The sequence below is a fragment of the Dipteris shenzhenensis genome, chromosome 25, assembly GCF_047967505.1.
Source record: "Dipteris shenzhenensis isolate YYH24624 ecotype China chromosome 25, Dip_SZ_1.0, whole genome shotgun sequence".
In the NCBI taxonomy this organism is placed as follows: Eukaryota; Viridiplantae; Streptophyta; class Polypodiopsida; order Gleicheniales; family Dipteridaceae; genus Dipteris; species Dipteris shenzhenensis.
In genome coordinates, this window is record NC_141620.1 from 7,049,144 (window position 1) to 7,286,006 (window position 236,863).

Here is a 236,863-nt window from a genome sequence, read left to right on the forward strand (position 1 = left end):
GACCAATCACCTTAAACTAAAAAGAAATGTTAAAAAAGTACCTATTTTTCCTTTCTTATCACATATGATCACTAAGGACTTCCTATGGGCAAGCCAAAAAGAGTGAACCAAAGCAAGGCTTATATAGGGCCCCAAGTGACTAATTGATTATCTAACTATTCGCTTATCTAACTTATCGCTTCCGCACTCCTAACAATTAATTAATTAACTACTCGTGCCCCCCTGCCCTTCCCTTTCACAATGAACCTAATGTTAATCTCCTAATCGGCCTCCCTACCACTAATTAATCTATCTATCTCTTCACTCCCTGCTTCCACTGTTGTGAATCACCCTCCCTCCTCCTCCTGCTTCCTCCCCCTCTCTACCTCCTCCCTGCTTCCATTGTCGTAAATATTCCACTACCTCCCCCCTCTCTACCTCCTACCTCTCTTCCTCCTCCTCTCTTCCTCCTTGCAATATTTACCTCCTCCTTGCTTCACGAGTCTCGCTCCCTCCTCCCAATTCCTCCCCCTCTCACTCCATCCTCCCTTCATCCCCTTCTCTTCCTGCTTGCCTTTGAGAGGCTTTCATAGCCCCCTTCTCTGCCTACCTGTAATCCACTACCTCCTCTTTTATACTAGTGGCAGAACATTCTGGATGTGGAGGCTTTTGGACAAAGCGCCTTGAAACTTCTTGATTTCAGTCATTGCGCCCTGCCTTAATCTTACATATTTTACATTCTGGCCCGCCTTAATCAATCGTCTTATCTTACATATTTTCCATTCCACCCCACCTTCTACATCAAACATTTTGCCCCCTCAAATTAATTAATAGTGTCCCAAATTCAATTTTGGGGTCCCTAAAGGGCCCCAAGTAAAATAACAAGGTGGGGATCCCACTAAGGCTCTGCAATGCAATTCCACACAAATTACAGAACAAGCAAACAAACAACCGAGGAATTGAAATGAACGGAGCAATACCTTCTATGGTGTTTTCTGAAGACAAGGAGAATGCACGTAAAAGCAAGACAAATGAAAGAAATATAGCCAAAACAAAGGCAAACAAACGATCAAAAGGGAAAATTCTCTGCATACGATGCAAAAAGACAAAGAAAGATAATGTTCAAGTAGTAACAATCAATGGATGAAGCGACGGAAAATCTTACAAATCGATTGAAGGAATGTTGCATTGAGAAGGTCAACGGAGATCAAAAAATCCAATGAAGAACGAAAACCCTAATGATACAGACCCAAATCGACGAAAACTAAGAACTAAGCTGATCTCTAGCCCTTCCTGTTTCATCTTCTCGACAGATTCTAGGCCTGTTTGTTCATTGTGAGTTGTCAAAACCATGGTATAAGTCCCTCCTTGCAAGCATCTCCTTAGTGGCAAAGCCGCTTCCTTTGTTGTTCATGTTACTGCAGCAACCATGTCTTTAGTCCACCACTTGATTAGGAACAACAGTACATCGTTGATCAAAGTTTTCTTTAGTGCTACTAACCTCTCCTCACAACTTTGACAACACTTCAAACTCTCTCGACCCATCTCGCCAAACACCATGCAATCAATAGATAAAGATCATCCATGACTACAAGAGTGCTGAAATAATCAAGCTATATCTATTCCTTCTATATGCACAATCTGCAATTCTCTCTCCTAATCGAAAAAAATGACTACCAACCCAAATCTGTTTGCACGAAATACTTAAGCGCATCACGAAATTTCAAAATTCCTTTGCGGATTGATTGACAAAGAAAAGAGTGTGAAAGTTTGCCTTGGAGTTCTAGACAAATGAAGAAGCCAACTGATGCTTGCAAACTTGTGGTTACAAATCAACTAGGTTGTGGACAACTTCAGGAATTTGCTAGAGGAAAATGTGCCTTGCTCTCATAGATGCTTCTGCCATTGATCAAGGCTACAAGCCTCTTAATATACATATTCTGTTGCTTTGAGCCCCAAGGATTATTACTATAGAGACCTATGATTTAGTGGTAGCCTTAGCTTTAATGTGGAGAATGTCATTTGTATTTTGAACATCAAATTCAAAGCGACAGAATGTCAAAAACTCTAGAGTCCATGTCATTCCTCTCCTTGTGCATAGGCACACGGGCGCTCTTCCTTTCTCATTGCCTTCATTTATCTCCAACCAAATTGAGGAGATTCAGAAATATTTTGACTATAAGTCTCTTCTAGAACTAGCTGTTTAATTTCCGTCTCTCCCTTCGTTTCTCTTGCCCTTCTTTCCCTCAAAATTGAAGAAGCACCAGTTCCCTTGATTGGGCTTTCTCTACTTCTGATCTTTGATTCGAGCTATTCTTGCATCACTACTGTTTCCGTCAAATGCAAGAATGAGGGAGTTCAAAGGAAAGGTCATGTAGGAAACTTGCTACTACAAAGTTCCTCTAGAGGAAAGTTGCCATATAGGAACAAGGTAAATTACATTCATGAGGCCTGGCAATAAGTTTTATAATGATCCTTGGGAAGAGAAGTGTATGTCATTGAATGGTCGGACCAATAAGCGTACAATGTTCCTATCATTTGATTTTCATTGTGCGTGTGCATGTTTGTCCAAATTTGATCCAATGTAAAACCATGTATTGTGGTTGGGTAATATATTATTTGTTCCATATTTTGATTATTCATGTGCGTGATTAGTTTTTGATTGTTTGTTGTTTTTATTCTATAGTCTATGTTGAAGTCTCCGACAATGTATGTTGGAATGTTGGTGTTCAAGTAATTGGCAATGTGGCTTAATAATTCTATTAATGTATTTATGTTTTCTTTTGGGGGCTTGTAATTTCTTTTGGGGGCTTGTAGATGTTTACTATAGCTATAGCTTCGAAGTATGGAGATTGGAAAATTGTTAGTAGGACTTCATTCCCTTTATTGAAGAAGTATTGCTTGTCTAAGAGTTTTACTTCATTTTTGTAATACGTTGAGATCCCTAGATCTTGTGTTCCATTTATTTGTTGGAAGTTTGGAATGTTAATATGATGGTTTTGTTGACAATGTGTTTCTTGAAAGCAAAGGATGTTTGCGGCAAGTATGTTACTATTGCAAAGTATGTTTTCTTTGTTTTTGTGGAACCCTCTTGTGTTTAAAGATACCAAAATTATGTTATTTGCACTGTGGTCTTGAAGGTCATTTGAGTCGAAGGTCCACGCACAATTTGATTGGAGCCTATTGATTTCTTGAAGAACTGATGTGTCTACTTTGATGTGCTTCATTTCCAATGGTTGTGTGATGTATAGATTTGCAGGATCACGAATGCATGATAGTGTTGTGTAAGCCAATCCATGTGTCGGGTCAAAACCAAGGTAGTCCATGGAAAGACCTTGGGAATGGTGAATTGTTCTTGAGGCAGCAGGCTAAAGGGGAAATTGATGTCTACAAACAGTGTTCAATTGATTCTTCCCTATTTGGAATTCGCATGTGACTTGAAAGATTGGCGTCCAAGATGGGCATGTTGTGCTTGTGTAGAATATTGAGTTTTCTATTCTAGTTTTGCTACCAATTCTACTTGTTGTGAATTGTACCCATGCAATGAATGGTTTTTTATTTGTGGTGGAGTCCATGTTGCATCTGCACCGTTAATGAGACCATCAACAATGTTCAAGTTGCTTGAACAAAGTTCTACAAGCATACCTGGTTTGAGATGTAGTTCGGCATAAAGGCCTCTTGTGTTTTTAGGATCACTTAGTAACTAGGTTGTCTTGCTGCATGTTTTATGCTTTATTTTAGTGGCTTTAAGGAAGTGGGATTGCGTGGTTAGGATGGATAAGATTTCTTCATTGTGCTTGTCCTTTGCTGCGTTTGTGTAAAATAGGTGTGGAATTTCATGTTTGTTCGTGGGTGCACAATGGTAAAGCCCATTCAAAAACATCAAATCTTCATGCGTTTGATTCCCAATTCTAATGTTATTTAGAACTTCCAAAATTTTGATGTTTTTTTGATGCATAGGCTTTTTCAGTTCATAGTATTTTTTATACTCTTTCCAAATGCAAGGTAGCATGGACAAGCTTGTAGGCTTTTCTAAAAAGATCCATGCACCCTTCGTTGGGCTTGCTTGACATAAATCCCCACAAAGTATTACATCTAAGCCACCAAAGGTTTCTAAGTGATTGTGTTTTATTTTGCGCAAGCGCATGTCTATTGCAATGAAAGTGTTTTGTCCAATGAGGGAAACTTCATCAAAAACTACTACATCTAGGTTCTTGTAGAGTGACGACAATATTTGTAGTGTTTTCACAAAAAAGCTTTTGTATGTGCATGTCATGAGTGGTAAGTGAAGAGCAGAGTGTATTGTTGTCCCAAATGCTGCTTTTCCAGTGTATGCTAGCACTAGAATTCTAGGGAGACTATAGTCTGATGTATCACCATGGTAGTAGTGCCTAAGCAAAGCTTGGACTATCACGAGCAATGTTGATGTTTTGTCGGTTCCAGCGTTACCTAACAAAAACATGTGGATTGGGGTTGTAGGACGTAGACGTTTTTTGAGCAAGATGTTGACCACTATGGCTCGTTGCTCCAAATTCATCATACGAATAGATTGAAGGTATTGTTCGTTTGTTTGGGCCTTGTAAGTAAGATGACCATGTTGAATGAATTGATTTTGCTTGGGAATTTTAGATAATTCTAGTTGCAAGTCGAATTCATCTTTTTTTCCAACATTTTTACAAGAGGATGTTGTTGATGAGTCTGAAACTTTCAAGGTAGAGTTGGTTGCCTTGAATAACAATAGCTTATTGAAGTGTGCTTTGTTTGTTTCTATTAAGTCCTTGTTGATTTCATAAAGTTCATGCCATCTTGGGATGTCAAAATTTAGTGAGTGTTCGTGAGTTGCGAGTTGAGATTGGTGAATTCAAGCAATCCACTCACCTGTAAAGTCATAACACAATAGCATTAGTAATGAAGGGCTAATCCATGTCATAGTTTATAATGAAAAAAGAGCTTACCATGCGGTCATATCCAAGGTTGCCAACTTGCGTGACAAAGACTTGAGTGAGCTGCTCTTTCTTTGGGCCGTCAGGGACATTTGCTAAGATAGTGAAGTTGAAAGCACACAACGTGTTTCTAGTTGCCATGTATGACACATTTTTTAATGTGTAGATTACAATACCTTCCTCATTGTACTCTTGTACTAGACGTGTGAATAGCCCCTTACACTCATTTACAAAAGTCAACTGCAAGCAAAGAAGCGTTTAGAGAAAAGCCCTTAATGTTAAACTAAAGTAAATGTTAAAGGTGCCTTTCTTGGGCTTACCACAACACGATCTTCATTTCTAGGGCCGTCGGCAATAATGAGTTGGTCTGCAACTCCTCCATCAATGTCTACTTTTGTGATCACGAATGATATTGTCCCCATGTGTACATTTATCTACTTCAATGATTTGCAATTCTTTGTGACAAATGGCACATACTTACAAAGCTTGTGGTCATTCATCAATGTGATGGTTCCTTCAAAAGGCTCTCCTTTCATAATACTTACGGTAGCATCAAGGTGAATGGAGTGATTTGAAGTTCCTCCTTCCCCAATGCTGCACTTAAGTACGATTGTACCTTCTATGCTATAGAATTGATCAACTTGAAGTCTATCCTTGAGTTCTTCTACATATGAATGCAACACAACAAATGTTACTGTGTCACAACTGTGCATATTACTGAAGTCTGCTCTCAAGCAAATTGGATAGTCAAGATCCTTAGCTTTATAAGTCCCATATTTGACTAGAAGTTTACTCTCAAAGGCAAACCTATGATTGATACAATCAGTGAGTTACCATACGTATAGCAACGGGAGTGAATTAGCACCGTCTATTATTTCTTTGTTGATTGGGACCATGTCTTGAAGGTTTGGATTATCATAGTTGGAAGGTAAGGTTTTTGATTCTCCATCAACACCTTCAACTTTGGAATTAACATCCTCTTCACTAGACCGCTTTGAAGTTGCACATGCTTTACTTGCTGCAATCGTATTTGAAAAGTTTATTTAGTAAAGAGATATGCAAATTGCTTTTTATCATCACATTTGATTCATTATTATTTTAAGAATTTCCTAATATTGATAGTTTAGTATAACCTTCACATGAATTGCAATGCTATAAACTAAACACAATAAGAAGTGATTTCTTCCCAATCAATTTACTAAAGAATCAGTTCACAACAAACAAAAGAGAAGAAAACTTAATAAGAAGATAACTTAAATTTGACAAAAATAGTAAATCATTTGCAAGAAGTCTAAGAGAGTAGTGTGACTTATACGTAACAAAAGATGACTATTCCAAAAATTTCCAAGAGAGAATGTAGAACATTCACTATACGTGCAACAATAAAAGCATAGTCGCTTGTTGTAGTAGAAGATACCTACAAAAAACCACCCATTAATAATGTCCATAGAAAAACACAAGTTCGAAATGCACAACACCAATAGAATGGTCACGCCTACCTTCTGCATAAGCATGTTTTGCTGCAGCATGGAAATATTTTTTAAGGGAGCGCTTTGTTGATTTGTTAATAGTTGATTGTGCTTGCAAGTGTGGCGCTTTTGTTGAACCAGTAACCATCAATGGAGTAGCATATGAAAAAGCAGTGTGATTTTGCTCCAAAGTCTCCTTTCCTAGGCTATGAGACTCTGCAAATGTGCATCCATGAATCTTCGTGTTTTATGAACCAGAAATCTTGCTTTTAATTTAAACGGTTTACAGTTTAGACAAAACCTACCATCAAAAACTGTGTTGTCGACCTCTGTATCTGCCTTCACGCCTTTTCCATACCTTGTCTCCAACTCTATTGTAAAAAAAAGTGGCAGGTGCAATTCAAACAAACAAAAAACAAGCATATCAGTAGCGAAACTTTTAAATATTCCTCTGATTACAAGAGCGATATAGTAAGTTCAAATATAGACTTGCAATATGGAAGCGATACAACGAATTCAAATATAGACTTGCATTCAGAAAGTTCAGTTCAAAATTAAACGAATAAGGTATTCGTCTGCTGTTTTGCATGGGCTGGGAGGAGCATGTGATAAATTTGTTGAAACAGAGAAGGGTATTAGTGACAGAAATCCGTGACAGTATTTTTGAGAGTCTTGAAATAGAAGGTGAGTGACAATATCAAAGCTCTACAAGGCATAAAAATTTCAAAGATAAGTTCAAACGCAAGCCAACCAACACATCTGCAATGCATTCGATACAATTTGTGGAGCAAAGAGCCATCGTAGCAGCCTAGAAAATGAACTTCGAAACCTGCGACGGTAAGAAAGCAAAATGCATGCGATTCAATTTTTGGAGCAGAGAATTGCCGTAATAGCCTGGAGAATCAATTTTTGGAGCAGAGAACCGCCGTAGCAGTCTGGAGCAACAAACGTTCCAATCTCTACATGCTGTTACAATTTCCAATGATATGGCGAAAGGCATGCAGACTAAAGCTAAACTGCACGAAGTGAGAGAACGTAAAGGGATACAAATTAGTGGTTGCTAAAGGTATATTGTAGGAGGGAAGTCCGCAGCAGATTCACTCGACAGCTCCAAACGAAACAAAAGTTGCACCCAGGGAAAAATGACGCAACAGCTTGGGCTGCAGCCTTGTAACTACCTTGTTGGCAAAGTATATGCGAGGCCCCTCGTATGCCTTACGCTAAATTCCACAGCATGTAAAGAAACATTAGGAAAAAAGGGAGCTCATTTTGGGGCCTTTTAGAAGAGAGAGAAAATAGGCTCTCAACCAATCAGGAGTGGGCCAACATAACGTTGAAAATTCAACAAAAGAAGATGAAAATAAGAAAAAGAAATAGTACTATATGTTCGTAGAAGCATGTCACATTAATGAGGTGATCTAATTTGAATCTTTAAAAAATTTATTTTCTGTGCAGAATTTGGCGATTCTGACAGCACCTACGCGTCTGGAACGGCCCAAAACCCCAAGAACGGCACTGGAAACGCTGGAATCGGACATCTGGAGGCCCGAAAACGGCAAAAAAAGGCCGAAAAGTGGGATTTGCAGCAAAACGCGATTTGGGTACCTTTGAATATCGGCCCAAAACCCCAAGAATGGCACTGGAAACGCTGGAATCGGACATCCGGAGGCCCGAAAACGGCCAAAAAAGGCCAAAAAGTGAGATTTGCAGCAAAACGCGAAATCGGACATCCGGAGACCCGAAAACGGCCAAAAAAGGCCGAAAAGTGGGATTTGCAGCAAAACGCGATTCAAAGGTACTCAAATCGCGTTTTGCTGCAAATCTCACTTTTTGACCTTTTTTGGCCATTTCCGGGCCTCCGGATGTCCGATTCCAGCGTTTCCAGTGCCGTTCTTGGGGTTTTGGGCCATTCCAGACGCGTCTTCGGTGTCAGAATCGCCAAATTCTGCACAGAAAAGTGTTGTTCTTATATGAACATTGAATGTAAAGCATGTGAAAGAATATATTTATTCCTTTTCACACTGACATTTCTCACGCAAGTATCCATATTTTCTTGCTTTTGTAGAGAGAGAAAAGAGAAAATAGTGAATTTCTTACAGGGCTCCAAAATGAGCTCCCTTTTTCCCTAATGTACCAAGTGACGAAGTGCACGACGAACGAAGTTCAAACGAAGGAACGATTCAAACAAAAGTGTGAAGGCAAAAATTGAAGTAGAAGATGAAGGAGGTCGCACCTTTTCCGAACGTATTGGTTTATGTATCCATAGCTTCAGGGGCGTTTTCAAGATCTGCCATCCCAGAAAACATAATAGCGAGAAGCAGATAAAAAGCACGAAAACTTTGAGGACACACACGATTTCAAGCTCAATTTATAGGCTACGAACACTCTGTGGGAAGATGCTTAAGAAATTCACTTCTTCAATTCAGAATCTTCTTGGGAATGACACAAAGACTGCATGCAACCACCAGCCCATCGTTGCATAATAGCGCCACTTGAAGATCTTTATTTTCAATGCAAGATCTACTCTCCAAATGAACAAACACCTCATGCATGGAGACAAAGCGGGTAGGTTGTGAAGCTGAGAATCGTAATTCTCTCTACAAAGAACGCCGCCAACATTGAAAAGCATTAAATAATAATTCCAATATCCCGTTTTGATACAAAGGCCTACATAGACTTTTGGAACAAACATTGATCCCAATTTAAGATGGAGGGCCCAATGACAAGTCATTACACTCTCAAACCAATTACAAATTTGCACATGTCCTAAACAAGATAATCCACATTGAAATTAATTTACCTTTCAAAACAAGAACAATCATCACTATACCCTTCCCATACTGGCCAAAAACTCCTATAAAAAAGATCTTAGATAGGAAAGTTGCTATATAACACCTAGGGATTCCACCAACTAGTCAAACTTGACCAATACCAAAGAAATCCCCATTTTCCCCAAAAACTCCACCCTTTCCTAAGGCAAACAAAGGATGGTCACCTCGTTCCAAGGGTTGGAACACGAAATGCAGCCAAGCGTTACGTCCTTCGATGCACGAAAACGCCAAGGGGCGCCGTATTGCTGCCGCTTCACCAGAACATAACTTCTCGACACATCGACCGCACGACGCCTTGGATTGTTCCGACTTCCCACGCTACGCGCAGCAGCAGTCTTTATCGACGTGATCAAACTCTGTAGAGCTGATTTCAGGTTATAGCTACGGGGAGTTGCATGCGATGTCATGCAGTTCATTAAGGCTGACTGCCCACACTCCTAGTCCTAGCGTCCAAAATCTCGATCTTTTTACAGTGCATTCCTTCTTTGCCGTGTCAAAGTAAAAAAATGGACAATTTGAGACTGAAAAAACGGGCCTTGCTATGACTTTAGAATTGCCGGTTTTCTGGCCCTGAAGCCGCGCGGAGGCGCAAGAAGGGAAGAGTGCCGTTACGAAAGAACACTCCAGCTGGGTTTGAGAGGGTCTCTAAAGCCACATGTCTTGGTCCTTCAGCTTAACTTATCGCCACATTCCTCGCTAGCAATTTTCAGCGAGTCCAGATTGTATTTGATTCATTCGTATGGCAGGGTTTAGAGAAAGTTTATAAGCACGGCGGCAGATACTCAAGCACTGTTCGGCGGCGAAAAAACAAGCATGGCTTTATCTCACTCTAAAGCCCCGGTTGTGGAGGAAGACCCATGCGCTGTACGTTTTCGTCAAGCTTATGTGGTTTCTGGACTGCCTGGGATTCCTGAGTCATGACTGAATGCTGTGGCGTCTTTGGTGTAGCGTGTGGCTTGGCTGCTTTGGTATCTGTGATGCCTCAGCGTCATTCGTACTCAATGACGTGCTTGCCCAATCCGCAATCGCAGTCTACGCGCCCAACGAAGTGTCTCCTGTACCAAAAACCCTTTTCTAACACCGTGGATAGGATGACAGGCTCAAGGCAAGGTCTGCATGTGTCATGTTTGCGAATGTGGACTGCACAAATGCCCTGCAATGCACACATCTTCTCTCATTCATTATCCCCCAGATACAAAGTCCGAATACTCTCACACGTACCAAGAGTGGCCTGCACAGAAAAGGGCCCCCCTTAAGCGACCTACCGAAGCCGTGGACAGTGCTCCATTTGTGGGGGTCACCAGCCACATGATCGACTACAGCCCAAAGAAAATTCCTCCTAGATGTCCGAAGCACGCGGGAGACACTAAGACGCTAGACCATTGCATTCCAAATGGAGATTACAACAACGTTTCTAGCGAATATAAGGCGCATTATGGGCGCAAACCGCTTCAAAGCCGATCGGCCCCGAAGAAACAAGAGAGAAGCAAGAACGAGTCACGTTTTGATGGCACAACGACACATCACACGGACTTTCAGAAGTGGCCGATTCGGCCGAGGGCACCCGTGAAACCACGAGAATCGGCAATGACAGAAGGGCAGGGCGAGTTTGAGGACCTAACGACATACAAGATGGCATATTGGGATAAATCTAGATATAAGGGACCCGTGCAACGAAAACCTCAGAAGAAAGATCTGCCACCATCAAGTGGCACATTTCATGGCGAGACGACTCACCATGCGGACTTTGGACCTAAACCCATTCCAAAGAGGGCGACGCCTGTGAAACACGAGTGCTCTTTGTCAAACCCAGATGCCAAATTTGCGGGGGAGACTACTTATCATGACAACTACAAGGCTTGGGCAGTTAGCATACCACGCAGAGGTGAACCGTTGAAGAGAAACGTGACTACTGGTGGAGACACCAAATTCTCCGGAGAGACCATGTATCACGCAGATTTCAAAGCTCCTAAGCTACCTAAACGCTGCCCTGCATTATTCAAAGGACGTCCGCAGCAACTGCTCGGTGACCACTTCGTTTACAGCTAGCTAGATATGTAATGCTGTCTTTTGCAAGCTCACACTCACGGCACCTCTACTCTATTGTAATTTCTTAAATACTTCTCCCCACATTTTGATAATCGCTTGGCTTAATGGCTTTCAACACGACCCAAATGTCATGGATCAAGTTATAAATGGGTATAATAAAGAAAGGAAAAAGTAAGGGTGGCGTGTGAAGTGAAGCATTGAATTTAAACAAAGAAACAACATAATAAATATAATAGCCACACATTTTCATATGAATACTAAGGCCAGCTTATTTTTTGGCTAAGCTTTCAAAGTTCAATCAATTTTTTATCAAGGTGAATTACATTCAAAAGGCCCGCCCTGTAGGGAGACATAGGTTTGTGTAAATAAGAGAGTGGTCAGACCAATAAATGAAGTAAGTTCCGAATATTTTGTATTGTTGTGGGTTGTTGGTCCATATGTGGTCAATATCGACCCATGTATAGTTGTTGGTTGATGAATCAATTAAGTCAATTTTTTGTGTGTCATGAACGTACAAAGTTGTGTTGTGGTAGTGTTTGAGTTATTCTAGTTAATGTTCAAGTCTCCTATGATTGTTGTTGGTGTTGTTGGCTGTATTTTGTTTAGAAGATTTTCTAGCAAAGATACAATTGTTGTAGGTGATGTTGAGGGTGATTTGTACAGATTGATGATTGCAATTTTGACAAAATTATTGTTTGAAAAGATTGTTAGCAAGCATTCACAACCTTTTTTGTGGATATATTCTTTGTTTTGCAAGTGTACATCTTCCTTGTAACAGGTTGCAAAATTATTGTTTGCAAAGATTGTTAGCAAGCATTCACAACCTTTTTTGTGGATGTATTCTTTGTTTTGCAAGTGTACATCTTCCTTGTAACATGTTGCAATTTTGACACCATTTGTCTTTTGCAAGCATGTTGAGTTATTGAAGCGAGCTTGTCTTTCTGTGTTTTTGTTATTAAACAAAACCCAAACAACATGGGGTTCTATGGTTGTGTCTGATTGCTTGAATATCCCAACTGCACCATTTACTAACTCATCAAGAATGTCCAAGTTGTCGGAACAAATTTCAACTATCATTCCTAGTTTCAAATGTAGTGTTTTGTGCAAGCCTGCTATGGTTTTTGGATTTGTTGGAATTGTGTTATGGTTTTGCTGCATGTCTTGTGTCTTCTGTCAATTGCTTCAAGAATATATGGATTGTCTTAGAGTAAGTCAAACACTTCTTTGTTGTGAATATCCTTTGAAGCATCAGTGTAGAAAATGTGGGGAATATTTTGTTTTTCCAATGGTTTTCTTAGGTAGTGTTTCATTTATGTAGAAGATCTTGCTCATTTTATATAGGGCTTGGTTTGCAAGCCAACACGTCTCGTTTCAAAACTATTTTTGTGCCCGCAAAACCTTGGATACATGCTAGAGGTAAACGTTCAAACTGTAGTTACAAAAATAATTACTTGTCGTCCCAAAAGTGCATGGAAACTAGCTGTAGCTAGTGTAAAGCATTGATTGTTTCTAGTTTTTTCAATGAGCCCCTACTTGGAAGGAGGGATTCATCAAGCAAATAATGTTTTACCAAACGTCATCATTGCAAATGTATTTGTTCACATGAAGACTTGCAATTGATTTTGTGAAATCGCAAACAACCCTCTCCATGGGAGAATAGGCTCTTAATGGCATCTTAAAAGTGCTTGAAAATTTAACCCCTTTGAAATAGGTACTTTCTTAGAGCGCATTCCCACGCTGCTTGCTAGGTTTGCTGAGTGTTTTTTGGCTAGAAGATAGGAGCCAGGGTGGGAATGAGGTACGTTGGAGCCCTCTCAAGGAATGCATCATGTTTTATGGGAAATGCGTGAAAATACAATGGAGACGAAGCTACTTTTACGGAGCTCCTACTTTCAAGGCTAACATTGTCAAAATGCTTAGCCTTAAAAGTAGGAGCTTCTTGAAAAGTGTAGATTTTTATGGAATCTTAACCTATTGGAGGTACTGGACCTTCCTGGTGATGCCTGGGGGATAAGTATTGTGCATCGCACAAATGTCCCCAGGGATTTGATCCAAAGTCAATTCCTGTGGATTCTCCCTTAGGTATGTCGGACAAGATCAAATCAAGACGAACATTAGGATCCGATGAGGGGTTAGAAAATACTTCCTTGGCCACCGACTCGGTTATGGCTAGCGGTCTGGTGGGCGGTCGAGAGTTGTAATGTTTAGGGTATATGGTGTTAGGGGTCTGATTGGCCTTTAATCTTTGCTCGAATTTGACTTGACACTCATGGACCAACTCCTGAGCTTTGGTCAAGTGTTGCTTCTCTCGTGAACTTATAGTAAAGGTTTTCCCTACCTACCCGTGCTGGACAACGATTCCAACCATGCAAGAATGCTCTCTTAGACCCTTTATGCACCAAGGGTCTGCTATCTCATCATTAATGCGGGGAGCCAATATGCTCCATTTGGGTGGATGGGTGCACCCCCCTTTACACACAACAAAAATTTGGGTGATTACAAATGCCGAGTCAATTGCCACTTGGACAGCCCATCATAAGAGATTTCTTGGGCAATCAACCACCTTTTTATAATGATTCTTGCTGTGTAAACCTCATTTTTGGGCTGCCCACAGGTTGGGTGCCTTTGGGACACCCTTTGGTGGTGTGTCTCCCCTCGAACGACCATTGTAGATTCAAGTATAAAAGCACTTTAAGCAAGTGTTTTGCTAAGAAATTTTGACTCCGGAGTAAAAGAATCCCAATTAGTCAAGAGCCTGTTCTCGCGCACGGCTTGATTGCAAACCTGGTTTCTGCGTCACAAGCACTTTCCAATAAGTTCTATGCAGGCATTCAGACTATGCAACTCAAAAAATCTAACATGTTTTCTTTGAGCCACTCCTCAGATTAAGCTTTTAAAAAAAAAACCCATCGACCGTGTGCTTTTATGAACGAGGGGACAATCTCTCGCTTAATAGCTGGTGCCGTTGAGCACCATGGCTTCTTCCTTCGACTTCGTGTGGCCATCGCAAGATATGGTATACTCTCTACGTTGCATTGTGGGTATGCGAAATTCGTGACACTAGTTTTGATGTAGGCGAACGGTAACTGCTGACCGGCTCGCAACTGGCAAACCAGGAGCGATAAGGACTGCAGATAACGAAGGTAAGAATTGGCATTGTTTAGCGTATGGAGTGAGATGATATACTCATTCCTCCGAGACCGAACCCGGTGCCTCATTGTTTAGCGTATGGAGTGAGATGATATACTCATTCCTCCGAGACGCATCCGACGAACCCGCTGCCTACTTGATACACAACAGCACCGTTATACAACTAAACTTGGTTCGACAGCGTCTCCTAAAGACGCATTGCGGTAGGTTCAGAAAAGAAGAGAGCCAGAGAGACGGCCGTATTGCGAAGGTGAAGCGTTGTTGAGATTCCGCCCAAAGCCACACACTCCGCCTCTCAGCATCAGCTACTCCAATTCATAGCTCATCAGCCTATAGAAGTGCAAGCGCTGTGGCCGTAGGTTCTATTGACCAAATCTGGCCTCAGTAAGGGCGATATGGAAGTCTAAAGAGATGGTGCCCCCTTAAGATCCTGCCTTAGCATGGGATGCCTTGACATTCACACAATTCGATGGTAAAGCTGCTATGCACAGACTAGGACTGATTACGTCGAAGCAGTGAGAACGAACCTCCATGTTCTTTATGTGTATGGATATTTGCAATCCATAGATTAGAGAACTGCACTTCAAATCTGTTTTGTGAGGGGTGAGGTTCAGTAACTGATAGCACATAAAGTAGCCTTTGACAGCACGAGTCCTCACATGTGTGTGCTGTCAGGCTCAGAATAGTACAGTCCATTGTAATGTCCTATGTTCAGTTCTTTTTGCCTTTGCTACATTGGTCATCCAGAGATATTTCAGCCTTTATGTCTCAAGCTATGGAGATGTTATGGAGGACAAAAACTGCTGTGAAAGCATTGAGACTGATGAAGATGGAAATGATGTGCTCTCCTAGGATGCATGGTGGACTTAATATCCTCAATATAAGATATCATGTACTTGCAAGGAAGGCGACTATGCTCCATACTTTTTTCTGCCAACAACAGCCATGGACTTGTATGATAGCATCCATGTGTGTCAACATGAGGACTTCTGCTTATGGTCATTGGACTACAGATCATTGGGAAGTTGTCATTGGGAGATTTGTAGGGAAGATACGTGGCTGTTCTTTCTCTACTGCTCTGATACTTGACTGGAAACAAGTACTTTCTAAGGTCAAATGGGCTCCTGACAATTGCTCGGGGACAAACTCAATGAGGAAAGAAAGTATTCATTGGAGTGCCATCTTTGACATTCCACTAGCTTTACAGGAACCTGTTCGGGCATACAATCTCATGAAATTGGGAATTAGATATATACATGATGTAGTAGATCATGAAGGCTATGTCTTATCTTTTCCTCAGGCCACTACTTCCTATGCATTGGGAATGCACCATAGGTCGATATGGAAGAAAATTGCTGATTTGTTACATTCTTTTCTACGTGTTCGCCTTGTGGCTGACACAGACAGGCTTATGGATTGGCAATTGCAACCCTCTGCTACATGCTCTCATCCTGTTCCTCTACCTGCCTTGACCTCCATCAAAGCTTACAGGCTTCTTCAGTCTGCTCCATGGATTCAGCAATATGCTAATACTCTGTGGCATATCAGGAAGCCCCTCTCATGGTGGCGGAAGAATCTCCAGATATTATGGAAGTGTAAAATGCCTTTGAAACAAAGACTTTTTCTTTGGAGATGCATGACAGGCACATTGTCAATGGGAGTCATACTTGCCAAACGTCGCATTGCACCATCCACATGTTTACGATGTCAGGCTCCTTCAGAGGCTGTCCCTCATTTGCTTTGGCACTGCCAGTGTTCTAGAAACCTCCTCGGAAGAATTTCAGATCATCTTCGACTCCGTTTCCCAAGTCACAGATTTGGGAAACATTTCTGGTTGTTTGGCAGATTTATGAGGTCTTTGTCTCAATACTCACTATTTCTCTCTTGGGTGAGATATTGGGCTCTTTCGACAATTTGGAGTGAGCATAATTTGGCATACTTGGGTCGGCAGATTCACAAGTCATATGAATCTTTCCGAGCCTCACTGTGGTAATCCTTATATGATGCCTGCCATGAGGGTGATATAGATGCTTCTTGCATAGAGCTTTTCTTTTTATGTTTCTGATCTTTGGGATACTCTCTATTTTGGAGACTTCCCATCTTGTAAATTTATGAGCATGTAAATACAGCACTGGATATTACCAAAAAAAAAATGTGTGTGTGTGTGTATGTGTGAGTGAGAGAGTAAGAAAAGTGTGTGTGTGTGTGTGTGTGTGTTTGTTTGTTCTTTCGGTGTCGGAACTTACATGCAAATAGACAAAGCCAATCTATCATGAGGGTCAGGAAACCAGATGACCTTTGGACCCAGACTCTATCTCAGCTGGAGAAACAATGTTTGGATCATTTTCAGCTTCTTTTTTCTCAGCCATCTTTTTCTACACCTCGGGTTGTTTCAGCTCGAAACAGATTTACTGCACTTGTTTCTCCTATTGTCTCTTTGCAAAAAGCCTCAATGCTGGAAATGTCTTTTACAGATGTGGAATTGGATGAAGCTCTTCGGCATTTGGGTAAACATAAATCCCCTGGCTGGGATGGTCTGACGGTTGAATTCTTTGAAGCATTTTGGCCTGAATTGAAGGGTCCAATTCTGCAGTTTATAAATGTAGCCTGGCAGCAACAACATCTTCCCTCAGCTTGGAAGCATGGTCTGGTTAAGCTTGTGCCCAAAAAACCTCTATGTGAGACTATGGATGACTGGAGGCCCATCACTTTGATGCCGGTTATATATAAACTGATTGCCAAAATGTTGGTACATCGGATAAAGGATATCCTTCATGATGGACTTCATCCCCGGCAATATGGTTTTGTTCCAAGACGGCACATACATGACAATATCTCTAACACTCTCATCGCAATGGAATATGCAAAATATTCAGATCAAGATGTGTTGGTTATGCAGGTGGATGTGGCGAAGGCATTTGATACAGTACAGTGGGATTATGTCTCTCAAATCATGTCAAAGCTTGGTTTTGGGCCAAAGCTAGTTAATGTCATATATTGGCTTTACTCAGACTCCACTGCACAATGCTTTATAGGGAATCATTTGTCTGAGTCTTGGACTCTCGAACGTTTAGTTCGACAGGGATGCCCTCTCAGTGCTTTGCTATATGCCATCGCTTCACATCCTTTGCTTCTTTATATGGATCACATGGTTGATACTGGACAGCTAGAGGGGCTTCAGATTTCTGGTTCACGACCCTTCATTGCTCAGGCCTATGCAGATGATTCATTCTTCATGCCAAAGAATAGTCCTTTGGAGATTCGCCTTTTGATGGATACCCTTTTAGATTTTGGGTTGGCAGCTGGTCTTAAAATCAACTTTCAGAAATCAAAACTTTTGCCTCTCAAGCATTGTGATTGGCATGCTACCCTGTGGCCAGGCCAGATTATTTATCCGGAAAACATAGTAAGACATCTGGGCTATCCCATTGGCTGGAAAATCAGCAATAAGCAACAAATGTCATGGGTGTCAAACAAAATTCAGGACAAATTAGAATATTGGAAGATCTCCACTTGGCCTCTGCATGTACGGCTTCGAATTGTCCAGTCTATTGTTCTAGCTTATGTCCAGTTCTACCTTCTTACATTGGTCATCCCGAGATCTCACCTCCTTTATGTCTCAAGCCATGGAGATTTTTTGGAAAACTAAGCTTCATAAAAAAGCTTTACGGCTGCTCAAAATGGATATGCTTTGTTCACCAAGAATGCATGGTGGTTTGAATATAATCAACATCCAATTTCATGTGTTGGCAAGAAAGATCACTATGCTCAAGATATTTTTTCAACAAGAGCAGCCTTGGTCCATTATGTTGGCAATTTTGTGTGGACAGATGACCACAAATGCTTATGGACATTGGCTAGTTGATCCATCGGAAGTAGTACTGGCCAAATTTCAAGGTAAAATACCTGGATGTCCATTTTCTAATTCCTTGATACAGGACAAGAAGCAAGTACTCTCGCACATCAAATGGTCTCCCCTTCCTACTTCTACAGATTCCTCACTCAGAATGGAAAGTATTCATTGGAGTGCTGTGTTCTCCTCTCCCCTTGCAGCTCAACAACCCATCAGAGCTTATAATCTTATAAAAATGGGTATCCGTTTCATTGATGACGTAGTAGATATGCAAGGAAATATTCTCACTTTTCCAGTAGCATGTCAACAATACAATCTGGGGATGCATCATAGACCTATATGGAAAGCTATTGCTGATCTCTTACTCCCTCTGGCTTCAAGATTGGCACCTTCAGTCTTCAAATACAAGCATCTCCTCTAGGCCTTTGCATTTATTGACTTCTATACAGGCTTATCGATTGATATTACCTCCTCCTTGGATTGCCCATCATGCTAATTCTCTATGGCATTTGAACAAGTCATTAGCTTGGTGGAAGGGAAAATTGCAATTGATATGGAAGTTGAAAATGCCATTGAAGCAACGATTATTTTTATGGAGATGTATTGTTGGTATTCTTCCGGTAGGGGTGAAATTGGCTCAAAGACGGATAGCTTCACCTCTTTGTCCAAGATGTCACCTTACATCTGAGAGTATTCCGCATCTACTATGGTCTTGTTCATATTCCAGAAACCTTCTAGACAGAATCTCCTATTTCTTATCTCTCAGATTTCTAGCACACAGGTTCTACAGGTTTTTCTGGATGTATGGCAAACTATCAGCATCTCTATCACAGTATTCTCTTTTCTTCCACTGGATCAGATACTGGGCCTTATGGACCCTCTGGTTGCAGCGTAATCAAGCATATCTGAATTCTCCCCTTCAGCATCCATATGAGTTCTTCCGAGCCTCATTGCGGCAGTCATTATATGATGCCTTACATAAGGAAGATTTGGATGTTTCTTGTATTCAACTTTTCTTTTACTGCTTCTGATGCATAGGGCTTTGGCTCTCTTTTGAGCACTGCCCAGATGTAAATGAAAGTTTCATAATATAAGTATCTTGGTTTCACAAAAAAAAAAGTGTGTGTGTTTGTTTGTTCTTTCGGTGTGTGTGTGTGTGTAGTGTGTGTGTGTGCAGCGGCCTTTGCTGTTCAGCCTCACCAAGGATCCCGTAAAGCCTCCCTTTCTGTTCGTACACCTGTACGGTCGCCGTACAGTTTTCGTACGACGGTACAAACAGCTAGGTTAGGTCTGGCTTACCTCCGCGCAGCTCTGAGTGCAGTTCCGTACTTGTCTACATGGTCGTACTTTTTTTTGACGACCACCTTCTGTACGTCCGTACAGCCCCGTCCGCATTTCCGTACAATCCAGTCTTTTTCGTGCCCCGTTTGCATCTCCGTACAGTCCAGTCTTTTTCCGTACAGCTCCGTCTGTATCTCCGTATAGTCCAGTCTTGCCCGTACAATCCAGTACCTTCTCCGTACAGTCGTGAGTCTTGCTCATGTACTTTCCCGTACAGTCTTGTGTCTCGCTTGTTTTGATTCTATACTTCTCCGTACAGTCCCTCTTGCCTTGTCATATCTCAATCCTGGCTTCAGGTTCAGAAAAGAAAGACCCGCAGATCCTAAGCGCCGCCCTTCACAGCCTGCAACACAAGATGATGAACTTACTATGGAAGCTCAATACGTGTTTGATACCCTTAAGGATGACTTTCAGCAGTCACGACAGGAATGGTGCAAACCAATTCCACAAATTGAAATTGCCATCCCTCGTGAATCCTCTCAGGAAGTTATCTCAAACCGCGGTTATAATTTTCTTTCCAGGAAAAATCCCAGCAGCCAGTGATGTCGCACAGTGGATTAAGTCCATCCTTGGAGGATGCTTTGTAGAGGGAGTATATTTTGCATCTAGAGGCTTTTATGAGGTGCATTTATCAGATGCTTTGTGCAAGCAGAGGCTACTTGAGCTCTCTCCCCTCTTTTACGGGAAGCAGATGGTACATGCTATGCCCTGGTCCCCAAACAAGGATTATCAAAGCCTTATACGACATCATTGTCCTGTATGGGTTGAGGTTGTTAACTTCCCGGACTATATGCATGAAGAATTGCCTGGCCTGGCTGCTTCTTTGGGACAGGTCATTTGTCCTCCACGCCCTATGGGAAACCGTAATAGGTTCTGCATTCTCTAGGACACTGACACACCTACCCCTCCTTCTATTGCAGTGGAAGTTGAGGGAGTACAATTGGGAAAAAAGTATTTTGAATTGAAATGGGGTGCGTTTGCAGGAGCTTGTTTTGCCTGCCACAAGTTTGGGCATCTAGTCTCTGAATGCCCAATGGTCCTGCATCAGCCCCCTCCCAATGCCTTGCCGCCCCAGACACGGGAAAAGAATGAGAATTTGCAAGCTAAGACAACAAATAGAAATGGAGCAAAGAATGCCAAACCAATCAATCAGGTGCAATCACTTGTTGGAAAAGGAAAAGATAAAGAAAAAGAGAAGATGAAGGAATCTGCGGGAACTGATCGGGATGGTTTTCAACAGCCTAAGGTGGTTGTATTGAAGCAACGCGCTTTTCAATCTCGTCAATGGGATGCTTCTTCTCCCTCACCAGGACAGGCTTCTACTTCAGCTCCCGTCCTTCAAAACTGGGTGGGGGTTTTGAAGAAGGGCATCCCCGTATGTGATTCTGAAGAGGGGGAGAATGCTATGTCTTTCATGGATCATGAAGGAATGCAGCCCATGCAGGCAGAGGCTTTGCCTCTCTGATATCTTGTTTCATACTTATATTTTACTGTATATACCTCTTTCATGCATCAAACACTTAAGTGCTTTACATACAATGTACAGAGCCTCTGCAATGTCTCAAAGTGAAGGCTTTTATGGAATTATGTACATAAAATGCAGCCAGATATTGTTTGTTTGCAAGAGCATAATCAACACTCTAAGGTTGGACATCATGATTATTTTGGCGGTTATGATATATATTATGCTCGTACCACTACCTACTCAGGTGTATGCATAATGGTTAGACATGAGCTAGAGCCTCAGTTAGCCTTCAATGACAGCAGTGGCAGATGGATGGTCATACAATGATCAATGGTGATATACTTGAGTTTGCATCAGTCTATGCCTCCCAGACCTCTGCCATGAGGGCTTCTTTATGGGATTCTTTAAGCAAATATCCATGGAGATCTAATGCATTCATCAGTGGAGATTTTAATAATTCCCCTCTGCCAAGAGATAACACCACTTCAAGATCTCATATGCTATCATTGGAAAGACAGAAATGGGATAGCATGCTTCTTTCTGTGCAGGCTGAAGATTTATGGCTGCTTCTCCAAGGGTCAGTGCCAGGATATACTTTTCATCATAATGCACTTACTACATACTGGGCAAGGCTTGACAGATGGTATTTGTTTTACCCACAACAATATGCAGATTTTAGCCCTCATCTCCTCATAGATTTCTCATTGGCCTTGTCAGATCATGCCCCATTATGGATGAATCTGCACCTTGGTATGCCATTGGATGATTTGCCACCCCTTTCCAGTAGATTATTGCATGTTAATCAGGCTTATTTCCGACATCACTATTTCCAGCAAATGATCAGACTTGCAATTCATCCCTTGCCTTTGCATGCCCAGGAGGACATGGATTATGCTTGGGACAGTTTTGTGTCTCATATACAGAATGTCATTAGAGAGTATGGAAACTGGCATATGACTAAATGGAGGAATGGGGTTAAATGTGCAAAAAGGACAGCACAACAATTGACTGAATTTTCACATTTAAGGCCTCTCTCTGAATCAGAAAATGATTCCCTTTCACATGCTCGGATTAAATTGACTATTAATGATAAGAGGAAATTGCACAAATGGCAAATTAGAGCAAGAATGAAGCCCCTCATGGATAAGGGCTGCTCATCAAAAGCCTTTTTCCAGGGCCTGCATGCTACTCCAAAGAAAAACTCATGCCTAAGGGTAAGGAAGCTAGATGGCTCTTGGACGCACTCTTTCTCTGATCTCCAAGATGAATGCCAAAATTATTTCTAGAAATTGTTCTCTGCTCCTGGTTTCCCATCAAATCAAATGACTGATGCGAGGACTGAATTTCTCCAATATGTTTCTGAAATAGTGGAAATGGATGATGCTCTTACCTTGGAGAGACCTTTTACTAACACAGAACTTGATAATGCATTGTTCCACCTCAGCAAATACAAGCAGGGGGCTGAGATGGCCTTACGGTGGAATTTTATATTTTTGGGATGATTTGAAAGATGTCCTCTTGCAAATGATCAATGTTGCCTGGCAAGAAAATCAGCTACCGCACTCTTGAAAGCATGGCATAGTCAAACTTGTGCCCAAAAAACCTCTGTGTGACCATATGTCAGATTGGAGGCCTATTACTTTGATGCCTGTAGTTTACAAACTCATTACCAAAATGATTGTGCATAGGCTTCACAGGATACTAAATGCGGGACTTCATCCTCATCAGTATGGATTTGTGCCGCGAAGACAAATCCATGATAATATTTCCAATGCCTTGACTGCAATTGAATATGCTAAGTATTCGCATCAAGATGTCCTTATATTGCAGGTGGATATTGCTAAGGCATTTGATACTGTTCAATGGGATTTGATCTCTCAAATTATGACAAAGTTAGGCTTTGGTCCCAAGATAGCAAATGCAGTTTACTGGCTTTATTCTGACTCTACTTCTCAGTGCATTCTTGGGGGTCCTCTGTCTCGGTCATGGACATTGGGTCGATCAGTTAGACAGGGCTGCCCTCTTAGTGCTCTGTTCTATGCCATTGCTACACATCCCCTTTTGATGTATCTTGATCATCTTACAAACACAGGACAGATGACTGGTCTTCAAATCCCTGGGGCTGCATCTTTTTTGGCACAAGCATATGCTGATGATTCCTTCTTTATGCCACAGAATTCTCCCCGGGAAGTTCACATGCTTATGACCACTCTTTCATTGTATGGTTTGGCAGTAGGATTGCATGTCAATTTTGACAAATCTAAATTACTTCCCCTGACACAATGTGATTGGCATTCTATTCTTTGGCCAAGTCAGGTGGTGCATTCCAAAGATGTAGTCAGGCATTTGGGATATCCCATAGGATGGCATATCACCAGGAAGCAGCAGCTAAAATGGATCTTCCAAAGGCCTCAACACAAACTAGAATACTGGAAGATTTCTACTTGGCCTCTTCATGTCAGGCTCAGAATAGTACAGTCCATTGTAATGTCCTATGTCCAGTTCTATTTGCCTTTGATACATTGGTCCTCCAGAGATATTTCAGCCTTTATGTCTCAAGCTATGGAGATATTATGGAGGACAAAAACTGCTGTGAAAGCATTGAGACTGATGAAGATGGAAATGGTGTGCTCTCCTAGGATGCATGGTGGACTTAATGTCCTCAATATAAGATATCATGTGCTTGCAAGGAAGGCGACTATGCTACATACTTTTTTCCGCCAACAACAGCCATGGACTTGTATGCTAGCATCCATGTGTGTCAACATGAGGACTTGTGCTTATGGTCATTGGACTACTGATCATTGGGAGGTTGTCATTGGCAGATTTGTAGGAAAGATACCTGGCTGTCCTTTCTCTACTGCTCTGATACTTGACTGGAAACAAGTACTTTCTAAGGTCAAATGGGCTCCTGATAATTGCTCGGGGACAAACTCAATTAGGAAAGAAAGTATTCACTGGAGTGCCATTTTTGCAATTCCGCTAGCTTTACAGGAACCTGTTCATGCCTGAATTAGATACATACATGATGTGGTAGATGATCAGGGATATGTCTTATCATTTCCTCAGGCCACTGCTTCCTATGCATTGGGAATGCATCAGAGGTCTATATGGAAGAAAATTGCTGATTTATTACATCCTTTTCTACCTGTTCCTCCTGTGGCTGACACTGACAGGCTTATGGATTGGCAATTGCAACCCTCTGCTACCTGCACTCATCCTGTTCCTCTTCCTGCCTTAACCTCCATCAAAGCCTATAGGCTTCTTCAGCTTGCTCCATGGATTCAGCAATATGCTAATTCTTTGTGGCATATAAGGAAGCCCCTCTCATGGTGGTGGAAGAATCTCAAGATATTATGGAAGTGTAAAATGCCATTGAAACAAAGACTTTTTCTTTGGAGATGTATGACAGGTACATTGTCAGTGGGGGTCACACTTGCTAAATGTCGCATTGCACCCATCCACATGCTTAAGATGTCAGGCTCCTTCAGAGACTGTTATTCATTTGATTTGGCACTGCCCATGTACTAAGATTTATGAAGTGCTTGTCTCAATACTCATTATTTCTCTCTTGGGTGCGATATTGGGCTCTTTGGACAATCTGGAGTGAGCATAATTTGGCATACTTGGGTCGGCAGATTCACTAGTCATATGAATCTTTCCGAGCCTCATTGCGGCAATCCTTATATGATGCCTGCCATGAGGGTGTTATGGATGCTTCTTGTATACAGCTTTTCTTTTTATGCTTCTGAACTTTGGGATGCTCTCCATTTTGGAGACCTCCCATCATGTAAATTTATGATCATATAAATATATGCACTAGATATTACCAAAAAAAAAAAAGTGAGTGAGAGAGTGAGAAAGAAAGAAAGAAAGAAAGTGTATTATTGTCCACTAAAGGCCAAAATGGGCCCATGGGACATCAAGAACTCTGCGTACAAGATAGCACAAAATCAACGTGCCACAAAGAAGAGGCATCGTCGAATATCATCTAAGTGCTACGCAATACAATGCAAGTGAAAGTACATAATGTCAAATCCGAGCCTAAATACAAAGTAAGCTAGATGCAAGGAAACCGCCCCTGGGTGCAAAATGGGGGGATGAGTACAATATGTCAATGCAAAGATACAAGTCCATGTATCACGGAGAGAGAGAGAGAGAGAGAGAGAGAGAGAGAGAGAGAGAGAGATGATATGATATCATTAATGTTCGTTGGAGACCCAGCAGGATATAGGACAAAGGTGAGTAAACGAAAACATTACATGTTGCAGCTTTAAAATTAGCTGTTGAGAACAAACAGTTTATTTTCTCATTTACTCATAATTTTATCTAAAGGCACTTAAAAACTCCCTTCTTTCCTTCACTCATTTCGTTTGTTCTACTAACAATGCTAATTTGTAAGATTGGATAGATTCTAATCTTTCTTTTTTCTAGAGAAAACAACTTAATATTTAGGATTGAAAAAACCAACCATATAAATCAGTCAACCAAGGTTGCTGATCGTGGAAGAAAAATTAGGAAAATTGGTTGTCCAAGCGGCCCGTTTTTGGAGAACCAAGGGTCTCCGAGGGCTATACATATACCGAATGCCTCGCTCCGTGAATACATAGAAGGCACTTGGAGGCCATGCCTTGCCCTCATGTGTGGGGCACTCGAATAGGGTGAAGGAGGTGTCCTTCTCATACACGAGATGTGTTGGTCGGCGCATGCAGCTAGTGGCTGTAGCTTGGACTAAAACATCCCCAAATTAAGTCTAGTGAAGTTCAGACCTTGGTAGGGTACACCTTCAAGCCAAAGTCCATACAAACCACAAGACACACCCATAAACAGCCCATGAGGGCTAGAGCTAGTAGCTCACATCCTAGCCAAAGGCTTAGTACGTTGAGCCATCCCAAGCCAGAGGTCTAGGCCACCGCAGGGTCCCATATCCCATGCCCTTTCCTCTAGTTGCTGCTCCTTGTCCTGTGCCGGAGGAGTGCACTCCTTGGACCCCTAATAATGAGCCCCTGGCCTATACTTATAGACCAGCAGGCCCCAGCTATTAGTTGTAAGCCTTTACTCTAACATGCATGCCTGAAGTACGTTTGCTTTCCTTCGTGGCCACACTTTGCCAAGTTTAGCTCAGCCATGCCACACCTTTAGCGAGCCAGCTCTATCCACAAGATCTAGACCTCACCTATGCTAGCTCTTGGCACAACACTAGGATATTCCTAACCCTGAGTTAGACCAACATTGGGCTCCCTACAGAGAGTAGCACTGGGTGGAGAGGTTATTCGCTTTTGGACCAACGGCAGACCACGGAAGATTTATGGATGGTGGCTCATGCCATTGGTACTTGGTTGGCTCAACAAAGGATAGCATATGGGAGACACTGTCCAACATTATTGCTTGGAACATCTGGGTTGCCCGATGTAGCAGCAAATCTTATAGATAGACGCACATGATGCAACATTGACGTATCCTTCTCGATAACACTTGTTGCCAGGTACTCAGACGACTGTTGAGAGACGGGTGTCCCATGAACTCCCATAACCAAAGCCATTGGACGTCGTGTCCTGCTTGTTGAGAGTGGACAAGGTTGATGGTCCGGTCCTTGCTCAAGCGCCCACTACCTTGATCCTCTGCCACAAGGTGTAGATGATATCTTGCCAAATGGCGCGCAATGTGTAGATGATAACTAGGGTGGGGAAACATGTGGCCTCCCACCACAAAACTACAATGGGCAACCCAGATGTTCCAAGGAATAATGTTGGACACTGTCTCCCGTAGGCTAATCCTTTGTTGAGCCAACCAAGGACCAATGGGCAAGCCTCCATGAGCCACCATCCAAAAGAACTAAGAATTTTATGTGGTCTACGGTTGGGTCCAAAAGCATGACCAAAATTTGGATAACCTCTTGGAGAACTTGCTGCTCCACCTAGTGTCACGGGGACATGTGTTTCTAAGCTTTAGGAATTTACAGTGATTGCCGTAGCCTCCAACTAATTAAAACAGTTCAAAGGACACTTCAGTGCAATTAATTCCATGGGCCAAGGCAAGGGACTGAAGGTTAGTTTGTTCCAAGACGGCACATACATGACAATATCACTAACACACTTATCGCAATGGAATATGCTAAATATTCACCGCCCTTTGGTATTCCTCAAGGTTGGTTTCACCCAATGCCATTCTCTGGAGGGAGTCCAATGTTACATCCATTACTAGACTAACTAAAGTAGGAGCTTACCAAAGCCTAAATCTGACTAACTTGGGATCTAGGATTAGATCTAAGTTTTGAGCGTGGTCTAACTTGGGGTTAGGAATATCCTAGTGTTGTGACTAGAGTTGGCATAGGTGAGGTCTATCCATAGGTGAGGTCTATCCTAGGGATAGAGCTGGCTTGCTAAAGGTGTAGCACGGCTGAGCTAAACTTGGCAAAGCGTGGCCACAAAGTGAAGCAAAGGTACTTTAGGCATGCATGCTAAAGTAAAGGCCTACACTAAAGATAGTCGGGGCCTGGTCTATAAGTATAGACTAGGGGCTCATTATTAGGGGTCCAAGGAGTGCGCTCCTCCAAACGTAGACCTGCTGGCCTGGGAGCAGCAGCTAGAGGAAAGGGCATGGGGTATGGGACTCTACGGTGGTCTAGACCTTTGGCTTGGGGATGGCTTGTACGAAGCTTTTGGAGCTTGTCAAGACTGGGCAAGGGTGTCCTTGCTCAAGCGCCCACTACCTTCATCCTTGCCACTCAAGCAAATCTAGGGCCCAATCATGCTCTGGGTCCATCTGTCTCGAGCTGAAGAAGGTCTCCATGTCCCATCGTGTTTTCCTGTGGAGGGGTAGGGATTGAGGGATATATGCAAAATTTGGACCTTGAGAGGCACCCCAGTCCTAGAGAATGGCTTGTAACATCGCGGAGTCGTCGAGGCTGTAGGCTAACCCTCCCACCATGGCTTCAGGATCGCAGAGTCAATCTCCATCATTGTCACCATTTGGTACTTCTCCTAAGATATAAAGAAGAAGTTTTATCAACTTAGGTGAAAGAATGTTAACTCTGGTTAACTACAATAAGTTTTGTTATGTTTACTTTTACTTTGCATTGGTAAAAGAGAATTGTGGGGATGCCCACAAGGGACTAGGATTAGTCCAAGAAATAGGAATGCATGCATTGTGCTAACCTTTAATGGGTTAAACCGTTGGTGTTTGTGTAGTACTTGGAAGAGTGCAAAAAGGCTCACAAATGATGGAGCGATTGCCAAAAAGCAACTCCCACATGGCCAAAAAGCACCAAGAATATGGCGCCATTAAGAAGGGCCCCATGGGGTTCTAAAAAGAGCATAAAAGCTGCCCCAAGGTGGGCTAAAAGCAAGAAAGCCTAGCTTTTGTAAAAATTAGCTAGAAAGCAGGTCTAGCTTTTTGCTAGGCCAAATCTATAAATGAAGGGCCTCAAGGTTCCTAGATCTATTCAAGAGTCGTACTCAGCTTCATGCTCTTCACAGAGCCAATTGTACAAAGGTTATTTCTATTGCAATAAAGACCTTCAGGGTGTGGTCCAGTCCTTATTTTTGGGCCCTAGTGCTGTGTACTGTCTTCTTCTCTCTTTCCCAGATGCCTTCTCTTGTTGCGATTCACTTTTCTAGTTCTTCCTCGCCTTTCCTCTGTGGTGCGATTGATTCCAGTGTGAGCATCCTTTTTTGTTTGCACCATGAGCAGTTCAGGGGGAGAGAGAGAGAGAACCTGTTGCAATTTGAATTCCAGCCACTTGTGAGCTGACAAGCTGCTGCAATTTAAGGTTTCCAGCCCACACCAGTGTTCTAGATCTGCTGCTATTTGTTCCAGGAGTCTAGGACCTAGTTGCAATTTGTACCAAGAGGCTAGACCTAGCTGCGGATTGTTCCAGAAGGCTCAGTTTTATTGCAAACTGTTTAAGGAGGTCCTGAATTTGCTGCGACTTTGTACCAGGGGTGGTTTTGCAGTGCCTGGAGTTTGTTTTTAGTGGTATTAGAGCGCGGTCTGGCCACTTTCCTTTGGGGCAACGATCCAAATTTGATCCAGGACAGCAGTGATTTCGAAGGATCAGTGAATTTTCAGTCTGAAAGAGGGTTGGCCGACATCAAGATTTGGAGCAGGAGAACCCAAGCTCATTGCAATTCCGTTCAAGCTGCCATACACTATAATTTTCTATTTTATTTGGCCCAAACCCCGGACTATTGGTTGAATCATACAACCAAAAGCCACTCCCATCCTTACTTCATCACGCATCGGGCCGGCTCCTGTCTTCACCCGTAAGCGTTTACTCCTTGAAAAGAGTGGGATTTTGCAGTTGATTGTTTTAGGCTCAGCCAAGCTTGAGTCCAATTTTCATCTCCCACATCATGGTTTTAGAACAAGGTAGTTCAGCCACAAGATGATAGAAAATGAAACGTCCTATTGGACGTGATGAAGATCTCGATGAAGAAGTCATAAACGGAAGAGTGCAAGAGTTCCAGGCCCTGAGAAAGATACCTTGATTTCAGCACTTGTTCGAGGAGATGATGCCTCAACACGTTCCTAAGAGACCTTTTCATGAAAGGCATGAAATATCGATTGTACTCTTTTAAAGAGTCTTGCCTTTTAAAAGCTATTGATTTTATGCCACGTCTTATTTCTATCAATACGTGCCCTATCATTTTACATAAGCTTGGCCAAGTTAGGTGTTTTATAGATGATTTGTTTGTACCGGATGTGTCACCTTCCTTGTCTCTATACTAGCCTTTTCTTACGTATCACGGGAGTAGCACCCTGATTTTTCCTCCCAGCCTATTCTGCCCAGACTTCCAAGCAAGAGCGAGATCTGTAATCAAATCACGTAAAATCACGTCCTTTACTTCTCTCACTAGCCTTGGCAAACCCCAGATCCCTAGATAGATCTAGATGCCACATGTCATCCATATAGGGCCTTCCTAATGCAACATTTCACCCCTCTCTTGGGATGCATTTAATTCCTTGCCCCTAGGCACAATCTTTGCACTAGGCCCTTGGTCTCAGATCTATCTAGTCTGGTGCTATCAGCCCTCACCTAGGACCTTGACATTAAATCCCTCCCGATCATTTACATGAAGCGCAAACACATATATTACAGAGATAGATCCTTTAAGGGAAATGTCGACTGATTCTTCCGAGGTCATGCTACCTCGGCTAGAGCGTAACATTCCTTCCCTCTTCAGACATCAGCGTCCTCGATGATAAAGTCTGGGAACACTCTCCGCAACTGATATACGGATTCCCAGGTAGCTTCGGATGACCATGCCATGCAACCAACACCGTGGGTATCTTCCGATTTCGTATTTGCATTGTTCCTCGGTCCAGGATTCTTGTTGGTTTGCGCCTTGCAATATCCTCTATCTCCTGAAACAAAACCACACCTTCGATTAGTGAGTCACCAGTATGTAAAAATTTCTTTAAACGTGAAACATGAAAAACCGGGTGCACCTTACACCCTTGTGGCAATTCTAATTTATAGGCTACACTGCCTATTCTCTTTAGAATTAACCACGGCCCACAGTATCGAGGTGATAACTTAGCACACTCTCCTGAAGTCAACGACTTCGAGTGCGAAGGAATTCTGAGAAAAACTTTTTCTCCTTCTTCAAATACTCTTATAGACCGACTTTCATCCGCATACACCTTGGCTCTATCCATAGCCTGACGGATATTAGCTCTCGCAAGTGCTAGCATCTCCCGCATCTGAACTACAAAGTTCGCGGCACTAGGCACTTTCTGAGGTACTCCAACTATAGTTGGATTGGCTGGCCTATAACCATAGTTCAGCTCAAACGGACTGAACCCAGTAGATGAATGTTTCCTATCATTGTAGGCAAACTCCAACAATGGCAACCACTTGTCCCATGTATGCTGCCTCAATGACACATATGCCCTCAGCATATCCTCTAAAGTCTGGTTGACTCTCTCCGTCTGACCATCCGTCTCAGGATGATCCCCACTACTCATTCCCAACTCAGTCCTTAGTGTCTCAAATACCGCTGTCCAAAAGTGACCGGTAAACCTGACATCTCTGTCTGACACTATGGATCTAGGCAATCCATGCATACGAAATATATGTCTAATAAACAAATCCGCTACTTGCGGGGCACTAACAGACTCTCTAGTCGGAATGAAGTGAGCCATCTTGGTTAGACGATCAACCACCACAAGGATAGAATTATACCCTCCTTGTGTTGCAGGTAGTCCTACAATAAAATCCATGGAAATGCTCTCCCACTTACTTAGTGGTATTTCCAAGGGCTGTAAAAGTCCGGGTGGTTTCACCCGCTCGGCCTTACTTACCTGACACGAGAAACATCGTGTCACATATTCATGAATATGCTTTTTCATCTTTGGCCAAAAGAAATCTCGCTTCACGAGATCATATGTCTTCTCGACACCTGGATGTCCCGCACACGGGCTATCATGGCATTGTCGAATGACTCTCTGCCTGAGATCATTCTGACCAGGTACTACAGCCTTGCCATTTCTAACTAGCATACCATCCCTTATGGCATATCTTGCATAAGTTTGGCCTTTTCTGGATGCCAGGTCATCCTTTTCATTTTCCCCGGGTTTTAACACATGAGCCTTAGGCCATAAGCTCTGGACAAACTCGTCCACCTTCTTAGTTTCTCTGATCTCGGTCATTAGAGCACTCTCTAATACCGTGAAACTCAGGTTGTGCATAATGCGAGACAACGCATCAGCTACCTTATTGTCTTTTCCTCTTCGGTACCGAATCGTAAGATTAAACTCCTGCATGAGCTCTGCCCACCTAGCTTGGCGGCCCCTCAAGTCAGGCTGTTTACAGAAATGTTTCAGAGTATCATGATCCACATCCACATAAAACTCTGAACCATATAGATAATGCCTCCATGTTTTCAAAGCATGGATAACAGCATACAACTCCAATTCATGAGTTGGCCAATTCCTTTGAGAGGGAGAAAGCTTCTTGCTTTCAAAGGCTACTGGCCTTCCCTCTTGAAGGAGGACTGCTCCTACCGCAATGCCACTTGCATCGGTTTCTAGGAACAACGGTTTCTGGGGATCAACTATTTTTAACACCGGTCCTGAGACCACAGCTTGTTTTATGGTGTTAAAACTTTCCTGTTGATTCTGTCCCCAAATAAAAGGTACTTTATCTGAGGTCAGATCAGTCAATGGCGATACTATTTCGGAATATCCTTTGATATGCCTCATAAAACTGGACAAATCCCAAGAATGATCGCAACGCGGTCAGACTCTGAGGGATTGGCCAAGTTAGTATCGCAGCCACTTTCTTCGGATCCATTTCTACCCCCTGTGGAGTAATTATGAACCCTAAGTACTCAAGCCTAACCATACACAGTATAGTTTTCTTTTTATTCACGTAAAGACTGGCTTTCCTCAAAGTACTGAACACTATCCTTAAGTGTTCACGATGCTCAGTAATACTTTTACTGAATATCAAGATATCGTCAATAAAATGTACTACGAACTTTCCGATATACGGACGTAGTAAATCATTCATAAGCATGACGAAGGTCGCTGGAGCATTGGTAAGTCCGAAGGGCATTAGCAAATACTCATAATGACCAAACCTGCTTCTAAAAGCGGTTTTATGCACATCCTCGGCTCTAATCCGGATCTGATGATAGCCGCACTTGAGATCTATCTTGCTGAAAATCACGGCTCCATGTAATGCATCTAGCAAATCATCAATCCGAGCCATCGGATACCGGTGCTTAACAGTGATATTATTTAATGCTCTGTAATCTATACAGAGGCGAAACGTATCATCCTTTTTTCTCTTTAATATCACTGGTGAAGCAAAAGGTGAGAAACTTGGTTGAATCTGCCCCAACTTGAGGTATTCTTCCAGTTGCCTACGCACCTCCGCTTCTTCAGTAAAACTCATTCTATAGGGAGGTCTATTTACAGGTTCTGCCCCCGGGATCAGTTCAATCTTATGCTGAACTTTCCGCTCTGGAGGTAACCCATAAGGTAGTTCATCCCTAAAACATTCAGAGAACTCCTCTGTTATAAGATTAGCCAGCTTGGCCATCTCACCACTTTGCGTAACATCAGTGCTAGCCAAAGACTCATCTACCGACTCTACCGATGCTGTGCAAAGGTATAAAAACTCTACTTGAGCCTTTCTGATTTCCATCACGGAAACCAACGGTCCCTGAGGTATATCTCTTTCACCTCGCAAGACATAAAGCACATCATTCATCTTGAATTGATATACGTGCTTTTTCCAATCAATGGCTGGATTCTTTCTAGAATGCCACGCCATTCCCAGGGCTATATCCGCATGAGCAAGCTTGGTTATTTCAAAATCAAGCTTCTCAGCATAGTCCTGAATCCGAAGCTCTAACTGGGTAACCCTTTGGTCCCATACTTCAGTTGAACTTCCATCGGCCATCCTGACTGTATACGCATAGTCAGATGGACTTGTCTTTAATTTCAGCCTCTTCACGAGCTTGGAGTTAATCACATTGTGAGTTGACGCTGAGTCAAACAACACAACGACATCATGACTGGCCACTTGCCCTTTCATTTTGATTGAGACACACAGAACAAACAAGGTACTAACCTCTGAGAAGATCCCGCTAGCTGAATCTGCATCTCTTCCGCTCTGGGACTTCCCTGCATCTCCACGTCGCACTCTGAGATCACCATCTCAGCCATCCGACGATCTTTATTACGTGGACAATCTCTCCACTGATGAGGTTGAAGGCAACCAAAGCATAAGCCTTCTCTCCTCGCTTTTTCCCTTTGTTCTGGGTTCAAGGGAGACTTAGACCAAGCCCGGGCTGCCATTGGGGTTACTTTCCTCTTCACTCCAATGGTGGTACTTGGTTTAGGAGTTTCAGCTGGTCTCGCCTGCTTGGCTTGACCACCTGGCTGCGAACTACTCCCTCTACTAGCCCACTTCTTCTTAAACCCAGACTTCTTCGGATACCCATACTGGGTTCCGACCTGTGCAAACCCACTTGGCTTGCTGCCCTTGGCATCCTCGTAGTTCAGGGCTATAGCTATTGCATCATCTAGCGTGTTCGCGTACTTAGCCCGAACTTCCATTTTTATTCGATCATTCAATCCAAATATGAAATCTTTCACTTGGATTGATTGAGGCAGGGGTTCGTCAACCTTCATTACACTCTCTCGAAACTTATCAGTGTATTCTGCCACTGATAAATTTCTTTGACGAAGGTTCCTATATTGATCCCAAGCTCGGGATGCCTCGTCAGGAGGTAAGAAGTGTTTCCTGAACTCTCTTTTAAACCCCTCCCAGGTAGTGGATGCTATGCCATCTTTTTGTTGTTTAATCCACCACCGATCCGCTGCCTCACTAAACATATGGGTGGCCTCGCGGATCTTTTTGATGTCATTTCTGATCTCACAAATGGCGAACGCCTCGTCCCATTTGTGTAACCAGGTCTCAATGACATCGGAGCTACGGTCGTTCATCCGACCAGAATACTTTTCCAGTCTGTAATTGGCAATATTTGGCACTTTAGCCTTCCTAGGCTCGACCGTATGGACACTAGACTCCAGTTCCATTGGGGCCTTTCCCTTCTCTTCTCGAGAAGGTCTGGCAGACATACTCTGTAACACTCTCCTAAGTTCAGATTGCCCTGCATTGGCTTGTAATTGCTACGCTAACAACTGTTGCAAGGCATCTTCCAGCAATGCAATCCTGCCAGATAAAGTGTGAGCTACTGGGCGCGATCCCTGCTGGGTCGGCCGGACTCCTGATTCACCAGGGTCCCTCCTGGAAGCCCCTTCTTCTGCTTCCATTTTTAGTTCAGTAGGTGTTTTGTTTTGGGGCTTTTTTTTTTTTTTTTTTTTTTAAACCACCCCTAGAACACTGTAATCACAAGCTGACACAATTCAGGGTACTGACACTCTGAACACAATTCCCTATACTAGGGAATTCCTGCAATCCCACATTCACACTGATCACGCATTTAATACAGGCATATATCACAGATGGCGCTTTTCCCTATACTAGGGAAATTCCTGCAATCTAATTCTAACTGTGCACACAGGCATCTGCTCAAGCATAATTTGTTCTTGCTATAGCATCATCAACAGCGACCTTTGTCAAAACCACAAAAGTCTAACTGCTTCCGACAAAACAGGAATAACGAAAACCACAAGGAAAATAGATAGAGTGCTCCCTGGACTTCGAATCCCACAGCTTGCAGCCCGAGCAATTTGCAATCAACTAGCTACAGCATATAAGCGGAACTGGTGGCCAAAGAAGTCCCAACTACGAGCTGTCTACGTGAGCTTGGAGGGCCAAGGCTACGGCGGAACAGATGGCGGCGTGCTGTCAACTATATTCTGTCGTCACAGGTTCTCAGATCCCCCGTAATCCTGCCTGCGCGTCGCCCTTCCACAAATCTCACCGAAGACCTCCGTCAACGTAAGTCCCTATTAGTCTTCATTCCGTCGTAGACCACCACGTTCCTGCGCTCCGTCGTTCTGGCGCTCCACCAAAGTTTCGTCAACAATTCTCTCTGATTTCGTTGTCGCTGCGAGAGCTCCACCAGTCCTTCATTTCCTTGTTCTTGGGCGTCGCCGATTACCAGCGGTTCCACCCAGGTTCCAAACCCGCTGTCCGCCACTAACTTACGGGACCCCCAGGCTCAAGCCACAATTCAGAAGCCTCCGTTCGTCACGTCGCAGCATCACCCGGTCAGTTCGTCGATTGGCGCTCAGATCGTTCACGTGCCTCCGTTCATTCCGAATTACGTCAGGGTTACGTGAACCTTGCTCTCCGTTCCTGTCGATGAATCTCCCAACCAACGGAACGTAGGTTCGTTAGCGCCAACCTACCAGCTAACCCCCACGCCACCAACCTGTGCATCGAGTCACCTATCTCTGATTTTCTCTCTTCAAAGATCACGAGTCCCCTCTCGTCCTCTAACCTAGGCTCTGATACCAACTGTCACCTTCCTTGTCTCTATACTAGCCTTTTCTTACGTATCACGGGAGTAGCACCCTGATTTTTCCTCCCAGCCTATTCTGCCCAGACTTCCAAGCAAGAGCGAGATCTGTAATCAAATCACGTAAAATCACGTCCTTTACTTCTCTCACTAGCCTTGGCAAACCCCAGATCCCTAGATAGATCTAGATGCCACATGTCATCCATATAGGGCCTTCCTAATGCAACATTTCACCCCTCTCTTGGGATGCATTTAATTCCTTGTCCCTAGGCACAATCTTTGCACTAGGCCCTTGGTCTCAGATCTATCTAGTCTGGTGCTATCAGCCCTCACCTAGGACCTTGACATTAAATCCCTCCCGATCATTTACATGAAGCGCAAACACATATATTACAGAGATAGATCCTTTAAGGGAAATGTCGACTGATTCTTCCGAGGTCATGCTACCTCGGCTAGAGCGTAACAGGATGTTCCTGACTTTTAAGATTTTATGTACAAAGACGTTTGTGCTTTTGGAGAAGGAATCTATCCTCATGACTTGTGAAGTGAATTGCACTTCAAGAGGGGACTCTTGTGTCTTCTTAGATCTTAGACTTTCTCAATATATCATAGGATTAGACGTTGATATATATGATAAACGTGAACAATCTGAATATAGTGGTTTACACATTATAAAAATGCCTCACATTGACTGAAACATTTCTGATTTGGCAAAATATGGAGTCATTTCTTCCCAATTTCATAGATTTTCCCGCCTTAAAAAAAAAAAGAAAAGAGTGATATATTCCATTCAAAACAAATCATACAACAGGTGGGAGAGAAAGTACTCTATCCCTAGCCTCAACAATGTGGCAAAAAAGCCATGGAGGTGGTCTAAAATGCCACGACATCCCAAAAGGGGTCAAATGAAAAAATAATGAGTAGTCCCATGTCCTCATGAAGGATATAAGTCTCTCACGAGCTGCCAAAGAGGTGCCTGTACACCGCTCCCACTGACTCCTAAGAGTGAAGATAATCTCCGCCCAAATGGAAGCGAGAGTGTCAGCCTCCATGCATAAATGGCCCCCAAGGACAAAAGAACATCGCGAACACCATATCCGCCAAAGGGTAATGCTGGAAATCACCTCCCTGGCTGACCCTGCAGCTGAAGTAGGCATGGAATCCTGAGCTGGTACCGGTACCAAAAGTAAATCCTGCGGCTCCATGATGCTGGCCTCTGTGGGACCCCGTCTCTGGCGATGTTGCATGAAGAAACCGTGGTCTCCTGGCTCTGACTCAAAGAGAGTAAATGCTCCAGATCCTCTCCCCCAAAGGGCATCGCCCCAAGTCATCAGAAAGGACTCAGATGTAACATATGAGAACAACCTGAAGATACCTGTCCATACCACTCTAGAGCTGGTGCAACTCCATAAACAATGCTTGCTAGATTCCTCTGCAAGCTGACAACGCATACACAAGGAGGGTCTACCCATCTGCTGAAGCCAAGTACCCACAGGTATGCCCCTATGTATAGTGAGCCAAAGAAAGTAGGAGACTTTTCTGGCTCTACTGATGCCCCAAAAGTGGGTCCAGTAGCTTTGCAAGAGCTCTGCAGTAAGTCCCTATGCAAGCCAATGCTGGGAAGCAGATGGTAGGTGATGAGAGTCTCTCTGCTAAAGTCTGTAACCTGCCCTCATCGAGTACTGGAAAAAAGAAGAAGAACGAACGCCTGCCACCGGCGGAGCAGGCCATGCCCACTCACTTGGGTCCCAGTCAAGCTCCGCAAGAGGTCGACTCTGAAAAATCCAAAGTCTCCATCTAGTATCCTCTGCAATGGTCAACTTGGAAGGATCTGTGGCCCATTCCTTACCCAGGCAACCAATGACCCTGGCTCTCTGCCAAAGGAGCTCCTGTCGATCCAGGGACTGAGTGGGATACAATCTGTGAGAGGAGTCCATCTCAAAATAAATAAACGGTGCCGGTCCTAAACGAACTCCAATGCATAGCCCAGCCTCACTAAAACAACCTGACCAAGTAGAGATGGGATGAACATAGGCTGGATCTGTAAGTATATCCCTCCACTCCTGAGGAATAGCTCTCATGACCAGTAATCTGGTGGCAGCAATCTGTCCAAGTGGCCCATGTCTATCTCTGATCACCTACTCTGACATCTCCACACCTCCCCTGAACCAATCTCCGACTGTCACAACCCCTTGAGCATGCCATCTGGCCAAGGGAGTCCTAAGTTCTGTACCAGGGGAAGATCCTTGGTACCGAACCAGGGGGTTATGGTAAAGTGGCTGTCTGGCAATTTCCTCTCGGGAGGAGGGAACTGCTTTGATGAGGTGCTGTCGAAAATGATCCCATATCTGAATAAGCCTTTTCACAAGTGGTGAGGAAGGCTGAGAATGCTGGTCTGTCAGGAAGATCCAACTGACTCTACCTGCCCACTGACCTGCTGCTCTGGGGGTGCACTAGTGAATCCCATGCAGTAGGAACTGCTTCCACGGCTGATCTCCTGGAGTCAAACCTCTAACAAGAAGTTTGACTAAAAGGGCTCTGCTTTGCATATCCGGATCAAGAACCCCAAGTCCTCCCTGCGAGAAGGGTAAAGTGATAGTATCCCATGAAACTCTGGCCCTAGTGTCCTCAGAACCATCACCACCACTCCACAGAAAGTTCCGAAGCAATCTCCTCACCTGACGGATCGAGTCAGCATGAAAGCACCAACATGACGCAACGTACCACATAGTCGCTAGTAGAACCTGGTTGAGTACCAGCGCTCTTCCGGCCAAAGAAAGTCTAGCCGTACTCCAGTAGGCTAGCTTTCTCCGGATACTCTCAAGAACTGGGGCAAACTGTTGTGTCGGGGACACCTCAATGCCAACCTGGAAGCCTAGATATCTCGTGGAGGTGCCTCTGGGTATCCATACAAAGCCTCTGTCTCCTCCCCATGGTGGGGTATCCTGCTGAGCTCCAGTCCAGATGCCTTTTGATTTGTTCCAATTGACAAGTCCCCCTGAGGTTAGGCAGAACTTGTCGATTGAATCCGCAGCAATAGCAAGACTATATGCATCTCCTCTGACTGTCAGTGCCGTGTCATCAGCAAACTCAGTGTCCAGAAGCTCCTGCTCTTGCCGGATAGGCAGATGAAGGCCCAAAGTGCCATGACTAGTAGCTTGCATAAAGTATCCCATAGCCTCTGCTACGAAAAGGAAAAGGTAAGGTGCAAGCGGGCATCCCTGTCGTACCGATCTGGATAGCTGAAAAGCCGGTCCTTTGCCTCCACAGACCACCATCCTGCTAGAGGAGTGAGAGTAAAGTGAGGAGACCCATAAAATCCATCTATCACTGAAGCCTAGCCTCCTCATAGTGCCCTCCAAGAAACCCCAGTCCACCCTATCATAAGCCTTCTCAAAATTGAGAAGGAGAACTGCAATCTCCTGCTGACTCTCCTTCGCCCAGTGAGTGGCCTCCCAAAAAGTGAAGATGTTATCCAAGATACTCCGATCTTGGACAAATCCTGTCTGAGTAGCTCTGATGATATCTGGCAGCATAGGCTTTAAGCGAAGAGCCAAGGTCTTCGCTAGGATCTTGTAGGCTGTCCCTAGAAGTGTAATGGGTCTCCAATTACGTAGGACTGTCTTGTCTCTCCCTTTCGGGATGAGACAAATCATACTTGTGCATAATGTCTCGCCCAAAGATGATTTTCCCGCCTTTGTACAACTAAGGAGTCTTTTATCACTCAATGTAGTAATTTGATCACTTTACTAATACACAAGAAGTATAATTTAAGAAAGAAAGAAAAAAAGTAGGCACAATCTTCGATATGGAATCTTTTATCTATGGTGTATCAGCCTTAGACATGTTTAGAATGATTGAACATAAGTTGACAGCAAAAAGCGGGAGCCTGTTTTCTTTTGTTTTCAAAAGAGAGTTTGATTGAGTATGCATGTACTTTCTAAGTTAGGAATGTAATTTTATTCCTTCTGTAATCTCCCTATGCAAGAACATACCGATGAGGGGACCTTAGCTGGCCCATTGGTGGTCCCCGAGTCTCACGAGTGCAACTAAACCAAAAGGCATTGGAAGTAGCCGAGGCCAAGGGTGCTAGGAAGGATGGAAAACGGGCAGTATGTCATGAGGGCATGGCCTTCATCATCAAGGAATTCAAATCCAAAGCAAAAGACCCTCAGTCTTAAACTAATGTATGGCCGCTTATTATCTCTTTTTTAAAGTACAATGTAGGTATCTTATAATAATCGGAGTCACTTTATGCACTCCTTGTGTTTTTAGAGGATGAGTTTGGGAATGTTTTTGGATTCATCTAGGTAAAAACTCCTTGGGAGGTGCCATGTGCCCTCCCTGAATGGATCTATTAACTAGGTTTTAGAGACCTGTTGGTCTCCCGTGGACATTAATAGACTTTCATTCTTGCTTTCTTTCTCGCCTATTATATTCTTCATTTTCCCCTCATTGTTGATGTATAGGATAGAGTAATTTCTTGTTTTATGCATGTGTGTGTGTGTGGGCATGTGCACATGTTCATTTTTGTCCTTGTATATGTATGTGCATGAGTGCTTTTGTGTATGTCTTGGGAATGACCCTGAACATTAGCTAGTCTTTTGTACACGTGCATACACTACTTGCTTTATGCTCAATCAAATGTGCTACACACTATTACTATTTTAGTCTCTAGAAGATGTACGTGTAGATACATACACTACTCGCTTTATGCTGAAATGTGACACATGCTATTATATATATATATGCATGTTGTTGATTTGGGTTGCAAGCACTGTTTTAGTCTGGAACATGGCCAGCTTATTTCTTTGTTCTTTTCCTAGATGGATGATGTGAGAATGACAGTGGCAGAAATGGCCAACAGCAGCAAAGATGATGTGAAGATAGTTGTGTCTCCTTACCGAGTATGCCCACTTGGTGCACACATAGATCACCAGGTGTGCTGTGCAAGATATCTGCAAGTAAAATAGTTTTTTCATAAAATAGATCTCTTCTGTTTCTGTGTGAAGATAGTTGTGTCTCCTTATTGGGTATGCCTAATTGGTGCACACAGAGATCACCAGGTGTGCAAGATGTCTGCAAGTAAAATATTCTTTTGTAAAATGCATCTCTTGCGTTTATTGTTACTAATGTCTTCCATATTTTTGTACCATCACACCAGCACAATATGTGTATCTATGTGATGGAGGAACTGGGACATGTCTAGAAAATAAGGGCTTAGTCTGCCACTTCAGCTGGTTAGAAGATGAGTAAAGCTTAATCAAGCGCTGCTAGCTCTTGCACAAAGGAGTCTTACAGAAATATGCATCGATTTTTTCACAAAACTAACTTTGAGCATATTAAAACTTTAATTATTGAGTGTTGTACTTAAAAATTCCAATCGCAGAATTTCATATAAAACAGGCATACAACATGGTGCCTAAATATGCTTGCTAAACATTCTAGAACAATATTTATGGTTTGAGAGTTGAAGAGTCAAAGACCTTAATTAGCCATTTCCCTGTCCACCTAGTCTTGCTCAATAAAAAATCAAATAAAATGCCGTGCAGCCTGCCAGCCTTTCGCCCTCTCTTCCCTTCCTGCAGCCTCACTACCTTACGATCGTTTCTTCCCCTTTGCCTCATCCATCTCTCCGGGAGCGTCACTACCTCGCGATCATTTCCTCCTTCCTTGTGATCCCCACCTCATCCATCCTTCCTCATTTGTAGCCTTTGTCCTTCCGCTAATTTCTTTAGCTTTCTCTAGAAGGCTGCAGGTAACGAAGTTAGCTTTCATGGTTTAACTCAGCCTTCCACCCTTTTTAATTGGTGATGGCGTCATCTTCAGTCACACCCCCCCCCCCTCTTGACCAGCTGCAAGAGCATGCATTTTCTCTGAAGACGAATCGCAGCAGCTCAAAAAAGAGGTCAAACTAGAGCATGCTTTTTTTGCACGCATACATGGGGTCTTACTCTTCTAGATCTTAGGCTAGCAATGGATGCTTGCATCCCTTCCTCCTAACGTCCACACACCTGTCAGATGTTCAACCTTTGGGCAAATGTTTCTTCCAGGTGGTTTTTGATTCCTTAGAGATTGTCTTAGCATACTTTGGCTGCTAGGTCTCTATCCCTAAGCTTTTTTGGAATGTATTTGTTAGAACCCTCTAGTCCCCAAAATTATTATGTTTATGGATCAAAGAAATGGATCGCAATGTACTATGGAAGAGCATGGACTTTGTTTGAACATTTCAATGAATTAGACTACTTGGATCATGATTTTGAAGGTTTTGCTTGCTATCACCTATGATGTATGACTCTCCAAAAGTTAAAAAAACTCTCAAACTCGTTGTAGAAAAACTCATAAAAAAGAATCCCCCCTTAGAAAAAAACTTCGTGAAAGAAATCTGACCTTCATGCAATTGATTTACTAATGCTTATGGCCATATTATAGCCATCCCTTCACCTTGGGATTTGACTTGGTGGAGGAAGATAGGAAGGTTACCTCTCTTTTCATTTAGTTGCTTGGACATCCTTAGGTTTACCACCATTTTCTTCCCACCATTGGAGCCACCTTCCTACACTGCCTACTTCAGTAGTAGAGGTAATCAGGATGCATGGAGTGCCTCATTTTAGGGTCATTGGCATTGACCCTAACATTAGTAGTGACTATATTATGCTTCAGTGTCTAGATGATTCTGTGTTGAGGTAGATGATTGAGGTTGCGTGATGCTAGCATTAGTGCCAAATTTGTAGATTCTTTGGGCATTTTGCCAAAGATGCCCAAAGAAGAAAAGGCGCCCTAAGAGGAAGAGAGAAAGGTTTCTCCTCTTTAGGTCAACGCTTAGCAAGATCCTCCTTTAACTTATGTGCCTTGTTGTTAGAGATAGGTACTAGTATGAGATGCTAGGCTTGCAATTCTAGAGCCAACACACACAAAACCTCAATCCCTCTCTCCACTCTTTGCTTAGGTCATTTCTATGGTCAGAGGACGGCTGAGTGCAGGGCTTTCCAATTGGGTTGACACTTTGTTCACTCTGATTAGGCTCATGAGAGGATGGACGCCTCTTTTCAAATTGTGCAAAGTAATGCATTCACTCTTTTAGCTGATTGTGGAGACTTTGTTACAGAGTTTGTTCCTTTCACCTTTGCTAATAGACAAGCCCATGGTCTTCACCTGCCAGTTCTCCACTCACTGGAGGTCTTCAATAGGTTGATCTTTCATCTCTCGTGGAGTTTTCATCCCATACCCCAAGAGACTGGGTACTAGGGGCATGTGCTTCCACCACTAGGTTCGGGAAGCAATTCTAGTCTTATTCGACCCATAGATGAGGGCTGTTAGTTGGAATACTCAGGGTGGTCTAGGGTAGCCTTATGCAACCCATAGATGTGGGTTGTTAGTTGGAACACTCAAGGTGGTCTAGGGTGTGTCCCTCATGTCACTGTAGATAGTTGATCTGTACACAGCTACATTTCCGTGGGACTTGCATTTTTTATAGGTGGGCACCATTGACCACCTTTTTTTACAGGAACATAAATTGGATGATATAGTTTGCAGGAGATTTGATAAACTCCTTTCTTATTGGATGTTTTGGTTTGGATGTGATTGATACTAGAGGAGGGACTTGCATTTCGAGACATGGTGTTATTATCCCCTTGAGAGCTCAGTGGGTTATGCTTTTGATTGAGGAGCAAAAGAATCAATTTTCTTGATTTATATGCGGGAGAGCATATTTGGTGTTGAAAGAAACTACTGTCTTGGAGTCTAGAGGTAGATTCTTGGATCATTAGGAGTGACTTCTATATGTTGGAGATGCTCAATGATAAAAGAGGAGTTAGGAAAGGAGGCATTCATCCTTTGAGGAGAGCTGCTTGGGATACATTAATTTTTCAATTAGAGGTAGATTGTTGGTTTGATACAAGACAGATTTTATGTTGATGATTGGATCTTGGACAGAGGTTGCATTGTTGGATTTGCCCCATGTGTCTCCACATCTGATCATTTCCTAGTTATTCGCACTCTCTTTGAGCCGCATACTTCCTTGCAGTCAAATTAAGCTTATACTTCCTTGCAATCAAATTAAGCTTATCTACTGCTCGACAATAGATGATGTGGCTGATATTCTAACCATGCCTCTTGCTAGAATCAAGCAAGAGAGTTTTGCAACCCGATGGGTGTGAAGCCTTATCGATTATTCATCAAGAGGGAGTGTTGGAAAAAATGCTGAACTATGGACTTAGTTTACTAAATTACCGATGGGGTAATTTTGGGTTAGGATTAATAAGAAGTCAAAAAGAGAGGTAGATACACCTTAGGTCCTAGGATAGGACATCCACGACGTAATGCCATAGATAGGGTTTAGAGATTTTCAAGGGGCCACATGATGTGGCAAGCCCACACATACGTCCATCATGGATGAAGAGTATGGCTGCCACATGGCACCATTCTATTGGTCGATCTCTTGTGGCCTTGCCATGTGGCACACAAACATTTTCTCACCATCTCACTCACTCTAGGGTAGCCAATTAGATGCAGCATATGTTTGATGCATTCTTATTGGGCACACTGCATCAGTGTTCCACATAGGATGGGGATGAAGCCCTGGCTTCTAAGAAAAGCCATTAGAAAGATTCTTTCTCCTCACCTTCACACCTCTTGAGTTATGGTTTGCTGTATGCTTTCATCCTAGCAGCTGTTGGCATTTATATTCTAGAAATTCACATGTGTGTTTGTGTGTGTGGCTTTTGATACCATTCAAGACAATACCACTCATCGTTCTCACATGATCCCCACTGAGCTTCGACATTGGGAAGATATGCTCTCATTCCTGCATGCAGAAGATCTATGGCTCTCAACAAGGGACAGAGATATGGGTTATACATATCATCACAATGCCTTTACTCATTACTGGGCTCGACTTGACAGATGGTTTTTGCTGCATGCTCAGCAGTATGCTGATTTTACATGTGCACTATGGGTCGATCATTCCCTGTTGCTATCTGATCACTTTCGAGTATGCTTGACATTATCTATAGCACGTTTGACAGATGATATGCCTTTTTTTGGTCGTCGCCTGCTCCATGTTAATAGTGCTTATTTGCTTCATCAACAATTTCAGAACATGGTGAGAGTGGCTGTCCGCCCCCTCCTCTTACATGCTCAGGAGGACATGGATTTTGCTTGGATCAGTCTTGCTCATCGCTTGCAAGCTGTTATTCAAGATTATGGACGGAGTTACATGGGCTTGGTGGTGGGTTGTCAAGAACTTGGACTATGACCCGCTCAGTGAGACAGGGTTGCCCTCTTAGTTCCTTACTGTATGCCATTGCTACCCATCCGTTACTGTTGCATATGGACCATCTTGCAGATACAGGACAGCTTCATGGCTTGCAAATTCCAGGGGCACAGTCATTTCTTGCACATGCATATGCTGATGATTCATACTTTATGCCCAAGAATTCTCAAAGTGACCTTTCTCATTTGATGCATACACTGAATGACTTCGGCATAGCTGCTGGACTGCATATCAACTTTCAGAAATCAAAACTTCTAGCATTGAAAGAAGCTGATTGGCATGCACTTCTCTGGCCAGGCCACATTATCTCTTCCCATACTATTGTGAGGCATCTAGGATACCCCATTGGCTGGAATATTACCCCGCAACAACAGCTCAAATGGGTGCTTCAAAAGATTAACAAGAAGCTGGAATACTGGCATTTGTCCACTTGGCCTCTACATGTTCGACTTCGGATAGTACAGTCCATCATTATGGCATATGTGCAATTTTATTTGCCTCTTCTTCCCTGGTCTTTTAAGCATTTGGCTTCCTATATGTCCCAGGCTATGGAGATATTTTGGAAAAGCAAATCTCATAAAAAGTCTTTGCGACTACTACCTATGCAGTCTATATGTTCACCCAAGACTCATGGGGGCCTGAATATTCTCAATCTTCAGGTTCATATGTTGGCAAGAAAGAGCACTATGATTGCTGATTTTTTTCAGCAAAAACAGCCATGGGCTATTATGTTAGCAGCTATGTGTGGAAAGTTGAAACATGACATCCCATGCATATGGGCATTGGATTACAGATCACTGGAAAGCAGTCATGACCACATTTCAGGGGAAAATTCCTGGTTGTCCTATTTCTACTGCTTTTATTCATGATTGGAAGAGAATTCTCTCTTATGCTAAATGGACAGGTGCTTCCTCTCATCATGGTAATTCTTTTCGCTTGGAAAGCATCCATTGGAGCAAGGTGTTTGAATCGCCTCTCGCTTTACAGGCACCTATTAAAGCATACAATCTTATGAAATTGGGCATAAGATTTGTTGGAGATGTTGTGAATCAACAAGGTTATATGCTCTCATTTCCACAAGCTTGCAGGACATTCTCCTTGGGTCTGCATCATAGGTCCATTTGGAGAATACTTTCAACTATGTTGCAGCCATTTGTTCCGGTTCCTCCACTGTTTGTACAGGACAGATTACTGGACTGGAATTTGACTTCCTTACCTCCTGCTACCCATTCGCTTTCAATGCATAATCTAGCCTCCTCGAAGGTCTACAGATTTCTTCTTCCACCGCCATGGAATGATAAGCATGCCAACACTCTTTGGAATTTGGATAGGCCTTTATCTTGGTGGCAATCACGACTCATGAAAATCTGGAAAGCCAAATTGCCATTGAAACAAAGGCTTTTCTTTTGGAGATGTATAGTGGGAGCTTTTTCCATTAGGGTGAAATTGGCAGCACGTCGCATTGCTTCCCCTTCCTGCCCCCGTTGCTCTCATCACCGCGAGACAGTTCCTCATCTATTATGGTCTTGTCCGCACTCTCGCATATTGATCACTCATGTTTCTCATTTGCTGCGGCTTCGGTTTCCCTCTATCAGATTTGGGAAACTCTTCTGGATGTTTGGATGCCTCTCATCTCAGATGTCTCCATTCCTCCTCTTCTTTCACTGGACTCGCTTTTGGGTACTATGGACCATTTGGACACAGAGATTGCATTCTAGGATGGGTCAACAGTTTCCTCAGGCATATGTTTTCTTCAGAATGTCCCTCAAGCAATCCTTATATGATAGTTATGCTGCAAGGGACTTGGATGCTACTAGCCTTGAAGTGTTTTCTGACTGTTTTTGAGTTCTTCCATTGGGCTCTTTTTGAGAGTCTAATGTCATGTACATTGATTTCATGTTAATAATATAGTAATGTGCTTTCACTTAAAAAAAGTGTGTGTCTTTCGATGTTGTAATCACATGTTCCTTTCTTGGGGACCATTTCTTGTAATATAAAGACAAATAGATTTCACCAAAAACAAAGTGTGTGTGTCTGTGTGTATGCATCTATTCCTACCTGTGTGTGGAGGGCATTGCAGTGTGGTAGGCCTCCCATTCGTGTTTTCTTTCAATGTTTTCCGTTTGGGAGGCTTGGGAGTGGACTATGCATAGCAGCTAGGATTTGGCCATCCTACTCTTGGATTTCAAGGAAGCTTATGATGGAGTACACTAGGTTTCTTGGAGGTTTTGTTTTTTCACATGCTTGGATTAGAGGGGTTCCCTCTTTGCACAGATCAGCCCACAGCCAGGTGCTTATCAAAGGGGTTCAAGGAGAAAGAAAGAAAGTTTATTAATGTCTACGAAAGAGCCAAGGCTCTATGAGACTGAAAAGAAGCCACACACGATGAAAGATAAGGGTGGGGGTCACTAAAATGGGCACCCCTACCCAACGGCTGATGCCTGTGAGATGAGAAATAAAAGTAATACATTGCGCTGTCGTTGCGAGAGAAACCCCTAGTGGGGGAGGCAAACACCAAGGAGAATCCCCTGGCTGTCTATCAATCGGTCACTCGTGCTTGAGTGGTTGGACCTGTGAATGGTGTTTGTGGGATCAACACAATTGGGTGACTTAGGTGAGACAAGAGGAGCTCATCTAACATTGGCTCAGGATTTGGCAAGGGCTATTGTCAAGAGAGAAAATTAGTGATAGAACGCTACAATCGCTCGGCCTGTTTGGGTCCATCCCTCCTCCTATGTACTCTTTGCAATGTGGCCTTCTATCTGACAAGTGCTATCGTCATAGTGGTCTCTCTCCCCACGTTGAAGAGAGAGGATATGTCTGTTGCGCTTGTGTGAGTGTCCACTTGAGGATGTCCTTTGCCCCTTTCATGTACTCACCCCCCTTTTCAGTGTGGAGAGTCAAGAGTTTATTCCCGCTTTCATTTTCAGCCATGGCAAGAAAATATCTAAAACATGAGAAAACATTTGACTTGGATTTCGTTCCATAAATCCATGTAAACCTGGTGCAATCATCCACGAATGTGGAAAAGTAAAAGTAGCTGTCCGCCTCAGCCCGCATACATCAATATGTACGAGATGCAACTTTTTGGATGCACCAACAGCCCCATCCTTTGGAGATGAGATACCTGTGCATTTTGCCCAATAAGCAGCCCTCACAAACATGTTTAGTAGGTGCATGCATGGGTGGGAGTGCATGCGGATGCCATGTTTAAAGCACAGCTGGTAAGTGCTGTGGGAACTCTAGCTCAGCCCACTTAGGATGCACAGTTTGCGGAGTTCCTTAAAGCCTAAGAAGAAAAAGAAGAAAACTCACGGGCAGCAGCCTGGTGATATGTCGTCAGTTATGCATCATGCAGAGGATGTTCCCATGCCACAGTTTGCTTTTGGCCTTGGTGCTGGTTTCAACGGTCAAGGAAATAATGTCCAGTTTATGAATCAGGGCAGCGAGCTTTTCCTCAACTTCTATGCATCAAGGAAGGGGGAACGAGCACAGTTGATTACCTGATGGGCTCCCTAGCCTTTGCATCACACGTACACGATCTCACTATCCCTGTCCTTTGCTTGGTGTTGATCACTCCTATCTAGCATTCAGCATATCGACCACCACATTAGCCAAACGTCGGCCCCTACCCCTGTTAAATACACTTTGACTATGCCCTGCATGTGGTCTATATGAGCCATGTGTCCCATGAGTTGCTGACCTCCATTGGGGATGTTGCGGTCCTTGCCCATGTCTCGGACACTCTGGTATCAGTGGTTCAGGATGCCATCGGCAGATCTTTCTCTTTCTCTACCCCCCGATCCACAGCACATCCCCTAGCTGGGAAGATGCGCCAAAACTCATGGTTTGATGATGAGTGTCGCGAGACGAGATCCCACCTCACACGGGAGCGGGATTCAGGACACCTTATGACGCTTGAGGCACAACGGGTCTCTCGACGCTTGACATGCTGTAAGAGATGGGCTTTCCTCATACATAGGATTGATGAGATCACAAATCTAGGCTTCTGGCACACGTATGCGACCTCACTCTATGATGTCCCTATCCAGGCAGCACCCAATATGTCATCTCTGCCCAAGCCCACTCTCATCATGTATGACCACATTGGATAATTGGTGCCATGAAGCTTGTCATCGGCCCCAATCAGCCCAAACAAATCATCTTTGCCACCAGACATGGTGCTGAAATACAAGACAAATACACCAACTGGCAAAGCAAATGAGAGAAAGGCAACCTCTCAGAATCAAGTATCAAAAATCTGCCCAAGCTTCAAAGCTTATGCCTGCAAAAGACTCTGCTGTCCCAAGGTGTACCTGTTGCAAGAAAAATCCCCAAAGGCAACACGAGGCCTTCCAAGGACACACAAGGCCTTTCCAAAATGCAAATGAAGCAGAAATTGGAAAGAGCCAATGCAACAACGGCTTACCCAATGATAAATCCTGCAAGGACAGCAGTAATAGGCTCTAAAAGCGAGCAAATGAGGTCTGGAAATGAGAATTACAGCAAAAGTAGTGCTCCCACGAGGAGGAGAGCACGTAGAAATGGAGAAAGAGATCCAATGGAAGGGAACTCGCAGCCCGAGGCAAAGGGATGCCAAATGAGGAGGGAAGGGCTCAAAGAGAAGTCTCCGGATCAATTCAGCACGCTCCAAATAGCTCCAAACGCCAGCACGCAGCTCGAGGCAGCTCCAAAATGCTGGCACGCAGCTCGAGGCAGCTCCGAAATGTTGAGAAAGCTTCAATCTACCTGGCACGCACCCTGAGGCAGCTCTAGACTGCAATTAATGCTTGCTGACGCAGTCTGTACTGCAATAAATGCAGCTGTCAGGTCTGTACACAGGCCGTACAGCTTTAAATGCAGGTGCACCAGGTCCGTACAGCTTTAAATGCAGGTGCAACAGGTCCGTACAGCCTGTACGTGCTTTGTACTGCATTTAATGCAGTTTTGACAGTTCTGTACAATTGTACAGATTCACACGTGCGAAGAAAAACTGCAGGAAAATGCTCCGAATGTGCCTCCCTTCGCTGTAGCTGCTCCAAAATGCAATCTTTTCGTGTCAGAATGAAGTCTTTCGCGACAGAAGTGCTTGGAAAGGTCTCAAACACTCGTGGGAGTGTGAAAACCAGCAAGTCCAGCAGGAATGAGGGCTCAAGAGGCTGCCAAACAGCGGGGGAAAGCTGTCAATGGCTGAGGGAATGGATTCCCGACCTGCCCTGATACCACTGTTGGGTGTTGGAAGCAATGGAAGCTCGAAAATGGTAGCACAAAGGAGAAAGACGAGATGCTGTAATAGATTGCTGCAAAACTGAAGTGTGAAGGCTCAAGGGAGAGCCAACATAACAAAACCCTAGGGCTAACTGCCGTAACTGGACTAAGTGTCCTAACTGACCTAGATGGTACTTAAATTAACTGTACCAATAGTCCTAACTGACTATAACTAGGCCTACAAGGCTCATACCAAGGTATAAGTGGCATCTATGGATAGCCCATGAGATGGCCTACAAAAACAAGGGGTGAGAAGGATTGGAAGTATAGCCTCATCTGGACGAAGGCAGAGAAAAAAGAAGACCTGAGTGCCAAGGCTTTCATATCAACACTCAAGGAAATATGTATGCAAGACACAGAAATTGAATGCCTATGCAAGAAGCTGAGAGAGACTAGAGAAGATGAGCTCTCAAACCTCCGAGCCCAAATGCAAGATGAAATGAAGAAATGGCAAGAGTAGATGCAAACCAAATGGACATGTGAAAAAGGTAAAATGCTGCGGGACATGACTCGTGTTCTAGGTGAAAAAATCAGTAGTTTGACCTCTAAAATTGAGACATTGGGAGCCCGTGTTGCTGCCCTTCAAGATGAGAATGACAAATTGAAGGCAAGTGCACTTTGGGAGGAAGGGGAGTTTCAGCCACCTTTAAATGAGGAGCTGAACACCATTAAAGAACAAATGCAATAGCTCAAAAATGCAAAGGGGATGTCAGAGGAAGGATGCAAGATCATTGATGTGCTGAAATTAGAGAATGAACAGCTCAAAAAGGAAATGGCAGCTTTGCAAACAACGGTACAAGGGAGACATGCTGAGTTCATACAACAAATCACGAAGGGGAAAGCAGATATGCTTCCATGGAAAGATGTACTAAAGAAAGATACAACACCAAAGAAAAGGGAGCTCATTTGCAAGTCCCCATTTAAGAAGGCTGTTTTTATGTCCAACTGATGAACATTCCACTCAAAATGTGCAGCCATTGCAATTACTGATCGGATGGTGGTCATCCGGGATGTAGGAGCGAATGTCTCCTCATAATCTATGCCCTTTTTCTTAGCATAGCCTTTAGCAACCAGCCTGGCTTTATATTTGTCAATGGAGCCATCTGGCTTCCATTTGACTTTGAATACCCATCGTGTGCCAATGGCATGTTTACCCTGTGGCAAGTCCACAACATCCCAAGTCTGATTTTTTGCAATGGACTGCAACTCATCGTGCATGGCATTCATCCAATGCACATTATCCTTTGCCTCTTCAAATGTGGCAGGCTCCTCCTCATCAAGGAGAGTACTTGCATATGCTGATTCCACTGAATTAGCACCTTCCATGTGCCTTGCTGCACTGCGAGTCCTGCCAGATAACGGAGCATCAAGTTTACTCTCCCTGAGAGTCTGTAACAGCCAGTTTGGGACTGTTTTTGCTGCATGTATGTCTGCAATTTCTTGCTGCACCACCTGTTCCACTGCCTGTGGAGGGGGCAAGACATCCTGTGGCGGAACTGAAGCATCTAGAGGTTGCTGTAAATTCTGATTTGGATCAGAAAAATCAGCAGGGGAACCCAAAGCAATGGGTAGCAACCCCTCAAAGACATCCTCTGAAGACGAAGGCATTTGAAATTCAGCCTGAGTGTGAGCTGAATTTTCAGAAAATATCACATCTCTACTTACTATGATTTTGCGTGTAGCAGGATTGTAGAGACGGTACCCCTTGCTTTTTGCACTGTATCCAACAAATATGCATTTGATGGCTTTATCTGACAATTTGTGCCTAAATTCAACTGGCACATGTGCATAAGCAAGGCATCCAAAGACTCGGAAGTGATCCACTGAAGGCTTCCTGTCATTCCAGACCTCAAAAGGAGTTTTTGTTTTTAAAGCCTTAGTGGGAGCCCTGTTCAAAATGTAATTGGCACACATCAAACCCTCTAGCCAGAATTTATGAGGCATGTGTTTGCTTTTCAGCATACATCTGTCCATTTCCATGAGGGTTCTATTTTTCCTCTCAGCTTTGCCATTTTGTTGAGGGGTCAGCCTGACTGTGAGCTGATGCACAATACCCTTGCCTTTGAGAAAAGCATCAAATTCTGCAGATAGGTATTTCTCACCTCTATCCGTGCGCAATGTCTATATCTTGAGTCCGGTTTCATTTTCAACCATGGCTGAAAAGTGTTTAAACACCGTGAACACTTCAGATTTCTTTTTCAGCCCATAAACCCAAGTAAAATTGGAGTAGTCATCAATAAATGTAATGAAGTAGAGATGACCACCCAACGATGGAGTCCTCATGGGACCACAAACATCACTGTGTATAAGCTGCAATTTGCGGACAGCTTTAACTGAACCATCCTTCTTGAAGGGGAATCTATGCATCTTACCTAAAATGCACCCTTCACAGGCATGTGGAGGAGGTATCTCAAGAGGTGGCAATGCATCAACCATTGAAAACTTCTGAAGTGTCATCAAGCTGTTGTAATGCATGTGGCCATATCTGGCATGCCATAATTCTGCATTTTGCATGGCAGCTGTAGGGGTAGAAACTGCAAGAGCATGGGCTGCTCTTTTCTCAAAAATATCAAGCTGAAAAAGCCCACGCAGCAGAGTACCAGATAACCTTAAGGCATAGTCAGCTTCCCTGTCTCGGACAGCACATTTGTCATCCTCAAAGATGACCTGAAATCCCCCTCTATTCAAAGTGGACACTGAAAGGAGATTTTTGGTTATGCCAGGCACATATAAGACATCTGAAAGTCTGAAAATTGAGCCATCAATGACAGTGAGCTCAACCTCTCCTGTGCCACGTACTGAATATGATGAGTTGTTGGCACAAGTGACTTTCTTACCAACGGGAGTTGGATGCAAGGAAATAAAAAGACACTTCCTAGAAGTGATGTGCTTGGATGCACCGCTGTCAAAATACCATGTGTTCAGTGTTTCATTAACACTGAAAGCAGATGCATTTGTAGAAGAGTCATAGCTGCAAGTCAAAAATGCATATGTATCATCACTACAAGAGGCTGTACTATCCCGAGCATCTGGAACAGCCAACCTAGAATCTGAAATGCAAGATAAAAAGGCATAATCCTGTCCAACAAAGTTGGCTGCAGCATCCCCACTGTCAGATGCATGAGGGGCTGAATCTGAAACAGCCATACCTGAGCTGTTTTTCTTTTCTTTTGCAAGCCTTTTCCTGCATTCTGCTATGTGATGACCTGGCTTTTTGCAGTAGTGACAAAAACCCTTCTTTTTGGGCTTACTTGCATCATTTTTAGCCTTTTGTGAAGGCTGTCCTGACCCACTGGAAGGCTGATTTACTGATGTCTTTGCCTGTCCCTTTGTTTTTGACTTGAACTTTGAGAGCATGGCTTGCTCACCTGCACGTGAAGCCAAATTTTTCCTGGTCTGCTCTTCCTGAAGCAGAAGTCCTATCAACTCATGAAAAGTGAGGGGATTTGCACCCCCCCTCAATGATAAGTTCAGCGAAGTGTGAAAGCTGAGATAAGACTCAGGAAGAGAATTCAGAGTGGTTGTAATCATCTCTGAATCAGGAATAATTTCATCTATGTTTAACAATTGCTCTCTGAGATCCTGTAGCTTTGTGAGGTGGACTGACATGGAGTCACCCTCCTCCATATGTGTATTGCTCAACTCTCTTTTCAAGAAAGATACCCTTGCATCATTCCGAGCTGCATACATGCTTTCCAAGATATCCCACGCTGCTCTGGAGGTCTTACACGACCGGATATGCGGAATGATAGATCTTTTCACTGAAAGAGAGATGCATGACAAAGCTAAGGCATCCCGTGAATCCCATCTCTTCTGCTTTGGAGTAGTGACTGTAGCTGCACCAACAACTTGTCCTGCAGCTGCACCCTGTGCACGACCTCTTCCACTTCCTTGCTGAGGAGGGGTAGCAGGTGCAATATCTGCTGGTCGGATCTCATCCCCATTGACATAATCCCATAAATTTCGAGAAATCAGAATATTACGTACCATGAAACTCCAGAGGGAGTAGTTGGTACCATCCAACTTGTCTTCTTGTGAAAGACCACCGAACTGGAACTCATTCTGATTTTGATGGGCCGTATCTGAGAAAAAGATTAAAGCAGATACAAAGCTGAATTCTCTTACTGGGAATGAAATGCACAACTCCCAAAAAACACAGCCAAGCACGGGCTGTAAATGCAACTTAGATTTCTGTACTTGCACTGTCAGAAATCTGTCCAAGGATCAAAAACTCTCCAAAATCTGCCAAAAGTGCTTCAAACACTCCAAGAAAGGCAGTATGAATTGAATACTCCAAAAAATGCTCTCCCAACACAAAAGCCCCAATTTGTGGCTTGAAATTGCAACCAGAAAGGGGCAAAATTACTAAAAGTCCCAAATCTGCAATTTCTGAACAAAAGCCCCGAATTTCAGACTAGATCTGCAGATCTGTCTGTAAAAGCCCCAAATTTTAGACAAAATCTGTAATTTTTGCTCCAGATGTAGCTCCAAAACTACACAATGATTGCAATGCCTGCAACATATAAAATGCCCCAAATGTACTCCCAAACAACTGAACCAAACTATGGTTTTTTGCAAGATGTGCCTGCCAAAGAACACCTGTGGCTGAAGGAAACCCGTGCAAATCTGCAAATACAGATCTGCAAGTACAAATTGTACGGATGAACAGATTGTTGCCACACATGTGGTACTGAAGGACTGCATGCAAATCTACGGAAGGTACAGTTGGTACGGTAAGTACGGACTGTACGGTACGGTACGTACGGACTGCACGGCGGGTACGGAAGTGACAGCGCAGGTACGGGAGCAATCTGTACGGGAGCAACGGCGCTGTACGGCGAATCTGTACGAGAGCAACGGCACTGTACGGCGAATCTGTACGGGAGCAACGACGCAGGTACGGCGAATCTGTACGGGAGTTGCGGCGCAGATACGGCGATATGTACGGGAGCTGTACGGCACTGTACGTAGGGATTCCGTACAGTCGTACGGACTGTACAGACGAGTTGAAGCAGGTTGTAGCTGGAGGCAAAGGGCTGGAACTGAAGGGAGCAGGGAGCCCGAAGCTCTTGAACCTGCTCTGATACCAAATGTGAGAAGAGGGTGAGTGAGAGAAAGCAAGAGAGAGTGAGAGCTGGAAGCTTGGAAGCTGAAAGCTTAGTTGCAATAGAAGAGTGTAAGAGTACAACACAATGAAAGAAATATAAGGTTTTGTCCTAATGACAAAACCTTAGTAGTCACTAACCATATTTAGTGAATGAACTGCGGTTAGGGGGAAAAACCTCTTAAAGAGGGAAAAGTGCCCCTAACTAGCTTATTATATTACATTGGTCACTGCTTAATTATATCTATAATTCTAACATACCCATATAGAAAATAAATCAAAACCCTGTCTCAGTGGATGAAAACCAAACAACCAGAAAAGCCTGCCAAAAGTAGCAGTAGGAAATCTTGCTCGAAGCCTCTGTCGGATGAGAGCGATGAAGGTGTAAGTATGTGGACAGAACCAAAAAAACTGTAGCGCAGATTCAGTGGGGTGTAAGCATCTGTGACAAACAGCCGGAGCAATATGTCTGTGTGCAAGTAGCTGGCCAGATGGAAAAATGCCAAGCAGGACTCGCCAAAGAAAAAGCTGTTGTCGAAGAGGGACGTTGTAATGCCAAAGGAGACGCAGCCTTTTGCTCCACCACTTTAGTGGGCGATCCATATGCCAAACAATATTTGCTCTGTCAAAAATCCAAGGCGGAAGTAATAGCACTTTATACAGTGATGGCAGTGTAATATGTGAGAACTTCAAGGGACGGGCTGTAGAGTAAGAAGAGCGCAAAATCCAATCCTCAAGCCTATTCTGAAGTTCCATGCGAGGTACTAGTAAAAACAGTTGAAGCATTGCTGAAATCCGATGTCAGAGAGGACGATAATGAGCTCCCAAACCGTATTTGCTCGCAGCCATGGAAAAGGATGAAAGTGTGCCATCATCCTGAAGTACATCTGCCACATAAGTGATGCCTTTGAAGGAGAGAAAGTAAGAACGTCTTGGTTCTTGAATGGCCAAAGAAGGGTGGAATACTTTAGACAAATAAATATTCTCAGCCCTCAAGGAGTTTCCCGACAAAGAGTCTCGGCCATGCCATTCCAAGTGGGATAAGATATGTTTCCAATCAAGAAGGAGGCGAGAAACAAAAGGGCAGCCTCTGATCTTGCCTTGGATAGAGCCAAATATGAAATCCCACGGAGTGGGCTCAATGCCCAAATGCAGAAGTATGAATATGTGATAAGAGAGAGTGGATCATTAAAGCCCACGGCTGATCTCCTTGCATAAACTGCAACATCATTTTTCCTCTGTGAGCAAGCAAATGCATGTGAATATTGAGAATGTTCAGACCCCCGTGCATCTTTGGAGAACAGAGACGATGCATAGAGAGTAATCTGAGACTTTTCTTGCCATTTTTAGCACACCAGAAAATTTCCATGATAGCTGACATAAAGGAGTTTAGCTCTGCCTTAGTGAACATAATGAGAGGCAGATAAAACTGTATGTATGCTATCAAAATGGATTGTGCAATTCGCAAACGAACATGTAGTGGCCAAGTTGCAAGTTTCCAATATTCAAGTTTTGCCCTCAACTTTGTCAACACCCAATCAGTTTGTTGGGAACGGGTGAGTTCCCAACCTAGAGGATAGCCGAGATGTCGAATAAATTGAGAGGCGGGGACAATTTCCCCAGGCCACAGAAGACTATGCCATTCCTGTTCATGCAACGGCAACAATTTTGATTTCTGAAAATTGACCCGAAGACCAGCAGCCAATGCATATGTAGAAAGAGCCTGCATAATCATGGACAGATCACTCCGAGTATTTTTTGGAGTAAAGAATGAATCATCAGCATATGCTTGAGCGATCATGCTGCGACTGCCAGTAATCTCCAAACCATGCAACTGGTCAGTGTCCAAAAGGTGGTCTAGATATTGAAGCATCGGATGAGTGGCTATTGCAAAAAGTAAGGCACTTAGGGGACATCCTTGCCTAACAGAACAGCCAAGAGTCCAAGATGTAGAAATATCCCCTGAAAGTATGCAGGCAGCTTTACTATCTTGATATAGCCAAGTGATAACTTGCTGCATTTTTGTGCCAAATCCCAATGCATGCATAGTCGATGAAATAAAATCCCATTTAACCGTGTCAAAGGCTTTGGCAATATCAACTTGCAATAATAAAACATCTTGCTGCGTGTATTTGGCATATTCAATTCCAACATAGGCATTAGCAATGTTATCTGTGATATGCCTACGCGGGACAAAGCCATATTGGGCAGAATGCAACCCATCATGTAGAAACCCCTTTAGCTGATCGACAATCATTTTTGTAGTGACTTTGTAAATGACTGGCATAAGGGTGATAGGTCTCCAGTCTGCCAAAGATTCACAGATTTGTTTTTTTGGAAGGAGTTTAACAATGCCTCTCTTCCATGCGTCTGGCATTTTCTGTTTTTGCCATGCAGAATTCACCATATGCAGCAATGTATGCTTCAAAAGAGGCCAATATTCTAGAAAAAACTCAACCGTAAGACCATCCCATCCTGGAGATTTCCATCTTCTGCAGGATTTGACTGCATCTGACAGTTCCCTCTCAGTAAAAGGTTCCTCCAATTCCAAAGCTTGAGTAGTGGAAATAATAAGAGAAACATGTTGTAACAGCAAATTTCGTGCAACCAAAGCTTGCTGTGAGGGAGGAACTGCAGAACCAAATTGCTAAGAAAAATGTTGCACACAAACAGAAGCAAGCTGTGACCTCGAGGTGGTCCATGATCCATCAGGCATAAGCACCCTGCAAATTTCTGTTTTTAATCTCCTCTAATGCAAGCTTTTGAAAAATTCTTTGGAAGAGCAGCCTTTATCTGTAAAGGCTCTTTGTCTAGCTCTAGTCTCCCATTTGACCAGTTTTCTACGATCATTGAGTTGGAGACAATGTCTGGCCTGGCATAGTGTTGTTTGCTCATGCAGGGACAACGAACGAAGATGGCTGAGTTCAGTGAGGTCCTGACAAGTAAGTTTGGCCTGAGCAATAGTTTCCTTCGGAGTCTTCATGTAAGACTTGCCGTAACTTCTTATCACAACTTGCATTTTGGAAACAAAAGAATCCCAGGCATCATCAATATGAACATGGCTGCGAGAAGACAGAGAGTGAGATGCTTCAGTAACCATGGCCTTGAACACATCATGTTGCAAGTAGCTATTGTTCACGATCAAATGGCGCCTTTGTGGCAATCTATCATCTGGCATATCATGAAAGGATAACCGCAACCATAGAGGTGCACGATCTGAATGCACAAAGGCATAGTCAATCCACATTTTGCATGTAAAATCCCCATTTTGTTGCGGAGCTACACTATACCATCGATCGAGACGGGCCTGATAAGAAGAAAGAGCATTATGTTGGAATGTGTATCTAGGTAACAAAGGCTGCAATTCCTTCCAAAGGTCCACCAAATCCAGATGCATCAGTAATTGTGACCATGCATGCCTTTCGGGGGTTAACATGTGAGTATGTCTGGAGGTATTGTCTCCCTATTGAGGAGCATTATTAAAATCCCCACATATAAAGGCATGATATCTCTATGGATATTGTTGCATGGCATCCCAAATTTCAGTTCTTTCTCTAGAGGATTGGGGTGCATAAACAGAGGCAAATTCAAACACCTCTCGTCGAATAACGCATTGAAGAACAAGCCATCTGCCTTTGTGGTCATTTAAAGCAATAACCGGTTGGAGCTCATGTTTGATCAAAATGACCATCCCTGAGAAAGAGTGCTCTCCAGCATAGAAAATGTCATAGCCACAGTAGTGTCCTGTCTTTCCTGCATAGACATGTTGGTTATGTTCTTGTAATGCCACTATGTCAGGCTGAAATCTATTGATGTACAGCCACACTGTTTTCCATTTCCTACTGTCACACAGCCCCTGGACATTGAGTGTAAAACATTTGATATGAGCAGTCATATTTACAGATATTTATAGTAATATAACAACTATGTACAACAGTAAATTTCATGATGTCAACCCTGCATTTCTATCTCAAGGTTAATGTTTCTCCCCTGAGAAGAAATATCCACTTGAGGTGTAGACAGCAGAGCAACAACCTCTTCTTCAGGGAAGAGTGTTCTGCTGGCTGTCACTGCAGCCCATGTGATCCCAATTCCTGTATTGACCTCTGGGGTGTTTCCACTGGAAGACGCACCATTGCAAGTACGAGGGGGTGGAAGTCTTCTAGTAGAAATAACTTTTCTTGGACTTTGCCATCCATGAATTGGAGGTTTCTATCCTTTTGTTGAGGGTTGAATAGCAGGAGGTGAATGTGAAGAAACATTCCCATTTGAAACAATGACAGGATACAAATGGGACTCTGCCCATAGGAGGGCGATGAGGAGGGACAGTGGGGTCCGAGGATCCGGAGGTGTGGCTGTTCTCTTCAGATCACATATGAGGCCACTCCTCTCTGTGATACAAAGGGAGGAACATGCACGGCACATGTGGATTTGTGTTCAGTTACCAGACACACAACCGACCTTTATTGCAGTATGTTACTTTCCCCCAGACACATCATCTTATGCGTAAGAGGTCACCACAGACGTGCACAACCCATATGAGACTATTCATGATGATGATATCACAGAGTCCTTCAGACACAGGGACACTCTCCTCCTTGGTGACTTCAATGCACATACTGGGAACAGACAGGTGGGCCTGTTAGATTTTAATGAGCATTCCCTCATAGTACCGGAGATGGATGTAGCAGAGTTGGGGATCGTGAGGCAGTCGGCAGATGCAGATGCACCAGTGACAGCATATGGGAGACATCTACTCGAGCTGGGGGCTATACATGACTTGATCATATATAGCGGTCTCCGAAAATGGCCATCATCTAGTGGGCTCATATGTTTTCCACATGGAGGGGGGACTAGTACGGTAGACTACTTGCTCGGTCCAATAGTATTTTCCCCACGGATACATGATTTTACTGTGCCGCTGCCGCCTCCACTTGGAGCCGACCACTCATATCTTACTTTCTGTATATCGGTCGCCATGCCAACCATGAGGAGGGCTCCCCACCACCCACTCGCGTTTAGATGCATTTTGGCTGTGCTCTTGACCCGGTATACGTGAGCCACCTGGCTTCTAAGCTTCCAATACTACTTGGAGATGGGATGGACCTTGCACATGCATCGGACACCCTTATATCGGTGATACAGGATGTTGCCACTAGATCCTTTCCCACGACACGATTTGCATGTTCGGGAAGATGCCCAAAATCCCTGGTTCAACAATGAGTACAGAGAGATGAGAGCCCACCGAACACGTGACACATCGTAAGAAGTGGGCTTTCCTCATGCAAAGGATGGATGAGGTGATCAGTTCCTTTAGCGGTGGAGATCCTATTACGGGACGGGGGCTTTTGTAAGAAGGGAAGTCACCCATTCCCATCATAGATCCCGCAGTCTGGCACACATATGCTTTGCTCCCTATATGATGTCTGAGGTCAGGTACCACTTGATATGTCCTCTATGCCCAGACCCACCACATGTCATTTGTTTACTTCGTAGAATGCACGAGCTGCCCTTCTCGGGCTTCATAACCGACAATCATGAGATCATGAGGGGCTTCACACTGAGCCTTTTGCGCATGGGCAAGAGATCTTGACCCCGATCTTAGCACAACTATTCAACCATGCCGTATGCCATGGCTTCCCACCTACTTGGAGCACCACCACCATAGTACCGATACACAAGGCAGGTGATCCCATGGACACTGGGAACTACCGCACTCTTATGATTGGCCACACTTTGGCTAAGATATATGGCTCGGTACTAGAGAGGGAGATCAGCAGCCACACAGAGGGTCACGGGCGGCGGGCACTTGGGCAGGCAGGATTTCGGAGACAACACTCCACCGTGGATCATATTTTCAACATGAAGGCTAGAGGCGAAGTCCAGGCATCAGAAAGTCTACACTTGCTTCGTAGACTTTCGTAAGGCATTTCATACCGTCCCACGCTCTCACCTGATCAGGAGGTCACAGGAGCTATAGCTCCCAGAGTTCATGATTTGGGGGGTCATGAGTCTATATGAGTGTCAGAGGGAGGGTACATGCCCCAGGAGGCCTATCAGACTGCGTTGAGAGCACTATCGGAGTAAAGCAAGGCTGACCCCGATCATCGACTCTTTTTGGGCTCTATATCGACGAGATCACTTCTTTTGTCGATCGACTAGGTGGAGAGGGTTCGCTCTTGGCTGAGCTGATGGTGGAGATATTGATGTATGCTGATGACATAGTCGTTATATCATTCTCAGGAGAGGGATTGGAGAAACATCCAGAGGCTTTGGAGATGTTGTGCAGGGAGAGAGACTTGACAGTTAACCTTGGGAAGACCAAGGTTATGATCTTCAACACCTCGCGAGCAGTGTCCCGTCACCATAGTTTCACATACCGTGGCGAGCTTCTAGAGATAGTGTAGTCCTACACATATTTGGTGATAGTGTTCACTGGAGCATGTTTCACGATGATCCATGCGGGTACAACGCCACTCATACAAGGATGGGGTGCTCTGGCCCGACGATGCTTTCTGGCACAATTCCAGGAACCCCTCGACGAAGGGTTGGCTCTTTGACACGTTGGTGAGACCGACTGCCATGCACGCAGCACCTTTCTAGGGGAGTGATATTTCAGTGACTGAGTGGAAGAGATTTGAGAGGCTACAAGTGACCATGGGATCCATGATGATTCGGAGTAAACCCTTAGTCCCCCATCAGATTATACAGGCAGAGTTCACCAGACCCCTCTCCAGGTTGATGCCATCTTTTAGACAGTGACATTCCTCCATAGAGTTTGGTCCTTACCCCAGTTGAGACTACCGAGGTTAGCATTAGAGTCCTCCAGGTGACTAGCAGAGAGTGGTGTTGATACGACATGGTACGCACAGATATCCATGTGGTTTGGTAGTCACGGCATTGAGATGGACAAACTTCCCCCCTTTTACTGGACGCACCACCTGAGATGATCCCACGAGATGAGATCAACCGTATCAGATGTTAGACCTCCTCCAACCGTATAGAGCTTGGGGGGAGAGGAGTTCTCCACCAAGATCCAATTCTACCATGATCACTTCTTGAGGATCTCAGAGCATGGTCTTGTCATCAAACCTCAGTATCTTGAGGATAGGAGAGTCTCACATGCACTGAAGATCGCCATTGGTCAGCTACTACGAGTCTCATCACATTAGCTGCAGATTGAGGTAGGGAGAGCTGTAGGCATACCCAGAGAGCAGAGGACTTGCACACTATGCCAGATGGAGGAGATCGAGATGGAGGAGCATTTTCTATGTGTCTGCCTAGTGGGGACGATATCACTGCCTCTTTTAGGAGGGACATGGATTTGGTCCACTCACACGGCTAATACATTTTCACGATCAGGTGTGTGTTGGGCTCTTCTTGCTTAAGATGCGTCGATGGAGAGACACTGATGCGATAGGCAAAAGAGCAGCATGGACTCATGCCACAGGTCACTGTCGACAGATCACAGACTTTTGTTATAAACTTTTATGCATCGGAGTTAGCTGCCGGTGTGGTTGAGGGAGAGGAGCTTGATGAGATGAGAGCATCATGGATCAGCAGTAGGAGTGTCCACCAGGATGCTGCCAGACGAGGGACACACACTCCACGTGCGACACAGAGAGAGACCAGAGCACGCACGATTGAGGTCTGGTCCATCCCAGCCCTTCTCAAAGGCGACCGCCAAAGACGAGGCATCACCCTTGACGTAGCCCGCCGGATCCATAGATCGGGGAGATCCCTCCCCCATGTCCCGAGACAGCTCGACAACCACAGATACGAGATTCTCACATCTCATCAGATTGCCACTAAGTTACCTGGATATGTGGAACGTGAGCATGTACTAGGAGTGCTAGCCCTGAGCACCTGACACTCTACTATTACTTCACTAGTTTAGCACTTCAGTTTTCAGTTTTCAGCAAGGGTCTTAGTGAACCCTTTGCTTCAGCCCTCAGTGGCTTGTATGAGGCACCTTTTGGATGTGCACTTTGTCTCATGGGCCCGCGAGGCGTATTCCAGTCGTTAATACACCTTTCTTTCTTTCTTTCTTTTCTCTCTCTCTCTCTCTCACACACACCTCAGCCTAGCTTGCTCCTCCTTGCTTAGTTGTGCTCCCTGCTCAGCACAGCCCAGCCTAGCCTAGTCCGCTCCTTTGTTAGCGCAACCCACCCTTGCTCGATTAAGCTCCCCCTTCTCTTTTCTAGTGTAAAGCTTGGGACTAGGAAAACCCCCCACCCAATCCAGTGGTTCAGATAGGTTGGGGGTCAAGGGCACAAAATTGATGCACATGCGTGGAACCTGTAGTTGAACAAGCAACCTAGCTGGCTCTACTGTTAGCTCATCCCTTAGTTCGAAATCTGGAAAAAAATGAGCATGGAATTTTTTTCTGGAGGTGTGAGGATGACTAGCTGCCAAAACAGAAGAGGCAGTCTCAAATGAAACAAAGAACACCTAGAAAAAACCTGCCCCAGGAGTTGAATGTGTTGAATATGCAATGAAGGATTATGGGGAAGAGCTGCCAACATCCAATCTCTAGCTTGGCTTTGAAAGGTAAGAGTCATGGATGTCGGCAAAGAGAGTAGTGGCACTCACGACTTCAACATCCTTCTTGAGCTGCTGCAACTGGTAGACTTGTTGTCACAGCCGGGGAGGTGGAAGAGGGATTGACTGAACATGAAGCCATTTGCCAATCTAATATGGAGGGCTGACTGGGAGACTGAAAATGAAATCCGTGGCTGCACAATGTGAGGAAGCTAAAGGAGAGGCTAAGGGCTAAGGAAGGAGGGAGGGAAATGGGGGAAGGGAGGGTTGGGAGAGAGGACAGCCGCACAAGACTACATGAACGCCCACACAGACCGTACGGTCGTTGTATAGTGTGTACGGATAGGAGGGGTAAAGAGGGCAGGCTGTAAAACAGCCCATACTGTTGTACGGGTTGAGAGACAAGAGAGGAGTCTAAGGACGACAAAGGGGATGGATGTAATCAAAGGGGTTGGAGGTGGAGAGGCTAGGGAGGGAAGCTAGGCGAGGCAGGTCATGGCAGCAGACGGGGCGCAACAGCAGCGGTTGCCTGAAAGGTTGCAATTTTATATTTAGGTTGCTTGAAAGGTTTTGAAGAAGAAAACCTTTGAACACAAATTTGCTACCAATCTAATGTTTCCTCCGTTGGATTGAAAAGTAGTGATTCCAAAATGACTCAAGACTTGATTTGATACCAATCTAATGTGGGTGAGTGGTCAATCTTGAGTAGAAATCTTCCACTTCACTTATGGCTTGTAAAGTAAAACAAGGATAACATGAAAAGCCTAAAATAGGGAATCCATCAATAGAGATATGCTTTGCGATACAAGCCCTATACACGTGAAAGCTAGCAACTCACCCCTCAGCCATAGGTTCACATATGAGAACCATCTTCAAGGTTTAGGTCCAGTAGCAGGAGATTGTTCACCTAATAGTTAGAATTTGTCTCTCAAACCATAGGTCCTCCTTGCTAGAGTCCATGCTTAGTCCCACCAGGCCATAAAGTCTGATGCTTGGGAGAGCTGCTACCAAGATACAATGAGTCTCTTCTTGTATTTTAAAGCCAAGATTTGCTGTATTTGGCACCTAAGCTGGAAAAATGAGGGCTATGTCCTAGATAGCTTGCTTTTCCAACCATAGTAAGAGCCCTGATTTTCTAAGAGAATCCCTCGTGAAGGGATCTAGATCTCATCCACACAAGCTCTAGTGTGTTCTTGTCAAATCCCTACATTGATATGGATCCAGGATTGATTTGGCCTCAACCGAGCCTGCTCATCCATTAGCCATCTTCAAAAGATGGACTTGTTCTTGTTAAGATACAAGTGCCTCCTTTTTGCCACTTGTTTGGAAATGAGTAACTTCTCAAGTATAACATAAAATACACTTTGTTACAAATACATTAGGCAAAAGTATGATGTTGGTTCATCCATTCTAGAGTCTGGAAATGGGGTTGTGTGAGAAAAAGGGTCTATGGTGAAGATGCTCTCTTAGCAGAAGTGGCACAGGCAGAGCCCTTGTGGCCATAAGAGTATGGATGATGCCCTGCTAGATAATACGAGGGGACTGAGCAATTCTCTAAGTGCCCTGTACAGCCTTTGTACAGTTGGATCTCCATGCAGCGAGACTCGCAATAATCTCGCATATCAAGTCTATGGCAAGGGGCTGGGGGTTCCTCTATGAATTAAGAATGCACTATCTGAGTGTGATGCCTCATAAAAGATACACCTGCCTCGTGTATACCAGCATTGGGTAAATTTCTCAACTCTAGAAGGCCATTTTGACCTTTGTTTATGAATTGAATTTTTGGTAATATTTCTGGAATTATTGAGGTGGCAGGTGGATGGAGGAAGCAGGCAAGGAAAGACCTTGGGAGCAAGTTGATATATGGAGAGTGGCAACAAACAAGGGGGCAATAAAAGCAGCATGAGGGGAGCAGGGCGAATGAGGGGGATGCTGGCAAGCTGGACAGACCAGGCAGGGGAGGATTTGCAGTGGGCTGAAGTTATGGCAGGTTAATGGAAGGGGAAATTTGGTTGCAGAGAAGGGGCTGAGGGAGAGCTGGTTGAAGAATGAAGGGGCCAGGAGGGGAATGCTGGAGGTCTAGATTGAAAAGGGGTGTGGGAAAGCTCCATGATAGTCCTAGGGGAGAGTGAGCAAGCTTGCTTGGTGAGTCCTTTTCTGCCATTTTATGTAATTAGATGATGTGTGGTTGGGTGATAAGACAACTTGTAATTATGATGGCAGGGAGGATCTGTGACAGCTATAGCGCTTGACAAGGGCATGCTTTGTGGATTTGTTTCGTCAGGTGGATATGCGGTAACTGCTCAACTTTCTACAAGGAAAATCATATTTTTATGGCTCATCAATTTGCAGAATTTGAAACATAATCATGATTTTTAGAAAAGATTTTGTTGGAGCTCAAGTTTTTGTTTGAAATCTCAGTTCAATCACAGGGCTTTCTTAAGCTGTCCTATTTAGTTATGCCATTTCTCTTTGGAATGAGTTCTTGACGGGATCATAGTTTTCAAAGTCTAATGAGTATTGTAAACATAGTAAGCCTTCTTGCTTTTTGTGATGCAGATGTTTTTGCGATCAAGACAATTCACTGGTGACGTGAAGTTCATGTATAGAACAAATTCTTTTGATTGGGATGACATTTATATCCTCAACTTCTAAAAGGAAGTGATGACACAATTCCTGTGTTTTTAACCTTGTGACTGCATCTATATATGCCAGTACTGAGGCAAAGTATAAATAAACTATAAATTGTGGGGAAGTGAGAAAGATGCTTCTCTAACACAAGGTTACAGTTAGAGTCTTTTTGTACAAATCAAAGTTAGTAGGGTGCTGATTGCTCTACAATCTTTCACGATTCTAATGTCTCAAATAATTCAATGTTTCCGCTAGACCTGGGGAAAAAAAGCACCGTTCTGTTTTTGTTTTGTAGAGTAATTTATGATTTTTGCGATTGTTCATCCGATTTAGAATGATTGGATGATTAATTTTAGGAGTCAAAGCTGTACTGGTCGCCTTCTGATATGCTTTATACTTGTGAAAGGATCAATGATCTACTTGACAGTGGATGTGGTCCTGGTAGCACCCCTGTAACAGTGAACAATGGTGATGCAAAAAGCAGAGAACAAAGTAATTGGGGTAATTATGCTAGAGGTGCAGTTCTTGCTTTGAAACAAAGAGGATACAAGGTGAAGCAGGTAGGATGATTAATGGAATCAACAGAATTTTAATGAATATATTGTTGAAATCTGCACATTAAAAGCATGGTTGTTGATGTAGGAGACCTCCATTAGAACATAGTTTTGGAACAAGCTGGAACACAAATTTGTTTCGAGGATCCACTGTATGCCATGGCCTTTTAAGGCTCTAAAATTTATGTGTTTTGCTCTATTCATTCATATTATCACTGGTTTTGAATCTGAGAACCATATGGGAATGATTAACATCTTTGTAGATTCATAACTGGTCTTGTCCTTTTTATCTAATTTACATAATCATCTTATTGTCATTCTTGTGTATCCATTGCTTGTTTGTGATTACAAATAGGGTGACACAATCTAATGGGAGTGAGGGACAATGGGTTCTCTAACAACACTGAAGGGTGTGTGTGTTTGTGCAAGGCTTGGTCTGCAAGAGTATTTTACACATTCATGGATCGAGGCATCCGCGTTGTTTGTATAGCCCCCCTCCCTTAGTCGTTGGCCTCTGTTTTTGAGATTCCCTAGACATTGAGCTGGGTTCTCTAGAAGCAGGTTGGACAACAGCACTTTTTCTTGTACTTTCTTTCAGAGTGCCACAGGGATAGCGGATTTGTATGGTCGGTTTCTCTCAAGCATTAATAGAAGGCTCTTTTCTTTGAGAAAAAAAAGAGGATGGCTAAAATGGACCTATGGTGAATCAATGTACAGCTATGTGGCCCTCACTTGTGAGCAATGCCCATAGGTAGCAGCGGAAGAGGAGGGATGTCCTCTTGATATTTGTGAGCTTCAAATGAAGTGTTTGTCCTTCTTGCCTTCTCTTTTACTTTCTCTCCACTTTGCACTTCTTCCCCTTCACAGTCATGACTTCGACTGCTCTCATTAGTCCACGTCAACAAGATCTTTGATGAAGTTGGTGGCTTTGGCAATTTCTTTGATGGGCGCACTTTGTCATTTGACTTGAGAGCTTCTTGAACTTCGATCGCTCTTACAGCTTCTTTATTGTGTTTGGTCTGCAAGAATCCTTCTATTCGTTCTCCTTAGGTACCTTTTAGTTCTCTTAGTTGCGTCCTTAAGATCTTAGGCATAAAATCTCTCTTTAAAGACCCTAGGATATCAATTATGTGATGACTAAGAATGTCTAAGGTGAGGCCTTGTTCCTTCCGGAGGTATTACCAAAGCCCTAAGGCCACTGGGTTGAGGATTTCCTACTTCGTGACACCAAGGAAGGGAGAGCGATGAACTGCAAATGTGTGAGGATTGCATTGGTGTGGAAAGTGTTGTGGTATGGGTGTGTAGGGATGTTACGGTACGAATGTAGGATGCAAAAGTATAGGAAGCACCATGGTGCAAGTGTACGAGGATTGTTGTGGTACGAAGAAACTCAAGTACGAATGTACAATAGGTACTGTGGAACAAATAAGTGAGACAATGAATGTTCGATAAGTGCAAGAGTGATAAGAATGTAGAGAGAGAAGAACCTACAAGCAGGCATATAGAACTAGTTCTTCCAAACAAACAAAACTAGTCAGCCTCAATCCCATTCACTACTACAACACAACACATTTACTAACACACCAATATATTGTGAGCTCGTAGCTCAAGCCTCTCTCCTTTCCTCTGCTGAGTGGTCCCTCCTCTCCTCTACTCAACGGTAGTCTCCTCTACCTCCACCTTTGCCTTCATTCGTGTTTGGTTGCATCCATTGGTGATGACCTGGGACGTCTCCCATTGGTAAAATCTCATTTATCCATTCTCTTTAGTTCTCATCCTTGTTGGATGGGAAGCAATTAGCAGGAAACAAGTTGAGAAAGAAATGGAGTGTACTTACAAATAGATGATGAAGAAACCCACTTAACTAGGAGACTACATACTGCATGCAGTTCAGGCTTAGTGTGGCACAAATAGATGAGGCAGCCAACAGCCTGCTGATATAGAGTGATATCTAATGGATTACTACCATCCTCCAAAGGTGTCTACACTGGCTTACAATCCTTGACTGAAACCTATCCAATGTACTTACACTGGCTCATCATGATGCCCCCCAAGAGCTATCCAATGTACTTACACTGGCTCATCATAATGCCCCCCTCAAAAGGAGCAAATTGGATGCCAAGATAATAATGCAACTGGCCCATATCTGACATGGCAAAAGATTGCTGCAAATCAGCCTTGAAGGCCGCAATTTGCTGAGTATCAGCCCCAGCGATAAGCATGTCATCCACATAAAAATCAATATGAGCAAATCTGCTCCACACTTTTGGACATAAAGTGTTTGCTTCTGTGGGGCTTTTTGAAACCAAGGTGTATCAAATGTGCATGTGTCCTAGCATACGATGCCCTGGGTGCCTGCTTCAAACCATAAAGGGCCTTACGCAGCCAGCATGCCTTATTTTCAAACCCTTCAACCTCAAAAGCTGGAGCTTGGCTGACATAGACTTCCTCAAGCCAATTACCATGAAGAAAGGCAGTCTTAATATCAAGTTGATCAACCTCCCAATGCCTGTGAGCTAAAGTAGCTTCTATGACACAGGGAATCGTAGTAATTCGTGACGTGGGGGTAAAAGTTTACTTAAAGTCAATGCCTTGCTGCTGAAGCATAGTCCTTGGCAACAAGACATGCTTTGTAACAGTTTATGCTACCATTAGCTTTTTGCTTCAACTTATAAACCCAATTTGTGCCCATGGCACGCTTGTTAGGAGGCAAGTCACAACTCCCATATGCCATTTTGGTGAATGGAATCCAACTCAATTTTCTCCACTCTTTGCTATCAAAAGAATCCTTATAGCATAAAGGTTCCTCATTACAAGCTGTGGCAATCAAAGTGACATCCAAAAAATTGCTATGCATTTGTCTTTGTGCGCCTCTAGTGTGGGCAGCTGTCACAGGATGTGAATTTCTAAGCTTTAGGAATTTTCGGTGACTGCCCTAGCCTCTAGCTGATTAAACAGTTCAAACTTCATTGCAATTAATTCCATGGGCCCAGGCAAGGGGCTGAAGGTTAGAGAGGGTTAAAAACCCCTTTAGCTAAAAATAGCTCCAAGAGCCATGTTTGGGAAGTTGGCTTTCAAGGCAAAAAGTCAAAATTTGTTTTGAGGCTTGTTTTTGGACCACAGAAGAGGGAGACACAAGTCACAGGATGGGAAAGTGCTCCAGGGCTATTCTATCACATTGCCTTGCTGATTTTCGACTACCAAGGCAGTTTGTAGGCTGTTGGTGGGCTGCCAGAAGCTCAAAAACGAATTTCCTTTTTGTGCCAGGAGCTTCCAAAACAATTCGTTTTGGCTGCATGCCTGCTGTTCATGCCTTCTTAGAGTTCCAAATCTTCCAGGAGCCTTCCAGGCCAGGCGCCTATCAAAATCACACTTTTCCATGCACTCTAGAGCTTCAAGGCAACTCGATTTGCTTCTAAGCGGGAGTATTTGCTGAGTCGCACTTGTTAGGAGCATTCTAGAGCTGCCAGACGCTGTTCCAGATCCACTCCAGGGTCACCAGCTACAATGTTTTTAGATTTCCCCCCTATTTGAGTTGCTCCAGGCCCCCAAAAGTGGACAAAATTCCAGCTACAGGTCTCCATGGTGCTAGATTACTTCCAGATTCACCTTTTAGGATTGGACCGCCAGGGACCAGAAGGGTGCCAAGAGGAGATTTTTTTGCTGTTTTTCACCTATCTAGGGCTGCTCTTACTGATTTCGCCTGCCAAAGTGCATACAGATTCGACTTTTCGCTTGTTGCTGTTTCAGGGTTCTCGGAGCCTTCAGATCAGTTGATTGCTTCCTAGAAGGTCTCCTACTGCCTCAGAATCTTTAGATCCTATTGCCTTGTTGCAGCTAGCCTTTCTGTGTGTCAGGATCAGCTAGGGTTGGTTATTTTGCTGGTCTTTGTCCTGCCAGAACTTGCTTGGAGAGTATGAGAGCTGCCAGGACAGACTTGGCTGATTTCTTTCCTGCCAGGACTCCCTTGAAGGGTATCAGAGCTGCCAAGTTAGAACTATCAGTCAGAATCGGAAGAAAGGCTGCCATGGGATATTGCACTGGACTGGGATGCCTTTCTGTGATTGCATGGCAGGACAGAAGTGCTTGTGAATGGATTATTCAGTTGGCTGTTTTTGGGGCTGAGGCACAACAGTGCTTTTCTTGTATTTGGATGCCTTTTGAATAAAAGATCAAAAGGGGCGCTAAGTCTAGGGCCAATTTGGTGTGTGTCTTGGGTATTGTGTTTCAAGTTATTTTGGTTTGCTGTGGAAAGTTCTAAATGGCTGGAAATTAAGTATTTTCTGGTTATTATCTATTCACTGCCCTTTGGAGTTTTCGAAGGCCTGTTTCCATGCTTCCATTGCCGGGATATCACCAACTTTCTCAAGGGGGTGAGACCTATGGTTGTGGATGATGCTGGGAACAGGGATATCACCATCTCTCTCAAGAGGTGGGGCCTAAAGTTGCTAAGAGAATTCAGCCAAGAGAATGCAGTCAAGATGTTGTGCAGTGAAAGCACATGATGTGCCAAAGCATATGCCTCATGAGGAACAGCCAGAGACAGAGGAACAAGAGAAGATCTTGGTTCAAGAACAGTTATTGTCACACGGTGGTGGAGTTTCCTCGTCGCTATTTGGATGTGATGTGGATGGAGGGGTGAACTGGCAGATCCACCTTAGTTGATGCAACTCTACTTTTCAGCACGAGCCGACTTTAGTTGAGGCTCATTCAGGCTCAACAGAGCGTACGTTTGGAGCGTTGCCTGATGCTCAAAAGGAGGGTAGTACCTCCACTCCCTCGGTTCATACAGCTCAAAGAGGTCGCTTGGTGACACTGTATGCTAGTTTCTCACCCAAGGTACCGCCTGCTAAAGGTAGGATTTGGCGAGTCGCAATTGCCAGAGGCTTTCCAGGGCTGCTAGATCTGATTTCGCCATTCCAAACCCACTTCAGGCTCACTAGCTACGGCGTTTTCAGATTTTGCCCCTATTTGAGCTGCTCCAGGCCCCCATAACTACACGAAATTCCAACTGCAGGTCTCCAAGGTGCCATATTACTTCCAAATTCGATTCGCGTTTCAGGATTAGGGGCCATAAGGGTGCCAAGAGGAGATGTGTTTTGCTGTTTTTCACCTATGTGGGGCTGGTCTTGCTCATTTCGCTTGCCAGAGTGCTTGAGAACTGCTCCATAAAGATTCGCTTTTTTGCTTGTTGCTATTTCAGGGTTCCCATAGCCTTCAGATCAGTCGATTGCTTCCTAGAAGCTCTCCTACTGCCTCAAAATCTTCAGATCCTATTGCCTTATTGCAGCTAGCCTTTCTGTGTGCCGAGAACAGCCAGGGTTGGTTGTTTTGCTGGTCTTTGTCCTGCCAGGACTCCCTTGAAGGGAATCGGAGCTGCTAGGTTAGAACTATCAGTCAAAATCGGAAGAAAGGTTGCCATGGGATATTGCACTGGATTGGGATGCCTTTCTATGATTGCATAGCTGGACGGAAGTGCATGTGAATGGATTATTCAGTTGGTTGTTTTTGGGGCTGATGCATGATAGTGCTTTTCTTGTATTTGGATGCCTTCTAAATAAAAGATAAAGAAATACCGAAAGGGGTGCTAAGTTCAGGGCCAATCTGATACAGGAGGAGGGCAATCTCGCTCTTGGGTGTTGTGTTCTAAGTTATTTTGGTTTGCTGTGGAAAGTTCTAAATGGCTGGAAATTAAGTATTTGCTGGTTATTATTTGTCCACTACCCTTTGGAGATTCCGAAGGCCGGTTTCAGCAGCTAATAGTCCAGCTTGTTTGCTGTCTCTGAGGGTATCCAACAGCCACTCGGGGATTGTTTTATGCTGTCTAATGACTGCCCTCTTCTTTACAATTGCTTGTTCAATAGAATGATCATCAAGAGGAGGCAAATTAGGCTGATTAGAAGCAGACGAAAAGAGAGGCAGCACGGAATCAAACACATCTGAGGCATTTATAGAAGGCTGTTTTTGATAGTCTCCAGCCAAGGCAATGCTGCATGCTCAGGAAAAAAAATCTTTGTTGAGAATAGCCTTCTACTTTGTGAGCTGCAGCCAATGAAAATCCACTTGACTCCCTCATCCTCCATTAATAACTAAGGTCTAAGGGAGTAACCTAGGTCTTAGGGAGAATTGAAAGTGCACATATAACGAGGTGTGACATCTCGTGTGCTCACATCCCATTTTCCACCCCTTATATTGGAAGGATGCTCCTCTCTTGTACGAGGAGTGGTGCCATACTAAGAGAGCACCTAGGATATACCCTATGCACATAGTCTATCTACCTAGAGTAGGAACAAATAGGACAGGGAAACAAATACCCAATGTACTGGTGAGGGGGGTACTACTGCAGCTTGAATGCTGTAGGAGGGCGTGTAAATCAGGTGAAAATCAAAAGTTTGAGGAGAAGCAGAGAATCTGGGTCATTATAGCATCTACCTGGGAACAAATATCACACAAATACCACTTGTAGACTATTTCTCTTTCCATAGTAATAGAAGGCATATAATAAACCTTAGTAAGGTAGTTATGAGCAACCGCTTGTGAAGCGTGTGTGCTAGTTGTTAGAACCGTCATGTAGATGGAATAGGCGTTCTCAGTTTTACGTTGTTCAAAAGTTCCGAATGCGAAGTGTTTTCTACATGCAAGATTATGCTTTGTCTATTTTTGTCTATACTTCTTGTATACTATACTGAATTCTAAGGAGTAATGGAATGAATATACAGCAGCATTATTCACTATGATCTCTGTTTGCAATAAATTCGGAAATGGAATGTTGTCTTTCGGAAGTTCTCACTATGTTTCTCAATGTTATCTGTTTATTTCAGTGGGTAGATTTCAGAATAAATCTCTACCCATTACACTGGCGATCTTGCAAACAAATTGGGCGTGAGAGATGCGTGAAGAGTACACATGGCTTCTCAGTGCAAGCATTACGGAAACAATGTGCATGCTGTGAAGTGTATGGAGGCGCCACCAAAATCGAAGAAGGAGAGTGTTCAACGTCTATAGAGACAAATTAAAATCTTGCAAGGCGATGTGCAAGCGCTGAAGTCAGTCAAGCAAACGATTTCTGTCAAGGGTGCACGCGGGAGAATTCAGTCATTTATTGTGCATTTTCAAGAGTTGATTTGTAACTTGTAGCAGAGGATACATGAAATTGTCGAAGGCAAAATTGTGGATTAAGTTGCTATGCAGTATCGAGGCCAATATAATGAATTCAATCTGTTGCTGAAAATTGCGAGTTTCGGGAGCAGTGAATTCTCATAGAATGTTCATGCAGGCATCGGTAGCGGATGTTAGACATAGAGGAACCTGAGTCATCTCCTCATCGTATTGGCCATCCATCTAGAGGACGAACGAGTGCCTTTGAAGAGGTTCTTGGGGAGCCGGCGCAAGGTCGTGAAGAGGTAGGAGAAGCATCCGAATTCCAACAAATTGTGAACGAAACCACTGGAAGTTCGGAGGATGAAGATTGGGTTCTTGGGAACACAGCGTTAGGGGAAGAGCCTTCCACCAGTTCAAATGGCAGTTCCTAATACCACGATGCAGAGAATCCAGAAGGCCTTCGTAATCCATGGTCTCCGTCATAAGCTTTCATTCGTGCAACTTATGGTTATCAAACAGCATCTCGATTGTTGTAGGAGCAAAGGCAGTTGTATGACCCACTTCGACCCCAACCCCATCCAAGGAGAGTACGACCGGTTGTTCCAATCATCCCTGCAGGTCAACATGTAGAACCCCAGAGTCCGCTCTGCTAAATTCAGTGGCAAAACAAAACAAGACCCTGATAGCCACATTGGGCAATTTGAGACCCGATGGGTAGCAAGTGGTTTCGAAGGATAGTTTGATGATGTGGTGAAGAAGGAACAGTTGGCAGCCACTTTGGTGGGCAAGGCGATGAGTTGGTTCATTCAATATGGCATGAATCACTTTGCAGATTATGATGCTTTAAAGCAAGCTTTTCTTGCAAGGTTTGAGCAAGAGAAAATACCAGAAGCGATTCTCAAAAAGCTCCGACAATTGAAACAGAAGTATTTGTTGGTAGAAGCCTATGCCCAGATGTTCCGTAATTTGAACCAGAGGCTAGCCGCCGCTCAGAGACTGACTCAGGAGCAATTGGGAGATTACTTTTGCAAGGGACTGAATAAGGAATTGAGAAGTGTTATTGCTAGGAGGGACACCTCGGCAGGAGCTAATGACTTTGACAATATGGTAGCAGTCGCACAAAGTGTTGAACAAAGATTTGGCATAACCAAAAGAAAATCCAAGAGAAATACAAAGAAGGATGCAGAGGATTCTGATTCTGACACAGATTTGGATGAGGACTCTGACACAGACAGCAAAGATGAAGATACGGATTCCGAGTCCGATGATGATGATTCGGATGTTTTCGATGATGAAGACAAGAAGACAAAACCAAAAAGAAAGAAGCAATCAAAGAAAGGGAAATCCAAGGAGAGTCCTAAGTCAATGAAAAAGGTCAAATCTTCCTCAGGAGATGAGAAGCTAGAGAAGAAGATCAAACGGCATTTGAAAAGCATGGGGCTGTTAGAAGCTGGCTCATCTGAGAAGCCTAAATGTGAGTACTCACCAAGTACCTTGACAGAAACTTGTAACCTACAAACCAAAGATAAACCTTACCAATGTTTCACACATAAAATCAAACCGATATGTACAACAACATAGACACACGGGTTACATCAAGCCATCTTATGGTCTTCCTCAAGGCTTCGGTCAGTGGAACCATCTGAAGGCATGCAACATTCAAACTTGAACGTAACATTCACCCCCTGTTCAGGAATCAACATCCTCAATAAAGTCTGGGAACACTCTCAATTTCTGATAAAGAGGGGAAGTTCATGCTGAGCAACAAGCATTGTGGGTATCTTTGAATTGCGAACTGTCATTTCTCCTTGGTCGAGGATTCTTGCCGGTGTGCATCACGCATCATGCTTTGATTCTTGTAATAAAAACTTCCATCAATTGGAGAATCAGCTGGTAAAAACTGTTTTATCAAAGAAACATGAAATACCAGATGCACCTTGCAACCTTGTGCTATGGTAATTCTGCTGCCTACAATATCGATGTGAGAACTTAACACATTGTCATGTAGGCCAAGCACTTAGCATGTGAAGGTATCCTTTAAAAAAATCTCTCTCGTTCATCAAAGTCTCTAAAAGCTCTATTTCAATCCGCATAAGTCTTTGCCTTGTCTAGGATGTTTACTTCAGCCAATGCTAGCAAGCCCACATCGTCATCTTGGCCCAAAGGAATATGTTTCTTCATCTTTGCCCAAAGGAATACTTCATGCATATGTTTCTTCATGAATATGTTTCTTCATCTTTGCCCAAAGGAATCATGTTTTACAAGCACACATGTCTTCCCGACACCTAGATGTCCCCAACACATGGCCTATCATGGCACTGACGGATGGCCTTCTGCCTAAGATTATCCTAATTAGGTGTTACAACTTTGCTATTTCTCTTAAGCATACCATCATCTATGGTATATCTTGCATATGTATGGCCTCCTATAGATGCAAGGTCATCAACAATCTTGAGTTCAATCACAATAGCCAAAGGCCAAAGGCTTTGTACATACTCCTCCACCCTTTGAATTTCTTTAATCTCGGTCATTAGAGCGCTCTCTATACCGTGAAACTCATATCATGCATAATTGTGACAAAGAATTGGCAACCTTATTATTGTTCCCTCTTTGGTACTAGATTTCCATATGTAGCGTGGTCGCCACGGGGAAAATCTTTTGGCGAGCTTTTTAATGTGAGCTTTTTTACCATTTCCTTTTTTTTTGCAAGCTTTTTTTAGAAATCCATATGTGTTTTTGTTATAAGAAAGATGGGGAGGTTAGAAAGAGGGGGAGAGGATATAGGATATGTTCATTTTCATAGCATGTGGGAGGGGTGGAAGAGTGTATACTATGCACAAGGGGGGGCGGATGTGAGTGGCAGTAGGAGGCAAAAAATTATGGAAGATATGTCCATATTCAAAGTAGAAGGGAGGAACTATGGGAGATATGTTCATTTTAAAAGTGTATAATTTGAAACTTTTGACCTCATATTTGGATTCCTCGTTGAATTCCGGTCATTTTGAGTACCAACATGACCATATTCCGATAAAAATTGAAAAAATGGTGTTTTTGTCATTTTGGCCTATTTTGGGCCTATTTTGAGTCTGCGCTAGCGCAGATTCAAAATAGGCCCAAAATAGGCCAAAACTGAATTCATGACAAAAATAGCATTTTAAAATTTTTTATCGGAATATGGTCATGTTGGTACTCAAAATGACCGGAATTCGACGAGGAATCCAAATATGAGGTCAAACTTGTCAAATTATACACTTTGAAAATGAACAAATTTCCCACATGCTCTCCCTTCCCCTTTGCATTTATTAGTTGAACATAACTTTCACATTCCTCATCCTCTCTCTCCTCCTTGCACTCCTCTTTGCATACCTTATAAGTTCCCCCTCTACGTTCTCCACTATGATAACGAATATATGTTCCAACTCCCCTCCCCTCCCTTCTCCATGCCACCTTACCCATGCACCCGTCCCTCCCCCTTTCCTTTATCTCCCCTCCCCCCCCTCTCTCCTCTTAACTGCAACCACAACCCAAACTTTCAACCCACCCCACTCCATGAACCCCCCCCCCTCTCTCTCTCTCAGGTGAATGAAAAGCTCGCAATATTCATGAAAATTGAAAAAAAGCTCATGACAAAAAGCTCACCAAAAAATCACACCCGTGGCCACTAGCCTCTCAGATACGATTGTTTATAAAAACACTTCAGAGCATCATGGTCGACATTGACATAAAATTCTAAACAATATAAATAATGCATCCATGCTTTCAAAGCGTGAATAGTAGCATATTTGCTACCACATGACCACTCACATTGTTTTCTAGGACAATGGTTTTTGAGAATGCTGAGCTCCCTGTCCTGCTTCTCCTTGCTGCCCTCCATCCTGCTCCCCTCTTCCCTCCCAGCCCTTCCCTTCCCCTCCCTCCTCCTCTCCCTGCCAGCCCCTCCACCTAGGCTGCTGCCCCCTCCCCGCTGCTGCCCCTCCCTCTCCCGCTGCTGTCCCCCCCCCCTGCCTCTCCTGCTCCCCTCCCTCCCTCTCTTGCTGCCTAGCTCTCCCTCCCTACCTCCGCTACCTCCCCCTCCCTATTTCGCTACCTCTCCCTTCCTACCCCGCTCCCTCTCTCCCTACCCCGCTCCCTCTCTCCCTTTCCCGCTAGCTCTCCCTCCCTACCCTGCACCTCTCTCTCCCTACCCTGCTCCATTGCCCTCTCCCTTGCTGCTCCCCTCGCCTCTCTCTACCGCCCCGCTGCCCTTTTCTCCTTACCCCCTGCTCCCCCTACCCCGCTCCCCCTACCCGCCCCTACCTCCTACCCCGCTGCCCTCTCCCCTCCTCTCCCTCCCCCCCACTACCCCTCCTTTCTATCCCCCTTCTCCCTCTACCCCCCGCTCCCCCTACCCCGCCCCTTTCTTCTGCCCTTCCCTCTGCCCCTTTCTCAGCGTCTACATCACCACCTCCCTCCCTCCCCCCCTCCCCCCTCTTCAACCCCTGATGGAACAAGAGAGAGATTTTCTCTCTCTGGCAGCAGGTTGTCGAACGGACAGAGCCTCTCCGTGTTCGTGTCGGCCATTCCACCTTGATTGACGAATGGGTTCCCATTCAACCAATCCTCGACCGCTTCCACTGGCTGCAAAAACAGTTACCTTTTCCAAAGACGAGCTTCAGCAGCTCAAGACAGACTCAGAGCAGGAGTATGCTACCTCACTCTTTGCTCGCATCCACGGTTCCCACCCCTCCAAGCTACAGGCTAGAAATTGGATGCTTTCGGCTTTACCTAGAGACCTCGCAGGGCACCTCATCGATGTTCGTTTGCTCGGACGAGGGTTCTTCCAAGTGGTATTTGACTCTCCAGAGTCAGTAGGTTCAGTACTCAAGGCTGGTCCTTTGGCATTGAGCTCCAAGAGGATATTTTTGACACCCTTCACTTTGGGTTTCGATCTAGTAGAGGAAGATAGCAGGGTTACCCACTTTTCATCAGGTTCCCCGGCCTTCCTCAGGTCTACCATCGAGACTCTTACCGTCCATAGGAGCTACTTTGGGTTGGTCACAGAGATCCCCACCCTCCTTGGCATGCCCTCTTCAGCGACAGAGGCTGTCAGATTGGATGGGGTGCCACTAGTCACGGTCATCGTCTCTGACCCTGATATTACAGATGATCACATTATGCTTCAGCGACTAGATGGTTCCTTTTTTCGACAGAGACTCGAGATTGCTGGGAGACAGGATCAGTGCAAGATTTACAGGACCTTTGGGCACTTCGCTAGGGATTGCCCAAGGAAGAAGAAAAGGCCCAAACGGTTTATTCCGCCTTCTCATCCTACTTCTTCTACACGCGCTACCAGAGCCCTCCCTTCTCGCCCAGGACCTTCGGGACCAGCCCCTAGACTTGAACCCTCTTCTTCAGCGCGCACAGTACGATCAGTACCACGTTGGATGCCTGTGAGGATTGCTGACACTCTGCCACCTCTATGAGGCACCTCAAACCATTCTCAGTTACAGGCAGGTGATACTCCTGCAGATGTAGATGTGGTTACCCCAGTCCCCCCACCTGCTCATCAGGAGGGGCAACCCATTTCTTCAGGTCCTATCGCTGATGCTCTTGATCAGCCCCCTTCCTATGTTAGTCACCACCCTAGGGGAGCCGGTTATTGGGATTTTGTTGGACAGAGTTTCCCCCCTCTGCTGGAGTGAGTTTTCTTTCACCAGTTGATTTCCCTCTGCTTGACAAGAGGACTCTTTCACAGGAGAGGATTTTCTCCACTACCAGGTCGGGTAGGGCCTTTCACCCAGCCTCCTCCTCCCGTCAATGAGGATCGTTAGTTCGAACGTTCAGGGCCTCGGTGGCATACCTCATCGCCGCCGTAGGCAGCTGAACTCCATCCAGGTGTTTCAGGTGGTCCCATTGATATCCTTATGCTCCAAGAGCATAAGCTGGATGGTAGAGATTGTGCCAAGTCAGGTAAACTTCTTTCTGGCCATACTTTTTGGTCACGTGCCTTGGGCACCAGGGGAGGCATTTGCATTTCTATCTCTTCTTCAATGCTCCCCTTGGTCATTGGACACGGAGTCATAGTCCCCTCTAGAGCCCAGTGGGTTATTTTGATGATTGGTGGGCGTAAGATTGGCTTCCTTAACCTTTATGCACCCAACTTGAGAGGGGATCGTATCCTCCTTTGGAAGGAGTTGCTCTCTTAGTCACATATTGCAGATTCTTGGATTATTGGGGGTGATTTCAACATGGTTGAGATGCCTTCAGACAAAAGAGGGGGTAGGGAAGGTGGCATTCACTCCCTGGAGATAGGAGCATGGGATAGCACAGCAGTTCGCTCCTGTGTTGGAGAGCATAAGGAGGAACCTCCTTTTTTGGAGTTCGGCCAAGCTTGACCTTGCATCTCGAGTGGTGGTTGTAAACCAGGTACTGTTGGCTACAGGCTGGTTTGTTTGCTCTTGCTGGTGCCGATCTGCAAGCAGTATCACTCAGCTGAAGAGACCTATCAGGAACTTTTTGTGGAGTGGATTAGACGGCACTTCAGATGTGATAGCCAGGGTGGCTTGGGAGACTCTCATTCTACCCACTGAGGAAGGGGGCCTCAATATTATTGATCCAGACTTGCAGTGTAGAGCCTTGCTTTGCAAGATGGTGGTCAGAGGTTTGATGTCTGGTCAGGAAGCTTGGAAGGATTTTTTCTTACGCAATATATAGACATGCACACCTTCTCGGGGAGGAGATTGGATGGACAGTTCTAGATGGATCTTTACGTCAGCCTGTCTTAGATCTCCTACTTTCCCTCTCATGGCTGCCATTCTGAAAGCTTGGGACAGCTTCAGAAGTACTCTTCGGAGAGTTCCACCCTCCTCTTGTGAAGAAATTGACAGGCAACCAATCATGTGGAATGATAGCATACTAGATGAGCATGGCAAATCACTGGGCATGTCACATTATATGGAGTGGTCTAGATGGGAGTTGGGACCTGCATCCACGGTAGGTGCTTGGAAAGATTTCAGGATGCCTCCAAAGGATTAGAGAGCTCGTTCAGTTAGTCACCTCAGAGGAAGTGCAGCCAGGATGTAGCAGATAGATGCAACCATACCAATGGAGTGGATGGATATAGATCATTTGCCTATTTTTGAGTCCACCTGGTTGGGGGATTTTTTATCCCTTTGCAGGTTATAGCCTTGCAGGATGCACATGAGGATACCCTTGTCTTTTAGGTTCATGCAGGAGGCAGACTCCATAGTTCTTCAGAGGACATTCTTTTGGAGGCTCCTTTTCAGCCTGTCAGGATTGCAGGATACATGGAGATGGGTAGAGACTCACAGTGGTGTCTGGATCCAAACCCCGTTCTCCTGGCTATTGGATCTTGGAGGCTTTGGTTGTATGGAGGTTCCCCTATTAGATCCTTGTAGTGGGATCCAGGGGAATGGGAGTGGATAGATGCAGGGCACCAAGAGAAGAGCAGTCCCTTCTTTCGTTACACGGTTAGAAATGCCAGGAGATTCCAACTCAGTTGTAGAGGCTGGAGGGTCTCTAGAGCTCCTCATTGGGATACTTTTCAGATTTCTACAGAGATGCATAAAAACTTTTGGAGGAGACTTTGGAAATCCCTCAAGAATAGGAAAGTCACGTTATTCATATGGCTTACTATTCATGGAGGGATTGCAATGAACCTGTGGAGATCCAAGTTCGGGGCTGACCCTACTTGTCCTCGATGCCCTCAGCAGTCGAGTCAGTGCAGCTCTGCCTTTGGGAGTGCGCTCAGGCGAGGATGGTTTGGAAGGGTGTTGCTAGGATACTTTGCACTTTTCATAGAGCACCCTTCTTCATGACCTGGGGATTAGTTGCTTGGTTGTCACTCATTGGTCCACAGGCTTTTTTTGAGGGACATGACACGGACACATCTTTCTTCGTTCGACGATATTTTGTGGAGTCATGCTCCCTCTGGGATGTTCCGTTTACTCCATTCAAAGCTCCCCACGCTTCTGTAGACACATCTTGGGAGATTCTGGCTAGTATCACTGCATGGCATATTTAGAGAGCCAGATGTACAGAGGCTTTGGAGGACTCCCAAGTTCACCCTTCTCAGACTATGGCCAGTATTATCTAGGTCGATACTATACACACTTTGATGGCCATTTGGGCGAACATATAGGGGACCTCCAAGACTGCTACTGCTAGGAGGGTTGCTTTTCTCAGAGTCTGGAAGGATTGTCCTTTCTTCTCTGACTCTCCTTCAGGGAGGAGGTGGCATTTTCAGCCGCCACCTGGTATTTTTGTTTGCTCATTCTGAGCGGTTTTTTCTCATGCTTGACATGGTGTACTCCCGCACTTGAGCTTGCTCTGCGGTTTTTATTCATACTTAATGAAGTACTTTTCTTGAAAAAAAAAGAATTCACTATCGGGGATCTTGAAGTCATTCTTTGGTACAAGAATGACTTGAATACCTTAACATAGAAGCCATTGTAACTTGAGGTCTTTGACCAAAAGAGCCCATGTAGAACAAAGGCTCTCGAGACTATACCACCAGCCTGGTTGCCCCGCTACCTCGCCCCGCCCACCCCTTCCGCCCTCTCTATAGCCCCTCGCCCTCCCCGCTACTCTCTGCCTCTGCTGCCTCCACCCTCCGCTTGCTGCGCCCCGCCATCCTCGTCTGCTCCGCCCCTCCACCTCCCGTCACCCCATCTCCCGCTATCTCCGCCAGCTCCGCCACCCGTCGCCTCCACCTTCGCCTCCCGCTTTCCCTGCCTCTTTCGCCTTCCTCCCCCTCTCCCCTGCTGGCTCCCCTCCCCCGCCTCCTCTCCACTCTCTTGCCCTCTCCTTCCCTTCTTCTCTCCTTCTATCTTCCTCCTCCTCTCCCCTCGCATTCTCGTCCCCCCTCCTCTTACGCCTTCCCTCCTCGCCCTCATCCTTCTTCCACTTTTGTCCTTGTTCCCTCCTTCACCCCGCCTCATCTCCACCTCCCCCTCTGAAGCCCTTCCTCACCCTTCCCGTTTTTTCTTCTTCCTCCCTGCAGCGGGAGCATTTGTGCTTGTTAAGGCGAAAGAAGAACCTTGCTGGTGACCCTTGGTCTGGCCAGAGGGCTCTATGGCAACACCCTCGAATCCGACAGCCGTTAAGGTTCTTCTTTCCCTAGTTGACAAGCAACAGGTACAGTAGGCAGTTCCTCCAGGACAAGGCGCTCGTGGTCAGAATTGTGGGCCCCACGCCTACAAGGAGACAGGTGCGAGAGTGGATCCAGGCGAGCATTAGAGGGTGACCACATTTAGGAGGTCACCATCTATGGAAGAGGCGTCTTCCTCATCCAGCTGAGCTCCCCCGATACAGCCTTGACACTTGTGGAGCAGAGACCCATCCTCCTTGGCCCCCATCTGGTGTACCTCTTTCCTTGGTACCATGGCTTTATAGTGGAGGACATGGACACGACACACCACGTTCCCCGCTTCCCAGTTACGCTTCCCTTCCTAGGGCTCCCAAAGTAGTACAGAGCAATCCTCCCTTCCATTGGTCGGGCATTTGACACCATGATCGAGCCTCCGCCAAATTTGACCGTAGCAGTGGAAGCAAATGACGGGGTCCCCACGATCAGACTGGTGGTTGAGAGCCCAGAGTTGATTCTTCTAGATATCCTTGAAGGAGATACACTTTGTTAGCGAGTGGAGATTTCTGGGTTACCAGGCCAGTGTCTCCGTTGCAGACTGATGGGTCACTTAGCATGAGATTGCCCTCGTGGCCATGGCCGAGTGTCCCCCTACCACCCCCGCAGAGCAGGCAGAGTCAACAGGCCCGAGTCTAGCACCCTCTCAGGCAAGAGCAGCAGGAGTCTCAGACGAGTAACCCCTTCGAAGGGGATTGGACCAGGTTAAAAAGAAAAAGAAACCCAGCAAACATGCCCGCAAGCGCCGTAGGAAGAGAGCCAAATGCAGAGAGAGGGACATGGTGGACCGAGAGGCCCCTGAGGAGGAACAACAGGAGCCACCTCCCCCAGTGGAAGGGGCCACCGCCTAGCCAGAAGATCCTCCTGTTTTGGAGGTCCAGCCTCCGCACTCACCCTTGCATCAGCAGCGAGCCCCAGGAGCTCCAGATGCGGCGATAGTGGAAGCCGCGGACGCTAGCTCGACAATGACTTTGGAGAAGCGGATCCAGAGCCCCGGCAAGCCTGATCAATAGAGGGGGCCTATGGTCGTCCCTACCCATTCCCCTCCCCTCCTTCCTCCCCCTCTTTCTTTCCACTTTCCCCCCTCCCCCCCCCCCCCCCCCTCTCCTCTAGGGTTCCCCCCACCCCCTCCCCCCCCCCCAGCCCCTCTTGCTATGATCACTCTCACTACCCGCACCCCTCCCTCTGCCCCCCTCTCCCCTTCCTCCCCCACCGCCTCCCTCTCCACCTCCGCAGTAGGTTCTTCCGCCTCGACACCCTTGCCATAGGCAAGGGTAAGACGACGCCCCCTTCTGTCTCCTCATCGTAGCATCCAGTCCTTTCGGGGAGGGATCCAGAGGGACTGGGCTCGTCCTCCCGGCCAGCAACTCCCAACCTCTGGCCTGGGCATCCCTTACCGCGGGACTACTGGAGGTTAGGACCCTGGAACTATCTGGAGATTCCGGACTCGTATCCTCTACCACTGGAGGTAACACTCATGGTCCTACAGCCCCGGAAGGGGGGTTTGATCAGTGCAGTGGGCTCTCAGACACACCCCGTTTGGAGATTCCAGTTCGCCTCCATAGGGTTGCTGAAGTGGTCTCTAGAGGTGTTTGATGCCATTATGGGAGATCAGATTTCACGTATGATGGACGAGTGGATGGGGCCATAGGGACTAGACCTTTGGCACATCTATGGTGCGGAGGTGAACTTTCAACTGAGCTTCACGCGCGAGGAGCCGTGTGTGGTTTGGTGGTAGGAGTTATCAAATTGCCGCTGGAGGCAGAGGTGGAGCAAGCATACTACTGGCCCCTCCAGAAGTGTGCGGAGCTATTCGGGTTGGAAGTCTCCTTCATGATGAAGTGGGCATGAAAGATCGGTATTGAGCTGGTATCCACCCTAGTATGTCGTTGCACAGACACAGACTCTTCGCCCTCCAAACCCCTGGCAAAATCACCTAAGACATGACGGACTGCTCGAGAGACTAGACCGTTTCTATGTTGGGGACTGGGCACTGCACAGAGGCGGCTCTACCGGGATTCTGGTAGGTACCACGATGTCAGACCACTCTCCAGTAGTACTTCACTCAGATCAGCCCCGCCGAGGTCTCCCCCTGAAGGGGGTCCGCAATCCAGAGGCCCTCCTGCAGGATGAGGAGATGCAACGGGTCATAGCAGGGATTTGGGAGCAGTCAGAGATGACACCGTGCAAGACCTAGGCTGCATGGATCGTCGATGCGATTCAGAGGAGTAGTGAGGAGTTGCAGGCTCACGCCCTTAGGCGGAGGACTCTCCAAGAGAATGAGCGGGCTTTGAGGAGAGACCTCGCCTCCATAGACCCAGGTTCTCAGTGGCTTAGCGACAGGTTCGAGAGCGCTCGCCTTGAGTGTCAGGACACGAAGATTCGGTAGGCTGAGTTCTCCTATCACTCCTCCCGGTGCAGCAGGGGGACAGTATGACGAAGCAATTTTTTCAAACCACTGGGTCCGGATCGGCAGGCACACAGCTGCAGCGTCTCCGTGATTCGCAGGACATCATGCACACTGACCTGCAGGAGATTTTAGACCTGACCACAGATTTTTACAGCCAACTCTTTCAGACGGAGAGGATGACTCCAGCTGGTCTTGTGGCCCGAGAGGTAGTTTGGGATCATGTTCTAACAGTAGTCTCACAGAACTTATGTAGCAGACTGGAGGAGCCTTTCACAGATGAGGAGCTCTGGGAAGCCCTCAAGGCTCTCGCGACCCAGAAGTGTTTGAGTGTGGATGGCTTGACTCCGGCCTTCTTTCGGAGCTTCTGGGAGATTATCTCCACCCCTTTTCTGATTAGCTTGCTAGGAGATATTTGACACAAGCTCCCTCTCTCAGTCCTTGAGCAAGGTGGATTTGTTTGATCCTAAAAGGGGGAGACAGGTCAGACATTCGACAGAGGAGACCGATCATTCTGCTTGATACTGCATACAAGATCCTTGCCAAGGTCTTGAGCTTGCGGTTCTGGCCCTGTCTTACCGACATCATCCACGATACACAGACTGGGTTCATCCAAGAGCGCAGCATCCTGGACAACATCTTCATGTTGTGGGAGGCAGTGGATTGGTCCAGGGAGGAGTCATAGCCACTAGCCGTCCTTCTCTTGGATTTTGAAAAGGCCTATGATAGGGTGGAGTGGTCCTTCTTGGAGGGTACTATGCGGAGATTGGGTTTCTCAGACAGATGGGTCAGAGGAGTTTTTGTGCTTTATGCAGGGAGCTCTAGTCAGATGCTTATCGGAGGACACACGGGCGAGGCCTTTCCTCTTTCTCGCTCGGTGCGCCAGGGCTGCCCACTTGCTCCCTTCCTCTTCTTGTTTGTGGGCTATTACTTGAGATCACAGGTGGCGGGCCTCACAGCGTTGAGACTCCCAATTAGACAGGAGGAGGAGCTGCTTGACTCAAGAGTTTGCAGATGACACAGCCTTGTATGTTGAGGGCACCACAGTGAGTCTGGAGAGAGTCAGGGGTGCCGTGGCTATCTATTGCGAGGCCTCGGGTGCACGAATCAACTAGACAAAATCCATAGGTTTCTTCACATGCTTTGAGGAGACACAAGAGATTCATGAGTGGGGGAGTGACTTTGGCTTTAGATGGATACCGCAGGGCTAGACAGCGAGATACCTCGTTGCTAGGTTGGTATTGACATTACAGCAGAGCAGCAGATCGCCCCGGTCCTTGAGAGTGTTTGGCGCTAGCTTCTGTACTAGAGCTCGACCAAACTCTCTCTAGCAAGTCGCGCCTTAGTGGCAAACCAAGTATTTCTTGCCACGGCCTGGTATATCGCCTCCTGCTGGTGCTTTCATAGAGGATGCATTGGAAAGCTCCAATGGTTGGTTTGGAACTTCCTTTGGGCATGTTTGGACGGTACGAGGAACACTAGAGCCTACGTAGCTTGGCAGACGATGCCGTAGGCACTGGGAGGGTTGGGTATCATTAATCGAGAGATGCAGAGCAAAACCGTCCTAGGCAAGTTGGTTGTTCGTGGCCTCACCCTAGGTGCAGAGCCTTGGAAGCTCCTCTTACAGCGAGAGCTTCTAAGGAACACCCCACGCACTGGGGGCAGTGGCAGCCTTCACACAGATGGATCTTCTCAGAGGCCCCCCTTATGGGGAAGGGCTCCCCCTTATTGAGGAGCCTCCACAGGGTCTAGTAGAGACTGGCAGGGGGTCTCATTCATGCTCCGCCGAGATGCAGAGAGGAGTTTGAGCATCAACCCCTTATGTGGCACCCAGAGACCAGAGATCAATAGGGGCGTATGCTCGGAAAGTGGACTCACATTGGTTGGGCACGGTGGGATAGCGGTCTAGCCGGGTCCTTTGGTCGTTGGAGCAGATTACCCATGGAGGCAGAGGCGAGGCTTGATGCCCTAGCGCATCTGCGAGGGGCAGGGCAGCGGATGAGCAAGATTGACTCAGCCATTCCTGAGTCCTGGTGGGAGGGACTTCGCGTATGGAGAGACAACAGATGGTTGGGGCTGTTTTCTTGTACTGGTGTCCCCGTGAGGATGTTGATGCAGCAGTGAGGCAGCACGCACCCCAGCTTCTTCCGTGTAGGACCTGGAGGCCTACTTCAGCCACTCACTGAGAGAGACCCTGAGATGGATAGGAGTCTTGATGGGATCCACTGGCAGACGATCAGAGTCATGGGACGTTTGGGGAAACTTCAAAGGAGTTTTCTACATCTTCACTCCGCGAGGGATTCGTTGGTTGTATAGCCCCCCCACTTGCCTGTTAGCCCCAGCACCAGAGATCCCCTAGGCAATGAGTTGGGTTTCTCTGGAACAGGCCGGTTTTTTTTTTTTTCCCCATGAAAAAGACTTCTATTAAGTAAGAACAAAAACCCGCGAGAGCAAGCTCAAAGCGGAATACATCATGAAATCATGAGGATAAATTAAAAAACCCCTCAGAGTGAGGTGGAAAAAAGCCAAGGCTGAGGCTGAAAGTGCCATCTCAACCCTGTAGGAGATTCAGAGAAGAAAGGAGAATCCTTCCATTCCCTGAAGAAATAAGCCCTCCTAGCTGAGGCTGCACGGGAGTCCCCCTGCATACCCGTCCATATGGCCATCAGAGTGTGTACGATGTCTGTCCAGATACTAGCCAATGTGTGCGAGGGATGAACCTGAGTACCCTCCATAGCCTCTGTGCATCTAGCTCTCCAGATATGCCAGGCTGCTATGCTCGCTAGAATCTCCCAAGAAGTATCCACAGAGGCATGTACAGTTGTAAAAGGACGGTGTGGTACCACATCCAACGAACAGAACTCAATCCCATGACGTCGAACCGAAATGGCCCGAGAGGAGTCAACTCCCTCATAGAAAACCTGGGGTCCTTTAAGAGAAAGCCAAGCCACCGAGCCCCAAGTCATAAAAAGTGGGGAATGGGCAAAGTGACTAAAGATCCTGGCTATCCCCATCCAAATCAATCTCGCCTGTCTGCAATCCCATAAGCAATGCTGAATAGACTCCGAAGCAGAAAGGCAACGAGGGCAAGTAGGGTCGGCTCCGAATCTGGACCTCCAAAGGTTCACTGCAATCCCTCCATGGATAGAAAGCCAAAAGAATATAGTGATCTTTCTATTCCTGTGGGATTTCCAGAGCCTCCTCCAGAAGTACCTCTGCTGATCCGCAGTAATACCAAAAGTCTCCCAATGAGGAACTCTGGAGGGTATCCAACCTCTACTACTGAGCTGAAATCTCCTGGCATTACTGACGGTGTAACGAAAGAAGGGGATGCTCTTCTCTCGATGCCCCGCGTCAATCCACTCCCACTCTCCGGGGTCCCACTGTAAATACCTGATGGAAACTCCTCCATAGAGCCAGAGCCTCCAAGACCCGGTGGAGAGTAGCCGGGGGTCAGGGTCTAAGAACCACTCTGAATCTGATCCCTGCATCAAAAGACCTACAACCCTGATAGGCTGAGAAGCAGACTCAAGCAAGATGTCCTCTGTGGACCTGAGCAATCTGCCACCATCCTGGACACTAAAAACCAAAGCATCCTCCTGTGCATCTCGGAAAGCTAAGACCTGAAGCGGAACCCCGCCTCTCGAGAAAGTACCTACCCAAGTGGAGGAAGTGAGTGGCATATCATCTGTGTCTATCCAAACCTCTGGAAGGGCTGCCTCAATCTGCAAGATCCTCCCTGCACTCCCTCTGAGATGTCCTGTCAACCTTGATTTGGTTTCCTCTGGAAGCCTACGGAAAGCTTTCCAAGATCCCAAAGAAGAAGCAGGTCCCCTCTCCCACGTGGCCCACTGCATGTAGAGTGAGGCACCCAGTGGCCCGCCAAGATCATCTAAAATACTGTCGTTCCACATGATGGGCTGCCTATCAATCTCTTCCCGGGAGGAAGGAGGAATCCTCCGAAGAGAGCTTCTGAAACTGGCCCAAGCTTTCAGAATGGCAACCATGAGAGGGGACGAAGGTGACCTGAGGTGTGGTGTGGTGAAGATCCATCTAACACTGCTCATCCAGTCTCCTCCTGAGGAAGGTGTGCACCTCTGTATGCTGCTGATAAGAAAGTCCTTCCACGGTTCCTGTCCTGGCATAAGTCCTCGCACCACCATCTTGCAAAGTAAAGCTCTGCACTGTAAATCTGGATCAATAATATTGAGACCCCCATCCTGTGTAGGGAGGATGAGGGTCTCCCAAGCCACCCTGGCTAAGGCATCTGCTGTGCCATCAAGCCCACTCCAGAGAAAGTTCCTGATCGGTCTTCTGAGCTGAATGATGCAGTCCCTAGAACGGCACCAACATGAACATATAAACAAGGCTGTGGCCAAGAGGGCCTGGTTGACCACCACAACTCTAGATGCAAGATCCAGCTTGGCTGAGCTCCAAAAGAGAAGCTTCCTTGTGATGCTCTCCAACACGGGAGCAAACTGCTGCGTGGTAGAAATACCCAAGCCGACCTGGCAGCCCAAATACCTGATAGGCACACCCCTCTGAACCCAAGTGAACCCTATGTCAAGCCCCCAAACTGGAGTGTCCTCATCACTGATCCAAAAGCCATTGGATTTATGCCAATTTATCTGCGCCCCTGCCGCCAAGCAAAATAAATCCAATGCTGTCCTGAAAGAAGTGAGCGTCTGTGGAGAGGCATCCAAATAAATTGCTGTGTCGTCAGCCAACTCACTGTCAAGAAGCTCCTCTTCTCTTCTGATGGGAAGTCTCAGCCCAAAGATGTCAGCTTGAGATCTAACATAGATGCTCATAGCTTCGGCCACGAACAAAAAAAGGAAAGGAGCAAGGGGGCATCCCTGACGGACTGATCTCGAAATCTGAAATCTCTCACCCCTTACCCCACCAATAAGTACCTGGCTATGGGCTGATCTGTACAAAGAGGAAACACCTCTGATCCAAACATCAGTGAATCCAAAGCGTAGAAGGGTGCCCTCCAAAAAACCCCAATCTACTCTGTCATAAGCTTTTTCAAAATCCAATAGTAGAATGGCAAGATTCTGGCCACTCTGCATGGCCCACTCTGAAGCTTCCCAGAAAGAAAAAATGTTATAAAAAATACTTCTGCCATGCACAAATCCCGTCTGAGTGTCATGAATAAGATCAGGGAGAAGTGGCTGCAATCGGAGGCTGATAGCCTTGGCCAGAATCTTGTAACAAGTCCCCAGAAGTGTGATAGGCCTCCACTGGGACAATAAATTTCTGCTACCTCCTTTTGGGATAAGGTGGATGAGACCCTCTGTAAGCGACTCAGGCATCTCGCCAGAGTCCCAAATGGCCTGCATGGCTGAAGTAATATAGTCTCCAATCATATCCCAAAATGCAATGAAAAAAGACGGAGTGAGGCCATCTAAACCTGGGCACTTGCCCTTGTGAAGGGCTGAAAGTGCAGTCCTGAACTCTGTGTTGGTGAAAGGTGCGTCGAGTAGAACATGCATATCCGGATTCACCAACACAGGGATACTCTGCCAAATAGCCTGTCTAGCATCCTCTCTATCGTGTCTCTCAGGATCAGCAGTAAGGAGGGTGGCATAGAAATCTGAAGCTATGCGTAAGTCGTCATCAGGCTCTGTCTATAAAACCCCATGTGAGTCAATAAGCTGGGATACACTCTTTCTACTATGTCTAGGGCCAAGAGTAGAGAAAAAGTGTTTATTGACTCTACCACCCATGTGAATCCAGAAGGACTCCCGTGCATGAAAGGCATACTCTGCTCTCTGATCAAGCACTCTGATCAAGCAATAACTGCAGATGAGCCCTTGCTGCAGCAAGGCGCTCCTGAATCCAAGCATCTGAAGGCCGCTTCTGCTCTTCCCTCTGCAAAGCTGCCAACTGCTGGCGAACACCAATCTCACGTCTGAGAATATCTCGTCTCCTGGTACAAGCAACTGAGTAGTAGAAGTCGCTAATACCAGAAAGGGCAGCGGCTACATGTGATGGATGTGGCTGCCCACCCTGGACATGAGCAAACCATATCTGCAGGGTTGCCTCTGTAAGGTCCTCCTCTGTGTAAAAGGCATCTGGAATCCTGATGCTGGCAGACCGGCCTCTCAAGTGAGGCTCTGAGATAGCCAGCACAACAGGGAAGTGGTCTGAAGTGGAAACCCCCGCAGCAATGCATACCGATCCACCTCTGTCTAGTGCCCAGTCATCTACATAGAATCTGTCAATGTGTGCATGAATAGGCATCTGTTGCCTCCTGTTCGACCAAGAGAACAGGAGGGACTGTGGCTGAATAAGAAAGGCATCATCACACCAAGTATCTCTGCCACAGAAATGGAAAAGGAAGGCATCCCAAGCTGCTCTCTCCAAAGAGTGAAGTCCGCCTTCTCTACCCCCTTTTTTGTCTGACGGTAACTCGACCATGTTAAAGTCACCTCCAATCACCCATGAATCCACAATGGGGGCCCAGGAGAGCAAAGTCTTCCACATAAGGACACGTTCCCCTCTAATGTTGGAGGCATATAGGTTAAGGAAGCCAACCTTACGCCCTCCAATCAAAAGAATAATCCACTGAGCTCTAGAGGGGATAATGACTCCGTGCCCAACAACTAAGGGGAGAACCGATTGCGAAACTGAAATAGAAGTGCCTCCCCTGGTGCCCAAGGCAGGCGACCAAAAAGTATGGCCAGAAAGCAACTTGCCTGACTTGGCACAATCTCTAGAATCCAGCTTGTGCTCTTGAATAAATAATATATCAATGGAACCCCCAGTAACACCTGGATGAAGCTGATCCCGGATCAGCTGTCTACGGCGGCGATGTGGGACGCCACCTAGGCCCTGTATGTTCCAACTGATAATCCTCATCGACGGGAGGATGTAGAGTGGAACACCTTACCCGACCTAGTGGCGGAAACAAACCCCTCAACAGGGGAAGACCTCCTGCTCGAGGGGGGAGGGATGGAACCAAGTGGTGGAAAATCAACAGGGGAAAGAATCCTGGCACCTGAAGAAGAAGCCCTGTCAATAGGAAACCCAACCACTGGCTCCCCAAAAGTAGCGGGCACAAACTCCTCCTCTGGGAAATCTGAACTCTCTGCCAAGGCTGAAAACGAGTTCCTGTGGAGCAAGCCAGACCCTGGAGTCCGAAGGATCCCTTGTGAGGGAAGAGGATCAATAGTGTAAGCTATCCCCTTCCCCCTATCCAATGGAGGAAGTGAGGAATGCTCTCTATCCTGTGTCTGCCCAGCCGCGGAGATTTCTCCTGCCTCAAGAGGAGCATCTGGCACTGCTGGATCTAAGGAAGAAGCTGCAACTGGGGAGGAGGTCGAAGCTTCAGCGTCTCGAAGTGTGCATGGTGAGACAGGAGGGATAGCTCGAGGTGAAGCAGAGTCCACTAAGGTACCCTCGTGAACTGAAGGAGGGACCTGCACACGTACTGGAACCCACTGTAGAGAGTCGCGTGTGCCTGAGGGAGGTGGGGGTCGAGGAGCAGGTGAAGGACCTGTACCACCCCCCTATCGAGGCCGAGGAATAGGTGCTAGACCTGTACCACCACCTAACTGAGGAGGACCACCATGCGAAGGACGAGGAGCAGGAGCTGGACCTGTACCACCCCTCTGTCGAGGTCGAGGAGCAAGTGCTGGGTCTAAACCACCCCCCTGCCCCCCCTGTCGATGCCCTGGGGCAGTAGCTGTACCAGAGGGCTTCTTGGGCCTTTTCTTCTTCCTGGGGCAATCCCTGGCAAAGTGTCCAGAGGCCCTGTAAATCTTGCACTGGTCCTGCCTGCCTGAAATCTCTACTCTCTGGCGAAAAAAGGAACCATCCGGGCGCTGGATCATAACGTGATCCATCTTGAGGTTAGGATCCTTGCAAAGGACCCTAACTCTAGGAACCCCATCAGCCTTGGTTGCCTCTGCTGCAGTCAATGGCAACCCAGGGAGGGGTGGGATCTCAGCAACTGCGCCAAAAAGAAGTCGATGGTAAACCTGGGGAAGCCCGGGGAACCTGATGAAGAGCGAGAAGATTTTCTTATCTGCCTCTACTGGGTCGAAACCAATATGAAAGGCTTCAAAGAAGATCTTCCTGTGTCCCAAGTGTAAAAACTCAGCCTTGAGCACAGTGCTCGTAGCCTCTGGAGTGTCAAAAACAACCTGGAAAAAACCTCGTCCCAGAAGACGGACATCTAACAATCGTGGAGTGAGGTCTGGGGGGAGAGCCGCAAGCATCCAGTCTCTGGCTTGGGATCTGGAGGGGTGAGACCCGAAGATGCATGCTAGCAACGTGGTAGAGCATTCAATCTCTACATCCTTCTTGAGCTGCTGCAACTCGTCTTTAGAAAAAGTGATAGTTTTCACGGCCGGTGGAGGTGGAGTAGGATTGGCTGACGGAGTATCCATCGCCAATCAAGGTGAGGAGGCCGACTCTAACAAAATAAAGGCTCCTTCCATTCCAAAAAAGCTGCAGGAGAAAAGGGGGCAGAAGGAGGGGAAAGGAGGCAAGGAGGAAGCAGGGGGGAAGGGGAGGGAAGGAGGAGAGGGGTTGAGAGGGGAAAGGGGCAAGCTGAGAGGGAGGGAGGGGGCGCTGGAGGGGAGGGCTGAGAGGGAGAGGAGAAGAAGGAGAGGGAGAGGGAGAGGAAGGAGAAGGAGAGGAGGGAGAGGGAGGGGCAGTGAGGGGGCGAGGCAGGCTGGGAGGGGGAGGAGAGGGAGCGGGGAGAGAAGGGAAGGGGAGGAGAGGGTGGGGGGAGGGGGCGGAGAAGCAGGGAGGAGGCGGGGGGGCAGGGGAGCAGGCTGAGAGGTAGGGAGAGGGCTGAAAGGAAGAGAGGGGGCGGGAGAGCAGGTAGGGAGGGGGCGGAACAGCAGGGGGGAGGCGATGGGCAAGCAGGGAAAGATGCGGAACAGGGGGAGGGGGCGGAAAGGCAGGGGGAGGGGGCGGAACAGCAGGGGGGAGGCGATGGGCAAGCAGGGAGAGGGGGCGGAACAAGGGGAGGGGGCGGAAAGGCAGGGGGAGGGGACGAGGGACAGGCAGGGGGAGGGGGCGGAGCAGCAGGAAGGGGGAGGGGGCGGAGCAGCAGGGAGGGGGCGAGGGACAGGCTGAGGGGAGAGAGGGAGGGACGGGCTGAGGGAGGGGGAGCAGCAGGGGAGCGGGGAGGAGCAGCAGCCTGACAGAGACAATCTAAATCCCCTACTTTCAGTGCTATACCCCACGAAAATGCCAGGCCGGTTTTTTCTTTCAGCCTTTTCTGGTTTTTCCCATACTCAGCACCTTCGGGGCTGTCTTGTATGAAATCTTTCAAGCATTAATAGAAGGTTCCTTTCTTTGGGAAGAAAAAAAAGAAGAGCCCAAGTAGAAGAGATGACATTTGACCGTTGGTACAAGGACAAATTCAGGTACCTTGCTACTTGCCCAAGGAACCATGTGGTACTTGCTGACATCCGAGGTGATCTGACCCAGAGGCCACTTCGTTGAACCACTAGCTTGGAGTGCACATTAGAGCAATGTACATGGAGGTGTGGTCTAGCTCAGTATTAATAAGAGCCACTAGGAGGGTGGACATGGAGGAGTTATGATGGCACTGAACTGTTAGAGGATGAGGAGACTTTGGCTTAGTTGGATATCCAAAGTTATCAAGAGACCAAGCAGTGGAATGGCTAAGAGAGAGAGAACTGTTGCCACGTTCCATGGTATGAGCCTTGTAGACTAGTTGGGACCAATTGGTACAGTTAGTACTGCTCCTAGTTAGTACACTTAGGACATTTAGTCCTAAGTTTGTTGTGCCATAGATTGGCCACTCTTGTACTTTCTTCACTATCCATTTGCAAGTACACTCCATTGCTTTCTCTGCTTGTTTCTGCTCATTGCTTCCCATCCAGCAATGGTATCAAAGCTGGATTGCTTGATCTACGTGCCTCCATCTATTGCCAATTGCTCCAACTTTATTCTGCAGCCCTCGACCTCTTTGCAGCTCTAGAATTTCCTTCAGCTCAGTTGCGACCAACTACCACAGCTCTGTACAGATCTGCGACCTGCAGCTGTCTCTAGTCCCACGACCAGCGACATTTGTCAAGCTCCAGCTCGGGATCTGCGCCGACCTTCAGCTTTCCATTTGTTGAAGGCTACCCCAGCTCCTACTCCAGTCTGTGTCTTCATTTGCAGCTCCCCACGACCACAGCTTGGCATTGACCTGCACTTTAGCACATCGTCTGGACAGGTTGGGCCACCATTCAGCTCAAAGCTGTGTTTTAATACATCGCCATTCAGCTCAAACCTGTGCTTTAATACGTCGCCATTTTGATTGAGTATGTCATCTAGCTGCTTCACTTGACTGCCACCATTTGCTGCAGAAAATAACATAGGCGCAATTCATGTGTACAACTGTAAGGATGTTTGCAGAGTCCGTATGACACGTCCCCAGCACTCCTGAAACCTCTGATCTGCAAGCAAGCACAAGAACACACCAACGTGAGGAAATTGAGCAGGCTGCTCACCACCCAACCATGACATCTACGAGATGTGATCCCGAATTAGGAGATGTCCCCTCTGAGCCACGAGCTGAGCTACTGGCACGAACTCCCAACCAGATCCTAACCAGCCTGGTGTCCCATACCACTAGGTGGCGCTGTGAAGCCTGGGATCTGTTGCTGGGCCTTGGGCTATGCTATGATGCAGGCGCGCATCTGCGACTCAATCCAAGATCAGACCTAGCACCTAGGAACGAAACTTGCTCCCATCGGCTCTCCGAGAACTGAACCTCTGGGCCCCTTATATAGACTCGAGCCCCAAGCGCCAAAAATAGCGAAGACCTCTAACTGGTTCGTACCCTTGCCACTCTGCCTGCCTAGCTCTAAGTCTCCCCAGGCTACCTGAGCTAGTCTTGTGTACCCAGTACATGTCGGATACCAATCCGTGCACATGACATACTTCCCCTCCTTTAAGAACTCACTCCTGAGTTTGCTAAAAAACCCGGGAATGTTTTCTGGAGGTTCTGTAATGTCTCCCATGTTGCATCCTCCTCAACACGATCCTTCCACTTGATCTTGTATTCCGTGATAGCTCTATTACGAATCTGTCTTTCACGAAATTCAAGAATACACTTAGGTTCGTGTGGAATAAAAGTCAAATCTGTAAGTTCTATTATTTCTTGAGGAGAAACAAGTTGATCATCCGCACCCAATACTTCTTTCAGTCTACTGACATGAAATACTGGATGTACTTTAACATCAGGAGGCAATTCTAGTCTATATGCAATTGGTTCAATTCTTTTAATAACCTTGAACGGACCACAGTATCTGGGGGATAACTTCGGAACTAAACCAGTACTCAGGCTCTTGGATTCCTTGGGAATTTGCAAATATACCATCGTTCCTTCAGAGAACTCTCTAGGTGAACGATGTCTATTAGCATAAAATCTGTCCCGATCTTGGGCACTTCTAATAGACTCCTTGGCAAACTGCAACATTTCCTGCATGTCTAGCAAGAAGGTCTTTGCAGCATCATTTTGGATTCCCTTTAACCCAACCATAACTGGTGACTTAGGTTAAACCCGTACATAAGCATAAAAGGACTGTAACCAGTACTTGAATGCTTTGTACTGTTATAAGCAAATTCTATCATAGGTAGATAATCTTCCCATGAAGACTATCTCTTAGAAACATATGCCCGAAGCATATCTTCAACCAATTGGTTGACCTTCTCTGTACTGCCATCGGATTGTGCATGATCTGAGGAACTCATACTTAGAGTAGTTTCTAACTTCTCAAAAATAAGTGTCCAAAAGTTACTTGTAAACTTCGAGTCCCTGTCACTGACTATGTCAGAGGGCAAACCATACAGCTTAAACAAGTGGTCCACAAACTCGTGAGCCAGCTGAACAGCTGAAATAGTTGTTCTAACAGGTAAGAATCGAGACTATGACCCAAATGGAGTCATGACCCTTGCGCGTTCGAGGCAAACCAGGAATAAAATCCATGGAAATACTTTCCCATTTATTACTTGGAATTTGCAATGGCTGTAATAAACCCGCGCTTCTAAGGCGTTCTACCTTAGTAACCTGACAAACCCGGCAACCTACCACATAGTTTTCAATAAATGCACGCATTTTAGGCCAATAAAAGGTATGCTTCACAAGAGACAGAGTCCGATGTATACCCGAATGTCCAGCACTAGGAGCATCATGACACTCCCAGAGAATCTTGGATCGAAGTTCCAGAACATCTGGCACACAAATCTTTCCATTCCAGAACAGCAAGCCGTTCCTAATCATCCACTAACCTCCCGCCGCCTATACCGTAGGGGGCACAATCCCTAAGTCTTGGTCAACCATGGAGCTCCCATCCTGGACTTTCTACCAATAAGAAGTGAAATGACTATCAGTTGCGCAAAGCCCTCTCAAGGATTGAAATAAGTCTGAGGATATTTCCGTAAATGACATAGCATTTACAAACTTGACTCGACTTAAGGCATCTGCCACACTATTCAACGAACCCTTGCGATAACATATTTCAAAATCAAAATCTTGCATTAATTTTGCCCATCTAGCTTTCCGTCCCCTCAATTCAGACCCATCACACACATACTTGATTGACTGATGATCGGTCAATACAAGAAACTTCGAACCATACAAGTAGTGTCTCCAAACCTTCAGGGCATACACGACTACATAGAGTTCTTTTTCTAGTGTGGGCCAACGATATTGGGTGTCGTCTAGCTTCTTACTCTCAAAAGCTATAGGTCTGCCCTCTTGGAATAAAGCTGCTCCAATCGCAAAATCACTCGCATCGGCCTCTAAAACATAAGGCCGGGTAGGATCGGGTAATGCAAGAACGGCTGCTTCCTTGATAGCTAACTTCAAGGTTTCAAAAGCCTTGTTCAATGCATCATTTCAAGAGATCGGCTGAGTAGACCTGCATCCACGACCTTTCAATATGTTTGTCAGGGGTGCCGTGATGTGTGAATAATCACGCATAGACTTCCGTAGAAATACCGTAAATCCTAGGAAAGAACGAAGTTGTTTCACAGTCTGAGGGATAGGCCATTCTAAAACCTTCTAGATACGATCCGGATCAATGCTAATACCTTCAGAAGAAATCTTGTGTCCTAAATAAATGATCTCCTTCATAAAGAAGTCACATTTACTCATCTTGGCATAGAGCTTATGCTGTCTTAGAATAACTAAGACAATCCGGAGGTGTCCTATGTGATCCTCTAGCGTTCGGCTATATACCAAGATGTCATCTAAGAACATTGACGAAATTGCCCAGAAAATCTCGGAACAAATCGTTCATCATTTGCTGGAAGGTGGCAGGAGCATTGGTCAAACCAAAAGGTAATAGAAGAAACTCGTAGTGGCCATACCTAGTTCGGAATGCGGTTCTATCTATGTGTTTAGCATAAATAGGGATTTGGTGATAACCCGTACGCAAATGAATCTTAGTGAAATACTTCGCTCTCGCCAAACGGTCTATTACATCATCAGAACGAGGTAGAGGGTATCGATTCTTAATTGTCACTTTATTTAATCGTTTATAATCTATACACATTCTCCATGAAGTATCTTTCTTCTTTCTTAAGAGGACAGGTGCTCCCCAAGGTGATTTACTTGGGCGAATATAGCCCATATTCAAATAATCCTGTAGCTGTGAAGCTAACTCATCCTCCTCAAGCTGGCTCATCCTATAAGGTGGAACACTAATAGGTTGAGCCCCAGGTACTAAATCTATGCGATGGTCTATTGCCCGTTCTGGAGGTAAACCTTCCGACAGTTGAGCAGGGAATACATCCATGAAATCATCTAACAACGTTCTCAATTCACGGTGTTCAAACACACTTAAATCATTCTTGTTATTAACAGAGACAACAAATGAAGAAAGCGGAATCAAAACACACTGATAGACATCATAATGAGAAGTGTTTAATATATTTCAAAGCTGCATCGCAGATACAATAGGTCCCTGAGAAGAGGGAATATTATCACACTGAATACCAAATTGGGTGTCCTTATCCAAAAAAGAAAGAGTATGTTCCTTCCATCCAATCCGAATATCGTGGGTTTTAAACCACTCTATTCCGATTAACAAGTCCACATGCTCCAAGTGCATGACATAGCACGTAAGAGCTGCTGTGTATTCTTGAATCCGGATAGAAAGCGCTTCAATCTTGCGATCCCAAAACTGCTTCCCAGCTAGAAGCTGCACCTCATAGGTGTGATCGCTAGGTATCGTGGACAGCCCCATCTTCTGCACAAGTTTGTAATTAACAAAGTTGTGAGAGTTGCCCAGGTCAAAGAGGATGTGAGCTCTCCCTAACTTCTCCATAAACTCGGAAAAGATCATGGGAACCAAATAACGAAGTATTAAAAGTGCAATCACAAGAAAGTGGGCAGGTAATGACATTTACAGAAATACCTGTCATCGAAACTTGATTAGCTCCCTTAGCTTTGGTACCTAAACCCGCCTGGAGCTTCGGTCCCAACGTTTGCTTCTGGTTCTTGCACTTAGGACAATCATTCCTAGTGTGGCCCCGCTCCTCGCAGATGAAGCAACGTCCCTCTTTCTTTAGCCTCAAGGTACGAAGGAAACGGGCACGACCATTCTTCGCCTGAGTCAAATGTTTCTTGGAGACGTTGTCTATAGACTTCGACTCCCCGGTACCAGTGGTAGACTGGAAGAACTTTCTCTTGTTCTTCCCACCCGTGTCGGCAACTGTGGCTCCCTTTGCACTGGCCATGGTATCATCATAAATGCGCGCGTAATTCATGGCCTCTTGCAACGTGGTACACTTGTTGTTCTTGATTTGTAACTTGTACGAGTCAGGCAAACCATCCACAAAGAAACCTAGCAAGGCCACTGGATCCATCTTTGTAGCTCTGGTCTACAAATCCCGAAACCTCTGAAGATAAACCTCAAAAGTCAAATTCAGCTTGGACATATCGAGGATTTTACAAGAAGCAAAAATGTGCAGAGGCATAAACCAAGACAACCTTACCCATTTAGAGCCAAATGTAAAATTCATGGCCATGTCCACATCCTTTGCAACCTTTTTTTTTTGTACGATTGCACTGTTCTATGCATCTGGATATTCTGAAAACAAGAAGCAAAAATGTGCAGAGGCATAAACCAAGACAACCTTACCCATTTAGAGCCAAATGTAAAATTCATGGCCATGCCACCCACTCTCCTACTTGCTCAATCATGAGCTAGTCCATCAAGTGCACGTCCCACAGATCCCCCCACCTCCTTGGCCCTTTTTGATATAGACTGCGAGCCCTGGCCACATCATGGATCCCAAACAGCTCATCATGGAATGCCCTGCTCCACCAGGTGGATTCAAGTAGACTAGAATCCCCTTTTAGACTGACACCCTTGCCCTTACCCTTCTCAATGAAGGCCTTAATAATTTCTATCCAAGGGGATGGCCATGAAACACATGGGGTAACCATTTGCATATCAAGGACTGATTGTGTAACCTCACATTCGGTAAGCCAAGCCCGCCTTGAGACTTCGAGGGATACAGGCTTGGGTTGGAGTTCCTTCCACCACAATAAAGCCTTTCCTGACATAAACTCGGCTGCAAGCTATATTTTCTTGTCATCTGGGTAAGGGTGAAACTGGAAGTGTGCTTGCCACTTGTGCAACCAAGTGTCAACAACCTCCTTGGTACGAGACTTCTGATCTCCAGGAAAAGGATTTGGAGTGATGTTCGGACCTAATACTGAAGCCATGGCATCCACATGTGTGAGTGCCTGAACAATGCTAGTCAAAAGTGTGAGTGTAGTCTGAATCCCTTGGAGTTGCTGTGTCAATCCCGTTTGATTCGTGTTAACTTGCTCAAACTTTCCATCAAGAGCAGTGGTGAATTCACTGAAGGCTTTTTTCGTAATTAGATCATCGTAGAGACCCTGGTCATCCTGCGCATGGTAGTTCATATCCTGGTCTCCCATCGCAAGCTCAGGGTCTACAGAATCAGCCATGACTGAAATCTGATATGAAAAGAAGAAAATAGGCTGAGAGAAGAGAAGGGACAGGTGGGCTCGAAACTAGGAGACTGGAACAGAAAGAAAATATGACGAAACAGAGGGGGATGAGAGAAAGAGGCTGGCTGGTCGAAAGAAGATGGGGCTGGCGGGGGCTGTCAATCCAGGAGCCGAGCTCCTTGCTGGCCTGCACGGAAATCTGCAGCAGGCGGTATTGTCAAGAGGGGCAGAGAGGGGTAGAGACTTACGCACGGGTCATGATAAGGGGAGGAGCTGCTGCTGCGCTATGCTCTAGAATAGGTGGGTGCAACTCTTAGAGAGTTCAGCTGCCAAAAAAAACCCATGCTCCGAAGTTGGAGGGGTGGTGCTTTTTTTAGCAAAAAAGCCCACCCTCCTAAGTTGGAGGGGTGGTGCTTTTTTTAGCATCCAAACCACTTCGAATTAGCACAGCCTTGCCTGCGACCTGCTCCCATCCATGGCGCACCCCACAACTCAACCCTTGGCTGCGAACTGCTCTGACCTATGGCGCACTGCGGGTCTCTGCTTAGTCCGACCATACCTAGGTGCAACTGAAGCTCCGCCTCAGCCCAATCCAAACGATCAGCCCATATCTTCACTCCTACGAGCGCTTCTCACCTACAATCTCTCTCTCCTGCAACCGTTCTCTGGCCCTCCAAGCTACACCTCGTTCTCTCTCTTACCTAACACCTCAGTTCAACTTCGAATTCACTCACCCTCTGCTTTCTCCTACCTTCTTCCCCTAATCTTAACCACTTCCCAAAACCGATGAACCAAACAAGCACTTGCAGGGTAATGAACATGAATTTCGAAATTAGGGCATACCTGGAGAAAAAAAATCGTCCGAAATTCTCGCAACAGAAGTTCTTACCTCAGGAGTTGGCTCTGATACCAACTGACACAACCCCAGCATGCCTGAAACCTCTGATCTGCAAGCAAACACAAGAACACACCAACGTGAGGAAATTGAGCAAGCTGCTCACCAGATGCCGAATCAGGAGATGTCCCCTCCGAGCCACGAGCTGAGCTACCCGCACGAACTCCCAACCAGATCCTAACCAGCCTGGTGTCCCATACCACCAGGTGGCGCTGTGAAGCCTGGGATCTGTTGCTGGGCCTTGGGCTACGCTATGATGCAGGCGCGCGTCCGTGACTCAATCCAGGATCAGACCTAGCACCTGGGAACGAAACTTGCTCCCATCGGCTCTCCGAGAACTGAACCTCTGGGCCCCTTATATAGACTCGGGCCCCAAGCGCCAAAAATAGCGAAGACCTCTAACTGGTTCGTACCCTTGCCACTCAACCCGAGAATCAAGCCTGCCTAGCTCTAAGCCTCCCCAGGCTACCTGAGCTAGTCTTGTGTACCCAGTACACGTCGGATACCAATCCGTGCACATGACACCGTATGACTGCCCAAAAATTATCGTCTGGCTGTAGTCCGCTGTACCTCTATATCTGTCCTTACCGCTATATCTATCCGTATAGTTTCTGCCATACAGTCCATGCAATTGTTACGGATTTTCTAGTTCGAAGCTCTAGTTTGTCACTTGTTCTACAATTTCCTAGTTCTAGTTCAGCTTCTATTTGTACTTTGCAGGTTGCATTTGCAGATATAGTCAACTCTGTTGACTTTGTGACTGCAAAACTTGCCATAATTTGGGGCTTTTGGGTCTATTGACAAAAATTGCAGTCATAGTGCACTAGTTCAGTGACATTTGGGTATTTTTTGCATTTGCCCTCTTTTGGCTCAGTTGCCCTCTTCAAATAACCAATTTGCCGTCAACTGCTTTTGGTGAGCCTGGAAAGGCCTTGTCCTCTCCATTTTGCACACTTTGGCTCGTCAAAACTTGAGGCTTTTGCTCCCATTGCTTTGGATTGGCCTTTGTGCTATTGGGATTCTCCTTTTTAAGTACCTACAAGCAGATTTGTGCAGATTTTCCCCTTGAAATAGTGGCTAGACAGAGTTTACTTGGCCAGAGTTTTGTTAGATATTGTTTTGCAGGACAGAATTTTGCAGCCAGCCTTTTGCAGTCCAGCATTTGCAGTAACAGACCAGTGCATTGGGCTCAGCTTTCAGGAGCCATTTGGGGCATTGACATTGGCAAACATGTGCTGTCATTTTGGCCTGACATTTGCAGACATTGCTATGAGATTTTTGTGGCCAGCAAGTTCATTGCAGTGATAGCCTTGAGGCTTGGCAATTGCATTTGTGCAAAGCACATTTCTTTATTTGGGAATTCTGCAAAGGCAATGATTCGCTTGGAAGATTTCAGCTTAGGATAAGCTTGATGGCACCAACTATCCCATGTGTTGGTACATGCTGCACCACCTATTGGATGCCAAAAACTGGTATTGTTGTTGTTGTTACAGGAACAGATGTGAGACAAGTGTCTTAGGCATCTGCTGCCACTACTGCTGCTACCGTTGTCACATTTGGATCATCTACCACTGCTGCCGCGGTGCCTCCCACTCATGATTAGATCCGATGGGATGGGAGAGATGCACATGCACATGCTTTGACTGCCGTATAAGTGAAGAGGTTTATTGCCCCCTCCTCCCTCCCCCCCCCTTTCCCCGTGTTCAGTCTTGTAGGACTGCAAAGGCTACATGGGATCAGTTGGCATCTGTTTATCATATCAGGAATGAGGCGAGAGTTGCATTTCCATGCAAACAGTTAGATGGTGTTAAGATGGAAAAAGGGCATAACATGGATGCCTACTTGATTACAATCAAGGACTACAAAGATAAGATCATAAACGTTGATGAGAATGTGCCAGCTCCTCAGGTTGTGTCCACTATGCTAAGTAGCCTTATTAGGGTTTTGCTACGGCATTGAGATTAGTGGCCATGGGTTACCCCAACATTGTACCTTTGCTCATCTTGTCACTTTGCTTTGGCAGGAGGATTAAGGTCATGCAAACCGGCTGCTTCCATTAGTGCAGATCAAGCCTTTGCCATAGATCACAAAGGCAAAGGAAAGGGGGGCAAGAACTTCAGCAAGCCAAACCCTATTGCTGTTATCTCATCTTCTTCTAGCCATGGTGGTGGCAAGAAGAAAAAGAGATGCAACTATTGCAGGAAGTCTGGACATGACATTTTAGAGTGTAGAAGTGCATTGCTTCAGAGAAATAGAAGCAGCAAAAACAAGTACTTTGATGTTATAGATGCTCCTGCTACAGGTAAGAAAAAGCCACGAGGCAACAAATATTGCTTATGATGAATGGGCATTTGTTGTCACAATCCTTCTAAGCATGATGTAGCTTTGTTAGTTATTGATTCTATGTCCAATTGGTACTTTGATAATGGTGCTTGTAAGCAAATTACCACAAAAGATATTTCAGTGCTTGGTTGATGCACCTAAGGGGGGCATAGTTACATGTGCCAATAATGCATCTTATTCCCTGAAGGGATTGGCCAAGTGGAGGTCACGTGACTGTCAAGAGATGCACTCATTCCTTTGAAGTTTTACTGCAATTTCTTAAAGGTTTACATCCTATTGATGCTATGTTCCTGCAGTTTACTTCCTCTTGCATGCTTAACAGCTCCAAATTGCATGTATCATTATCTCTAATTTTGGTGTTCCAATAGCTTGCCTTTTCTCTTTCAATTTTGTACATTGCACCTATCTACTAATGTGAAGATAGAGTCCTCTAGCTACACGGCCTTCCTTTAGTGTGATCAACTCCTTGAACTCCCTCTTTGGAAACCTTTTTCAACCAGTTTCTCTTCCTCTCTTCTCTTGTATTTGGATTATAATCAATGTGTGTGGGATTTTGGGCGAAAGATGTGAACTCATTACCTTGCTCTTGGGTGGACTCATTTCCCCTCTCATTTCCAAAGGATAACTCTCTATCAGGAGGTTCTTGTTTGGAAAGAGGAAGGTAATTCCTTTTGTGGCTTATCATAATCAAGATGTGTATACGTCTCACCTAATGGTTCTCTTTAGTAGTGTTCTATCACAGCTTTCCGCAGAGGGGACCGACAGAGACGAGGGTCACTCTGAACATAGCCTAGACAGTTCAGAGATTGAGGAGATCGCGCTCCTCACCACAGCGCGAGACAGCTTGATATACACAGATACAAGATATTTTCATAGCTCACCAGAGAGCCATCACTGTACCAAGCTTCGGTTTCTAAGCCCCAGCTCCGTGACTGATGTGATTTAGTTTGTACTTGATTGATTATGATCATTATGATTTTGCTAGTATAGATTAGTACTTAGCAAGGGCCCTAGCGTGCCCTTTGCTCCAGCCCACTGAGGCTTGTATGAGTCTACTTTTTTGTGCACTCTGTCCCATAGGCCCGCGAGGCCTCCCACGGACTTTAATACATCTTTCTTTCTTTTTTTCTCCTTAGGCAATGGGGGAAATGGGACAAGTTCATTTTTTTTTCCTCAAGGTGTAAGATGGGATGTGACCACACGAGTGGTCACACCTTATTAGATGTGACATTTCAATTCTTCCTAAGACCTAGGTTAATCCTTAGACCTTAGATACTAGAGTTTCTAAGGTTCCTTGACTCCTCTCCCTACACTTTAATTATTCTAATCCATTTTAAACCCAAGGTAATGACTTATACCTTAAATGTTGCCTCCCTATCTCACTCAATATGACTCCAATTTTAGAGCGGTTTGAATCAATGTTCTTATCTTGACTAATCCCATTGATTAGCATACAATGGGTGAAATACTAAGTACTCATGTCATGACAAACACGGCAGCCTTGGCCCCTTAGAGAGAGCAGGATTGATTTGAGCAGCAAGTGCCGTAGAGTCACGTCAAGTCTTCTAGCCTTCGTCCGTGAAAGATTATGTATCTCGAGATGATACTACATTGTTGTGGAGTTGCCTTGTGGGGCAGGGGGCCCTCTGGATTGTGGTCGAACACAAAGGGGGACTTTACTTTGGGAATGGCAGCATGGTTGACATGGGGATGTCATGCCTATGCGATTGAGATGGTCTCATCAGCGTACATGACGATTGGACAGAAGGCCTTTTAGATTGAAGTGCAAGACTCGATTTGTGCATCCCATTAGCGGCCTATACCCTCACCCAAGAATAGTGTTTGGGAGACGATGTCCAGCATTACTGCTTGGAACATGTTGGTGCCCTATTTGGCAGTTTGGTATGGGAGGCCAACAGGTACCTCCAGTAGCCACCCTTGTTACCATTTGGCCAAGATATCTTCTATACCTTGTGTGCCACATAGAGTGAGGGACAATGGTGGGTTCTCAATCGAACAGTATGTGGGTTTTTGCAAGGCTTGGACTACAGGTGTATTCTACACATTCATGGACTGAGGCATCCGCTGGTTATATAGACCCCCACCCTAGTTATTGTCGCTTACTTCTGAGATCCCTCAGGCAGTCATATGGGTTTTGTAGAAGCAAGACAATAGCCAAGGCTTCCTTTACTTTCTTCCACGATCAACACCACGCAAGGGCATGAGAGTACCCTATGGGGAGAGCATAAGGATTACACTTGGCAAGATGCGAAGTGTTGGAAGGAACTTCTAGGATCAAAGGGGCAAACAAGCGCATTAGAATGCAAGCTTATCATTGAGGCCTGAGGGTGTTCACGTCAGGAGGCCACATCTGGACACCATCCATGTGCCCAAGTTTTAGATCACTCTCTGTTTCTAGGCAAGCTTCTAGATACCAGAAACCTTGCTCTTCACCATCCAATCAAAAGTGGTCACACAAGCTTTTAGACACTGGAGGCCTTCTTCGTCACCCTCCCATCATTTCCATGTGTTGGATACCGGTGAGTTGGAACATGCACGAGCTTCATAATCCTGTAGGTAGCAGCTGCGACACTTGATCTTACGACAAGAGTTGCAAAGAGCCCTTGTTCGATGGTTATTTGACATTCAAATGCTTCAAGAGCATGTTCTCTCTAGAGATTTAGTTCCTGAAAATCAGATGAAGCGGGGGAGTGTGCATCGTGGTAGGCCAATTCCTTGCCTTTAAGCTTTTTGGTGAACTCTTGGGAGATAGGGAGTTCGGATGGGTTTGAGGATTAGGGATGCCAAGGTTGCGATCTTGAACGTTTATACATGTGCATGAGAACATCTTTTTGGTGATAGCTTACCAAGAGTTTGTCAGATATGAACATCTAGATTGTTAGAGGTGACTCCAACAATTTGGAATAGCTATGACAAGGGCTCCCTTCGAAAGGTGTGAGGATTCTAGATGTGCTGACGGGGTGGGGGGTTTGCAATTCAATCCCGAGCTCTCCTATGAGAAACTTTTTGTGAATTGTTTCGATTCTTTTCCAATTTTCTATGGAGAGTCGACGTGCCCAGGGTGGGCATCCATAAAAGACCATTGCTTGAACAAGCATAGTGTATAGGGGCTTCCTCATTCCCCCTTTTCATAGATGTGCTTTCTTCCATTTGTTTTGGAAGCTGTATAAGGCTTGTGACTGCTTGAAGGGGTTAAAGGAAGTTCGCTTGTTCTTGTTTCGATTATTAGGACCTTTTTCTTTGACATCATCTACATAGACGAGCAGGTCAATGAACAGCGAACCCTAGCCTTAGGCGCAACTCTAGGCCCTCGTTACAGTCTCCAACAGCCTCAGCTCCCCCGCCTCAGTTTGACACAGCAGCACCACCCCCACCTCAGTTCGAAGCAGCAGTGCCAATAGCAGCAAACTTAACCCTGAGCTGGGTTGAGACCCCTTGCCCAGGTCGGGGGTTAGTTAGTTTGGGGTCCTGCAGATATGGCCATTATGGAGTGTCCTAGCCTCTCCTCAAAAGCCCCCCCCCCCCCCCCCCCACTCCAGCTAATCGATTACAGTACGCTACAGTTGCAGCTAGGACGCCTTCCCCATATGCACATATATTAAATCGGCCTATCATTGGTCACCATGAACAGATCTTTTATTTACAAGAAGATGTATGTGACTAAAAGATGCAATTGGCAGCTGCCTTCAGTTTTTTGAAAGCGTGGCAAGCATGCAGTCATAGATGAAGTTGCATATAAGGCTTGCCCACTTACTCCTCAACTAGTCTCCACAGTCAAAGACTTCAGAAGTACAAACTATCAAGAAGGAAGTTAGTGTGGACGTTGAGACAAAGGCAAGCAAAACTGCCATTCTAGAAGAGATTAAGGAGCATGAAGCCAGATGTGACAACGCATTGAAGATTCGGACTTCCTGAAAATTGATACAAGGATGAGGACTCTTTTAGGAAGACTTTAGCACGTGTCAAAGCAGCCATGCCCAGCCTTGAATGGAAGGATGATGAGGAGGAGGAGGGAGCAACTAACATCAAACACTCTAATGGACACGCTATCATCACGTTCAAGTCATGTAACTTATGAACCAAGATTCTCCACCAATCATATAAGCTGAAAGGGACAAAGGTATGGATAGTGGAGGCGCTCACACGAGCTCAATTGAAGAACAAAGCGACTGAAGGAAGGATGGAAACTGGGCAGTATACCCGTGAAGGCATAGAATTATTAAAGAATTTAAACCAAAAGACTCTCAGTCTTAAACTGATGTATGGCCGATTATATGTTTCTATATTTTATTAGATGTAGGTACTCTAAATAAATAGAGTCGCTTTTGTACTCTATGGGAGCTGCCATGTGCCGCCCTAAGCTGATGTATTAGTTCGTTATGTGCTGTCCCATAGACCTATTGGTCTTCCATGGACATTAATAGATTTTCTTTCTTTCTTTCTTCCTGTGCTGTCATGCAATCTTCTAATTCTCTATGAATACAGAATAGAGAGTTGCTGAGAGAGGACAACCTTGTTTGACCCCGATGTCACTACTTATAAAATCCTTCTCCTTCGTGCTTGACCCATCTACTAGTGGCTTTTATGAGGACCTTCGCATATAGTCTGAGGATGGCTTCCCTAAGTTTTTGAAGTATTTGCAGCTGTTCAATCTTGTGGTAAACTGTGTCAAAGGCTTTTTTAAAGTCCGCAAAAAAGCAGTAAATTGTTTTCCTCTCGTTCTTGACTCCCTTTGTTGCAGCTCATATTGTGACCAAGTGGTCTATTGTTGAATGCTTGGGCATAAAACCTGCTTGAAATGGTGCTCTTATTACTTGCTCTTCTGCCATTTGCTAATTTTCTGCTCAAGTATATTACCATACAGTTTTGCCATTAAATTACTTACCATGATTGTTTTGTAATTGTTTTCTGTCCTGGTTATGGATCGGCACAATTCTATTGAGTTGCCACCACGTGGAAAATTCCTCTTCCAAAGTTTTATCTATTAGCATGGTTAGTATCTCTTTGTTTTACCTCCTCCTCATTTCAGCATCTCTGCTACAAGGCCTTGTGAGTCCATTTCTTCAGCCCCTTCTCCACAGAATTTTACTTTTTTACTTGATTATATCATTTGTTGCCTTGATGGTGAAGTGCTGGCCGGTTTTTTCTTCCCCTCTTTTATAGAGGTCATTGACAAACTTTATCACGTCTTCCCAAGCCGCTTTCCCCAATTTTATTGTTTCCCTGTAGCTTTTGGAAGGACTTTCTTGGGTTTCTCAGAATGTTTGGAGTATTTTCTGTTAAGAATCTTCTCTTCATCTTTTCCCCTTCTTTGTTACGAGCTGCTTGTATTCTCTTTTACTTGTTGCTTTTCCTGCTGTGTTTACTGTTATCCATGATTTCGCAGCTGTTTTACATTCGTCCTCATACCAACTGTTGTGAGACAATTCTTCACTTCTTCCTTTGCTCTTCCCTCTCATTCACAGAAAATTAGTATTAAAAGGAATCTATTCGTACCACTTGTTGAAGCTTTGCATCTTTTCAAGACCTAAGGTAGGTTGTAAGGACTCTCAGGCAAAATACTCTCTGTAATTTATGGAAGGAGGAGAGTGCCGTTATTGCTGTGAAATCTTAGGAATAGCAGGGATGCATTGAGTTGTGTTCTTCCTCTCATGTGATTTTCTTGAGTGTATTTTATGTCTTAGTGTGTATTGAAACCTTCCCCCAAGGGGAGACATCATGTCCAATTAAGACGAAAATTTTTCTTCTTTGCACACATGCATCAAGTTTTTTTTGACATGACAAAAGCATGATATTGTTGTTCACATTCAAGAAGTTGTTTGATGGCGTCGTTAATGAAACTATGTGTAGGTTAGAAAGTTCAACTTTATAATAGCAAGTGTCTAGCTGGTTTTCCATGAACTTAATTACAATTTACTGCACATGATGGTGAACATTTTAGGTGCCATCTGTGTCTTGGTGTTGTCTCAATTTCATTTATGCCGTGTTTACCAAATTTGTTTATGCACTTCATATTGTGCATCAAAGGTCTTATTGATATCAAAATTGTTCGACAGGGTATTATTGGATTTGTGAATGGTCTAAAGGGACTCCATGGAGCGGGCATAAGCTCTTCAGCTGCTGTATGTCCTCACCTCCAATTATTTCTTTAAAATATTTAAACCGACTTCAAAAAGCTACTCAGGGATGGGTTATACAAGAGCTATTCAGCCTGTAATCAATCAAGCATCTGCAAATTTGTCACAGGGGGCATTCTATGGTTACTGTAGAGTGAAAAAATGTTTGAAAGCTTGACCAATGCTTGTGTTCCATTAAAGTAGCTCAGCAAGAACATCCTTAGGATAGCCATTTACACCTTTTTAGTTTGAGGGAAATTACACTGGATCTTGATCTTAGTTTTTCATCAAGAAATTTAGCAGTGCGCTTTTGCAACCTCTGAAAGTGCTATTAAATTGTTTTTTAGAGTAGTCCCCTTACAAATTATCCATAAACAAAATTCACCTTGGTTTCTAGAAGATATCAATTTGCTCTTCATCTTGAAAATTACTCAAAGGAATGGTCAAAGAAAGCCAAGCAAGATCGCCTCAAGTAATGAACAAAGCGGAAGAAGAGAACCACCCCATAAGACTGACAATCCCTGGCCAAATAATTGTGGCCTTTTTTTTTTTTTTTTTTTGCACTTGTTCTATCTGTCCCTTCAGCCAACCGAAATTGTATACCTGGTGATTTTTGTGCCTTGGGATAATCAAAAAAACAAGTTTGATTGGCAACTGCTGCTGCTCCCCGCTCCTCCTGCTCCCCTCCTCACTGCTCTCCTCGCTCCCTGCTGCTGCTGCTCCCCCGCTCCCTGCTGCTCCTCCTGCTCCCCCCCTCGCTGCCCCCTCCCTTCCCTCCTGCTGCTCCTCCTCTCCCCGCTCCCTGCTGCCTCTCTCCCCGCTCCCTGCTGCTTGCCCCCTCCCTTCCCTCCTCACTGCCCCTCCTACCTGCCCTCTCCCCCGCACTGCCCCTTCCCCTGCGCTGCAGCCTCCCCCCCCTGGGCTGCAGCCTCCTCCCCCCCCCGCGCCCGCTGCTGCCCTGCGCTGCAGCCTGCTGCTCCCCCCCCGCACCCGCTGCTGCTCTCCCCCCGCTGCAGCCTGCTGCTCCCCCCCCCGCTCCTGCTGCTGCTTTCCCCCCGCTGCAGCCTGCTGCTGCTTCTCCTCCCCTCTCCTTCCCCTCTCCTCTACTCCTCTTCTCCCCCTCTCCTCCACTCCTCCTCTCCCCTATCTTCCCCTCCTCTTCCCTCCTCCCTTCTTCATCACCCTCTCCTTCTTCTGGATTACCCCTATTCTCCTATAGGGGTCTCCTGGGATTCAGGAAAGCGGACGGAGTTTTTATTTTTTGTGTTTGAATCGGCCAACACACCTCGATTGACGAATGGGTTCCCATTCAGTCAATCCGTCTCCGCTCACACCGGCCACGAGAACTGTCACTTTTCCAAAAGACGAGCTACAGCAGTTGCAAAAGGATTTCGAACATGAGTGTTCCACGACTCTCTTCGCACGCATTCATGGCTCACACCCCTCCAGGTTACAAGCTAGAGATTGGATGCTGTCGGCGCTTCCTCAGGACCTCGCCCCCCACCTCAAGGATGTTCGTTTGTTGGGACGGGGTTTCTTTCAGGTGTGCCTAGATTCCCCGGACATCACGAGAGACCTGCTACAGGCCGGGTTTCTACTTCTAGGCTACAGGAGGATCTTTTTGTTTCCTTTCCAACTGGGATTTGACCCAGTTGAAGAGGACAAGCAGGGAGTTTCTGTTTTCATCAGGTTCCCTGGTCTTCCCTCAGTTTATCACCGGCTTCTTTCAGTTATTGGCGAGAGGTTTGGTGTGGTGGTAGAGATCCCCCCTCTCCCTAGCGAGCCCTCTTCAGCTGCTGAGGCGGTCAGGATGGACGGGGTTCCCAGGGTTAGGGTCATTGTCCAGGACCCCAATATTTCAGATGACCACATCATGCTACAGCGACCCGATGGGTCTTTCTTCCGCCAGAGATTTGAGGTTGCAGGTTGGCAAAACCAATGCAGGATTTGCAGATCCTCGGGGCACTTTGCCAGAGATTGCCCAAAGAAGAAAAAGAGGCCCACAAAGCAACCAGCTCGTACTAGCTTAGGACAGAGAGATGGAGCAGGACATACCGCTCCACAGACACGGCCTCAGACACGGGCTCCCCCCTCTCTTAGGGCTACTCGAGTCCCTTCGGCACCCCACGCCACCTCTGGCCCATGGTGGGCTCCGGTCGCGGCTAGGCCCTCTACTCTAGTTCACTCCTCCACCTCTTCGGAGGCTACCCCCTTGGAGCCTCAAGAGGAGACTACTGTTCAGGAGCCTTGTTCGATTCCACCCTTGGATCAGGCTGTACATTCCTCAGCAGCGCAGGTTGTTGGCACCTCGTCTGCACCACTTTTTGATCAGGATCCAGTACAGGTGCCTCCCTCTTTGGACAGAGGGAAGGGGGTTTTACATTCTCTTCCTGCTTTGGTAGGAATCCTTCATACCCCCTCCCCAGGACTGGCTCAACGGAACTCTTTTTTTGCTTTGGAGGACCTCTCTAGCCTCCCAGATGATGATTTTGTACCCTCTTCTTTTGGAGAGCCAGTTATCGGCTTCCCTATTGAGAGATCCTTCTCTCTCTCACCTGTGGACTTTCCTCCCCTCGGATCTCGTGTGTATGGCAGGAGGTCTGCTTCGGTAGAGGCTTCTGTTTCCGCCACCAGGTCGGGTAAGGTATTCCAACCCACTTCGTCCCGCCGATGAGGATAGCCAGTTGGAATATACAGGGATTGGGCGGCATCCCTCATCGTTGTCGCAGACAGCTGATCAGGAATCAGCTCCATCCAGGTGTTTCAGGTGGTTCCCTAGACATTCTTTTTCTTCAGGAACACAAACTGGATATCAGAGATTGCTCTAAGTCAGGTAAGCTGCTCTCAGGCCAGACTTTTTGGCTTCCTGCCTTGGGAACCAAAGGAGGTACATGCATTTCAGTTTCAGACTCTGTTCTCCCTGTGGTCATTGGACACGGTACCATAACGCCCTCCAGGGCCCAGTGGGTTTTACTTCTGATTGACGGACGTAAGGTTGGTTTCCTCAACCTTTATGCTCCGAACAATAGAGGGGACCGTGTTTTGTTTTGGAAAGAGTTGCTCTCGTGGGCTGACATTGCGGATTCATGGATTATTGGAGGTGACTTCAACATGGTTGAGGCACCTTCGGATAAGAAAGGGGGTAGAGAAGGTGGTATCCACTCCCTTGAGAGAGCAGCCTGGGATGCCTTCTTGTTCAGGTTCAGTGGCAGAGATGTTTGGTCAGATGATGCATTTCTTGTTCAAACTCAGTCACTTTTGTTTTCATGGTCGAACCATAGGGTGCAGATGCCTATCCATGCTCGGACTGACAAATTCTATGTGGGTGACTGGGCTCTTGATAGAGGGGGGACAGTTTGCATTGCACCCGGTGTTTCCACTTCAGACCATTTTTTGGTAATTTTGTCCATTTCAGAGCCTCATCTGAGAGGATGGTCTCACAGTATCAGGATCCCATACGCCTTATACACGGATGAGACTCTCACAGAGGCAGTGTTGGAGATCATGGTTTCTCATATGCAGGGGGGGGTGGCCGGTCCTTCACATGTGGTCACAGCACTTGACAGTATCAGCGACTTCTATCACTCAGTTGCTAGTGCTCGGCGAGGTGAGGTACTCAGGCGAGAGATCGGTATCCGGCGGCAGTTGGTAGCCCTTCAGAGGGAGGAGCAGAAACGACCTTCAGATGCTTGGATACAGGAGCGCCTTGCTGCGGCAAGGGCTCACTTGCAGACCTTGCTTGATCAGAGAGCAGAGTATGCCTTCCATGCACGGGAGTCCTTTTGGATACAGATGGGAGGGAGAGTCAATAAACACTTTTTCTCTACACTTGGCCCCAGACATAGTAGAGAGAGTGTCAGGCAGCTTATTGACTCTGACGGCGTTTTGCAGTCCCATCCGGAGACCGTCATGCATTTAGCGACAGATTTTTATACCTTCCTTCTTTTCGCAGATCCGAACTCACAGGCCAGAGAGGTGGCTAGAGATGAAGTTTGGCAGAGTTTACCTGTGTTGGTCACCCCAGAGATGTTATGCTCACTTGATGCACGCTTTACCAACACAGAATTCAAGACTGCTCTTTCTGCCCTTCATAAGGGCAAGTGCCCTGGTTCCGATGGTCTTACTCCCTCTTTTTTAACAGCCTTTTGGGATATGATAGGTGATCATATTACTTCAGCCCTGCAGGGCATTTGGGACTCGGGTGAGATGCCTGACTCACTGACCGAGGGACTCATTCACCTTATCCCGAAAGGTGGCAATAGGAATTTTGTATCCCCATCACTCTTTTGGGCACTCTTTACAAAATCCTTGCCAAGGCGATCAGCATCCGACTACAGCCCCTTCTTCCAGATCTCATCCATGATACTCAGACAGGCTTTGTGCATGGCAGGAGCATTTTTGATAATATCTTTTTCTTTTAGGAAGCCACAGAGTGGGCTATGCAGAGTGGACAGAGGCTAGTAGTTTTACTCTTGGACTTCGAGAAAGCCTATGAGAGAGTAGATTGGGGTTTTCTTGAGGGCACTCTTCTACGGTTTGGATTTTCAGATGCTTGGATCAGAGGGGTGGCCTCCCTTTACAGATCAGCCCACAGCCAGGTTTTGATTGGATGGGTAAGGGGTGACAGGTTTTAGATTTCCAGATCAGTTCGTCAGGGATGCCCTTTAGCCCCCTTCCTCTTTCTTTTTGTGGCAGAAGCTATGAGTATCTTCCTTAGATCTCAGGCTGAGCTTTTTGGGCTGAGACTGCCCTTGAGACAGGAGCAGGAGCTTTTTGACTGTGAGTTGGCTGATGACACTGTTATTTTTATTCAGGCCTCCTTGCAGTCACTTGATTCTTTCCGGACAGCCTTGGATATTTTTTGCTCAACTGCGGGGGCACACATTAACTGGCATAAATCCTTTGGCTTTTGGATCAGTGATGAGGACACTCCAGGCTGGGGAGTTGACATTGGTTTTTCCTGGATTCAGAGGGGTGTTCCTATGAGGTATTTGGGATGCCAGGTAGGATTGGACATCTCTCCAGCACAGCAGTTTGCCCCAGTACTAGAAAGTATAAGGAAAAAGCTCATTTTTTGGAGCTCTGCCAAACTCGACCTTGCATCTAGAGTTGTGGTAGTGAACCAAGTGCTCTTGGCCACCTCCTGGTTCGTGTGTTCTTGCTGGTGCCGGTCTAGGGATTGCATCACTCAGCTCATCAGAACAGTCATGAATTTTTTATGGAGTGGACTTGATGGCACAACAGATGTTACAGCAAGGGTGGCCTGGGAGACTATTATTCTCACTACATGTGAAGGGGGCCTTAATGTCATTGACTCGAACTTGCAGTGTAGGGCTTTGCTTTGTAAGGTGGTGGTGAGGGGAGTCATGCCTGGGCAGGAACCTTGGAAGGATTTCTTTTTTGGACGCATTCAGGCTTGCACACCAACCTTGGGAGATGATTGGGTGGACAGCCCTCGATGGATTTTCACATAAGCCCCTCTCAGATCTCCTACCTCTCCTCTCATGACTGCCATCCTGAAAGCTTGGGGGAGCTTCAGGAACACTCTTCGAAGGATTCCACCTTCTACCGTCGAAGAGATTGATAGGCAGCCGATCATTTGGAATGATAGTATTCTTGACGAGCATGCCAGACCATTGGGCACTTCCCATTACATGCAGTGGTCTAAATGGGAGAGAGGCCCCGCCTACACATTAGGCACTTGGAAATCTTTTATTAGGCTACCTGTGGATCAGAGACTGCAGTCCGTGAGTCACCTCAGAGGGGTAGCACGCAGGATTCAACAGATAGATGCAGCCATCCCGGTGGAATGGACAGTTGAGCTGCCTATTACTTCCACCACTTGGATGGGGGCTTTTTTGAGGACATCAGTTCCTTTACAGGTGATCGCTCTCCGAGGTCTCGAGGAAGATGCACTGGTCTTTGATGTTGGGGATGGAGGTTTACTTTCTACATCCAAGGATGGCATTCTTCTTGAGGTTGCCTTTCAGCCTGTCAGGATTGCTGGTTTTGTGGACCTTGGAGCGGGCTTGCAGTGGTACTTAGACCCCGACCCTCTGCTCTTGGCCTTGGGATCCTGGAGGTTGTGGTTATATGGAGGTGCACCTATCAGGTGCTTGCAGTGGGACCCAGGAGAGTGGGAATGGATAGATCATGGGCACCGAGAGAGGGGGATTCCACGGTTGGTAATGCCAAGAGGTTTCAGCTGAACAGTAGGGGTTGGATTCCCTCCAGAGCCCCCCATTGGGAAAGCTTCTTCATCACCGCAGACTTGCGTAGAAATTTCTGGAGGAGGCTCTGGAAATCCCTCAGAAATAGAAAGATCACTCTTTTCTTTTGGCTTTCTATTCATGGAGGGATTGCAGTGAACCTGTGGAGATCACGATTTGGGGCTGATCCCACTTGTCCTCGATGCCATTCTGCAGAGGAGTCAGTGCGACATTGCCTTTGGGACTACAGTCAGGCGAGGACTATTTGGAAAGGGGTTGCTCGGATACTCAGCATCTTTCACACTTCCCCTTTCTTCATGACTTGGGGCTCAGTCGCATGGTTATCTCTTACCGGGCCCCAGGTGTTTTATGAGGGTGAGCCTTCTTCTTGGGCACTCTCGGTCCGCCGGCAGGTGATAGAGCCCTGCTCTCTACAGGATGTACCACTTACTCCCTTCAGAGCTTCTCATGTTTCAGTGGACACCTCTTGGGAGATCTAGCATTTCCTCTTGGCACATTTGGAGAGCCAGATGTACTGAGGCCTTGGATGGCACCCAGATACACCCACTACAGGTGTTCACGGGTATTTGTTCTGACACGGTTCACACTTTGATAGCCATATGGGCTAGCATGGAGGGCCCTTCACGGGCAGCCTCTTCTAGAAGGACTATATTTCTTCGAGTTTGGAGAGGTTCTCCCTTTTTCTCGGAGGTTTCTACCGGATTGAGATGGCACTATCAGCCTCAATCCTTTCTTTTTGGCTCTTGAGCTTTTCGTGCATTGCATGATGTATCCCGTATGGAGCTTGCTCTAACGGTTTTTCTTTAATACTTAATAGAAGTCTCTTTTTGCCAAAAAAAAAATAAAAAATTGTGGCCTGTCTGCACTCCCAGAGGCAGTGCTAGATAGCTGACAGTACAATCGGCCTGCTGGTCGAGTCAAAGGCATTGACTGAGTCTGCAGACTTGTCATGGATCTGATTGGCTGGTTGGCTGAACCTGGTCAGCCAGTTTTTGGGTGGAAGGCTCTTCCCTCTGTTTGTACAGGCTCTTCCCTGTGAAAGGAAGGCTCTTCCCTCAGTTTGTGCATTGCAATGAACCCCTCTTCACCAAAGCAAGCAAGAGCATACACAGGCAGGAACAACCTTCCTCTTCTCTCTGTCTTTTGTTGGCCACACCTAGCTGTGTTTCACCTAGCCCTCCCCAAGTGCTCATTTTTTAGCTGATGTTCTCCCACATCAGTGGATAAATAGACTGAGAAGTTCTTTTTGCTGTTATATCTCCTGCATATTTTGTTATTGTGGGTTCATTTATGGTGTATTGTTGGTGTGTTTTGGAGAGAGTTCCCATTCAATTTCCACTGCGAATAGGTGCTACAGCAAGAACTTCACCTTTGACATGATATCGGTCCCTCGTCTACTTTTCTTGTGAGGCACGGAAGGAAGGAGACCCTCACGAGAAAGAGGCACTCTGTTTCAGCAATGTACATCACTTGACATTTTCTGAAGAAGTATTCTTCCCATCACAGATTACCAATCCCAAGCTTTGGGAATTCAGGAAAGATTGATGATACAAATTACCCACTCTAGAAGATGAAGATCCGGAGCTTCATTGTGGTGAGGGTGATTTAGGAGATAATGACAGAAGTAGAGCAGAGGCCCTAGGACATAACGAATGCATAGTTACTACCAAACGCGTTTGATTGATTTACCAAACGTTTGGAAACATTTGAAAAAAAGGCGTTTGGAAACTTCAATCAAACTTTGCTCTGCATGCACAAGTTTGAAAATTTTCAAACATTTGAAAAGAAATCTTAAACTTGAAAATCTAGACTAAGAACGTGAGCTGCTGCTCCTCCCCGTGAGCTACTGCCCCCCCCTCTCCCTCTCCCTCTCCCTCTCTCAGCCAGCCCCCTCTCCCTCGCTGCCCCCCCTCTCCCCCCCTCGCTGCTCCTCCTCTCCCTCCCCTCTCCCTCCTCCCTCACCCTCCCTCTCCCCTTCCTCCTCCCGCCCTCCCTCTCCCCCCCCCCTACCCCCTCCCTCTGCCTCCCCGCCCAACCTCTCCCCCACCCGTCAGCCCCCCCCACTGCCCCCCTCCCCGCTGCCCCTTTCTCCTCTCCCCTCCCCCGCTGCCCCCCTCCCCGCTGCCCCCTTCTCCTCCGCCCTCCCTCTCCCCCGCCAGCCCCCCCGCCCCCTTCTCCTCCCCCGCCCCCCTCCCTCGCCCTCCCTCTCCCCCCCCGCTGCTCTCCCCCTCCCCGCTGCCCCCTTCTCCTCCGCCCTCCCTCTCCCCCGCCAGCCCCCCTGCCGCCTTCTCCTCCCCCGCCCCCCTCCCTCCCCCACGCTCTCCCCCCCCCCGCTGCTCCCCCCCCCCCCCCCCCCCCCCGAAAAAGAAAAAGAAAAGAAAAGAAAAGAAAAAAACCTCCTCCCTCTCCCTCCCGGCCCCCTTCCTTCCTATCTCAGCTCCCCACGCCTCCCCCTCAGCCTACCTCCGTCTCCCCTCTCTTTCTCCTTCTTCCTGCTCCTCTCTTTCCCTTCCAATCCCCTCTCTCCTACCCTCTCTTTCTCCTTCTTCCTGCGCCCGCGTTCAGGGCGTCGTGGGCAGTAGTTTCACGGACGGAGCTTTTTCAGCGTTGGAATCGGCCTTTTCACATCGATTGGCGAATGGATCCCCATTCAGCCAATCTCCGTCCACCTCCACCGGCCGCGAGAACCGTCATATTTTTAGAAGACGAGCTGCAGCAGCTCAAGAAAGATGTGGAATTAGAGGGCTCCACATCACTTTTCGCCCGCATCTTTGGGTCACACCCTTCCAGATCACAGGCTAGGGACTGGATGCTGGCGGCGTTACCAGGAGACCTCACCCCTCACCTCAGGGATATTCGACTTTTGGGACGTGGATTCTTCCAAGTGGTTTTCGACTCCCACGAGTCCACAACCCTTGTTCTCAAAGCTAATCCTTTGGGTTCGAGGAGGATCTTTCTTTTGCCCTACACCTTGGGCTTTGATCCGGTCGAGGAGGACAGGCAGGTCACATCACTGTTCATTAGGTTTCCTGGTCTTCCTCAGGTCTACCATCGAGTGCTTGCCACTATCGGAGCCACATTCGGAGTGGTCACGGAGATCCCCTCCCTTCCTGGCATGCCTTCTTCCTTGGCAGAGGCAGTCAGTGCAGACGGGGTGCCTCGTGTTAGGGTCATTGTCTCTGACCCTAACATCTCAGATGACCACATTATGCTTTAGCGTCCAGACGGCTCTCTCTTTCGACAGAGAGTCGAGATTTCAGGTAGACAGGACCAGTGCAGGATTTGCAGGGCCCTTGGGCACTTTGCTAGAGACTACCCAAGGAAGAGAAAAAGACCCAAGAGGTCTTCTGGTGCGGCTCCTTCACGTACTACCACGACTGCACCTCCCTAGCACCCTGTACCACGCACTCCAGGACCACCAAGAGCAACAGGGCGCCTTGCTTCGTGCACCCCAGGACCACCAGGGGCAGCAGGGCGCCCAATGCCCGCAGCACACCCAGTACCACGATGGAGAGCTATCAGAGCGGCTCCCTTACCTCAGGAGGAGACTTTTGATCCTGTTCAAACAGACGCCTTCCAGACTCCAAAGGTGGATGTTGCTACAGCCCCAGACACTACAGTTCCACATCAGGAGGGGCCTTTAGATCCACCAGCCCCAGTCACTTTGGTCTCTGACCCCTTGGTTTCTGACCACGAAGGGACTATAGGTACTTCTTCCCCGCAGACTGTTCCTGCCACAGTCAGGACAACCGAGAAAGTGTAGGCGCAGATGAGGGCTCCTGATTCCTCTTCACCACAGCCACAGGCCTCCTCATCCCCCAGCTTCAATTATGCTGATAGAGGCCTGGCAGGTCCTCCTCCTCCATCTTCCACGAGTGCAGGTCTTCTTCGCACTCCTCGGCCAGACTTGCTTATCAGGAATTCTTTTTCGGCACTGGCAGATTCGGCGACTTTCATGGATTATGAGAAGTTTGTGCCCTCCACCTTAGGGGTCCCGGTCATTGGGATTCCTTCTGACAGGGCCTCCCTTTCAGCAGGTGTGGGGATCCTTTCACCTGTTGAGTTCCTGCCCTCTGCAGGAGTGTTTCGGCCCAGGGGAAGCTGGTCTCTTGTACTAGGTCGGGTAAGCCTTTCCATCCAGCATCCTCCTGTCGATGAGGATAGTCAGCTGGAACATACAGGGCCTAGGCGGAGTTCCACACCATCGCCGTAGGCAGCTGATCCGGAACCAGCTTCATCCAGGCGTCACTGGAGGTGCTATTGATATCCTTTTTATCCAGGAACACAAGTTGGATGCCAGTGATTGCTCTAAGTCTGGCAAACTGCTTTCAGGACATACCTGCTGGTCGCCTGCTATGGGCACAAGGGGAGGTACTTGCATTTCGGTCTCTATTTCTATTCTCCCCTTGGTTGCTGGTCATGGTATTATCTCCCCTTCTAGAGCTCAATGGATCATTATTTTGATTGGAGGGCGTAAGATTGGTCTTCTCAATCTTTATGCTCCCAACAACAGAGGGGAGCGGATCTCCTTTTGGAAGGAGTTACTCTCTTGGGCCCCCATTGCAGATTCTTGGATCATTGGTGGTGACTTCAACATGGTTGAGTTGCCTTTAGACAAAAAGGGAGGCAGACAGGGTGGAATTCATTCTTTGGAGAGGGCAGCCTGGGATGCCTTTCTCTTTCAGTTCAGTGGCAGAGACACTTGGTTGGATGATGCCTTTCATATTATGCCATAGTCACTCCTGTACTCTTGGTCGAACAGGAGAATACACAAACCCATTCATGCACGGATTGACAGATTTTATGTAGACGATTGGGCACTTGACAGAGGAGGATCTGTATGCATTTCTACTGGGGTTTCCACCTCAGATCATTTTCCGGTGGTGTTGCAGATTCTTGAGCCTCATCGGAGAGGACGCTCTACCAGTGTCAGGATTCCGGATGCTTTTTATGCAAAGGAGAGCCTCACGGAGGATATTTTACAGATTTGGGTTTCTCACATACAGGGTGGAGCTGTCCATCCATCTCAGGTAGCTGCAGCCTTATCCGGAATTAGTGACTATTATCATTCAGTCACTGATTCTAGGAGACGTGAGATTCTCAGATGTGAGATTGGTATATGCCAGCAGTTAGCGTCCCTTCAGAGGGAAGAGCAGAAGAGGCCCACAGATGCTTGGATTCAGGCAAGTTCTAACTTGTAACCTGTTTTTTGAGAAAAAAGGTTTCGTATTTGACTTCGTAATTTTGCTTTCAATTTATGGGTTTAGGCCCCAAGTTCCAAGCTTTGTAATTCAACTCTTTGAGAAACGTGACTAGTTTGGCAGTGGTAAGTTTGTAACTGGTTTTTGCTTTAAAAGTCTAAATTTTAATGAAATTTCTAGCTTGTAAGCTGTGTATTATTATTTGTAATGACAATATGTCAAAATATGCAGCATACCATTTTTTATATTGAAATTATGATATTAAAAAAACCCAAGTTTGGAAACTCCACCTCATTTTTACAAACTTTTCAAACGTTTGGAACCTCCAAATGGTTGATTGTAACTATGAACGAATGTCGTCAGGGTGGCGTTGACACAACAGATCATGTTACACTCATAGATTGGGTTCTGCATGGTGCAGAGGTCCTAGCCATAATCATTGGCATGACTATAGATATCGTCCTTCTCCATATTCAGCTTGTGGATATGGAAGAACCAAATGTGGAATCTAAATTGTTGATGTATATTTCTGTGGCAGTGTTTTCTCCCTTCTTTGCCCTATCAAAAGCTTGCTTGGTTCTTATGATATTTGGTTTGGCATGTTCAGAACGAGCACCTCTCCTCTTCAAGCAAAGTTGATTCTTTGTCATATCCTAGCTAGCATGCAGCTAGTATTTTTTAATAGATTTCTTCCGATCTTAATGCTTCACATTGTCTATGCAAGAAAATGACTTCTAGATCATACACATCTTTGATGTAGCAGTGTTTGAAATGGTTAAAACAATTGTTGTTGCTTAAATGTCTGAACAATTTACTCAAGACCTTCTCAGAGCAATGAAGGTTTGTGGTAGGCTTTGCATGTACTGAGAGGTGCTACTTACACAAACAGTTTCCGCTCCTTCCATTTTATGCATGCCTAATTTGAAAGCATCTGTTAAATAGCATTTCCCAAGTACTTTTCTTTTCAGGGATCGGCGTCTTAATAGCCTCTTTTATATTTGTCACTACATTTGGTTCTTTTATCGTTTTGGCCATGCTTTTTTGTATTGTGTGTGTGTGTGTGATCTTTCATAGTTTATCTTTCTTCAAGGGCAATCTTTCTTTGATTGCTTGCGAGCCCATCAGATTGACAATACTTCTCTGATCTTGTAATTGCTTCCCCCTTTCTTTAGGGGGTTGAAAATTGTAATCTAACTGGATTTTCACCGGGAAAAAAAAGTGTGATCTTTAGCATGGGTGTGTGTGTGGGGGTCGTTTGGGGGTTTTATGGAGATTTTGAATCATTGTCTGCCCTTTTTTCTCGAACCTTGCTATTGTGTCATTTTGTCAGGGTTAGCTCTTCTCTTCTTTGTTCATATCTTTCCTGAGTTCCCTCTTTCCTTCCCTTGTCGTTCAGCTTTCTTTACCTTCCTTTCCTGTTCATATCTCCTCTTTCCTCCATGTCCCTTTTCTTGTCTCTTTCATCTAGCTCCAGTACTATGAGGGAATCAGATGCAAAGTCAAGCAAGCCCACGTGTCTATCTCATGTGCGTGCATTGAAGTCACGAAGACGGAGGGTATCTCCTTGCCTAGAGAACTTCGTGATGTCATCATGTATCGTCTCATATAGGCTATGTCCCTCTGTGGCCGTCTCACGTGCATAAGATGGTGGGTCTGGGGGAAAGTAGCACACCGCGATAAAGATCGGTCGTGCATCTGGTAGCTAGACTCGTATCCACATATGTTGAGCATGCTCTCCTCTTTGTACCACATATATGAGTGGTCTCAGATGTGATTTGAAAAGGACAGCCACCTTTTTGAAAAGGACAACCACCTTCCAGAGAGATGTATTACCTTCTTCTGGAGGCCTCTCGAGCCTATGAGACAAAGTACAATCACAAAGATAATCCATACAAGCCATTGTGGGCTGAAGCAAAGGGCTCACTAAGGCCCTTTGTTGAGCACTAAACTAATACAAGACAACAAAGCTCAAACTCAGGGTCATCTCTCAGCGGCAGGGCGTGTGGTCTCCGCCGTGATCTCTGTATCACCCGGGGCAGGTCAATAGTGACTCCTTTGATGGGGAGATCCCCTTTGAATATAGCAATGATGGGCTGAACCTCCATCATGCGTGCTCTGGTCCATCTCTACATCTTTGGCTGTGTCTCTCCTCGGTGTTGTCTTATCCCACTGACCCACTCAGCTCTCATATCATCTATCCCCTCATGCTCAACTCCAGGGGTAGACTCAAATGTGTAAAACATTGTAATATGTCACTAGGCTCGATCTAGCTCGGTCTCATGTGTCTCTGTCTCCTCTTGCTCTCTACTGTGGCACAACAATGTCTCTCTATGCCATCGTATCTCCATCAGATAAATACCAACGCAAACCTTGGAAGTGAATCAGCCAAGAGAGAGGCCCAAACCCATGTCCCTTCTGAAACAAGCAATGATATTGTCCTCAAATCTCATAGTATATAGGGCAAGTACACAGGAAGTGCTCCTCTGTCTCCACCTCCTCCAAGGTGCATAGTCTATAGATCCATTGCTCTCTGGGTATACATGTGGCTCTTCTTGCCTCAATCCTCAACTGATGGGACGAGATCTGCATCTGTTCGATGGCGATCCTCCAAGCATGCGAGACTTGTCTACCCTCCAAGTAATGGGGTCTGACAATCACTCCATCTCCTAATACTCTCGCAGGCCTATGAGACAAAGTATAATCCAAGGGTAACTCATACAAGCCACTGTGTGCTGGAGCAAAGGCTTGCTGAGTGCTATGCTAAACGACTACTCAAAACTACTTCTCAAATACGGAGAGAGAGAGAGAGAGAGAGAGAGAGAGAGAGAGAGAGAGAGAGAGAGAGAGAGAGATTGATGTCCACAGGAGACCTCGCAGGTCTATGGGACAAAAAAACACACACCAAAAACATCAACATTAGTTAGAGATTGAGAGTTTTTGGGGGAGTATATCAGCTCAGCCCCAGTTTATTTAGATGCATAACTAGCTACTTATTTTATCTTAGAAAAAAACTGCTTGAGCAACATCAGTTTAAGACTGAGAGTCTTTGGGTTTAGATTTGAAATCACGGATCAAGGCTTGTCCATCCCTATATACTGCCCATTTTCCATCTTTGCGTGCATCCTTCACTTCAGTAAGTTCAACATTCCTTTGTTTGAGCTGATTTGGAGTAAGCTCCTCATATATTTTTACCCGTGTGCCTTTCAATTTGTTTGTCTGTTGGGGAGAGAGAAAGAGAGAAAGAAAGAAAGAAAGGAATTTTATTAAAGGTCCACGGAAGGCCATACATGGCCTATGGGACACAAAATCATCCGAAAGGAAAATACATCATCAACGATGCGCCAACTAGGTGGCCTCATCGTAATACAGCTAAGATGCCAAAAATGGCTACAAAAATCCTAGATACAAAATGAAATGAAATAGAGAGAGAGAGAGAGAGAGAGAGAGAGAGAGAGAGAGAGAGAGAGAGAGAGATTAACGTCCGCAGGAGGCCTCGCGGGCCTATGGGACAAAGTACGGAATCAAGTAACTCATACAGACCACTGTGGGCTAGGGCAAAGGGCTCGCTAAGGCCCTTGCTGAGTACTAAAATGCTATACTAGTTCAAAATAGCAAAAAAGTAGCAAAATAGCATGAGGGTGGCGTGAAAATATCAAGTGCTCAGAGATAGAGTCCTAAGTGCATGAACCGGCTCCACGTATCGAGGCTCCATGGTGGCTCTCTGATGAGATGCAAAGAGCTCATGTATTTGCATTTGTCGGGTTGTCTCCCGTGGTGGTGGAGGGCGTGGTCTCCTCGATCTCTGGATCCGATTGGCTATGTCAAGGGTGACGCCTTGCCTCACAGTCGATCTCCCCTTAGGAGAGCTGAAATAGGTCGAACCTCAATCGTGTGTGCTCTGGTCGCCTGTCGCGTCATGTACAGTCTCTGTGTCCCTCGTCCAGCAATGTTGTGTCGGCTCTCTCGATTGATCCATACATCTCTAATGTCGGCTAGCTCCTCCTCCTCTACCCCAGAGTGCCCTAGAGCTTAGTCAAATGCATAGAAATCTGTGACCTATTTCTGCGCTCGGTCTAGCTCAGTGCCCTCTGGTGCGGTGGTCCCATCGTGCTGCTCTTTGATATGTCGTAGTAGCTTCTCTTTGTGTCATTGCATCTCCATCAGGTAGAGCCCAATACAGACGTGAAGTGGATCAGTCGTCGTGAGAGTGGCCCAAAGCCGTGCCCCTCCTAAAAAAGGCAGTGGTGGTGCCCTCGGATGATGATGGATCTCATAGTAGGTTGGGCAGACACATACAAAATGCTCCTCTGTCTCGACCGCCCCCATCGTGCACAACTTGCAAGTCCACTGCTCTCTGGGTATGCGTGCAACTCTCCCTGCTTCGATCCTCAATTGATGGGACGGGACCCGCATCTGTCCGATGACAATCCTTAGCGCGTGTGAGACTCCTCTGTCCTCGAGATATTGAGGTCTGATGATGAGCCCATCCTCCGATACTCTTAGGAAATGGTTATAGTAGAGCTGGGTCTTGGTGGGGAACTCCTGGTCCCCCCTACCCCAAGTGCGAGATGTGTGGAGCTGAAGGAGATCTAATCGTATGATGCGGTTAATCTCATCCCGTGGAATCAACTCGGGCGGTGCATCCATGCATAAGCCTGTCCATCTCAATGCCGTGATTGGCAAACCATGCGGTGATGCGTGCATACCATGCTGTACTGACTCCACTCTCTGCTAGTTGTATGGAAGACTCTAGTGCCAGTCTCGGAAGTCTCTCGCGAGGTAGGTCTCAAACTCTGTGGAGGAATGTCACTGTCTGAAAGATGGCATCAACCTGGAGAGGGGTCATGGCAAACTCTGCCTGTACTATTTGATGGGGGACCAAGGGCTTACTCCGAATTGTCCTAGAGCCCATAATCGCTTAAATCTCCTCCATTCTGCTATTGAAAGATCACACCCCCAAAAAGGTGCCGCATACATGGCAGTCGGCCTCACTAGAGTGTCGAAAAGCCAACACTTCGTTGGTGGATCCTAGAGGTGTGCCTAGAAGCATTGTCGCTCTAGTTGGGCCAAAGCACCATGCCCTCGCGTGAGTCGTGCTCTGGCTTCGTGGGTCATCGTGAAAGCTGGCCCTGTGAAAACTGCACCCAAGTATGTGTAGGACTACACGATCTCCACTGGCTGACTCTGGTATGCAAAGCTATGTCGGTGAAGCACTATGTAAGAGGTGTTGAAGATCATGACCTTGGTCTTCCCAAGGTTAACCATCAGGTCTCTCTCTCTACAGAACACCTCTAGGGCATCTAGATGTCTCTGTAGTCCCTCTGTCAAAGATGACAGGAGGACTATGTCATCCATGTATAGTAGAATCTGTATCATCAAGTCAGCTAGTGGTGCTCCCTCGCTTCCTAGGCCGTCTATGAAAGATGTGATCTCATCAATGTAGAGCCTGAAGAGAGTCCATGAGAGAGGGCATCCTTGCTTTTGAGGGTGGAAAGCCATGACATATGATGTGGTTGAGCATCTGTGCTAGGACTGAAGCCAAAACCTCCTGTCCATGATCAAAATGCTCAGTTCGTAGCCCCTCATGGTCCTGTGCTCTCCGGTTATGAAGTCGCTTGAGTGCAGCCCGCACATTCTGTGCAGTGAACAAGTGGCCTAGGCATAGTGGACATATCGGATGATGCTTGCATCGGAACATCATAAAGAGAGCATGCATAAGTGCACCAAACACCTGGGTTTGTGATGGGGATAGGCGGCTCCCCTCCGAGAGAAGCCCCCAGCCAATGGTGGAATCCCCCCCTCAGAATGAACTGATCACCTCGTCCATTCTATGGGTGAGGAAGGCCGGCCGCTTACGGCGTGTCAGTCGCGGTGAGATCCGCTGTGCCTTGGGTGATGTCAATTGGCCAAGGGCTCGCTCATGTGTGAGGTGAGCTCTCATCTCTCTGCACTCATCATCATACCAAGGGTTCTGTGGCATCTTCCCTGGTGAGGCACGTGTAGATCGGGTCGTGGGAGAAGATGTGATGGTTGCGTCCATGACCACTGCGGCAAGGGTGTTTGAGGCGTGGGCGAGGTCTACATCATCCCCAAGTAGTAGGGCTAGAGGCCCCTCCGCCAGGTTGCTCACATAGATGGGGTCCAAGGCACGATCAAAGTGAACCTGTACACGAGTGGGCATGGGGGGGACCCTCCCTGTGACTGGCATAGTGGCAGAGATACAGAAGGCTAAGTACGAGTGATCAGCACCAAGTGGGGGAGGGGGCACAATAAAGTCATATATCCGTGAGGTAAAGGCCAAGGACCCAATAGGTAGTCCATTGTGCTTGTCCCTCCGCCATGCGGGAAACAAGTTAGCCCACCAGATGATGGCCATCTTTGTAGACCATTGTAAATGATCAAATCATGGACAGTCCCTAGCTCAAGTAGATGTCATCCATACCCTTTCACGTGTGGTGCATCTGTAGAGTGTCTCACTATCTCAAGCTGAGCTGCATCTAGCTCTGGTACTATGAGGGAATCTGATGCAAAGTCCAGTAGACCCACCTGCTTGTCCCCTATGCTTGCATTGAAGTCACCAAGAAGCAGGATGCCCCCTTGCCTGGAGAACTCAATGATATCATCATAAATCGACTCATACAGGCTGTGCCCCTCTATGGTGACCTCACGTGCATAGGATGAAGTATCTGGGGGGAAATTCCACACCGCTATGAGTATCGGTCGTGCGTCTGGTAGCTGGACTCGTATCCACATGTGTCGTGCATGCTCCTCTCTCCGTGCCACTGATATGAGAGGTCTCATGTGTGATCTAAAGAGGATAGCCGCTCCCCTCGAGCCCCGCACACCAGTGTCTCTCCTCGCCTCCTTCCTATGAGATGACTCCCATGTATATCCTGTCACAATGGGCAGTCCTCTCTCAAGGCTCTCATGTGTCTCAGTATAGAAGACCATGTCTTTGTCAGTGTGTGTCTCCGAGAAACCGCCTGGATCGAACCAGAGTGTGCCATTGCAATTCCACACTGCCATTCTCAGTCCACTTTGTGCCCCATTGGCCCAACACCGTCATAATTCACCCTCTTCTTTTTCTTCCTTTTCTTCCTTCTCCCCCTAGTCCTGATCTCCTCTCTCTTGGATGATTACCCTACCATCCTTGTATGCAGCCCATTTCCCTGCTTCTCTCGCTGCCATGACGCGTACCATACCTTCCCTCCGGTGTTACTGCTGTAGGAGGGTGAGGTCATGGTCGAGGTAGAACCGGGTTCCTTTCAAAGTCACCCTCATGCTCATGAGGGTCTTCCTATCCATGGCTGTTGGGAGCTTCATCACAAGTGGCCTTGTGGGTGCATCGGGCTTGCCAACTCCCAAGCTGTCTCACATGTCAGGTTCACACCCATTTTGGTGAACAAGGCTTTTGCATTTGCCATAGGAGTATCTCCCATTGTGAGACCTCGAACCAAAACATTTAGGGCCTTACTGTTTCTCCTTTTATCCTCCTCCAGAGCATCTGAAATGAACTCTTTCTTGGGGGCAGCCATGCCTTTCTTGACCACATCTCTCCATTCCAAGATTGCAGCCTCTCCTTTCCTGATCTTCTGTGTGATTCAGCATGTTTACCCTGCATAGTGTCTTGCAAAAATGCCAAGTCTTTCGAGTTTTTCATTCTCAGATTTCAGTTCATCTATAATCTTGCATCCTTCTTCTGAAGTTCCCTTTGCCCGATTGAGCTGCTTCATTTGTTCCCTAATGATATTCAGCTCCTCGTGTAGGGATGGCTGAAGCTCCGCTTCATCTCCATGTGTATTTGCCTTCAGTTTTACATTCTCATCTTGGAGACTAATCACCTGAGCTTCCAAGCTCTCAATAAGAAGACTGTTTTTCTCGTCCATATCTCGCATCATATCCATCTGCATTTTACCAATTTGTTTTGCCCATTTTGCACGCATTTCTTCTTGCCATCCCTTCATGTTGTCATTCATTTGAGCACGTAGGTTTGAAATCTCATCCTTCTTGTATTCTTCCAATTTCTTTTGTAAGCATTCAATTTCAGCATCTTGTAGCTTACATACCTCTTTGATAGTGGATAGACATGCTTTGGCATTCCCATCCTCTACTTTCTGTCCTTTTATCCAAATTATGCTGTATTTCCTGTCTTTTTCCCCTCTGGTTTTCTGATCGGGTGAGCTTTCCATGGCCCCCTTCTCTAAAAATTCGAAATATTTGGTAGCTCTCTTGGTACTTTCTGATTGCCCTTGCAGCCTTCTTGAATGTACAGGCAGTGTGTAGGTTCCGGGCAAGTGCAGAGCCTGAGGCAAGTGGGGCTGGCCACTTTCAAGTATGCTGGTGAGAGAGAGAGAGTTTATTAAAGTATTTGAAAGACTGAAGGGTCTATGAGACAGGAAAAATGAGACAGAATGAGCTGAATGGGTGGGGCCTCTAAATCGGCATCTGCACCCAACACAAATACAACATAAAAACAGTTTATTAAGTCCGCAGAAGGTCAAAAGCCCTGAGGAGACAAAAACAAAAACATAATGAGCGAACACCTCCCACATTGAAAACTAGAGGTGTCTATCACACCTCTAAGAGGCTACTAATGAATCTAGGACATGATGTATCCGGAATTCTTCTTGCCATATCATGTGTCATGTGTTAGTCACGAGTCGCCCAAGCTCCTTGTGGGGATGACTAGTGGGTTCCATTGGCAGTCCTAGTGTCGCTGTAACTTATTCAAGATTTGCTATCGCCAGGGGTGTACTCGTGGGTTACACGAGGCAGTGGGGTCTCTACCCATGTCTATGAATACAAACTTGCCAGAAATCTTCTTGAATGATCCTGATGGACCTCTTGCTATGTCAGACAGATGGAGGGGGTCAAATGAGATAGGTAGGGGGTAAGCTGATCAATCAACATGCCCAATGTATGGAACCATTGGGTGGCCCTCGTGTATCAAGCTGCTCATTCCCCTTAGATGCAAGCTGCGTAGCTAATGAGAGAGCTTTGCAGGTATGTCTTTGCAGTTATGCCATAGTGCTTGACTTGTCCAGATATCTGATCATCTAGAATGAGGCGTCAGTGTGAATAGGTCTCACTGCAAACTCTGTCAAAACAGTGTCATGTGGAGTGCATCTCTTAACCCAAATTATCCGAAAAAATGTCATGACTTGTAATCTGTCAAAGCCAACCACTGATCCACTCTACAAGCCATAAAGTCTACTTCTTTTTTGAAGGTCAGAATTGCCTTGCTTCCATTATTCAAACTCCAAGTTTTACCATTTCAAGGGTATACAAGCTTGAGGTTACCACGTTGTGCTTGTTTTTGCTGATCTTCAATACAAATCTTTGCATGTCTATTGCATATGGCAGGTTGGAATTTCCTTTCTATTGGCATTGGAGCATGTAAATGGGTTGCAGATTTCTGAATCAGAGAATATAGAGCTAGACAGGTATTTGCTTTTTTTTCTACCATCTAATGGAGGATACAAACATTTTCTATAGTAAGTCTTAAGGAAAACTTTTGTAGATCCATGTATCTCTAAGGCAATGTTCAAGAGTTTTGAAGGTAGGGAAATGGATTCAAGCCAAGACTTTTTTTTGAAAAAAAATCCAATAACAGGACAAACTTAGGTTAAAAGGGATTCGGCTCAAGCTACGGAAGTTCTAGTTGGTTGGCCACCTTTGCACATGACAGCTGAAGGTGATGACCCAGACAATAGCTCATGGGGGAGCCTGTATGGCTGCTTGAACAAATCAATTTATGAGAAGATAGCTCTAAGTGTGATGAATGAAAGTTCAAAAAGCTGCTTTTCTTAATAAAGACTATGGGTGGCAAAGGGAGGATATGTGGCAGTGCCAGAGCAAGATTCAAGTAGTTTAGTTTGGGGGGTTGCATCAACCATATATTATCTATCTTGCATCAAATTCCAGTCTATACTCTCACCATACTCTTACCATAGGCCTTTCTAGGCTTGCTTCTCATTGGTGAAATTGTGCAGAATTGATCTTCACAGTCATCTTTTACGTATGACCAAATTCATCAAAGCCAAGGAGAATTCCAGTGATTGACCAATATTACAGAGGATAATTACTTAATCTGGCTGCAAAGGAAAACATGGGAGCCATATTGAGCGATCAAAGTGCCATGAGGGTCCAATGGTGTCCATAAAAAGAAAAGTCCTCCATTCTTATACCCCCTCACAAAGAAGACTCTCCTAACAGCACCTACTCAGAAAGAGCCATGAATCTTGTCTCGTGTCTATGGGAGTGTGTACAATGTCATCCCAATCTATATGATGCATAGAAATTGGGTTGGATAAGTCCAAGAACCATCAATGGCCTTTATGCATCTAGTGGATCTGTGAATTTGCCAAGATGTTAGACTAGCAATGATCCCCCATGCTGAGTCAATGAAGGAAGCGTGATTCCTAAAAAGAGTAATAGGCACCACATCCAGGAAAATACCTGGGGGTTTTCCCTCTAGATCCCTACAAATCCTGAGTGCAATGTTTGCATCTGCTCCCTTGTATGTGTTCTATAGTCCAAATCGTATAAGTTAGACTATGGATCTCCAAGTGAGAAACAAATCAAGTCTTCTAATCCTAGAAGCAAATAAGAAATACCCTTTTAGATCCTTCAGGCATCTTTGCAACTCCGAAGAAGCCTCATACCAAATCTTGCTAACAAGAAATAAGGTTGTCATAACCAATCCGGAGTGAGGAAGTTCCACGAAGGCATTGTGGATGTATATATGAAGTGGTCCCACTCTCTTAAGAAGGAAGCTCTCGTGGCCACTTTTGCATGTGAGGAGCCTTGAGTTCTACTTGGAGTTTCCGTGAGGGTGTGTGTATACGTGCCAGGCAGATGACTGAGAGACGTAAGTTTGAATCCCATCTAAGGTGTCTGTGCATTTGGATCTCCAAATCTGCCACAGAGTGTCTATAGAAGGAGGCTGTATTTAATAGCATTTCTACCTCAGGGTCAGGGCCTCTTCCCTGGGAAGAAACATCCGCCTGAGGGGTGGATAGCAATGCCAAAACCTCTTCTTTAGGGAAGAGGGTTCTGCTAGCTGTCACTGCAGCCCATGTGATTCCAATTCCTGAGTTGACCTCTGGAGAGTTTCCACTAGAAGATGCACCATTCCAAGTGCGAGGGGGTGGAGGTCGTCGAACATAAATAACTTTTCTTGGACTTTGCCATCCATCAATTGGGGTTTTTGATCCTTTTGCTGAGGGTGGAATAGCAGGAAGCAAAGGGGAAGAAGCGGTCCCATTTGAAACCATTGGGGCTTTGCCTTTATCCTGATTCACAAGAAACTGTCTATTACCTTTATTTTTATTCCCAATAGAGGCAGGACCATCCTTATTGGGCATCTGAGCAGGCAAAGTAGCAGTAGGCATTTTATGCTGACTCGTTGGACACTGCGAAGCCATGTGCCCAAATTTTTTGCATTCAAAGCAAGCCCCTGAAAATAGTCCCGATTTCAATTTATAAAATGCACTTCCCATGTCAACGTTATTCAGCGTGACTGAATAAGACTCCTGTGTGGGATTATCAGTATCCCAGAGAATGCAAAATTGATTAGAGTTGCCGTTAGGCCGCGGTGGGCAAACCACTTTTCCTAAAGTTGCTGCAATTTTAGGCAAGAGTGAAGCCATGCATTGCGGGAAGTCCACAACTTCAACCCAGACCGGACATTGGTGTCAAATCAAAGCCTGATAATCCCTTGTCGGCGACCATGGCAAAACGTGCACCATTTACTGCCCAAAAAAGAGTGGCAAATGTTCCAAAAGCATTTGCCTGTGAATTTCATCTACCATAATGACCTCAAAAAAGCCTCTGGCTGCATAGTGTACCTTATGAACAAACGAGCCAGCGAGTGTTCGGGTCAACCAGTTGCCTACCTCTGCAGCAGGTGGCATCCAACCTGGGAAAAATAAAATAACTGCATTTTTTGCATATTCTCTAACTGGATCCACAATTTCATCCACTTCAACCATAAGACCAACCGATGGAATAGAGTCTTTCCACTCTTTCCTTGTGTCTGCAAATCCTTCGTGCATGACATCATAAACCAATTGTGCTTCAATAGAATCATGCACGGGGTCATGCTGACCCTCAGCCTGCTTTTGCTTTTTGCATTAAACCGATCGATCCTTTTGAAAAGTTTTTTCATAAGAGTAGTCAACCATGTCTTCTGAAGAAGATGGAACCCAAAAAGGGGGTACCTGTAAAGTGATAAAAGAGAAAAAAAAGTCCCTAAAAACAGCCCACAAAGAAGAAGGAAATAGTGTATTTGCAAGGAGAAGAAGGAAGAGATATTTAGGGATTTAGAGAGAAGAAAATACAAATTCTGGAGAAGGAAAAGAGAAAAAACCAGGAAAAGTTCCAAGATGAACTATAAATCAGAGAAAAAAGAGAGGTTTTGGCGATGGAAAGAGTACACAAGATCGAGAAACCAAAAAGGAGAGAAAGGGGGAAGAGAGAGCCCTCAGAACCAGCGTGTAGAAGCAGCCCGTGAGCTAAACCCGGTACAAAAGCAACCCAGAAGCGGGGAATCAGCCACTAGCAGCAGCCTGTTGAAGTCTTTGGAAGATCCATTTTAGCTGCTGCTTCCTGGTGATATGCCATCCTATGGGATATCCCAAATGCCTGACTACATCTTTGGAATGCACCACCTAACCTGACCAAAGAATAGAATGCCAATCACATTGTTTCAGGGGAAGTAATTTAGATTTGTCAAAATTGACATGCAATCCCGCTGCCAAACCATACAATGAAAGAGTGGTCATAAGCATGTGAACTTCCCGGGGAGAAATCTGTGGCATAAGGAAGGAATCATCAGCATATGCTTGTGCCAAGAAAGATGCAGCCCCAGGGATTTTAAGACTAGTCATCTGTCCTTTGTTTGTAAGATGATCAAGATACATCAAAAGGGGATGGGTCGCAATGGCATAGAAGAGAGCACTAAGAGGGCAGCCCTGTCTAACTGATCGACCTAATGTCCATGACCGACACAGATGACTCCCAAGAATGCACTGAGAAGTAGAGTCAGAATAAAGCCAGTAAACTGCATTTGCTATCTTGGGACCAAAGCCCAACTTTGTCATGATTTGAGAGATAAAATCCCATTGAACAGTATCAAATGCCTTAGCAATATCCACCTGCAATATAAGGACATCTTGATGCGAATACTTAGCATATTCAATTAAAGTCAAGGCATTGGAAATATTGTCATGGATTTGTCTTCGTGGCACAAATCCATACTGATGAGGATGAAGTCCCCCATCCAGTATCCTATGAAGCCTATGCACAATCATTTTGGTAATGAGTTTGTAAACTACAAGCATCAAAGTAATAGGCCTCCAATCTGACATATGGTCACACAGATGTTTTTTGGGCACAAGTTTGACTATGCCATGCTTCCAAGAGTGCGGCAACTGATTTTCTTGCCAGGCAACATTGATCATTTGCAAGAGGACATCTTTCAAATCATCCCAAAAAGAAATATAAAATTCCACCGTAAGGCCATCCCAGCTAGGGGACTTGTATTTGCTAAGGTGGAACAATGCATTATCAAGTTCTGTGTCAGTAAAAGGTCTCTCCAAGGTAAGAGCATCATCCATTTCCACTATTTCAGAAACATATTGGAGAAATTCAGTCCTTGCATCAGTCATTTGATTTGATGGGGAACCAAGAGCGGAGAACAATTTTTGGAAATAATTTTGGCATTCATCTTGGAGATCAGAGAAAGAGTGCGTCCAAGAGCCATCTAGCTTCCTTACCCTTAGACATGAGTTTTTCTTTCAAGTAGCATGCAGGCCCTGGAAAAAGGCTTTTGATGAGCAGCCCTTATCTATGAGGGGCTTCATTCTTGCCCTAATCTGCCATTTGTGCAATTTCCTCTGATCATTAACAGTCAATTTAATCTGAGCATGTGAAAGGGAATCATTTTCTGAATCAGAGAGAGGCCTTAACTGAGAAAATTCAGTCAATTGTTGTGCTGTCCTTTTTGCCCATTTAACCTCATTCCTCCATTTAGTCATATGCCAGTTGCCATACTCCCTAATGACATTCTGCATACGAGAGGCAAAACTGTCCCAAGCATAATCCATGTCCTCTTGGGCATGCAAAGGCAGGGGATGAATTGCAAGTCTGATCATTTGCTGGAAATAATGATGTCGGAAATAAGCCTGATTAATATGCAATAATCTACTGGAAAGGGGTGGCAAATCATCCAAAGGCATACCAAGGTGCAAATTTATCCACAATGGGGCATGATCTGACAAGCCCAATGAGAAATCTATAAGGAGATGAGGGCTAAAATCTGCAAATTGTTGTGGGTAAAACAAATACCATCTGTCAAGCCTTGCCCAGTATGTAGTAAGTGCATTATGATGAAAAGTATATCCAGACACTGAGCCTTGGAGAAGCAGCCATAAATCTTCAGCCTGCACAGAAAGAAGCATGCTATCCCATTTTTGCCTTTCCAATGATAGCATATGAGATCTTGGAGTGGTGTTATCTGTTGGCAGAGGGGAATTATTAAAATCTCCACAGATGAATGCATTGGATCTCCATGGATATCTGCATAAACCCATAATGAAGCCCTCATGGCAGAGGTTTGGGAGGCATAGACTGATTCAAACTCAAGAATATCACCATTGACATTACATTGTATGACCATCCATCTGCCACTGCTGTCATTGAAGGCTAACTGAGGCTCCAACTCATGTCTAACCAGTATGCATACACCTGAGTAGGTAGTGGTACCAGCATAATATATATCATAAATAATCATGATGATCAACCTTGGAGTGTTGATTATGCTCTTGCAAACAAACAATATCTGGCTGCATTTTATGTACATAATTCCATAAAAGCCTCCACTTTGAGACATTGCAGAGGATTTGTACATTGTATGTAAAGCACTTAAGTGTTTGATGCATGGAAGAGGTATATATAGTAAAGTATAAGAATAAAATAAGACATCAGAGAGGCAAAGCCTCTGCCTGCATGGGCTGCATTCCTTCATGATCCATGAAAGACATAGCATTCTCCCCTTCTTCATAATCACATATGGGAATGCCCTTATTCAAAAACCCCACCCAATTTTGAAGGACAGGAGCTGAAGTAGAAGCCTGTCCTGGTGAGGGAGAAGAAGCATTCCATTGACGAGATTGAAAGGGGCGTTGCTTCAATATAACCACCTTCTTAGGTTGTTGAAAACCATCCTGATCAGTTTCCACAGATTCTTTCATCTTCTCTTTTTCTTTATCTTTTCCTTTTCCAGCAAGTGACTGCACTTGATTGATTGGTTTGGCATTCTTTGCTCCATTTCTATTTGCTGTCTTAGCTTGCAAATTCTTATTCTTTTCCGGTGTCTGTTGCGGCAAGGCATTGGGAGGGGCTGATGCAGAACCATTTGCCCAAACTTGTGGCAGGCAAAACAAGCTCCTACAAACACGCCCCATTTCAATTCAAAATACTTTTTTCCCAATTGCACTCCCTCAACTTCCACTGCAATAGAAGGAGGGGTAGGTGTATCAGTGTCCCAGAGAATGCAGAACCTGTTACGGTTTCCCATAGGGCGTGGAGGACAAATGACCTGTCCCAAAGAAGCAGTCAGGCCAGGCAACTCTTCACGCATATAGTTCGGGAAGTTAACAACCTCAACCCATACAGGACAATGATGCCGTATAAGACTTTGATAATCCTTGTTTGGGGACCAGGGCATAGCATGTACCATCTGCTTCCCGTAAAACAGGGGAGACAACTCAAGTAGCCTCTGCTCGCATGAAGCATATGATAAATGAACCTCATAAAAGCCTCTGGATGCAAAATACACTCCCTCTACAAAGCATCCTCCAAGGATGGACTTAATCCACTATGCGACATCACTGGCCGCTGGGATTCTTCCTGGAAAGAAAATTATAACCGCGGTTTGAGATAACTTCCTGAGAGGATTCACGAGGGACGGCAATTTCAATTTGTACGTGACCTCTGGAACTGGTTTGCCCCATTCCTGTCGTGATTGCTGAAAGTCATCCTTAAGGGTGTCAAACACGTACTGAGCTTCCATAGTAAGTTCATCACCTTGTGTTGCAGGCTCTGAAGGGCGGCGCTTAGCATGTGCGGGTCTTTCTTTTCGAGCATATGTACAAACATCCAAACCTGAAGCCATGATTGAAATACGACAAGACAAGAAGGACTATACGGAGAAGTATAGAGACAACAAGCAAGACACAGGACTGTACGGAGAAGTATAGAAGCAAAACACATGACTGTACGGAAAAGACACAAGACTGTACGGAGAAGTACACAGAAGGACTGTACGGAGCTGCAGACGGTCTTCTTGAAATCTGTACGGAGATGTAGACGGTCTTCCTGAAATCTGTACGGAGAAGTACACAGCAGACGGGAGTGTACGAAGATGCAGATGGGGCTGTACGGACGTACGGAACGTGGTCTTCCTGAAAAACTATACAGCGATGCAGACGGGTACGGAACTGCGTTCAGAGCTGCACGGAGGTACGTCATACCTAGCCTATCTGTTTGTACGGGCGTACAAACAGTGTACGGCATCCGTACAGGTGTACGGACAGAAACGGAGGCTGTACGGAGACCTTGACGAGGCTGAACAGCAGAGGTCACTCCTCTCTCACACACTCTCTCTCACCCCCACACACTTTTTTTTTCAAAAAAAAAAAAAGTGAAAGCACATTACTATATTATTAACATGAAATCAATGTACATGACATTAGACTCTAAAAGAGAGCCCAATGGAAGAACTCAAAAACAGTCAAAAAACACTTCAAGGCTAGTAGCATCCAAGTCCCTTGCAGCATAACTATCATATAAGGATTGCTTCAGGGACATTCTGAAGAAAACATATGCCTGAGGAAAGTGTTGACCCATCCTAGAATGCAATCTCTGTGTCCAAATGGTCCGTAGTACCCAAAAGCAAGTCCAGTGAAAGAAGAGGAGGAATGGAGACATCTGAGATGAGAGGCATCCAAACATCCAGAAGAGTTTCCCAAATCTGATAGAGGGAAACGGAAGCCGCAGCAAATGAGAAACATGAGTGATCAATATGCGAGAGTGCGGGCAAGACCATAATAGATGAGGAACTGATGAGAGCAACGGGGGCAGGAAGGGGAAGCAATGCGACGTGCTGCCAATTTCACCCCAATGGAAAAAGCTCCCACTATACATCTCCAAAAGAAAAGCCTCTGTTTCAATGGCAATTTGGCTTTCTAGATTTTCATGAGTCGTGATTGCCACCAAGATAAAGGCCTATCCAAATTCCAAAGAGTGTTGGCATGCTTATCAATCCATGGCGGTGGAAGAAGAAATCTGTAGACCTTCGAGGAGGCTAGATTATGCATTGAAAGCGAATGGGTAGCAGGAGGTAAGGAAGTCAAATTCCAGTCCAGTAATCTGTCATGTACAAACAGTGGAGGAACCGGAACAAATGGCTGCAACATAGTTGAAAGTATTCTCCAAATGGACCTATGATGCAGACCCAAGGAGAATGTCCTGCAAGCTTGTGGAAATGAGAGCATATAACCTTGTTGATCTACAACATCTCCAACAAATCTTATGCCCAATTTCATAAGATTGTATGCTTTAATAGGTGCCTGTAAAGTGAGAGGCGATTCAAACACCTTGCTCCAATGGATGCTTTTCAAGCGAAAAGAATTACCATGATGAGAGGAAGCACGTGTCCATTTAGCATAAGAGAGAATTCTCTTCCAATTATGAATAAAAGTAGTAGAAACAGGACAACCAGGAATTTTTCCCTGAAATGCGGTCATGACTACTTCCCAGTGATCTGTAATATGCATTTCTCAATTCATCTCTTCAGCACCCTTATGAGTTCTTCTGGGCCTCATTGCAACAGTCCTTATATGATGCCTTGCATGAGGAAGATTTAAATGTTTCTTGCATTCAGCTTTTCTTTTACTATTTCTGATGGATAGGGCATTTCCTCCTTTCTTGAGCACTGCCCTATTGTAAAATGGATGTTTCATAATATAATGTTTTTAGTTTCACCAAAAAAAAAAGTGTGTGTGTGTGTGTGAGAGAGAGAGAGAGAATAGATAGGAATCAACCCGGGACTCCATAAGACAGCAAGTTGATTTCTCTACTGCAGATTCTGTAGATGCTCACTATGTTTTTGACATGCTCAAAGATGAATTTCATCACAGCCAGAAGGAGTGGGCCAAACCTCCCCCGGCCATTAAATATAAGTTGAAGCTGCCTTCATTGGTCGCTCCTCTTCGAAAGTTCTCTCAGCAAGCAGTTATCATTTTCTTCCCAGGAAAGTTACCTTCAGCAAATGATGTGGCTCAGTGGGTTTAGGCTTTGTTGGGAGGTTGCTTTGTTGAAGGAGTATACTTTGCTTCTAGAGGTTTTTATGAAGTGCATTTTTTGGATGCCTCATATCGTCAGCAGATATTGGAGATGTCACCTCTATTCTATGGCAGACAAATGGTGCATGTTATGCCATGGTCGCCAAACAAGGATTACCACAGTCTCATTCGACATCACTGCCCCGTATGGGTTGAGGTAGTGGATTTTCCGGACTATATGAGGCCTGAGTTACCAAGTTTGGCAGCTACTTTGGGGCAAGTTGTATGCCCACCCCGTCCTTCGGGTCATCGCAATCGGTTTTGTGTTCTTTGGGATATAGATCACCCAACCCCTCCTTCCATTGCGGTAGAAGTGGAGGATGTTCCCCTCGGTGTTCTAGTAGTCTTATGCAACCCATAGATGTGGGTTGCTAGTTGGAACACTCAAGGTGGTCTAGGGTGTGTCCCTCATGTCACTGTAGATAGTTGATCTGTACACAGCTACATAAATTGGATGATATAGTTTGCAGGAGATTTGATAAACTCCTTTCTTATTGGATGTTTTGGTTTGGATGTGATTGATACTAGAGGAGGGACTTGCATTTCGGGACATGGTGTTATTATCCCCTTGAGAGCTCAGTGGGTTATGCTTTTGATTGAGGAGCAAAAGAATCAATTTTCTTGATTTATATGCGGGAGAGCATATTTGGTGTTGAAAGAAACTACTGTCTTGGAGTCTAGAGGTAGATTCTTGGATCATTAGGAGTGACTTCTATATGTTGGAGATGCTCAATATAAAAGAGGAGTTAGGAAAGGAGGCATTCATCCTTTGAGGAGAGCTGCTTGGGATACATTAATTTTTCAATTAGAGGTAGATTGTTGGTTTGATACAAGACAGATTTTATGTTGACGATTGGATCTTGGACAGAGGTGGCATTGTTGGATTTGCCCCATGTGTCTCCACATCTGATCATTTCCCAGTTATTCGCACTCTCTTTGAGCCGCATACTTCCTTGCAGTCAAATTAAGCTTATACTTCCTTGCAATCAAATTAAGCTTATCTACTGCCTCGACAATAGATGATGTGGCTGATATTCTAACCATGCCTCTTGCTAGAATCAAGCAAGAGAGTTTTGCAACCCGATGGGTGTGAAGCCTTATCGATTATTCATCAAGAGGGAGTGTTGGAAAAAATGCTGAACTATGGACTTAGGTTACTAAATTACCGATGGGGTACTTTTGGGTTAGGATTAATAAGAAGTCAAAAAGAGAGGTAGATACACCTTAGGTCCTAGGATAGGACATCCACGACGTAATGCCATAGATAGGGTTTAGAGATTTTCAAGGGGCCACATGATGTGGCAAGCCCACACATACGTCCATCATGGATGAAGAGTATGGCTGCCACATGGCACCATTCTATTGGTCGATCTCTTGTGGCCTTGCCATGTGGCACACAAACATTTTCTCACCATCTCACTCACTCTAGGGTAGCCAATTAGATGCAGCATATGTTTGATGCATTCTTATTGGGCACACTGCGTCAGTGTGCCACATAGGATGGGGATGAAGCCCTGGCTTCTAAGAAATGCCATTAGAAAGATTCTTTCTCCTCACCTTCACACCTCTTGAGTTATGGTTTGCTGTATGCTTTCATCCTAGCAGCTGTTGGCATTTATACTCTAGAAATTCACATGTGTGTTTGTGTGTGTGTCTTTTGATACCATTCAAGACAATACCACTCATCGTTCTCACATGATCCCCACTGAGCTTCGACATTGGAAAGATATGCTCTCATTCCTGCATGCAGAAGATCTATGGCTCTCAACAAGGGACAGAGATATGGGTTATACATATCATCACAATGCCTTTACTCATTACTGGGCTCGACTTGACAGATGGTATTTGCTGCATGCTCAGCAGTATGCTGATTTTACATGTGCACTATGGGTCGATCATTCCCTCTTGCTATCTGATCACTTTCCAGTATGCTTGGCATTATCTATAGCACGTTTGACAGATGATATGCCTTTTTTTGGTCGTTGCCTGCTCCATGTTAATAGTGCTTATCTGCTTCATCAACAATTTCAGAACATGGTGAGAGTGGCTGTCCGCCCCCTCCTCTTACATGCTCAAGAGGACATGGATTTTGCTTGGATCAGTCTTGCTCATCGCTTGCAGGCTGTTATTTAAGATTATGGACGGAGTTACATGGGAAACCTCAGGCTCAAGCTGAAATGGGCTCAATCTCAGAAGCAACAAATGGATGTAATCAGTTCTCATAGGCAGCTTACCTCTTTTGAACAGGATTCTTGTGCTTATGCGGTTCATATCATCCATCAAAATGATCTTCGCAAATTAAAGAAGTGGCAAATCCGAGCTCGCATGAAACCCCTTTTGGATAAGGGCTGCTCCTCCAAAGCCTTTTTTAAAAGTCTCCATGCGGATAGGCGAAAGGAGGATATTTGCAGGATCAAGAAAGATGATGGCACCTAGACCACCTCCAAATCAGAATTGGAATCGCAATGTTTTAGTCATTTCCAGCATCTCTTTTCTCTTCAGCCTGATCATTTGATGCAAATGAATGCAGCCAGGTCTCAATTTCTTATGCATGTCCAGCCCATATTGTCTCGGGAACAGGCTCATGCATTGGAGCAGCCTTTTATGCTTAGTGAACTGGATGATGCTTTGAGTCATCTATGTAAAAGCAGCTCTCCTGGTTGGGATGGATTGACTGTTGAATTTTTCCGTGCATTTTGGGGTGATCTCAAGAACACTCTTCTTCTAATGATCAATCATGCTTGGGCAGAACAATCTCTTCCTCCATCTTGGAAACATGGCCTTGTCAAATTGATTCCCAAAAAAAGGTTGTGTGAGATGATGGCTGATTGGCGGCCTATATCTCTTATGCCTGTTATTTACAAACTCATTGCCAAAATGATTGTCCTCAGGGTTCGCTTCTTTTTGCAAGCAGGACTTCATCCTAGGCAGTATGGGTTTGTCCCCAGAAGGCAGATGACTGACAACATCTCCAATGCTTTGCTTGCGATTGAGTATGCCAAATATTCCAAACAAGATGTTCTCATTCTGCAAGTGGACATTGCGAAAGCATTTGATACTGTCCATTGGGATTTTATTTCTCAGACTATGCACAAATTGGGATTTGGCCCTCGGCTGGTCCATATTATCTACTGGCTCTATTCTCATGCCACGGCGCAGTGTTTGCTTGGTGGTGGGTTGTTAAGAACCTGGACTATGACCCGCTCAGTGAGACAGGGTTGCCCTCTTAGTTCCTTATTGTATGCCATTGCTACCCATCCGTTACTGTTGCATATGGACCATCTTGCAGATACAGGACAGCTTCATGGCTTGCAAATTCCAGGGGCACAGTCATTTCTTGCACAGGCATATGCTGATGATTCATACTTTATGCCCAGGAATTCTCAAAGTGACCTTTCTCATTTGATGCATATACTGAATGACTTTGGCATAGCTGCTGGACTGCATATCAACTTTCAGAAATCAAAACTTCTAGCATTGAAAGAAGCTGATTGGCATGCACTTCTCTAGCCAGGCCACATTATCTCTTCCCATACTATTGTGAGGCATCTAGGATGCCCCATTGGCTGGAATATTACCCCGCAACAACAGCTCAAATGGGTGCTTCAAAAGATCAACAAGAAGCTGGAATACTAGCATTTGTCCACTTGGCCTCTACATGTTTGACTTCGGATAGTACAGTCCATCATTATGGCATATGTGCAATTTTATTTGCCTCTTCTTCCCTGGTCTTTTAAGCATTCGGCTTCCTATATGTCCCAGGCTATGGAGATATTTTGGAAAAGCAAATCTCATAAAAAGGCTTTGCGACTACTACCTATGCAGTCTATTTGTTCACCCAAGACTCATGGGGGGCTGAATATTCTCAATCTTTAGGTTCATATGTTGGCAAGAAAGAGCACTATGATTGCTGATTTTTTTCAGCAAAAACAGCCATGGGCTATTATGTTAGCAGCTATGTGTGGAAACATGACGTCCCATGCATATGGGCATTCCTTGCCAAGCTTTACAGGTCTCACCACATATCTATACTTGTGGATTTTTGACAGTAGAAGCTAGCGGAGGAATCCATCGTCAACCCAATTTCTCATCCGTGCCAACAAATTTCGTTGTTAAGAGAAAACCCATATAGACACAAAGGCTTGTCCAAATGTCATCGCACATGACGACACTCCTAACGCTAATTCAATCTAATCTTCTTCTGTTACATGTCACTCTGCATGCAATGATAATTTATCTTGGGCATCAGCATCTAAATCATTGTGATGATGTCCTTTTCGCATCATGTGGTGGCCTCACGCTCCCATACAATAGCGTAGACTAAACATTGCACTCATTACAAAGTACAGATGTGTAGCTCTATGATAGATGCGGCTCCATGATAGCAGGTTCAAGTCACATTAAGAAGTACAGATTTGCAAAGTATTGCCACTAGAAGTGCAAAAAAAGTTAGTTAATCAATGTTAATGAGTCTAGGGATGAACTAATTTGCCAGATGCCAATATTTTTCCAGTAAGAAGTAATTTACTCCATTCAAAACAAACTCAACCAAAGGTGGGAGAATGAGAACTATATCCCTGGCCTCTACAATATGTATAAACAACCATGTGGTTGGTCTATAATGACACATCATCCCAAGTGGAGTAACGTATAAAAAACAGGGAACAACCCTAGGTCCTTATGCATGCTATCAAAAACTCTCTCGAGCAGCTACATTGGTCCTAGTACATCTTACCAACTGACTCCAGATAGTAAAATGAGATAGGGAACCTACTCTATCAGCAACAACGGATATGTCCACCAATGACCTAAGAACCTTTCGAACACCATATTTGCCATAGGTAATGCTAGAAGCCACCTCCCAAGCCGAACTTACTTGTGAAGAAGGCAGCGGATCGTAATCCTAAGGCTCCAAGGTGCTAGGGTCACGTCCATAATGTCATTGCATGAATACAGCATGGTCACCTACCTCTTGACTTATATACAGCAAAGGCACCAAACCTCTGCCCCAAAGCGATACTCCCCATGTCAGCATGAAGGACTGAGAGTAATGTGTGAGGAAAATCTTAAGATTCCTATACAAACCATCATGGCAATATGCCAACTCCACGAGCAATGCTTGCTAGATTCTTTTGCAAGTTGGCATCTCATCCATAAGTGGGGTTTTGCACATGTGCTGAAGACAAAAAGCCAACTGAAATGCCTCTATGGATAGCTAGCCAATGAAAGTATGAGACTTTCTTGGCCCTACTGATCCCCCAAAACTGAAGACCAAAACTTGATAGATGATGCTTTGAAATCCCCTGTGCTAGTTAGTATTGAAGAGATATGGCTAGATGATGGGTGTCTCTCTGCCGAATCTTGTATCTAATCCTTTTCGAATACTTAACGAATGAAACAGGAGAACCTAAGGCAGTGGGAGATGGCCAAGACCCCTCCCCTGGATCCGAGTCCAACTCAGCAAGAGGTCTTGCCTGAAATATCCAAAGCCTCCACATGGACCCAACTACGACTGTAGTATGGGATAGATGTAATGACCAAACACTCCCTAGGCATCCTATAACTTTGATCCTCTGCTGTGTAAAACCTCCTGATCCTATGGTTGGGTAAGTGTGATTCTATGAGAGGTGTATGAGGTGAAGTATGAGAAATGTGCTAGTCCTCCTCTCACTCCTAAACATGTGCCCTGCTCATTGAAACACCTAGACTATCTGAGCCGAGGGCAGTGAGGATCAACATGGGTCTCTCTCCAAGCCTACGGAATGGCTCTCATGTTGGAGTCTACTAGCAACTTGGTGAAGCGGTACATAACTATGAGTGATGATCTCCTCTGTGATCTCCTGACCTCCACTGAACAGTCACCAATAGACAATCCCTGAGAGTGTCATCTTGCTAATTTTGGATCTTTTCTCAATGCCAATGGTGACATCCTAACATTACTCCAGAGGATTATGGAAAGGTGGTTGCCTAGCTAACTCTTCTTTGGTGGATGGGACTGCTCAGATGTGAGCGGGGCAGGAATGATCCCAGATTTGGACAAGTTTTCTCACCATTGGATAATTGGGCTGACAATGATGGTCCGCCAAGAAAACGGAAAGTCCCCAACCACTGCTCAGGTGCTTCTGGTGTGCATTGAAGAATACCATGAAGCCCTGAGAGCTGGGCAGAAAATGATCCCAATCTGTACAAGTCTTCTCACCATCGACTAATTGGGCTAACAATGATGGTCCACCAAGAAAATACAAGTGACACTCCCCAACCACTACCCAGCTGCTCGTGGTGTGCACTAAATAATACCATCAAGCAAGGAGTGCTTCCATGGCTGGCCCCGTGGCGTCAAGCCTCTAACAAGAACCTTGACTAGGAGTGCCCTGCTCTGAAGCTCTGGATCAAGAGTCCCCAGTCCACCCTATCATGTAGCAAGAGTGATAGTGCCCCAAAATACTCTGGCATTGCTATCCACTAAGCCTTGCCCTCCACTCCGCAAGAAATTCTTGAGCGTGCCTCTTCACCTATTGTATTATGTTTGCATGGAAACACCAACAAGAGGCCACATACCGCTGGGTCACCAGAAGTACCTAGATGAGCACCAATGCTCTACCTGCTCCAATATGCTAGCTTCCTTCGTATACTCTCAAACGGAGGTGCACATTCCCTCATTTACTCTCCAACACAAGTGCAAACTGTTGAGCTAGGGACACACAAAAACCCCGACCTAATAATGAAGATATCTAGTGGAAGTGCGTCTGGGAACTCCAGCAAAACCTGTGTCAACACCATATCCTGCAACACATGTCCAAATATCTTTTGTTTTAATCCAATTAATAGTTTTTTAGGGTGGAGGGATGTATAGGGGGATAGGGGGGCAACGAGGGAACAAATGATAGAGATTGGTGAGGGGGGAAGAGCACCCTCATAGCTGATGATGCATTATGTGAAGGATGTGGATCCCATTTCCTTCTAACCCATGAGCACAAGAAGTTGTGCAAGCAGGAGGGAGCAGGGACTGCAAGATTAATTGAATTTCATATGGAAGCTATCAAAGACAAATTGCATGCCATTCTACGAGGGAGAGAGGTAGGGCACGATAAGAGAGATCTTGCATGCAAGAATATATTGCGATTGAGTAGTTGCAAAAGCAACGTATCGTGTGTTAAGAAAGCTGGGCAAGGGGATAGATGACTGAGGTATGAAAATGAAAGTTTGCAAGTAGGTGGGAGAGGAGGGCCATGATGAGATCAAGGAGGGGCTGAGGATGGTGCAGAGAAAGAAAGGGAATCTGGGGAGGATCATGGGGTAGATCCACGTGACAAAAGCATTGGGAGGGTGAGAGGAGGGTCATGGTGGGAGTGATAGAAGGGATAAGGAAATAGGATGTACTAGGGAAGTGAGAAGCTCAGCTCTTCAATCATAGGTTCTCTATATGTATTTCACCTATGTTGATCAGAGGCTTAGCTTTCACCATTATGAGTTCTCTATATGTACATCACTATGTTGATCAATGGTGTGGTAGTATACTGTAGTAAGGTTGGCTGTTCGCAGTTTTTGAGGCTTGCAATTGATATGCTTTGTTATCTTTAATTGAGCGAATTATTCGTGTTCCTGATGTATGGCTAAGTCTGCATCCAAGCACCTTCAATATTTTTCTTCATTGTCTTAACATCGTGTTTAGAGATTTTAATGATCTTAAGCGAAGCCTTCATGTCATCTTGTTTACAAGGCTTCCATGCCAAAATCTTCCTTTATGAGCAGGTTAGCTTCCTAATGTGACCAGGGCAGTATTAATCTGCTTGAATATAGTTATTATCTTGAATACCAAAACATCAAGTGAGGATGTTGAAATAAAGGTTGAAAGTTTTTCTCACCTTGTATCACTTAAGTTTCCCTATTCAAAACGATTTTTTTCTTCAAGGATTGTAAGCTGTCCATATGTGGTAACATTATGCATCTTAACTTTTAGAGTTGTTTCTAGTCTGAAATTGAATACATGCTTATGACATTTTCCCAGATGTATAGAAAATGATTATTTGGGATTAAAAAATGGAATCCTAGATCAATCAGCCATTCTACTCTCTCAACAGGGCTGCCTGACGGTTGTTCATTGCAAGGTATGTGATATTTTTTCTTTGCCAAATGCAATTTGTTGAGGATTATCAGTTGTTCTAGGAAGTTGTTGCTATCATTGTTTGCTGAGTTGAATTACTTGATCTGAATTGCATTGTCTTTTTTCTTTTCCATAATAAAGACTTCTAGTAAGTATTAAAAAAGACCCAAGAGCAGAGTGCTGAAGGCAGGAGTACACCATGCATAGCATGAGAAAAACCCAAGAGGGTGAAGCCCTACCAAACCAAAAAGCCTGGTAAAGATCCAGGGCTGAGGCTGAAAGTGCCACCTCAAGCCTGTAGTGACCTCTGAGAAGAAGGAACAGCTTCTCCACGTCCTGACGAAAAAGTCCTCCTGGCAGAAGCAGCCCTGGACGACCCCTGCATACTCGACCAAATGACCATATGAAGTGCATTATATATGGCAGCTTACGTGAAATAGTTTGGATAACTATATCTTTGACTAGGTCGAGGTTGAGATTTTGTAGTTTCTCCAAGGCTCCTAATTTTAGTAGAAGATATTTAGATTCATTATATTAAGTTGGGTATTTTCCAGTCTGCAGTGTTTGGAATGAGCATAACCTGGGCATTTTGCTATAAAGCATTTCTTCCTTTCATTAATATAGATTCCCTTAAAACAAAGAAAACAGCTCCAATTGATTTTTGGTGCTGCATGAGTATGTTTGACAGAACCCTTGTATGTTACATGTGATCAGCCTGTTACATTATGTAGAATATTGAATTGCTTGACAATGTGGAAATATTAGTTTACTTCAGAGATTCATATTAATAGAAACATGAAAGTACAATTTTGCTGAAGAAAGAGACACATGAGATTAAGGGCCCAAAATACCCCCCCCCCTTCCAAATATGAGACCAAACTGAGAAGGACTGAGACTGGAAGCATGAAACTATGTACAAAGCATGATATGAGTACCTTCCAAATATGAGCCCAAACTGAGAAGGACTGAGACTGTAAGCATGAAATGAAGCCCATGGATGAGCAACTAGTCATGTACATAAACAGTGCCTCAAGGATTGCCTTATATGGGTACTCAAGGCTCTGCATTGCTAAGAGCAATTTCTCAAAATCCAAATATTTTATTGAAGAAAATCAACAACTCTCAATCAGACACCTTGTAGTCCCATAAAATTTTTCCCAAGTACTTGAAAAATGTTTCAAATTTGAACAGAAGAGGAGTCATAGATGAAAGCAACGTCGTATTTTCATAAGAAGATCTAGGAAATATGTGGTTGGGAAACTCCAATTATTTGAATATGGAAGGGGTATACGACTATGAGAGGTACACAAACATGCTCCAAACTGAGCCCAGATGAGTACATGTCTAAAAGAAAATCTTATTCAAGATGTCTCGGGATAGTAACTAGACGACCTCTCTTAGAAGATGAAAACAAGTAGTGATGATAGTGGGTTGTGAGGTGGACACATTAAAGCAAATACTAAAGAAAGTGGCCTTTCAATGAAGGATTTTTGGGAAAATCAAAAGCTGTCTTGAAGGATGCCTAATACAATAAGAACACATCGAGGATGCAAGATGCTTTTATTCTAAGTTATATTATCTCAAGCCCTGGAAGATCTAATCTATGATGTCTCCATTATGGAACTAGTTTCTGCTATTCAATCAAAATTATAGACTTTCAGCCTTCTCAGTGCAAAGGAATATGGATATCTTTCATGGATATTGAGAAATACACAGTTGGACCTTATATGACCCGTGGTCCTAATAAGTGCCCCCAAAAAAAAAAAAATTCTCTCAGTGAACTCCAAAGCCCCGGTTTATATGATTCAAGCATAGCTCGAAGAGTTCTCATACAAGAGAGAACAAGTACATTGTTTCGGGACAAGACCCACTTGAGGGTAGTACGTTCTAAGTTGAAGTCATGAATATGGTTTTATTCCATTGATGACACAGTTATATGTTCCCAGCTATCTCATTCCAGAGGATTTCAGTTATGATATTCAGGATTTTATTATTCAATAGTTTCCAGTGGGATTTGTTTTATACAAGAACTCTCATGGTTTCTCATGGATTATTATGGCCAAAATGACACAGTTTTTCAGTTTATCTGTCAAATATATGTCCTTTTGGAAAGTTTGAGAACCCTCCACGTTTATATTTGACCAGCGTGGTAAGTACTTAGTAGGAAGACGACCTTGAGCATTGGGAGCACTTGTGCAGTGAATGGAATCTATTTCAGAATAGTTATTTCCAAAGCAATCCCAAGAAGAGGGTCACACTGCTTGGAAACAATAACATTATATTTGCAAATCACTCCATGGGAGAAGGCTCAAGGGGTCTCTCAAGAAAAGAAGACAAAGAAAGTCTCCGAGAAATATAGAAGGCTAAGTATCTCTTTTATGTTGATAAAGTTTGCCTTATGAAGATCTAACCCTTGTATGGCAATGGCAATGCAAGGAGAATAGTGGATTGTTTTCTTGAATTTGTTTCAGGGAAACACTACTCATAAATGAGAAGTCTTTAGAGCCTGATGCGCTCAAGTATCGGTACAAGTGATCATTGGCCAAGTGTTTCTTTCTCTTATTTGGGAATTAAAGGGGGGTTGCAGCCAAAGAAGTTGAGGGGAATATAGAGCCCTTGGAAGATGCAGCCAGTCTTATTACAGAGCTGTTGAGGTTATCTGCAAGGAAGAAGATAAGCACAATATGGAAAAACTGATGGATTTCTATTATTAGTCTTATGACTGTTTTGGAACACTTTCCTTCCACCACCAGCATAAATGGCAAGAGTCAGGGCCCGTGAAAGGCAAAGCCGTCAACTCCATAGGAAACAAGGGCATGGATTTGCCAAGAAAAAAAAGGGTTTGAATTTGCCAAGAAAAGAAGGGCGTATGGCTGCCGAGTGCTCTTAAAGAGCAAGAAACGCCAAGAAAAGGAAGGGCGTATGACTGCCTAGTGCTCTTAAAGAGTAGGAAACACCAAGAAAAAGAAGGGCATATGGCTGCCGAGTGCTCTTAAAGAGTAGGAAACACCAAGAAAAAGAAGGGCCTATGGCTGCCCAGTGCTCTTAAAGAGCAGGAAATGCCAAAGGAAAACAAGAATCTCCCTACGGAAAGCAAGTTCTTTAGATGCAAGGAAAGAAGGCCGTGTGGCTGCCCAGTGCTTTGGAGGCCAGTCGGCCAAAAGAAGTAGAGAAAGACATGCAGTTACCAGATTCCAAGAGCCACCTAAGGTGGAAGAGATGCACGAGATCCTGCAACTAGAACTGACTGCATACTGCACACAGAAGAAAACACCCAAAGACAAGTTTATCTGCAGGTATCTTGCCAAGTACCAGAACTACTAGGCAATTGATACAAAGAAAGGAGGTATCTAAAAGAAGGGCCTCAGGGCTCCCAAATCATTCAAGAGTTGTATTGAGCCTAATGTTCTTTTATGAGCCAGTTGTAATAAAGATCTTGGGGGGGGGGGGTAGGGGTTCCAGCCCTTATTTCTAGGCCCTACTGTGTGGCTTCTTTCTCTCCCTTTCTCAGTTCGTTTGATTCCGAGAAGAAGTCTGCTGGTACTCCTCATCAAATGAAGCTATCAGATGCTGTTTTTCCCTATCTTTGTGATTATCTGCTGCAGATCGAAGATCCAGGCTGTGTTTCTATCCGGAGCGATTCGTTTTTAGGGTTTCAAAGCTGATCACCAATTCATTTTAGGGTTTCAAGGCTGATTAACAATTCATTTTAGGATTTCAAAGCTGAATACAGATTCGTTTTAGGCTTTCTGGTCCGGTTTCAGCACCCATTTTGCTTGGGTCCCACCTTCCTTCCATGCTTGAAACCTTTTCCACATGGGCTGAAAGGAAATAACCCAAGCCCGAAACAACTACTCATAACAATAGGATTCCGAGAGCATAGAACACAAGATGGGGCATGAGTGAGGTCCTTGTTAGAATTATTATTATATTCTAAGTAGTGGCTAATGTAATGTAATAAGGGGGTTAGGGGCACTTTTCCCTCTTAGAGGTTTTTCCCCCTAACCACAGTCTAATCTCTAACTACGGTTAAATATTAGATAGGGTTTTGTCTAAGTACCCTAATCTCCTGTGTTGTACTTCATTCAGTCCACTTTCGATAAAAGAGTGATATATTCCATTCAAAATGAATCATACAACAGGTGGGAGAGAAAGTACTCTATCCCTAGCCTCAACAATGTGGCAAAAGAGCCATGGTGGTGGTCTAGAATGCCACGACATCCCAAAAGGGGTCAAATGAAAAAATAATAAGCAGTCCCATGTCCTCATGAAGGATAAAAGTCTCCCACGAGATGCCAAAGAGGTGCCTGTACACCGCTCCCACTGACTCCTGAGAGTGAAGATAATCTCCGCCCAAATGGAAGCGAGAGTGTCAGCCACCGTGCATAAATGGCCCCCAAGGACACATCGCGAACACCAAATCCGCCATAGGGTAATGCTGGAAATCACCTCCCAGGCTGACACAACACAAAACTCAGAGGTGCAAACAAAAAAGTACACTAGTGCTTAAGCAACTCCAGAAGAAGAAGATTTAAATCCTGAGCTGGTACAGGTACCAAAAGTAAATCCTACGGCTCCATGATGCTGGCCTCTGTGGGACCCCGTCTCTGGCGACGCTGCGTGAAGAAACCCTGGTCTCTTGGCTCTGACTCAAAGAGAGTAAAGGCTCCAGATCCTCTCCCCCAAAGGGCAGCACCCCATGCCATCAGAAAGGACTCGGATGTAACAGGTGAGAACAACCTGAAGATACCTGTCCATACCACTCTAGAGCTGGGGCAGCTCCATAAACAATGCTTGCTAGATTCCTCTGCAAGCTGACAACGCATACACAAGGAGGGTCTACCCATCTGCTGAAGCCAAGTACCCACAGGTATGCCCCTATGTATAGTGAGCCAAAGAAAGTAGGAGACTTTCCTGGCATCTACTGATGCCCCAAAAGTGAGTCTAGTAGCTCGGCAAGAGCTCTGCAGTAAGTCCCTGTGCGTGCCAATGCTGGGAGGCAGATGGTAGGTGATGAGAGTCTCTCTGCTGAAGCCTGTAACCTGCCCTCGTCGAGTACTGGAAAAAGGGAAGAGGACGATCGCCTGCCACCAGAGCAGGCCATGCCCACTCACCTGGGTCCCAATCAAGCTCTGCAAGAGGTCGACCTTGAAAAATCCAAAGTCTCCATCTAGTATCCTCTGCAATGGTCAACCTGGAAGGATCTGTGGCCCATTCCTTACCCAGGCAACCAATGACCCTGACTCTCTGCCAAAGGAGCTCCTGTCGATCCAGGGGTTGAGTGGGATACAATCTGTGAGAGGAGTCCGTCTCAAAATAAATAAACGGTGCATGTCCTAAACGAACTCCAATGCATAGCCCAGCCTCACTAAAACAACCTGACCAAGTAGAGATGGGATGAACATAGGCTGGATCTGTAAGTATATCCCTCCACTCCTGAGGAATAGCTCTCATGATCAGTAATCTGGTGGCAGCAATCTGTCCAAGTGGCCCGTGTCTATCTCTGATCACCTCCTCTGACATCTCCACACCTCTTCTGAACCAATCTCCGACTGTCACAACCCCCTGAGCATGCCATCTGGCCAAGGGAGTCCTAAGTTCTGTACCAGGGGAAGATCCCTGATACCGAACCAGGGGGTTATGGTAAATGGCTGTCGGGCAATTTCCTCTCTGGAGGAGGAAACCGTTCTGATGAGGTGCTATCGAAAATGATTCCATATCTGAATAAGCCTTTTCACAAGTGGTGAGGAAGGCTGAGAATGCTGGTCAGTCAGGAAGATCCAACTGACTCTACCTGCCCACCGGCCTGCTGCTCTGGGAGAGACAAGACAGTCCTACGTAATTGGAGACCCATTACACTTCTAGGGACAGCCTACAAGATCCTAGCGAAGACCTTGACTCTTCGCTTAAAGCCTATGCTGCGAGATATCATCAGAGCTACTCAGACAGGATTTGTCCAAGATCGGAGTATCTTGGATAACATCTTCACTTTTTGGGAGGCCACTCACTAGGCGAAGGAGAGTCAGCAGGAGATTGCAGTTCTTCTTCTCGATTTTGAGAAGGCTTATGATAGGGTGGACTGGGGTTTCTTGGAGGGCACTATGAGGAGGCTAGGCTTTGGTGATAGTTGGATTTCATGGGTCTCCTCACTTTACTCTCACTCTTCTAGCAGGATGGTGGTCTGTGGAGGCAGAGGATCGGCTTTTCAGCTATCCAGATCGGTACGACAGGGATGCCCGCTTGCACCTTACCTTTTCCTTTTCGTAGCAGAGGCTATGGGATACTTTATGTAGGCTACCAGTCATGGCACTTTGGGCCTTCATCTGCCTATCCGGCAGGAGCAGGAGCTTCTGGACACTGAGTTTGCTGATGACACGGCACTGACAGTCAGAGGAGATGCATATAGTCTTGCTACTGCTGCGGATTCAATTGACAAGTTCTGCCTAGCCTCAGGGGGACTTGTCAATTGGAACAAATCAAAAGGCATCTGGACTGGAGCTCAGCAGGATACCCTAGCATGGGGAGGAGACAGAGGCTTTGTATGGATTCCCAGAGGCACCTCCACGAGATATCTAGGCTTCGAGGTTGGCATGGAGGTGTCCCCGACGCAACAGTTTGCCCCAGTTCTTGAGAGTATCCGGAGAAAGCTAGCCTACTCGAGTACGGCTAGACTTTCTTTGGCCGGAAGAGCGCTGGTACTCAACCAGGTTCTACTAGCGACTATGTGGTACGTTGCGTCATGTTGGTGCTTTCATGCTGACTCGATCCGTCAGGTGAGGAGATTGCTTCGGAACTTTCTGTGGAGTGGTGGTGATGGTTCTGAGGACACTAGGGCGAGAGTTTCATGTGATACTATCACTTTACCCTCCTCGCAGGGAGGACTTGGGGTTCTTGATCCGGAGATGCAGAGCAGAGCCCTTTTAGTCAAACTTCTTGTTAGAGGTTTGACTCCAGGAGATCAGCCGTGGAAGCAGTTTCTACTGCATGGGATTCACCAGTGCACCCCAAGCTCAGCCCTTTTCAGCTCTTCTGACTCCTAGACCTGACCCTAGCATGGTTGACAGAGATCTGCCCGTTGAGTTTTGGCCCTTCTCTGCAGACTGAAGGCCAAAAGAAAAGTACCCTCTGCCAAGCAATCGGAAAACCGTAACTGAGACACCCAATGAGGCCATGCTGGTGTACACCCAATCACGTAACTGTTGGCCTCTACCAGGTAGAAAGCCAATGATGTGCGTCAAACGAAAACCCTCCTCTGCTACCTCAATCATCTGCACAATGTCCGGAGGAAAAGAAACTGTGACTTCAATCACCTCAGGTTCGGCGACGGGAGTGGCATTAGTGTCCTCCATTGTCTCAGCTTGCGGTGTCCTGAGGGGAGGAGCTACCTCTACTGAAAATACCCACCAAGAACTCGCAACCAACCACTAGTCAATCCCCAAAAACCTGGTTTAAGAATGCCCCAAACTTCAGCCTATGTGGGATGAAAACATGCCGCTCAATGCTGAAGCAAAAAGCTCCGCCAATGCCTGGAAACAGCCCAGGAACTCAGCTCCCTGGAACACAAGCACAACAGCCCCGGAGAGGGCCCTGAAGCAGCCCAGCCTGAAGCGCAAGGGAGGAGCGGACAACAGCGACTAGCGGCCTAGATGGCAGCCTGAAGGGGTGACCTGAAGGGCAAGGGGGTGCGACCAGCAGGGCACGGCCAGACGGGCTGAAGGGGGGCGCGACGCGCGGCCAAACGGGCTGAAGGGGTCCGACCTGAGCAGGGCACTGCCAAGGGAGCCTGCGCGGCCAAGGGAGCAGGGCGTTGCCAAGGGAGCAGGGCGCGGCCAAGGGAGTAGGGCGCTGCCAAGGGGCTGGGTGATGGCGACGGGCGGCGGTGGGCAGCTACAAACGGGAGCTCCTCCTCCGCTTATCACCTACGAGATTTCTGAAAATTCATGTCTTTTCCCATTCAGTCCACTTTTGGGAGTGACCTACGTTCAGCTCACTCTCTTCTTGCTCACTCTTGCTCTTCGCATTTTCTCACATTTGGTACCAGAGCAGCTTTCCTTCCCGGACCTGCTTCCTGCTCCTTGCTCCCAGCTCCCGCACTTCAGCTCCCACGCCATTCGTCCGTATAGCTTCATCGCCAAGCTTGCAACAAATTGTCTGGACAATGTACGGACTGCCAGTCCGTACTCTGACGCCGCACGTGCAAACTGCTTCAGTGCTAGCCGTACCATTCCATATCTACGCACCTGTTGTCCGTGCAAGTGTACGGTTTTCGTTCGGTTTCATCATACAGTCCGTACGATTTCGACCGTAGAGGTTGCGCCGTACAGTTCCGTACTGTCCTACATCCCCTTGCCGTACAACTGCGTCGCCATTGGCCGTACTACAGTACAATAGTATGGTCATCTGCACCATACATCAGATTTGTACTGCTGCCTGCTCCCGTCCGTACAGTTGTACGACTATTTCTGTCCAGCGCTTGTCAGTCCGTACAGTTCCGTACATTGCAGGCATTCTTGCAGGTTTTTTCTTTGGTAGGCATTTTTGCAGGTAGCCATCGTTTGGCTTGTATTCTGGGAGCGCAATTTGGGCATTTTATTCTCTTGCAAACTTTGCGGTTGGTTTGCATGTGTTGAGAAAATTTGGGGCTTTTGCAATTACACTACAATTTTGCAGTGACATTTAGGGCTTTTGTAGGCAGAGTGAAAATTGTGCAACATTTGGGGCTTTCAGACCATTTGCCCTCTTTTGTATGCAATTTCCCACAAGAAATTGGGGCTTTTGCATTTGGGTTGCAATTTTGCAGGGAGAAGAGCATTTTGGAAGTTTGTAAGCATTTCTAGACTCACTACGATTCAATTTGCAGACTTTTGTCACATTTTGCTGATTCTATTTGCAGATTTTGGGCATTCAGTAGAGCATTGTGGTGCATTTTGAGCCTTTGATAGGCTGTGTGGAAGGTGGCTCTGATGCTATATTAGAAACATGGTGGAGGGAGAAAGAAAGAAAGAAATATTAACGTCCGCAGGAGGCCTCGCGGGCCCATGGGACAAGGTACAGACCATTGTGGGCCAGGGCAAAGAGCTCACTAAGGCCCTTGCTGAGTGAGAAAGGAAGAAAGAAAGAAAGAAAGTCTATTAACGTCCACTGGAGACCAAAAGGTCTATGGGACAGCAAGAAACCCTCTAGTACATCTGCTTTAGGGAGGGCACATGGCAGCTCCCAAGGAGTGCAAAAAGCAACCCCAATTATTTAGAGCACCTACATGATATTCTGGAAGAGTAAACAGCCATACATCAGTTTAAGACTAAGAGTCTATTGGTTTTGATTTAAACTCTCTGATTAGTGCTACGCCTTCACGGTAAACTGCCCATTTTCCATCGTTTCTGGCAGCCATGACTTTAGCTAATTCAGTTGCCTTAATCTTGAGTTGAGTTTGTGTAAGCTCCTCTGCTATCCATACTTTGGTGCCCTTCAGCTTGTAAGATTGTCGAAGAAGCTTGATCCGCATATCTTTTGACTTCAGTGTAAGGATTGCATGAACTCTATAGTGCAAAATAGAAGCTGGCCTGGAGTCGTCATCATCCTGCTCATCATCATTCACCCATTCAATGTTGGGCAAGCTTGATTTGATCTTTGTCAATATTTCACTATATGTGTCCTCCTCTTTATACCAATCTTTAGGGAGCCCCCCTATTCTAATCTTCAGCGCATTATCACATCTAGCTTCGTGTTCTTTAATCTCTGCTTGGATATCAGACTTACTTTGTCGTCCACTTCCACAATCACTTTCTTCTTAGCAGTTTGTACTTCAGTGTGAACAAGATCTTTGACTGTAGAGACTAGCTGCGGGGTAGGGGGGGAATCCTTACAAGATTTTACAGCCTCATCAATTATTGCCTGCTTACCAGGCCCTTCCAGGATGTGAAGTCGGGCCTTTACTTCTGCCAGCTCCAATCGTAGCTCTCTCACTGCCTGCTGCAAAGAAAAAATCTAATCCTGTTGCCCATGTTGAAGGAGTTGAGGGAGTTGAGGGGGACTTGGAGGAGAGGATAGGCCAGTCCATAGTTGGCTATATGATGAACCCCTTGGCTTAACCTAACCCTCGGGTTGGGTTGGGAGTTTAGTCCAACTCGGGGTTAGGGAGGACTAGGACTAGACTAGGTACAGACGGGAGGTATGGACAGATGGAGAGGTGTTGACGGGGGGAGATACGGAGGTGGTACGGACGACGAAGGATGGAGGTACGACTGTGGTCCATAGGTACGGACAGGAGAGGCTGTACGGACGGAGAGCTACGGGTGAGGCTGTATGGACGGAGGTATGGCTGTGATACGGAGGAGAGGCTGAGCGGGGAGAGGCTAGCGGGAGGAAGAGGTTGAGCAAGGAGAGAAATGGCAAGGGGAGAGAGAGAGAGAGAGAGAGAGAGAGAAGGTTAGGGTGTGAGGAAATGATGCTCAAATGAATACATGAAGAATGCTTTCATTCATTCATCAAGTATGACAAGATAAGGGAAGTACAAGCCTTATATAGACCACTCACTCGCACACTAGCACCTAGTGCATATGGGATAAGTCCCATAATGACACGTGGCACTCACACATGAACTAGTACTAGATCACCTTGTACTACACATCAACACATCACACCAACATACTCTTTGGCTATGATATCTCCAACAAGGCTGATTTCGGTTCCACCGGGATTCAGAGGCATGTTTCTATTTGATATTTGGGTTGCTAGTTGACATGGGCATTTGGATTCAAGGTTGGAGAGCATCAAGAGGAAACTCCTTTCTTGGAGCTCAGCCAAACTTTATCTTGCTTCCAAGTGGTGGTGGTCAACCAAGTATGGTTGGCCACGGCATGCTGTGTTAGCTCTTAGTGGTGCCAGATCATTCAGCTAAAAAGGCTGATAAGGAATGTTATTTGAAGTGGTCTATAGGAGACTCTAATCCTATCCACATCGGAAGGAGGGCTCAATGTAATAGATCTAGACTTGCAGAGTAGAACTTTATCTTGCAAGATTGTGATTAGAGGACTCTTGCTAAGACAGGAATCTTGGAAGGGTTTTTTCATTAATGTATACAATTCTGCTCTCCTTCCATAGGTGGAGTTCGGAGAGATAGTACGAGGTGCATATTTACTCTAGCCCAAAAGGCACCCTGCTTCCCTCTTATTACTACTATCTTGAAAGCTTGGGCTAGCTTTAGGAGTACTCCCTTGAGCATTCCCGCTTTCTCTCTAGAAGAGATTGATAGATAGCATATCATGTGGAATGACAATATACTTGATGAGCATGGTAGACCCCTTGGTACTTCTCACTATATGCAATAGTCAAGATGGGAGAGAGGTCCATCTTCCTCTATGGGTTCTTAGAAGGCATTCAAAAGGCTTCCAGATGGTTGTAGACTCGCATTAGTAAGTCATCTTAGAGGGAGTGTGGGGAGAATCCAGCAAATTGATGTAATCATACGCTTGGATTGGGTTCTTTCAGGTGACAAGCCTCTCAGTTTACTTGGCTAGGAGGCCTGCATGAGATTAGGGATCCTACTTCAGGTCATAGGATTTTGAGGATCAGAGAGGGATATGCCTTGATCTTTGATGTCCATTCTCGGTGCATGCTATCCAGATCGACATATGATATACTAAGACATTTTCCATTTCAGCCTGTCAAGGTTGTAGGTCATGTGGAGTAGTGTCTCTGGGCTTTAGGATAGTATCTAGATGCTAGCCTAGTCTCCACATCACATTCCCTTGGGTTTAAGGAGGCTTTGGCTCTATGGAGGTGTCCCCATAAAGTATCCATAGTGGAACCCTGATGAGTAGGGATGGATTGATGCAGGCGCCAAGAGAAGAGCCTCCCCTTCTTTTGATACACAATTAGTAATGTCAAGAAGTTTTAGCTTAGCATGAGAGGCTGGAGGCCCTCCAGATCTCCTCATTGGAAGGATTTTCAGATTTTTGCTAATTAGCACAAATCCTTTTGCAAGAGATTCTGGAAAATCCCTTAGGAATAGAAAAATCACTCTCTTCTTTTGGCTTTTTACTCATGGAGGATTGCAATGAATCAATGTAGGTCCATGTTTGGGACATATTCCACATATATTTGTTGCCATTCTATTTGAGGTTTCTATTCAGCATTATTTATGGGACTGTAGATGGATGAGGATCATTTGGAAGGGATTGCTAGATTATTGAGCACATTTATGCGTTCTCCTTTCTTTTAGGGCTCGGTAGTTTTGCTCTCTCTTTTGGGTCCTCGGTTGTTTTATGAGACATGACTCTTTCCCTGGACTCTTTCATTTTGATAACATTTGGTTGAGTCATGCTCTTTTCATGACATCCTTGGTTCTCCATATAGACCCGAGCATGCCTCTGTGGACACTTCATGGGGATTTTAGAGAGCATACTAGCATGGCATGTTTGGAAAGCCAGATGCACAGATGTGTTGGATATTTCTCAAGGCCATCCTCCACACACATGGCTAGTATTTGGACGGATACGCTACACACCTTAGTAGCCTTCTGGGAGAGCATGCAGGGGTCTTCATGCGCAGCCTCTACCACAAGGACCATTTTCATTAGGGATGGAGCAGCTTCTTGTTTTTCTCTAAGTTGGACACAAGGTTGAGGTGGCACTTTAAGCCTCAACCTTAGATTTTTTTTACCTCTTTACCGGCCTTTTCTTTTGTGCAAAAAAGATTACTTCATTAAGTATGAATGAAAACCGCAAGAGCATGAGAAAAAAACCAGCTCAAAAAGATCTAACAAAGATCCAAGATGGAGGCTGAAAATGCCACCTCAACCCTACAGGAGACTCAGAGAAGAAAGGAGATCCTCTGCAAACTCCGAAAAAAGTCTCTCTCATGGCTGTATCTGCTCTGGAGGATCCCTGCATGCTTCGCCCAAATGGCCATCAGTGTGTGTATCGTATCAGTCCATATATTGGCCATAGACTGGGAAGGGTGAACCTAGAAACCCTCCATCGCCTCCGTACATCTAGCCCTCCAAACTATGAAAAAAGTATCCCTCGTGGCTGTAGCTGCTCTGGAGGATCCGTGCATGCTTCGCCCAAATGGCCATTAGTGTGTCTATAGTATCAGTCCATATACTGACCATAGACTGGGAAGGGTGAACCTGGGAACCCTCCATCACCTCCATACATCTAGCCCTCCGGATATGTCAAGCTGCAATGCTAGCCATAATCTCCCATGAAGTGTCTACCGAGACGTGAGCAGCTCTGAAAGGAGTGAAGGGAACATTCTGGAGAGAACATGACTCCACAGTGTCGTCGTATAATAAAGTTCGAGTCTGAGTCATGTCCCTCGAAAAACACCTAAGGGCCAACAAGAGAAAACCATGCCATTGATCCCCAAGTCATGAAGAAGGGTGCTCTATGAAATGTGCTAAATATCCTAGCTACACCCTTCAAGTTCGTCCTCGTTTGTCTGCACTCTCCGAGGCAATACTGAGTTGACTGAACTGTGCGTGGTATCGAGGACAAGTAGGGTCAGCCCCGAACCTGGATCTGCACAGGTTCAGTGCAATCCCTCCATGAATAGAAAGCCAAAAGAAGAGAGTGATCTTTCTATTCATGTGAGGGATTTCCAGAGTTTCCTCCAAAAGTTTTTTTGCATCTCTGCAAAAATGTGAAAACTATCCCAATTAGGAGCTCTAGACGGCCTCCAACCGCTACTGCTAAGCTGAAATCTCCTGGCATTTTTGACTCTGTAACGAAAGAAAGGGATGCTCTTCTCTCAATGCCCTTCATCGATCCATTCCCACTCCCCTAGGCCCCACTGCAAGAACCTAACGGGGGAACCACCATATAATTAGAGTCTCTAAGACCCATGTGCCAGGGGAATAGGGTCAGGATCAAGATACCGCTGTGAGTCCGTGCCCCACTCCTTGTAGCCTGCAGTCCTAACTCGCTGGAAGGCAACCTCCAAAAGAATATCATCTGAAGATCAAAGACAAGGGTCTCCTAAGAGTCTCTGATCCTTTGGAAGCTTCCTAAAAGCCTTCCAGGCACCTACGGTGGAAGCAAGTCCCCTCTCCCATCTAGACCACAGCATATAATGTGACACTCCTAGTGCTCTGCCATGCTCATCCAATATAGAGTCATTTCACATGACTGGCTGCCTGTCTTTTTCTTCGCGAGAGGAGGGTGGAACTCTTCGAAGAGTGCCTCTGAAGCTGCCCCAAGCCTTTAGATTGGCAGCCATGAGAGAGGAAGAGGGAGATCTAAGATGGGCTAAAGTAAAGATCCATCTCAAGCTGTCCATCCAATCTCCCCCATGAGATGGTGTACAAGACTGGATGTTGTATAAGAAAAAATCTTTCCAAGGCTTCTGTCCAGGCATCAATCCTCTCACTACAAACTTCAAGCCATACACTGCAAGTTCGGCACAATAATATTGAGACCTCCTTCCCCTCCATAGGAAGTTCCTGTTAGGTCTCATGAGCTGAGAGATAAAACCTCTAGATTCGCACCAACATGAGCAAACGAACCAAGCAGTAGCCAATAATACCTCGTTCACAACCACTACTCTGGATGCAAGGTCAAGTCTGGCAAAACTCCAAAAAATGAGTTTCCTCCTGATGCTCTTCAACATGAGAACAAACTGTTGTGCTGGAGAGATGTCCACCCCAACCTGGCATCCTATGTACTTGATGGAAACACCCCTCTGAATCCAAGTGAATCCTATGTATGGATAGCGGAGGAGCGCACCCCAACTCAGCTCAAAACGAAGGCCACTGAATTGGCTAAAGTGAAGGATGCTCGAAAGGATGGAAAATCGGCTGTATACAGAGATGGAAAAGCACTTATAAGAGACTTCAAATGCAAGCCTAAAGACTCTTAGTCTTAAACTGGTGTAATGCATGCCGATTATCGTTGGTAGTAGACTGTAGTTAATAACTTTGTGAGAACACGCTCCCGCGAATGCTCCCACCCCTCCCCCGCTCCCGTCTACCCCCCCCTCGCGCTGCGCGGCCCCCTCTCCCCTCCCCCTCCTCTCTCTCCGTCGCCTCCCAGCTCGCAGCCGCCCTCCGCGCCTCCTCCGTCCCCCTCTCCTCCTTCTCCGCCCGCCATCCCCCCCCCCTCCTCTTTCTTCTCCGCCCCTCCGTCCTCTCCCCGCCCCCCCCCTCGCGTTGCACTACCACCCCCCCACCCCCTTCCTCCCCCTCCCTGCCGTTGCGCAACGCTGCCCCCCCCCCCTCCCCCCCTTCCCCTCCCTCCTCTCCTTTCTTCCCCGCCCCCTCTCGCGCTGCGCTGCCACCCCCCCCCTCTCCTCCCTCCTCTTCCCCGCCCTGCGCTGCGCTGCCCCCCCCCCTCCCTCCTCCTTTCCTTCCCCCTTCGCCATTCGCTTCCTCTCCACCACCTCTCCTCCCCCCGCTTCCCCGTACTTCTCCATCCCTCCCTCTTTCCTCCCCCGCCTCCGTCCCACTCCCCCCTCCCTCGCCTCTGCCATTTCCTTCCCCCGCCTTTTGGAGCTTTCGCAGTTTGTCGGTGCGGTATGGCGGCCGTGAGCCCGGAACCGGTGGCCCAGACGGACCCCCCCCCTCCATCAGCCTACCGCATAACACTGACAGAGCATCAGGTCTCCTTGGTGAAGCAGGCCGCCACAGACTTCTCCTAGACGTCCGTTTATGGGAGAGTCATTGGCTACGCCCCTTCACGAGCAGACATCAGGGACTGGTTGCAGTCCACCCTCTACCTTGAGGATAGCCACATTGAGGAGGTCGTACTCATGGGACATGGTATCTTCTGGCTCAATCTCTCCTCAGCACAGGCTGCGAGCGATATGGTCAGACGGTCCCCTACTTCTGTGGGTGGGAAGATCATTCTTATGGTCCCATGGTATAGGGGTTTCAGTGTAGCGGGCTTCGATGCCCGCTTCCGCATTCCTTGCCATCCAGTTACCCTCATTTTCCCAGGCCTCGCAACAGAGCTTTGCCCGATCATCAAGGACTTGGGGGCGCACTTTGGCTGGCTCATGCAGGACACCTTCGTTGATGCGGCGGCAGCCCAAGGGGTGCCACGTGTCAAAGTGGCATTCCTAGATCCGCAGAGTATCCCCTCGGAGTTCGAGATTGAGACGGACACAGGTGTGGTGACGGAGCGCATTATGGTCACGGGTCGCCCAGATCAGTGTCTGAGATGCCACGGCTTCGGGCACCAGGCGCGCTCCTGCCCTCGCTTCACGAGGACAGAACCTCAGATGGCCCCCATCCATGCAACTCAGGATCCCCCCCGCCAGGCATCGACACCCCCTCCCGAAGGGGAAGGCTGGTTGAGGTCAAAAGAAAACGGAAAGGAAACAAAAAAGGACCAAAAAAGCCTTCCCATCTATAGCAAGAGACCCCTGTGGTCACCAATCAGCAGCAGCAGCCCGGTAAGGGGAAGGAGAAAGGGAAGGAGAGGATCAGCCAACCTCCCCCTCATCCTTCACCCCGCCCCCCCCCCCCCCCCCTCCCCCCTCTTCCTCGGTCCCCCTACCCCCCCCCCCTCCGGGATCCCCCCCAGCATCTTTGGTTTCAGCCCCCCTCTCTCCCTCGAGCATGATCCCTAGGGAACCCCCCCTTCTGCCTGCGCCGCCTGCGGCCCCGAAGCCAGCATAGACCTCCTCCGTGCCTATCCCTCCTGGCCCGGTGGAGGGGAGAGGCCCTTCCTCGCAGATGGCCAGCACCACTCCAGCTTGTTCGACAGCCAGCACCCCTCTTTCTAGTTCAGACTCCTCATCCTCGTCCCCACACCCAAGGGCGGCTCCTAGAGCTCTACCTTTGGAGTTTTACCGAGCAGGACCTTGGGATTATTTGGATGCAGCGGGTATTGGCTCCTTCCCTGCATGCCTAGACATCAGCATCTTCTTCCTCCGAAAGGGGGCGGAGGGTAAGGTGTCCGTCCTTGCCCCCCATGATGGTCCTAGCTATTCCTTCACTATCACCAGTGACGGGAATGGGCAATGGACAAATGAAAATGTTTGGGAGACGATTCGAGATCAATCCCAGGAGCAGGTGCAGGACTAGATCGGTAGCAAAGCAACGGAGCTTCTTCAGTAGCAGTGGAAGGAGGGTGACATTCATCTGAGATGGCGCCACAGCGCCAAACGATTCCGCCTTTTGGTCATCATTCGACCGCCTTTGGAGTGGATCTACGCGGATGGGCTCCGCCCTTGGAGGACCTCAGAGGTAGCGGGCTTCTACAGTATTTCCCTGGCGGAGGCTTCGAGTTGGTTAGAGAGAGCTTACCACCATGGGACGAAGGGCCTCTCCCCTCTATTGAAGGTTTTAGAGGGTGGGTCCAATGATCCGGCCTCTCCTTCTAAACCCTCACAGAAGCGCCTTCGTTTGCACACTGGACATCCTCCGACCACCTCGACATCGACCGCAAGGAGACAGCTGTTTGTGGTCCATCTCCCCTCTTCATGAGTATACGCATTATCTCGTGGAACGTCAACGGGTTCCACTCATCAGGAACCCGCGGCCCCAGGAAGATGGTGCTCAGACAGGAGCTCCAGCCAGCCTTGGTGGGAAGGGTAGATGTGCTCCTATTGCAGGAACACAAGCTTTCGGCTTCTCAGAACAGTAAGTGTGGGAAGGTCCTCACAGGACGCTCCCACACCTATTGGGAACCTTCGATTGGCGAGCAGGGGAGGAGCGGGGGTGTCTGTACCTCCATGGACGCTTCTCTAGTTCAGCATGTGTGTGGTTTTGGCACCTTGATCCTAGGACGAGCGCTTTGGGTGGGCTTGAATATTGAGGGATCGCGCATCGGCATCCTCAATATCTATGCCCCGACTGACGTCAGACGGAGAGCCACTTTCTGGAGCTCTTTGACAGAATTATTGCTAGAGATGGATTCTTGGATTGTAGGAGGGGACTTCAATAACCTTGAGACTTTAGAGGATCAGCAGGGACGGGGCCCAAAGTACCTCGGTATAGCTCAGGCGAAGCAGGCAGATTGGGACTCCTTCTTGTTCGCTATCGGAGGTCGGGACAGCTAGAGGGAGCCTTTCTTTTGCAGATGGACAGGGAGCCTGGACTTCTCTTGGGGTTACAGGAGGGAGGGAGGCAGACTTCTGGAGCGGTTGGACCGTTTCTATGTCAGCGATTGGGCGCTAGGCAGAGGTGGAGAGTCAGGAGTGGTTTCAGGGATGACCCTCTGTGACCATGCCCCAGTCATCCTAGTCCTGGACTCAGCCTCTCACTCCTTACCTCCACGCTCGTGCCGGATCCCAGACTCCATCTACTCCAGAGGAGCGGTTCGCAGCAGGATAGTGGACCTGTGGGAGCAGGGACCCATGGGGGATATGGCAGCTCAGGTTGCTCATGTTCTTACCGAGTCTAGTCTCATCTGTCAGCAGGAGGCGATTCAGGTCAGGTAGCAGTGGTGGGTGAAGGAGAGGGGTCTCAGACGAGATCTTGCCTCGATACAGCGGATGCAACAGTCTTCTCCAGGCTCTCAGGAGCTCAGACGACAGGAGGTTAGAGCCCGAGCCATGCTAGAGGAGATCACGCAGCGACGCTCAGAGTTCTCGTTTCATGCTTCCAAGTCCTTTTGGGCTAGGAAAGGCGACAGGATGTGCAGAGAGTTCTTCAGGACTCATGGCCAGAGGTCAGCACGGGAACAGCTCCGATCTCTTAGAGCGCAGGATGGTAGTGTCAGGACAGATCCAGACGAGGTCCGGGACTTGGCGATAAATTTCTACAGATCCATGTTTCAGCAGGAGCCCCCAGACCCTCGTGCCCGCCGTTGCAGGGAGGAGGTGTGGAGGTATACACCGTCGCTCGTGCAGCCTAGCATGAGTGAAACCCTTCTCGCCCCTTTCACCGTGGCAGAGTTGCAGGATGCGGTGAGCGCTATTGATGGGCAGAAATGCCCAGGTGAGGATGGGCTCTCTAGAGCTTTCTTCACCACCTTCTGGGAGCAGGTCCACCAGCCCTTGCTCGCAGCCTTCTAGCATATCTTCTCCAACGGATAGATGCCAGAGAGCCTTGCGACAGGCTTGATTTGCCTCATCCCCAAAGGGGGGGACCGTCAGGAGATCAGACAATGGCGCCCTATCACCCTCCTCCCGACTGCCTACAAAATCCTCGCCAAGATGATCAGTAGCCGCATCCGCCCCCTGCTACATGACTTGATCCATGACACCCAGACTGGTTTTGTCCAAGATCGCAGCATTTTGGACAACATTTTCACATTCTCAGAGGCGACGGAGTGGGCCCAGCACAGTGGCCAGCACCTTGCCATACTCCTTCTTGACTTTGAGAAGGCATACGACAGGGTAGACTGGTCCTTCTTGGAAGGTACACTCTCTCGGTTCGGTTTTCCGGACGAGTGGATCAGAGGTATTGCTAGTCTCTACAGGTCGGCCTTTAGTCGGGTTATCATCAGCGGCAGGATGGGGGAGAGATTCACCCTCGAGCGCTCGGTGCGTGAGGGCTGCCCGCTTGCGTCCTACCTCTTCCTATCTTTTGTGGAGGCCATGACTCACTTCCTACGAGCCCGTACCACTGGTCTTCGAGGGATGCGCCTCCCTATTCGGGACGATGTAGAGCTTCTGGACTCCGAGTATGCAAATGACACGGCCCTGTATGTGCAGGATGATATCGAGTCACTGAAGCGAGTGAGACTGTTTTTAGAGGTTTTTTACCTAGCCACTGGGGGGAAAATCAACTGGCATAAGTCAGTTGATTTTCTTACGGATCCGGGAGCCAGCTCACAGTGGGGTATTTTCCTGGGGTTTCGCTGGATCCCTAGAGGACAGATGACACGTTGCTTGGGATCCCAGGTAGGTCTGGTTTTCACGCCGGCTCAGCAATTGTTCTTACCGGTCCTAGTCTCCATACGACCGAAGCTGGCTCGGCTATCTTTGGCAGGCAGGGCCCTTGTGGTCAATCAGGTCCTTCTTGCCACCGCTTGGTACGTGGCATCTTGTTGGTGTTTCTCGAGATCGTGTGTAGCCCAGCTGAGGAGACTGGTGCGCAACTTTCTTTGGTCTGGCTCAGATGGTTCCAGCACCACCAGAGCCCGGGTCGCCTAGCAGACGGTCATTCTCCCCCAGACAGAGGGCGGTCTTGGCATCATAGATCCAGAACTACAGAGTCAGGCATTACTTGGCAAGTTAGTCATCCGCGGTCTGACCCCAGGAGGGCAGACGTGGAAGCTCTTGCTTGAGCATGGTCTCAGCGCGTGTATCCCCCAGAGAGGGGGTGATTGGCAGCCGTCTATCCGGTGGATTTTCACTTCTGCCCCACTAACTCAGCCCCGCTCCCCCTTCCTCCGTAGCCTTGTCTCGATCTGGAGGAAGTTGCGGCACAGCCTCTCTCAGGTTCCCCCCAGCTGCCGAGAGGAGATAGACAGACAGCCCCTGATCTGGAGCAGCCAGGTGACAGATGATATAGGTCGCCAGCTTGGAGAGAGATCCCATATCCCATGGGCGCTCTGGGTGCGTGGGCCTGCGCGCTCGCTCCGGGTTTGGAGGGACGTCTATAGCCAGTTGAGCCCAGGCGAGCTGGCAGCAGTAGTAGGTACGGCACGTGGGATCCAGGTTCGGCGAGCGGAGATCGATGCTGCCATTCCTGCAGGTTGGAGGATTCCCATGATCACCAGACAGCTCCTCCCGGGAGATGAGAGGTGGCTAGGGCAGTTTACACCCCGTGGCATTCCTTTGGTGGTTGCAGGCCTTTTCTCGGACTCCTCGATTCACTTCTTCTCCGTCGTCGATGGTAGCCGTCTCCAGAGCAGAGAGGCCGTGATCGACCCCCAGCTTCCCTGGCAGTGCCTTCGCATCATAGGGCTGCAAGGGAAAACGTGGCATATAGACCCCCTGATTATGCAGGACCAGGACTGGAGACTCTGGATTTGGGAGGGCCGCTCCTTGACAGAGGTGGAGTGGGACCCAGGGGAGTGGCGCTGGCCACCATTGGAGACCTCAGAGAACCCTACCCCCTTCTTCTCATACAGTGCGCATACTGGTAGGCATGCTCTTGGGGCTCTCCAACGCAGGCTACTTACACAGGCACATAGTTGGTATGCCCAAGAGATATCTCTGGTTTTTCTTCGCACATTCTGGAAGACTCTTTGGGCAAGCTGGTGGCCGAGGAAGATCTCTTACTTTCTTTGGATGGTGGCCCACAAGGGGCTACCAGTTGGCAGCTGGCTGAGGCAGATGGGGTAGGACGGGCACTGCCAGATGTGTTTTCAGGAGGAGTCCCTGAAGCACTGCCTTTGGAGCTGCTCGCGTGCTCAGACAGTGTGGAAGGGAGTCATGGGGATCTTAGCGAGGGCTGCACCCGAGCTAGGACCGGTCACTTGGGGAGCCGTTTGCTGGTGCAGCACCGAGATGGGACATCACTTGGCTTATGAGTTCTCTAGGCAGGATCCAGTTTTCTTCATCAGGCCACCTGGGCATACATGGACAGCTTCCCTTGGCATCTGATAGAGATAGATGCAGGAGCGATGACTCGGCACCCAGTTTGGGAGATCATAGGGAGTATTGTAGGCTGGCATATCTGGACTTCCAGATGCGCGCAGACCTTACGAGATCAGGCTTCTTCTGCTTCCCAGACCCTAGCGGACATTTGGAGCACGATCATTCACACGCTCAAGGGTTAGTGGGATCAGATTCAGGGGGAGTCCCGGGCAGGGAAGGAGAAGAGATGGCGCTTCCTTTGCGACTGGGACCATCGAGAGCTGTTCTTCCAGCACTCTGCTCAGAGTCTTCAGTGGCATCACTCCCCCCCACCGTGGCTGTTTGTCCACACTCCGATGATTATGCCCTGAGAGGCTTGTAATTAGTATTTTGTTACCACGGGCTGTATCCGTTTTGTGATTACAGCCCGCTGGCCTTTAGGCCCTCTTGCACTCTCGTTTTCAAGCAATATAACTAGCACTACTTTTTGCGCCAAAAAAATAATAATAATAATAACTTTGTGAGTGCTATATACACTCACAAGAAACTCTCAGTCTGTAACTGATGTTTTGGTGTTCACCTTTTGGTGTGTGTTTGTCCCTTAGGCCCGTGAGGCCTCCCGAGGACGTTAATATATCTTTCTTTCTTTCTTTCTCATACTTAATACAAGTATTTTCTTTGAAAAAAAGAGGGATGTCTTCATCACGAGTATTTTGGGCTTCAAGTTAGTTTGGTATCTCTCCCTCACAGCCATTCACTCTTGTGTTGGATGTTAGCACTTAGCCCTGATATGGCCTTGCAGGCTAGTTAGGACATTTTGCCCTAGTCATGGTCAACTAGTTGACTTTGGGGCCGTATAGTGGCCACACTTGTACTTTCTCGTTATCCATCTGCAAGTACTTCGTTTTGCTTTAGCTTGGTGTCTGCCTTCTTGCATTCCCTTCCACTCCATTGATTTATGATAACCATCCAAGCCTGCAACAACTGATTTAAGCAGTTCAAAGGACACTTCAACACAATTAATTCCATGGACCAAGGCAAGGGACTGAAGGTTAGAGGGGGGTTAAAATCCCTTTAACTAAAAATAGCTCCAGGAGCCACGTTTGGCAAGCTGGCTTGTGGCACAAGGCAAAAAGTTTGAATTTTCTTTGAGGCTTGTTTCCGAACCACAAAAGAACAGGGAGAGGCAGGTCACACACTAGAAAAGTGCTGCAGGGCTATTCTATCACATCGCCTTGCTGATTTTCGACTACCAGGGTAGTCTGTGGGCTGTTTGGCCAGGGCTGCGAGAAGCTATTTGTTTTTGTGCCAGGATCCTCCAGAGCAGTTCGTTTTCGCTACATGCCTATGTTCATGACTTCCTAGAGCCCCACATCTGATTTGTACTTCTTCCATGAGCCTTCCAAACCATACACCTATCAAAATCGCACTTTTCTAGGCAGTTTGGAGCTTCTAGGCAATTGTTTTGCTTCCAGGCGGGAGGATTTAAGATTTGCTGAGTCGCACCTACTAGAGGTCTTCTAGGGATGCCAGACCTGATTTTGTTGCTTCCAGGTACACTCCAGGGTCTCTAGACTGAGAATACGCCCCTGTTTGGGCTGCCCTGAGCTCCCAGAAGTGGACGAGTGTTCCAGGCTTCCAAGGTGGGAGACTGCTATCAGATTCAAATAGCCTATCCCTCCCTTCTTTCCTGACATAGAGGGCTCCCTCGTGTGGACTCTTCTGCATTTGTTGGCTAATAAAAAAGGCATCAATCTTGGCATACCGAGCTGCAAGACCATGGTTTAAGCCATACAAGGTTTCTTCAGTTTGCATGCCTCGCCTTCCATGCCAGGCACTACAAAACCAATGGGCTGCACAACATAAAATTCCTTCTAAAGATGTCTATCTGATGGATATTCGATCCACAACCACACACTTGACGGTAGTCATATGGGAACTAGCGGCAAAGGTCTCATCATAATCGATACCTTTCTTTTTCTATAGCCCTTTGCAATGAAACGGGCGTAATAGACCACCCATTCATTGCTCCACTCTCTGTTTCATTGTATCATTAATCACAGATTGATGCAAGGTGATACCCAAGGTGCTGAACGAACAAAGGGTATCCGTGCTTTTGTTGACGCAAGCTTCCAACCTCTTTCATCTAGAATTGACGCCTTTTGCAGAATGGCAAATTGGACATAATTGATGCACGCTGCCTTATTTCACCAAAATCAACCCAAATTTTACGCACGATTGGCACCCATGGTTCACAACATTTCCCCGTTTCTACCATTACCAGCCTTCATTTGGCTCTGATACCAAATTGTTAAGATTCAACCCAATTGCAATTGCAAGGACCTACAGGTGTCCAAGAAGAGAATCATGTCCCAACCAACTACACCCTGCATACCACTCTTCTGTACACTATTCCCAGCGTGGCTCGTATATATTTCTATTATTTTTCCCTTCCCAGTGTGATACATAACGTACCCCAATTCCCTAGACTCTTTTCCTATTCCTAGCTACTTGCTAGGTACTAACCCCCCATGCATTTATCGACCTTACTCACTTTTGGTCCTCATCTAACTTATGAGGTACATTCTTGCTCCTAGGCACAAGACTAAAAATTAACTTGCTATTCATGGAAGCCCCCTAGAGTCTTCTAGACATGTTGGACCCCATCATCAAAGCCCTTGAGAGACAAGTCCACCGAACCATTTAAACAACATAACAAACAGCTGTTTACCTTTATTCCAACGGTCTCTCTAAGGACTTTTTGTCACACCGATCCATCTGAGGTTCTGCTACATTCCAACTGGAGTGATAGAAAATGTTGGTTTTCTCATGTAAGGCTCATTTTAATGATAACTTGTATGCTTGGTTGAGGGGCCTTCACCAATGTCAACTGTGGAATTACTTTCATTATATGAGGCTCTAGAAATTTATCTAGATCTTTTAAAAGATTGCTATTTATACTGACGTGGGTTTTGTGGTGTCCGTGTTGACAGGATCATACCTATGAGCTTGTGTGTCCACAAGCATCCATTCATAAGAAAGAAAGCAAATACAAATTACTTTTGGCATTCTCTGGTCAACGGCATGCTTTGACAACTGGTTCAAACTATAACTTAAGAGTGACAGAGTGTCAAGAGGCTGCCCGTGTTTTACTTCGGTGACTAATCCCAACTTAACGTTTTTCAATGGTAGTTGTTTTTTTCTTAATCAGTGTCAACTGTTACAACTTAGAGACGGATTTGACAAGCCTTATTCTACACTTTAGCCTAGAAACACCATACTGTTTTCAATACATCCCTGTACAAAAGAACTTTGCAACACCATTTTTGTCCATATAGGCCCATGTTTGAGTGCCTTACTAAAAGATGATGAATTCAAAATTTACCTTTTACTTTCCAGGGCAGCAGGGAGGGATATAAAGGAACCCTTGCTATCTGAAGGTAAGTTCTTAGGCATCCACTTTGCCAAAGATATACATGAGCTACTTCCGTGCGGACTGTCCCATTCTTGAATATAATGCTTTTTACTATCTTGATGACATTAGAACCTTGTTTGCTATACAGTTACACGTGAAGAATATGCAAAACATAAGGTAATAGATTCCTTGATGATTTGTGTGCATGAAGTCCTGTGAAAGTGTCGGGTTACTACATCGAGCAACTGCCTCTAGAGTCTAATTTAAATCTAGTTCACTAGAAAATGTGTTTGCTTGTTCTCTTGGAAGGCCTTAATGACTTTTAGAATCATAGAAAATTTGTTGTTGATGGCAAGTATATACAGGAGACAATTTGTGGAATTTTCTGAAAGGTTAAAAGTTTGTTCTACCTGTGGAGGTATATTTATTAGATGTTTTGATATCTGTCTGTTACAGACAGATTTGAATGGTGTTCTTGAAAAGAGAGCCAGACATTTCTTCACTGAATGTGACAGGGTTAATGAAGGTATATAGTGTCTAGTCTTTTCCATTTTGCTATAACAAACAACTGCCAAGGTAGACCATATAGCGGAAGTATTTTTTTCTGCATTTACATCAGGTATTCTGAATTTGGGCAATATTCCAGGCATCAAAGCATGGGCATCTTACAATTTACAAGAATTTGGAAGGTTGATGTCGGAATCAGGGAAGAGCTCTATTGAGAACTATGAATGTGGTATGTCAAAGACCTTCATTGTCATTAGTTTTAAGGGTAGTTGTAATGGATACAAAAGTTTAATGCCTTACTATTTTTGGTTGTGATTAATCCATGAGCTCTTGTGCAGAACACATAATTTATCATGCAATGTGATAGCTCTTTTTTGTGCATTGCGCTGACCCTGGTTTTGGTCTTCTGGAGGTTGTCCATCTGTGCGAGCTGTTTTTCACAGTTTTGGAGCTGTCCAGAGGTGTCGAGCTGCTGGTCGACTTGTTTTTTAATAGGCTGAACTTGTTTTAAACATCTTGCCTCATCTGGAAGGGGTTTTCGAGCTGGCTGCATGGTTTTTTGAAGGATTCACTCCTTTTTCTCTTGTTTGGATCTGTTCCAGCTCTGTTTTGTGAAGACTAAGGGTGATGGATCATCTTGGACCTGATATTTGCATAGTTAGTGCAATACAGTGTTGTACTTTGCTGTTACAGCCCTGAAATGAGGCGTTTAACCTCTGTTTTTTAAGCTCTGACTGCGTCCTGGCTAGTGAGGGGAGATATATATATCATGAAGAGCAATCCTCAGTCATTGTTTGGACTGATTTTGAAGGCATTTTGCTGCTCACTGTTTAGTTTCATCCCTAGTAAGCACTCAATTATTTACTGCTTGAGTTGGAGCTTTGTTTCCATCCCCTTTGCTCGCAGTTGTTGGCCCTCGTGACATCCAAGGAGTCTTGTGGCAGTTTTTTTAAAATGTGCATCCTCAAGGCAAGTATTGGCTTTGAAAGTGGATTTTTTAAAGTTATGCAGAGCGTTGACAGCACATGGACTTGTTTTTGCCTTCTTTTCTTTTGCTCAATATGGCACATAATGATTCAATTGATCTTCTTGGTATGCTTGGCTAGCCCTGGGGATAGGTTGGATGGCATCAACTATTCTCTTTGGATCTTTATGGTTCGTAATCTTTTAGTTGCCAAGGGCTTATGGGACTATGTCACAGGTGATGAAGCCCTTCCCGGGGTTGAATTGCACCAGCCACTCCTCCTCAGCAAGGGCATCTGCAAGTGTTACTCCTTAGCAGAGGAGGTGGGATACTCGAGATGCACAAGCCTTATCATTGATTTCACTTTCAGTAAAGAGCTTTATCTTGAAAAGCTGTTTAGGATATTTTGAAAGCGATGTATTAAGCTCGCAGTGAGGTTAGAGTTCCTTAAATGCATTCCAGATTTGCAGCTAGTTTCCACTACCTTGAACAACTTATTGGAGTTTGATCTTTTTCTCCATACGTTGCTTAATTTATCTATGATGGGAAATCCTAATCCTCTCACTTTTCAAGAGTTGGTTGGACTTTTGTTGTTGCAGGAGAAGACTGGAAAGAAAATGCCATCACATACTCGTAGTGGGGGAGCAAGCTTCTTACTACGAAGGATAAGGGCAAAGGAAAATATAAATCAAAATGTGATGCCGCTCATAGTTTTGGAAATACTTCTAGGCATGATAATGCTAAGGATGAGAAGGATACAAGGAAGCCTATGAAAAAAGGTAAATGTGATTATTGTATGAAACCAGGTCATCTCATTAGTGAGTGCTTGAGTTGCAAGGGAAGCAGGCTTCTCCCCAGGGAGGAGTGGATGGGCCCGCAAGGGTGGACATTTGGCCCAATCATGGCAACTTGGCCACTTTCCAGCTAGGTTTCCCTCCTGAGAGACTTGGCATAGGTTACACCACAAGTGTCATCCGCCTCAGACCAGAGATACATTACTCACAAGTCACGCATTGGTCCTTACACCAATGTGCAGCCAAATCGGGGATTGAGGTGTCGTTCGTGATGCAGTGGCCCCTCAAGATTGGTGTGGAACCTATTATGCCCTTGATCTGGCGGCGCACAGATGCGGACTACTCTCCTTCAAAACCCCCTTCAAAATCCTGAAAGTCAGATTCAGCCACTCAGACTCCTTCTCACAAGAGAGCTTTGTTTCCTCAAGCTCCTCCATGAGTTGGACACTCGTGAGTTGGAATGTGCACCGCCTTCATGACTGTGCAAGGCAATAGCCACATTACCTAATCATTCACCAGAAGCTTCAAAGAGCAATGCTTGGGAGATTGGTGGATTTCCTTCCGATTCATACGTTTTCAGCAGCAGACATCTGCTGACGCTACCATCTCTTGCCAGGGAGAGGCTCAAAGGTGTGGTCTCCCTCAGTAGTAGGAGTGGGGAGTTTGCATCTCGGATTCTCAGGCAGTGCCAGCAGATGTTTTTGGCCAGGGAGAGTTGATCACAAGTAGGGCTGTGTGGATGGGGGTCACTGCTGGGGATTCAAGATAGGCATACTGAATGCCTACGCTCCGCCGTGTAGGTAGCAATGCCCAGCTTTCTGGAGACGCTTGACGGAGCGTCTTCCAGATATAGACTCTTGGATTGTTGGAGGGGACCTCAACAACTTGGAGCACGTAGAGGACAAGCAGGGAGGTGTGTCCTTTGCAGAGGTCCGAGCGGCGGCAGATAGGAGCACTTGGAGCAGTTCATCTTTACGGTTTGCGGCAGGGACCCTTGAAGAGAGGTGGAATGCCCTAGGCTTCCAGGCAGCCTTAATTTTTCGTTTGGCCAGTGCATCCATGATTATCTTTGAGAGGCTAGACCGGTTTTATGTGGGAGAGTGGGCTCTACATAGGGGCGGAGCCATTGCTATTCTGGGATCCGAGCTGAGTCACAACAATGAGCATCCTCAGCATCTCGAGTATCACTCTGCAAAAGCTTGCTCTCCTTGGGAGTAGGAGCAGCCAACGAGGAACCCTCATTGCTTCGTGTCGTGATGTACTTTCTTATGCCACCCATTCTCAATCTCTTGCTGAATGATGAACAGCCTGTCAAAGGCATCAGATAATCCATGATTCTATCAAAATAGCAAGGGGCAGATTTGCAGGAGCAGCCCTACCGAACTGAACGAGCAAGAGGGAAGGCGTTGCTTGTGTGCCCGCCAATAAGCATCTGGCTGGAACTGCCTGCATAAAGGATCGAGACTCCTTTCATCCATGTGTCAAAAAAGCCTAGGCTCCAAGCCCCTCAAGGAAAGGCCACTCCACCCTGTCGTATACCTTCTTGAAATCTAAGAGTAGGATAGCGAGAGGTTGGGACTCCTCCTAGGCCCAATCAAACACCTCCCAAAAAGTGAAGACGACGTCCAAAATGCTACATTCTTGGATGAAACTTGTTTGAGTGTCATCGTGGATGATGTCCATCAGATGTGGCCACAGACGCAGACTCAAGACCATGGCAAGGATCTTGTAGGCTGTCCAGCAGGACAATCGGCCTCCACTGGCGTAGGTCTGCCCTGTCGGCCCCCTTAGAGATCAAACAAATCCATCCCCTACCAAAGGACTGAGGAAGAAGGCATGTATCGAAGATCTCTTGGAAGGCCCAACTAAGGGGGTACAGATGTGCTCCCAGAAGCACCTGAAGAAGGTCGGTGTCAAGCCATCCTCTCCTAGGCACTTTTGCAAGGGGAGTGCCTGCAGAGCCTCCGAGAGTTTCTGATCAATAAAGAGCATCTCTAGCTGCTTGTTCATGCTCTGTGATACCATTGATGAGATGTGGTTCCAGATAGTCTCCCTAGCAGCAACCACCTAGTGGGATGACTCCTATGCCTGGAACAGTCTTGCTGGTAGGACGTAGTGGTCATCTCTAAGATCTTCTGGGGATCCGAATGCATAGTGCCATCCGAGCCTCTCAGCCGCCGCTGTTGTAGCTATGTCCTTGCGGATCGAGGGCCTGCGCCCTTAAAAAAACCCCTGGTCATCCTGTCACCCAACTGTGGCCAATGGGATCTGGAGGAGTGGTAGGAGAACTTTGCCAAGCGTATCTCCGTATCCTAGAGGTCCAAACGTGTGCACTCATATCTATCTGCAAACCACTACGTTGGCGGGTCTTGCTCTCTAAGCCGCTCCATGGAGGCTAGGTCCCATCGAAAGGCTCTCTCCCATGCCTGTAGGAGTCTATGGCAATGCAAGGCATGGAATTGCAACTCATCATTGCTCTTTTGAATGGCCTCCACTACCCACGCAGCCCACTATCAATCGGCCGTCTCCAGATCTCTATGACTGCCTCATGCACTTCTTGCTCCTGTAGTAGCGAGTCAGAGATGCGCATCCCTTTCTAGGGAAGTCCTCTACGGGGCTGCTCAAGTTGCAAAATCACTGGAGATCAATCTAACATCGTGGCTCAGCTGGGGAGTCCACCATGCTGGAAAAGCCCAAAGAACATGGAAATTTGTCTCTTTTGGTGGGATTTCCAAAGGCATCTCTACAGTTGAGTGGGGAAGTGGGGGCAAAGGTTTTATCATAATCTATGCCCTTCTTCTGCGCGTAGCCCTTTGCAATAAGACGGGTTTTGTACTTGTGTATAGAGCCATATGATGTGCGTTTCAGCTTGTACACTCACTTAGGTCCAATTGCTTTCTTGCCAACACGCAAGTCCAACTCCCAAGTGTGACTTCTCTTATCAAGTCTAACTCTGCTTGCAATACCCTGCAACTAATGCTTATCATGTGCATTATCAAAGCAATCTGGCTCATCCATCTTAAGTATCTTCACACCCCAATTGAACGGAAGTCCCACTAGAGCCAAAAGCAAATAAAGCACCTACTTCTAAGAGAATGCCATTACTTTTTGGAGAAACCATTAAAGCCCATTTTTTGGGGAAAAGTTACGTATTCTAGGCTAAGAAAGCAAGCAACCTATTTCTGGCTAAGAAAGCACGCCCATCTTTTGAAAGCACATGTGTTTTTTAGTGCTTGGTCTAGTTTATAAATTAAAAGCCTTTGAGCTCTCAAGTTTGTTGAGATTTGTACTTAGCTCTTACTCCTTGTGAGCCACTTTGTACAAGCACGTTGAAGTTTTCCGAGCTGTCTCTAAGTTCCAGGCACAAATGAAGTGGATATCAAAGTTTGATTTGCTCCTAAGTGCTGTGATTTGATTCTTGTTGTTGCGATTCGGATTCCAGTCACCTATTGATGAGATTTCTAGAGTGCAATTTAGTTAGAAGGCTGTGATGTGATTCTTGAAGCTGGGTTGAGGTCCTGTTAAGGTTTCATCATATCATATCATATCATCTCTCTCTCTCTCTCTCTCTCTCTCTCTCTCTCTCTCTTTTTACATACTTCCTCTCCTTGAGGAGACTCTTTTTACATTGTATCGAGACGGGTCCCATGGGTCATTTTTTGGCCCCCCGAGGACGGTAATAAATTCTACTTCAGCCATCCTTGGTCATCATGAACATATTTTTTTCCTACAACATGAGGTGAGAGAGCTAAAGATGCAATTGGCAGTTGTGACAACAAAACTGTTGTTTCTTGAAGACTTGGCAAGCAGGCAATAATAGATGAGGTAATGAAAGCTTGCAAATCTTATTCCCCCTGCTCCTCTGCTAGTCTCTACAATTAAAGATCTCGTTCACACAGAGGTGCAAACCATTAAGAAAGAAGTTACTGTGGAGTTTGATACAAAGGCAAATAAAACCAATATTCAAAAAGAGATCAAGGAACATGAAGCCAAGCGTGACAATGAACAGAAGATTAGAATAGGAGGACTGCCTAAGGGTTGGTACAAAGAGTAGGACTCCTTTAGTGAAACCTTATCACATGTCAAAGCAGCCATGCCTAGCATTGAATGGACGGTTGATGATGAGGATGACGATGGAGCAACTAATATCCAACACTCCTAGAGACATGCTATCATTACGCTCAAATCATGGGTTTTACGGATCAAGCTTCTCCGCCAATCATATAAGATGAAAGGGACTAAGGTATGGATACGTGAGGAACTCACACGAGCTCAACTGGAGAATGAGAAAATGGAGTTAGCTAAGGTTACGGCTCCTAGAAAGGATGGAAAATGGGTAGTATACCGTGAAGGCATAGCAATTATCAAAGAGTTTAAATCAAAACCAAAAGACTCTGTCTTAAACTGATGGAAGGTTGAGAAATGGCTGGCTGCTGGCACAATGGTTGAAATGGCTCTTAGACCTTCTAAAGAAATGGTTTAAACCATATCTTTATAAGGTCTGGCTGCTGGTCTGCAAGTCAATTTTCAGAAATTTAAACTTCTGCCTCTCCATGAGAAAGCTTGGCATCGCATCTTATGGCTGGGGGACATAGCTTTACCCACTCTGCTCATACGTCAGCTTGGTTACCCTTCCAGTGGATTGTCACTCATCAACAAATGGACTGGGGGACATAGTTTTACCCACTCAGCTCATACATCAGCTTGGTTACCCTTTCGGTGGATTGTGACTAATCATCAACAAATGGACTGGATGCTTGACATGCTTAAGAAGAAACTTGAATATTGGAAATCGGCCACATGCTTGACATGCTCAAAAGAAACTTGAATATTGGAAACTGGCCAAATGGCCATTACATGTCCACTTTCACATATTCCAATCAATTCTGGTTGCCTACATCCAGGTTTATTTTCTCTTGATGATGTTTGTCAACAGGACACCTCTTGTTTTATGTCTAATATTAAGGAGCTTTTTTTGAGGTCACGCTTTCCCCGGAAAGCCCCTAGGCTTCTTTCACTGGATCACCTTTGCTGTTACGCTCTAGCCGAGGTAGCATGACCTCGGAAGAATCAGTCGACATTTCCCTTAAAGGATCTATCTCTGTAATATATGTGTTTGCGCTTCATGTAAATGTTCGGGAGGGATTTAATGTCAAGGTCCTAGGTGAGGGCTGATAGCACCAGACTAGGTAGATCTAAGGCCAAGGGCCTAGTGCAAAGATTGTGCCTAGGGGCAAGGAATTTAATGCATCCCAAGAGAGGGGTGAAATGTTGCATTAGGAAGGCCCTATATGGATGACATGTGGCATCTAGATCTATCTAGGGAATTGGGGTTTGCTGAGGCTAGTGAGAGAAGAGAAGAAGATGATTCATGTTGAATTTGTAACGTAGATCTCTGTCTGCTAGTTAGCCTCAGTGAGATATGGCTGGGTGGAGATTTGTGGTGCTTCTCGCGTGATCTGCAGTAGAATCTAGTAAAGGAAGTGTATAACAATTGGTATCAGAGCCTGTGGAGAGATCGAGGGATACGTGGATTGTAACGACGAACAACAGGGACTATGGACAGCAAGCGATTCGTGAGCGCAGGTTGACACGAAAGGGGTGTCGAAGGACCAGAGCGTAGGTGGGACGGATTGCTGTGCGTGACGCCCAACGGAGACACAGACAAAGGGATCGTGACCTTCACGTGACAGACGATGTGGCTGTTCGGTGATCATCCCGCACGGGTTAGTAGAAGATGGCGGGGTGTTAGGTGACTGGTCGTGATAGAGGAGCGCAGGCACGTGATACGTGATTGGGCGACGCGCGGGATCTGAGGAGGTTGGTGAAGATAGACGATAGGTTGACGAATAACCTATCTGTCTCGTCCATGGTCACGCATATAGTTCGCGGGCTATGTCAAATCCCAAACAGATTGCTACGTTTTCACAGAAGTAGTTTATGACATTTGCGGGACTTCTCTGGCCACTAGTTCGTTTATCTACTGTAGTTGCAATCAGAGAGCAGGTCGTACGTGGAGGCTGAACAAGATCAGGGAGCATTTTATCTATTTTCCCATTTGGTCTTCGTTATTCCTATTTTGTCAGAAGCAGTTAGGCTTTTGTGGTTGTGGCAGAGGTTACAGATTATGATTGAGATTATGCCTGTGTGCTTCAGTCAGAGTTAGTTTGCAGGAATTTCCCTAGCATAGGGAAAAGCGCTATTTGGGTTATGCATGTGTCAAATGCCTAGATAGTGTACATGTCAGATTGCAGGAATTCCCTAGTACACTGAATTGTGTCAGCTGGTAAATACAGTTTGCTAGTGGTGTTTTTTTTAAATAAAAAAAAGCCCCAAAATCAAAACAAAACACCCATTGAACAGAATGGAAGCAGAAGAAGGAGCTTCCAGGAGGGACCCTGGTGAATCAGGAGTCCGGCCGACCCAGCAGGGATCGCGCCCAGTAGCTCACACTTTATCTGGCAGGATTGCATTGCTGGAGGATGCCTTGCAATAGTTGTTAGCGCAGCAATTACAGGCCAATGCAGGGCAATCCGAACTTAGGAGAGCGATATAGAGTATGTCTGCCAGAGCTTCTCGAGAAGAGAAGGGAAAGGCTCCAATGGAACTGGAGTCTAGTGTCCATACGGTCGAGCCTAGGAAGGCTAAAGTGCCAAATATTGCCAATTACAGACCGGAAAAGTATTCTGGTCGGATGAACGACCATAGCTCCGATGTCATTGAGACCTGGTTACACAAATGGGACGAGGCGTTCGCCATTTGTGAGATCAGAAATGACATCAAAAAGATCCGCGAGGCCACCCACATGTTTAGTGAGGCAGCGGATCGGTGGTGGATTAAACAACAAAAAGATGGCATAGCATCCACTACCTGGGAGGGGTTTAAAAGAGAGTTCAGGAAACACTTCTCACCTCCTGACGAAGCATCCCGAGCTTGGGATCAATATAGGAACCTTCGTCAGAGAAATTTATCAGTGGCAGAATACACTGATAAGTTTCGAGAGAGTGTAATGAAGGTTGACGAACCCCTGCCTCAATCAATCCAAGTGAAAGATTTCATATTTGGATTGAATGATCGAATAAAAATGGAAGTTCGGGCTAAGTACGCGAACACGCTAGATGATGCAATAGCTATAGCTCTGAACTACGAGGATGCCAAGGGCAGCAAGCCAAGTGGGCTTGCACAGGTCGGAACCGAGTATGGGTATCCGAAGAAATCTGGGTTTAAGAAGAAGTGGGCTAGTAGAGGGAGTGGTTCGCAGCCGAGTGGTCAAGCCAAGCAGGCGAGACCGGCTGAAACTCCTAAACCAAGTACCACCATTGGAGTGAAGAGGAAAGTAACCCCAATGGCAGCCCGGGCTTGGTCTAAGTCTCCCTTGAACCCAGAACAAAGGGAAAAAGCGAGGAGAGAAGGCCTATGCTTTGGTTGCCTTCAACCTCATCAGTGGAAGGAATGTCCACGTAACAAAGATCGTCGGATGGCTGAGATGGTGATCTCAGAGTGCGACGTGGAGATGCAGGGAAGTCCCAGAGCGGAAGAGATGCAGATTCAGCTAGCGGGATCTTCTCAGAGGTTAGTACCTTGTTTGTTATGTGTGTCTGTTGCTAAGTTAGTGACGAGTGCACCTGATAACATCCTATCTAAGCCCGCAGCAACGGGGTATACAGCCTTTGATGATACGGAGTTAATTAAAATGAAAGGGCAAGTGGCCAATCATGATGTCATTGTGTTGTTCGACTCGGCGTCAACTCACAATGTGATTAACTCCAAGCTCGTGAAGAGGCTGAAATTAAAGACAAGTCCATCTGACTATGCGTATACAGTTAGGATGGCAGATGGAAGTTCAACTGAAGTATGGGACCAAAGGGTTACCCAGTTGGAGCTTCGGATTCAGGACTATGCTGAGAAGCTTGATTTTGAAATGACCAAGCTTGCTCATGCAGATATAGCCCTGGGTATGGCGTGGCATTCTAGGAAGAATCCAGCCATTGATTGGAAAAAGCACGTATATCAATTCAAGATGAACGATGTGCTTTATGTCTTGCGAGGTGAAAAAGATATACCTCAGGGACCGTTGGTTTCCGTGATGGAAATCAGGATGGCTCAAGTAGAGTTTTTATTCCTTTGCACAGTATCGGTAGAGCCGGTGGATGATTCTTCGGCTAGCACCGATGTTACGCAAAGTGGTGAGATGGCCAAGTTGGCTAATCTTATAACAGAGGAGTTCTCTGAATGTTTTAGGGATGAACTACCTTATGGGTTACCTCCAGAGCGGAAAGTTCAACATAAGATCGAACTGATCCCGGGGGCAGAACCTGTAAATAGACCTCCCTATAGAATGAGTTTTACTGAACAGGCGGAGGTGCGTAGACAACTGGAAGAATAGCTCAAGTTGGGGCAGATTCAACCAAGTTTCTCACCTTTTGCTTCGCCAGTGATATTAAAGAAGAAAAAGGATGATACGTTTCGCCTGTGTATAGATTACAGAGCATTAAATAATATCACTGTTAAGCACAGGTATCCGATGGCTCGAATTGATGATTTGCTAGATGCATTACATGGAGCCGTGATTTTCAGTAAGATAGATCTTAAGTGTGGCTACCGAGGATGTGCATAAAACCGCTTTTAGAAGCAGGTTTGGTCATTATGAGTTTTTGGTAATGCCCTTCGGACTTACCAATGCTCCAGCGACCTTCGTTATGCTTATGAACGATTTACTACGTCCGTATATCGGAAAGTTCGTAGTACATTTCATAGACGATATCCTAATATTCAGTAAAAGTGTTACTGAGCATCGTGAACACTTAAGGATAGTGTTCAGTACTTTGAGGAAAGCCATTCTTTACGTGAATAAAAGGAAAACTATATTGTGTATGGTTAGGCTTGAGTACTTAGGATTCATAATTACTCCACAGGGGGTAGAAATGGATCCGAAGAAAGTGGCTGCGATACTAACTTGGCCAATCCCTCAGAGTATGACCGCGTTGCGATCATTCTTGGGATTTGTCCAGTTTTATAGAAGGCATATCAAAGGATATTCCGGAATAGTATCGCCATTGACTGATCTGACCTCAGATAAAGTACCATTTATTTGGGGACAGAATCAACAAGAAAGTTTTAACACCATAAAACAAGCTATGGTCACAGGACCGGTGTTAAAAATAGTTGATCCCCAGAAACCGTTGTTCCTAGAAACCGATGCAAGTGGCATTGCGGTAGGAGCAGTTCTCCTTCAAGAGGGAAGGCCAGTAGCCTTTGAAAGCAAGAAGCTTTCTCCCTCTCAAAGGAATTGGCCAACTCATGAATTGGAGTTGTATGCTGTTATCCATGCTTTGAAAACATGGAGGCATTATCTGTATGGTTCAGAGTTTTATGTGGATGTAGATCATGATACTCTGAAACATTTTTGTAAACAACCTGACTTGAGGGGCCGCCAAGCTAGGTGGGCAGAGCTCATGCAGGAGTTTAATTTGACGATTCGGTACCGAAGAGGAAAAGATAATAAGGTGGCTGATGCATTGTCTCGCATTATGCATAACCTGAGTTTCATGGTATTAGAGAGTGCTCTAATGACCGAGATAAGAGAAACTCAAAAGGTGGACGAGTTTGTCCAGAGCTTATGGCCTAAGGCTCATGTGTTAAAACCCGGGGAAAATGAAAAGGATGACCTGGCATCCAGAAAAGGCCAAACTTATGCAAGATATGCCATAAGGGATGGTATGCTAGTTAGAAATGGCAAGGTTGTAGTACCTGGTCAGAATGATCTCAGGCAGAGAGTCATTCGACAGTGCCATGATAGCCCGTGTGCGGGACATCCAGGAGTCGAGAAGACATATGATCTCGTTAAACGAGATTTCTTTTGGTTAAAGATGAAAAAGCATATTCATGAATATGTGACACGGTGTTTCTCGTGTCAGGTAAGCAAGGCCGAGCGGGTGAAGCCACCCGGACTTTTACAGCCCTTGGAAATACCACTAAGTAAGTGGGAGAGCATTTCCATGGACTTTATTGTAGGACTACCTGCAACACAAGGAGGATATAATTCTATCCTTGTGGTGGTTGATCGTCTAACCAAGATGGCTCACTTCATTCCAACTAGAGAGTCTGTTAGTGCCGCAAGTGGCGGATTTGTTCATTAGACATATATTTCGTCTGCATGGATTGCCTAGATCCATAGTGTCAGACAGAGATGTCAGATTTACCGGTCACTTTTGGACAGCGGTATTTGAGACACTGAGGACTGAGTTAGGAATGAGTAGTGGGGATCATCCTGAGACGGATGGTCAGATGGAGAGAGTCAACCAAACTTTAGAGGATATGCTGAGGGCATATGTGTCATTGAGGCAACATACGTGGGACAAGTGGCACGGGACTGGATTGTCTTGCCTTTTTGTCCTATGATGAGATTTTTTGAAGTTGTAATAACTAATTGCCCCCTCTTTTTTAGGGGACAATTGTGTGTGTGTGATCTGCAAGATGCACATTTCTTGGAGACCTTCCTCTGGCCCAATTGGAGGTTTTTATTAGTGTTTCTGGTTTTGGGTAGTAGCTGCTCGACTTTGGAACAGCTATGAAAGCAATTTTTCTTAATGGAAAGTTTCTTTTACAAAAGAAAACAATTGTGTGTGTGTGCACGTGCACATGAGTTTCACTTTTTTTTCAAAAATGTACGCGCGCGCTTTTTCTAGTTTATGAGTAGTAGCTGTCTCACTTTGGGACAACTATGAATGTACATTCTTCTTAATGAAAGGTCCCAAAAAAGTGTGTGTATATACATATGTGTATGTGTGTGAATAGTCTCCACTTTTTTATGGACAGCAAATGGTCCATGTTCTACCATGGTCACCTACTAGGGATTATCAAGCTTTGATTCGACATCGTTGTCCGGTGGGGTGGAGGTGGTTGATTTTCCTCAATGCTTGCCTCACTTTTGCCAAAAATTGCAGCCTCTTTAGGCAAGGTGGTGTTGTCCACGTTGACCAAATGGGAATTCAAATAGGTTTTGCTGTCACAAATCAAATGTTTGACACTTAATGTACAGGGTTTATGTGATGCAAGGAAATGGAAACTTGTATGGGTGTATCTCAATCATTTGGAGCCAGATATAGTGACATTACAAGAACATAATTGGCATATGTATGCAGGACGCCAAGTTTATTATACTAGGTATGACATCTTTTATGTGGGAGAGGAGAGCACTCTTTCTCAGGTGTAGTCTTTTTGGTGAATCATGATCTTCAGCCAGTTGTTGCCCTCAATGACAACCAAGGCCGATGGATTATTATGTAGGGTCTTATCTAGGGAGAGAGAGTTGAATTTGCCTCAGTCTATGCACCTCAATCCTCTCACAGTAGAGGTCTAATTTGGGATGATCTGCAACGGTATCCCTTGAGACAGCATGCTTTTATTTTTGGAGATTTTAATAATGCTCCCCAGCGGGGAGATAATACTTTTGGTAATACTCATATGTTGGCCTCTGAGAGACATCATTGGTCTCAATTATTGCTTCAGCTCAGCCTTGTAGGAATCACAGCCCATGTTGGGAGGCTACACTTTCCAACATAATGCATAGTCTTCTTATCAGGCTTGCCTGGATTGTTGGTATAGGGCTAACCCTCAACATTATGATAATCTCACTACTAAAATGTGGGTGGATTATGCCTTTGAGGACATGAAATGATATATGATAGGTTTTCACAAAGAAGGTTGCTCATTGTTAGCAATAGTTACTTGGAGCATGATGCATACAAGGCAATGGTTTGTGATGCTTTTCAGCCTCTTTCACACCAGAGTCACATTGATATTGATTATGCTTGAGATGTTTTTGTTGCTTAGAATGCAAGTAGTTATTCGTGAGTATGGCAAAAACTACATGAAAAGCTTGAGGGACACGGTTGCTCAGGTAAAAAACACTAGTCAATCTTTCACTGATCTTGGTCACTTTCGGCCTTTGTCTATGGAAGAAAACGCATCTCTATGCAGGCGACAATTTGCCGACCAATGTGCTGACTCGAATCTTGGGTGACGAAATGCTATTGTCTGCAATGTAATGATCATAGAAAAATCACTAAATGGGAGACGAGCGCATCAGAGGGCCTTAGAGAAAGGTTGTTCATCAAGAGAGTTTTTTAAAAGCTTATACTACAAGAGGCACTCTAAAAGTATTTTCCGAGCCCTTATGTCTGGTGGTGTTTGGACTTCCTCTCGAGCACAACTTGTTGTAGCTTGTGTCACTCACTTTTCGCGATAGTTTGGGCATGGAGATTCACATTCATAAGAAGTTCTTTCAGCATGGAGACACCTATTACAACGTCTCTCCCATTGTTTCTCCTCATAGGCTTTGGAGCTAGACAGTCCTTTCATTGGAAGAGATTATCTGATGCAGTAAAATCTTGTGGCAAATGGAAATCTCCTAGCTGGGATGGCGTCATTGTTGAATTTTTTCTTGCATATTGGGATATCTTCAAGTCTACTTTGCTATGTATGATCAATTGCGCTTGGGAAGATCAACACATGCCAGATTCTTGGAAGAAAGGGCTTGTAAAGCTTCTTTCTAAGAAGCAAATATGTGAATCTTTGGCTGATTGGAGGCCTATCCCTCTCATGCCCGTTATTTATAAGATCATCACATGGTGGTTGATCGTATCAAAGGATATTTACATGATGGCCTTTATCCAGTGCAATATGGTTTTGTTTCTTGCAGGCATATCATGGATAATATTGCAAATGCGTATGTTGGAATAGAATATGGCAAATACATAGAGCTGGATGTCTTATTGTTACAAGTTGACATTGACAAGGAACTTGACACAATCCAATGGGATTTTATGTGGTAGTCCATGCATGCGTTGGGATTCGGCCAAAAATTACTGCATGTTATTTATTGGCTCTACACTGACAACAAAGCTGCGTGTATGTTGCCTGTGGATATTTATGAAACGTGGACTATCCATTGTTCGGTTCGTCAAGGATGCCCACTTAGTGCACTTTTGTATTCCATGGCCACGAATCCAATGCTTCAATACATGGATCATCTGGTGGCAACAGACAAGATACATGGTCTGGAGATCCATGGAAGTCGCACTATGGTTGCTCAAGCTTATGCTGATGATTTCTTTGTTACTCCACAGAATATTGAGAGGGATCTTTCTTCCCTTATGCATGCTCTATCTTTATATGGTTTGGTTACTGGTATTCATGTGATCTTTCGGAAGTCTAGGTTGCTGCCATTCCATTTGAAAGACTGGCATAGTCTTTATGGCCGGGAGAAATTGTCCCGCCTACTCAGCTGGTTCGCCATCTTGGTTATCCTTTGGGTTGGTTGATTACTCGTCGCCAACAAACTAATTGGGTACTTGCAAAATTGAAGAAAAAGCTTGAATACTAAAAGTTAGCAACTTGACCGCTGCATGTATTTTGGTGGCATACATTTAGTTCTCCTTGCCTCTGATCATGTTTGGCAAGAGAGATCTTACATCCTTTATGTCGGCCATTATAGAAACTTTTTGGCATTCAAAACATGGCCGAGAAATTTTGAGATTGCGTTCAGTGCAACATCTATATTCACCAAAGATGCATGGGGGTTTGAATATTCTCAATATTCATATGCATATCTTGCTCATAAGGGAAAAATGATGCTACAATTCATGCAAGGTGATCAACCTTGGGCTGCCATGATGCACTATTAGCTCTTACAAATCACCACTCTTGCTTTTGGTTACTGGTAGCCCACTCAGTGGGACTTTCTTTTGGGTTGTATTGATGGCAAGGTCAGAGGTTTGTCCTCTTGTCTCCAAAATGTTAATGGATTGGAAACATATCTTCTCGCACTTGGAATGGCATGGCTGCGACTCCTTGCAGGAAAATTCTTTAAGATCTAAAAGCATACATTGATCAAGGGCTTTTACCCCTCCACTGGCTTTGTAGGAGCCCAAACGTTCATACATCCTTAGTTTTAAAGGGATCCACTCAGTGGCTGATGTCATTCACGATGATGATATCCTTCTTTCTTTTTCTTTGGCTGCTGGAAAATATGGTTTAGGGATGCATTATCGCCCCATATAGCAAGCTATTACTCATATCCTTCAGCCTTTTCATTCGGTACCGCTACTGGAGCTTGAGGACAGGCTTCAGGATTGGACTCTTCATTCACCAGGGTCGTCCTTTCGCCCCTTAAGGCTGTCCCACATTACATTATCTTCTTTGTATAAAGCTCTATTGCCCCAACCTTGTGCTTTAGATAGGGCAAATCAGCTCTGGCAAATGAATCGTCTGGCAAAGTGGTGGCGAAAGAGATTGCGAAAGATTTGGAATTCCAAAGTCCCTCTTTGACAATAGGTCTTTTTGTGGCGAGTTATGATGGGGGTTCTTCTGTCTGGGCAGCTTTGGGCACGCAGACATATTGTGCCGCTTGATTGTCGCCGACGTCTGGCTCTGTAAGAATCTGTGCCTCATCTTCTTTGGCATTGCCCCCACACTTGTGATTTCTTGGGTCTCCTTGGGTAGCATTTGAGAACTAGATTTCCTAATGCTACCTTTGGGAAGTTTTTTTGGCTTTTCGGGATTCGCCCACGCATACAGGAGTTTGAGTTGTTTTTTACTTGGGTTCGCTACTGGGCACTCTGGACTCTATCGAAGGATAGAAATCGTAGTCTTTGGTGATCCTACTTTTTCCACTTCCCTTGTTTTTCGACTCTCCCTGCAGCAATCTCTCTTTGTTTGTCTTCAAACTCTTTGCCTATATAGACTCCACTGTATACTTGTCATATAGTGAGATCTTCTGCTGATGTACTTTTCAGCATCCCATTTTGGGGAAGCTACTTTGTAGCATAAAGCATTAACATTTTAAAATTTTAATTTTCACCAAAAACAAAAGTGTGTGTGTGTGTGTGAATGAGTAGTAGTTGTCTCACTTTGAGACAGGGAGCTATGAGTGTACATTCTTCTTAATAAAAGGTTCTTTTACCCCCCCAAAAAAATGTGTGTACCTGTGCGTGCGCGCACACACGCGAGTTTTCCTTTTTCTGAATGTGACTAAGGTAATGTTGAAATCTTCTGATGTTTTGTAATGGCAAATTCTGTCTTTGAATAGCTTCTTGTAATATAAACAAATATGGATTTCACTTTTTTTTTTTAAATGTGTGTGTGCACGCGCGCGCGCTTTTCAACCTCCGCTGGCTTTACAAGAACCTAGATGCTCCTACTTTAATACCTTCAAAGGAATCAACTCTGTTGCAGATGTCATTCGTGATGATGGAACTATTTTACCTTTTTCTCTCGCAGCCACACGTTATGGCTTGGGATCTCACTGTCGTCTTCCATGGCAAAAAATAACTTGTATGCTTTCATCTTTTGTCCCGATTCCTCCTTTGAAACTTCAAGATAGGTTGGAGGATTGGACTTTGACTTCAAGAGACTCCTCCTCTCATCCTTTGAGGCTATCTCAGATTACAGTGCCTGCATTATATAAAATCATTTTGTCTCAGCCTTGGGTTTCAGATAGGCTAATTCTATTTGGCAAATGAATCGCCCAGCTAAATGGTGGAGAAAGAGACTCATGCAACTTTGGGCATATAAAGTCCTCTCCGACAACATGTCTTTTTTTGAAGAGTACTTCTGGGGGTTTTTCCATCTGGACAGCTGGCTGGCACGTCGACACATAGCTCCTGCTGTTTGTTGCAGATGTTTGACTTCTCAGGAGACTGTGCTTCATTTGTTTTGGCTTTGCCTATGCTCCCGTGAGTTCTTGGATCTTCTTCGACAGTGCCTAAGAGTTGAGATTTCCAACGGTTACTTTTGGGAAGTCTTTTGTGTTCTTTGGATTTCATCCGCACACACAGGATTTGACATTTTCTTTGTTTGGGTTCATTATTGGGCACTCTGGACTTTATGGATAGACAGGAATTGTAAAGTCTTTAGTAGTTCCCACATTCTCTTTGTTTGCTTTCTTCAAGTGTTCTCTGCAACAATCATTCTTTGATTGCTTGCAGACTCGATACACAGATCATGATGTATATTTGGCATACACAGAGATTCTCAGCTAATGTATTTTACAGTGCCAAGTTTTGAGGTGGCTATTCTTGTAATATAAACAATCGTGGCTAAAAAAGTGTGTGTGTGTGTGTGTGCGCGTTTCACTATTTTCAGATGTCGCTCAAGGCAATCCCTTATGATTGCCTCTCTATTTGTCAGATAGATTATGTTGTTTACTTGTCTTACAATGAAATCTTCTAACATTGTAATCGCATGTCCTCTCACATGGCTTCGCAATGCCCTCTGGTTTTACACAAAATGCCTCCAGATGCTATGCGTGCTCAAATGCATCCTAAGGATTCTCCTGGCTCTTCTCTGGTAAAAATAAGCTAAACAAGCCTACTACTGTAGCATAGGATAAGGGAAAGCTCCGGTTGTGTCTAATGGAAATGCCTCTTCTTTGATGCCTTCTACTTCTCAATCGAAAGTAAAGCAATGAAGGAAGGAGGCGGCAATGAAGGTGTCGTAGAACACACCCGCGAGTCAACTATTCACGACATAGCGTCGACGCAAAGGCTCTGGCACATGCCACTTACCTGAACAAATTTGCGAATGCTTTTGGCATCTTTAGACCTGGCGTAAACCTTCTGGATGGACTGCTTCTCGTCACAGATGCTACTACGCAAACAACGTGCGTCGCCCTGAGCTCCCTGTTGCAAACAAATATCCGTCAAAGTTTTTCTTTCTCCAAGGTTCCCTTGGATTGACACGTGGCAGATAAGCCACATGACCTGGGTTAAGGCTATGTCCTTGGGTTAAGTTTATGGTTAGACTAAATTTACCATGGTTAAGTTTCTATAGATTTGGTTAAGTCAACTTGCTACCACGTGGCATAGTGCCACATAAGCACATAGGCCCTTACTAAGCACTGTGTGTGTAGCATATGAACCCCTGTGCCACATCATCAAAGGCCTCTTCTTCATAAAAACTTCGACAAGCCATAACTTGCAATCCAAGAAGAATTTACACGTGCTCCAAAAAGGAAAAGTGATCGCTTTTTCGAGCTCTACACATTGTCAAGTGAGATTTGTTGTATGCAATTAGACACTACCAAATTTGAAAGTTTCTTTAACTGGTAAGACCTTTGCAATGGCAATACGCACCCCAACTGTTGAGAAGCTCACTGGGGAAGGATTTCACACCTGGTCTACACAAATGAGGTATCTCTTGATGCATTAGAAGCTTTGAAAGACTGTAAAAGAAGACATATCCACTACAAAATGAAGCCTGAAAGGAAAAAGACGAAGCAGCACTATCACTCATTGGTTTGCACTTGGGTCCAAACATAATTCATCATATAGACTCTAAGGATCATGACAGAGATGCATGGGATGAGTTGAACACAGTGTTTGGTGCAAAAGCCAAAAACCAAGAAATTCATCTTAAGATTGAATTCTATGGTTTGCACACGAGCTTCAATGAATCCATGGCACAATTTGTCAACAAGATCAAAAGCATTATGACCCAACTAGAAGGCATAAATGCAAAAGTAGGAGAAAAGGATGCACTTGCAATCCTCCTTAAAAGCATGCTTGAAGAGTACAGGGCACTGACAACCACTTTGAAGAATGTTCCAGATCTAAAATTTTAGGAATGTGTATCCTCTCTTCTTGAGAAAGAAAGAGAGTTGAAGACATCGACATCAACATCAACATCAACATCTACATTAACACGCAGCAACAATAATGAAAAACAAGCATTGTTCAGTAAAACATCAACGAAGTGTTACTATTGCGGAAGGATGGGTTATTTGCAAAGTGATTGTACACTGAAGAACAAACCAAAGTGCCACCATTGCAAGAAGCCAGTGTAACTAGAAAACGCATTTCGGGCGGTAGAAACGTGCGAAACATGGAAGTATTTTTGAATTTTTTAAAATAAAAAATTCACTCTTTTTATTATTTATCTAAAATAATTTAGATAAAATACACTAAATTTACACATTCTAGACGAAACGCTTGTCAAAATATCAAAATGTTTCTAGAAACGTGTTTCTAGATCGTTTCTTGTGACACTACAAGAAGCTAGGACACAAAGAAGAAGATTGTAGATTGAAGAACGAGCAGGTCAACTACATGGAGTCATCTTCAAGCCTTGAGCAGAATGACAACAACATGTATTGAGAAGCAAAAGCCTTTCAATCTTTAGCCTATATTCTTGTAATCAAACCTGGCCACCTGAAAGGAGCCATCTAAGCATTCAGGGAAGGTATTGACATGTAAAAACCACACTTGACCATCTTAAGTAGCAATGTATGCACTAAGGGGAGGTGATGGATTTATAACTCACATCTGACCACCTTGTAGTAGCCAATGGATTATGGCACCAAGGGGAGGTGTTGAGATATGATGCCATGTGCACATAGATTAAAGGCTAAAGTATGGCTAGGAATGTATTAAAGTAGCCACCCTAGGATGTGGACTACATGATGTGAGGATGTGGATCAAGGATATCCACAAGAAGAGATGTGAATCAGAGGATCCCACAAGTGTTAACTATTCTAAAGGCTCTCTCTTTATAAGAAGCCTATCATGTATTGTTGATTACACATATTGCAATAGATAGAGTGTTTCCTATCTTATGTCTCTCTCATAGTGTTTTGATCCCTCACTTTAACATTATGATTTTACACATTCGAATCATGCCCCTTTGTGGTTGAGGATCTCTCTTAATGAAATGCCAGATGATCGGCTTACACAAAGGAGGTTACTCATTATGAATAATAGCTATTTGGAGTATGACGCATAAAAGGCCATGATTTATGAAGCTATCCACCCCCTATCGCAACAGTCTCACTTTGGCATTGACTATGTTACGAAGATTTCATTGCTAGGGTGCAAGCAGTTATTCGCAACTAGGGCAAAAATTATATGAAGACCTTGAGAGAGAATATTGCTCATGCTAAAGTTACGTGTCATTCTTTGACTGAGCTCAGTCATGTTAGAAATCTTTCTATGGAAGAAAATCACATTTTATGCCAAGCTAAACATTGTCTCCAATGCAATGACAATAGAAAAATTTGTAAATGGGAGACACGGGCACGACAGAGGGCTTTTTAGGAAACAGGATGTTCATCCAAAGCTTTTTTAAAGGCTTACACAATAAGAGACACTCTCAAAGTATTTGCAGGGCTCTTCTCCCTGATGGTGTCTGGACTTCTTCTCGAGCGCAGCTTGCTGCAACTTGTGTTCATCATATTTATGCTCAATTTGGAAAAGCAGATTCTCCATCGTAGGATATTATTTCAGCAAGGCAGAAATTATTACAGCGTGTCACTCCCATTGTCTCACCAACACAAGCTTTGGAGTGGAAGCCCTTTCACTGAAAGAGAGTTAAGTGATGCTGTTAAATCATGTGGTAGATAGAAATCTCCTGCTGGGATGGCCTCACTTTTGAATTCTTATGCTGGATTCTTGGAAGAAAGGGCTTGTAAAGCTTATGCCTAAGAAGCCAATCTGTGAATCTTTGGCTGATTGGAGGCCTATCACTCTGATGCTTGTCATTTATAAGATTGTCACTAAAATGGTGGTTGATCGTATCAAAGAATATTTGCATGATGGCCTTCATCCAGCACAATATAGCTTTATTCCTCGTAGGCACATCACTGACAATATTGCAAATGCCCATGTTGGGATTGAGTATGCCAAGTATACAGAGCAAGATGTTCTCTTGTTGCAAGTAGATATTGCAAAGGCTTTTGACACTATCCAATGGGATTTTATAGCTCAGAGCATGCGAGCTTTGGGTTTTGGTCAAAAATTGCAGCATATCATCTTTTAGCTCTACATTGACAGCAAAGCTGCATGCATCTTTTCAGGGGATATTTTTGAACCTCGGACACTCCGTTGTTCAGAATGCCAATATTGTCCTCTTAGTGCTGTTCTTTATGCTATAGCCACGCATCATATGCTTCATTATATTAATTATTTGGTGGCGACTAGCATGTTACATGGATGGCTTACACATTCGTGGAAGTCGCTCTGGTTGCTCAGGCTTATGCAAATGATTCTTTTTTTGTGCCACAGAATACTGAAAGGGACCTTGCTTCGCTTATGCAGGCTCTCTCATCGTATGGGCTGGCTACTGACCTTCATGTCAATTTTTAAAATTCTCACTTGTTGCCTTTTCATTCGAAAGATTGGCATAGTCTGGTATGGCCAGGGGAAATTGTCCCGCCCAATCAGGTGGTACGCCATCTTGGTTATCCTTTTGGGACAATTACCCATCGTCAACAAATTGCTTGGGTTTTTGCCAAATTAAAGAAAAAGCTGGAATATTAGAAGTTAGCTACTTGGCCTTTGCATGTCCGGCTCAAAATTATTCAATCTGTTTTGGTGGCCTACATTCAATTTTATCTGCCATTGATCTTTTTTACCAAAGGAGATCTTACATCCTTTATGTCCACCATCATGGAAATTTTTTGGCGTTCAAAGCATGGCAGGAAAAGCTTGCGCTTTCTTTCAGTACAGCAGTTATGTTCACCAAAATTGCATGGGGGGTTGAATATTCTCAATATTCATGTGCACATTCTGGCTTATAAGGGAAAAATGATGTTACAGTTCCTACATGGTGATCACCCTTGGGCTGCTATGATGCGCTTCTTACTTCTTCAAATTACTACTATTGCTTTTGGCTATTGGAAACCTACTTAGTGGGATTTTCTGTTGGGCAGTATTAAAGGCAAGGTCAAAGGTTGCCCTCTCGTTTCTTAAATGTTTTTGGATTGGAAACATATTCTCTCACATTTGGCTTGGCATGGCCGTGACTCTTTGCATACGCTTTTTTTAAAAAAATTCAAAAGGGATCTCCTCTGTGGCAGATGTCATTCACGATGATGGCTCTTCTATCCTTTCCTTTGGCTACTAAAAAATATGATTTAGGAATGCATTATCGTTCTGTATGGCACCATTACTCGGATGCTTCAGCCTTTTCAGCCAGTACTGCCTTTAGAACTTCAAGACATGCTTCAGGATTGGACTCTTCTTCCAGCACACTCGTCCATTCTTCCTTTGAAGCTGTCTCATATTACAGTGTCATCTTTATATAAAGTTTTGCTGTCTCACCTTGGGCATCAGATAGGGCTAATCAGATTTGGGGTTTGCATTGTCTAATCAAATGGTGGAGGAAAAGATTGAAACACATTTGGCACTCCAAGGTCCCTCTTCGACAACAAGTCTTTTTATGGCGTGTTCTGTTGGGGGTTCTTCCGTTTGGACAGCTTCAATCCTACAGATGTATTGCTCCACGGCTATTCGTCATTGACGAGGGAGTCTGTGTCTCATATTTTTTGGCACTGCCCCGAGACATGCGACTTCTTGGGCATCCTTCGGCAGAGATTGCGACTGAGATTCCCTCAAACTTCTTTCGGGAAGTTTTTTTGGATTTTTGGGATATATCCTCGATGGTCGGATTGTGAGTTGTTCTTTACCTGTCCGTCTTTGATTGTCTGCAAACTCACTACATAGACTACGATGTTTATTTGTCCTACATGGAGATTTTCTCTTGATGTGCTTTTTCAGCTTCCCAATTTTGGGATAGCTACCTTGTAATATAAAGCATTCAAAGTTTTCACCACCCCAAAAAAAAATTGTGTGTGTGTGTGTGTGTGGTAAAAAAAGAAAAAGTGTGTGTGTGTGTGTGTGTGTGGTAGCGTTGGAGGAGACCTGCTTGCAGCCAACACCATGCGCACCTTTGGTTAGGGCTCCCTGCACCCTTTCTTGGTTCCCGCGCCAACCCACATGCTCTCACGCTACAACTGCTCATCCGTACTCTCCCATTTTTTCCCGTACACAATCCGCCCCCCCCCCCCCAAAAAAAAAATCCGTACGGATATCCGTAATGTGTCAAAAAATCCGTACGAAAATCTGTACCATGTCAAAAAATCTGTGCAGAAATCCGTATAGTGTTAGAATTTTCGTACAAAAATCCGTACTGTGCAGAAATTTTCGTACAAAATCCATACCGTGCCAGAAATTCCGTACAAGAATCCGTATTGTGTTAGATTTTTGTACAGTTTCTGATGTCTTTACTATTCCTGATGTCCGTACTGCCCGTACTGTTCCTGCTGTTCGTACTGCCCTCTTTGTAAAGCCTTTCTGCTTCCAAGCCTTCCATTTTGTTTCTTGTTTTTCCTTTTCCTTGATTCAAATGGCGGATTATTCCTATGAGAAAACCTTTCACAAAGACAAGTTGGTTTCCAACAAGAAACAAAAACAGGTTATGGATTCAAATGATTCCCTTCATGACTCTGCTGAGGCTCGGCTTGTTTATGAGGTTATGCATGAAGGATTTGAAGACACCCCCAAGGGTTGGAAAGATCCACTTCCGAGCACTGGCATTATGGTGGAAGTAGTGGATGATATATTTGATCCAGTGAAGGAGTATGCAAAACATGCCATTATAATTTTCTTCCCAGGATGGATGCCTGTTGCTACAGCAGATGTTGGGAATTGGTTGACTTGAACCCTGGGTGGTTCTTATGTTAAAAAAGTTCATTATGCAGCGAGGGGTTTTTTTGAGATCATCATGACTGATGAGGAGCACCGTCAGGTTTTGCTGGAGCACTCTCCTCTCTTCTATGGCCAGCAGATGGTCCATGTCTTGCCCTGGTCTCACACCCGAGATTATCAGGCATTGATTCGGCATCGTTGCCTTGTTTGGGTGGAAGTTGTGGATTTTCCTCAATGCTTGTCTTCTCTTCTACCTAAAATTGCAGCTTCCCTAGGTAAGGTGGTATGTCCACCGCGACCCAATGGAAATTCGAATCGCTTATGCATTTCGTGGGACAAATCATCCCACCCCAGCTTAATATTTGGTTACTATGAATAATGTTTCCATGGGGAGTGCCTTTTACAAGCTCAAGTGGGGGCTGTTTGCAGGTGCTTACTTTGAATGCAAGCAATTTGGGCACATGGCTTCACAATGCCCTTCCCAAGCTCCACGGATGCCAGTGCAAGCTGAAATGGTTCAACCTTTGAATAAGAATGCAAATGCCTCTTCTGTGGTAAAAAACAAAGGGGTCAAACAAATTTTCTCTATTCAAGACAAAGGCAAAGCCCCAGCTGTCTCAAATGGTAATGCTTCTCTTCCTGTGCCTTTGTCCTCTCCACCTTAGGGGAAGGAAAATATTTGACTGACGGATGGCAAACTCCTCGCAAAGTGATCTCCCCCAAAATGACCTTTGCCTTCTCGAACTTGGAGTAGTGCATCCTCTCATGGGAAAACACCTGCTGAAAACTCTGGTGTTGACTTGACTTGGTCTGCTATGACTACAAATCTGGCCTTGTTTCCTGAAGAGGAAGTTGCTGCACTTTTGTCCTCTCCTCAGGCTGATGCTTCATCCCAGGGTAGAGGCCCGAACATTGAAGTGGAAATGCAGACATAGACAGCTCGTTAGTTGCTGTACATACTTGTCCCATAACTGTAAATATGCTTGATCATCTGAAGTGTGTTACTCTCAATGTACAAGGAATGTGTGATGGTCGCAAATGGAAACTGGTTTGGATGTATATCAGCCAATTGCAGCCTGATATAGTTGCTTTGCAAGAGCATAATCAGAATATGTATAATGGTCAGATAGGCCATTTTGATGGTTATGATATCTTCTATGCTGGAGAGCACTCCTTTTCAAGCGTGGCTTTTTTGGTAAAGCACGACCTTCAACCTATTGTGGCTCTGATCGCCATGGTAGATGGATTATTATTCAATGCCTTGTTCAAGGGGAAATTTTTGAATTTGCATCGGTTTTTGCCCCCCAATCTTCTCGTGATAGAGCTTTGATTTGGGCTGCCATGCATCGCTATCCATGGCAACAACGTGCCTTCATTTGTGGTGATTTTAATAATGCCCCTCAATCGGGTGATAACACCTCAGGCCACACTCATATGTTGGCTTCTGAAACACAGGCATGGTCTGATTTTTTGCTTCAGTTACGCCTGGTTGATATTTGGAAGGAATTACAACCCATGCTTCTCGGCTATACCTTTCAGCATAATGCTCGATCTTCTTATCGGGCACGCTTGGACAGATGGTATCCGGTTGATCCACAGCATTGTGATGCCTTTACTTGTCAAATTTGGGTTGATCATGCTTTCACACATTCGAATCATGCTCCTCTTTGGTTGAGACTTTCCTTACATGAATTTCCCATTGACAGAATGCCTTGCTGAAGGCTTTTGCTGATTAATAATAGTTATCTGGAGCATGTTGACTTTAAAGCCTTGGTCTCTGATGCTATTGAGCCTCTCTCTCGTTAGATACACATTGGTTTGGATTATGCCTGGCAGGCTTTTGTTGCTCGGATGCAAGCAGTTATTCGAGATTATGGCAAATCCTATATGCAAGCCACAAGGGAGACTGTAGCACATGCCAAATTTACTTGTCAGAGTTTGACTAAGCTTGCTCATCTTCGCCCTTTGTCTTCAGAGGAAAGCATGCTCTTATGTCAGGCTCAATTCTCTCTTCAATCCAATGATCGTAGAAAGCTTGCTAAATGGGAAACCCGATCCAGACAATGGACTTTTTTGGATAAAGACTGCTCTTCCAAGCAATTTTTTAAGAGCTTACACTACAAAAGACAAGCTGCCAATATCTATCAGATCCGGATGCCTGATGGTTCTTGGTCAACATCTCGTTCAGAGCTTGCTGATTTATGTGTGCAACACTTCTCCGCTCATTTTGGGCATGTGGATACTCTTTCTCCTCAGGTCGTGTCTGCACGTCAACTTCTTTTGCAGCATGTTCATCCAATTCTGTTTGATGCTCAAGCTTTGGAACTTGAACCTCCCTTTACTGAAAGGGAATTCTCTGATGCACTGAGACCCTGTGGCAGATGGAAATCTCCAGGATAGGATGGTCTCACTGTTGAATTCTTTCTTGCTTTCTGGGATCTTCTTAAATTCACCTTGCTGCAAATGGTAAATGCAACGTGGCAAAATCAGCAAATGCCTGTGTCATGGAAAAAGGGTCTTCTCAAGCTGATTCCAAAAAAGCAGCTATGTGATTCACTTGGTGATTGGAGGCCAATCATGCTCATGCCAGTCATTTACAAGATCATTGCCAAAATGGTGGTTGATCGTATTAAAGGTTATTTGCATGATGGGTTGCATCCCTCCCAATATGGCTTTGTTCCATGTCGCCATATCACAGATAACATTGCCAATGCTTACATTGGGGTTGAATATCCCAAATACACGCAGCAGGATGTTCTACTCTTGTAGGTAGATATTGCAAAAGCCTTTGACACAGTTCAATGGGATTTCATCTCGCTCTTTCTGGGAATCTCTCTGATGAGTGGACTCTTAGTTGTTCGGTCCGCCAGGGATGCCCTCTCAGTGCTTTACTGTATGCCATTGCTCATCCTATGACGCAATATATTGATCATCTTGTGGCTAGAGGATCACTTCGTGGCTTGGAATTGGATGCTAATCGTAGCATTGTTGCTCAAGCTTATGCTGATGATTCTTTCTTTACCCCAAAGAATGACGCCCCATGATCTTGGTGCCTTGATGCAAGCCCTCTGTGTTTATGGTTTGGCAGTTGGTCTTCATGTTAATTTTCAGAAGTCTAAGCTGCCCCCTTTGTATTCCAAAGACTGGCATAGTCTCTTATGGCCCGAGGATATCATTCCACCCACTTAGTTTGTTCGTCATCTTGGTTACCCTTTGGGGTGGGAACTCACTCGCCGACAACAAACTTATTGGGTTTTGGCTAAGCTTCGGAAAAAGCTTGAGTATTGGAAACTGGCGACCTGGCCTTTGCACGTTCGTCTTCGAATAGTGCAGTCCATCCTTGTCGCATATATTCAATTTTACTTGCCATTGATCATGTTCACTAAGGCAGATCTTACATCTTTCATATCTGTTTTTATGGAAATCTTCTGGCAATCCAAACATCGCAGAAAAAGTCTCCGGCTGCTTTCGATGCATCACATTTGTTCTCCCAAGATGCCTGGTGGATTGAACATCACGGATATTCATGTGCATATCCTTGCCCATAGGGGGAAAATGTTGCTGCAATTTCTGCAAGGTGATCATCCTTGGGCTCCTATGATTAGATCTATGGTCACTCATATCAATATTTCTGCATTTGGTCATTGGCATCTCGATCAATGGGATTTCCTTTTTTGCTGCACTGATGGTACTTTGCTTGGTTTCCCTTTTGTCTCTCGCCTACTTCTTGACTGGAAGCATGTTCTTTCTCATTTGGAATGGCATTTGGTCGGCAGTCTTTGCTTGGGAATTCGTTGAGCGCTAAAAGCATTCACTGGTCGAAAGTCTTTCAGCCTCCCTTGCCTTTACAGGAACCTCAACATTCTTACTTTGTCTCGTTTAAAGGCATCACCTCGATTGCTGATGTTATTAATGATGCTGGTACTGTGCTTCCATTTTCTCTGGCAGCCACCGGATATGGATTGGGCTCTCATTATCGTCCTTTGTGGCAACAAATTACTTCTATGCTTTCGCCTTTTGTTCCGATTCCTCCTTTGGAACTTCAGGACCGGCAAGAAGATTGGACTTTGACTTCTCCAGGGTCCTCTTCTCGTCCTTTGAGGCTATCTCAGATAACTGTGCCTGCATTGTATAAAATCCTTTTGCCTCAACCTTGGGTTTTAGAGAGAGGTGATTCTGCTTGGCGAATGCATCGCCCAGCCAAGTGGTGGAGAAAAAGATTACAATAACTTTGGGCCTATAAAGTATCGCTTCGGCAACACGTTTTCTTTTGGCGATTTCTTTTGGGAGTATTTCCATCTGGACAGCTATTACCTCATCGACACATTGCTCCTGCACTTTGTCACAGATGTTCTGCTTCTTCGAAGATTGTGCCTCACTTGTTTTGGCATTGTCCATGCTCTTGTGAGTTTTTTGATCTGCTTCGATAGCGCCTGCGAGCGAGATTCCCATCTGTTCCGTTTGGGAAGTTCTTCTGGCTATTTGGGTTTCATCCATCCAAACCGGAGTTTCATCTTTTCTTTGTTTGGGTTCGCTACTAGGCACTATGGACTTTATGGACATATAGGAATTGTAAAGTCTTTGGTGATCCTACTTTCTCTCTATTTGGCTTTTTCAGGCGTTCTCTACAGCAATCTTTCTTTGATTGCTTGCAGACCCGCTGCATAGATCATGAGGTCTTTTTGGCATATACTGAAATTTTCAGTTGATGTAATTGTAGCACCTTGTTTTGAGGTTGCTACTCATGTAATATAATCAATCAAAGATTTCACCAAAAAAAAAAGTGTGTGTGTGTGTGCGGTGTGAAGATCCTATTGTCCTTCTCGTGTTTTTTTCTTTTCTCCCTCTACTACAATGGCAGATTGTCCTTATGAGAAGACCTTTCACAAAGAAAGATCATATCAGAGTAAAAAGCAAAAGCAGGTAATGGGTCTGGATGACTCCCTACATGCCTCTGCAGAGGCTGAGCTAGTATATGAAGTGATGCATGAGGGCTTTGAGGATAGAAGGAAAAGTAGGAATGATCCGGTTCCTACCACAGGTATCATGATTGAGGTAGATGATATCTTCGACCTCGTGAAGGATTATGCCAAACATGCCATCATTATTTTCTTTCTGGGACGGATGCCTGCTGCTGTAGATGTTGGCAATTCGTTGACTAGAACCCTGGGTGGTTGCTATGTCAAGAAAATGCATTATGCAACCAGGGGTTTTTTTGAACTTATAATGGCTGATGAAGAGCACAGACAGATTTTGCTAGAGCACTCTCCGCTCTTCTATGGTCAGCAGATGGTCCATGTATTTCCTTGGTCTCCTACCAAGGATTATCAGGCATTGATTCGGCATTGCTGCCCTGTATGTGTAGAAGTTGTGGATTTTTCTTAGTGCATGGCTTCTTTATTGCCAAAAATTGCAGCCTTTCTTGGTAAGGTGGTTTGTCCACCGATACCAAATGGCAATTCGAATCGCTTTTGCTTTTTGTGGGACACAGATAATCCCACACCGGCTTCTTATTCAGTTACTGTCAATAATGTTTCCATGGGCAATGCTTTCTACAAGCTGAAATGGGGGCTGTTTGTAGGTGTTTGCTTTGAATGCAAGCAATTTGGGCATATGGCTTCGCAATGCTGTTCCTGACCTCCCAGGATGCAAATACAAGCTGAAATGGTTCCGCCTCAGAGTAAGAATGCCAATGCCTCTTCTATAGTAAAAAACAAAGGGGTAAAACAGTTTTCTGATGTTCAAGACAAAGGTGAAGCCCCGGTTGTCTCGAATGCTACCACTTCTCTTCCTATGCCTTCGGCCTCTCTGTCTCAGGTGAAGGGTAAAAATTTGGATGAAGGATGGCAAACTCCTCGCAAAGCTCTCTCTCCTAGGAGACTCTGCCATCCAGGACTTGGAATAGTATAGTGCATCTTCACAGGCCAAGACTCCAGCTGAAAACTCTAGCATTGGTTTGACTTGGGCTGCAGTCACTGCCAATCGTATCCTCTTTCCAGAAGAGGACGTTACTGTTATATTGTCCTCCCCTCATACTGATTCCTCTTCTCAGGGCAGAGGTCTAGATATTGAGGTGGAGATGCAAACATAGTCAGTTTGTTTATTGCTGTACATAACTGTCCCATAGCTGTAATTGTGCTTGACCACATCAAATACGTTACACTCAATGTACAGGGTTTGTGTGATCATAGAAAGTGGAAACTTGTGTGGATGTATACCAGACAATTGCAGCCAGACATAGTGGCTTTGTAGGAACATAACCAGCACATGTTTTTTGGTCACACAGGACATTTTGCTGGTTATGATATTTTCTATGCTGGGGAGCACTTTTTCTCTGGAGTGGCTTTTTTTGGTGAGGCATGATCTTCAGCCCGTTGTGGCTCTCAATGATCGCCATGGTAGATGGATTATAATGCAATGCCTGTTTCAAGAAGAAATATTTGAATTTGCATCGGTTTATGTTCCTCAATCTTCCAATGGTCGAGCATTGATTTGGGATGCCATGCACAATTATCCGTGGAGACAAAATGCATTCATCTATGGTGATTTCAACAATGCTCCTCAACCGGGAGAGAATACTTCGGGCCACACTCATATGTTGGCTTCTGAACTGTAGGCATGGTCTGATTTTTTGGTTTAGCTACATTTGGTGGATCTATGGAAGGAATTACAGCCCACACTGCCGGGCTATACCTTTCAACACAATGCTCAATCTTCCTATCAGGCATGCTTGGACAAATGGTATCAGGTTCATCCGCAACATTGTGATGCCTTTACTTATCAACTTTGGGTTGATCATGCCTTCACGTATTATGATCATGCATCTCTTTGGTTGAGGCTCTCCATGCATGATTTTCCTGATGACAGATTGCCTTGCAGAAGGCTTTTGTTGGTGAATAAGAGTTATCTGGAACATGCTAATTTTAAAGCTAGGGTCTCTGATGCCATTCAGCCTCTCTCTTTTCAGATGCTTTTTTATCTGGATTATGCATGGCAGGCTTTTGTTGCTCAAATGCAAGCTGTAATTTGAGATTATGGTAAATCATTTATGCGAGCCACATGGGAGACTGTTGTGCATGCTAAACTCACTTGCCAGAATCTGGCTAAGCTTAGTCACCTTCGGCCTTTGTCTTCATATGAAAGCATGCACTTATGTCAAGCCAAATTCTATCTCCAATCAAATGATCAAAGAAAACTTGCTAAATGGGAAACCCGATCTCGACAAAAGGCTTTTTTGGATAAAGGTTGCTCTTCGAAGCAATTTTTTAAAAGTTTGCATTACAAACGACAGGCTGCAAATATTTGTCGGGTTCGGATGCCTCATGGTTCTTGGTCTTCATCTCGCTTTGAACTTGCTGATTTTTGTGTGCAGCACTTCTCCTCCCATTTTGGGCATGTGGACCTTTCTTCTCTTGAGATTTTGTCTGCACGTCAGCTTCTTTTACAGCATGTCCATCCAATTCTTTCTCAAGCTTAGGCTTTGGAACTGGAACTTTCCTTCATTGAGAGGGAATTGTCAGATGCAGTTAAATCCTGTGGTAGATGGAAATCTCCAGGATGGAATGGCCTCACTGTTGAATTCTTTCTTGCTTTTTGGGATAGCCTCGAATCCCCTTTGTTGCAAATGGCTAATTCAGCTTGGGAAAATCAGCAAATGCCCTTGTCATGGAAAAAGGGACTGGTAAAGCTCCTTCCTAAGAAGCAAATTTCTGATTTTATTACTGATTGGAGACCAATCACGCTCATGCCAGTCATTTACAAGATCATAGCTAAAATGCTTGTTGACCGTATCAAAGGCTATCTACATGATGGGCTGCATCCTTCTCAATATGGCTTTGTTCCTCGTAGGCATATCATGGACAATATTGCCCTTAGAGATTGACATTGCCAAAGCTTTTGACACAGTTCAATGGGAATTCATCTCACAAACAATGCGATTCTTGGGCTTTGGAATGAAAATGCAGCAGGTTATTGATGGGCTCTACAGGGATAGCAATGCTGCTTGTATTCTTTCTCGAGACATATTTGAATTATGGACTCTTCGTAGTTCGGTTCGTCTAGGCTGTCCCCTTAGTGCCTTACTGTATGCCATTGCTACTCATCCTACGCTGCAATACATTGATCATCTAGTGGTTACCGATTCTCTCCATGGTTTGGAACTGGATGAAAATCGCAGCATGGTTGCTCATGCCTATGCTGATGATTATTTCTTTACTGCAATGAATATTCAGCCTGATCTTTCTGCTTTGCTGCAAGCCCTTTTAGTTTATGGTTTAGCTGGCCTTCATGTTAACTTTCAAAAGTCTAAGCTGCTCCCATTGCATATTCAGGACTGGCACAGTCTCTTATGGCCAGGAGAGATTATCCCACCCACTCAGTTAGTTTGACACCTTCCTTTGGGCTGGGGACTTACTCGTCGACAGTAAATTGATTGGATTCTAATCAAGCTTAGGAAAAAGCTTGAATATTGAAAATTGGCAACCTGGCTTTTACATGTTTGTCTCTGAATAGTGCAGTCCATTCTTGTCGCGTACATTCAATTTTATTTGCCTTTGATCATGTTCACCAAGGTAGATCTTGATTCCTTTATTTTTGTCATTATGGAAATCTTTTGGCGTTCCAAACATGGCAGAAAAAGTCTCAAATTGCTTTCGGTGCACCGAATTTGTTCCCCTAAAATGGATGGAGGATTGAATATCACTAATATCCAGGTGCACATCCTAGCTCACAGAGGGAAAATGTTGCTGCAATTGCTGAAAGGTGATGAGCCCTCGGCTCTCATGATTCAATCTCTGGTCACTCATATCAGTACTCCTACTTTTGGTCATTGGCAACCCACTCAGTGGGATTTCTTGTTTGGGTGCATTGATTGCACTTTTCATGGCTGCCCTATGATCTCCAACTTGCTTCTTGACTGGAAGCATATTCTGTCTCACCTTGAATGGCATGGTCGACAATCTCTGATGGGTAACTCTTTGCGGGCTGAAAGCATTCACTGGTCAAAAGTTTTCCAACATCCACTTGCTTTACAGGAACCGTCTTGTTCCTACTTTATTTCTTTTAAAGGGATTAATATTGTTGCTGATGTTATTCATGATGATGGCTCTATGCTTCCCTTTTTTTTGGCAACCACACAGTATGGTTTGGGTTCTCATTATCATACTTTGTGGCAGCAAATCACTTATATGCTTTCCCCTATAGTTCCGATTCCCCTTTGGAACTCCAAGATCGATTAGAGGATTGGACTTTGACTTCCCTTGGGTCCTCCTCTCGTCCTTTGAGGCTATCTCAGATTACTGTGCCTGCATTATACAAAATCCTTTTGCCTCAACCCTGGGTTTCAAAAAGGGGTAATTCTATTTGGTGAATGCATCGGCCAGTTAAGTGGTGGAGAAAAAGACAGCGGCAACTTTGGGCTTACAAGATTCCACTTCGACAACATATTATTTTATGGCGAGTGCTTCTGGGAATTTTTCCATCTGGACAGACAGTTGCTGGTCCGTAGGCACATTGCTCCTGCTCTATGTCATCAGTGTCTGATTTCTCAGGAGACAGTGCCTCATTTATTCTGGCATTGCCCGTCTTTTTGACAGTTTCTGGATTCTCTTCGACAGAGGCTACGAGCGAGATTCATGACTCTTCTCTTTGGAAAATTTTTCTGGCTCTTTGGTTTTCATCCACAGCGACCGGATTTTCATCTTTTCTTTATTTGGTCTTATTGGGCACTTTGGACTTTATGGACAAACCGCAATTGTAAAGTCTTTAGTGATTCCAATTTTTCTTTATTTGCTTTTTTTAAGCGTTCTCTGCAGCAATCTTTCTTTGATTACTTGTTGACTCGCCAGATAGATCAGGATGTATATTTGGCTTATACTAAGATCTTCAGTTGAGGGTAGCGCCTCTTTTTTGAGGTGACTATTCTTGTAATATAATCAATCAAAGCTTTCACTAAAAAGGAAAAAAAGTGTGTGCGCGGTATGCAGTGTATGTGTGTGAGAGAGAGAGTGGAGAGGAGCGACCTCTGCCCATACAGCCCCGTCAAGGACCTTGTATAGCCTCCCCCTTCCGTCCATACTTTTGTACGGCTCCCGTACAGCGATCGCACGTTGCATGTACGTCCGTACAGGACCCGGTTGTAGTTCCGTACAGTTTTCGGCACCGTGTCTCCGTACAATTCCGTCTATAGATTCGTACGGCCTCCGTACAGTCCCGTTGGCAGTTCCGTACAAGTTCTAGGCAGGCACCATTTTCAGCTCCGTGCTTGTTTGCTGATTCCGTATAGTCCTGCGTCCATACGTTGCTTCTTCCTGCTACTGCTGTCAGCCCTCTCGGTTTCCTGGCCGTCTACCCCTGCAGGTTCTCTCTGTTTATGGTTTGGCAGCTGGTCTTCATGTAAATTTTCAAAAGTCCAAGCTGCTCCCATTACATTCCAAAGATTGGCATAGTCTTTTGTGGCCCGGGGAAATCATTCCACCCACTCAAATTGTTCATCATCTTGGTTACCCTTTGGGGTGGGGTCTCACTCGTCGTCAATAAACTGATTGGGTGATGGTCAAGCTTCGAAAAAAGCTAAAATATTGGAAATTGGCAACCTGGCGTCTGCATGTTTGGCTTTGGATAGTGCAGTCCATCCTTGTGGCATATATTCAATTTTACTTGCCTTTGATCATGTTCACCAAGGCAGATCTTGCTTCTTTTATGTCTGCCATTATGGAAATCTTTTGGCGTTTCAAACATGGCTAAAAAAGTATCAGACTTCTTTCAGTGCATCAACTTTGTTCTCCTAAGATGCATGGTGGTTTGAACATCATGAATATCTAGGTGCACATCCTTGCTCATAGGGGAAAAATGTTTGTGCAATTTCTACAAGGTGATCAGCCTTGGACTCTTATGATTAGATCTCTAGTTACACATATCAGTATTTTTGCCTTTGGTCACTGGCAAATCAATTACTGGGATCTCTTATTTGGTCGCATCGATGGCACTTTGCCTGGCTGCCCTTTGGTCTCCAGTTTGCTTCTTGATTGGAAGCACGTCCTCTCTCATCTGGAATGGAATGGTCGACAGTCTTTGTTGGGTAATTCTTTGCAAGCTGAAAGCATTCACTGGTCGACAGTTTTTCAGTCTCCACTGGCTTTACAGGAACCTCGCTGTTCCTATTTTGTTTCTTTTAAGGGCATCACTTCTGTTGCTGATGTTATTCAGGGTAATGGCTCTTTTTCTTTGGCAGCTACACGGTATGGCTTGGGCTCTCATTATCGTGCTTTGTGGCAACAAATTGCTTATGTACTTTCGCCTTTTGTTCCGATTCCTCCTTTGGAACTTCAGGACAGGTTGGAGGATTGGACTTTGACTTCATCAGTGTCCTCTTCTCGCCCTTTGAGGCTATCTCAGATTATGGTGCCTGCATTGTATAAAATCCTTTTGCCTCAGCCTTGGGTTTCAGAGAAAGGCAATTCTATTTGGTGAATGCATCGCCCAGCCAAGTGGTGGAGAAAGAGATTAAAGCAGCTTTGGGCTTACAAAACTCCTCTTCGGCAACAGGTTTTCTTTTGGCGAGTGCTTCTGGGCATTTTTCCATCTGGACAGATGGTGGCATTGCTCCTGCTCGTTGCCACAGATGCTTGAGTCCTCAGGAGACTGTGCCTCATTTATTCTGGTTTTATCCATGTTCTCTTGAGCTCATCGATTTTCTTCGGCAGCGCCTATGAGCGAGATTCCCAACTAGTCCTTTTGGGAAGTGTTTCTGGCTCTTTGGTTTTCATCCACCCATACTGGAGTTTCATCTTTTCTTTGTTTGGGTTCGCTATTGGGCACTCTGGACTTTATGGACAGATAGGAACTGTAAAGTCTTTGTTGATCCCATATTTTCCTTGGTAGGCTTTTTTAAGCGTTCTTTGCAGCAATCCTTCTTTGATTGCTTGCAGACACACTACATAGATCATGATGTATATCTAGCATACACAGAGATTTTCAGTTGATGTATTTTTGGCTGCCTCGTTTTGAGGTTGCTACTCTTGTAATATAATCAATCAAAAGTTTTCACTAAAAAACGTGTGTGTGTGTGGTAGAGAGTGGTTGGTGTGTTATCCATACAGCCTCTTCTCACAAAAAAAAAAAAGTTATCCATACAGCCTCCGTTCAGCTCCATACGGCCCTTGTCTAACCTATTGGTTTTCGTATGCATGTGGGTTCCCGTACGCGCGTTGGTTCCTATACGCTTGGCTGGTTTCCGTACGTACGTCCGTACTTTGTCGGGGTTTTGCTCCGTACTGTTTGTTTTCTGTTCATACTGCTATTGTCAGTACGTTTTTTCTCTTTCCTGTCCGTACTGTCCATACCTTTGTTTGTTTGTTTTTTGCCTTTGTCCGTACTATCCATACGTTTCTTTGTCATTGTATGTACGTACTGTACTTTGTCCCTAATGTACGATGTCCATACCTGTCCGTACTACTAGTCCGTACAGCCATGCTATACTTTCTTTTCTCCGTACTCCTTTGGGCTGCTGCTGTAATTTCTTTTTTTCTTTCCTGCTGTCCTTCTTTCTTCTCTTGTCCTGCTATCCTTTTTTTGTTCCTTCTCTCCCTCTGCTACAATGGCGGATTGTCCATATGAGAAGACCTTTGACAAAGAAAGATTGCTTCAGAGCAAAAAACAAAAGCAGGTAATGGGTCAGGATGACCCCCTACATGCCTCTGCAAAGGCTCAGCTGGTATATGAAGTAATGCATGAGGGCTTTGAGGATACAAGGAAAAGTTGGAATGATCCGGTTCCTACCACAGGTATCATGATTGAGGTAGATGATATCTTCGACCCCGTAAAGGATTATGCCAAACATGCCATCATTATTTTCTTTCCGGGACGGATGCCTGCTGTTGTAGATGTTGGCAATTGGTTGACTAGAACCCTAGGTGGTTGCTATGTCAAGAAAGTGCATTATGCAGCGAGGGGTTTTTTTGAACTGATAATGGCTGATGAAGAGCATAGATAGATTTTGCTGGAGCACTCCCCGCTCTTCTATGGTTAGCATATGGTCCATGTATTTCCCTGGTCTCCTACCAAGGATTATCAAGCATTGATTCGGCATCGCTGCCCTGTATGGGTAGAAGTTGTGGATTTTCCTTAGTGCATGGCTTCTCTATTGCCAAAAATTGCAGCCTCTTTAGGTAAGGTGGTTTGTCCACCGAGACCAAATGGCAATTCGAATCGCTTTTGCATTTTACAATGCCCTTCCCGAGCTCCCAGAATGCCAGTACAAGCTGAAATGGTTCCGCCTTAGAGTAAGAATGCCAATGCCTCTTCTATAGTGAAAAACAAAGGGGTAAACAGTTTTCTGCTGTTCAAGACAAAGGTAAAGCCCCGGCTGTCTCGAATGCTACTGCTCCTCTTCCTATGCCCTTGGCCTCTCCGTCTTAGGTGAAGGGTAAAAATTTGGATGAAGGATAAGCAAACTTCTCACAAAGTTCTCTCTCCTAGGAGACCTCTGCCATCCCTGCAGGATTTGGAATGGTGCATCTTCACAGGCCAAGACACCAGCTGAAAACTTTGGCATTGGTTTGACTTGGGCTGCAGTCACTGCCAATCGTACCGTCTTCCCAAAAGAGGACATTGCTGCTCTATTGTCTTCCCCTCAAGTTGATATCTCTTCTCAGGGCAGAGGTCCAGATATGCCCAATATGGGTTGAGGTGGTAGACTTGCCTTTATATTGTAGACCTGCATTGCCTTACCTATCTGAAGCATTGCGAAAAGTGGTTTTTCCCCCACGTTCTACTGGCACTATGAATCGTTTTTGTGTGTTGTGAGACACTGATCGAACCACCCGTCCACATGTGGCTCTTCAGGTATATATGGCGGGAATGCCATCCCAACATGTTTTTTTCAAATTGAAAATGGGAAACATTTGGACATTTGCAATCTGAATGTCCACAGGTTTTATTGAAACCTCCCCCTGCGGCTGCACACCTAAATGATACTTCTTTGGCAATGCCACATACCTATGCTTTAGGGAATGCATTGCACTGCTAAAATGCAGGTCTCAACTACTAAGGCAAGTGATACAAGGCCGCCTAAAAAAGTATTCAAGTCACGCACAATGACTAATAGAAACTGGATGGAGAATGCATTATTGCAATATAAATAAATGGAGTTTCCTTTGGGATTACATTATTGCTCACAAGCTGCATATTGTTTGTTTGCAAGAACATAATCAGCACCGGGGCTGTGAAGGTTTCTTTGCGGGATTTCACAACTATGGCAAAAATTACATGAAGACTTTGACAGAAAATGCTGCGCATGCTAAACATGTGTGTCAATCCTTGACTGAGCTGAGTATATTAGAAATCTTTCTATGGAAGAAAATCAGATTATATGCCAGGCTAAACATTGTTTGCAATGCAATCACAATAGAAAAAACTCTAAATGGGAGACATGGGCACGACAGAGGGCTTTTCTAGATAAAGGATGTTCATCCAAAGCCTTTTTAAAAAGGCTTACACTATATGAGGTACTCTCAAAGTATTTCGAGGGTTCTTCTTAGAGGATGGTGTTTGGACTTCTTCTCGAGCACAGCTTGCTGCAGCATGTGTTCATCATTTTGCTGCCCAATTTGGTAAAGCAAATACTTCTTCGCAGGAGGTTACTTCAGCAAGGCAGCAATTATTAAAGCATGTCGCTCCCATTGCCTCACCCACACAGGCTTTGGATTTGGAAGCTCCTTTCACTGAAACAGAGTTAAGTGATGCTGTTAAATCATGTGGTAGATGGAAATCTCCTGGCTGGGTTGGTCTCACAATTGAATTCTTCTTGGCATATTGGCATCTCCTCAAATCTCCTTTGCTGCAGATGATGAATAGTGCTTGGCAACATCAATCAATGCCGGATTCTTGGAAGAAAGGGCTTGTATAACCTCTGCCCAAGAAGCCAATCTGTGAATCTTTGGCTGATTGGAGGCCTATCACTCTGATGCCTGTTATTTATAAGATCATCATCAAATGATGGTTGATCGTATAAAATAATTTTTGCATGAGGGCCGTCATCCGGCACGCAATATGGTTTTATTCCTCGTAGGCACATAACTGACAATATTGCAAATGCCTATATTGGGATTGAGTATGCCAAGTATACTGAACAGGATGTTCTCTTGTTGCAGTGACAGCAAAGCTGCATGCATCTTGCCCGGGATACTTCTGAATCTTGGACACTCCGTTGTTCCGTCTGCCCAGGCTGTCCTCTTAGTGCTATTCTATATGCTATCACCGCGCATCCTATGCTTGAATACATTGACCATTTGGTGGCAACTGACATGTTACATGGCTTGCATATTCTTGGAAGTTGCCCTCTAGTTGCTCAGGCCTATGTAGATGATTCCTTTTTTGTGCCACAGAATAGTGAAAGGGATCTTTCTTCGCTTATGCGGGCTCTCTCATTGTATGGCCTGGCTGTTGGCCTTTATGTCAATTTTTAGAAATCTCATTTGTTGCCTTTCATTCTAAAGATTGGCATAGTCTAATATGGCCATGGGAAATTGTCCCACCTAATCAGGTGGTACGTCATCTTGGTTATCCTCTTGGTTGGTCAATTTCTCGTCGTCAACAGATTTATTGGGTTCTTGTCAAACTAAGGAAAAAGCTAGAATATTGGAAGTTAGCAACTTGGACTTTGCATGTCCGGCTCAGATTCAATCTATTTTGGTGGCCTACACTCAATTTTATCTGCCATTGATCTATTTTAGCAAAGGAGATCTTACATCATCTATGTCTTCCATCATGGAAATTTTATGGCGTTCAAAGCATGGTAGGAAAAGCTTTCTTGCTTCCAGTACAGCGGTTATGTTCGCCAAAACTGCATGATGGGTTGAATATTCTAAACATTCATGTACACATTTTGGCCCATAAAAGGAAAGTGATGTTACAGTTTCTACATGGTGATCACCCTTGGGCTACTATGATGCGCTACTTACTTCTTCAACTTACTACTACAACTTTTGGCTTCTTCTTTTTTCAAAAATATTACTTCATTACATATGAATGAAAGCCGCAAGAGCAAGCTCAAATGCGGGAGTACATCATGTCAAGCATGAGATAAAAAACAGCTCAAAAGGAGCTAACAAAAATCCAAGGTAGAGGCTGAAAATGCCATCTAAACCTTGAATAAGACTCACAGAAGAATCGAGATCCTCTCAAACTCTTAAAAAAATATCTCTACTAGTTGTAGCTGCTCTGGAGGATCCCTACATGCTCGCCCAGAAGGCCATCAGCGTGTGTATAGTATCAGTCCATATACTGGCCATAGATTGGGAAGGGTGAACCTGTGAACCCTCCATTGCCTCCGTGCATCTAGCCCTCCAAATATGCTAAGCTACAATGCTAGCCAGAATCTCCTAAGCTGTGTCTACGGAGGCATGAGCAGCTCTAAAAGGAGTGAAAGGAACATCTTGGAGAGAGCATCTTGGAGAGAGCATGACTTCACAAAGTGTCGTCGTATAATAAAGGATGATTTTGAGTCTTGTCCCTCAAAAAACACATGAGGGCCAGTAAGAGAGAACCATGCCACTGATCCCCTAGTAATGAAGAAGGGTGTTTTATGATATATGGAAAGAATCTTAGCAACACTCTTCTAGATCGTCCTCGCGTGTCTGCACTCCCAAAGGCAATGCTGAACTGACTCAACTGCTGCGTGGCATCAAGGACAAGTAGGGTCAGCCCCGAACCTAGATCTCCACAGGTTCATTGCAATCCCTCCATGAATAGAAAGCCAAAAGAAGAGAGTGATCTTTCTCTTTCTGAGGGATTTCCAGAGTCTCCTCCAAGTGCAGAAATATGAAAACTATCCCAATGAGGAGCTCTGTAGGGCCTCCAACCTCTACTGCTAAGCTGAAATCTCTTGGCATTTCTGACTATGTAACGAAACAAGGGGATGTTCTTCTCTCAGTGCCCTTCATCAATTCATTTTCACTCTCCTGGGTCCCACTACAAGAACCTGATGGGAGAACCACCATATAACCAGAGTCTCCAAGACCCAACTGCCAAGAGAACGGGATCAGGATTAAGATCCACTGTGAGTCGTGCCCCACTCCATGTAACCTGCAACCCTAACAAGCTAGAAGGAAACCTCCAAAAGAATATCATTAGAAGATCTGAGAAGTTTGCCTCCCGACTGAACATCAAAGACAAGGGTCTCCTCATGTGCATTCCGCAAGGCAATGACTTGTAAGGGAACACACGTCCCCATGAAGCTCCCAACTAAGTTGACTCTGTGATCGGCATGTCATCTGTATCTATCCACTCTGTAGGTATGGTTGCCTCTATCTGCTGCATCCTGACTGCACTCCCTCTGAGGTGGCAAATTGATAAGAGCCTCTGATCCTCTGGAAGTCGTCTAAAAGCCTTCCAGATTCCTACAGTGGAAGCAGGTCCCCTCTCCCATCTAGACCATTGCATATAATGTGACACTCCTAGTGATCTGCCATGCTCATCTAGGATAGATTCATTCCACATAACTGGCTGCCTGTCTATTTCTTCGCGAGAGGAGAGTGTAACTCTCCGAAGAGTGTCTCTGAAGCTGTCCCAAGCTTTCAAAATGGAAGCTATGAGAGGGGAAGAGGGAGATCTAAGATGGGCTGAAGTAAAAAATCCATCTCGAGCTGCCCATCCAATCTCCCTCGTGAGAAGGTGTACAAGATTGAATGCTGCGTAGGAAAAAATCTTTCCAAGGATCCTGTCCAAGCATCAATCCTCTCACTACAAACTCGCATAGCAAGGCCATACACTGCAAATTCGGATCTATAATATTGAGACCTCCTTCCCTTGTGGGGAGAATGAGGGTTTCCCAAGCCACCCTGGCTACAACATCTGAGGTGCGATCTAATCCACTCCAAAGAAAGTTCCTGGTAGGTCTCATGAGCTTAGATATAGAACCTCTAGATCTGCACCAACAAGAGCAAACAAACCAGGTAGTAGCCAATAATACCTGGTTTATAATCACTACTCTGGATGCAAGGTCAAGTCTGGCAGAACTCCAAAAAATGAGTTTCCTCCTTATGCTCTCCAACACGAGAGCAAACTGTTGTGCTGGAGAGATGCCCATCCTAACCTGGCATCGTAGGTACCTGATGGAAATACCCCTGTGAATCTAAGAGAATCCTATGTCAATCCCTCAATCTAGAGTGTCCTCATCACTAATCTAAAATCCATTGGACTTGTTCCAATTAATATGAGCCCCTGCTACAGTGCAAAACAAATCCAAGGCTGTCCTAAATAAGGTGAGTGTTTGCGGTGTGGCATCCAAAAAAATAGCCGTATCATCTGCCAACTCACTATCCAATAGCTCATCCTCAATGGAAGACTCAACCCTATAATACCAGCTTGAGCTCTAATGTAATAGCTCATAGCTTCGGCCACAAATAAAAAAGGAAAGGGGGCTAAAGAGCATCCCTGACGGACCGATCTAATAATCTGAAACCTATCTCCCCTGACTCCACCAATGAGAACTTGGCTATGGGCTGATCTGAAGAGAGCTGATACCCCTCTGATCCATGCATCTATGAATCCAAAGCAAGCGAGGGTACCCTCTAGAAAACCCCAGTCTACTCTGTCATAAGCTTTCTCAAAGTCCAGGAGTAGAATCGCAAGCTTATGGCCATTATGCATGGCCCATTAAGAAGCCTCCCAAAATGAGAAGATATTATCGAAGATGCTCCTACCATGCACAAATCCCGTCTACGTATCATGTATAAGATTTGAAAGAAAAGGCTGCAGACGTAGGCTGATTGCTTTTGCTAGGATTTTGTACAAAGTGCTTTTGGCTATTGGCAACCTACTCAGTGGGATTTTCTGTTGGGCAGTATTGAAGGCACGGTCAAAGGTTGCCCTATTGTTACTCAAATATTTTTGGATTGGAAACATATTCTTTCGCATCTGGCTTAGCATGGCTGGAACTCCTTACAGGGCAACTGTTTAAGAGTTGAGAGCATCCACTAGTTACGGGTTTTTTCTCAGCCTTTGGCTTTGCAGGAGCCTATACGCTCGTATTTTCTTAATTCAAAAGGGATTTCCTCGGTGGCAGATGTCATTCATGATGACGGCACTATTTTATCCTTCCCTTTGGATGCTAGAAAATAGGAATGCATTGTCCTGTATGGCAGGTCATTACTCGGATGCTTCAATCATTTCAGCCAGTACCACCTTTAGAACTTCAAGATAGGCTTCAAGATTGGACTCTTCTTCTAGTACACTCGTCCATTCGTCCTTTGAAGTTGTCTCATATTACAGTCTCATCTTTGTATAAAGTTCTGTTGTCTCCACCGTGGGCATCAGCCACCAGGGCTAATCAGATTTGGTGTTTGCATCGTCCCGTCAAATGGTGGAGAAAAAGTTGAAACAGATTTGGCACTCCAAGGAGAAAGCCCTATGATTTGAAGGATGTACAGGTATTTAAACAGCACATAGAAAAGCAAAAATACACCTCGAAAATGCCCACAACACACACACATTTAAAAAATAAATAAGAATAAAGTGAAAACTTTGAATGCTTTATATTACAAGATAGCTATCCCAGAAAATCGGTAAGCCAAAAGATTACATCAAGAGAAAATCTCCATGTAAGACAAATATACATCATGATCTATGCAACATGTTTGCAGACAATTGAAAAGTGATTGCTGCAATGAACGGTAGAAGAAAACAAAAGTAGAGAAAACTAGATCACCAAATACTCTGTGGTTTCTATCTTTCCATAGAGTCCAGAGTGCCCAGTAGAGAACCCAAGTAAAGAAAACTCAAAATCCGTCCGTCAAGGATAGGTCCCAAACAGCCAGAACAGCTTGCCAAAAGAAGCCTGAGGAAATATCAGTCCCAATCTTTGGCAAAGGATGCCGAAGAAGCTCCGTGTCTCCAGGCAATGCCAAAAAATATGAGATACAGATTTCCTCGAAGCTAAACACCATGACAAATAGCTGGAGCAATAGGTTTGCATGATAAAAGCTGTCTAGACGGAACAACCCCCAACAGAACACCCCATAGAAAGACCTGTTGTCGCTCCTCTATCCGTACATTTTCGCTGCTCCACAGCCTTCTTTTATCTCGCTTTCTGAGCCGACCTACTGTAGCACCTCCTTCTCTATATATTTTCACCCATCAACGATTTTGTTTTTGCTCAGCTTTGAGCGATTTTTCTCTATTGTTTTCCATAGTGGGGTTCCCTAGCTAGATCTACTCTACCTTGGAGTTCTCGTGTTCATAATCTCGGGTCATATCTACTCTAATATCTCTGAATACTAGTGTTAATTACAGCATGTCCTTCTTCTATCCTTTGTTCTTCTAATCGACTTTTATCCTCCAAATTTTTGTGCTTATAGGCCTTTGTTAGTTTAGCGTTGACAATTATGGGTGTGAGTTAGATAGCTCTATCTGAGGGTTTTTCTCTATCAAGATGTTGTCAATCATTCTAGAGTATCTCATAATAAGAAGCAGAAGTATGTGATGGGTTAGGATGACCTTGTTCATGTCTCGCATGAGGCACGTTTGGTTTTTGAGGTTATGCATGAGGGATTTGAAGATACAAGGAAAGATTGGAAGGAGCTTGCCCCTATGGTGGCCATCACAGTTGAGGTTGATGATATTGTTAATCCAATTAGGGAATATGCCAAAAATGTTGTGATTATCTTTTTCTTAGGTAGAATGTTGCAGCAGATGTGGGAAGTCGATTGACGTGGACATTGGGGAGATGTTTTGTCCAAAAGGTGCATTATGCAGCTAGGAGCTTCTTTGAAGTTATTATGACAAATGAACTACATAAGCACTAATTATTATGACATAAGCACTCTAGAACATTCTACTTTGTATTATAGGCAGCAGATGTTTCATGTTTTGCCTTGGTTTCCCACATGAGACTATCCATCACTGATTAGGCATCGATGCCCAGTTTGGGTAGAGGTTGTGAATTTCGCCCAATGTTTGGAGAAATTGCAAAAATAGCAATATTGTTAGGCAAGGTGGTGTGTCCACCCCGGCAAAATGGGAATTCTAATAGATTTTGCATTTTCTGGGACACAAATGTCCCCATGTTGGAATCTTATTATGTTACGGTGAATAATGTTGGAGACTGTTGTGTGCTTTCTATAAGCTTAAATGGGTCTCTTTGCAGGTGCTTGTGTGCTTGTTTTAAATGCTGAAATTTGGTCATCTGGCCTCACAACTAGCTTTGCACAAGATATCTCCATAAGCAATGTCTGCATCAATGCAAAATAAGGATGCCCTTGGGACCTCTGGTCTTAAAAATAAAATAAATAAACCAGCTATTACTGTCTAGGGTAAAAGAAAGGTCAAAGTTTTTCCTGCTTGTAATGGTAATGTCAAATGCCATGTGCAGCTTAAGTAAAAGCTAAGGAAAAAACTTCAAATGAAGGTTGGCAAACCCCAAGGATAACAGTCTCATCTAGGAGGCCTCTTCCATCTTGAAGATGGACGGATGCATCACCTAATGCCATACCCCTAATGAGAATTCTTGCATGGGCTGCAGTGAGTGACAGTCATACTCTCTTTCCAGAAGATGAAGTTGCCCTTTTACTTCCTAGACCACAGGATTTGGTGTGACATTAGGATCATGTCTTGGATCTTGAGATTGACATGCAGGCTTGATACTTTTTTGTGTGATAGAGTCTGTACATATATGTAAATCTGTAAATTTGTTGGCACAAATAAAAATTTTGGATTATGATGTACAAAGTTGTGTGATATGTGAAAATGGAAATTTGTATGGGCATTTTCTTAAAAAAAAAGAAAAAGAAAATTGTATGGGCATATGTCGAGAGATTGCAGCCTGATATAGCGGCCTTATAGTAGCGTAATCAACATGGTTTTGAAGTTCGGATAGGGCATTTTGTAGGAAATGACATTTTATATGCAGGTAACGACTCATTTTCGGGAGTGGTAGTTGTTGTCAAACATGCTCTTCAGCCTATTGTGGCTTTCAATGACTAGAAGGTCAATGGATTGCTTTCAATGACTAGAAGTCAATGGATTATTATGCAGTGTCTCTCGCAAGGAGAAATATTTGAGTTTGCCCGAGTCCATCATGCCCTGCAATCATTGCATGATAGAGCATTAATCTGGCAGGCTGTGTAGTCGTATCCTTGGAGGCAAACAGGCTTTCTTTGTAGGGATTTCAATAATGCTCCACAACCAAGAGATAACACATTCTGGTGATGCGCATGTGCTAATCTTGAAGTGAGTATAGTGGACTCAACTACTCCTCTAGCTTGATCTTGCCGACCTATGGGAAGAGACACGGGCTTTGTTTCGTGGCCATACTTTTTAGCCTAATGCAAAGTCAGCTTATGGGGCCCGTCTGGATCACTGATATATGCTTAATGCACACCAATATGGTTCTGTCACTTGTAATACGTGGGCTGATTATGATTTACCGCATTGGTCACAACTATCATATTATGTAATACAGAATGACAAATTACGGGATACACGGCTACTTAGTCTAGATAATAGGTATTTGTAGCATGAGGCGTACGAAGGTGTTGTGATGCTATTGCTCCTCTTTGGGCACAATACCACATAGATGTTGACTTTGCATCGAATTGCTTTTGTTACTTGTATGCATCATGTCATCCGTGAATATGGCAACAACTCCATGCATACTCTTTGAGAGGATGTCACTAAGGCTAGCAGCACTCGTCAGAACTTGAGAGAGATCAGCATAGGAAGGTTGAGAAGTGAGAAACAAGGGCGAGGCAGAGAGCTTCCAAGGATTTCTTTAAAAGACTCGCACTACAAGAGGCAAATTGCATATATTTGCAAGGTTTAAATGTGGATGGTAATTGGACCACAACTTGCTAAGGCATGTGTTACTCACAACGAGCTTATAGATGACATGCATGAGGCCCATCATCTATAAGCTGGTTGCTAAGATGATAGTGGGCCATATCAAAGGTTTCTTGCATGAGGGTTTACACCATGCTTGGTATGGTTTCATTCCCCACAGGCATATTACAGATAATATTGCCAATGCTAATGTAGGGATTGAATATGCATAGTATACGGAGTAGGATGTTATCTTATTGCAATTGGATATTGCTTGGCATCATATTTTATGGTCAGGGGAAATGGTTTTACCCATGCAACTTGTGCGTCATCTTGGTTACCCTTTGGGGTGGACAGTCACTCGCCGCAGCAAATGGACTTGGTGGTGCTTGACAAGCTGACAAAGAAATTGGAATATTAGAAATTGGCTACCTAGCCATTACACGGTCATTTTATTTGCACTTGATGAGGTTTACCAAACAAGATATCTCATGTTTCATGTCTACTATCATTGAGCTTTTCTGGCGGTCACATCATCAAAGTAAAGACCTCAGGCTATGCCCTGTGGATCATCTTTGCTTGCCCAAGATGCATAGGGAATTGAATATTCTCAATATTCATATGCACATTCTAGATAAGGGCAAAATGATGCTTCAATTCTTGCAGGGTGATCTGCCATGGGTGTACATGATGCGACATTTGCTTTTGCATTTGCCTCCTGCAGCATTGGTCACTAGTAGCTTACCCAATGTGATTTTCTCTTGGGTCACATTGATGGCAAGGTTAAGCTTGCTTTCTGATTGGAAGCACATACTCTCTTATCTTAAATTTAATGGCAGGGATTCTCTTGTGGGAAACTCTTTATGTGTTGAGTGCCTTCATCCTTCAAAGGTGTTTGCACATTTGGTGGCATTTCAGGAGCCCACCGCTCTCTTTGTATTTGGTCCAAAGGAATATGCCTTGTGGGTGGTGTGCTTGGTATGGTAGTTAGACAGTTTGTCTTGGACAGCATTATAGACCCTATAGCACTTATTTTCACTAATGCTTCATGACTTTCAGCCAGGGCCTCGTCTTGAGATTATAGATCACCTCAAAGACTCGGCCCTTCACTTGGATGGTCCTGCTTATCTCTCGCTGCTGTTAAATGTTGTCATGATTGCATCGTTGTATAATGGTTTGCTGCCTCGTCACATCTGGTCCATGATATGACTGTACAGAGCATAACAAAAAAGGTACTAACTTCAAAGCTTGCTGGAAAGCTTCAAACTTAGGTTGAGGAAGAGCCTTCGTAAAAAGATATGCCAAGTTGTCTTCAGTCGGAACATAAGAAAACTGAATATCACCTGTTGATAATCTCTCTCTGACATAGTGATAATGAAATGAACCTCAATATGCTTTGCGCGGTCATGGAAAACTGGATTCTGTGCAACAGCCAAAGCACTCTAACTATCAGTGAAGATGACAGTAGGAGCAGTCTGACATACATGAAGATCTGCAAGTGACTTCCACAGCCCAACACACTCCATTGGAACTGTAAAAGCTGCTCTGTACTCAGCCTCACTGTTGGAGATATCATAGCCAATGAGTCTAGTGATGTAATGTGTTGGTGTGTAGTACTAGGAGTTCTAGTACTAGTTCATGTGTGTGAGTCTTGTGTGAGTGCCACATATCACTATGGGACTTCTCGATGGTGGAGGAAAAGGTTGCAGCCACATCGAATTTGGGCTTGCAAACTCCCCCTTCATCAACAGATTTTATGGAGTTTTGCTTGGATTCTTGCATTTGGACAGATATCGGCTCGTCAACATATTGCTCCCACCGATTTTCGCCAATGTCTGTCCTTTTGGGAGTCTATGCCTCATCTATTTTGGCATTGCCTTGAATCTCGTGACTTATTGTTTTTGCTACAACAGCAACTCCAGGCCCAACTAGTGCTTGCTTTGGCACGCTCTTCTGGCTATCTGGGGTTCATCCTGTCAGGCAAGGGTATGATATTTTCTTTCATTGGGTTTGTTATGGGGCAATATGGACTCTATGGAAGGACCGAAACCATAGGGTTTTTGGTGATACGTCCCTGGCTAAGTATCACTTCTTTCAGGCATCTCTACGGCAATATTTCTTTGACTACCTGCATGGTTGGGATCTCGATTATCCCGCTTTCTTTTCATATATAATGAGACCTTCTGATGTTGTACTCCCTCTTGGGAACTATTTCTTGTAATATAAGAACAAAGAGTTTGTACCCAACAAAAAGTGTGTGTAGTGGCTTGTGTGACCATAGAGTATTGGTATTCATTAGCAGCCATACGAAAGTGAGCATGAAATGAGGCATAACAAGATTGCAACAAGTAACCAGCTGAATTTGCAATGTATGGAAGGGTTAAATTTGAAAAGCATGTGTGCAAGAGCTCCTATTACTTACATTGGCTCTACATTCATTGGGCCCTTCTTTTTCATTCTGTAATCTGGTCTTGCATGGTAAACATTGCCTCTAAATTCGTTGAGCCCTTTTTTTTCATTCTGTAATCTGGTCTTGAAAAGCATGTGTGCAAGAGCTCCTCTTACTTTCATTGGCTCTAAATTCGTTGGGCCCTTTTTTTTCATTTTGTAATCTGGTCTGGCCTTGTTGTAATTGTAAGCTTATGCTTTGAGCTTTATGAAAATATGAGGCAGGTTCTGAGGCAATGGTACAACTCGTGCACATTGTTCTTAAAGCCCCTGGGGTCTTTGGAGCAAGGTTCAGCGGTGCAGGTTTTCGAGGTTGCTGTGTTGCACTTGTTACTGCAGAGTTAGCAGACACAGCTGCAAACCATATTTGGCAAATGTATAGGCGAGTCCAACCAGAACTAGCAAAGCAGCTAGAGAATGAGATACCAATCCTTATATGCGGTACAGCAGGCCATGCACATGTCTGCTGATTGCTCATGCATGTGTTGAGATAAATGCTACAAATGATTTCATGATGCATTTATGGATGTTCTATTGCCTTTACATGTAGTGCTCATGAATGCAAAACTGGGAACAAACTTTGCAAACCTCATTTTACATATCTATTTTGCACACACTCAAGACTCGTAACAAACAACATACTAATAAGTATGACAAGCATGAGGTTTTTTGTTACTTTTTTCAATAGAAATTTTGATGAAACCTAGTTCAAAACATAAGATCTATATAGTGAAACATCCTTCTAAATTCCCATATTAGCAATAAAATGCTATTTGTTCGTGAAAATTATCCATACCATTTTTATTCTTTTACAAAATCATAGACATGTGAAGCAAGAGATTGGTTTAAAATTTGACTAGGTATATTGTTTACATATTTCCATTATGAAGAACTTTGCATGTCCAGTAGAAAAACACGTCTAATTTTAGCACTTAAGGGCGATGAACTACATCTACTGTGGCAAGCACGATTGGAGTAGACTTTTTTGTAAACCTAAAACGATAGCATTAGCCATTTGTCAAATTAGAATCGAATTCTTCCAAGAGATGACATCAATACATCTCCATACAAATTCAGCATTCTAAACTTTATATATCTAATTTAAAATGGAGAGTAATTTGTTGATGACAAAAACAAACGCAATAAATAATGGTTTGAAAATACTTTTTTGCAAAAGGGTTCAATAACAAGAAACCTAAAGCTGTGACTTTTTGTGGGTGAATTTGCGCGTGCACATCCGCACACATTTAATTTTATACCCTCTCGCTCATACACACTTTCACTCTACCTCAGCGTTCTTTAGCTCATATGCTCTCTCTCTCTCTCTCTCTCTCTCTCTCTCTCTCTCTCTCTCTTTTCTTTTCTATTCCTTCTCTCTTTCAGGTGACACTTGCAAATGGTGGTCAGACCTGCAAATGGTCTCAGGTCAGCCTTTCATCTTTCACTTGGTGAATGGAAAGCCGTTAAACTAATCCTCATCCCATTTCAGTGGTTGTGAGAACATGCATTTTCTCCAAAGACAGGCCGCAATAGCTTCAAAAGGACACAGAGCTTGAGGCAATACAAATAGTGTCATCTCCTTTCATTGCCCAATATTACTCTCTTCACGCACATTCATGGATCCCATTCCTTAAAGACTGAAGCTAGGGATTGGATGCTTGTTTCCCTTCCTTCTAATCTCTCAACACCTCTCAGACATTCATTTGTTGGGTAGAAATATTTTAAGATGAACACTAAATTAAAGAATTCGAGAATCTTCCAAGTCCCACTTTTAAATAAGGTTTAAGATTTGGCCATGTGGCTAAATCTTTTAAAAGTGGGAGGTGGGAAGATTCCCTAATATAGTGTTTAGGGTGGATTACATTTTCAAGTAAGAGGTTAAGATTTAATCAGGTGGCCTAATCTTAACCATGCTAGGAAGTCCTAAATTCCCTGATATAGTGTTGGTGGTCTTTGATTCACTTAGAGTCATGATTGTGGTGTTCTAGGTTAACCACTCTAGCACTCGGTTGTAAGATTATCTTTTTCTCACCTTACTCACTAGGATCTCACTAGGATTTGCCCTAATCATTCATCAAGCTTATCGGCCTTTCTCAAGTTTACTACCGGCTGCTTGTTATGATTAGAACTTGTTGCAAACCCTAATATCTTCTATGAACACATTATGCTTACACATCCATATGGCTCTCTTTGTTGGTAGACAGTTAATCTATGAGTTAATAGGACCAGTGTTGGCCTTGTAGACTTCATTTTACTCATGGTGGGACTCAACAGGGTGTTCAACAAGATACTCTTATGGCACCTCTTTGTGCCTCTTACTCATTGATCAATAGGTAGTGATTAGAGATGATTGACTTTTTAGATGTATATTTTCAACAGATCAGGAGGCTCCTCCTGATCTTGGCCTAGCATCTTGCCCTAAGAAGCTCTCTATCTCTCAACACATGAGGTCCTCACTCTTGATTGAGAAACTAGCATTCTCTCCTCCCTTTTATCAATTCTTTCTAGGCAAGAATATTTTACACACTCTTGACTCTATTTCAGGTGGTTCCATTTCAATTTGTTCAAAGTAACTCTTTTTTAATCGGCTGATTGTGGAGACCTAGCAAAGTTTGTGTCTTCCATCTTTGTCGACATTGATAGTTGGAACATTTACGGCCTTGGTTGTGTTCCTCATTTTTATTGAAGACAGTTGATTCATAAGCAGTTTTATCTAGGTGTTTTTGGGGGTGTTATTGACACAAGTTGGACAACAAAGACTATAGAAAGTCAGGCAAATTACTTTTAGATCACACTTTTTGGTCTTTGGGTTTGGCACTACGGGAGAGACTCATATTTTAGTTTCAAATTCTTTCCTTCTCCTAGTGGCTAGACACGACATCATGACTCCCTCTAGAGCACGTGGATTTTACTCTCGTCTTTTCAACCTCTACGCTCCCAATAATACACAAAAACCTGTTTTGTGTTGGAAGGAACTACTTTCTTGGGGGTAAGCATTTGGATTATAAGGGGTGACTTCAACATGCTAGAGTTACCCTCTGATAAAACTAGGGGAAGAAAATGAGGCCGTCACTCTCTTGAGAGAGCTCCATGGCATGCTTTTCTTTTCCAATTCCTTTGTAGAAACTCTTGAACAAATGATGTTTTTCATGCTATGCCTTCCTGCCTCCTATTTTCTTGGTCGAGTAGGAGATGTGAGGTGCCCATCCATGAACGATTTAATACATATTATGTTGATGTTTGGGTAGTGGATAGAGGTGGTACTATTGGCACTACCTTAGGTGTTAACACTTTGGAGCTCTTTCTAGTGGTCTTGAAAGTTCCTGAGCCACATTGGTATGGCCATTCTACTAGTATGAGGATTCCACATGCTTTGTATGTAGAGAAGGGCCTTTGGGTAACTCTCATATGTAGGTTGTGTGTCTTCACCTTCAAATGTGATAGTAACTTTTCTTTGGTATTAGTGATCTTTATCACTCTATTAAGAGACATGAGATTTTGAGGTGTGGGATTGGTATACATCAATAGTTAGGAGTCCTATGGATGGAAAAGAAAAAGAGCCTTGCAGATGATTGGGTTCAAGAGGACCATGCTACAGTAAGGGCTCAATAGTAGGCACTTTTGGATCGGAGAGTTATGTATGCCTTTCATCCATGAGATTGCTACTAAACTCAAATGGAACGGAGAGTCAATGTTTACACTTTTACTCTACTCTTAAAGAGAGTGTTTCTTTGTTGATTGACTCTGATGAGTTTTTGCACTTAGATCTTAATGTCGTCATGCATATTGCTTTTGGGGACCTTAACACTCTTGCCAGTGACGATGATGCCAGAGGTAGACGGTTTTCATAGGTTAGGTTATTCCAAGACTGGTGAAACTTGATATGAGGGTTAAACTTGATGCACCCTTCCCAAATCTAGAATTCAAAATTTTTCCCTTGACAAGGGCAAATGGTAGGCCTATTTAGATGGGCTGACCCTTCAATCTTTTTATAATACATTTTGGGATGTGATTGATGATCATATTACCTCAACTTCATAGAGCACTTGGGAATTTGGTGCTATGTTTGATTCTCTATAAAGGGTCTTATTTATCTTATGCTAAAGGGGGGTGCAAAGTTTTTTATTACCCAATGGGGGCCCATCATTCTCTTGGGCAATGCGTATAAGACCTTAGCATAGCCAATCATCTTATTTACATTACACAAAATTAGTTTTGTGCATGGCCGAAGCATCTTGATCATATCTTTTTCTTTTGGGAAGCTTCAAAGTGCGCTATGCATAATGGCCAAGGCTTCACCATTCTACTCTTGCATCTTAAAAGAGCTTCAAACAAAGTAGAATGGGGTTCTTGGAGCGTACCCCCCTGGTTAGAGGAGTGAGGTTCATAATTTATATATCAGCTTCAAATAGATATGCCCTTTGTCCCCTTATTCATGGTTAAATCCATGAGTGTCTCTTGAGATCTCAAGCAAGATTTTTAGCCTAAGATTTCCCTTTAAGCAAGATGGGGCGCTTTTGGATCATGAGCTTGCAAATGATGCTACTGCCTCCCACCTCCTTCAGGTCAGCCTTAGATTTATCTTGTATTGTAGTACATGCACATATTAAGCTGCATAAGTTTAATTAGTGAGGAGGATACCCCGAATTGGAGGGCTGATTTTGGTTTCACATGGATTCAAAGGGGTATTTTGATCAAATATGGTCGGTGTGGTCTTGTCTCCCTCACAACACTTCACTGCTATGTTGGAGAGCATTACAAGAAAGCTCCATTTTGAGAGTTTGGCTAGACTTTACCTTATTCTAGAGTGGTAGTTATCAACCAAGTATTGCTAGCGACAACCCCATTTGTTTGTTCTGTTGGTGCCACTTTATGTGGACAACATCACTCACCTCAAAAGATCGATAATTTTCTATGGATTGGGCTTGAGGGAGAGATAAACTAGTACGTCACTCACCTCAAACAACTATGGGTTTTTTATGAAGTGGACTAGAAGATTGGAGAGCCAAGGTGACTTGGGAGATTGGATCTCCAAATGCAAGAAGGGGGACCTAACATTATTGATCCAAATATTTCAAGGCTTTGCTTTGCAAGTTTGTCGGCAAGGGACTTACGCCAAGACGAGAACCTTAGAAAGATTCTTAATTCAATGTATTGGCTCCTATACCCCCTCCTCAATTGGAGGTTGGATTGATGGCACTGGGCTGGATCTTTACATCTACAAACCTAAGAGCTCCTTCCTCTCCTCTTATGGATGCCATTTTGAAAGCTTCGAGTAGCCTCAAGACTATGGAGGGTCTTTCCTTCCTCATGAGAAGAGATTGATAGTAGGCAGCTTATGAAGTGAAATGATTTGAGTCTTTATGATCACATGAAAGATTGATAGGAAGCTTATCAAGTGGAATGATTTGATTCTTGATTATCATGGAAGAATTTAGGTGTTTATGTGACATGCAATGGTCCAGATGGGAGACTAGCCCCACTTCCTTTTGAAAGGATATGAAAGAAAAAGGAGAAGGTAATAGATTGATGCAACCTTACCCTTGGAATAGGTCCATTTATAGCTGAGAGATGGCACAATCATGTTAGATGGATGGGAGCCTTTTGCCTCTCTCGTGGTTCTCTCCTACATGTTTTTCTTTGACATGTATGACACACCTAATCTTACCCGCTTTAAGTGTTTTCCAAAGTACAAAACCAATCAAGGATCATTTTCATGGTTTGGCATGCATATGTACTTGTTCTCACCATGCGTTATGAATGAAGTGTCAAAAAATATGCATCAGGGTGCTTCGTCCTCCTATGGGCATAATACTTTCTAGAGGCCTTATGATTACCTACTTTAAGCCTCGTGAAAAGTATTATACCCATCACATATCATTTTCAAGGTTGAGCATGTATTTTTTCATGTTTCTCACCACACTCAACAATTTCCAAAATCTTGCCAAAAGTAAGAGAATATATTTTATTTTTTTTAGGTCTGATTATGGTAGTAATTCTGAATGAAAATTTCCAAAATTTGTGATAAGATAAATACCCATCAGATATCATTTTCATGGTTGGGGTTGTATTTTTTCATGTTTCTCAACACACTCAACAATTGTCAAATTTCAAGCAGTGAGAAAGTTTTAAATGGTTTTTTACCTTGGAAGTGTCTTATTTTGTTTGGAAAAGTCTCTATCATGCCAAAATCTTGCCAAAAGTAAGAAGGTATATCTTCATCTTTTTTACGATCTAATTATGGTAGTAATTTTGAATCAAAAGTTCTAAATTTTGTGATAAGCTAAATGTTATTTCCAACAATTTTTTTATTACTATATTTTTTTTAAATATAGTTCTTTTTAAAAATTATAAATCATTCCAAAAGTAAACTAATAATATATTTTAGTCTTTAAAAAAAATTAGTTTTTTTAAATCATTCCAAAAGTAAATTAATAATATATTTTAGTCTTGTTTTACTTTTAGTATAAAGGAGAAGCTATCCAAGATTCCCAACATGAGACTGACTTGATTTATATGGTGTAAAATAAAAATCAAAGGTTTTATAGTCCATGGATGGATACATCATCTTCATTTTTCGAGGACAATGGGTACCTAGTGCTCTTCTCTTGTAGAATCTAATGTGGGATCCAAGTCTTGGGCATACACTAAAACTTGTAAATTTCTGGGCCCCAAGCATTTCAAAAATAAAATACAATAAATGAGGAGAAAATGGCTCGTCAAATGGTCTTGCAGAGTTTTGGGCCCCAAGCATTACAAGTAAATAAATAAATAATTGAGGAGGAAATGGATCTGCAAATGGTGGCAATAGGAACACAATATATGTCAATGGCGATGGAATTTTGTACAATAATATTGGAGATCAGAGATCCAACTACACCCAAAACCATATGAGATGTCCTAGCTTTGATTTTGCTAGAGGATCATTGAGATGCTAAAGAAAAGGTGGATGCATGTGTTAAGGATTTTAGCTCATGAATGGTATGAGAGGACCAGTGAGAAAGGAAAATGTATGGCAAAGGTAGAAGAATTAACAAGCTTGTAGTGGTTGCCTATTGGGTACATCCAAGACCACCCTTTATTAGAAAATTGGGATACGGTCTTGGAAGAGGATGAAGAGAAGAAATCTTTGCAAATCATTGAGCATGAATAGCATCTAACCCTAATTGTAAAAGTGCAAGGAAAGAGGACATGATAGAAGAGGTGCTATAGGCTCTTCCATGGATTATTATTGCAAATAGGAAATATTTATTGCTCATAGCCATTCAATAAGTCACATGGGTTCAATAAGAGGAGTCATGATCTACCATACAAATTGGAAAGATGATTCAATTTTGGCTTTTCAAATGGACATCTATACATATAGACTTGATATTGCCAAACTCTTTGGATGTGCCTATAATTGCAACATGGTGGAGAAATTGTTAGCTCAAAGCAAGCCTTGGTTCCAAAGAAAGAGTTCCAAGAGGTCCAAGAAAATCTAGAGATGGAAACCAAGCTCGACTATAGTTGACTTTGAAGAGAACTCTTTCATGTATAGGACCCTTCCACTAGCATTGATGAAAGAAAATATTCCATCAACATATGTGAAGGACTTTATGAGATCATGCAACAAAAAAGGTATTTCTAAAACAATGTATTTTATTACTTGTTCTTTAGAATTAGAAAGAACCAAAATAGTAGGGGGCCATGTGGCAAAAAATGGTGTGGGACACTTTTTAAAGAAAAGTGTAACAATAGCTTTGCCTGGAAGGCAGTACTAAAAAATGAAAGGCAAGCACTAAGAAACACCAATTGACATTTTATCATGTTGTAATCCAATGTTTTCCGAATTTCTATTCATGCTTTGTAATCTACATAACTTTCTAAGATTTCCAAGAAAGTTGTTTCTTACTAGTTTGAGTTGGGTGCATGGCTTGAGCTAACTCTATTTGTTAAGATTTTCCCCATACATGTAAAGAGCCTATTATCTCATGATAGAACCACCTCAACCATCTCACATAGAGAATTACGTTGAGTACTTGCGCTCGCATGCCATGTACTTTTTAAGCATTGCCTTGGCCGCACTAAACATTCAAAGAATCGTAATTTTATAATGAACCATGGACCATGAGCATAAATTCTGTGTTGCATCCGCAAGAGAACCACATGAGGCTAAGAAAATAAAAAGCTAGATGCAAAACAAAAAAGATGAATGGGGGTTGAGCAAAACATGTAACGAGTAATGTTTGTTTCACCCTATCCATCTGTCATGGTTTTAGTGGACTATTCCACAACTTCATTGAAAAATTGCACAATGTCATCATTTATGGGAAGCTTTCTCAACATATTTGCCAACTCATCCAATGCTTTTCCAAACACATGCTCTTAGATATCTCACATTAGGATTAGCTGCTAAACTTTATTATTAATAGAATGCTTTCCAAAAGCCCCATTGCATATTCATTCGATTTTTACTGTGAATCACCATGAATTCTTTATTGGAAAGGTTTCTAGAATTTTTTAAAAGCTATCTCTTTGCAAAGCTTCACAATCCTCCATGTAGCTGTAGCCTTATACTTGCTGGAAGAGATTTAATTAAACATATGCGACAAATGATGCAACTCTCCTTAACTTTCATGGTCCATCCATTGTGCAAATAAAATAACTTATCAATGAGATACATTTTGACATGCAATACACAAAAATACTTTTTTAATATGATGTTAAAAATTGTATCCAATTTTTTTTTCAATTTTGTCTTGATTAGATGCATCTTCTAAATGACAACAACCGGTCACTCCATTTGTCCATCATTATTATATATGCTTTTGCTGAAGGACCAGTAGGATATTTATTGGTAGAGGATCTAAATTATAAGCTTTTTGGGGAAGCAATGGTCTCTAGATCCCTCCGAAGTGGACTTTCAAAGAGGATCCTAGATAGAGACTTTGGGCATTTCTAGGGAGTCCCTTGGTAGAGTTGGAGTGGGATCCAAGGCAGTGTCCTTGGCTAGCGACCAGTGCTTCATATCCTTTTCCCTTTATAAAATTTTGAGGAGAACCGGAGATAGGATTTAGCAAAGATATATTCACCATATACCCACGACTATTCAACATTGGTAGGCATAGGGGATTTCTAGGCAGCTCTTGGTGAGGTTCAGACCCACTTTTCAGGGATTAGTAGAGCTGAGAAAGTCTCATACTTTCTTTGTCTTACCATTCACATGGGCATTCTAGTGGGATCGTGGTTACAGTGAATGGGTAGACCTTCTCTTTATATGAGGTGAGCATACAAAGGAATCTTGCAAGCATTGAATTATCACATCGCCATCGTGGTTTGCACCGGTGTTTTCAAATTGTTCCCTTATACCACACTGAATCTTTCATTATGGCATGGTGAGAAGCTATATGGGGTAGAAGGCCTAGTGCCTTTGCTCTATATGAGTCGTCTCAGGTTGGTGACCATGCTTTCTTCATGTAACATCGCCTCAAATGTGGTCCTACGGATCTTAGCATTGTGGATCCACATTATTTATGTTTTATTCCTATTCTATCGAGCATTACATTGTGGCAGACCTAAATGTGCACATAGTTTAGGCAGCTAGTCGTCCACTTCAACTAATATATTGACTTCTATATAGACCTTATTTTAACCATCAGGAGTCGAGTGGGAAAGATGGACTAGGTCCTCCGCAGTGGCACAAGAGAGATTGATCTCATTCATGAGGACATGTGATTGTTCTCTTTTTTTCATTTGACGCATGGCACTATAGACCACCCCCTTGGCTTTTTTGTCATATTGTAGAGATCGGTGATAGAGTTCTTACTTTCCCACCTCTTGTATAACTTGTTTTGGATGGAATTAATTACATCACTTTATTTTTAAAATGCATTGCTACATTGCATTTACACTTATCTCCACTCCAAACATGCACTTCAATGTTTTAAAGTCTCTTGAGATCTGCCAGTCAAAGGCTTCCACATGAAGCAACTCTCTTTTTATTTGAGCATTTATAACAGCTAGAATTAGAGATTTTCAAAGATTCACTTCAAGTAAGAGTGTGTCTCTTTCTCCAACTATGATGAAAATTAGCTTGCTTATGAAATCTACAATATACTAAAGGTAAATTGTTAAGAATAACCTCGTGAAAAAACAAGAAAGCAAGAGATATTATACTTACCCCATGCGTTCATACTATTAAATTGCACCATTGTAGCTTGAACCTTTCGTACATCCAAAACTACATTACTAAACTTTGTGTACTCGCATGTTAGTCTTTGCTTTGTCTTGTATGTACCATCTTATTAGTTCTTAATTTTCTTTTCTAATTGTCCTCTTGGTTATTGCCCTTGTTTGTGCTTTCCAACATTGATACGTGCAAGAATCCACCTAGTAAGTCTTGGACAATTAAATTAGTCTTCTTTCTTGCTCATCTAATGTATTTCAATCTTAATAGCAATGGTTACTTTAAACCTTGAGGTTGAAGTGTATTTAGGAAAATATTATAAATGACCATGGACCTTTGCCCACGAACACCAGCAACATCACATGCATACAAGCCTTCTAATGTATCCACGATGTTTCTTAAATTAGATGCAATCTCTTGAATATTGAACATCACGATGCATACTGTCTAGGACTCCTAAGAATGAAATACTCCATCTTTGTTACATGCTCTTTACAACGTAAATTTTATCTCATGTATCTCTTCCAACGATCTCATTCATAAAAGTTCCTACCAAAAGCATGCAAACGAAATGGAAAAACACAAGAGTTACTTCATGAGAAGTGGATGAAATGCTTTACAACTAGAAGAAATAAAAATGTGTGATCTACATCATACACTTTCTTGCTCTAGTATAAGCTAGCACGCATTCCATTGGTTGCATAGGATTATTCATGTGGATTATCCTTGTGCTTTTAACCAAGAGGGGTTAATTTTGTCCAATTTAGTAGCTGTTGTGATGAGGTTATGCTTGAGGGATAGAGTGTCTTCCAACAAGCCAACCTTGTCATTGCCAATCTCACAGTGAGCTCTTCTATCCTTTCCTTAATGTTAGTATGTTTTTGGATCTCAATTGCCAATCTACGAGCTAATTGAAAAGAGTAGAACATGCTCTTTCTTCTTGCATAATAAGCAATTGAAGCATTACAAAATTGACTTGTGTATCATTGAGACCACTACGATTACAAATTATCGAGTAATCATTGATGACCATCTCCTACATGTTTACAATTAGACTCTACTGAAGGATCCATTGGGTAGAGTTTGCTAATACTCCGTAGGTCAACCTCCCTTGCTTCTAGCTTCTATTTCCAATTTACTATTTTCTTGTCTATATTTTTGCTGCCATTGTAGCACAATTGGTGCAACTTCAATGGGTAGGAAGCATTTTCTCTTCTTATTGGTACCATCCTCAAATGGAGCCATGAGAGAATGTGAGAGAAGTTACAAAGTGAAAGCAACAAACATTTGAGATTAGAAAGTGATAATAGGGTGAGAGGCAAGAAGAGTTGACGCATCAAAGATTTGAGATCAAAACATGGCAATATGATAAGGAGGAGGACTTAAAGGATAGAAAATGAATTAGGTGCATAAGAAGTGCTATGCACGAGATAGAGATGGGAAAAAAGGAGTGCCTTCTCGTAGCAAAAGAGAGGTGGCTTTTGGAGATAAGTAAAACCCCCAAGAAGAGGAGGGGTGCAGTTTTTGGGAGATAGTAGAAACCTCCAAAGACTAGGGATGCACTTTTTCAAGGGATGATGGACCCTAAGCCCTTTTAATTCTAAAGCATTTTTCCTATTTATTTCTTTACGAGATTCTTCCCGAGTTGAAATTCTTCCCTGATGAACCACAATTATCAAGTCTTATTGAAACTTGCCAACAACGCAGAGGAAAATTATCATGCACAAGTTCATGGTCTTTAAAAGGAAGGCTTGCAAGTATATCAATTAGGAAGCAAGACTAGCGCAATCCTTCAATGTATTACACCAACTTGCTTTTATGGTTTGAAACTACAAGGCCCAATCTATTTTCTACTTGAAAGGACCTAGAAGCAAGATGCCTTATAACAACACAACCATTCCAACAGAATGGAAAGAGTTTATCCTACACTAAATCAACAAACATCAAAGGGTTGGCAAATCCAACCTTCGTGCTGCTTCTCCATTCACCTATGGATTAGCCTGATTCCCCTAAATCATTCTCTTTTTAACTATTTCTTCATAAAGGGTCAATCCTTGGTTTTAACAAATGGGAAGCGACGGCACCTACCATAAATGCATTTGTGGCATGTGAGCAACCATCAAACCTTGCCTCTAGAGTTGCCCAACAATGTAACAATTTTAAAGATGCCTTCAAGATTCCTCAATACAAAACTTATGTTAGGATGCCTAGAAGATCTAATACAAGATCTAACAAGTTCGAAACAAATAGCTTCTTATCTCCTTGAGAGTGAAATTAAGGAGCCCATAGCTATATATTATTGCTTGGCATCTCTAGATTCTTACTGTAGTGCATGTTGGTCAATACACCACTCTAGTGGCTCTCTAGCTTGACATTATCCTCTCTAAGCAAGGGCTTAAGAGGCCTCATCAAACATTCAAAGCATTGCGAACACTTTTGTAAGACATGTTTTTGAGCATTTTCTATTTTCTCAAAGATATAGAGGTATCCATCGATTTTTATAGTCCCTCAAATTATGGCTTCTTTTGG

At 44.9% G+C, this 236,863-nt stretch overlaps 2 protein-coding genes across 6 annotated transcripts; both read left to right on the forward strand.

Moving 5' to 3' along the window:
• Window positions 1-10,139: 10,139 nt before the first annotated feature.
• Window positions 10,140-11,271, forward strand: LOC147885388 (uncharacterized). The gene is made up of 2 exons (XM_087397018.1): window positions 10,140-10,190; window positions 10,321-11,271. Exons 1-2 carry the CDS (start codon window positions 10,140-10,142, stop codon window positions 11,269-11,271), a joined length of 1,002 nt encoding a protein of 333 aa, XP_087253144.1.
• Window positions 11,272-14,153: 2,882 nt separating this feature from the next.
• Window positions 14,154-224,902, forward strand: GALAK (galacturonic acid kinase). Of its 5 annotated transcripts, none has more exons than XM_087396315.1 (14): window positions 14,160-14,287; window positions 40,852-40,965; window positions 66,436-66,507; window positions 66,772-66,815; window positions 67,250-67,403; window positions 111,330-111,395; window positions 132,184-132,263; window positions 149,236-149,335; window positions 173,739-173,902; window positions 174,145-174,185; window positions 174,309-174,337; window positions 174,617-174,686; window positions 174,807-174,896; window positions 224,434-224,902. In XM_087396315.1, exons 1-14 carry the CDS (start codon window positions 14,246-14,248, stop codon window positions 224,634-224,636), a joined length of 1,269 nt encoding a protein of 422 aa, XP_087252441.1. In that variant the 5' UTR covers window positions 14,160-14,245; the 3' UTR covers window positions 224,637-224,902. The 5 variants fall into 5 exon arrangements, with proteins under 5 accessions (XP_087252442.1, XP_087252441.1, XP_087252439.1 ...); XM_087396313.1 differs by having other exon boundaries at window positions 224,392-224,898; XM_087396317.1 differs by lacking the exon at window positions 224,434-224,902 and adding an exon at window positions 175,080-175,517.
• The last annotated feature ends 11,961 nt before the right edge of the window (window positions 224,903-236,863 follow it).

Excerpts from the sequence above, each read along its gene's own strand:
- LOC147885388 (XM_087397018.1), top strand. The coding sequence starts at position 10,140 with ATGACTGAATGCTGTGGCGTCTTTGGTGTAGCGTGTGGCTTGGCTGCT. Across the intron at positions 10,191-10,320 it reads CGTGTGGCTTGGCTGCTTTG|GCTCAAGGCAAGGTCTGCAT; the intron begins GTATCTGTGATG and ends ATAGGATGACAG.
- GALAK (XM_087396313.1), top strand. The coding sequence starts at position 14,246 with ATGGCTTCTTCCTTCGACTTCGTGTGGCCATCGCAAGATATG. Across the intron at positions 67,404-111,329 it reads GAGGATACAAGGTGAAGCAG|GGTATTATTGGATTTGTGAA; the intron begins GTAGGATGATTA and ends ATTGTTCGACAG. Across the intron at positions 149,336-173,738 it reads TGACGGTTGTTCATTGCAAG|GATCATACCTATGAGCTTGT; the intron begins GTATGTGATATT and ends CCGTGTTGACAG.